The 288,358-nt window shown below is 46.2% G+C and overlaps 1 long non-coding RNA gene across 1 annotated transcript; it reads left to right on the plus strand.

The window, feature by feature from the left end:
* The first annotated feature begins 9,992 nt into the window (after nt 1-9,992).
* LOC143769163 (uncharacterized) lies at nt 9,993-227,326 on the plus strand. Its single transcript, XR_013214238.1, has 5 exons — nt 9,993-10,158; nt 35,003-35,147; nt 141,728-141,794; nt 189,512-189,583; nt 227,198-227,326. It is a non-coding gene; the product is annotated as an uncharacterized LOC143769163 (long non-coding RNA).
* The last annotated feature ends 61,032 nt before the right edge of the window (nt 227,327-288,358 follow it).

Genomic DNA, 288,358 nt, shown 5'->3' on the forward strand with positions numbered 1-288,358 from the left:
TCTAGAGGTGAGCCAGGACTGTCTTTTCCTCTGCTAGGATTAGGTAGTTCTCCGGCTGGCGCTGGGCATCTAGGGATAAAAAAACGTAGGCATGCTACCCGGCCACTTCTAGTTGTGCGGCAGGTTTAGTTCATGGTCAGTATAGTTTCCATCTTCCAAGAGCTAGTTCTCATATATGCTGGGCTATGTTCTCTCGCCATTGAGAATCATGACAGTTTGACCGGCCCAAAAAAGGGTTAAATTACTGGCTGAGAAAGGAGAAAAAAAAGAAGTCTGCTACAATTTTTTTTTTTTTTTTTTTCCCTCTAGTTCTGAGTGTGCTCTTAATTGAATCACTTGCTAGTCTGCCTATACTGCAGCCTTCCTCTCTTCCTCTCCTTCTAATCCTTGAATGGCTCTGTGTTCACCTGTTTCAAATGGATCTTCAGAGTGTAGCTACAGGTTTGAATAATCTCGCCACAAAGGTACAAAATTTGCAAGATTTTGTTGTTCATGCACCTATGTCTGAGCCTAGAATTCCTTTGCCTGAATTCTTCTCGGGGAATAGATCTCACTTTCAAAATTTTAAAAATAATTGCAAATTGTTTTTGTCCCTGAAGTCTCGCTCTGCCGGAGACCCTGCACAGCAGGTCAGGATTGTAATTTCCTTGCTCCGGGGCGACCCTCAAGACTGGGCTTTTGCATTGGCACCAGGGGATCCTGCGTTGCTCAATGTGGATGCGTTTTTTCTGGCCTTGGGGTTGCTTTATGAGGAACCTCATTTAGAGCTTCAGGCGGAAAAGGCCTTGATGTCCTTGTCTCAGGGGCAAGATGAAGCTGAAATATACTGCCAAAAATTCCGCAAATGGTCTGTGCTTACTCAGTGGAATGAGTGCGCCCTGGCGGCGATTTTCAGAGAAGGTCTCTCTGATGCCATTAAGGATGTTATGGTGGGGTTCCCTGTGCCTGCGAGTCTGAATGAGTCCATGACGATGGCTATTCAGATCGATAGGCGTCTGCGGGAGCGCAAACCTGTGCACCATTTGGCGGTGTCTACTGAGAAAACGCCAGAAAATATGCAATGTGATAGAATTCTGTCCAGAAGCGAGCGGCAGAATTTTAGACGAAAAAATGGGTTGTGCTTCTATTGTGGTGATTCAACTCATGTTATATCAGCATGCTTTAAGCGTACTAAGAAGCCTGACAAGTCTGTTTCAATTAGCACTTTACAGTCTAAGTTTATTCTATCTGTGACCCTGATTTGTTCTTTGTCATCTATTACCGCGGACGCCTATGTCGACTCTGGCGCTGCTTTGAGTCTTATGGATTGGTCCTTTGCCAAACGCTGTGGGTATGATTTGGAGCCATTGGAGGCTCCGATACCTCTGAAAGGGATTGACTCCACCCCATTGGCTAGTAATAAACCACAATACTGGACACAAGTGACTATGCGTGTTAATCCGGATCACCAGGAGGTTATTCGCTTTCTGGTGCTGTATAATCTACATGATGTTTTGGTGCTGGGATTGCCATGGCTGCAATCTCATAACCCAGTCCTCGACTGGAGAGCTATGTCTGTGTTAAGCTGGGGATGTAAAGGAACTCATGGGGACGTACCTTTGGTTTCCATTTCATCATCTATTCCCTCTGAGATTCCTGAATTCTTGTCTGACTTTCGTGACGTTTTTGAAGAACCCAAGGTTGGTTCACTACCTCCGCACCGGGAGTGCGATTGTGCCATAGACTTGATCCCGGGTAGTAAATACCCTAAGGGTCGTTTATTTAATCTGTCTGTGCCTGAACACGCTGCTATGCGAGAATATATAAAGGAGTCCTTGGAAAAGGGACATATTCGTCCTTCGTCATCTCCCTTAGGAGCCGTTTTTTTCTTTGTGTCTAAGAAAGACGGCTCTTTGAGGCCGTGTATTGATTATCGACTTTTGAATAAAATCACTGTTAAATATCAATATCCGTTACCACTGCTTACTGATTTGTTTGCTCGTATAAAGGGGGCCAAGTGGTTCTCTAAGATTGATCTCCGTGGGGCGTATAATTTGGTGCGAATCAAGCAGGGGGATGAGTGGAAAACCGCATTTAATACGCCCGAGGGCCATTTTGAGTATTTGGTGATGCCTTTTGGTCTTTCAAATGCCCCTTCAGTCTTCCAGTCCTTTATGCATGACATTTTCCGCGATTATTTGGATAAATTTATGATTGTGTATCTGGATGATATTCTGATTTTTTCGGATGACTGGGACTCTCATGTCCAGCAGGTCAGGAGGGTTTTTCAGGTTTTGCGGTCTAATTCCTTGTGTGTGAAGGGTTCTAAGTGTGTTTTTGGGGTTCAGAAGATTTCCTTCTTGGGATACATTTTTTCCCCCTCTTCCATCGAGATGGATCCTGTCAAGGTTCAGGCTATTGGTGATTGGACGCAACCCTCTTCTCTTAAGAGTCTTCAGAAATTTTTGGGCTTTGCTAACTTTTATCGTCGATTTATTGCTGGTTTTTCTGATGTTGTAAAACCATTGACTGATTTGACTAAGAAGGGTGCTGATGTTGCTGATTGGTCCCCTGATGCTGTGGAGGCCTTTCGGGAGCTCAAGCGCCACTTTTCTTCCGCCCCAGTGTTGCGTCAGCCTGATGTTGCTCTTCCTTTTCAGGTTGAGGTCGACGCTTCTGAAATCGGAGCTGGGGCGGTGTTGTCGCAGAGAAGTTCCGACTGCTCCGTGATGAGACCTTGTGCTTTTTTTTCCCGTAAATTTTCGCCCGCCGAGCGGAATTATGATATTGGGAATCGGGAGCTTTTGGCCATGAAGTGGGCTTTTGAGGAGTGGCGTCACTGGCTTGAGGGGGCCAGACATCAGGTGGTGGTATTGACTGACCACAAAAATTTAATTTACCTTGAGTCTGCCAGGCGCCTGAATCCTAGACAAGCGCGCTGGTCGTTGTTTTTCTCTCGGTTTAATTTTGTGGTGTCTTACCTACCGGGTTCTAAGAATGTTAAGGCGGATGCCCTTTCTAGGAGTTTTGAGCCTGACTCCCCTGGTAATTCTGAGCCCACAGGTATCCTTAAAGATGGAGTGATATTGTCTGCCGTTTCTCCAGACCTGCGGCGGGCCTTGCAGGAGTTTCAGGCGGATAGACCTGATCGTTGCCCACCTGGTAGACTGTTTGTTCCTGATGATTGGACCAGTAGAGTCATCTCTGAGGTTCATTCTTCTGCGTTGGCAGGTCATCCTGGAATCTTTGGTACCAGGGATTTGGTGGCAAGGTCCTTCTGGTGGCCTTCCCTGTCACGAGATGTGCGAGGCTTTGTGCAGTCTTGTGACGTTTGTGCTCGGGCCAAGCCTTGTTGTTCTCGGGCTAGTGGATTGTTGTTACCCTTGCCTATCCCGAAGAGGCCTTGGACGCACATCTCGATGGATTTTATTTCGGATCTGCCGGTTTCTCAGAAGATGTCTGTCATCTGGGTGGTGTGTGACCGTTTCTCTAAGATGGTCCATCTGGTTCCCTTGCCTAAGTTGCCTTCTTCTTCCGAGTTGGTTCCTCTGTTTTTTCAAAATGTTGTTCGTTTGCATGGTATTCCGGAGAATATCGTTTCTGACAGAGGGACCCAATTCGTGTCTAGATTTTGGCGGGCATTCTGTGCTAGGATGGGCATAGATTTGTCTTTTTCGTCTGCTTTCCATCCTCAGACTAATGGCCAGACCGAGCGGACTAATCAGACCTTGGAGACATATTTGAGGTGTTTTGTGTCTGCGGATCAGGATGATTGGGTTGCTTTTTTGCCTTTGGCGGAGTTCGCCCTCAATAATCGGGCCAACCTTGGTGTCCCCGTTTTTCTGTAATTCGGGGTTTCATCCTCGATTTTCCTCCGGTCAAGTGGAATCTTCGGATTGTCCTGGAGTGGATGCTGTGGTGGAGAGGTTGCATCAGATTTGGGGGCAGGTGGTGGACAATTTGAAGTTGTCCCAGGAGAAGACTCAGCTTTTTGCCAACCGCCGTCGTCGTGTTGGTCCTCGGCTTTGTGTTGGGGACTTGGTGTGGTTGTCTTCTCGTTTTGTCCCTATGAGGGTTTCTTCTCCTAAGTTTAAGCCTCGGTTCATCGGCCCATACAAGATATTGGAGATTCTTAACCCTGTGTCCTTCCGTTTGGACCTCCCTGCATCCTTTTCGATTCATAATGTTTTTCATCGGTCATTGTTGCGCAGGTATGAGGTACCAGCTGTGCCTTCCGTTGAACCTCCTGCTCCGGTGTTGGTTGAGGGTGAGTTGGAGTACGTTGTGGAAAAGATCTTGGACTCTCGTGTTTCCAGACGGAAACTCCAGTATCTGGTCAAATGGAAGGGATACGGTCAGGAGGATAATTCTTGGGTCACTGCCTCTGATGTTCATGCCTCCGATCTTGTCCGTGCCTTTCATAGGGCTCATCCTGATCGCCCTGGTGGTTCTGGTGAGGGTTCGGTGCCCCCTCCTTGAGGGGGGGGGTACTGTTGTGAAATTGGATTCTGGGCTCCCCCTGTGGCCACTTGTGGAATTTAACTTGTGTGCATCATCCCCTCTGTTCACCTGCTCCTATCAGGATGTGGGAGTCGCTATATAACCTTGCTCCTCTGTCAGTTTCATGCCGGTCAACAATGTAATCAGTAGCCTTTCTGTGCATGTTCCTGCTACTAGACAACTCCCAGCTAAGTTGGACTTTTGTCCTTGTGTGTTTTTGCATTTTGTTCCTGTTCACAGCTGCTGTTTCGTTACTGTGTCTGGAAAGCTCTTGTGAGCGGAAATTGCCACTCTGGTGTTATGAGTTAATGCTAGAGTCTTAAAGTAATTTCTGGATGGTGTTTTGATAGGGTTTTCTGCTGGCCATGAAAGTGCCCTTTCTGTCTTCATGCTATCTAGTAAGCGGACCTCGATTTTGCTAAACCTATTTTCATACTACGTTTGTCATTTCATCTTAAATCACCGCCAATATATGTGGGGGCCTCTGTCTGCCTTTTGGGAAAATTTCTCTAGAGGTGAGCCAGGACTGTCTTTTCCTCTGCTAGGATTAGGTAGTTCTCCGGCTGGCGCTGGGCATCTAGGGATAAAAAAACGTAGGCATGCTACCCGGCCACTTCTAGTTGTGCGGCAGGTTTAGTTCATGGTCAGTATAGTTTCCATCTTCCAAGAGCTAGTTCTCATATATGCTGGGCTATGTTCTCTCGCCATTGAGAATCATGACAGGCCCCATAGATGCTCCATACCGTTCATTATGGCCCCATAGATGCTCGACATAAAGCTGTGCCACATATAATGCTCTGCACCGTTTATTATGGCCCCATAGATGCTCGACATAAAGCTGTGCCACATATAATGCTCTGCACCGTTCATTATGGCCCCATAGATGCCCCATAGAAAGCTGTGCCATATACAATGCTCTGCACCTTTGATTATGGCCCCATAGATAGCTGTGCCATATACAATGCTCTGCACCTTTGATTATGGCCCCATAGATAGCTGTGCCATATATAATGCTCTGCACCTTTGATTATGGCCCCATAGATGCTCCACATAAAGCTGTGCCTTATATATAGTGCTCTGCACCGTTGCCCCATAGATGCTCCACATAAAGCTGTGCCATATATAGTGCTCTGCACCGTTTCCCCATAGATGCTCCACATAAAGCTGTGCCATTGCTGCTGCTGCTGCAATAAAAAAAACAAAACACATACTCACCTCTCTTGCTTGCAGCTCCCCAGCGTCCGGTCCCGGTGTCTCTCTCTGCACTGACTGATCAGGCAGAGGGCGCCGCGCACACTATATGCGTCATCGCGCCCTCTGACCTGCACAGTCAGAACAAGAGGACGCGAAGACAGAGCGGCGCCCGGCGTGCGGAACGAGGGAAGGTAAATATGTAATACTTACCTGCTCCCGGCGTCCCGCTCCTTCCCCCGGACAGCTGGTCTCCGGGTGCCGCAGCCTCTTCCTCTGTCAGCGGTCACCGGCACCGCTGATTAGAGAAATGAATTATGTGGCTCTGCCCCTATGGGAGGTGGAGCAGCCTATTCATTTCTCTAATGAGTGGTCCCATGTGACCGCTGAACAGGGGAAGAGCTGCGGCACCGAAGACCGTGGGACGGGCAGGGGGAGCGCCAGGAGCCCCGGAAGCAGGTAAGTATGCCTCAGCGCCCTCTCCCCCTCACCCGCCGACCGTGACTCGAGTATAAGCCAAGGGGGCACTTTCAGCCCAAAAATTTGGGCTGAAAATCTCGGCTTATACTCGAGTATATACGGTATATATATATATATATATATATATATATATATATATATATATATATATATATATATTACAATAGCTCTAGTTGGTTGGCTTTGATTTATCAATAACTGACTACAGCTACATTAATACTTTCAGGATTATTTAAGGATAGCAAACAGCTAAAAGGTTGGAATAGTGTTATGGGAGATATTTACAGCTGAAGAGTTAGAGTGTTCTTTTTGACTATCCCTGAGATTCTTATTTATTCTCTCACTGGCATTTACCAATGGCATTTCTAGAGAGGAAATTTTAGCGGAACAAATTTTTGTACCTTATCTGGCAGGTCAAATCAATCTGGAACTTCCAGTTCTGTTAGATATCTATTATAGCTGCAGGATGTTGTATTATTGCTCTTGCAGACAATCCGAAGTTTCAAGATAAGTGACATTACAGATAAGGTACAGGTAGAATTTTCTGTACAGAAACAGCAGATTACAGTAAGTGAAAATGGCATAAAAATAAAAGCCGTACTCCAGCTGAGGTCTAATAAATTATTTTTAACCATCTACCACTTAGTTTATCCATTTTCTTTAGTGTTGGCTGATGTTTAGCTCTCCTTCATTGTAGCACGGCTATTGTATTGTCGAATGAGAGTGTGAAAGTCTGTAATTGCCTCCTGTGTCATCCACTGTCCAGAATGTACCATGGTCGCTCCTCCATGCTTTAAACTGAAGCTCATTGTGTTCTGACCACCAGTTAAGGAGGATAGGGTCAGGTAGCAAAAAATAAAATTCCTCCCACCCTTGTCCTCGTCTTTGTGCGTGGGTACTTGTAGACTTGGATCGGCTACATAGCTAAAGTGAAATGAAAAGGAGAAGGGGAGGAATTTGCCAAATAGTCAGGGAAGTACATAGAACTCTCTGGAGATCTAGCATTGCTCAAAATAATCCCCTATAACTGTACTACTATGTTGCTTAGAGGCAATAGTAACTATGTAAGCATGTATATATAATTGCATTTTGCTGATAAGAAGAATTGCAGTATAGAAACAGTGATCATGATTCATGATACATTTGAGAATTCCGGTTGCATGCAGCCACCACTAGAGGGAGCAAACTGCATGTGAATGAATACAGCTGGTGTTGAGTGGCAACTGTATGAATCTGCATGTGGTGAGCTACCTCTAGTGGCTATTACAAGTTTCTACCATGACAATCGGTGTTCAAAAAAGGTTCTAGAAATAACCAAAATCAACCATCAGTATATGTTCTTAGGGTCAACCACTCACAGCTTACCAACTAATGGGGAGTGATTCGTTAGAATATGATTGCACAAAAGAGGCTTGTATAGGGTGCTGGAGTGGTTGTCTCATCAGTATTTTGCACCTGTATTGACGCCATTTTTTATCATATGGGCTTGCTGCATCCTGAGAGTGCACTAGTTCAGATACCTGGACAGGTAAGCGTTGCAGTCCCTTTATATGGTATTCATTTTAAATTTTTTTGAGGATTCTCAGTCTTCTTTTTGTGGTTTTTCTTTGAAGTTTAGTGTTAGGACTCGCAAATGTGAGGACCCTTGATGTTGGGTGCGAGCTTGGACAAAATATCGACCAATACCTCATATATTATTTATATATATGTCTTTTGCACTTCATTTTTCAGGGTTCAGCAAGGCCCATTATCTTTGGCCTTGTAAGCAAGTGTGTCTGCCCTCGTGGGATGCATGAATGTATATAGTTCTGGGCAGAAAACTTAATCTAATAGTATGGGCGTCACTAATAGGCTGTAAGCCAGACACTGTGCATTACCTGTGTGTGACCAGTGCCCTATACAAGCCTCTTTTGTGCAATCATGTACTAAGCAATCACCCTCCATTAGTTGGTAGGCTGTGAGTGGTTGTCTCATCAGTATTTTGCACCTGTATTGCCGCCATTTTTTATCATATGGGCTTGCTGCATCCTGGGAGTGCACTAGTTCAGATACCTGGACAGGTAAGCGTTGCAGTCTCTTTATATGGTATTATTTTTTTATTTTTTTGGAGGATTCTCAGACCTCTTTCTGTGGTTTTTCCTATGACTGATGAAGGGGCCAGATTGGCTCTGAAATGCATAGTCTGCGTAGTCTAAATAAAAGTTTTATATTTACCATCGGATCCTCACCTTCCTCACCAAGTCCACGTTATTTCCTTACCAATTGCTTTTTTCAGTAGGCTTATTGCAGTTACATGGGAAACACATCTGAAAGATAAAGGATTGAAAATGACAAAACCTACATATGGCTACAGAGAAAAAAAGAAAGTGCCATCCGACACCCAACCACGGGAATAATAAACCACCTTAGAGAAAGATCTTCTAACTTACAGCACGTGGGTGGGGGAAGGAGGAAGCCGCCTTACCCACCCCTGATCTTGGTGAGTCTCATGAATACTGGGCCCTTCGCTGCAGACCGCACAAACTTGGTCTCAGGCTCTTGTCGCACTCAGAATATCGCAACGGATCTCCACTCCTCCTCCGGTGAATGTCAACTCCACCCTAAGCTGCCATGACGGACACCTTCAACCCTCAAGGCGAACACACGTAAGTGGTAAATAAGGGATTTATTTGCTAAAAAGACAACCACCATAAAAGCAACGGGTTTCAGGATTAATGCTTATTCAGACATATTAAAAGACATAATTAATCCTGTTGTATAAACTTCCTTTACTCCTAGTGGTCACCCAAGCCAATTAAACCATTCTTATCCCCTCCCTGTATTTTTACATTATTTTACATAAATATGAAAAATACAATAAAATGCAAAATATACAATATAAACATATACATACCTACAATATAAATAAATTATTATTTAAAATAACCTTTTCAGGGTATTCTACCAATCCATGTACCAAGCACATAATGAAAGCATATAATACATTCATTTAGTCCACCTCTCCTTATCTACATCTCACTAATCCATTTTCTAGATGATTTTTTTCCAGTGAGAGGTTTAACCCCTTCGGTCCCAAGCAATCCAAATGGTAAATCCAGAACATTTCACGTCTACAGAGGTCTCTCTAGATCTGGAGCAGTGGGGTACCTGTTCAGTGAGTGTGATTTTTTAGGGTGTTTAAATCACCATTATTTACCATAGAAAAATGATGTGATAAGCTATGATTTCTTAATATTATGTCTGATGTTATATCTATGCTTATTAATCATTTCCCACAGTGTCATGGGTGTTCTGTCCACACATTACAGGCCATACGGAGATTGCAACACATAAATGACAAATTGACTACCGCAATTTAAAAATTGTTTAATTTGAAATGTCTCAACTGTAAGGCTTTTTGTCAATGTGTATGGAAACCACGTCTCACATTTATCCGCCCCACCCCTATCTTACCAACCATTGAGCTCTTTCCTTTTCGCTTTCTCACCCCCTACTCTAGGGTGAGAGGAGGCCACTATTTTATTAATGGTTCCTGCTCTCCTAAAAACCATGACTGGTGCTGCACCCAAAACCCTCTCCAAATGAGGATCCCCCCTTAAAATGTCTCAGTTCTTTTTTATGATACTCTGGATTTGTTTAGCATTCCTGCTGCATCTGGTGGTGAAAGTTAAGCCATATTGCTTTTCATTGTGGACCTTACTATTGTAACTTCTCTGTATTTCTCTGTAAAGCAGCATTCTGGTCACATAGACGATAAAAAAATTATAAACAGATAACAAGTGGAGTATTCCTGTACATCCAGAGTACAAAACATCCCCAGCTGGCAGGCTGAGAGTGGAGCTTTCATTTTATTCTCTGCGGAGTGAGTCGTCTTACAAGTCAAGACTGCAAATCAAGGCATTCTTCACATTGAGACAATGAACAGCTCCTTGCAAGCTTCTTGAAGACATTAGAGCAGCGGCAAAAGAAAATATCAAGAATCAGACTGCGTCTTATAATAAGTAGCAGGTACATCTCACTTGTGTCATCATTTTCCAAGACCTGTAACATTTTCATTTCTATGTTAATGGAGTGCAAGCTTGTTTTTTGCATGGTGAGCTCTCATTTTTCTTAATACCATTTTGGTGTAGATTCAATGGGACTTGAACCTGTGATCGCTTATGCTATATCCTGCAATACATCACTATTACAGTATATAGTGAAAAGCGTGTTTCTCCAATGAAGTCCAGCTATAGGCTGGGTTTCATAGTAGGCCCAATATCGTGAAGACAGGGTCCTTGAGAAGGCCTTCAGGTGCCATAAAAACTCATCAGTTTCCCTGCGATTGTGTCACAGGGAGCCAATGGCAGATGGTGACTGTGTGCACCAGCACTGACGCAATGTCAGAGATTGACAGCGGCATTTAAGTGGTTAAATTATAGTGATTGGAGCAAGCTTCAGCCTCTGTAGTAGGCAAATAATAGCTATGTATTACAGTCAGCATATATCTGGTATGGTGCAGGCTCAGCGCCTGAGCCCGGTTCCATACATGGTAATCCGACATAACATATACTATTATTTCTTATTTCAGGAAGGGGTTAAACCTCTGCTCAATTTGAGATTTTGAGTCAAGTAGGTGGAACTAATATCCTTGACAACTTACACAAGAAAAGTTTAATCACTGATTAGAACCGCTCACTGGGCTTAAGGGTGCAGTTAGATGGCCATATAAATTGGACTGAGATCGTTATATAGTGCGCAGACTGGCCAGTGGCTCTCATGACCCGAGCGTGACGGCTGCATAGAAATACATGAAGCAGTCATGCTCGGATCGGGAGACCTACCAGCCAGTTGTACACTGCATTTTGATCTTGGTCCAATTTATACAGCCATTTGACTGTGTCTGTGTCAAACTGTTTGTGGTGCAGCAGAGTTGGTACAGCTCTCCACAGGTAGAGCTAGACCCCAGGGCAACTGAATGGTGTAAAAGGTGATGGTGAATGTGGTAGGCCGGGCAGGTGTTGTAGAAAAAATGCAAAGGACACAGTAAGGTACAGTTTCCACTTTACTCATAGTTCTCCAGTCCACAAACGCAAGCCTGGTGCCATGTCCTTCAGGTCAGTGGTCCAGCAAACTCCTAGGTAAATTGGGATACACCTTTCCAGGACTCCTTTCATATGCCTTTCTCAGGCCGTCTCACTACGCTGGCTTCCACCCTCCTGCCCTGCGCCTTCACACACAGTGTTCCAATCCAGCAGCCTCAGATCTTGTCGGGCGACACTCTCTGTTAGTCCCCTGGATCCTATGTGGCTGCCTTTTCAGCGAATGTGTTGGATGCGGCTGCAGCACATGCAGCTGCTGCAGCCTCCGGTTAGCTAGCTGAGTCCTTAGTTTCTCTACTAGTTTCTACTAGTTTCAGGGCCGGTCCCTCACTGCGACCTGGTCCCTTCTTGATACAGTCCCCACGGGTTGCTTCTGCACTATCAATGCCCCTAGGACACCTTCTGTCCTCTTGGGAGCTTCTTTGCAATCTCTCTCTCTTTTCAGTCTGTTTTCTCTCTGTCTAGCTCCTTCTCACTGGGAGCTCCTTCTCAGTATGTCTGTTTCACTCCTTCTCCTCCCTCCATCTGTCTTCAAGCTGTCAGGAGCTGCAGACCCTCATGTCTGCTCAGCTCCACTTCTCTCACAATCTGCTCCTCCTCTACTCTACCTACCCCACCCACTCTCCAACACCCTTTCCTATCCAGCATGGGATGAGGCCTTCCTCCCTAAGAGTACGCCCAGATGCCTCGACTGAACTGGTACGTGTTGGATGTGAGTGTTAGAGTCCTGGATAGTGCTCCCTCCTTACCTGAGAGTGGGATACTACACTCTGAATGAGGTGCAGTACCTCTGTGGCGACTGGACCTCAGGGGCACCACAAAAGCACAATTTATTTAGAATCTTTTTCCATAAAACTGCACATCAATCGGCTGAGCTCCTTCTGATCATTTTCAATGTGACACTTTTCTTTTTCTTAAAGTATGTTAGTCGGCACAAAACAAACCAACATAGGTGGAAAGATTAAAAAAATAGTTATGACCTTGATATGCAGTAACCTAAACATTTTTTTCCATTAAATTTTCTGATACTGTGTAAAATTAGTAAGAAATTAAAAAAGAGCATTACCATAATTCTACTGACTCATAGAACAAAAGTACAAATCAGGTACATTTACAATGCTAAAATGAATGGCAAAATTGCTTTTTTCTTTACTTTCTACCTAAAATAAAGCTACCGTAATTTAAGTTTACAAATAATTTATTAGAATCCCAAACTAGTGTCACTGGAAAACAAAAATCATCTTGAAAAAATAAGTCTTTATAAGGTGATGCGTCCCCTTTCATTCATCAATAGAAAGACATCATAGTGCTGGAAGAAGTAGTTTATGATTCTGCAAGAAGACCTCATTCAGCCTACATGCAAGAATTATTTTTTTTTTTAAGCTTAATAAAAACCAGTGTAGTAGCACTTTTGTGTGGAAGGATGGGTATCAGGATAATGGCGGTCCTGTCAGATGTTTAACATGGGAAAAGCCCTGGTGACGTGCAGCGAGAAGCTCATATAATTGTATTTGCAGGTTTCACGGTCCAGCGGTCACTACAGATGATTTACTCCCTGCATAAATGATACAGACAAGTCTGAGATTAGTAATGACGCTGGGTCTTTTGTCTTCCTAAGGAAACGCCAAGTGCTGTTTTTGGTCACATTAATGAAAGAATAAAGATGGGTCTTATAAGTCGAGAACAGGATTGCGAGAATAAGAGTGTCAAAGATGGAGTTAGAGAGAAAAAAATAGCAGCAGTGCTAAGGGTTCAATAAGTGAATACTCTTTTCATCTGTAAATGAACTTCAAAAGTTATATATCTCCTATCCAGAGGGTAGATGATAAATGTCTATTTGGGGGGGGGTCCTATCGTTGAGAGCCACCCATCAGTCGTGAGTTTCTAATCACTGCTCATGGGCTTGAGAGAGGTGATCGCTGCAGCTTTATGCAGTGTATATTGGACTGATGGATGTACCAGAGTCCACCACTTGGCTACCTACATCAGTATCGCAAAGACAAATAAAACAGTGATGGTCATGCACACCCATAACGATTAATTTAATCATAATCCCAGTGAGATCAGGATTGCAACCCCCATTCTTGGCATTGTTTGAGGTCCCAGCCAGGCTAAATTATGATTTTGATATAGAGGTCCATACAACTGTTTGATCTCTTTTTATTCAATTTAAGGAGGAAGAAAAGTGACAATAAAACAGTGATTCTGCCATTTCAATTTCTTTGTTTTGTTTTGATGTTTGACATATAACAAAAATATTAGTTCAGGCAACTTTGCACGATACCAAGTATGTTTGGTGTCTGCTAGGAAAAGGCGAATGATTTGAACATATATAATTGCTTTTTACATTTTTTATTAATCATCCTGGGTGACTTGAACCTGCAGTTACTTACACAATACAATGAAATGCTGTAATATTACAGTATATCATATAATTATGGGCAGAGATTCATACATGTACAAATATGGCAGATACAGGGTTCTTCAGTAGGCCCTTGGCTCAGGACAATTCTTTCAGGCTATTGGATGAGGAACATACGATTGTGGAGAAGAGAAGGACCAGAGAATACGTGGTGGGACATATCGGGAGATTAGTTCAGAGGTATATGGGACAGACAGATTATGGCTTTGTAGGTCAGAGTTACTAGCTTGAATTGAATACTTTGTGGAATTGGGAGACAATGAAGAGATTTGCAGAGGTGAGAAGTGGAGGAGTACTGAGCACAGAAGTGGATTAGTAGGGCAGCAGAGTTACGGACAAACTGCAGAGATGTAATGATGCAATGGGGAATGATGAGGTCCTAGACCCCAAGGCCATCTGAATGGCTTATGCAGTTCAGAGCAAGAGGTGGAGGTCACACTGCCCCAGCTGCACAGCAAACAAGGGAGAAGGGTGCAAAAGCACAGAGGCTGGCCCCTAGCCATTAAGATGGCTGCTACTGTGCACCACAACCAGCACTTAGCCTTTTTTCTTTTCATGTTGCCTCCACCCTACTCCGCGTTCTCTACCATCTCCTCATCTGGTCAGAAAGTGCAGGCAGTGTGTGCACGCTTTTGATGTTCTCACCCCGCTGCTGCTTGTCTGTCTGTGGTGGAGTCACACTTCTGACTTTCTGCTCCCAGCCTTATATGCGACATACCCACAAGGTGGAACTCCACCTTGCATTTGCTGCAGAAACTAGGCTTTTATAAACAGTTCCAAACCAATAAGTACGGCCTCTTAAAGTGACGCTTCCCTGAATTATACAAATAACCAAAGAGAAAGAAACACCAACGGAAGCAACGTCACAGTATTAAAAACTGGTAAATTTTATTAAAGGTCAATAGAAACAAAAACTATAAATATATAATCATATAAAAATAGAAATATGATACCATCCTCTGGGGAACAACATACAATCTGAGACCACAGGTGCAAGGCCCCATACAGCAGCCACATATAAATGCTCAAAAAACACTCAGAGTAATCAAAAGGTGGATATATATGCAGCGCCCCAGAGTCCTGGTCGTTGCAGTACTGTGGCTCCACCACTAAGGGGAGCTATGGTACGTCTGATGGCACTGAAGGAGTTCATCTGATCAGGTATCACAGACACCAATACATTTCACAGTCGGGCCTCCGGGGGGAGCTAAGGGTTCTATTCACTCGGCCACTCCCCACCATAGTGGGTAAACTGGGGGTCAGGCAGGAAGTTAGAGGAGAAAGCTGACTGGGTTGGAACCAGACAACACCTTGTGGCAGAGGGTGTTGTGGGGGAAGATACAGTAGGGTCTCTGTCAGGGGTGGGATCCTGACAGAGGCTTGGCAACTTGAGCGAACGGAACGGGACCGTGCCTGCTCAGGATAGCGGCGGTGCCCAAGGAAGGATCAGAAGCGAGATAGATTGTGCTGAGTGAGAAACGAGATCGAAGCAATAAGGAGAATACCAGTAGGAGTCGTGCTGTAAGACCGAGGCAACATCCTACTGAGGCGCACAACCAGTGGCCGGAACGCCGAGAGAGTATTATAATATCTAGCTTCAAGCAATACTCTAAACAGCGGCAGGACAGTCAGTCTAAGGCGGGCTGTCTCACTTATATCACCTATGCAGTCTTGGGGGGCAACTTGTGGAGAGGGGCGACTCTAGGGTCCCAGAAGAGCTCCGAGCCTACCCGTCAAACGGGTGCCGTCCCAACCAGAACATCAGGGAGGGACGGAGGATTAGCAGAACATCATCTAATCGAGTTGTGAGGGAACTTAAGAAACAGACACAACAGTTGTGGGGACTTTCTGTAAGCACAGCAGGGAAGGACCGCAACACCTAGCGCTAGAGGGAAGGCACAGATTTCCACCTGTGAAGAGAACTCTGGAGGTGCCATTGGACCGGCCGGACTTGCGCAGCCTGGTGAACCGTATTCTGGACTGAGGACCCAGAGATCTTCAGTAAAGAGGTAAAGAGACTGCAACCTGGTGTCCTCGTTATTTACCGCGACCTGCACCCCACAACTGCACCATCATCACTCTTTGCACCGGACGTCCCCTACTGACCGGCAGGGCCACGGACCGGGTCTAGCCACCGTGACAACCCCAGAGCAGAGACTCAGAGGCCCGGTACCGGGTACCCCTCGGCCCTGCGGCGGTGTGGGGGCGCTCCATATAGAATTCCTATTAAAAAGTAAGTCCAAGTTTTTTACTATATGTTAACTCTTAGTAGGGGTTCCACCCCTTACCACAGTATGCCTGGATCAGTGCCAAGAAGGAACTATATATATAGAATAAAGTGCCAAGTGCTTAGTGAGCACACTAGTATTTCCGGCATGAATAATGAAAGCTATACGTAACCTGCACGTGTAGTCCTGATAGCCCCAACGCGCGTTTCGCGTCTTGCTTCTTCCGGGGGAGTATGAGTACTCCCCCGGAAGAAGCAAGATGCGAAACGCGCGTTGGGGCTATCAGCACTACACGTGCAGGTTACGTATAGCTTTCATTATTCATGCCGGTACTACGAGCTTTATATTGGGCATGGTGTTATCACTAGCCCCCTATGCATATCACCACTATGATCTTAGATAGACTATTGGCAGAAATACTAGTGTGCTCACTAAGCACTTGGCACTTTATTCTATATATATAGTTCCTTCTTGGCACTGATCCAGGCATACTGTGGTAAGGGGTGGAACCCCTACTAAGAGTTAACTAGTGTTGAGCGATACCGTCCGATACTTGAAAGTATCGGTATCGGAAAGTATCGGCCGATACCGGCAAAGTATCGGATCTAATCCGATACCGATACCCGATACCAATACAAGTCAATGGGACTCATGTATCGGACGGTATTCCTGATGGTTCCCAGGGTCTGAAGGAGAGGAAACTCTCCTTCAGGCCCTGGGAACCATATTAATGTGTAAAATAAAGAATTAAAATAAAAAATATTGCTATACTCACCTCTCCGACGCAGCCTGCACCTTACCGAGGGAACCGGCAGCGTTGTTTGCTTAAAATTCGCGCTTTAACTTCCTTACGTGAAGTCCCGGCTTGTGATTGGTCGCGCGCCGCCCATGTGGCCGCGACGCGACCAATCACAGCAAGCCGTGACGTAATTTTAGGTCCTTCAGTATTTTAAAATTACGTTCCGGCGTTGTGATTGGTCGCGTCGCGGTCACATGGGCGACGCGACCAATCACAAGCCGTGACGTCACGGGAGGCTGGACACGCGCGCATTTTAAAATGCGCGCGTCTCCTGCCTCCCGTGACGTCACGGCTTGTGATTGGTCGCGTCGCCCATGTGGCCGCGACGCAACCAATCACAGCAAGCCGTGACGTAATTTCAGGTCCTTCAGGATTTTAAAATTACGTTCCGGCGTTGTGATTGGTCGCGTCGCGGTCACATGGGCGACGCGACCAATCACAAGCCGTGACGTCACGGGAGGCTGGACACGCGTGCATTTTAAAATGCGCGCGTCTCCTGCCTCCCGTGACGTCACGGCTTGTGATTGGTCTCGTCGCCCATGTGACCGCGACGCGACCAATCACAACGCCGGAACGTAATTTTAAAATACTGAAGGACCTAAAATTACGTCACGGCTTGCTGTGATTGGTTGCGTCGCGGCCACATGGGCGGCACGCGACCAATCAGAAGCCGTGACGTCACAGAAGGAAGGAAAAGCGCGCATTTTAAGCAAAGAACGCTGCCGGTTCCCTCGGTAAGGTGCAGGCTGCGTCGGAGAGGTGAGTATAGCAATATTTTTTATTTTAATTCTTTCTTTTACACATTAATGTTGTTTCGATACCGATACCCGATACCACAAAAGTATCGGATCTCGGTATCGGAATTCCGATACCCGCAAGTATCGGCCGATACCCGATACTTGCGGTATCGGAATGCTCAACACTAGAGTTAACATATAGTAAAAAATGTGGACTTACTTTTTAATAGGAATTCTATATATCCACCTTTTGATTACTCTGAGTGTTTTTTGAGCATTTATATGTGGCTGCTGTATGGGGCCTTGCACCTGTGGTCTCAGATTGTATGTTGTTCCCCAGAGGATGGTATCATATTACTATTTTTATATGATTATATATTTATAGTTTTTGTTTCTGTAGCGCCCCCACGGCCGCAGGGCCCAGGGGTACCCGGTACCGGGCCTCTGAGTCTCTGCTCTGGGGTTGTCACGGTGGCTAGACCCGGTCCGTGACCCTGCCGAGGGGCGCACAGTAGTAGATGTGAATGTTGATAGTGGTGCAGTAAATAACGAGGACACCAGGGTGCAGTCTCTTTACCTCTTTACTGAAGATCTCTGGGTCCTCAGTCCGGAATCCGGATAACCAGGCTGCGCAAGTCCGGCCGGTCCAATGGCACCTCCAGAGTTCTCTTTGCAGGTGGAAATCTGTGCCTTCCTACTAGCGCTATGTGTTGCGGTCCTTCCCTGCTGTGCTTACGGAAAGTCCCCACAACTGTTGTGTCTGTTTCTTAAGTTCCCTCACAACTCGATTAGATGATGTTCTGCTAATCCTCCGTCCCTCCCTGATGTTACGGTTAGGACGGCACCCGTATGACGGGTAGGCTCGGAGCTCTTCCGGGACCCTAGAGTCGCCCCTCTCCACAAGTCGCCCCCCAAGACTGCATAGGTGATTTAGATGAGACAGCCCGCCTTTGACTGACTGTCCTGCCGTTGGTTTGAAGTATTGCCTGAGGCTGCATATTGTAATACTTCCTCGGCGTTCCGGCCGCCGGTTGTGCGCCTCAGTAGGATGTTGCCTCGGTCTTACAGCACGACTCCTACTGGTATTCTCCTTATTGCTTTGATCTCGTTTCTCACTCAGCACAATCTATCTCGCTTCTAATCCTTCCTTGGGCACCGCCGCTATACTGAGCAGGCACGGTCCCTTAACGTTCTCTCAAGTTGCCAGGCCTCTGTCAGGATCCCACCCCCGACAGGGGCCCTACCGAATCTTCCCCCACAACACCCTCTGCCACAAGGTGTTGCCTGGTTCCAACCCAGTCAGCTTTCTCCTCTAACTTCCTGCCTGACCCCCAGTTTTACCAGTATGTGAGGAGTGGCCTAGTGAATAGAACCCTTAGCTCCCCCTGGAGGCCCGACTGTGAAATGTATTGGTGTCTGTGATACCTGGTCAGATGAACTCCTTCAGTGCCATCAGACGTACCATAGCTCCCCTTAGTGGCGGAGCCACAGTACTGCAACGACCAGGACTCTGGGGCGCTGCATTTCTATTGACCTTTAATAAAATTTACCAGTTTTTAATACTGTGACGTTGCTTCCGTTGGTGTTTCTTTCTCTTTGGTTATTTTTATAAACAGTTATTTGGTATTGCTATGGGGAGCAATTGTGCACCTACACATTTGTTAAGTACTATCACCTGGTTCAGAGAAATACTTGTACATGTCAATCCATTGTATTAAAACAAGTAGAAATGAGTCATATGTTTCATGAGTGCCATTGGGTGATTGCTATTTCTACTACACAAAATTTGGAGGAGTTGAAATGGGTACAGTCCAGCCTCTACAAAACTTGTGCTGAAAGTTAGTCTTGCAAAGGATAAATCAGAAAAGTCCTCAATCTATGAGATAAGGGAGGTAATATCTCCCTAACCACCCACCGGGTAATTGTAGAGGTGGCTGGGCCTTAAGGTACCTTCTGTTATGATCCTTAGTGGCTGAGGATCATGAATAGACCAGCAAGTGAATAAACTAAGGACAAGCTCTAGGGAGATGGTAACTGGACTGATGGCAAATCTGAACCTATCCAACACAACTAGAGGTAGCCGGTGAACGTGCCTAAAAATTTCCTAGACGTTTCGAGCCAGCCTGAGGAACTAGCTACCCCTAAAGAGAAAGAAAGACCTCGCTTGCCTCCAGAGAAATAATCCCCAAAGATATAGAAGCCCCCAACAAATATTAATGGTGAAGTAAGAAGAAGGCACATACGTAGGGATGAAATCAGATTCAGCAAAAGAGGCCCACTAGTACTAGAAAGCAGAAAATAGAGCAGGGGTCTATGCGATCAATAAAAAACCCTTACAAAATATCCATCCTGAGATTTCAAGAACCCACGCACCAACTAATGGTGTGTGGGGAGAAACTCAGTCCACTAGAGCATCCAGCAAGCGAGGGAATCACATTTTAGCAAGCTGGACAAGAAAACATGATAAACACTGCTGATCAAAAAATGAGCAAACAAAACTTAGCTTGTCCTGGATGGACTGGGAGCAAGGTAGTCAGAAGGAATCTGAGTAGCACTGATTACATCGACAGCCGGCAACAAGTGAAAGTAAAACAGAGCTATATAGGAACCTCCCAGGGATAACGAACCAGCTGATATCCAGAGACCAGCAGGATAACAAACAAAGCCACCAGGGGGAGCCCAAAGCAAAAGTCACACCATACCACCAGTGACCACAAGAGGGAGCCTGAAAACAGAGTTCACAACAACCTTCACACTAAACGATATCGCTGGCGATCCGTGACGTTGCAGCGTCCTGGCTAGCGATATCGTTTAGTTTGACACGCAGCAGCGATCAGGATCCTGCTGTGATATCGCTGGTCGTTGAACAAAGTTCAGAACTTTATTTGGTCGTCAGACCGGCGTGTATCGTCGTGTTTGACACCAAAAGCAACGATACCAGCGATGTTTTACACTGGTAACCAGGGTAAACATCGGGTTACTAAGCGCAGGGCCGTGCTTAGTAACCCGATGTTTACACTGGTTACCAGTGTAAAATGTAAAAAAACAAACAGTACATACTCACCTTCGCGTCCCCCGGCGTCCGCTTCCCACACTGAGTGAGCGCCGTAAAGTGAAAGTGAAAGTACAGCACAGCGGTGACTTCACCGCTCTGCTGTTAGGGCCGGCGCTCAGTCAGTGCAGGAAGCGGGCGCCGGGGGACGCGAATGTAAGTATGTACTGTTTGGTTTTTTACATTTTACGCTGGTAACCAGGGTAAACATCGGGTTACTAAGCGCGGCCCTGCGCTTAGTAACCCGATGTTTACCCTGGTTACCCGGGGACCTCGGCATCGCTGGTCGCTGGAGAGCGGTCTGTGTGACAGCTCTCCAGCGATCAAACAGCGACGCTGCAGCGATCGGCATCGTTGTCGCTATCGCTGCAGCGTCGCTTAATGTGAAGGTACCTTTAGGGTACTGTCACACTCTGCAACTTTCCAACGATCACGACCAGCGATACGGCCCTGCGCTTAGTAACCCGATGTTTACCCTGGTTACAAGCGAACGCATCGTTGGATCGGTGTCACACACACCGATCCAACGATGACAGCGGGAGATCCAGCGACGAAACAAAGTTCCAAACGATCTGCTATGACGTACGATTCTCAGCAGGGTCCCTGATCGCTACTGCGTGTCAGACACAGCGATATCGTATGGATATCGCTGGAACGTCACGGATCGTACCGTCGTAGCGACAAAAGTGCCACTGTGAGACAGTACCCTTAGGCAGAAAGCGTTTTGGTGCATGTCTTACCACCACCGAGGATTGCTGGATGTTTCCCTGTCCATATTGTCTTCTCATCCTCCACGCCTCCTCATCTGGTCAGTGCAACACGTGCCCAACCAATTTCAGCACAGACAGGGAGAAATGACAGCAGGCTGTTCTGAAACATTTGTTTTGGGGGAAAAGTCCTGGGATGGATGGGGATCAAAGAACAGACAGATGAAAGGTTGGTGCTACTGAACCTCTAGCCCGGCCCTGTGGTGAGCGATAATGGGTGCAATCGTTTCGTAGCTCTGGGCCTAGCTGGTTTAACACACATCCCTTACCTGGCACATGTCCTGAATCTGATGGTGCAGAGCTTCCTTAAAAATTACACAGATATGTCAGAGCCGCTGCTGAAACTGTGGGCGTTCTGTATGCACTTTTGGCATTCTCACCCTGCTGCTGCTCGCTTGTCTATGCTGCAGCTTCACTTCTGCCTTCCTGCTCATACCTTCATGTGTGACTTACCCACAAGGTGGAACTCCACCTTGCACATGCAGGAGAGCCTGTGCTAGCAGCAGCAGGTGATACTGGAGTTTTATCTGCAGCACACATAGCTGGTTTGCTCTCCTGAACAACACTATTTTGCTACCAATGACTGGGTCTCCATGCAGAATGTATGTGCCATGTTGCGCTGCTTTGAGTACTCTATGGACATGGCCAGCGCTGATGACACCATCATCAGCGTTACTATCCCACTTCTAGGACTCCTAGAAAAAAAAAGCTTGAGGCGATGATGGATGAGGTAGTGACACAAGAGGAAGAGGAACATGGACCATTCACACTATTATCAGGCCAGGCATTCACATATGTCTTGGAGTATGGGTTCCTGTAGCAACAGCTGCCAGGTACACAAATGTCCAGCCAAGTGACAGTTTTGGAGGATGAGGAGTAGGAGTATGAGGAGGAAGATAGGTATTAAACTTACAGCAAAAGCTAATGGACAATACTCTGTACTCCTCCTTCTAGACCTGTCCTCTGCTTTTGACACAGTTGACCACTGCCTCCTGCTACAGATCCTCTCCTCCTTTGGCATGAAAGACCTCTCCCTATCCTGGATCTCCCATACCTTTCCAACCGCACATTCAGCGTCTCACACTCCCACACTACCTCCTCATCCCACCCTCTCTCTGTTGGAGTCCCCCAAGGCTCTGTTCTAGGACCCCTACTCTTCTCAATCTATACACTTGGCCTGGCACAACTCATAAGGTCCCAGGGATTCCAGTAACACCTTTATGCTGATGACACTCAGATCTACCTTTCTGGCCTAGATGTCACTTCTCTGCTATCCAGAATCCCGTAGTGTCTATAAGCCATATTCTCCTTCTTCTCATCTCGCTTCCTCAAACTCAATGTGGACAAATCTGAACTCATCATCTTTCCTCCATCCCATAGATCTTCCATACCTACCTAATCTATCGCAATTAACAACATCAAGCTTCCCCCGTACCGGAAGTCCGCTGCCTCGGAGTAACCCTTGGCTCTGCCCTGTCCTTCAAACCGCATATCCAAGCTCTTTCCACCTCTTGTCGCCTCCAGCTCAAAAATATCTCCAGAATCCAACCTTTCCTCAACCGTCAATCTACTAAAATGCTTGTGCATGCCCTCATCATCTCCCTCCTTGACTATTGCAACATCCTTTTCTGTGGCCTCCCTGCTAACAGCCTTGCACCTCTCCAGTCCATCCTTAACTCTGCTGCCTGACTAATTCATCTCTCTCTGTGCTACTCCTCCGCTTCCCCCCTCTGCAAATATCTTCACTTGCTCCCATTCCCTCAGCATATCCAGTTCAAATTACTAGCACTGACCTACAAAGCCATCCATAACCTGTCTCCCCCATATATCTCTGAACTAATCTCCCAATATCTTCTCTCACGTAATCTCCATTCCTCCCAAGACCTCCTTCTCTCGTCCACACTTATCCGCTCCTCACCCAACTGCCTCCAAGACTTCTCCAGAATATCCCCCATCCTCTGGAATTCTTTACGCCAACACATTCGACTATCAACCACATTTGGATCCGTCAGATGGAACCTGAAAACCCACCTCTTCAGGAAAGCCTACAACCTGTACTGACCCTGCTGCCTCCTCACCACTACCAAAGCTACCGCCTCATTAACACCAGAGCTCCTACAACCCTCAACCTATTGTCTCCATCCCCACCATCCTGTAGAATGTAAGCCCGCAAGGGCAGGGTCGTCACCCGTCTGTATCAGTCTGTAATTGTTAGTTTGCTCACTGTAAGCAATATCTGTAATTTGTATGTAACCCCTTCTCATGTACAGCACCATGGAATCAATGGTGCTATATAAATAAATATTAATAATAATATATGTTCTGGCTTGGAGGAGTTAGTGCAGTCTGTAGGAGAGTGTGAGTGGAGAAGGAGCACAGGAGAAGTGAGGCGCTGGAGGGGAGCTGTGACTGAGCTCCCTCCACGATGAAGCACAGGAACCGGACACCGGGAGTCTGTGGCTGTGTGGGACTGTATGCCCCACAGCAGAAACCAGCTGGTAGAAGATTTTAAGTCGCCTGTCCACAACTACACCTGAATGCAAAGTAGCATATAGAGCCCAGAGTCGCCACAGTAGGGACACCTGTAAAAAGGCTCGCGTTGCCTACCATGTAGATACTGTCCTAGGACAGAGAGAGGACCTTGTGAGAAGCCTCAGGCAGCAAGGGATGCACATTACAGCGCAGTATGGAAGACTTCCAACCCCACCTGGCTAAGGGGATTCCAAATCGCTTCCAGGCTGCCCTGATTCCAAAGACCGCCTGTAACCTGTGTACTGGAACTTCATCAGTAAAAGGTAAAGAGACTGCAGCCTTGTGTCCTTCAATTCTTTCTGGCACCACACCATCTATCATCTTTGCCCACTACACCGGGAGCCCTGGGGACTAAGCTTCACCTGTGGGAATCCATACTATCCCTGCTGCAATAACATCATCCCCAGTGGACCAATTTAATCAGCGTCGGTCATCCCTGACCGAATACCACAGGTGGCATCATGAACATTGTTTATTTTCTTTCAAAACAACCCCTATAAAGACCTTCCTTTTAACTTGGATGTCCAGGGCCATGGACCGGGTCACCGCCACTGTGACTACCTCTTTAATGACCATTGGACCCAGCCCAAGTACCCCATGGCCCTAGTGGGCGCTCCAAATTCACCATCCTCGCAGAGTAAAATAGGGAAAAAAATAAAATGTATAATAAATTGTACAAATAAAAAATACATATTTTATAAATTGGTACAAAAATGGAGCCCCACAGATAAAGGGTAAAAGACAAATATAAAATGTCCTGAACCATATGAAAACTAGCAAATACCAATGAGAGTTCTACATTCACATAGTGTGCATGTTTCTTTTCTTTCACGTGTTGCCTCCTCTGGAGAGCGTGTACTTGAAGTTAAGAAAATTACTGACATTACTGTGGCATTGCTCATTATCTCAGCCACATCTGATAGCCTATGCATACTCTGCTTTGCTGGGAAGGGATGATTGCTGTGTGTAGAACTTCAGGCCAGCTTTCCACAAGTAATGAGATGTCTTGTGCTTGATACCCGGCCTGTTGAGCCTCCATTAACCACTCACTCTCTCAACAGACTGAGGCAAACCAATATTAATCTGCTTTTCAATCGCAGAGGCCCGTGGAGAAAAACCTCTTACTCAGAAACTAGTAACCTGGAGAGTAATGATTTACTTCTTCCCTGCAGAAGATCCTGCAGAGTCGTGATTAGTCTTTCCCTGTCAGAGTCCCAGACATGTGGGGCAGAGACAATGTCTTCCCTTGGTGGACTGACACTTCACAGGAATAAGTCATTTCCAGTAGTGAAAAAATGTCACCGTAGGGGATGGTTATTTTGATGGGATATAACAGGGACTGAAAGGTCAAGGTCACACCAGTAGCATTCCTATGTACAGGGACGAACTAAGACTAATATTCAGCCCTGGCATTTGAAAGCATACAGGCCCGCACAGACCCACCTGTGCAGCCTCCCCCATTCTTCAGAATAGGATTTTTATTACTAATTTTACCCTTCCCCAAGGAAATCAAGATTTACTATAAGAACTATATTTCCAATACAGCTATATAAAGCTCCTGCAATAGTAATATTACAATCATTGCTGCAATATATATATATATATATATATATATATATATATATATATATAGGCATAGTGACTGGTCATGTGGTTAATGGGCGGTATGTATCGCAGAGGTGGGTGGCCCTGTGATGGAAGCCTGGGTATGTTTTGCTCAAGCAGATCTACTGCTGAGGAATTTGTTTACATTGGAAAGGCTTCCAGGTGATTGGAGAGATGGGTGGGTCCAGTCACCTACAAACCCACCCAAAGAGGCGTGTTTGAACACCTAAGATGGTTTTGTGTTGAAGGACCTGTGGTGATGTCACACTCACCTGACTGGCCATGTGAAAGGTACCTGGGTGTGGTTACACCTATGTAAAGGAGGTGTGTGTAGCACATGGTGTGAGTGTGTGGGAGTCTGTCAGGGTGGACACACTTCCATGTGTCCTGGCTGGACACTGCAGAGTGGCCTGTGTGTTGGACGGTTCCACGTGGGGACAGACGTCCTGAACAGCACACAGAGACCATAGTTAGGCTGGAGAGCCTACGTGCTGGACATAGCACAGTCTGTGTGCCCACAGACCTGAGAGAGCAGAGCTCTACTATGGACATTGAGGATTCATCTGTCTGATGTAAGACTGTTTACCTGTTGTTGCTGTTGCTATGTGGTTTATGGAGCAATAAACCCTGTGAAATTTTAATGGAACTTGTCTCCTGAGTGTCACCCGCTGCACCTGAGCAAGTACAATCGTTACAATTGGTGGAGAATGCGGGCAACGATCCAAGGAACACATGTTGCAGCGCTGGCTGGTCTGAGCCAGAAGAGTGGACGGTCTTGACAACCATGAGTAAGTACTGACCGGGGTCAGTGAGAGCTGCTGTTTATGGGATACCGCTGACGAGAAGAGGGATCCAGGAACCTGTGTGGCAATGACAGGTAACGGATGGAGATCCGTGATGTACTGACCGGGGTCAGAGTGAAAAAAGAGAGAGACATTGTGTTTGGGCACCTCTGAGGCCAAGGGGTGTCCAGGAACCCGTGAAGGTTGCCACCGGGTAACGGTCTGAAAATCGTGTATTATGCTGATCGGGATCAGTGAGAAACTGTGTTTGGGCTGTAAAGCCGGGTGTAGTGTTGAGCATTCCGATACCGCAAGTATCGGGTATCGGCCGATACTTGCAGGTATCGGAATTCCGATACCGAGATCTGATACTTTTGTGGTATCGGATATCGGTATCGAAACAACATTAATGTGTAAAAGAAAGAATTAAAATAAAAAATATTGCTATACTCACCTCTCCGACGCAGCCTGGACCTTACCGAGGGAACCGGCAGCGTTCTTTGCTTAAAATGCGCGCGTTTACTGCCTTCCGTGACGTCACGGCTTGTGATTGGTCGCGTGCCGCCCATGTGGCCGCGACATGACCAATCACAGCAAGCCGTGACGTAATTTTCAGGTTCTGAATGCCTAATTCTAGGCATTCAGGATTTGAAAATTACGTTACGGCTTGTGATTGGTCACGTCACGGTCACATGGGCGACGCGACCAATCATAAGCCGTGACGTCACGGGAGGCAGGAAACGCGCGCATTTTAAAATTACGTCACGGCTTGTGATTGGTTGCGTGCCGCCCATGTGACCGCGACGCGACCAATCACAGCAAGCCGTGACGTAATTTTCAGGTCCTGAATGCAGAATTATGATATGTTCAAAAGTGTAGAGTGCCAAGATGGCGGTATAACACCAAACTTGTTCTACCCCTTTGAGAGGGGCCGGGACTTTGTGATCTTTGAAGATATATGGGAAGTTGACGCAGTGTGGGGTTGTTCAGAGGAGAGACGGAATGGTCATATTGAAGCCCCACTACAGCAGCAGGCTGTGGGGATTCCTGTTATTGGGATGTGTAAAGTGGAAGTAGCGCCACCTAATGTCAATAGTCCAGAGTTACGGGTGACCGGAAGAAAGTGTGGGTCTGTCACCTGTTTAAGTGGGGACTTGTTGTTCCAGGATGACAGGGTGAGAGGATGTGACTCCTATTCAGACTTTGACTCAAATGCAAGGGGAAAAGAGTGCAGTAAGGGGGAGCCAAGTAAAAATGACACATCTTCATCTCATCGTGGGGGCCGCGGAAAGACAGGGTCACGTGCAGATCACGTTGTCGTCCCTGATGAGGGGGTTACTCTATCTCTGACAAACCCTAGCACTGAGGTAGTGACGGGCTGGGGTTAGAACAGACCTGTAGTAGACCCACATCTGCAATGCCCGGAAAGAGTGAAGTGGCTCAATATGATGAAGGCTTCAGAGTACCTGATGCTGAAGAGATGGAGAACTCTGAAGTTACCAAGAGTCAAGAGGTACCTAGGAGTAAACAGACAGAGAGCCCAGGACACACCATTGAGGTGGATGCAGAAACAGGTGGAACTCTGAAGAGGCAGAGTGTGGGTGGGCAAGAGACCCCATCTGAAAATCTAATTAAAGAAGTGATGGTGCGACATGTGCTGGCCAAAAGAGAACAGGACCATGAGATAGAGCTGCTTAAAGAAATAGTCAAGCAAGAAAGGGTCCTGAGACAGGTGATTGAGCACAGAGTGGAGGAGCTGGAGCAGGAAGTCTCTGAGCTCAGAGGTCACCTATCAGTGTGTCAAAACATGAACAAGGCCATATTGAAAGATATGGAGGTGTTCAGAGAGGCCCAAGAGAAGAATCAGCAGGAGCTTCTCCAGAGAGAGGATGAGCGTTGCTGCTTGGTAGAGGAGCAAGATAAAGTTCTCCAAGAGCTCAAGACAAAGAAGACTAATCAACAGCTCCAGAAATCCACGGATGACCGGGAAATCAAACTGTTGCACTCTCCCGACCTGATTGCTATGAAGGAGAGTGAGCTGGAGAGGCTGACCAAAGAAGGGGCCTCCACGGAGGAAGAAATCCAGCAAGGGAAGTGCCACGCAGATGGCCGAACAAAGGACATCGAGGTCTTGGAAAACTGCGCTGACACTAAGGACAAGGAGGTCCAACGATATGACCAAGAAGGTGAGACTTCGATCTTCAAGTGCGTAATAGACGTACCCGAAGACATGCAAGAAGCGTGTGCCAGTGAGGAGGCGCATGAAGCGTTTAAAAAGGCGGTCGAAGCGTGTAGGGTGCACTGAGCACCTGAGACTCATCAACTGGTCATACTGTCGACTAGGGAAGTCACAGTGAAGCGGGTGGCTGTCCTGAGAGAGATGCATCTACAATGCCTCCGCACAAAACAAATGATCATGTTGAAGAATAAGGAAGCCACTCGACGTCTGGAGCTAGCAAGAGGAGCTCAAAGTCGGTTGGGTACTGTAGAAGATGTCGTGCAAGTGCCCAGAGGTCTGGTGAGGAAAGTCGTCAGAAGATTTGGCAAGGTGATGCAAGAGATGGTGAATAGGTCTGGTGTTATAAGAGTGAGCATTCCGGCTGATGATGAAGCACAGGTCGTGGGTAGTGTTGAGCATTCCAATACCGCAAGTATCGGGTATCGGCCGATACTTGCGGTATCGGAATTCCGATACCGAGATCCAATACTTTTGTGGTATCGGGAATCGGTATCGGGATTAATATCAATGTGTAAAAGAAAGAATTAAAATAAAAAATAGGGATATATTCACCTCTCCGGTGGCCCCTGGACTTTACCGCCGTAACCGGGAGCCGTTGTACCTAAGAATGCGCGCTTGAAGGGCCCTAGATGACGTCACGGCACTCTGATTGGTCCATAGCGGTCGCGTGACCGCTACGCGACCAATCACAAAGCCGTGACGTCACCTAAGGTCTTTCAAGCGCTTGAAATACCTTAGGTGACGTCACGGCTTTGTGATTGGTCGCGTAGTGGTCACGCGACTGCTACGCGACCAATCAGAAGCTGCGGACGTCTTCTAAGGTATTTCAAGCGCTTGAAAGACCTTAGGTGACGTCACGGCTTTGTGATTGGTCGCGTAGCGGTCACGCGACCGCTACGGACCAATCAGAGCGCCGTGACGTCATCTAAGGCCCTTCAAGCGCGCATTCTTAGGTACAACGGCTCCCGGTTACGGCGGTAAAGTCCAGGGCGCGTCAGAGGGTGAGTATATCCCTATTTTTTATTTTAATTCTTTCTTTTACACATTGATATGGATCCCAGGGCCTGAAGGAGAGTTTCCTCTCCTTCAGACCCTGGGAACCATACAGGATACTGTCCGATACTTGGTGTCCCATTGACTTGTATTGGTATCGGGTATCGGTATCGGATTAGATCCGATACTTTGCCGGTATCGGCCGATACTTTCCGATACCGATACTTTCAAGTATCGGACGGTATCGCTCAACACTAGTCGTGGGTGAAGATGGGATGGTTCCATTCCTTGTTGTCGGATCCATGGAGAGCCTTGGGAATATCCAAATGCTCCTGGGGTATCGTGTGGCATACCTGAAACAGATAGAGCAGCTAAGACGTGAGAGGGAGCAGATCAATATAGAGCTGCAAGGATTGGCAAACAGATTGCCACCACCTTTAACTCACGGTCTAGAGAGTCGAAGAGGTTCTCTAAAGACTGGAAGTCCTCAAGCTGAAGTTAACAGAGGATATAGAGGTATAGGAAAGAGCTGCTCTCCGAAGAAAGACAATAGGAGAGATCAACAACAGAGAGGGAACCGAAGGTGGCCAGATGGAAGAAGTAGAAATAGTGATTCCTCAGTTAGTTCAGGGCTCAGTGACCTAAGCGGGGGATCCTATAGCAGAGGAAATGACAAGAGGTCATCTTTATCAAAGGGTATGACAGAAATGGTTGACGAATGCTGACAAAAGGGTTCAGTAACAGGCCCTGACTTTGACAGACGGTTTGACTGTCAGGGACGACTGAGAAGGATCTCTGGTCGGGTAATAGAAAGTGCCAAGCCCCACGGCTTTAGGCAAAGGGGGGAAATATGTGGCATAGCGACTGGTCATGTGGTTAATGGGCGGTATGTATCGCAGAGGTGGGTGGCCCTGTGATGGAAGCCTGGGTATGTTTTGCTCAAGCAGATCTACTGCTGAGGGATTTGTTTACATTGGGAAGGCTTCCAGGTGATTGGAGAGATGGGTGGGTCCAGTCACCTACAAACCCACCCAAAGAGGCGTGTTTGAACACCTAAGATGGTTTTGTGTTGAAGGACCTGTGGTGATATCACGCTCACCTGACTGGCCATGTGACAGGTACCTGGGTGTGGTTACACCTATGTAAAGGAGGTGTGTGTAGCACATTTTGTGAGTGTGTGGGAGTCTGTCAGGGTGGACACACTTCCATGTGTCCTGGCTGGACACTGCAGAGTGGCCTGTGTGTTGGTGTTGGACGGTTCCACGTGGGGACAGATGTCCTGAACAGCACACAGAGACCATATTTAGGCTGGAGAGCCTACGTGCTGGACATAGCACAGTCTGTGTGCCCACAGACCTGAGAGAGCGGACCCATACTATGGACATTGAGGATTCATCTGTCTGATGTAAGACTGTTTACCTATTGTTCCTGTTGCTATGTGGTTTATGGAGCAATAAACCCTGTGAACTTTTAATGGAACGTGTCTCCTGAGTGTCACCCGCCGCACCTGAGCGAGTACAATCCTTACAATATATACAGTATATCTATATATATATACATATACATATATATATATATACACTCACCGGCCACTTTATTAGGTACATCATGCTAGTAACGGGTTGGACCCCTTTTGCCTTCAGAACTGCCTCAATTCTTCGTGGCATAGATTCAACAAGGTGCTGGAAGCATTCCTCAGAGATTTTGGTCCATATTGACATGATGGCATCACACAGTTGCCGCAGATTTGTCGGCTGCACATCCCAAAGATGCTCCATACAAGGCAGGATGGATCCATGCTTTCATGTTGTTTACGCCAAATTCTGACCCTACCATCCGAATGTCGCAGCAGAAATCGAGACTCATCAGACCAAGCAACGTTTTTCCAATCTTCTACTGTCAAATTTCGATGAGCTTGTACAAATTGTAGCCTCAGTTTCCTGTTCTTAGCTGAAAGGAGTGGTACCCGGTGTGGTCTTCTGCTGCTGTAGCCCATCTGCCTCAAAGTTCGACGCACTGTGCGTTCAGAGATGCTCTTAGGCCTACCTTGGTTGTAACGGGTGGCGATTTGAGTCACTGTTGCCTTTCTATCAGCTCGAACCAGTCTGCCCATTCTCCTCTGACCTCTGGCATCAACAAGGCATTTCCGCCCACAGAACTGCCGCTCACTGGATATTTTTTCTTTTTCGGACCATTCTCTGTAAACCCTAGAGATGGTTGTGCGTGAAAATCCCAGTAGATCAGCAGTTTCTGAAATACTCAGACCAGCCCTTCTGGCACCAACAACCATGCCACGTTCAAAGGCACTCAAATCACCTTTCTTCCCCATACTGATGCTCGGTTTGAACTGCAGGAGATTGTCTTGACCATGTCTACATGCCTAAATGCACTGAGTTGCCGCCATGTGATTGGCTGATTAGAAATTAAGTGTTAACAAGAAGTTGGACAGGTGTACCTAATAAAGTGGCCAGTGAGTGTATATATATATATATATATACTGTATATATATATAGGTACAGAATGTATTCAGACTCCTTTACATTTTTCACTCTTTTTTTCATTGCAGCCATTGGTAAATTCAAAAAAGTTCATTTTTTCGCTTTAATGTACACTCTGCACCCCATCTTGACTGAAAAAAACAGAAATATAGACATTTTTGCAAATTTATTTTAAAAAAAACCTTGAAATATCACATGGTCATAAGTATTCAGACGCTTTGGTCAGACACTCATATTTAAGTCACATGCTGTCCATTTCCTTGTGATTCTTCTTGAGCTGGTTCTACGCCTTCATTGGAGTCCAGCTGTGTTTAATTAAACTGATAGGACTTGATTTGGAAAGGCACACACCTGTCTATATAAGACCTCACAGTGCATGTCAGACCATATGAGAATCATGAGGTCAAAGGAACTGGCCAAGTAGCTCAGAGACAGAATTGTGGCAAGTCCCAGATCTGGCCAAGGTTACAAAAGAATTTCTGCAGTACTCAAGGTTCATAAGAGCACAGTGGCCTCCATGATCCTTAAATGGAAGAATTTTGGCACCACCAGAAGTCTTCCTAGACCTGGCCGTCCAGCCAAACTGAGCAATCGCTGGAGAAGAGTCTTGGTGAGAGAGGTGTCATGACTCTGGACAGGATGGTGCCGCCTCCATCCTGGTCAGGTCAGGGTTAATTAAAAAAAAAAAAAAAACAAGCTGTTTCTCTCAGACCTCTGCCAGACATACATTCAGCTACTGTGTGGTTTGTCTCTCTGTGCCTTGTGTTCTGTTTGCAGATCTTTCATTGCCTGACCTTGGACCTCATTCTGACCATCCATCTGTTTAACCCCTTCTGCTCTGATCAGCTATCCTTCTGGTATTCTGACATCAAGACATTACCTGACTACGCTTTTGTCTCTTCCTTCTGTTTATGACGTACCCTCCTTTCTTTTGACTTTGGATTCATTAACTAGCCTGACTTACGGCTTAGCTGTGCGTAGTGACTAGTTTCACACCAGGGTTTTATCTCCCACTCTTATGGCCAGCGAGAGGGACATTTATACTCCCCTTCTGCTCTCTTCCATGATAACTCTTTGGTAATTACGCAGTACTATACACCCAAAAATGCCCCCACTGACACAATACGATATCCCCACAGTGAGTGCACCCTTTCCCCACGCTTGCAGTAGGAAACCCCCAACACATTATAATACCCCCACAGCATGACGCACCTACAGTACCCATTCCTCCATAGTATTATGCCCCCTCCCACCACAATTACTGACATTTAAAAATAATCACTATATAAGCATCCTTGTCACTCCAGCCTGCTGCTTGGGTGCAGTGTGAGGACCACACACAGCTGGTGCGGTCAAATGACGTCATCTCGCTTGCAGCGTGCTGAGCCTCAAAAACACAGGGGCAGGATGAATGATGGATCACAGAGACTTTGAATTCCTGATTCACCATTCTATTCCACTGTACATAGCACTGAAATTGTGAGAACGGACAGATGGAAGACCGTGCATTGTATCACAGAATGGTAAAGTTGGAAAGGACCTCCTGGGTCATCTGGTCCAACCTCCTGCTCTAAGCAGGATTCACTAAATCATCCCAGACAGATGTCTGTCCAGCCTCTGTGTAAAAAAAATCCATGGAAGGAGAACTCACCACCTCTCGAGGCAGCCTGTTCCACTCATTGATCACCCTAACTGTCAAAAAGTTTTTCTGATATCTAATCTGTGTCTCCTCCCATTCAGTTTCATCCCATTGCTTCTAGTCTTTCCTTTTGCAAATGAGAATAAAGATGATCCTTCTACAATGTGACAGCCCTTGAGATATTTGTAGACAGCGACTTTAAGTCTCCTCACCTCGACATGCTTATCATGTCAGTCTCCGCAAGGAGAAACGATACTTCTTGGATCCTGGTCAGACGCCTCTCAATCAACCAAACCAGATCTCCACTTTGCACTGACGAGGGGCAGTACCCCGAAACACAGTGTCTGCAAAATGAGATTCTGGTTTGGCAATTATCCTAAGTCATGTGACAAGGCTCGTTAAAGGGTCGACATTGACTGTTAGGATTGCTACTTCCAATAGGTGGCACTAGAGTTCTAGTCCTCTTCCTCTCTGAAGAGACAATTTGTAGACAGCTATTAAGTCTCCTCTCAGTCTTCTTTTTGGCAAGCTAAACATTCCCAAATCCTGTAACCATTCCTCATAGGACATGGTTTGCAGACCGGTCACCATTCTGGTCGCTCTTCTCTGAACTTGCTCCAGTTTGTTGATGTCTTTTTTTAAATGTGGTGCCCAAAACTGGACACAGTATTCCAGATGAGGTTTGACCAAAGCGGAAAAGAGGGCAATAATGACTTCACATGATCTAGACTGTATGCTTCTGTTAATACTTCCCAGAATTGCATTTGCCTTTTTTGCTGATGCATCACACTGTTGACTCATGTTCAGTTTATGATCTATTAGTATACCCAAGCCTTTTTCACATGTGCTGTTGCTTAGCCCTATTCTTCCCATTCTGTATATGCTTTTTTCATTTTTATTACCCAGATGTAGTACTTTGCATTTTTCCTTGTTAAAAACCATTCTGTTAGTTGGTGCCCACTGCTCCAGTATATTTATATCTTTTCGAATCCTCTCTCTCTTCTTTAGTATTATCTATCCCTCCTAGCTTTGTGTCATCAGCAAATTGAATTAGTGTACCCTCAATTCCTTCATCTAAATCATTGATAAAGATGTTGAACAATACAGGGCCCAGGACAGAACCCTGTGGTACCCCACTTGAGACATTCTTCCAACTGGATGTGCAGCCATTTACGACCACTCTTTGGGTCCGATCACTAAGCCAGTTATGAATCCACCTAACAGTTGCCTTGTCCATTCCATACTTAGTGATTTTTTCAATAAAGATGGTGTGAGATGCTTTGTCAAATGCTTTGCTGAAGTCAAGGTATACTATATCTACAGCATTTCCCTGATCCATCCAGTCAGTGATTCTGTCATAGAAGGAAATTAAGTTAGTCTGACATGACTTATTAGTTACAAACCCATGCTGACTCTGGTTAATCACTTCGTTCTTATCCAGGTACTTACATACATGTTTTTTAATAATTTGTTCAAAGATCTTTCCTGGTATGGAAGTCAGACTCAACCGGCCTATAGTTCCCTGGGTCCACCTTCTTCCCGTTTTTGAAGATAGGAACAACATTTGCTCTTCTCCAGTCTTCTGGGACCTTTCCTGTTCCCCAAGAGGTTTCAAAGATTATGGTGAGTGGTTCAAAAATTTCTTCTGCTATCTCCTTCAGTACTCTGGGGTGTAATTTATCGGGACCTGGAGACTTGAATTCATTTATGTTAGCTAAGTGTTTCCTCACTATCTTTCTAGATAGATATCCTGGATTCTTCTATTCCTTTAATAGGACAGTGAAGATCAGTTAATTGGTACATTTTCTTTCTGAGAGAAAACAGATGCAAAATAGGAATTACAGAGTTCGGCCTTCTCAACATCCTTTCTTACCATTTCATCATTTTCATCCTGTAAAAATCCTATAGCATCTTTGAATTTTCTTTTACTTTTGACATATCCCCCAAATTTTTTTTATTGCATTTGAGGTCTCTTGCAAGCCTTAAATCATTGTCAGCTTTAGATAATCTGATTCGTGCCCTGCAGGTTCTGCAGACAGCATTATATTCTTGTTTAGATATTCTTCCCTCTTTCCATTTGATAAACATTTCTTTCTTCCTTTTTAGCATGTGTTTAAGTTCTGTGTTCATCCATCCTGGTTGTCTGCCGCTAAAAATTGTATGCCGCTGTTGGTGGTTGTCCAACTACTGGGTCCTACACGATCAGCAGTGTGGACAACTTTTATGTACGTTGGAGTATGGTAGCAGTGTGCATGCTCAATTGTCCCTCCATTCATTCCTTATGGGGCTTCTGAGTGCTGCATTCTGATGATCAGTGCGGGTTCTAGCGGTCGGACTTCCCCCAATCAGTAAGGTACTGTATAGTGTTGAGCATTCCGATACCGCAAGTATCGGGTATCGGCCGATACTTGCGGGTATCGGAATTCCGATACCGAGATCCGATACTTTTGTGGTATCGGGAATCGGTATCGGGATTAATATCAATGTGTAAAAGAAAGAATTAAAATAAAAAATAGGGATATACTCACCTCTCCGACGCAGCCTGGACTTTACCGCCGTAACCGGGAGCCGTTGTACCTAAAAATGCGCGCTTGAAGGGCCTTAGATGACGTCACGGCGCTCTGATTGGTCCGTAGTGGTTGCGTGACCGCTACGCGACCAATCACAAAGCAGTGACGTCACCTAAGGTCTTTCAAGCGCTTGAAAGACCTTAGGTGAGGTCACTGCTTTGTGATTGGTCGCGTAGCGGTCACGCGACCGCTACGCGACCAATCAGAAGCTGCGGACGTCTTCTAAGGTATTTCAAGCGCTTGAAAGACCTTAGGTGACGTCACTGCTTTGTGATTAGTCGCGTAGCGGTCACGCGACCGCTACGGACCAATCAGAGCGCCGTGACGTTATCTAAGGCCCTTCAAGCGCGCATTCTTAGGTACAACGGCTCCCGGTTACGGCGGTAAAGTCCAGGCTGCGTCAGAGAGGTGAGTATATCCCTATTTTTTATTTTAATTCTTTCTTTTACACATTGATATGGATCCCAGGGCCTGAAGGAGAGTTTCCTCTCCTTCAGACCCTGGGAACCATACAGGATACCGTCCGATACTTGGTGTCCCATTGACTTGTATTGGTATCGGGTATCGGTATCGGATTAGATCCGATACTTTGCCGGTATCGGCCGATACTTTCCGATACCGATACTTTCAAGTATCGGACGGTATCGCTCAACACTAGTACTGTATCATCCTGTGAATTAGTGAGAACCTGTTTTAAGCAGACCAGACATTAATAGCTTACTGGTCTATGTCTATAATTATCTGGGAAAGACCTAGAGCCTTTTATGAAAAGAGACTTCTTCAGCAAGATGCAAACAATACAAGACTTTTTCCTAGGTACAGGCCGATGCTAAGACTCAGGCTGGATATGATGGAGGAGCAGTCCTAATAAGCACATAGTAAACCTCACAATTAATGTATCATCCTAACACTCTATCTAATCTATTTATTCTTTAACTTTTGTTATTTTTCTGATCCTTTGACATTATGCTAGGGGCATAACTAGAGATGGGCGAACCCAAACAGTAAAGTTCGGGGTCTGTACTGAACTCCTAAATCTTGCGAGTTTCTATGGATTCCATTAAGTCCTGCCCTGTCACACTGCAATATCTCTTCAGGATACTGAGGATGCATCTTATACTGATTGTCAAACTGCAAGTTTGGCTACCTGATCCCCCACCTCATTCTCTACGCTGGCAAAACACTTGTCCAGCCTAAAAACACTTCTGGACGACAGGTCTCATCCATACCACTCATCAATCTGGCACTATACAGACACAAAATAACTTGTAAGATGGCAACTAGAGTTCTTCAAACCTCTTACAAGTAAACAGCACCCTATAATCAACTTATTCAGTGCCATATTCATGTCATATACTAAGTACAAACATTAACAAACATTACCACTATTGAGTGTGCAATAAAAAATAAATCCGTTTGTATAATGGCATACAGTTGTGAAGAGATGCCCATGAGTTAATAAACTAAGTACTAAATTATCAAAGCTGTGCTAGCAGTGGCATAAGGGATAATCTTTACACCAAACCTTTCCAAAATAGAAAAAGTAATTGATTTTTACAGGCTGGCAGGTAGGTCTGTTATGTTACTTTTATCACATTTTTTTAAGTCTTGTTGCGATTTTGGGTAAATGGGAGATCTATAGTGTCTTACACATGCTCAAATCTAAAAGGAACCTGTTGTGAAAATAAGTTAAGGGGGTTGTTGGCTGTAAATAATTTCTCACCTACCCACGGGATAGGTGATGGCTAGGGTTGAGCGAAACGGGTCGATCATTTTCAAAAGTCGCCGACTTTTGGCTAAGTCGGCGTCTCATGAAACCCGATCCGACCCCTGTGCTTGTCGGCCATGCGGTACGCGACTTTCGCGCCAAAGTCGCGTTTCAATGACGCGAAAAGCGCCATTTCTCAGCCAATGAAGGTGAACGCAGAGTGTGGGCAGCGTGATGACATAGATCCTGGTCCCCACCATCTTAGAGAAGGGCATTGCAGTGATTGGCTTGCTGTCTGCGGCGTCACAGGGGCTATAAAGGGGCGTTCCCGCCGACCGCCATCTTACTGCTGCTGATCTGAGCTTAGGGACAGGTTGCTGCCGCTTCGTCAGAAGCAGGGAGAGCGTTAGGCAGGGTCCACTAACCACCAAACCGCTTGTGCTGCAGCGATTTGCACTGTCCAACACCACCTTCGGTGTGCAGGGACTGTGGAAGCTATTTTTTTTTTTTTTTCCCCTCAGCGCTGTAGCTCATTGGGCTGCCCTAGAAGGCTCCGTGATAGCTGTATTGCTGTGTGTACGCCACTGTGCAAACCAACTGCTTTTTTCAAAGCACATATCCTCTTGTTCCTTCCTTTCTGCACAGCTATCTTTTTTGTTTGTCCACACTTTTTATTTAATTTGTGCATCAGTCCACTCCTATTGCTGCCTGCCATACCTGGCTTAGATTACTGCAGGGAGATAGTAATTGTAGGACAGTCCCTGTTTTTTTTTTGTTTTTTTTGTGGGAGATTAAGATTGGCATTTCTGCTACAGTGCCATCCCTGTGTGTGCCATCTCTCACTGAGTGGGCCATAGAAAGCCTATTTATTTTTTCCGTGATTTGTGTTCTAAATTCTACCTCAACACAAAAACACTACATCAATCAGTGGGAGAAAAATATTGGCCTCAGTCAGGGCTTGTGTGCCACTGCTGTGTGTGCTATCTCTCATTCAGTGGGCTATAGCAAGCCTATTTATTTATTTTTTTTTTTTTTAATATTATTTGGTTTCTAAAGTCTCCCTGAAAAAAAAAAAAAATCCTAAAAAAACAGTGGGAGAGTAATATTGCCCTTTCAGCTTGTGTGCCAGTCTTGACTCCTGGGTGTGCCACCTCTCTCTCTCATTCAGTGGGCCATAGAAAGGCTATTTTTTTTTTTGGTTTTTTTAATATTATTTGGTTTCTAAAGTCTCCCTGAAAAAAAAAAAAAACATAAAAAAACAGTGGGAGAGTAATATTGCCCTTTCAGCTTGTGTGCCAGTCTTGACTCCTGGGTGTGCCACCTCTCTCCCTCTCATTCAGTGGGCCATAGAAAGCCTATTTATTTTTTTTTAAAAATATTATTGGGTTTCTAAAGTCTCCCTTAAAAAACAAAAAATACATAAAAAAACAGTGGGAGAGTAATATTGCCCTTTCAGCTTGTGTGCCAGTCTTGACTCCTGGGTGTGCCACCTCTCTCTCTCATTCAGTGGGCCATAGAAAGCCTTTTTTTTTTTTTTTTTTTTTTTTTTAAATATTATTGGGTTTCTAAAGTCTCCCTTAAAAAACAAAAAATACATAAAAAAACAGTGGGAGAGTAATATTGCCCTTTCAGCTTGTGTGCCAGTCTTGACTCCTGGGTGTGCCACCTCTCTCTCTCATTCAGTGGGCCATAGAAAGGCTATTTTTTTTTTGGTTTTTTTAATATTATTTGGTTTCTAAAGTCTCCCTGAAAAAAAAAAAAAAAACATAAAAAAACAGTGGGAGAGTAATATTGCCCTTTCAGCTTGTGTGCCAGTCTTGACTCCTGGGTGTGCCACCTCTCTCCCTCTCATTCAGTGGGCCATAGAAAGCCTATTTATTTTTTTTTAAAAATATTATTGGGTTTCTAAAGTCTCCCTTAAAAAACAAAAAATACATAAAAAAACAGTGGGAGAGTAATATTGCCCTTTCAGCTTGTGTGCCAGTCTTGACTCCTGGGTGTGCCACCTCTCTCTCTCATTCAGTGGGCCATAGAAAGCCTTTTTTTTTTTCTTTTTTTTTTTAAATATTATTGGGTTTCTAAAGTCTCCCTTAAAAAACAAAAAATACATAAAAAAACAGTGGGAGAGTAATATTGCCCTTTCAGCTTGTGTGCCAGTCTTGACTCCTGGGTGTGCCACCTCTCTCTCTCATTCAGTGGGCCATAGAAAGGCTATTTTTTTTTGTGGTTTTTTTAATATTATTTGGTTTCTAAAGTCTCCCTGAAAAAAAAAAAAAAACATAAAAAAACAGTGGGAGAGTAATATTGCCCTTTCAGCTTGTGTGCCAGTCTTGACTCCTGGGTGTGCCACCTCTCTCTCTCATTCAGTGGGCCATAGAAAGGCTATTTTTTTTTTTTGGTTTTTTTAATATTATTTGGTTTCTAAAGTCTCCCTGAAAAAAAAAAAAAAAACATAAAAAAACAGTGGGAGAGTAATATTGCCCTTTCAGCTTGTGTGCCAGTCTTGACTCCTGGGTGTGCCACCTCTCTCCCTCTCATTCAGTGGGCCATAGAAAGCCTATTTATTTTTTTTAAAAAATATTATTGGGTTTCTAAAGTCTCCCTTAAAAAACAAAAAATACATAAAAAAACAGTGGGAGAGTAATATTGCCCTTTCAGCTTGTGTGCCAGTCTTGACTCCTGGGTGTGCCACCTCTCTCTCTCATTCAGTGGGCCATAGAAAGCCTTTTTTTTTTTTTTTTTTTTTTAAATATTATTGGGTTTCTAAAGTCTCCCTTAAAAAACAAAAAATACATAAAAAAACAGTGGGAGAGTAATATTGCCCTTTCAGCTTGTGTGCCAGTCTTGACTCCTGGGTGTGCCACCTCTCTCTCTCATTCAGTGGGCCATAGAAAGGCTATTTTTTTTTTTGGTTTTTTTAATATTATTTGGTTTCTAAAGTCTCCCTGAAAAAAAAAAAAAAAACATAAAAAAACAGTGGGAGAGTAATATTGCCCTTTCAGCTTGTGTGCCAGTCTTGACTCCTGGGTGTGCCACCTCTCTCCCTCTCATTCAGTGGGCCATAGAAAGCCTATTTATTTTTTTTTTAAAATATTATTGGGTTTCTAAAGTCTCCCTTAAAAAACAAAAAATACATAAAAAAACAGTGGGAGAGTAATATTGCCCTTTCAGCTTGTGTGCCAGTCTTGACTCCTGGGTGTGCCACCTCTCTCTCTCATTCAGTGGGCCATAGAAAGCCTTTTTTTTTTTTTTTTTTTTTTTTAAATATTATTGGGTTTCTAAAGTCTCCCTTAAAAAACAAAAAATACATAAAAAAACAGTGGGAGAGTAATATTGCCCTTTCAGCTTGTGTGCCAGTCTTGACTCCTGGGTGTGCCACCTCTCTCTCTCATTCAGTGGGCCATAGAAAGGCTATTTTTTTTTTTGGTTTTTTTAATATTATTTGGTTTCTAAAGTCTCCCTGAAAAAAAAAAAAAAACATAAAAAAACAGTGGGAGAGTAATATTGCCCTTTCAGCTTGTGTGCCAGTCTTGACTCCTGGGTGTGCCACCTCTCTCTCTCATTCAGTGGGCCATAGAAAGGCTATTTTTTTTTTTTGGTTTTTTTAATATTATTTGGTTTCTAAAGTCTCCCTGAAAAAAAAAAAAAAAACATAAAAAAACAGTGGGAGAGTAATATTGCCCTTTCAGCTTGTGTGCCAGTCTTGACTCCTGGGTGTGCCACCTCTCTCCCTCTCATTCAGTGGGCCATAGAAAGCCTATTTATTTTTTTTTTAAAATATTATTGGGTTTCTAAAGTCTCCCTTAAAAAACAAAAAATACATACAAAAACAGTGGGAGAGTAATATTGCCCTTTCAGCTTGTGTGCCAGTCTTGACTCCTGGGTGTGCCACCTCTCTCTCTCATTCAGTGGGCCATAGAAAGCCTTTTTTTTTTTTTGGTTTTTTTAATATTATTTGGTTTCTAAAGTCTCCCTGAAAAAAAAAAAAAAAACATAAAAAAACAGTGGGAGAGTAATATTGCCCTTTCAGCTTGTGTGCCAGTCTTGACTCCTGGGTGTGCCACCTCTCTCTCTCATTCAGTGGGCCATAGAAAGCCTTTTTTTTTTTTTGGTTTTTTTAATATTATTTGGTTTCTAAAGTCTCCCTGAAAAAAAAAAAAAAAACATAAAAAAACAGTGGGAGAGTAATATTGCCCTTTCAGCTTGTGTGCCAGTCTTGACTCCTGGGTGTGCCACCTCTCTCTCTCATTCAGTGGGCCATAGAAAGGCTATTTTTTTTTTTGGTTTTTTTAATATTATTTGGTTTCTAAAGTCTCCCTGAAAAAAACAAAAAAAACATAAAAAAACAGTGGGAGAGTAATATTGCCCTTTCAGCTTGTGCGCCAGTCTTGACTCCTGGGTGTGCCACCTCTCTCTCTCTAATTGTGGGCCATAGAAAGCCTTTTTTTTTTTTTTTTTTTTAATATTATTTGGTTTCTAAAGTCTCCCTGAGAAAAAAAAAAAAATAAATTAGGTGGGAGATTAATATTGACATTAGTGCTTGAGTGACAGTCCTGCGTGTGTGTCATCTCTGTGATTTTGTGCCACAGAAAACAGAGTGTGTAACATTGTGCCTGATTTTCCTTGTGGTCTCACCAACCTGTTAAGGGATATTGAAATCATACTGAAGTTATAGCTCACCGTGTAAGTTGTTTGACAGCAACAAATAAAGTTACTTTGGTTAAGATTTTAAAACAATGAGGAAGTCTGGTGCAAGAGGTCGTCGTGGGCGTTCATTGTCAGCTGGTAATGATGGTAGTGGTAGTGGAGCATCAGGTGGTCGTGGGGATAAAAATATTCCACCTAAGTCTGGAGCTGTGGAGCCAGTTTCGTCGTCAGGCTACACAAGGCCTCGAACGCTCTCTTTTCTGGGAGTAGGAAAACCGCTTTTAAAGGCGGAGCAGCAACAGCAAGTTTTGGCTTACATTGCAGACTCAGCCTCTAGCTCTTTTGCCTCCTCTTCCGAAACTGGTAAATGTAAAAGCAGCGCGTCGCTTGTGGATGTTCACGGTCAGGGACAAGTCGCTTCCTTGTCCTCCTCAGCAAAAACTACAACAAGAGAGAAGGATGCAGCAGGCGACACAACGGGTCACTCCATGGAGCTCTTTACACATACCGTCCCTGGCTTAGAAAGTGAAACATTTAACAGGCCATGCCCATTACAAGTATATTCTGACATGGAGTGCACTGATGCACAGCCACAGCCAGAGTACTATGCTGCTCCTTTGACTCAGACCACCACATTGCCCTCTCAGGGTACAGATCCACAATCAGACCCTGATGAGACTATGTTGCCCCGCCACGAACGCTATACCACCGACCGACACAGTGACACAGACGAAGTTGCACATGAGCTCGAAGAGGAGGTAATAGATGACCCAGTTATTGACCCCGATTGGCAGCCATTGGGGGAACAGGGTGCAGGCGGCAGTAGTTCAGAAGCGGAGGTGGAGGAGGGGCCGCAGCAGGCATCAACATCGCAACAGGTTCCATCTGCCGGGCCCGTATCTGGCCCAAAACGCGTGTCAAAGCCAAAACCTGTTGGAGCACAGCGTTGCCATCCGGTTAAAGCTCAGTCTGCAATCCCTGAAAAGGGATCCGAGTCTAGGAAGAGTGCAGTCTGGCATTTTTTTAAACAACATCCAACTGATCAGCGCAAAGTCATCTGTCAAAAATGTTCAACTAGCTTAAGCAGAGGTCAGAATCTGAAAAGTCTAAATACTAGTTGCATGCATAGACACTTAACCACCATGCATTTTCAAGCCTGGACTAACTACCAAACGTCCCTCAAGGTTGTAGCACCCTCGGCCAATGAAGCTAGTCAGCAACGCAACATCCCTTCCGTCACTGTAAGGCCACCATTTTCTGCACCACCGGCAGTATCTGTGCAGGTTTCTTTGCCAGCCAAAAGCAGTCAGGGTCAGGGAACCACCAGTTTTGTAGGAGGAAATATTGCATCTAGGGCACCGGCGGAAACAATACCGTCTCCAACCGTCTCTCAGTCTGCCATGTACACCGGCACACCCGAAAGTTCCACGATCTCCAGCTCTCCAGTCCAGCTCACCCTACATGAGACTCTGGTTAGAAAAAGGAAGTACTTATCCTCGCATCCGCGTACACAGGGTTTTAACGCCCACATAGCTAGACTAATCTCGTTAGAGATGATGCCCTACCGGTTAGTTGAAAGCGAAGCTTTCAAAGCCCTGATGGAGTACGCTGAACCACGATACGAGCTACCCAGTCGACACTTTTTTTCCAGAAAAGCCATCCCAGCCCTGCACCAGCATGTTAAACAGCGCATCGTCCATGCACTCAGGCAATCTGTGAGTACAAAGGTGCACCTGACTACAGATGCATGGACCAGTAGGCATGGCCAGGGACGTTATGTGTCCATCACGGCACACTGGGTGAATGTGGTGGATGCAGGGTCCACAGGCGACATCAATTTAGGGACAGTTGTGCCTAGCCCACGGTCTAGGAAACAGTTGGCTGTAGGCGTTCGCACCCCCTCCTCCTCCTCCTCCTCGTCCTCCTGCAGAAGCTACAGCTCTTCCACAGAACGCAGTCTGCCAACCACTCCATCGGCAGATGACACTGTTGCACACCAGTTGTCCCATTATGGGCCAGCTACTGCCAAGCGTCAGCAGGCTGTATTGGCTATGAAGTGCTTGGGCGACAACAGACACACCGCGGAAGTTCTGTCCGAGTTCTTGCAACAAGAAACGCAGTCGTGGCTGGGCACAGTAGATCTTGAGGCAGGCAAGGTAGTGAGTGATAACGGAAGGAATTTCATGGCTGCCATCTCCCTTTCCCAACTGAAACACATTCCTTGCCTGGCTCACACCTTAAACCTGGTGGTGCAGTGCTTATTGAAAACTTATCCTGGGTTCTCCGACCTGCTCCTCAAAGTGCGTGCACTTTGCTCACATATCCGACGTTCGCCTGTACACGCCAGCCGTATGCAGACCTATCAGCGGTCTTTGAACCTTCCCCAGCATCGCCTAATCATAGACGTTGCAACAAGGTGGAACTCAACACTGCACATGCTTCAGAGACTGTGCGAACAGAGGCGTGCTGTTATTTATTTGTGGGAGGATACACGGGCAGGCAGTAGGATGGCAGACATGGAGTTGTCAGGTGTGCAGTGGTCTAAGATACAAGACATGTGTCAAGTCCTTCAGTGTTTTGAGGAATGCACACGGCTGGCTAGTGCAGACAACGCCGTAATAAGCATGAGCATCCCCCTAATGCTGATGCAAAGTTTGACGCACATAAAGGAGCAGGCGTCTGCACCAGAGGAAGAGGAAAGCCTTGATGACAGTCAGCCATTGTCTGGTCAGGGCAGTGTACAGGACGAGGTAGCGGGCGAAGAGGAGGTGGAGGACGAGGAGGATGATGGGGATGAGTATATTTTTAATGCCGAACCTTTCCCGGGGGCACAGGAAATTGGTTGCGTGTCACGGCCGGGTTCTGGTTTTTTGAGGGACACAAGTGACGTAGATTTGCCTGCAACTGCCCCTCAACCAATCACAACCGGAGATTTGACAACTGGAACTTTGGCCCACATGGCGGATTATGCCTTACGTATCCTAAAAAGGGACACACGCATTACGAAAATGATGAACGATGACGATTACTGGTTGGCCTGCCTCTTTGATCCACGCTATAAAGGCAAATTGCAAAATATTATGCCACATGAGAACTTGGAACTAATATTAGCAACCAAACAATCAACTCTTGTTGACCGTTTGCTTCAGGCATTCCCAGCACACAGCGCACGTGATCGTTCTCACACGAGCTCCAGGGGGCAGCAGACTAGGAGTGTTAGGGGTGCACACATCAGAAGTGGCGTTGGACAGAGGGGTTTTCTGACCAGGTTGTGGAGTGATTTTGCTATGACCGCAGACAGGACAGGTACTGCTGCATCAATTGAAAGTGACAGGAGACAACATTTGTCCAGTATGGTTACTAACTATTTTTCATCCCTTATCGATGTTCTCCCTCAACCGTCATTCCCATTTGATTACTGGGCCTCCAAATTAGACACCTGGCCAGAATTGGCAGAATATGCATTGCAGGAGCTTGCTTGCCCGGCAGCAAGTGTCCTATCAGAAAGAGTATTCAGTGCTGCAGGTTCAATATTAACCGAAAAAAGGACTCGTCTGGCTACCCAAAATGTTGACGATCTAACATTCATTAAAATGAACCACAACTGGATTTCGAAATCTTTTGCCCCACCTTGCCCGGCCGACACCTAGCTTTCCTATGAAAGGCTCTTGCCTGTGAATTACTTTTCTAATGTCTAATTTGCTGCAGCTGATTGTACAGCATACGACATGTTTACACCTCCCTAAATGGCCAAACTCCCCACACGGGGCCGTGGTATCGCGACTTGGCGCAAGCACCCGTGAGACTGCTGTTTGTCTGAAGAGGTGGGTGTGCTCGCTTTTGGTTGACGGCATTGCTACTGGGTCCCTCATAGTACAATGTAGTGTCTCTGGCGGTGGTGGTGCGCACCCAACGTCAGACACACCGTTGTAACATGAGGGGCCCTGGGGCGGTCCCGCCGGCCTCTAGAGAGTTCCCCCCTACCCCAGCTCAAAATGTGCTCTACCACATGCAAAATTATGTCGCACAGCTCCACCAATCTTTAGTCTATTCGCTGACATCATTCAATGTCTGGCACTGACAATACAAATTTGTAGACATCTATGATGCAACTTAAAGTAGTCTGTGTCTGTGTCCTATATTGGCACCATTAAATAGTTACTGCCAAATTACTATGTCAGAAACTCAGCAGATGAGCCCACCCCTGTACCTAAGTATGCCACCTTTTTTTTTGTTTTGGTTGTTTTGCGAGACATTAACATCTATTTATATTTTGGGAGTACTGGGACAGACACTCCTTGCACTACTCCTCCACTCACCACCAAGCTGCCCGTGTATCCATGTAACCGCTGTAAAACTGCCATGAGCCTATTGTTTGTTATTTTAGGCCTTTGAAGCCTGTCTGCGGTCCCTCCTTCCACTAGTCCTCCACTGACCAGACCACTGCTGCCCGTGTACCCCTGGAACCAATTATAAAGTGCCTACAGCCAGCCCATTTTTTTATGTTAGGCCTTTGAAGCCTGTCTGCGGTCCCTCCTTCCACTAGTCCTCCACTGGCCAGACCACTGCTGCCCGTGTACCCCTGGAACCAATTATAAAGTGCCTACAGCCAGCCCATTTTTTTATGTTAGGCCTTTGAAGCCTGTCTGCGGTCCCTCCTTCCACTAGTCCTCCACTGGCCAGACCACTGCTGCCCGTGTACCCCTGGAACCAATTATAAAGTGCCTACAGCCAGCCCATTTTTTTATGTTAGGCCTTTGAAGCCTGTCTGCGGTTCCTCCTTCCACTAGTCCTCCACTGGCCAGACCACTGCTGCCCGTGTACCCCTGGAACCAATTATAAAGTGCCTACAGCCAGCCCATTTTTTTATGTTAGGCCTTTGAAGCCTGTCTGCGGTCCCTCCTTCCACTAGTCCTCCACTGACCAGACCACTGCTGCCCGTGTACCCCTGGAACCAATTATAAAGTGCCTACAGCCAGCCCATTTTTTTATGTTAGGCCTTTGAAGCCTGTCTGCGGTCCCTCCTTCCACTAGTCCTCCACTGACCAGACCACTGCTGCCCGTGTACCCCTGGAACCAATTATAAAGTGCCTACAGCCAGCCCATTTTTTTATGTTAGGCCTTTGAAGCCTGTCTGCGGTCCCTCCTTCCACTAGTCCTCCACTGGCCAGACCACTGCTGCCCGTGTACCCCTGGAACCAATTATAAAGTGCCTACAGCCAGCCCATTTTTTTATGTTAGGCCTTTGAAGCCTGTCTGCGGTCCCTCCTTCCACTAGTCCTCCACTGGCCAGACCACTGCTGCCCGTGTACCCCTGGAACCAATTATAAAGTGCCTACAGCCAGCCCATTTTTTTATGTTAGGCCTTTGAAGCCTGTCTGTGGTCCCTCCTTCCACTAGTCCTCCACTGGCCAGACCACTGCTGCCCGTGTACCCCTGGAACCAATTATAAAGTGCCTACAGCCAGCCCATTTTTTTATGTTAGGCCTTTGAAGCCTGTCTGCGGTCCCTCCTTCCACTAGTCCTCCACTGGCCAGACCACTGCTGCCCGTGTACCCCTGGAACCAATTATAAAGTGCCTACAGCCAGCCCATTTTTTTATGTTAGGCCTTTGAAGCCTGTCTGCGGTCCCTCCTTCCACTAGTCCTCCACTGGCCAGACCACTGCTGCCCGTGTACCCCTGGAACCAATTATAAAGTGCCTACAGCCAGCCCATTTTTTTATGTTAGGCCTTTGAAGCCTGTCTGCGGTCCCTCCTTCCACTAGTCCTCCACTGGCCAGACCACTGCTGCCCGTGTACCCCTGGAACCAATTATAAAGTGCCTACAGCCAGCCCATTTTTTTATGTTAGGCCTTTGAAGCCTGTCTGCGGTCCCTCCTTCCACTAGTCCTCCACTGACCAGACCACTGCTGCCCGTGTACCCCTGGAACCAATTATAAAGTGCCTACAGCCAGCCCATTTTTTTATGTTAGGCCTTTGAAGCCTGTCTGCGGTCCCTCCTTCCACTAGTCCTCCACTGGCCAGACCACTGCTGCCCGTGTACCCCTGGAACCAATTATAAAGTGCCTACAGCCAGCCCATTTTCTTATGTTAGGCCTTTGAAGCCTGTCTGCGGTCCCTACTTTAAATACTCCTCCACTCACCACCAAGCTGCCTGCCCGTCTATCCATGTAACCGCTGTAAAACTGCAATGAGCCTATTGTTTGTTATTTTAGGCCTTTGATAGCCTGTCTGCGGCCCCTACTTGCAATACTCCTCCACTGACCACAATGCTGCCTGGAGTGCCTGCCTGTGTATCCATGTAACCGATGTAAAACTGCCATGACTGCCTACTGTTTGTTATTTTAGGCCTTTGATAGCCTGTCTGCGGCCCCTACTTGCAATACTCCTCCACTGACCACAATGCTGCCTGGATTGCCTGCCTGTGTATCCATGTAACCGATGTAAAACTGCCATGACTGCCTACTGTTTGTTATTTTAGGCCTTTGATAGCCTGTCTGCGGCCCCTACTTGCAATACTCCTCCACTGACCACAATGCTGCCTGGAGTGCCTGCCTGTGTATCCATGTAACCGATGTAAAACTGCCATGAGTGCCTACTGTTTGGTATTTTAGGCCTTTGATAGCCTGTCTGCAGCCCCTACTTGCAATACTCCTCCACTGACCACACCAATGCTGCCCGTGTACCCCTGGAACCTATTTAAAAGTTCATAGAGCCTAGTTATATATTTTATTTACTATTAATAAGGCCATGATGGACTACGCTGTACCACGCTACAAGCTAACCAGTCGACACTTCTTTTGCGAGAAAAGCCATCCCAACCCTCCACCAGCATGTAGAAGACCGCATTGTCCATGCACTCTGGCAATCTGTGAGTACAAAGGTGCACCTGACAACAGACGCATGGACCTGTAGGCATGGCCACGGAAGATTACGTGTCCATTACGGCGCAATGGGTTAATGTGTTGGATGCATGGTCCACAGGGGACAGCCTACTAAGTCTGTCTGCAGTCCCTAATTCAAATTGTCCTCCACTGTCTAAATCGGAGCTTCCACCTTCTGGCTTTCGGCCTATAGTATCAGAAATTAAACTGCATTTGGCCTTCAACTTTGGTTAGGGCCTACTAACGGCTTCTGCCCCTCCCTGGTGTTGCCCTCAACTAAATAAAGCTGAGCTTCAACCTTCTGCTCCAAATTACCATTTTAAAAAATGCAATAGGCTTTTCCGGCCTACTAAAGGTGTCTGTCTGTGTGCCCCTGCCTGGTGTTGCCCTCAACTAAATAAAGCTGAGCTTCAACCTTCTGCTCCAAATTACCATTTTAAAAAATGCAATAGGCTTTTCCGGCCTACTAAAGGTGTCTGTCTGTGTGCCCCTGCCTGGTGTTGTCCTCAACTGAATAAAGCTGAGCTTCAACCTTCCGGCTCTCATTAAGTGGTTTTTAAAAAACAAAATGGTGGTTAGGGCCTACTAACGGCTTCTGCCCCTCCCTGGTGTTGCCCTCAACTAAATAAAGCTGAGCTTCAACCTTCTGCTCCAAATTACCATTTTAAAAAATGCAATAGGCTTTTCCGGCCTACTAAAGGTGTCTGTCTGTGTGCCCCTGCCTGGTGTTGTCCTCAACTGAATAAAGCTGAGCTTCAACCTTCCGGCTCTCATTAAGTGGTTTTTAAAAAACAAAATGGTGGTTAGGGCCTACTAACGGCTTCTGCCCCTCCCTGGTGTTGCCCTCAACTAAATAAAGCTGAGCTTCAACCTTCTGCTCCAAATTACCATTTTAAAAAATGCAATAGGCTTTTCCGGCCTACTAAAGGTGTCTGTCTGTGTGCCCCTGCCTGGTGTTGCCCTCAACTAAATAAAGCTGAGCTTCAACCTTCTGCTCCAAATTACCATTTTAAAAAATGCAATAGGCTTTTCCGGCCTACTAAAGGTGTCTGTCTGTGTGCCCCTGCCTGGTGTTGTCCTCAACTGAATAAAGCTGAGCTTCAACCTTCCGGCTCTCATTAAGTGGTTTTTAAAAAACAAAATGGTGGTTAGGGCCTACTAACGGCTTCTGCCCCTCCCTGGTGTTGCCCTCAACTAAATAAAGCTGAGCTTCAACCTTCTGCTCCAAATTACCATTTTAAAAAATGCAATAGGCTTTTCCGGCCTACTAAAGGTGTCTGTCTGTGTGCCCCTGCCTGGTGTTGTCCTCAACTGAATAAAGCTGAGCTTCAACCTTCCGGCTCTCATTAAGTGGTTTTTAAAAAACAAAATGGTGGTTAGGGCCTACTAACGGCTTCTGCCCCTCCCTGGTGTTGCCCTCAACTAAATAAAGCTGAGCTTCAACCTTCTGCTCCAAATTACCATTTTAAAAAATGCAATAGGCTTTTCCGGCCTACTAAAGGTGTCTGTCTGTGTGCCCCTGCCTGGTGTTGTCCTCAACTAAATAAAGCTGAGCTTCAACCTTCTGCTCCAAATTACCATTTTAAAAAATGCAATAGGCTTTTCCGGCCTACTAAAGGTGTCTGTCTGTGTGCCCCTGCCTGGTGTTGTCCTCAACTGAATAAAGCTGAGCTTCAACCTTCCGGCTCTCATTAAGTGGTTTTTAAAAAACAAAATGGTGGTTAGGGCCTACTAACGGCTTCTGCCCCTCCCTGGTGTTGCCCTCAACTAAATAAAGCTGAGCTGCAACCTTCTGCTCCAAATTACCATTTTAAAAAATGCAATAGGCTTTTCCGGCCTACTAAAGGTGTCTGTCTGTGTGCCCCTGCCTGGTGTTGTCCTCAACTAAATAAAGCTGAGCTTCAACCTTCTGCTCCAAATTACCATTTTAAAAAATGCAATAGGCTTTTCCGGCCTACTAAAGGTGTCTGTCTGTGTGCCCCTGCCTGGTGTTGTCCTCAACTAAATAAAGCTGAGCTTCAACCTTCTGCTCCAAATTACCATTTTAAAAAATGCAATAGGCTTTTCCGGCCTACTAAAGGTGTCTGCCCCTCCCTGGTGTTGTCCTCAACTGAACAAAGCTGAGCTTCCACATTCTGGCTTTCGCCCTATACTATCAGATATTAAACTGCATTTGGCCTACTAGTGTGGTTAGGCCCTTGAAACAGTGTCTGCTGCTCTTGGGTTTGCTACTCCACTGAACAAAGCAATGCCGCCTGTTTAGTCCTGTTACCAATTTTGAACTGCATTTAGCCTACTTTATTCTTTGGCCCTATATCTGTTTCCTCCTCATCCTGCCCATTGCCCAGCCACTGCTAAATGAGTCTGCTGGTACATTGACCTAGACCACTACATTCCCCTTGTACTCTACACAGCCAGAATCTGACCCTGCTGAAAGTAAGGTTCCCCTTCCCGCATGTTATACCACCTTACACAGGGACAAAGAGGAAGGTGCAGATGAAAGTGCAGGTTCCTTCATCAGGTGGGGGGGCATACTCGTTGGCGACGTCACTGGCACAGGGCCCCTCAGAGTACGCAAAAGTGTCGCTGCTGGTGGGAGGCGCCCCCGCCATGCAAACACACCGCCGTACTTTGAGGGGCCCTGTGCCAGTGCCAATGCGAACGAGTGGGCCCCCCCCTGCTTGCTCAGGATCACAGCACTTGCAACGTTTAAATACTTACCTTTCCCTGCAACACCGCCGTGACGTAGTCCGCATTTCCTGGGCCCACGAAAAACTTGAGCCAGCCCTACTCCCCCCACAACTTTCCCCCAATTCCCTATGCCCAACTATTATTATACAGTTAATTAAGATTGGCAAGCTTCAGAAAGAAGAATGGATGTTTTTGGCATTAAAATGGGCACTGTAGGTGTTTTCCTGGCCTCCACTCACTGCCGACTATGCTTCCCCATTGACTTGCATTGGGTTTCGTGTTTCGGTCGATCCCCGACTTTTAGCGATAATCGGCCGACTGCACTCGACTCGACTCTGGACAAAATCGGGTTTCCCAAAACCCTACTCGATCTTAAAAAAATGAAAGTCGCTCAACCCTAGTGATGGCATGATGAGATCGGTGGGGTCCACCCAGTGGGACTCACAATGTTTGGCAAAATAGGAACTTTTCAGAATGAAGCAGCAGTGTGCATGTGCGACCTGCGCTCCATTCATTTTTATTCATTCCCTACGATGAGGCTGAACACTGCACTGTGCTTTAACTGGCAGCCCCATGGAGAAAGAATCAAGAGGTGGTCGGTTGTCAAACCTGCCGCATCATTTTGTAGCAGAGATAAAAGATTCTTGTCAGTAATAAAAGTTCCCAATCTTCCAATTGGTGAGTTTCTAGCAGTGGGACATTTACAGATCAGCAAGTTACCGCCTAGGGATAAGCGATAACTTGTTTTCACTGGAAAAATCACCTAAATTTTAATAATGAATTTTTAGTTGTATAAAAAATTGGTTGTATCCTTATCTGATTTCTATGTTGGGTTCCCATTTTTAGCCTCATCTTTACTTTGAGAAAAAAAAAAAAATACAGAAAGTTCTGCTATTCTCCTGTGAGAGATCATTTTAATCTTATTGCGGATGAAAGATATATTTAAGATGCTGGTTTAGAGCCCTTAGAGATGAATAAAAAATGTGATTTGTAACCTTTTCACTCTCTTGATAGGAAGTAAACATCCCTTTTATGATAATTATATGCAAGGCAAAAAATAAATTGTAAAAATGAAGACATTTATTTCTCTATATTTTAGTAAAGCAAATCCAAAAATTAAAAGAAAGATGAATAAAACTGTGTGGCCATGGTAGGATAAGCCTATAGGACATAATGTAGACTATGACAAAATCACTGGTAAAGTGCTGGAGTGGAAATATGCGTTGCTGTGCTTAATGGTGTCAAACCCAGAGATTTTCCTCCAGCACATTATTTCCTGTGTAGGGGTTAAAATCTAATTTGTTTAATGGACTGGGTTTTTTTGTGAACAATCATAGAGTGGTGGGAGGTTGTCCACCTTATCTCCACCTCAGGGTGTGGTCTGGGGCTTAATGGGAATCTGTCACTCCAATATTAGCCTTAAGCTAAAGGTACCGTCACACTCAGCGACACTGCAGCGATATAGACAACGAGCCGATTGCTGCAGCGTCGCTGTTTAGGTCGCTGGGGAGCTGTCACACAGACAGCTCTCTCCAGCGACCAACGATCAGGGGAACAACTTCGGCATCGTTGAAACTGTCTTCAACGATGCCGAAGTCCCCCTGCAGCACCTGGGTAACAAGGGTAAACATCGGGTTACTAAGTGCAGGGCCGCGCTTAGTAACCTGATATTTACCCTGGTTACCATTGTAAAAGTAAAAAAAACAGTACATACTCACCTTCTGATGTCTGTCACGTCCCCCGGCGTCCACAGGGTTGCACGCTGCTGCTCAGAGCTTCCTGCACTGAATGTGTCAGCGCCGGCAGCAGCGGTGACGTCACCGCTGTGCTCTGCTTTACTGCCGGCGCTCACACATTCAGTGCAGGAAGTTCTCGGCAGCAGCGCGTAACCCTGTGGACGCCGGGGGACGTGACAGACATCAGAAGGTGAGTATGTACTGTTTTTTTTTTTACTTTTACAATGGTAACCAGGATAAATATCGGGTTACTAAGTGCGGCCCTTGTTGTGATTCGGTTCGTGGGCTCCCCCGGTGGTCTCTTGTGGTACTGGTGTCCTGCAAGCTTTGCCTTCTCGGTTCACCTGTTCCTATCAGGATGTGGGAGTATCCTATTTAACCTTGCTCCTCAGTCATTCTAATGCTGGCCATCAATGTATCCAGAGTGATTCTGTTGCATGTTCCTGCTCCCAGTTTTCTGCTCAGCTAAGTTGGACACTTTAGTCCTTAAGTCTATTTTTGTATGTTTTGTCCAGTTTGCACTTATGTGAATCTCTGCAGCTGGAAGCTCTTGTTGGGCTGAAATTACCACTCCAGTGGCATGAGTTGTCACATGAGTTAAGGTAATTTCAGGATGGTGTTTTGAAGGGTTTCGCAGCTGACCGCGAAGTCCTCTGTTGTATCTTTCTGCTATTTAGTTAGCGGGCCTCTCTGTGCTAAATCTGCTTTCATACTACGTGTGTCTTTTCATCTGCTCTCACCGTTATTATATGTGGGGGGCTGCTATCTCCTGTGGGGACATTCTCTGGAGGCAAGCCAGGACTGTGTTTTCTTCTACCAGGGGTAGTTAGTTCTCCGGCTGGCGCGCGGCATCTAGAGACAACGCAGGAATGCCCCCTGGCTACTTCTAGTGTGGTGTGTAGGTTTAGCATCGCGGTCAGCTCTAGTTTCCATCACCCGAGAGCTTGTCCGTTTATTCTATGCTTCTGATGTTTCCTTGCCATTGGAAACCATAACAGTACTGTTATGGTTTCCAATGGCAAGGAAACATCAGAAGCATAGAATAAACGGACAAGCTCTCGGGTGATGGAAACTAGAGCTGACCGCGATGCTAAACCTACACACCACACTAGAAGTAGCCAGGGGGCATTCCTGCGTTGTCTCTAGATGCCGCGCGCCAGCCGGAGAGCTAACTACCCCTGGTAGAAGAAAACACAGTCCTGGCTTGCCTCCAGAGAATGTCCCCACAGGAGATAGCAGCCCCCCACATATAATAACGGTGAGAGCAGATGAAAAGACACACGTAGTATGAAAGCAGATTTAGCACAGAGAGGCCCGCTAACTAAATAGCAGAAAGATACAACAGAGGACTTCGCGGTCAGCTGCAAAACCCTTCAAAACACCATCCTGAAATTACCTTAACTCATGTGACAACTCATGCCACTGGAGTGGTAATTTCAGCCCAACAAGAGCTTCCAGCTGCAGAGATTCACATAAGTGCAAACTGGACAAAACATACAAAAATAGACTTAAGGACTAAAGTGTCCAACTTAGCTGAGCAGAAAACTGGGAGCAGGAACATGCAACAGAATCACTCTGGATACATTGATGGCCAGCATTAGAATGACTGAGGAGCAAGGTTAAATAGGATACTCCCACATCCTGATAGGAACAGGTGAACCGAGAAGGCAAGGCTTGCAGGACACCAGTACCACAAGAGACCACCGGGGGAGCCCACGAACCGAATCACAACAGGCCCTGCACTAAGTAACCCGATGTTTACCCTGGTTACAAGTGAACACATCGCTGGATCGGCGTCACACACGCCGATCCAGCGATGACAGCAGGTGATCAAGCGACGAAATAAAGTTCTGGACTTCTAGCTCCGACCAGCGATATCACAGCGGGATCCAGATCGCTGCTGCGTGTCAAACACAACGAGATCGCTATTCAGGACGCTGCAACGTCACGGATCGTCATCGTTTTGCCTGCAAAGTCGCTTAGTTTGAAGGTACCTTAAGGCCACCACCATCAGGGGCTTATCTACAGCATTCTGTAATGCTGTAGATAATCCCCCGATGTAACCTGAAAGATAAGAAAAACAAGTTAGATTATACTCACCCAGGGACGGTCCCGGTGCGGTGTGGTCCGATGGGCATCACGGTCCGGCGCCTCCCATCTTCATACGATGACGTACTCTTCTTTGCTTCCTGCCACGGCTCCTGCGCAGGCGTACTTTATCTGTCCTGTTGAGAGTAGAGCAAAGTACTGCAGTGCACGGGTGCCGGGAAAGGTCAGAAAGCCCCAGTTCCTGCGCACTGCAGTACTTTACGCTGCCTCAACAGGGCAGATAAAGTACGCCTGCGCAAGATCCGTGGCAGGAAGCAAGAAGAGGACGTCATAGTATGAAGATGGGAGGGGCTGGACCCAGATCGCGAAGCCCATCGGATCGGATTGAACCGACACCACCCCTGAGTAAGATAACCTGTTTTTCTTATCTTGCAGGTTACACTGGGGGGTTATCTACAGCATTACAGAATGCTGTAGATAAGCCCCTGATGCTGTGGCTTTAGCTTATAGGTGAATTTTGGGGTGACAGATTCCCTTTAAATAGCTGGCCTCCAGAGGCAGTGGGGGGTTCAGTGTCTGGAGAGGAACACTCCAGAGAAGTGGCTTGTACTGAAACCAATCTCAACTGTGTGTTCTGCTAACTCAAAAGGACCGCACTTTCTGCTACCATTTTGTTTTTCCTGTTTTGCCCAGAGGTCTGTGGGTTTTTTTTTACTTCAACTAGGTTTGTGCTGCCTATAATGAACCAAAGGAAGTTCTTAAAGAGACAGTGTTACTCTGTCTAACTCAGTGTACCGCCAAGTGAGCCGATCTATCACAAGGCCAAAAGGATTATTCTGTTATGATCTGGTGGCCTAGGAGCAGCATGAGACGCTCTCTGGAGAAGGTGGTGCCTGTACTGACCGCAGACCCTGAACTTAACACCGCAACTAGAAGTAGCCGTGGAATGTACCTAACACTCCCTAGACATCTCGACACAGCCGGAGGACTAAATACCCCTAGAGATAGAAAAGGGAAAACTATCTTGCCTCAGAGAAAATCCCCAAAGGATAGACAGCCCCCCACAAATATTGGCTGTGAGAGGAGAGGGAAATAACATACGCAGACTGAAATCAGTATTTAGCAAAGGAGGCCGCTTCTAGCTAAATAGAAAGGATAGGACAGAGTACTAGTATTAAAACACTAAAAAATATCCACCACAGAAACTACAAAATCTCCACATCTAACTAAAGATATGGAGGGTATATCTGCATCTCCAGAGATACCAGTTTGGCTGAACAAATCCTTATACAGACCAAGCTGGACAAGACAAAACATGAAAAAGAACTGAACAATAAGGCCCACAGCATGTGGACTGCAAAAAAACAAGGCCAGAACTTAACTTTGATGAAATGAACAGCAAAGAAGGAGAGACCAGGCAGGGATGTGAATCCTCCAGGAACAATGGACAACTGGCACTGACTAAAGGGTCAAACAAGACTAAATAGCCCAGTCAGACTTGCAATAAGTGGACACACCTGATGAATGCTGCAATCCAAAGACAGCAGCACTACCACTTATAACCACCGGAGGGAGCCCAAGAGCAGAATTCACAACAGTACCCCCCCCTTGAGGAGGGGTCACCCAACCCTCACCAGAGCCCCCAGGCCGATCAGGACGAGCCAAATGAAAGGCACGAACCAAATCGTCAGCATGAACACCGGAGGCAACAACCCAAGAATTATCCTCCTGGCCATAACCCTTCCATTTGACAAGATACTGAAGCTTCCGCCTCGAAAAACGAGAATCCAAAATCTTCTCCACCACATACTCCAACTCCCCATCAATCAACACCGGGGCAGGAGGATCAACAGAGGGAACAACGGGCACCACATATTTCCGCAACAAAGATCTATGAAAAACATTATGGATGGAAAAAGAGGCTGGAAGGGCCAAACGAAAAGACACTGGATTGATAATCTCAGAAATCCTATAAGGACCAATAAACCGAGGCTTGAACTTAGGGGAAGAAACCTTCATAGGAACATGACGGGAAGTGTTGTGAATTCCGTTCTTGGGCTCCATCCTGTGGTTGCAAATGGTATTTTCGGGAGTTCTGCTCTTGGGCTCCCTCTGGTGGTTTCAAGTGGAACTTAGCAGCTGCGTTCACTAATCGGTTTCCTGGCCTTGTTATTTAACTGGGCTTTTGGCTTTAGTGGATGCCAGCTGTCAATGTATTTCCTGTGGATTCAGTCCTTTCCTGGAAGTTCTCTGTTGGCCAGTCCATTTTCAGCTTAAGATAAGTCTGCTACTTTTTGGGTGTTTCCCTGCTTATGACCTTCTGTTCAGTTCTATCTATGTCTCTTTTGTGCAGCTTGTCATTATGAAATATTCCGGCTAGTTGGAAGCTCTGGGGTCGCAGATTTGCCCCTCCACACCGTGAGTCGGTGTGGTGGTTATTTTTGTAAACTCTGCGTGGACTTTTAGTTTTTATACTGACCGCACAGTAGCCTTTTCTATCTCTGTCTATTTAGATAGTAGTGGCCTCCTTTGCTAAAAAATCTAGTTTGATTTCTGAGTTTGTCATTTTCCCTCTCCACTCACCGTCAATATTTGTGGGGGGCTATCTTCCTTTGGGGGTTTCTCTGAGGCGAGATAGCTTTCCGTTTCCATCTTCAGGGGTAGCTAGTTCTTAGGCTGTGCAGAGGCATCTAGGCAGAGATAGGAACGCTCCACGGCTATTTCTAGTGTTGGTGTTAGGAGTAGGGATTGCGGTCAGTAAAGTTACCACCTCCTCAGAGCTAGTCCTATTTTTGTTTTACCCACCAGGTCATTTCAGTGCTGCTCCTTAGCGAGTCCATGATTGGTTTTGCCCAACAGGTCATCTCAGTACCGCTCCGTACCCACCAGGTCATAACAGGGAAGACAACCAGACCAAATCCCCAACCCGAAGCCGGGAACCCACACACCGACGACGGTTAACAAAACGCTGAGCCTCCTCCTGAGACAACACCAAATTGTCCACAACATGAGCCCAAATTTGCTGCAACCTGTCAACCACAGAATCCACCCCAGGACAATCAGAAGGCTCAACCTGCCCTGAAGAAAAACGAGGATGAAAACCAGAATTACAAAAGAAGGGTGAAACCAAGGTAGCAGAACTAGCCCGATTATTAAGGGCAAACTCGGCCAATGGCAAGAAAGCCACCCAATCATCCTGATCAGCAGACACAAAGCATCTCAAATAAGTTTCCAAAGTCTGGTTAGTTCGCTCGGTTTGGCCATTTGTCTGAGGATGAAATGCGGAAGAAAAAGACAAATCAATGCCCAGCCTAGCACAAAAGGCCCGCCAAAACCTAGAAACAAACTGGGAACCTCTGTCGGACACAATATTCTCCGGAATGCCATGCAAACGAACCACATGCTGATAAAACAACGGAACCAAATCAGAAGAGGAAGGCAATTTAGGCAAAGGTACCAAATGAACCATCTTAGAAAACCGGTCACAAACCACCCAGATAACCGACATCCTCTGGGAAACCGGAAGATCTGAAATAAAATCCATAGAAATATGCATCCAAGGCCTCTCAGGAACCGGCAAAGGCAAAAGCAACCCACTAGCGCGGGAGCAGCAAGGCTTGGCCCGCGCACAAGTCCCACAGGACTGCACAAAAGAACGCACATCCCGTGACAAAGAAGGCCACCAAAAGGACCTACCAACCAAATCTCTGGTACCAAAAATTCCAGGATGGCCAGCCAACACAGAACAATGAACCTCAGAAATGACTTTACTAGTCCATCTGTCAGGAACAAACAGTTTCCCCACTGGACAGCGGTCAGGTTTATCAGCCTGAAACTCCTGAAGAACCCGTCGCAAATCAGGGGAGATGGCAGAAAGAATCACCCCTTCCTTCAGAATGCCGACCGGCTCAAGGACCCCAGGAGAATCAGGCAAAAAGCTCCTAGAGAGGGCATCAGCCTTAACATTCTTAGAACCCGGAAGATACGAGACCACAAAATTAAAATGGGAGAAAAACAGGGACCATCGGGCCTGTCTAGGATTCAGCCATTTGGCAGACTCGAGGTAAATCAGATTCTTATGATCGGTCAAGACCACAATACGGTGCTTGGCCCCCTCAAGCCAATGTCGCCACTCCTCAAATGCCCACTTCATAGCCAACAACTCACGATTGCCGACATCATAATTGTGTTCCGCAGGCGAAAACTTTCGAGAAAAGAAGGCACACGGTTTCATCAAGGAACCATCAGAATTCCTCTGAGACAAAACGGCCCCTGCCCCAATCTCAGAAGCGTCAACCTCAACCTGAGAAGGAAGAGAAACATCCGGCTGATGCAACACAGGGGCAGAAGTAAATCGGCATTTAAGCTCCTGAAAGGCAGCAACAGCCGCAGAGGACCAATTCGTCACATCAGCGCCTTTCTTCGTCAAATCGGTCAGGGGTTTAACCACACTGGAGAAGTTGGCAATGAAACGGTGATAAAAATTAGCAAAGCCCAAAAATTTCTGAAGGCTCTTCACGGATGTGGGCTGGATCCAATCATGAATGGCCTGAACCTTAACCGGATCCATTTCTATAGATGAGGGAGAAAAAATGAAGCCCAAAAAAGAAACCTTCTGTACTCCAAAGAGGCACTTAGACCCCTTCACAAACAAGGCATTATCACGAAGGATCTGAAATACCATCCTGACTTGTTTCACATGAGACTCCCAATCATCTGAAAAAATCAAAATATCATCCAAATACACAATCATGAATTTATCAAGATAATTCCGAAATATATCATGCATGAAGGACTGAAACACAGATGGAGCATTAGAGAGTCCGAATGGCATCACAAGATATTCAAAATGGCCTTCCGGCGTATTAAACGCGGTTTTCCATTCGTCACCCTGCTTAATACGAACAAGATTATATGCCCCTCGAAGGTCAATCTTAGTAAACCAACTAGCCCCCTTAATCCTAGCAAACAAATCAGAAAGCAAAGGCAAAGGGTATTGGAATTTGACAGTGATCTTATTCAAGAGGCGATAATCAATACAGGGTCTCAAGGAGCCATCCTTCTTGGCAACAAAAAAAAAACCTGCTCCCAATGGTGAAGAAGATGGCCGAATATGCCCCTTCTCCAAAGACTCCTTAACATAACTCCGCATGGCGGCATGTTCTGGCACAGACAAGTTGAAAAGTCGGCCCTTAGGGAACTTACAGCCTGGAATCAAGTCAATAGCACAATCACAGTCCCTATGCGGTGGAAGGGAACTGGATTTGGTATCATCGAATACATCCTGGAAATCTGACAAAAACTCTGGAATTTCAGAAGAGGGGAGGAGGAAATTGACATCAAAGGAACGTCACCATGAACCCCCTGACAACCCCAACTAGTCACAGACATAGATTTCCAATCCAACACCGGATTATGCACCTGTAACCATGGGAAACCCAGCACAATAGCATCATGCAAATTATGCAAAACCAGAAAACGACAATCTTCCTGGTGAGCTGGCGCCATGCACATGGTCAGCTGTGTCCAAAACTGAGGTTTATTTTTGGCCAACGGTGTAGCATCAATGCCCCTCAAAGGAATAGGACTCTGTAAAGGCTGCAAGGGGAAACCACAACGTCTGGCAAATTCTAAGTCCATTAGGTTTAAAGCGGCGCCTGAATCCACAAATGCCATGACAGAAAATGACGATAATGAGCAGATCAGGGTCACAGATAACAGAAATTTAGGTTGTACAGTACTGATGGTAACGGAACTAGCGATTCTCTTGGTACGCTTAGGGCAATCCGAAATAACATGAGCAGAATCGCCGCAGAAAAAACACAACCTATTCTGACGTCTGAATCCTTGTCGTTCAGCTCTAGACACAATCCTATCACACTGCATAGGCTCAGGACTCCGCTCGGAAGACAACGCCACAGTGTGCACAACTCTGCGCTCGCGCAAGCGCCGATCAATCTGAATGGCCAGAGACATAGAATCACTCAGACCAGCAGGCGTGGAGAACCCCACCATAACATCTTTAACGGATTCAGAAAGATCCTCATTCCATTTAGTCAGCACAGACCATTTGCTAAATTTCTGGCAATACGATTCTGACGCTTCTTGACCCTGACACAGGGCCAACAAGGTCTTCTCAGCATGATCCACTGAATTAGGTTCATCATACAATAACCCAAACGCCTGGAAAAAGGTGTCCACATTAAGCAAAGCCGGATTCCCAGGTTCCAGGGCAAATGCCCAATCCTGGGGGTCACCACGCAGCAGAGATATGACAATTTTAACCTGCTGGATGGGATCACCAGAGGAACGGGGTTTCAGAGCAAAAAACTATTTACAGTTATTTTTAGAGCTCAAAAATTTGGACCTGTCCCCAAAAAACAAATCAGGAGTAGGAATTCTAGGCTCTAAAACCGGAGTCTGAACGATATAATCGGAAATACCCTGTACTCTAGCAGCAAGTTGATCCACACGAGAAGCCAATCCCTGAACATCCATGCCAGCGCCAAACTCCTGAGCCACCCAGAGGTAAAGAGGGAAAAAAAAACACAACAGACTACAGAAAAAAAAAATGGCTCAGCACTTTCCTTCCCTTCTTCTGAGATGCGGTTATCTCATTGTTGGCCAGTTGTACTGTTATGATCTGGTGGCCTAGGAGCAGCATGAGACGCTTTCTGGAGAAGGTGGTACCTGTACTGACCGCAGACCCTGAACTTAACACCGCAACTAGAAGTAGCCGTGGAATGTACCTAACACTCCCTAGACATCTCGACACAGCCAGAGGACTAAATACCCCTAGAGATAGAAAAGGGAAAACTATCTTGCCTCAGTGAAAATCCCCAAAGGATAGACAGCCCCCCACAAATATTGACTGTGAGAGGAGAGGGAAATAACATACGCAGACTGAAATCAGGATTTAGCAAAGGAGGCCGCTTCTAGCTAAATAGAAAGGATAGGACAGAGTACTAGGCGGTCAGTATTAAAACACTAAAAAATATCCACCACAGAAAATATAAAATCTCCACATCTAACTAAAGATATGGAGGGTATATCTGCATCTCCAGAGATACCAGTTTGGCTGAACAAATCCTTATACAGACCAAGCTGGACAAGACAAAACATGAAAAAGAACTGAACAATAAGGCCCACAGCATGTGGACTGCAAAAAAACAAGGCCAGAACTTAACTTTGATGAAATGAACAGCAAAGAAGGAGAGACCAGGCAGGGATGTGAATCCTCCAGGAACAATGGACAACTGGCACTGACTAAAGGGTCAAACAAGAGTAAATAGCCCAGTCAGACTTGCGATAAGTGGACACACCTGATGAATGCTGCGATCCAAAGACAGCAGCACTACCACTTATAACCACCGGAGGGAGCCCAAGAGCAGAATTCACAACATTAATCCTTTGGAGATGCTGTCATTTTATTATGTCATTATGCTTTTGTTTTTTCCTTTCAAGAGCCTTAATTTTTTTTATTTTTCCATTACCATAGCCAGATGATGTTGCTAAAGAGTTAATGTTATATGGAGATGTAGCTTAAAGAGAGTCTGTCAGGTAATTCCTGCTGCCCAAATGCTCCGAAATGTCAGAGAAAATATACTTTGACTATCCGGAAATAAATAATAGCTGGAGACAAGGCTAGTCCCTGACGGTGATTGAAAGGTCTCTCCCTCATATGTATACAGGGAGAGACCTGTGAATCTCCTCCACTTGGAAGGAAAAACCGAGGGCGCAAGCCAGACTCTTAAAGGCAAGTATAATATGATTGGCTTCAATGGTGCTGCCAGGCTGCGATTTATACTGTCCATGATTTGGGAAGCATGAATTACCTGACAGGTTTCCTTAAACTATGTAAGGTCTTTTTCAGTGGTCCCATCGAGACTTACATCCGAACCCACACAAAACGGGTTTCGGGCATATGTGCCGACTGGGCCATTTCCTATCATGGTGCAGACAGCGTCACTGTGTGCTTTGATGTGGATCATTTTCAGGCATGAATTCCTACTGGAGGTGGACATTCAAACATAGTAGACAGTGATAATGTATGTATTATGTATTATTCTGGTATAATCCCATCCTTATAGTTTCTGAGCTGACTTGCATAGGACTGCAAAGTAATGGCACAAAATAAAGTATAAATACCCACATGACAGACTACATACATGTCCTAGCAGTGAGGATATTATCGTTCTGTCCATCTTGTTAGAGGAATCCCCCAACCATAGAATCTCATCTGGTTGTCCTGTTGTCGGAACCCCCCAGCAATAAACTGAAATCTGTGGGAACAACTAAAAAGCAGAAGAAATTCTACAAGTGCATTATAGAATACCAATTTAAATCAATAGATTGTCCAAGTAATGAAAAAACACAGAAGGTCCTTCGAAAAAAAACATTGTCAACTCTAGCAAATAGGCCTAGGTTATGAATAGGAAACCCCAACCTACGATCTCCTAAGATGGTACTGTATTTGGAGATGTACTTCTTTTTAGGTTTGCTATTAAACTTTTTGCTCTGTTGGTAACTGATGGAGGTCAATGTTGTCATCCTCATCACAACCAATTTTTTGCCACTCCCAGTCCAACATCATTTGTAGTGCACAATTACCAATAGATTACTTAGAAGACTGCAAAGTAGGGTTCTATTCTAGAACGTACAAATCTCTATAAAAGGGTCAAAGATAAAAAAGGGGGTTCTTTAGGCTCTACCATATTTATTGGTTAGCTCCAAATTGGTGTGAGCAGGTTGCGGGATGCAGTAACGGACAGGAGGCAGAGCAAGGGTTAACTATATTTTACTTGAACAGGGGGTTACTCCAACAAGGGAGAGGAAGGGGTAAATAGAAGTATATCAGGTGGTATAAACACAAAGGATGTGCAGGGTGAGTTAAACAACAAAAAATAGTAATAAAGCAGTTCTTTAAGGGTTAACTTATCTGGTCTCGATTTCCACTCTCCAGAGGCCGGGATGGGTCATAAATTGGGAAAATTGGATCTCGTTCCAGAATCCAGAAAACAATTCCTAGGGGTTCTGCTAGACTGAGAACATCTTTTTTACCAGAAGAGAAGCACAACGCCTTGATGGAAAGAATCCACCAATTTACAGGAAGCTGCTGCTCCATCAGAGAAGCGATGAGAATCCTGGGACTGATGACCACTTGTATCCCCTGCGTACAGTGGAGTCAGTTCCACTCTTGAGAGCTCCACGGCACGGTTCTAACTGCCTGGGACAAACATCAACTGTCGCTGGACACTGTGATGCTCCTATCTCTGGTGGTGAAGGAATTTCTACGCTGGTGGACCACTACAGAAAACCTCCAGGTGGAAGTTCCCTGTATTCTCTCCCTTTGCATCATGATCCCCATTGACGCAAGTCAGCTAGGCTGGGGTGGCCATTTGGAAGGAAGATATTTCCAGGGAGAAAGGAGTCCAGAGATGAGATCTAGATCCTCGACCTTCAGGAAACTGTATGCAGTATAGAAGCTACTACTTCAGGTCCAGTCGACGGTCAGAGGCAGACATATAAAGATCCTGTCCAACAACATGATGGTGGTGGCATTCTTACATCATCAAAGGGGACCAAAACACCCTGCACTGCAACACATAGCAAGGAAGATCTTCAAATGGGCAGAAAGGATGGTGCTATCCGTCTCTGTAGTACACCTGGAAGGATCCAGGAACCAGGTGACTTCCTGAGCAGGCAGAACATATCCCCTACAGAGTGGGAGCTGAACAAGGGAGTGTTTGGTATGCTGTGTCAAGGCTGGGGGGTGCCACGAGTGGATCTGTGTTGTGAATTTGCTTTTTGCTCCCTCTAGTGGTTACTAGTTTTTTGACTCTGGTTTTTCTGTCATTCCTTTTATCCGCACCTGGGTCGTTAGTTAGGGGTGTTGCTATATAAGCTCCCTGGACCTTCAGTTCTATGCCTGGCAACGTAGTTATCAGAGCTAGTCTGCTGTGCTCTTGTCTACTGATCCTGGTTCCAGTTATATCAGCTAAGTCTGCCTTTTGCTTTTTGCTATTTGTTTTGGTTTTGTATTTTTGTCCAGCTTGTTCCTAATCTATATCCTGACCTTTGCTGGAAGCTCTAGGGGGGCTGGTGTTCTCCCCCCGGACCGTTAGACGGTTCGGGGGTTCTTGAATTTCCAGTGTGGATTTTGATAGGGTTTTTGTTGACCATATAAGTTACCTTTCTTTATTCTGCTATCAGTAAGCGGGCCTCTCTGTGCTAAACCTGGTTCATTTCTGTGTTTGTCATTTCCTCTTACCTCACCGTCATTATTTGTGGGGGGCTTCTATCCAGCTTTGGGGTCCCCTTCTCTGGAGGCAAGAAAGGTCTTTGTTTTCCTCTACTAGGGGTAGCTAGATTCTCCGGCTGGCGCGTGTCATCTAGAATCAACGTAGGAATGATCCCCGGCTACTTCTAGTGTTGGCGTTAGGAGTAGATATATGGTCAACCCAGTTACCACTGCCCTATGAGCTGGATTTTTGTATTCTGCAGACTTCCACGTTCCTCTGAGACCCTCGCCATTGGGGTCATAACAGTTTGCCAGGCCGTATTAAATGTTTAATGCATTGCAGAAGAGGGATTATAAGAAAGAAGATTCTGAGTTTTTTTTTTTCTCCTTCCCCTTTACCTCAGAGTGGCTATGCTTGCTGCAGACATGAATGTCCAGACCTTGATTACAAGTGTGGACCAGCTGGCTACTCGTGTGCAGGGCATACAAGACTATGTTATCAGAAATCCTAGGTCAGAACCTAAAATACCGATTCCTGAACTGTTTTCCGGAGACAGGTTTAAGTTTAGGAATTTCGTGAATAATTGTAAATTGTTTTTGTCCCTGAGACCCTGTTCATCTGGAGATTCTGCTCAGCAAGTAAAAATTGTTATTTCGTTCTTACGGGGCGACCCTCAGGATTGGGCTTTTTCGCTGGCGCCAGGAGATCCGGCATTGGCTGATCTTGATGCGTTTTTTCTGGCGCTCGGTTTACTTTATGAGGAACCCAATCTTGAGATTCAGGCAGAAAAGGCCTTGCTGGCTATGTCTCAGGGGCAGGACGAGGCTGAAGTGTATTGCCAAAAATTTCGGAAATGGTCCGTGCTGACACATTGGAACGAGTGTGCACTGGCCGCTAATTTTAGAAATGGCCTTTCTGAAGCCATTAAGAATGTTATGGTGGGTTTTCCCATTCCCACAGGTCTGAATGATACTATGGCACTGGCTATTCAAATTGACCGGCGGTTGCGGGAGCGCAAAACCGCAAATTCCCTCATGGTGTTGTCTGAACAGACACCTAATTCGGTGCAATGTGATAGAAAAACCGCAAATTCCCTCATGGTGTTGTCTGAACAGACACCTGATTTAATGCAATGTGATAGAATCCTGACTAGAAATGAGCGGAAAATTCATAGACGCCGGAATGGCTTGTGCTACTACTGTGGTGATTCTACACATATTATCTCAGCATGCTCTAAACGTATAGCTAAGGTTGTTAGTCCTGTCACCGTTGGTAATTTGCAACCTAAATTTATTCTGTCTGTAACTTTGATTTGCTCACTGTCATCTTATCCTGTCATGGCGTTTGTAGATTCAGGTGCTGCCCTGAGTCTCATGGATCTCTCATTTGCTAAGCGCTGTGGATTTACTCTTGAACCATTAGAAAATCCTATTCCTCTTAGGGGTATTGATGCTACGCCATTGGCAGCAAATAAACCGCAGTATTGGACACAGGTTACCATGTGCATGACTCCTGAACACCGCGAGGTGATACGTTTCCTGGTTTTACATAAAATGCATGATTTGGTTGTTTTAGGGCTGCCATGGTTACAGACCCATAATCCAGTCCTGGACTGGAAGGCTATGTCAGTCTCAAGTTGGGGCTGTCGTGGTATTCATGGGGATTCCCTGCCTGTGTCTATTGCTTCTTCTACGCCTTCGGAAGTTCCGGAGTATTTGTCTGATTATCAGGATGTCTTCAGTGAGTCTGAGTCCAGTGCACTGCCTCCTCATAGGGACTGTGACTGTGCTATAGATTTGATCCCGGGCAGTAAGTTTCCTAAGGGAAGACTGTTTAATCTGTCGGTACCTGAACATACCGCTATGCGTTCATATATCAAGGAGTCTCTGGAGAAGGGACATATTCGTCCGTCTTCTTCCCCTCTTGGTGCGGGATTCTTTTTTGTGGCAAAAAAGGACGGATCTTTGAGACCTTGTATTGATTATCGGCTTTTGAATAAGATCACTGTCAAATTTCAGTATCCTTTGCCGCTGTTGTCTGACTTGTTTGCCCGGATTAAGGGTGCCAAGTGGTTCACCAAGATAGACCTTCGTGGTGCGTACAACCTTGTGCGCATTAAGCAAGGTGATGAATGGAAAACCGCATTCAATACGCCCGAAGGTCATTTTGAGTACTTAGTGATGCCTTTTGGGCTCTCCAATGCGCCTTCAGTTTTTCAGTCCTTTATGCATGACATTTTCCGGAAGTATCTGGATAAATTTTTGATTGTTTATCTGGATGATATTTTGGTTTTTTCTGATAATTGGGATTCGCATGTGGAGCAGGTCAGGTTGGTCTTTAAAATTTTGCGTGAAAATTCTTTGTTTGTCAAGGGCTCAAAGTGTCTCTTTGGTGTACAGAAGGTTCCCTTTTTGGGGTTCATTTTTTCCCCTTCTGCTGTGGAGATGGACCCAGTCAAGGTCCGAGCTATTCTTGATTGGACTCAGCCCTCGTCAGTTAAGAGTCTTCAGAAGTTCTTGGGCTTCGCTAACTTCTACCGTCGTTTTATCGCTAATTTTTCTAGCATTGTGAAACCTTTGACGGATATGACCAAGAAGGGCTCCGATGTAGCTAACTGGGCTCCTGCTGCCGTGGAGGCTTTCCAGGAGTTGAAACGCCGGTTTACTTCGGCGCCTGTTTTGTGCCAGCCTGACGTCTCACTTCCCTTTCAGGTTGAGGTGGATGCTTCGGAAATTGGGGCAGGGGCCGTTTTGTCGCAGAGAGGCCCTGGTTGCTCTGTTATGAAACCTTGTGCCTTTTTCTCTAGGAAGTTTTCGCCTGCCGAGCGAAATTATGATGTGGGCAATCGGGAGTTGTTGGCCATGAAATGGGCATTTGAGGAGTGGCGTCATTGGCTCGAGGGTGCTAAGCATCGTGTGGTGGTCTTGACTGATCACAAAAATCTGATGTATCTCGAGTCTGCTAAACGCCTTAATCCGAGACAGGCCCGCTGGTCATTGTTTTTCTCCCGCTTTGATTTTGTTGTCTCGTATTTACCAGGTTCAAAGAATGTGAAGGCCGATGCTCTTTCCAGGAGCTTTGTGCCTGATGCTCCTGGAGTCACTGATCCTGTTGGTATTCTTAAAGATGGAGTTATCTTGTCAGCTATTTCTCCGGATCTGCGACGTGTGTTGCAGAGATTTCAGGCTGATAGGCCTGAGTCTTGTCCACCAGACAGACTGTTTGTCCCGGATAAGTGGACCAGCAGAGTCATTTCCGAGGTTCATTCCTCGGTGTTGGCAGGTCACCCGGGAATTTTTGGCACCAGAGATCTGGTGGCCAGGTCCTTTTGGTGGCCTTCCTTGTCAAGAGATGTGCGGTCATTTGTGCAGTCCTGTGGGACTTGTGCTCGAGCTAAGCCTTGCTGTTCTCGTGCCAGCGGTTTGCTCTTGCCCTTGCCTGTCCCGAAGAGACCTTGGACACATATCTCCATGGATTTCATTTCTGATCTTCCGCTATCTCAGGGCATGTCCGTTATCTGGGTGATATGTGATCGCTTCTCCAAGATGGTCCATTTGGTTCCTTTGCCTAAGCTGCCTTCCTCTTCCGATCTGGTTCCTGTGTTTTTCCAGAACGTGGTTCGTTTGCACGGCATCCCTGAGAATATTGTGTCAGACAGAGGATCCCAGTTCGTTTCCAGGTTCTGGCGATCCTTTTGTAGTAGGATGGGCATTGATTTGTCGTTTTCGTCTGCTTTCCATCCTCAGACTAATGGACAGACGGAGCGAACCAATCAGACTTTGGAGGCTTATTTGAGGTGTTTTGTCTCTGCTGATCAGGACGATTGGGTGACATTCTTGCCATTGGCTGAGTTTGCCCTTAATAATCGGGCTAGTTCCGCCACCTTGGTTTCGCCTTTTTTCTGCAACTCTGGTTTCCATCCTCGCTTTTCTTCGGGTCATGTGGAGCCTTCTGACTGTCCTGGGGTGGATTCTGTGGTGGATAGGTTGCAGCAGATCTGGAATCATGTGGTGGACAACTTGAAGTTGTCACAGGAGAAGGCTCAGCTCTTTGCCAACCGCCGTCGCGGTGTGGGTCCCCGACTACGCGTTGGGGATTTGGTGTGGCTTTCTTCCCGCTTTGTTCCTATGAAGGTCTCCTCTCCCAAGTTTAAACCTCGTTTTATTGGGCCTTACAAGATATTGGAAATCCTTAATCCTGTATCTTTTCGTCTGGATCTTCCTGTGTCGTTTGCTATTCACAATGTATTTCATAGGTCCTTGTTGCGGCGGTACATTGTGCCTGTAGTTCCTTCTGCTGAGCCTCCTGCTCCGGTGTTGGTTGAGGGCGAGTTGGAGTACGTGGTGGAGAAGATCTTGGATTCTCGCCTCTCCAGGCGGAGGCTTCAGTACCTGGTCAAGTGGAAGGGCTATGGTCAGGAGGATAATTCCTGGGTGGTCGCCTCTGATGTTCATGCGGCCGATTTAGTTCGTGCCTTTCATGCCGCTCATCCTGATCGCCCTGGTGGTCGTGGTGAGGGTTCGGTGACCCCTCACTAAGGGGGGGGTACTGTTGTGAATTTGCTTTTTGCTCCCTCTAGTGGTTACTAGTTTTTTGACTCTGGTTTTTCTGTCATTCCTTTTATCCGCACCTGGGTCGTTAGTTAGGGGTGTTGCTATATAAGCTCCCTGGACCTTCAGTTCTATGCCTGGCAACGTAGTTATCAGAGCTAGTCTGCTGTGCTCTTGTCTACTGATCCTGGTTCCAGTTATATCAGCTAAGTCTGCCTTTTGCTTTTTGCTATTTGTTTTGGTTTTGTATTTTTGTCCAGCTTGTTCCTAATCTATATCCTGACCTTTGCTGGAAGCTCTAGGGGGGCTGGTGTTCTCCCCCCGGACCGTTAGACGGTTCGGGGGTTCTTGAATTTCCAGTGTGGATTTTGATAGGGTTTTTGTTGACCATATAAGTTACCTTTCTTTATTCTGCTATCAGTAAGCGGGCCTCTCTGTGCTAAACCTGGTTCATTTCTGTGTTTGTCATTTCCTCTTACCTCACCGTCATTATTTGTGGGGGGCTTCTATCCAGCTTTGGGGTCCCCTTCTCTGGAGGCAAGAAAGGTCTTTGTTTTCCTCTACTAGGGGTAGCTAGATTCTCCGGCTGGCGCGTGTCATCTAGAATCAACGTAGGAATGATCCCCGGCTACTTCTAGTGTTGGCGTTAGGAGTAGATATATGGTCAACCCAGTTACCACTGCCCTATGAGCTGGATTTTTGTATTCTGCAGACTTCCACGTTCCTCTGAGACCCTCGCCATAGGGGTCATAACAGATCTGTTCATATCCAGAGAAAATGTGACAGTTAGAAAATTTTTCTCCCTAAACCCCTAAGACGGTTCAGTTGGGGTCAATGCACTATCCCAACCATGGGGAGAGAAGCTATCCTATGCGTTCTTGCCCCATCCTCTGGTTCAAAGAGTGCTGATGAAAGTGCAGGAAGAAAGGGCGAAGATCATTTTGGTGGTGCCCTTCTGGCCAAAGAGGAGTTGGTTCCTTCTGCTGAGAAATATGGCAGAGGAAGACCCCATCCTCCTTCCAAGGAGAAAAGACCTTCCCTACCAGGGCCCAGTTCTCCACCAGAATCCGGATAGTCTTCAACTATCAGCATGGATCCTGAGAAGCAGATCCTGAAATCAAGAGGATTGTCAGACAAAGTGATATCTACCCTTCAAGCAAGCAGAAAACCTGTGACCTCTGCTATATATAAGATCTGGAAGCGCTTCTGCATATATTGCGGGAAGTCATCCCCAAGATTCTTGATTTCCTGCAGACAGGTTTCAATAAGGGTCTTAGACCAAGTACTCTAAGGATATAGATTTCAACCCTTAGCGTATTTTTTGACTCTCCCCTATCTACCCACTCCTGGATAGCTAGGTTCTCTAGAGCTATACAAAGGCTGAAACCTTCTGTAAGGAAGTCTGTCCCACCTTGAGATCTAAACCTGGTGCTAAACGCACTTTGTAAACATCCATATGAACCAGCAAATGATATGGACATTAGTGGGCTCTCATTTAAAATGGCTTTCCTGGTAGCGATCACATCGGCTAAAAGAATAGGGGAATTACAGGCGCTATCTATCAAAGACCTGTATTTCGAATATTTGAGGACCAATTGGTCTTGAGGCTCGACCCAGCGTTCCTCCCTAAAGTGGTATCAACCTCGAACATGAACCAGGAAGTTGTTCTCCCCTCATTCTCCCAGCACACTAGAAAGCCAAAGGAACACTCCTTTCATTGCCTAGTTTTTAGAGAGATGGTTCCCCAAAATCTAGAGGCAACTAGGGACTGGAGACCGGACACAAACTTGTTAGTGCAATATGGGAAATAATACACGGGTAAGAAAGCGGCAAAATCCACATTAGCTAGATGGATCAGATCCACAATTGGTCTGAAGGAAGATCTTCCCCAGAGACTCTTAGGGCCCATTCAACTAGGGCCATAGATATGTCATGGGCAGAAAAAGAGGGGGCTTCAGTGGATAAGATATGTAGGGCCACAACATGGTCGGGTCTGTATAGCCATTTCAAGCTAGATGTAGTCTCAGGGCAGCTGGCCTTTGGTAGAAAGGTTCTTCATGCAGTGGTCCCAGCCTAGATCATCATACTTTGGTATTCTCCATGGTACTGACTGATGACAGAATTGATGACCTGGAAAATGGTAATTAGACCTATCGGTAATTATATTTCCAGGAATCCATCCTGACAGAACGGATAGTTCCCTCCCATCTGAGAAATTCTATGCTAATGTGACGTAATGTTTGGATAAAGAATAATTAATAAATTTATGTTGCATTCATCCAGGTGTAGTACTTTGAAAAGACACTGAGGGGTGGAGATGGGAGGGTTCTTTTAACATCTCGTTGTTTCCTGTCCCAGTGAGGATAAGAAGGACGTCCTCCATGGTGCTGTCAGGATACATTCCTGGAAATACAATTACTGGTAGGTCTAATTACCGTTTTTTGGAATGCAGACTTTGATGGAACGGTCTACGGGCATCATTTTGCGTTCGGAGAGCCCCTGATGTGCCTAAACAGTACAAATCCCCCACAAGTGATCCTATTTTTGAATTGATCTAGTGTTTTCCTGGCATGTGAATTTTATAATGTGGTGGCATATACGTAAATTGTGTAGAGTGCATCAGGTTGGCATACAGTTGTGCTAAAAAGTTTACATACCCCGGCAGAATTTTTGCTTTCTTTGCCTTTTTTCAGAGAATATGAACGATAACACCAAAACTTTTTCTCCACTTATGGTTAGTGGTTGGGTGAAGTCAAACTATTGTGTTTTCTCTATTTAAATCATAATGAAAACCCAAAACATTCAAATTACCATGTATTGACCCAATCAATGACAGCTTGAAGTCTTTTGTGGTAGTTGTGGATGAGGTTCTTTATTTTCTCTGATGGTAAAGTTGCCCACTCTTCTTGGCAAAAAGCCTCCATTTCCTGTAAACTCCTGGATTGTGTAGCATGAACTGGGCGCTGAGATCTCCCCAGAGTGACTCAATGATATTGAGGTCAGGAGACTGAGATGACCACTCCAGAACCTTCACTTTGTTCTGCTGTATTCAATGACAGGTTGACTTGACCTTGTGTTTTGGATCGTTGTCATGTTGGAACATCCAAGAACGTCCCATTCGCAGCTTCCGGGCTGATAATTGCAAATTTGTCTCAGGCATTTGCTGATAGCGTGCTACATTCATCTTTCCTTCAACTTTGACCAAGTTTCCTGTGCCTTTGTAGCTCACACATCCCCAAAACATCAGCGATCCATCTCTGTGCTTTACAGTAGGAATGGTGTTCATTTCATCATAGGCCTTGTTGACCTCTCTCAAAATGTAACGTTTATGGTTGTGGCCAAAAAGTTCAATTTTGGTCTCATCACTCCAAATTACCTTGTTCCAGAAGTTTTGAGGCTTGTCTCTGTGCTGTTTTGCGTATTGTAGGCAAGACACTTTGTGGCATTTGCACAGTAATGGCTTTTTTCTGGCGACTCGACCATGCAGCCCATTTTTCTTGAAGTGCCTCCTTATTGTGCATCTTGAAACAGCCACACCGCTAGTTTTCAGAGAGTCCAGTATTTCAGTTGATGTTATATGTGGGTCTTTCTTTGCATCCCGAACAATTTTCCTGGCAGTGGTGGACAAAATTTTTGTTTGTCTACCTGACCGTGGTTTTGTTTTTACAGAGCCCCCTGATTTTCCATTTGATAATCACAGTTTGAATGCTGCTGACTGGCATTATCAATTCATTGGATATCTTTTTGTATTCCTTTCCTGTTTTATACAGTTCAATTACCTTTTCCCGTAGATCCGTTGACAATTCTTTTGCTTTCACCATGACTCACCATCCAGAAATGTCAGTGGCTGGATGAAAGATGCAAGAGTGTGTCTGGATCCCAGAAACTCACTCAGCTTTTATGCACACACACTAATTACAAGCAAACAGGTCACAGGTGAGGAGTGGGGATTGGAGTATATTAGGAAAGATCAGACAAGGATCAGGGAGGGACCAAGAACACTTCTTTCTTCTTCCTGCACAGTCATCAGCAGCAATTGTGATGTCACAGGATTCTGTGGCACCACAAGGCCCAGCACGGATCACAGAAGGACAGAGTGATCACCTTGTATAAATCCACAGCTAGAATGAGGAAGTACAGGGCGGTCACTGCCAGGTCACACCATGTCTGTGCACTGAGATTGTTGCGATCGATCTCATCATCGATTTCACAAATAAGAGCTAGCCCTGATGATCCTGGCATTGCCAGGCTCCAGCCTACGCTCTGGGCTCTTACAGCACCGAGCAAAGTCCAGACATCAGTGTTTCAGGCAATCTGATTGCCTGAAACACTGAGAAACGCTGCGATTGGCTGTTCAGAATTGAACAGCCAATCACAGCGATTGTAGTTGCCGGGATGCATCGCCAACCTTCGGGACAATGACTCCATGTGCCCAGCTCCAAGATGGCACTGGAATTTTAATGCGATCACCGCAACCGCCATCCAACCATGACGTATGGATGCGTCCAATGTCTGGAAGGGGTTAAAGAGGACCTATCATCAGGTGAAAAGTGGCCATTTTGCTCTTAATTTATTCCTGCTCTTTCCTAGAGTATTCCTTTTTTTTCTTAAATCCACCATTGGATTCCAAAGATATGAGACTTCCTATTTAGTACTTATTTTTAATGGTCGAGTGTGTAGCTCACAGAACCTTCTGGTGGCATGACTTTAGACTGCTCTGCATTATTACCCTAAGGAAAGAAAGAATGGAAAGATCCAAAGTGCAAAATATTGCCTTTTCTGGGTAACTATGTTAAAAGAATTGCATAATGGTGCTCACCTGGTCAAGTTATGTGCTGCACACAACCACTGGTAACGCTTAAGGTTGCTGCAGACCCATGAGAGGATGAAAGTGCATGTAATCGAGAAACAAATGAATTAATTGAAAAAGGCCTTTTTTTAAATGTTGTGGCTATTTATACGGACTTCTGCTAAATGTATCTGTCATGACACGGCTGTTGGGTGGCCCGGGACAAGGGGCTCGTTCCATGTCCCTAGCACTAGGGGGCGCCCTGCTCCCCGGGATAATTCAGATGGTGCAGATACCGGTAGCTTTCGCCCTTGCCTTATCTCCTAAACTAGCCCTCTGTTTGTTCTCTTTCCCCACCCAGGGAAGAGGGGGTGCTACTGTGCACAGTAGTACACCAACCCGACAAACAAGGCAACACAGACAAGGGATAACTGAAAACTCCAGGCATACAAAATATTCACTCACATGTAACAGAGGATTGCTTCGGGGTGTGAAGGTAAGGGAATGAACAAAAAAAGGACAAGGAATTGCCACACATACAAACCAAGCAACAGTCACTAATAACTCCTTTAACTCTCCTTCTCATATGTGCTCCTCTCCCACCGATAGCCATGCAGCAAATGCTAGCTCTGACGAGGATAAGTAACAGAGCCCAGATTATAAAGGAAAAAGGAGTGCCTAACCGAGCACAGCTGTGAGCACAGGGATTTCCAATATGGCCGATTAACCCCTGCTCTGACAGAAGAAATAAACACATTTACAATGAAGGAGAAGTGCTTCTTCTCAGTGCTGGAGTAGTAGCAATCAGACGCAGCAATCTTCAGGCTCCACACGCGCGGTAACCTCATCACAGTATCTCTATCGCTGTTGTATATACTTCAAAATGCATTGACACTTAAACCACTTATACTCAGATTGGCATCCTTCACCCTTCCCACATGGCAGTGCAGATTTAACCCATTTGTTTCTCCACTACCTGTGAGCAACACACCCTTGGTAAAGATTGCAAAAAGTAGCACTAAGTAAAAAAAAGTCCATATCTCTGGAATTATAAGTCGGATTTTAAAAAAAAGGAAAAGAAAAGAAACTGAAGACTCTGTAACGGCGGAAAAAATAAGAGTCACATGTGACTTAGTGACAGGTCCTATTTAAGTTTTATTGTTTCTACTTTTCTGAATACAAACAAAATTATTAAAATAATAAATTTCTAGAATATATCAACATCAGTTTGACAATATTACAGCCACAAGAATTAGATCCAAACTAAACAGTGATACCAAGTTATTAAATCCTGTTAAAATTCATGCCTGATCAGAAGGTTGTTAATTTGCATCTACAAATGTAATATGTTTATTGATTTCATGGACACTTTTTTTTTACCAAAGACAAACAAATGTATACGAGTTGAAATTAATTTCTCAAGTGCACATCATAATGTTCTGTAGATATAAATGAAATTGTGCAGACTGTGAAAGTAAAATATACAACAATATATAAAAAATATTCATCTTCTATGAGATTTATAGGACGTTAATGTTAACTGTATTCACATAACCGGTTGGTGAAAAAATTATGATGATAACTGTTGTGCTGAACAACCAAAAGAAATGAACTGGAGTACAGGTCCTTCTCAAAAAATTAGCATATAGTGTTAAATTTCATTATTTACCATAATGTAATGATTACAATTAAACTTTCATATATTATAGATTCATTATCCACCAACTGAAATTTGTCAGGTCTTTTATTGTTTTAATACTGATGATTTTGGCCTACAACTCCTGATAACCCAAAAAACCTGTCTCAATAAATTAGCATATCAAGAAAAGGTTCTCTAAACGACCTATTACCCTAATCTTCTGAATCAACTAATTAAACACAAGCAAAAGATACCTGAGGCTTTTAAAAACTCCCTGCCTGGTTCATTACTCAAAACCCCCATCATGGGTAAGACTAGCGACCTGACAGATGTCAAGAAGGCCATCATTGACACCCTCAAGCAAGAGGGTAAGACCCAGAAAGAAATTTCTCAACAAATAGGCTGTTCCCAGAGTGCTGTATCAAGGCACCTCAATGGTAAGTCTGTTGGAAGGAAACAATGTGGCAGAAAACGCTGTACAACGAGAAGAGGTGACCGGACCCTGAGGAAGATTGTGGAGAAGGACCGATTCCAGACCTTGGGGAACCTGAGGAAGCAGTGGACTGAGTCTGGTGTGGAAACATTCAGAGCCACCGTGCACAGGCGTGTGCAGGAAATGGGCTACAGGTGCCGCATTCCCCAGGTAAAGCCACTTTTGAACCATAAACAGCGGCAGAAGCGCCTGACCTGGGCTACAGAGAAGCAGCACTGGACTGTTGCTAAGTGGTCCCAAGTACTTTTTTCTGATGAAAGCAAATTTTGCATGTCATTCGGAAATCAAGGTGCCAGAGTCTGGAGGAAGACTGGGGAGAAGGAAATGCCAAAATGCCTGAAGTCCAGTGTCAAGTACCCAGTCAGTGATGGTGTGGGGTGCCATGTCAGCTGCTGGTGTTGGTCCACTGTGTTTCATCAAGGGCAGGGTCAATGCAGCTAGCTATCAGGAGATTTTGGAGCACTTCATGCTTCCTGGCACCTGCTCACAGTGCCAAAACCACTGGTAAATGGTTTACTGACCATGGTATTACTGTGCTCAATTGGCCTGCCAACTCTCCTGACCTGAACCCCATAGAGAATCTGTGGGATATTGTGAAGAGAAAGTTGAGAGACGCAAGACCCAACACTCTGGATGAGCTTAAGGCCGCTATTGAAGCATCCTGGGCCTCCATAACATCTCAGCAGTGTCACAGGCTGATTGCCTCCATGCCACGCCGCATTGAAGCAGTCATTTCTGCCAAAGGATTCCCGACCAAGTATTGAGTGCATAACTGAACATTATTATTTGATGGTTCTTTTGTTTGTTATTAAAAAACACTTTTATTTGATTGGACGGTTGAAATATGCTAATTTATTGAGACAGGTTTTTTGGGTTATCAGGAGTTGTAGGCCAAAATCATCAGTATTAAAACAATAAAAGACCTGACAAATTTCAGTTGATGGATAATGAATCTATAATATATGAAAGTTTAATTGTAATCATTACATTATGGTAAATAATGAAATTTAACACTATATGCTAATTTTTTGAGAAGGACCTGTATAAGTTGGTATACATGAAACGTGCAGGATCATGGTCACACTGGCCTTAAAACAGTCAAAACCTAAGATAGAAATAAAATGAATATATACCCTGCTGTAAGTAAAGCAATAGTGCATATAAATAGCATAGAGCATTAATAAACACTGTTTTTGATTTAAAAAAATGCAAAAGCCATCCCACCAGCACCAAGATGTACACAGTCGGGATGGTCTTAGCCTCTAGTATTAATACCTTTCCGTGTGTCAAAAATGACTTCAATGTGAATAAGGGCTGAGCAGGACTGAAGTTCAACTATGGACACCCAGCCATGAGACGCTATATAAACATAATGCCACCTGAAAAAGGGAGGTCACGCCCTTGTGTGCACTGAGTGCAAGGACCTAAAGCAAAACTGAAGGAAATTAACTGGAGTATAAGATGGTGTACATGCAATATGTAGGAGCATGGTCACACTGGCCAGTTACATAAATTAGATTATTTGGTTAATGCATCTAAATCCTGTTTCTTTCCTTTTTGTCTTTAGACATCCCAGGTGCACTAATCAAGAGTTTGGATATGTCAGTCATTATGGTGTGAAAATTGATGTATTTTCTCATACAAATTAATATTTGATATAATAAGCAAACAGATATAAATACATTAATAAAAAAAATAAAAGTGAAAACAAAAAATAAAAACAAAAGATATAGCGGTTAATATGGTTGGGAGACTTTTTTATGATAGTGGATGACTTGTATAATTATTTCATTATTTCACCTAAATATGTTAAAAGCATTGATTCATTGTGATGTTCACAAATTATTAAGGATGTTGTGTCAGCTTAAATTTATAAATTTGTGAATTTGATTATTTATGAGCAATGATATTATGTCAACACATATATGTTTGTATGTTTTTGTTTATTTCATTAAGATATATTTGCATTTTTTTCCTTATATATATTTTTGTGATGTTATTTCTAGGCATATGGTTTATACATTTATGATGTAATAGTTATTCCTCAATTTTTCATTAAAAAGCATTAACCTTCTATTTTTATATGCTGTTGTTTTTCCACGTGCCCCCCAGCTTGCGTATGGAGTGCCGACCTTTTGAACTAAAATGATATATTTGGCAACAGACTGCAAAGCCCTAAGCCCTGTCTACTGATTGTATTCAGTCACTCTCCCTTCTCCTGTGACTCTACCTCTCTAGACTAAATACAAAATGTATGTGATACAAACAGCAAAGCAAGCGATGAACCCATGGAAGGACTGTTAGCATGATGGCTCAGCTTCGGCACCAGTATCAACCCTACAGGCCTATGATTCGTTATACTGTGCACTCAGAGGCCTAGACAAGGACTTTCTCCCTCCAATATAAAGTGTTACAGAGTTTTACAGAGTAGTGCAATGGTGTCAGTGTGCCAAGCCGGGTGGCATCTGTTCTTTTATAACCTCTGATGATGTCACACAGCCAGCCAGTCACAGTAATGCCACTACCAAGATGCCTACGGCATTACAGTGATGCGCAGGCAATCCCCGCAACTTCTTCCTCAGGAAAAAGAAGGACAATCTTCCAGCAGCACAGTGGATTGCCACTAAATATTTTGTCTGGATAAAATTCCTTATCTGGATAAAATTCCTTATCATAACTATTTCTTCCTCATCACAACTCCCACTTTATCATTAAAACTCTCAATTCTTCATTACTACTTGCTTCTCTTCATCACAAATCTAATTTACTCATTACAATGCCCATATCATCATGCCAACTTTTATTACTTTATTATAATGCTATCAATTAGTAATTCCAATCCTCATTTCCTCATTACAATCACATTTTTTAATTACATTACTTACTTCCTGACAATACTTCCTGCTTTTCCTTATTAAATTTCCTATTTACTCATCCCAGCCGTCATTTCCTCAGCACAATTTACATACATCTTCGTTACATCCCTTGCTGCATCATTGCAACCCTTACTATTTCCTTACAAATTGCACTGTTTCATCTTAATTCTCAATTCTTTCTTACCTCCTTCAATGCCTTATTATAAATCACTGCATTATACCCTATGAGGGGGGCTGAATTATACCCTATGAGGGGGCTGCATTATATTCTATGGGGGGCTGCATTATACCCTATGAGGGGGCTGCATTATATTCTGTGAGGGGCTGCATTATACCCTATGAGGGGGGCTGAATTATACCCTATGAGGGGGCTACATTATATTCTGTGGGGGGAAGCATTATACACTATAAGGGGGGCTGCATCATGCTATATGAGGGGGCTGCATTATTCCCAATGATAGGGCTGCAGTATACTATATGAGGGGGCTGCATTATACCCTATGGGGGGTTGCATTATACCCTATAAGGGGGGCTGCATTACATCCTATAAGGGGAGCTGCATTATACCCTGTGAGGGGCCTGCATTATACCCTATGAGGGGGGCTGCATTATACCCTATGAGAGGGGCTGCATTATATTCTGTGGGGGGCTGCATTATACGTTGTGACAGGGCTGCATTATACTCTATAAGGGGGCTGCATTATATCCTATGAGGGGGCTGAATTATATTCTTTGGGGGGTTGCATTATACCCTATGAGTGGGCTGAATTATACTATATGAGGGGACTGCATTATCCCCTATGAGGGGGCTACATTATACTCTGAGGTGGCTACATTATATTCTGTGGGGGCTGCATTATACTCTGACGGGGCTACATTATATTTTGAGGGAGGGGCTACATTATACTATATGAGGGGGCTGCATTATATCCTATGAGGGGGCTACATTATACCCTGTGAGGGGGCTGCATTATATCCTATGAGGGGGCTACATTATACCCTGTGAGGGGGCTGCATTATACTCTGAGGGTGCTACATTATATTCTGTGGGGCGGCTACATTATATTATATGAAGTGGACTGCAGTATACCCTATAAGGGGGCTGCATTATACCTTATGAGGGTGTTGTATTATACTCTGAGGGGGATACATTATATTCTGTGGGGTGCTGAATTATATCCTTTTAGGGGGCTACATTATATTCTATGGGGGGCTGCATTATATTCTATGAGGGGGCTACATTATATTCTATGAGGGGGGCTACATTATATTATATAAGGGAGCTGCATTATACTATATGAAGGCTGCATTATATTCTATGAGGGAGCTACTTTATATTCTATGAGGGGGCCAACCCAACCCCTGCTACATAATTAAGACGTGTACTACCTTATATTATACCCTGATATTAGCATTTTTTACTGCACAATTGGTGGTCTTGTATTTATTTCTATGTAGCTACATAGTGGGCCCGAAGAATGATTTTCTTTGGTGGGCCCAAGGTGCTCCAGTCCGACGCTGATTATTACCCTTACTCATTATTACCCTTACTCATTATTACCCTTACTCATCTAAACTCACTTTTTTCTGTACAAATCTAATTTCATCATCTCTTGCATCCTCCTTAATGTCATCACTTCTCTTTTCTTCATCTGTCAATTCCTTTTTATAACTCTCACTCCCTCATCTCTCATTCTCTCCTTACTAGCATGTCTTCCTTATTTATCACTTTATTTCTACAACTACATCTTCTTCTCATTCCTTACTCCCTACCTTACCTACCATCTCTCACTTAATTGCATCCGTCATCTTAACTCTCACTTTCTTATTGCAAATCACTTCCACCTGTCAAAATTCCTCCTTACAACCTCACTTACTTGATACTAGCTTCCCTACATTTTCTCTTGATTCCTTTGAACAACCTTCACTTATTTATTGCAACTCATTGCTATATTTATCACCTCTTCCGTACAATCCCTCCTCATCTTAATAATTACTTGCTTATTGGACCTCACTTCCTCTTTACAATTACTTTATCTCTACAATTATAATTGACTTACAAGTCTTTTTTATCACAGCTTACAACTTTCGTCTTTATACCTTTTACTTCCTAATTTCAACTCTCAATGTTCTGTTTTAACTATTCCTTTACATCCTCCCCTTACAACCCTTACTTTGCAATAGCCAATTATTTACTCTTTACAACCCTACTTCCTTATTGTATGTAACTCACTTTGGTCATATGCTTTTTACTTTCTTCTTACAACTTATTTACTAATCTTAACTCTCCCTTCCTCCTGACACCCCTCAATTTCTAATCACAACTCACTTTCTCTTTATATCTCTTAGTTCCCCATCCCAACTGTCAATTCGTAACCTCAAGTAACTTCCCTGTTCCTATTCTCACTTGTTAACATTCATTTTTTCATTACAACTCACGTCCTTGTCACAATTTTCAAGTCTACCTTACAACCATTACATTCACTTCTTCTTCACAGCAGACTTTCTTGTTACTACCCTTCCTTCCATTCCCATTTCACCCATCACTTCCTCCTTACCACCTTTACTTTTTCGTAAGATTATTTTTATTATTTTTTTGCTCTTTTAGATTAGTACAATACAAACATGCACGGGCAACAACCCCGCTACCCCCTATGCATATAATCACATGAGACAAAAGTTTACAGTCTTTGTACATCCCAACTATACGTTGTTCCGCTGCAGGTACATGTAAAGAAGATTAAAAAATGAATTACATTATAGCAATGGATAAAATACATTATTACATAACATAGTACATACCAAGCAATTTGGTCCATCTGATAATTCATAGTTTTAGGCATCAGCTTGAAAATAAATGTTTTAGACCAGCCAAAGCATCAAATGGGAATATAATGGTCTTGCAGAAAGACCACATAGTATATTCAAATTTAGCAACAAATTTACATTTTAATTACACACCTTTTTGTAATGTAATGATATTCTTTCTTTTGATGTATTCAGTTATACAATGGGAAGCTGGCTATAGCCAATGACGTGATATTGCTTTCATGGCCACATACAACATTCTGAATATATGCCCATAGCTACACAATTTTCTTCAACATTATCCCCAAATACACTGAAAGGCACACTACTGGAGAATCAGATTTCCTCCCAACCTTAATTTCCACAGCTATTCTCTCACTTCCTTCTTACATGACTTTCTTCCTCATTATGAACCTTACTTCCTAATTTTATGTTTACACTTCCTATTTACAACCCTAACATATTCCTTTCATCTCTAACTTCCTTTTCACAATTCACTTACTCATTATGTTAATAATATTCTTGTAAAACCCTTAAAGAGAATCTGCCAGTAGGATAAACCCTCATGAGCCTAACTCCTCTTCTCAACTTTTACTTTCACATAGCAAATCATTTAATTCTAAAAACTTTTATTAACCCTTTTCAACTCTCAATTTCTCATTGCAATGTACTTCTTTATGTCCATTACTTCCTAATCACAACTTACTTCCTTATTACATCAATTTCTCAACAGTGACTTCCTCCTTACAGATTTAAAATGAACCTGTAAGCAGGATTTTGCTAAGTAAACTACAGCCACTGTCATTTTTCCAGTATCGCATTGATTAAAATGATACCTGGGCTGAAGAAATCCATCTTGTGGTTCTTATGTAATCAGTGTTAGAAGTTTTCATTTATTGATATGCTCGTGCTCCAGGGCGGGACTCTGGAGGAAGACTTATCTTGGTGCTCTAGGCCAGAGAAACCAAGAAGAGACCTGCCCACAGGCAGCCCCGAAACACAAACATCTTCCTCATCATTAAGACAGAGAGAGAGAAACAGACTGTTTGTGCTTCACCCCAGGTATCATTTTAATCATTTAAATACAAAAATTTCCCAAAATAGGTATCAATTACCGTATATCAAACAAGAAAAAACTCCAAGTTTCAAATACCACAAAAAACTGTGTAAAGACACAGAAGAGGTCAGAGAGTTTTCTTAAATAAACATAAGTTTATTAATTATAGTAAGCTAAGTATTCTAACACGTATTAGCTCAAATATTGCTATTTGTTTACATGCAAATGAGGTAAAATATTTACTTTTTGTTCAGCGCTTTTATGCACAATAACTATTGAGATTGAATAATATACCACAGCTGTACGCCGATTTGAGTCCGAATGATATACCACAGTTGTACTCTTATTTATTTCTCTATTGTCCTGCTCTGGTAGCTTTACTCTGAATTAATATGGATCTTATGTGTGTAATTAATAAACTTATATGTTCATTTAAAAAAAACTCTTTGACCTCTTCTGTGTCTTTACACTCAGTGAGGTTTTTTGTGGTATCATTTAAATCATTGTAACAGTGGCAACATGACAATGCCTGTAGTTTAGTTAGGAAAATCCTGCTGACAGGTTAACTTTAATTGCTCATGATTTACTTCCATATTACAACCCTTGCATCCTCATTTCAACCCTTCCTTTTAACACCCTTATCTCATAAAGACCCTAGCTTTCTAGTTAGATCTTTTATGTCTCATCAGGGCTCACTTTCTCATTGCAATACTTTCAGCTTACTTTTTACTTACTAATTACAACTAATTTTCTAGTCGCAAACCCAGAATGAGGTCCAAGGTCAGTCAGTGAAAGATCAACAAGCAAGGCACTAAATAAAAACAGGGAAAGCAGACGAGTTAAATAGCTGAATAATCAGTGGAACAGGGAGCATCTGGTGAGAGCTCAGCACTTCCCAGTCTCAGATTGGACAGCCGAGCTGCTAATAAAACACAGACAGCCCAAGACGCCCATGCACCAGACTGGACATCTGAGCTGTCAATCACTGGGTCCTAAGACACACTGTGAGGTGGAATTGTTACACACAGTTCTTCATAACAACTCTGTCTTCTTAATCTCAGTCATTAATCCCTCATCACAACCCTAATATTCTTATCCCATCACTCACATCTTCATCTCATGCCTGATTTTCTTACCCATATCCTCGCTTTCATCATTGAAACTCTCATATTCTCATTTTCAGTATCTCACTACAATCTTTAATTCTTCACATAACAATAATCAGTGAAAAAAGAGAACATATTTCTATTTTGGAGTGCTGTCTATCTTCTCTAGTAATATATTGGTGATACTAAATAGTTAAAGTAATGCATAATCAGAAAATGACCTGCTACTTAAATTTAGGTTTTGTGTTAAAATATGTATTTTAAAAAATTGAGTTTTTTTTTTACACATCACAATCTTTATTAAAAATGAAAATTAGAAATCTTGCAATTTTTACATTGGTCACTGGGGCAATTCTTTACTTTGCCTTCATGTTCTTTCGATAAATTAACATGTGCATTAGCAACAATAAACTAATTCAAACCTCGTCTTTTGTATTGAAGCATCTAATGCGTGAGTGCAAAGGTCATTTTTGATCAGGGGGAGCTGTGTCACCTGTTGTGCATGGCAGATCTGGTGCAATCAGCTGTCTATAGAGGTGAAACCGATTCTTGTAATCCTGTCTGTGATGATAATCATGCTGCTAAAAAATATCAAGTGGTGAAAATAGTTAGTTTTTTTTAGTAAAGATCATGAAATTTCCATCTCCAAAAAGCTTGTCGGCAGAGGGAATCATGAAGTGCTCTCAAATTTCCTGCGCTGACTTTGGTCTTGATAATGGACCTACACCAGCAGATGACATGGCTCCCGAAACCATCACTGATTGTGGATACTTCACACGAGACCACAAGCTGCTTGGATTGTCTGTCTCTCTACTCTTCCTCCAGACTCTGGGACCTTGATTTACAATATCAAGATTCCAAGTATAATATTTTTGATCCTTCACAATATGGGTAATAGGCAGTGTAAGCTTGGTACTTAGTGTATTAGAATAGAGCATAGCTTAGCACGCGTGTTAGTCCATGCAATGGTTGTAAAGGGTTAATTAAAGGAGTTTTTCCATCTTTAATATTTATGGCATATCTCAAATTCAATGGGCAATTCCAAATTTTAAGGCCAATATCAATCAGGAAATCAGTGGTAAAGGTTATATGTCATATACACGCTTCTCAGCATGTGACTTGGAGTGCGCCTGGGTGAGTTAATTTATCTCCTCTTACTCTATCCAGCTCCCATCTCTGTTTTAGGCTATGAAGTGAGTATAAATCACATCCCGACACATTCAGCACTCACCGATTTCTTTGCATGCTAACACCACTCATCAAACACACAGGGTGATGAGTCCCCAACATATGTCATTGTCAGACAATCAAAAGGTCATACACCCTCTGAAGGCTAAGGTTCTTTTAGGCATAAAAGGGTCGAACTCATTAAATATTTTAAATATTTTAAGCTTTAATATAAAAATATACAGCGCTTACAATAAATAAATAAAAAGGTAAATATAAAATGACACAAATATGCAAAGCAGTTATGAAATAAAAAGGGAGAAATAACGAAAATACCTAAACATTTCTGGCTACATTTATTGTCTGTTTCCTTGAAGGAAGGAGAAGTGGGTCTTGGAGCACATCAGCAGGCCGCCGTCACAGGTGAACACATCTCTTTCTGTCACCCAGCTTTTTACAGTCCAGACCATAGGCTCATACTTCTAGGATGACCCGGATTGGCCACTTTAAAAGATGCAGCTTGTGAGTGAACGGTGGGCAAAGCTGTGGCTTTTCAAATATCTGTGTGTCCTCTGTTATGATCTGGTGGCCTAGGAGCAGCATGAACGAGCTCTGGAGTAGGTGGCCTCTATACTGACCGCAGACCCTAAACTTAACACCGCAACTATAAGTAGCCGTGGGATGTTCCTGTCACTCCCTCGACACCTCGTCACAGCCGGAGGACTAATTACCCCTAAAGAAAGAAACAGGAAAACTATCTTGCCTCAGAGAAAATCCCCAAAGGAAAGACAGCCCCCCACAAATATTGACTGTGAGAGGAGAGGGAAATTACAAACACAGACTGAAAACAGAATTTAGCAAAGGAGGCCATGCTACCTAGAAAGAAAAGACAGGACAGAGTACTGTGCGGTCAGTATAAAAATACTACAAAAATCCACCACAGAGAATACAAAAATCTCCACACCTAACTAAAGGCATGGAGGGTAACTCTGCGACTCCAGAGCTTCCAGCTTGGCTGAATAAATCCTTACACAGACAAAGCTGGACAAGAAAAAACATAGCAATTCACTGAACTATAAAGTCCACCGCATGTGGACTGCAAAAACAAAGCCAGGACTTATCTTAGATGATTTGGACAATCCAGCAGGAGAAACCAAGCAGAGATGTGAATCCTCCAGAAAAGCAATGGACAACTGGCACTCACTAAAGGGTGAAGCCAGACTAAATAGCCCCGTCCAAAGTGGAAGCACCTGATGACTGCTGTGAAGGACAAACAGCAGCACTACCACTTATAACCACCAGAGGGAGCCCAAGAGCAGAACCCACAACAGAATTCACAACAGTCCTCCCTCCCTTTCTCTCTGTCAGATCTTTTGGAACTCCTAAAGTGAACCCGCAAAACCATGACAACAAACCTCCCAAGGGTGAGCTGGCCTGGTGGACCACCCCCAATACAAGGAGTGTTAGGGGCAGGCCCGAGGGAGACTGTTGCCGCAGAAGCTGATACCCGGGGACAGGAAGTAAGAGCAGAAAAGATGCAGAACTGACTATGACGGAGACACAGGACAGACTGACAATGACTGAGACTAAGAATAGGCAGGATATGGCGAATGCCCAGGACAGACTGGATATGGCGGACTCCCAGGACGAACTGGATATGTCGTTAACACAGGACAGGCAGGATATGGCGGAAACACAGGACAGGCAGGGTATTATGGATGCACAGGACAGAGCAAGGTATGGCAGACACACAGGACAGAGCAAGGTATGGCGAACACACAGGACAGAGCAAGGTACAGAGAGACCTGGGTCAAATGAGGACAAATGACAATCAGGCATGGAGCAGAGGAAGGAGTTACCTTAAATAGACCGAGTGCTGCAGAACTTCTGGGTCAAGATACTCCAGAATCATAGAGTGGAGGAAAGGAGTGTCTGCAGACCAGAGAGAGGAAGTGCGCGTGCGCAGTGAGAGGCACGCATGCGCACTCGACGAGAGCCAAGGACCAGCGGCAAGTCAGGAGAAGAGACCAAAAAGCACGTGCACACCGCTGGAGCGCCCGGGACGGGTAAGTATGTAGGCGCGCAGAGTGAGCGGCAGGCGCGGCGGCAGGAGAGGTGGCAGGTGGAGCCGTGACACTCTCTATATACAGAAAAGAAGAAATATTATTTTCAAGTTATACACCATCTGTCAGTGTCATGCCTTTATACAAATACATATAATCAGTTTCACTATGCTTTGTAATACTACTGAATTGTACTGTATTGTGGTAAGTTATCCAACAGCGCCATATGTTAACAATGTTCTCTTATTTACAACTTGTTTATTTCCTGCTTCATTGGTTACTGTGCAATTTAATCTTTAAGCCTCATCGAGGCTCCATAGTTTCCCATCAACCTCTGCACTAGCCTTGCCCCTTCTTCTTCAGCAGCCATTTTGGCCTCATGGATGCTGACATGCTGATCATTTCTCTCTGATTTTCAGCCCATCTGGTTGTTTACCTCCACATAGCACCGTCGGTGAGTTATTATGTCCCCCTTGTTAGAGCTCACCATATTTTATGATGTAGCTACTCTGTTCTACATGTTTTATTATCTAAGTTGTCTTCTGCTCTTATAGCTATTTACACTATTCGCTGTGTTTTGTAATTACACTGTGTGTCCTGTACCATGCATAATACTATGTACTTTAGATATGTTGTATCCTTTGTACTGAGTACTTTCATTTTTCTTGTAGTCTTAAGGTACCCTCACACTCAGCGACGCTGCAGCGATATAGACAACGAGCTGATCGCTGCAGCGTCGCTGTTTAGGTCGCTGTAGAGACGTCAAACACAGCAGCTCCAGAACGATGCAGGAGCGATCCTGTGACGTAACGGTGACTCACTTATCGTTCTCACAGGTCGTTAGCTCCATGTAATACATTGCTGGCATCGTTGCTTTTGCTGTCAAACACGACGATACACGCCGACCTGACGACCAAATAAAGTTCTGGACTTCTAGCTCCGACCAGCGATATCACAGCGGGATCCAGATCGCTGCTGCGTGTCAAACACAACGAGATCGCTAACCAGGACGCTGCAACGTCACGGATCGTTGTCGTTCTCGTTGTAAAGTTGCTGAGTGTGAAGGTACCTTAACACTGATCCTATCAATAAAAGTTGTAAAGGACCCCCTGCGTCTACCTCAATGCATGGATAGGATAGAGTTTCGCTGTCTGTCAACTCGCTTTTCTTAAGCACAAAGTTGAGGGTGCCAGAACAGTCAGCTCTTTGAAGCTGCCATAATTGACACCCCCCCTCCCCGTGATTGAGTTCCTGCAAAAAGAACAGGCAGATGTGATGTCCTTTGTGTAGGGAGAATATACGAATGTAGTCTTATCCATTTGTTCTACTAACTTAGTCTACCTTACAATTATACCTTACAATTTTATACTTCCTTCAGACTATCCATTGCTCATAAAGACAGTAATGGAGAGGACAACCTGCAAGCATGACCATCTGTATATTCACTTTTATTGGGAAAGTTCCCAATGTGAACAGTGAAAAAACTATATTTTTACTAAATGTCTTAAAGGGGTTGTCTGCGACTTTAACAACCCTTTCTCAATCCCTATTTTACCCCCAGAAAATAATAACACCTATACTCACCTCCAGTGCCATCACGTGAAATAACAATAGGCTATGGCCAATAAGCGTCTGTTTCCCTCTCCCTGCCTTCAGATAAATCACATACAGTACATACTGCAGATGTATGTGATTTGTCCGAAGGTGGGGAGAGTGAAGTCATTACTGATTGGCCACAGGGATCGTGTGACATAATAATGTCACCCGATCTCTAGGAAAGCTAATGCCAACACCACTGTAACGGCATTAGAGGTAAGAATTGGCGTTATTATTTTACTGGGGGGGAAACATAGTGATTTAGAAGGCCTTGTCCGAGTAGTGAACAACCATTATTTTGTAGATATAATGAATATGCCAGGGTTTTGCCAGACAAAACAAATCTCCATCCTGGCACAAATGTTTACAATTATCCTATAAGGGCCTTGTAGTGAAGCCTCCACCAGAGGGAGCTGGTGAGGGAAGAGAGGTTAAACACTAAGCGTAGCAACACAGAGCAACAGCACAGGTGTCACAGGTAATGAGAGAGTGGTCAGACGAACCGAGTCAGAAACGATCAGGAACAGAAGTAAAAGAAGGAGCAGTAATACACATAGTCAAAATTCTAAGCCAAGGGTCAAAGAGCCAAACATGAGCGCGGGGTCCAAAAACATGAGACGGAAGATGCGGTCGGGGTACAAGCCAGAGAATCAAAAAGCCAGACAGAGAATGTAGCAGCAGAGACAGATACCAAGAGACGGGGTCAGAGATAAGCCAGGGTCATACACGTGAATACAAGTCAAAGGCAGGAGGATCACCAAGGTACAAGGGTCAGAGGCTCTAAACTGGAAGCTTGAGCTATCACTAACACTGGTCAGCAGGCTGTGACGGACCAACCGATCAGCATGGACTGAATGCTCCGGCACCCATGACCGATCCTCAGGACCATACACTTTCCAATGGACCAACTACTGAAGTGAACGGAGGAGCATACGAGTATCCACCACCTGTTCCACCTCCTACTCAGTCTGGCCATCTACCACAACAGGCAGCGGGTGTGAGGGAGACTCACCAGAGGAGGGCACCGATGGCTTCAGAAGTGCCTTATGGAACACATTGGGGATCCGCAACGACGGAGGCAAACGCAGACGAAAGACCACAGGATTAATCACCTCTAAAATTTCATACAGACCAATAAACTTGGGACCCAACTTAGCAGAGGGAATTCTCAGCCTTATATTTTTGGTGGATAACCATACCTTATCCCCCACCTGATAAGCCAGCCACACAGAATGTCGTTTATCCGCAAAAAATTTATATTTGCCCTGAGCCTCCCCAATGTTTCTCTGGACCTCCCTTCCGACCTCCCCCAACTGGAGAAAGGCCGAATCAGCCCCTGGACACCCCAAATCCAGCCAGGAAAACTCACCAAAATGAGGGTGAAACCCATAGACACTGTAAAATCTGCTCCAAAGACTGATTGGTCCTTTCAGTCTGACCATTGGTCTCAGGATGATAGGCCGATGAAAAGGTCAGACTGATGCCCAGCCTTTTACAAAAAGCCCTCCAGAATTTTGCCACAAATTGCACCCCTCTATCAGACACCACACTGACAGGCACACCATGCAATCGGATCACATGCTCAATGAATAGTTTAGATAGAGTCTCAGCATTAGGGAGGCCCGTTAATGGTACAAAATGTGCTTGTTTACTGAACCTATCATCAACTACCCAGATCACAGTTTTTCCATTAGAGTGGGGAAGATAGGTGATAAAATCCATGGACAGATGAGTCCAAGGTCTATCTGGAATTGGCAGTGGCACCAATTCCCTGCTGGTTCCGGGAGGTTTTTGCGTGGGCACAAGTTTCACAGGACGACACAAACCCAGTGATGTCAGAAGTCAATGAGGGCCACCAGAACAGCCTATTGATGGCTTTACGAGTGGCCGAGATTCCAGGATGCCCACTCAGAGCAGAGTCGTGGAACTCCCGAAGCACCCTTAACCGATACTGGACAGGCACAAAGAGCTTATTTTCAGGTATGAATGACTGAGCAAGAGATTGGGCCTCACGAATCTCCAGTTCCAATCTTGGGGACACCACAGTCACAACCACCCCATGCTAAGCCCACCGGCATCAGGGGCTTATCTACAGAATTCTGAAATGCTGTAGATAAGCCCCGATGTATCCTAAAAGATGACAAAAAGAGGTTAGATTATACTCACCTGGGCGGGCGGTGCGATCCGATGGGCGTCACGGTCCGAGGCTTCCCATCTTCATAGGATGACGTCCTCTTCTGGTCTTCATGCTGCGGGAAAGGTCAGAAAGGCCTGGCACCTGCGCACTGCAGTACTTTGCTAGATAGGAGGCGCCGTGCCGCGACACCCGTCGGACCGGACCAGGACCGGGACTGGCCATGGGTGAGTATAATATAACCTCTTTTTCTCATCTTTTAGGATACATCGGGGGCTTATCTACAGCATTCCAGAATGCTGTTGATAAGCCCCTGATGCTGGTGGGCTTACCTCACCCTCGATTTTAGAGGTGACAGGTTCCCTTTAACCAAATTCCCTTTGAACATAGATGAAATTAACAGTTCATGAAAATGATTGATTTGATAAAACAAATGTCTTAGGAAGACTTTAATCCATTTAAATGAATTGCCAATTAGGATGGGAAACGGCTTAAGATGATTAATAACCCTCAGTAGTGGCATAGTTGCCAAGTGCTGGAAGAAATGCTTTGGGCTGTGCCAGCTGCTAAGATTAACAGAATTTGGAGCTGCGCAATGCAGCTTCATTGGAATTAGCCAGCTATTTAACATCTAGACCACAGATCTGAATTTACGAAGTTTAGAATAAAGAGTAAAATTGAGGATAATTGTAATGATCACAACTGGAAAATATTTGTCTTTCAGCACTATAGCCATTAAGTATGCCCTTTGAACACTATACCAGCTTGCCCACATTAGTGAAATCGATTCACCTTCTTTGTCTGCGTCACTGCTATTCCATTCACTTCTATGAGACTGACAGAACAGCGATCTCTGTCCCAAAGAAGTGAATGGAGTGGTGGTCATGCTATTCCACTCTAGTAACAATTATTTTGGAACCCCCATTTTCAGGATTTGTGACGGTCCCAGTACCTGGGCACATGGCATTCATATGTTTATCCCCTATTCTGTGGATTCACTATTGTGAAGAAAAGTCACTGCTGCTCAGTAAATATTCTTTTGAAGGGAAATTCACAACCATTCTTTAAATATACACATCAAGGAAGTAGGGTTAGCAGTCAAATCAAATCTGGGATCTTGTGACTAAACAGTATCAAAGGCCACTCTGTCCCACTGGAACACATCAGTTTTATAGATGTTACATGTGGGGGCCCTACTACAGATATTGCACTGATGTCTATAAGTGTCATGTGCATAGGAAATATCTGTTGTACATTAGACTGCCTCTGTATGATACACAGATGTATGCTAGGTTCTTCTCACTCCAGATGCCACAAGCCAAGCTTTAGTAAGGCATCACACAGCTTCAAATTTTAAAATATAATCTGAACAATGTGTGTACGAAGCTTACTTGTTCTCCCTGTGTACACATGGGCTTCCTCCAACTTCTCTGATTTGCAGAAACATCCTGTAAGGTTAAATGGCTTCAAAGTTGCTGTGAAGCCAAGGTAGAACTGTTTTTGGATGCCGCATTGCAGCAGGATAACCTTCTGATAGGTGATATTGACCCTGTTTTTGGAGCTAGACACATTTTTGGTGTGATTTTCAACCAAACCAAAGTAAAACAGCAACTAAAATGTCTTTCTGGAACATCATGGAAGTTTGTAAAGAATAAAATGTTGTTCCTGGTGGTAAGATACATGGTGTGATGTGGGCAACAAGGAGCAGCCTATGAGAAACAATGGGCCATGGGGAACAATCTGTGTAACAAAGGGACAAAGGGGGGCACGAGAAGCAGTCTATGAGGAACAATAGGGAAGTGTCTATGTAATACAGGGGAGTATGATACACAGTCTATGTAAGAGGTAATATGGGTAGCAGTCCATGAGAGAGGGAGAACCATGGGGAGAGGTCTATGTACCAGAGGCGGACATGAGGCGCAGTCTATGAGAGAAGAGTCATGGGGAGCAGTCTGTGAGAGAATGAAAAAATACAAGGAGCAGTCTGTGTGACAAATGTGGTCATAAGAAGCAGTCTATAAGAGAGGGAACATAAAGAGCAGTGTGTAAGGGAAAAGCATGCAGAGCAGCCTATGTAAAAAGATGTAAGATGTTTGCAACTAAGGGAATAAAAAACAGTGTATGTAGCAGAGGGAGGCATGGGGAGCTGTTATGATCTGGTGGCATAGGAGCAGCATGAGACGTACTCTGGAGAAGGTGGTACCTGTACTGACCGCAGACCCTGAACTTAACACCGCAACTAGAAGTAGCCGTGGAATGTACCTAACACTCCCTAGACATCTCGACACAGCCGGAGGACTAAATACCCCTAGAGATAGAAAAGGGAAAACTATCTTGCCTCAGAGAAAATCCCCAAAGGATAGACAGCCCCCCACAAATATTGACTGTGAGAGGAGAGGGAAATAACATACGCAGACTGAAATCAGGATTTAGCAAAGGAGGCCACTCTAGCTAAATAGAAAGGATAGGACAGAGTACTATGCGGTCAGTATTAAAACACTAGAAAATATCCACCACAGAAAATACAAAATCTCCACATCTAACTAAAGATATGGAGGGTATTTCTGCATCTCCAGAGATACCAGCTTGGCTAAACAAATCCTTATACAGACCAAGCTGGACAAGACAAAACATGGAAAAGAACTGAACAATAAGGCCCACAGCATGTGGACTGCAAAAATCAAGGCCAGAACTTATCTTTGTTGAAATGAACAGCAAAGCAGGAGAGACCAGGCAGGGATGTGAATCCTCCGGGAACAATGGACAACTGGCACTGACTAAAGGGTCAAGCAAGACTAAATAGCCCAGTCAGAATTGCAAAAAGTGGACACACCTGATGAATGCTGCAATCCAGAGACAGCAGCGCTACCACTTATAACCACCGGAGAGAGCCCAAGAGCAGAATTCACAACAGTACCCCCCCCTTGAGGAGGGGTCACCGAACCCTCACCAGAGCCCCCAGGCCGATCCGGACGAGCCAAATGAAAGGCACGAACCAAATCCTCAGCATGAGCATCGGAGGCAACAACCCAAGAATTATCCTCCTGGCCATAACCCTTCCATTTGACAAGATACTGAAGCTTCCGCCTCGAAAAACGAGAATCCAAAATCTTCTCAACCACATACTCCAACTCCCCATCAATCAACACCGGGGCAGGAGGATCAACAGAGGGAACAACGGGCACCACATATTTCCGCAACAAAGATCTATGAAAAACATTATGGATGGAAAAAGAGGCTGGAAGGGCCAAACGAAAAGACACTGGATTGATAATCTCAGAAATCCTATAAGGGCCAATAAACCGAGGCTTGAACTTAGGGGAAGAAACCTTCATAGGAACATGACGGGAAGACAACCAGACCAAATCCCCAACCCGAAGCCGGGAACCAACACACCGACGACGGTTAGCAAAACGCTGAGCCCCCTCCTGAGACAACACCAAATTGTCAATAACATGAGCCCAAATTTGCTGCAACCTGTCAACCACAGAGTCCACCCCAGGACAATCAGAAGGCTCAACCTGCCCTGAAGAAAAACGAGGATGAAACCAGAGTTACAAAAGAAGGGTGAAATCAAGGTAGCAGAACTAGCCCGATTATTAAGGGCAAACTCGGCCAATGGCAAGAAAGCCACCCAATCATCCTGATCAGCAGACACAAAGCATCTCAAATAAGTTTCCAAAGTCTGATTAGTTCGCTCGGTTTGGCCATTTGTCTGAGGATGAAATGCGGAAGAAAAAGACAAATCAATGCCCAGCCTAGCACAAAAGGCCCGCCAAAACCTAGAAACAAACTGGGAACCTCTATCGGACACAATATTCTCCGGAATGCCATGCAAACGAACCACATGCTGAAAAAACAACGGAACCAAATCAGAAGAGGAAGGCAATTTAGGCAAAGGTACCAAATGAACCATCTTAGAAAACCGGTCACAAACCACCCAGATAATTGACATCCTCTGGGAAACCGGAAGATCCGAAATAAAATCCATAGAAATATGCGTCCAAGGCCTCTCAGGGACCGGCAAAGGCAAAAGCAACCCACTAGCGCGGGAACAGCAAGGCTTGGCCCGCGCACAAGTCCCACAGGACTGCACAAAAGAACGCACATCCTGTGACAAAGAAGGCCACCAAAAGGACCTACCAACCAAATCTCTGGTACCAAAAATCCCAGGATGACCAGCCAACACAGAACAATGAACCTCAGAAATCACTTTACTAGTCCATCTGTCAGGAACAAACAGTTTCCCCACTGGACAGCGGTCAGGTTTATCAGCCTGAAATTCCTGAAGAACCCGTCGTAAATCAGGGGAGATGGCAGAAAGAATCACCCCTTCCTTCAGAATGCCGACCGGCTCAAGGACCCCAGGAGAATCAGGCAAAAAGCTCCTAGAGAGGGCATCAGCCTTAACATTCTTAGAACCCGGAAGATACGAGACCACAAAATCAAAACGGGAGAAAAACAGGGACCATCGGGCCTGTCTAGGATTCAGCGATTTGGCAGACTCGAGGTACATCAGATTCTTATGATCGGTCAAGACCACAATACGGTGCTTGGCCCCCTCAAGCCAATGTCGCCACTCCTCAAATGCCCACTTCATAGCCAACAACTCACGATTGTCGACATCATAATTGCGTTCCGCAGGCGAAAACTTTCGAGAAAAGAAGGCACACGGTTTCATCAAGGAACCATCAGAATTCCTCTGAGACAAAACGGCCCCTGTCCCAATCTCAGAAGCGTCAACCTCAACCTGAAAAGGAAGAGAAACATCCGGCTGACACAACACAGGGGCAGAAGCAAATCGGCGTTTAAGCTCCTGAAAGGCAGAAACAGCCGCAGAGGACCAATTCGTCACATCAGCGCCTTTCTTCGTCAAATCGGTCAGGGGTTTAACCACACTGGAGAAGTTGGCAATGAAGCGGCGATAAAAATTAGCAAAGCCCAAAAATTTCTGAAGGCTCTTCATGGATGTGGGCTGGATCCAATCATGAATGGCCTGAACCTTAACCGGATCCATTTCTATAGATGAGGGAGAAAAAATGAAGCCCAAAAAAGAAACCTTCTGTACTGCAAAGAGGCACTTAGACCCTTTCACAAACAAGGCATTATCACGAAGGATCTGAAATACCATCCTGACTTGTTTCACATGAGACTCCCAATCATCTGAAAAAATCAAAATATCATCCAAATATACAATCATGAATTTATCAAGATAATTCCGAAATATATCATGCATGAAGGACTGAAACACAGATGGAGCATTAGAGAGTCCGAATGGCATCACAAGGTATTCAAAATGGCCTTCGGGCATATTAAACGCAGTTTTCCATTCGTCACCCTGCTTAATACGAACAAGATTATATGCCCCTCGAAGGTCAATCTTAGTAAACCAACTAGCCCCCTTAATCCTAGCAAACAGATGAGAAAGCAAAGGCAAAGGGTATTGGAATTTGACTGTGATCTTATTCAAGAGGCGATAATCAATACAGGGTCTCAAGGAGCCATCCTTCTTGGCAACAAAAAAAAAACCTGCTCCCAATGGTGAAGAAGATGGCCGAATATGCCCCTTCTCCAAAGACTCCTTAACATAGCTCCGCATGGCGGTATGTTCTGGCACAGACAGGTTGAAAAGTCGGCCCTTAGGGAACTTACAGCCTGGAATCAAGTCAATAGCACAATCACAGTCCCTATGCGGTGGAAGGGAACTGGACTTGGGCTCATTGAATACATCCTGGAAATCTGACAAAAACTCAGGAATTTCAGAAGAGGGGGAGGAGGCAATTGACATCAAAGGAACGTCACCATGAACCCCCTGACAACACCAACTAGTCACAGACATAGATTTCCAATCTAATTCCGGATTATGCACCAGTAACCATGGGAAACCCAGCACAATAGCATCATGCAAATTATGCAACACCAGAAAACGACAATCTTCCTGATGGGCTGGCGCCATGCACATGGTCAGCTGTGTCCAAAACTGAGGTTTATTTTTAGCCAACGGTGTAGCATCAATGCCCCTCAAAGGAATAGGACTCTGCAAAGGCTGCAAGGGGAAACCACAACGTGTGGCAAATTCTAAGTCCATTAAGTTTAAAGCGGCGCCTGAATCCACAAATGCCATGACAGAAAATTACGATAATGAGCAGATCAGGGTCACAGATAACAGAAATTTAGGTTGTACAGTACTGATGGTAACGGAACTAGCGATTCTCTTGGTACGCTTAGGGCAATCAGAAATAACATGAGCAGAATCGCCGCAGTAAAAACACAACCTATTCTCACGTCTGAATCCTTGTCGTTCAGCTGTAGACACAATCCTATCACACTGCATAGGCTCAGGACTCCGCTCGGAAGACAATGCCATAGTGTGCACAACTCTGCGCTCGCGCAAGCGCCGATCAATCTGAATGGCCAGAGACATAGAATCACTCAGACCAGCAGGCGTGGGAAACCCCACCATAACATCTTTAACAGATTCAGAAAGACCCTTTCTGAAAATTGCCGCCAAGGCATCCTCATTCCATTTAGTCAGCACCGACCATTTTCTAAATTTCTGGCAATACGATTCTGCCGCTTCTTGACCCTGACACAGGGCCAACAAGGTCTTCTCAGCATGATCCACTGAATTAGGTTCATCATACAATAACCCTAGCGCTTGGAAAAAGGTGTCTACATTAAGCAAGGAAGGATTCCCAGATTCCAGGGAAAATGCCCAATCCTGAGGGTCACCACGCAGCAGAGAGATGACTATTTTAACCTGCTGGATGGGATCACCAGAGGAACGGGGTTTCAGAGCAAAAAACAGTTTACAGTTATTTTTAAAGCTCAAAAATTTGGACCTGTCCCCAAAAAACAAATCAGGAGTTGGAATTCTAGGCTCTAAGACCGGAGTCTGAACGATATAATCGGAAATACCCTGTACTCTAGCAGCAAGTTGATCCACACGAGAAGCCAATCCCTGAACATCCATGCCAGCACCAAACTCCTGAGCCACCCAGAGGTAAAGAGGGAAGAAAAGACACAACAGACTACAGAAAAAAAAATGGCTCAGCACTTTCCTTCCCTTCTTCTGAGATGCGGTTAACTCATTGTTGGCCAGTTGTACTGTTATGATCTGGTGGCCTAGGAGCAGCATGAGACGTACTCTGGAGAAGGTGGTACCTGTACTGACCGCAGACCCTGAACTTAACACCGCAACTAGAAGTAGCCGTGGAATGTACCTAACACTCCCTAGACATCTCGACACAGCCGGAGGACTAAATACCCCTAGAGATAGAAAAGGGAAAACTATCTTGCGCCAGAGAAAATCCCCAAAGGATAGACAGCCCCCCACAAATATTGACTGTGAGAGGAGAGGGAAATAACATACGCAGACTGAAATCAGGATTTAGCAAAGGAGGCCACTCTAGCTAAATAGAAAGGATAGGACAGAGTACTATGCGGTCAGTATTATAACACTAGAAAATATCCACCACAGAAAATACAAAATCTCCACATCTAACTAAAGATATGGAGGGTATTTCTGCATCTCCAGAGATACCAGCTTGGCTAAACAAATCCTTATACAGACCAAGCTGGACAAGACAAAACATGGAAAAGAACTGAACAATAAGGCCCACAGCATGTGGACTGCAAAAATCAAGGCCAGAACTTATCTTTGTTGAAATGAACAGCAAAGCAGGAGAGACCAGGCAGGAATGTGAATCCTCCAGGAACAATGGACAACTGGCACTGACTAAAGGGTCAAGCAAGACTAAATAGCCCAGTCAGAATTGCAAAAAGTGGACACACCTGATGAATGCTGCGATCCAGAGACAGCAGCGCTACCACTTATAACCACCGGAGGGAGCCCAAGAGCAAAATTCACAACATCGATCAGTCTGTTAGACAGGGATCAGTCTTTGAGATATGGACCTTGGGGGTACATCTGTGAGACAGGTGCATGTGGGGCAATCTATGAGACAAGGGGCACGGAAAACAGTTTGTCTGAGAGAAGAGGGAGCTCTAAAGAGCAATCTGTATGCGGTTGTCATAGGGAAGCAGTCTGCATAAGAAAGAGAGTGGCATGGGGGATTAGACCAAGGGATTACCCAGGACTTTCTTTGCTTAACAATAGTTGTGACCACTGTTGCCATGTCCCACTACTTGGGAATCATACAGTACTGTATTGTAAAGTTGCTGATACATTGCTATGCAATAAGATTTGCCTTTTAGAAGTTTGTCCTACCTTTGTCCCTGTCTGCCTCCCTAACTCTGATGTCAGCAACCCCTTCCATTTTCCTCATTCTGTTTCAACCACCTTAAGAACCTCATGTCTAGCAGCTGTGGTTGATAATAAGTCTTTAAGTCTTTTTTTACCTATTGCAACTGTTACAGCTACTGCTACTGTAATTATGCATACCTACAAGAATTCAGCCTTACAATAAACCTTTTGGAATCTCCATACGTGGCTCTGAAGTTGAGTCAAGCTATCTGTTGAAATTTCTTCATGCGAGTAATGGTACATAGAGACTGCCAAGAAACTTTGTCACAAGAGCTCTATACTCGCAGCCTAATTATGGAGTCAGAATTCTTCTTATTAGTGATGAGCAAACCTGTGGATTTTTGGGTCTGGCGGGCTCGATCGATCATTTAAAAAAGTTAAGTTACCATTCATCTAAATGGGGGGCTGAATATTTGATCCTTGCCACGCTGTCATTTGTGTGACAGCGTGGCAAACACAGGTTCTGATCGTAGGTAAGATCGTTACTGCCGGTCAGAGAGCTGCGGTTCCCACTTTATCAGATTACAGCGTGTCACCAGCAGTAAAAATATGTTTTATGGTGCCAACATCAAGCCCACGGGGTTAGTAATGGAGAGTGTTGTGATCCGGTGACCTTGGAGCCGCATGAAACTTTCTCTGGAGTAGGTGGAAACTATACTGACCGCAGATCCTGAACTAACACCACAACTGGAAGTAGCCGTGGGGTGTGCCTAACAAACCCTAGACACCTCGACACAGGACTAAATACCCCTATAGATGGAAATAGGAATACTACCTTGCCTCAGAGCAGAACCCCAAAGGATAGGCAGCCCCCACGAATATTGACTGTGAGTAGGAGAAGAAAAGACACATGCAGGCAGAAAACAAGATTTAGCAAAAGAGGCCACTCTAGCTAAATAGGAAAGGATAGGACAGAATACTAGGCAGTCAGTATTAAAACCCTTCAAAAAATATCCACAGCAGATAATACAAAAAATTCCACAATCTAACTAAAGACGTGGAATGAATATCTGCAACCCCAAAGAATCCAACAAGACTGAGAAAATACTGACACAATCTAAGCTGGACAAGAAAACACAAAAGAATAGCACTGAATCATGAAGCTCACAGCATGTGTGCCACAGAAAAAAAACCCCGACATTTATCTTTGCTGATTTGGCAGAAAGGCAGGAGGAACCAGGAAGAGGTCCAACACCTCCCAACAACAATTGACAACTGGCAAGGACTAATGAATCCTGCACACCTAAATACCTCAGTCAGAACTGCAATCAGCAGAAACACCTAACCAGGACTGAAACCCAGGGACAACTGCATTACCACCTACCACCACCGGAGGGAACCCAAAAGCAGAATTCCCAACAGTACCCCCCCCCTTGAGGAGGGGTCACCGAACCCTCACCAGTGCCCCCAGGCCGATCAGGACGAGCCAGATGAAAGGCACGGACCAAATCAGCAGCATGGACATCAGAAGAAAAAACCCAAGAATTATCCTCCTGGCCATAACCCTTCCATTTGACAAGGTACTGAAGCCTCCGCCTCGAAAAACGAGAATCCAAAATCTTCTCAACCACATACTCCAACTCCCCATCAACCAACACAGGGGCCGGAGGATCAACAGAGGGAACAACGGGCACCACATATTTCCGCAATAAAGATCTATGGAAGACATTATGGATAGCAAAAGAGGTCGGAAGCGCCAATCAAAAAGACACCGGATTAATAATCCCAGAAATCCTATAAGGACCAATAAACCGAGGCTTAAACTTAGGGGAAGAAACCTTCATAGGAAAATGACAGGAAGACAACCAAACCAGATCCCCAACCCAAAGCCGGGAACCAACACACCGATGACGGTTAGCAAAACGTTGAGCCTCCTCCTGAGACAACACCAAATTGTCCACCACATGAGCCCAAATCTGCTGCAACCTGTCAACCTCAGAATCCACACCAGGACAGTCAGAAGGCTCAACCTGCCCAGAAGAAAAACGAGGATGAAAACCAAAATTACAAAAGAAAGGCGAAACCAAAGTAGCTGAACTAGCCCGATTATTAAGGGCAAACTCGGCCAATGGCAAAAAGGCCACCCAATCATCCTGATCAGCAGACACAAAGCATCTCAAATAGGTCTCCAAGGTCTGATTAGTTCGCTCGGTCTGGCCTTTTGTCTGAGGATGAAATGCAGAAGAAAAAGACAAATCAATGCCCAGTCTAGCACAAAAGGCCCGCCAAAACCTAGAAACAAACTGGGAACATCTGTCGGACACAATATTCTCCGGAATACCATGCAAACGAACCACATGCTGAAAACACAACGGAACCAAATCTGAAGAGGAAGGCAATTTAGGCAAAGGCACCAAATGAACCATCTTAGAAAACCGGTCACAAACAACCCAGATAACCGACATCCTCTGGGAAACCGGAAGATCAGAAATAAAATCCATAGAAATATGTGTCCAGGGCCTCTCAGGGACCGGCAATGGCAAAAGTAACCCACTAGCATGGGAACAACAAGGCTTGGCCCGCGCACAAGTCCCACAGGACAGCACAAAAGAACGCACATCACGTGACAAGGAAGGCCACCAAAAGGACCTACCAACCAAATCTCTGGAACCAAAAATACCAGGATGACCAGCCAACACGGAACAGTGAACCTCAGAAATCACTCTACTAGTCCATCTGTCAGGAACAAACAATTTCCCCACAGGACAGCGGTCAGGTCTGTCAGCCTGAAATTCCTGAAGAACCTGCCGTAAATCAGGGGAAATGGCAGAAAGGACCACCCCTTCTTTCAGAATGCCGACCGGTTCAAGGACCTCAGGAGAATCAGGCAAAAAACTCCTAGAAAGGGCATCAGCCTTAATATTTTTAGAACCCGGAAGATACGAAACCACAAAATCAAAACGGGAAAAAAACAAGGACCATCGAGCCTGTCTAGGACTCAGCCGTTTGGCAGACTCGAGGTAAATCAGATTCTTATGATCAGTCAGGACCACAATACGGTGCTTAGCTCCCTCAAGCCAATGTCGCCACTCCTCAAACGCCCACTTCATAGCCAACAACTCCCGATTGCCGACATCATAATTGCGTTCAGCAGGCGAAAACTTGCGGGAGAAGAAGGCACATGGTTTCATCAAAGAACCAACAGAATCCCTCTGAGACAAAACGGCCCCTGCCCCAATCTCAGAGGCGTCAATCTCAACCTGAAATGGAAGGGAAACATCCGGTTGGCGCAACACCGGAGCAGAAGTAAATCGACGTTTAAGCTCCTGAAAGGCAGAGACAGCCGCAGAGGACCAATTCGCCACATCAGCGCCTTTCTTCGTCAAATCGGTCAAGGGTTTAACCACGCTGGAGAAATTAGCAATGAAACAGCGATAATAATTTGCAAAAAAAAACAAAAATTTCGGAAGGCTCTTCACGGATGTGGGTCGAATCCAATCATAAATGGCCTGAACCTTAACCGGATCCATCTCCATAGATGAGGGAGAAAAAATGAAGCCCAAAAAAGACACCTTCTGCACCCTAAAGAGGCACTTAGACCCCTTCACAAACAAAGCATTGTCCAGAAGGATCTGAAATACCATCCTGACCTGTTCCACATGAGACTCCCAATCATCGGAAAAAATCAAAATATCGTCCAAATATACAATCAAGAATTTATCAATATAAGTCCGGAAGATATCATGCATGAAGGATTGAAAAACCGATGGAGCATTAGTGAGCCCGAATGGCATCACAAGGTATTCAAAATGGCCTTCGGGCGTATTAAACGCAGTTTTCTATTCATCACCCTGTTTAATACGAACAAGATTATATGCCCCCCGAAGGTCAATCTTAGTAAACCAACTAGCCCCCTTAATCCTAGCAAACAAATCAGAAAGCAAAGGTAAAGGGTATTGAAACTTGACCGTGATCTTATTCAAGAGGCGATAATCAATACAAGGTCTCAAGGAGCCATCCTTCTTAGCAACAAAAAAAAATCCCGCTCCCAACGGTGAAGAAGATGGCCGAATATGCCCTTTCTCCAAAGACTCCTTAACATAACTCCGCATGGCGGTATGTTCAGGCACAGACAGGTTGAAAAGTCGGCCCTTAGGAAACTTACTGCCTGGAATCAAGTCAATCGCACAATCACAGTCCCTGTGCGGTGGAAGGGAACTGTACTTGGGCTCATCGAATACATCCTGAAAATCAGACAAAAACTCTGGAATTTCAGAAGAGGAAGAAGAGGAGATTGACATCAAAGGAACATCATTATGAACCCCCTGACAACCCCAACTAGTCACAGACATAGACTTCCAATCCAACACAGGATTATGTACCTGCAACCACGGAAAACCCAGCACGATAACATCATGCAAATTATGCAACACCAGAAATCGACAATCTTCCTGATGGGCTGGCGCCATGTGCATGGTCACCTGTGTCCAAAACTGAGGCTTATTCTTAGCCAAAGGTGTAGCATCAATCCACCTTAAAGGAATAGGGTTCTGCAAAGGCTGCAAGGGAAAACCACAACGCCTGGCAAACTCAAAATCCATTAAGTTCAAGGCGGCGCCTGAATCCACAAACGCCATGACAGAAAATGATGACAATGAGCAGATCAAGGACACCGATAACAGAAATTTAGGTTGTACAGTACTGATGGTAAATGAACTAGCGATCCTTTTTGTCCGTTTAGGGCAGACTGAAATGACATGAGAAGCGTCGCCACAATAATAACACAACCTATTCTGACGTCTGAATCCTTGTCGTTCTGTTCTAGACAAAATCCTATCACACTGCATTGGCTCAGGAATAGGCTCTGAGGACGACGCCACGGCGTGCACAGTTCTACGCTCCCGCAAGCGCCGATCAATCTGAATGGCCAGAGACATAGAATCACTCAGACCGGAAGGCATGGGAAACCCCACCATAACATCTTTAACGGATTCAGAAAGACCCTTTCTGAAAATTGCCACCAAAGCATCATCATTCCATTTAGTCAACACAGACCATTTTCTAAATTTCTGACAATACAAATCTGCCGCCTCTTGACCCTGAGACAGGGCCAACAAGGTCTTCTCCGCTTGATCCACAGAATTCGGTTCATCATATAATAATCCTAAAGCCTGAAAAAAGGAGTCTACATTAAGCAAAGCAGGATTCCCAGATTCCAGGGAAAATGCCCAATCCTGTGGATCACCACGCAGCAGGGAGATGACGATTTTAACCTGCTGAATGGAATCACCGGAGGATCGAGGTCTCAAAGCAAAAAACAGTTTACAATTGTTTTTAAAACTCAAAAATTTGGACCTGTCACCAAAAAACAAATCAGGAGTAGGAATCTTCGGTTCTAAAACAGGAGTCTGAACAATATAATCAGAAATACCCTGTACCCTAGCAGCAAGCTGGTCTACACGAGAAGCTAATTCCTGAACATCCATGCTAGCACAAGACTCCTCAGCCACCCATAGATAAAGAGGGAAGAAAAGACAAAACAGACTGCAGAAAAGAAAATGGCTCAACACCTTTCTTCCCTTGTTCTGAGATGCATTTAGCTCATTATTGGCCAGTTGTACTGTTGTGACCCGGTGACCTTGGAGCCGCAAGAAACTTTCTCTGGAGTAGGTGGAAACTATACTGACTGCAGATCCTGAACTAACACCGCAACTAGAAGTAGCCGTGGGGTGTGCCTAACAAACCCTAGACACCTCGACACAGCCGGAGGACTAAATACCCCTATAGATGGAATTAGGATTACTACCTTGCCTCAGAGCAGAACCCCAAAGGATAGGCAGCCCCCACGAATATTGACTGTGAGTAGGAGAAGAAAAGACACACGCAGGCAGAAAACAAGATTTAGCAAAAGAGGCCACTCTAGCTAAATAGGAAAGGATAGGACAGAATACTAGGCGGTCAGTATTAAAACCCTTCAAAAGATATCCACAGCAGATAATACAAAAAATTCCACAATCTAACTAAAGACGTGGAATGAATATCTGCAACCCCAGAGAATCCAACAAGACTGAGAAAATACTGACACAATCTAAGCTGGACAAGAAAACACAAAAGAATAGCACTGAATCATGAAGCACACAGCATGTGTGCCACAGAAAAAAAAACCCAGACACTTATATTTGCTGATTTGGCAGAAAGGCAGGAGGAACCAGGCAGAGGTCCAACACCTCCCAACAACAATTGACAACTGGCAAGGACTAATGAATCCTGCACACCTAAATACCCCAGTCAGAACTGCAATCAGCAGAAACACCTGACCAGGACTGAAACCCAGGGACAACTGCATTACCACCTACCACCACCGGAGGGAACCCAAAAGCAGAATTCACAACAGGAGAGGCATCAATAAGACTTGCCCATTGCTATCCCCATAGTTAGATTTAAGAAAAGAAAACTGCCAGAATAAAGTCATATATTTAAAATAAAGACACTGACACCTTTATCTGAAATAAAAAGGCAAAGTTATACTCACCTTTACGCCTTATCCACTGAAGCCTATGTCTCCTGTAAAGGACAAAAAATAATAAAACACCATATTCCTCACTTGTCTGGCAAGAAGATTATCCACTGAAGCCAATGTCCCTGTAAAAGACAAAAAATAAACAACCACATTCCTCACCTGTCTGACGAGAAGATAAACCACTAAAACCCATGTCACCTCTAAAAGACAAAAAATAACAAGCAACCATATTTATCACCTGTCCGACGAGAATATAATCTAGTTTTCCCGCAATTAGTCCAATTCTGCTTCATCTAGATGCTATGCTGAACATTGACATGATGCGAGCATTCAGAATGGCAGCCAACAGAGACACTGAGCTGCACGTCATAGCGCATCATCAGTGTCTCGTAGTGACGTGAATTTAAATTTGTCGAAAACATTAATGGACAACCAATTGCCTGAATGGTTTGTGTTCACATCTGGAATATATAGACTGGGTAAAAGATGGCTACCAATAATTGGGGCTTTGAGTGAAACATTTGTAATACCATTCTCCAAAATGGAATCCATAATTTTAACAATCATAGCAATTGCTGGAAAATGAGTTTTGCAATTGAGTACTAAAGTAGGTTTATTTGGCATGGTGATGTTCACATTATGCATCTTGGTTGTTTTATTAATCAGGGTGTTTCTTGATTTAGAATCGACAATTTTAGTGGCACGAGCCAAAGACCAAGTAGGATCATTTCTATTAGCTAGTCCAGAATTGATGATTTTGCATTCTTTACTAAATAAATTTCTATTGCTGCAATTTCACTAAGGCTCGAATAGTATGAGGTGGGTGGTAACTTTGAAAATGAGATATCGTGTTACCAGATGTCGGTTTTATATATGTTTTGGTAGTGATGAGAGAGTTATGGTAGCCAACCAATTCAACACTTGTCCATAAAGCCAGTGAAACATATTAAATTGATTGTCATTAAAATATGCTAGGAATAAAGGAATATCAGATTCTTCATCATTCCAAATAAGTATTAGGTCACCTTTAAGTCTAGCATAATATTTGATGGATGTGCAGAAAGGGTTGGAGACATTAAAAAATAAACATTCTTCCTGGTACACCCGGTTCTTGCCCTGCACCCGGTTCTGGCGCTGCTCCCAGTTCTGGTACCTCATCCGCTCCTGCTCCCAAGGCTGCCCCTGTCCATCTGCAAGGTCCCTATCTGGATCCTTACTCTCTGTCTGTTCCTCGGCGTCCTGCTGCTGCTTCTCTCTCCCCCACTTCCTCACATGCTGCCAGCAGGCCTCCAGGGAGAGTGCTTAGGATACGCGCGTGCTTACCTCCAGTTTCCAAGAGGGACAGCATGCATTTTTTGAAAATTCCAATTAACCAATGGCAGCGCAATGATTACTACTTCTGGCCCTTCCGTCATAGGGAGGGTGCTGGAGCAACGACTATCTACTCTTGCTATTTCAAGTTCTGTTCCTGTTCTGTCTGCGCTGTTATAGCATTCCGTTTTGCACTCTGCTTATGTTGTTTGCGTACGCAGAATGTCAGCGACCAGTGGTTCGGCTATCCTAAGATAAGTGCCATCCCGTTCCGCCACTCGCCATCCGAACCCCTAGACTATGCTAAAGGTGCTGGAGCCAGCTTCCTCCCATCTACCTGGAATCTGTCTTCCCTTGCCAGAGCCAGCTTCATATCTCATATTGTCTGCCGGTCAGCTCCATCATATCTGTTATATTTGTTTATCCATTAGTCCTGCTGGGACAGCTGCCACGTGTGCGGGGTCTAACTGGAGGTGGCACCTGTGTCCCCCAGGTATTCCATTCTGGTCCTGTTCGAGGGATCTTACTATGGTACCTGGGGCTCTCTAGTTACGACCCCTTCGGAGACCCCCGGACCGAGGTCCAAAGGTTCCACTCAAAAAATGAAAGGCTAATGTGAACTTCATCACCTGTTCTTCTGCTTCCGTTCATTACACTTCCCAACATGCTATCAAAAGATTTGCCACCGAGGGAGAGAATTTAGCATCGATAGAAACCTCATTTTTCTGAAGAAATTTTTTTGTTGAACATAAAATAATTATGCGTGAATAAAAATGAAAGTACAGATTTAATGAATCTTTGTACCTCCTGAGTATATGGGTTGTATTTGTTCAAATTAGAACTAACTGCTGCTATCGCTACATGGTGAGGTATGCTAGTATAAAGTGCTATAACATCACAGTTTAGCCATGACCAGGAATTGGACCAACTGACATTTTGAAACATTAGTAGAACATCACATGAACTTGTAAATATCCAGGTATCCGATAGACAAACGGCTGGAGGGTGGAATACAGCCACTGGCCCAAATCTTTCACCCAGCAATCCTATGCCCGATATGATTGAGCGCATAGGAGGGAACTCGTTTTGGGGTCTCAGGTAGGGCATGCATCATGGGCACCACTGGATTTTTTATGATCAAAAACTCAAATTTTTTCTTCAGAATAATTCCTATTGAGTAGCCTTCTTGTATAATGGACTTAATCATTTCAGAAAAAATTTTTGTAGGGTCATATTGAATTTTTTTTTAGATGTTACTGTCAACAATCCTGTTGTTAATAGAATTAATATAATCATGGTTATTTAGCACCACCGCCAACCCCCCTTTATCTGATATATTTATTATGATGTCCGATCTAGTGCAAAGATTGTCAAGAGCTTCCTGTTCACATTTAGACAGATTGTATTTTCTCGGGAAGAAATCAGGATTGTGCTGTAAAGTTTTCAAATCCCTTTCAATATTGTCCTGGAACCCATCCATGGCAGTTGTCCTGGGCTGTACTGAGTAGAAGTATGGGTTCCTGAAGGAAAAGGTGGTGATGGTATTCATATCCTGGGATGGTGAAGTATCCTGATCGAGCTCCATCAAGCATGTAAGACTAATTTGTCCCATGAAATTTAAATTTTATAAGCATTGATGTTTTGAGGTGGAACGTCACAAATGTCCATATTATTATAGGACAAAAAATTTCCTGATAATGAGATCCCGAACAAAACGGTTTATATCTTTAATGACTGAAAAAAAATTTAAGTTGTTATCTGTAGGAGTAAAGTTGAGGTCACATGATAAATTATGATAAAAGATTATGTTCAGCCTCAGTCAGAGTAAGGGATGAAAGGTTAACTACATAAAACGCTGGAATCGATTGGGGCTCCTGAGATTGTTCCTGATTGAATCCAGGGGTTTTGCGGTGCTTTTGTCCTGCTCTTCTATACAGTTTTTTTGCTGGACATGATTTTTAAAAATTATGTGCTTGAGATTTATTTACATTTCTTTCACCATCTGAAAAATCAGCAGAAAAATCAATATCAGGTGAAGAGAAGGTGACTTGATTTCCACAGGGGACTCACTGTTTTGATCCATGGCAATGTTTGAGAATGGATCTGAGGGGGTATGTTGGTCTTTCTGGTAATCAAATGGGTCATGATTTAATTTTTCTTTTTAATTAATATGATAGATTCTTCAAGATCATGTATTTTTTTTATATATTCGGATATTTTCCGGGATGAGATGACCTAAGCTTAGTGATATTTTAACTAGAGCTTTGAGTTCTATACTCATCTGAACTAATGAATATAACTTAAAGTATGCCAAATTTCTCATGTTTGAACTTTTCTACGCTCTGCCAAAAATGCATAAGGGGCTAATCCCTTTAAAGGGACACCCAGTTGTGTATGGGATTAACTCTATTACTCAGAATGCCAGGGTCTATATTGATAAAAAAATTTTGAACCTTTTGTTGTCGCCCTTCCCTCCTATATAAGGGGCACTTCCAATCTCTTGCTTTGGCTGGAGGATGTTGCTAGTGTCCTGTATATCCATCTAGCACCAATAGATGTTCAAGCGCTATATAGCAGGATCTCACATGATGCAGGTTTTAGAGCGGTGGAGTATTCCCTTAGATCTCGGGGAAGCTGTACACACTTGTGCACACTTTTTTTTACTCTTAACTTTATGTGTGTTAATTCCGGCAACAAATGAGGGCGCAGAAATATGTGCGAATATTGTGTTTCAGTGGCAAATCAGAAGGCCAGATTTCCACTTAAAAATTGTTAGGCATAAAAGTGTTGTTCAGGCACACTGTCTAAGAAAATAAATAGTGATTGTTCATTTTGTGGCAGGTGACTGACAGCTGTGGGCCTAAGGTTGTGAAACAGCAGGTTACAAGAGGGGAAGGCTACTTATAAAATGAGTGGGAAAAAGTGAGGTCGTGGTGGAAGGGGGAATTGGCTTGGTGTTAGACATGTACATGGGTTAGGTGCTAATGTAAAACTGAACAAAGACCGTCTCGTCCTATCCAAAGATCCCTGACAACATCTGTTGCTGACCGCCTACTCGACTCCTTTTCTTTTGGCAGCCACACAGCAGTACCTTCTGTAGATGAGGCTGAGAAAGAGAATGTGCTACAGAGGTGACATCCCAATCATCCTTGTTTCCCATCCCCTTGTCAAAAATTTCCAAATGCCCAAATGACTATGGGGAACCACAGATAGGCCATTCTGTTCACACATTCGTTCTATTCCATGGGCATTAGAGGTCTTCTGCACAGGTGGGTGCTATGGGAGGGTGGCTTACAGTGATCAAGGGGGGCTCATGGTACCAGACAAACTATAAGTGAAGATGCAGGAGCCGATGAACAAATTGAGGAGGACAAGGTGATGGACACGCAACAGTCATCAGGAAATGAAGATGATAATGAACCGTTCTCTGTTGTCTGCGGTTGTCGGGAAGGGATGAAGGAAGCAACTTTGAGTGTTACCCCGCCACCAGCACAGCATGGACTTGGACCTCATGGAAGCACCCACCACATAAGCGCCTTCTTGCTGCACTATTTTCAACACAATGCTCGTATTCTTAGGGATAGAAATAGTGCTGACTACTGGGTTGCCACTTTGTTAGTGCCACGGTACAAGAGTAAATTTTGCCAGATGCCTGCCCCCCTGGAAAGGGATGCACATCTGCTGGAGTATTGAAATACGCTTGTAGACAATCTTAAGGGTCCTTTTCCCCAAGACAGCAGTGAGGCACACAATGTGCCTCCCAGTTTTAGACGTCCAACCCTGGGAACATCATTGCCAAAACAGCAGCAGCAGTGTAAGTGGCATAAGCAATTTCTGTGAGTCGTTTAACACATTTTTTAGACCAGCCCGTGCACCAGCAGAACAGAGTACAAGTCTGACACATTGTCAACAACTGGAGGGGATAGTACAGAAGTATCTGGAGCACAATATCAATGCCATTGGGGAGGGGTTGGACTCTTTACATTTTGGAAAATGGAGAAAAATGGAAGAGTGGCCTGAGCTCGCCTGTCACGCCTTGGAGGTTTTGTCATGCCTGGTAGCCAGCGTTCTCTCAGAATGTGCCTTCAGTGCTGCTGGTGGTGTCATAATGGATAAGCGCATCCGTTTGTCCCCTCAAACTGTAGACTGCCTAACTTTCATCAAAATGAACAAGTCAAGGATCTCCGATGACTTTTCCACCCCAGTCGCAGATTGGCCAGACTAGGCGGTGTTGTTGTTTTTAGTGTCATATATTGATCTCCCGTTATTGCAGTCTGTGCCATCTTTGTGGTGTTTTCTGTGCCTGCTCTTGCTATTGCTGCTGATGTTAAAAAAAACTTTTTGGGTCTCTATCTGGAGGGCTGCCTGTGTAAGTAGGGCTCCCAGACAGGCAGGCCTGCGCTTACTTTCAGTCAACTACCTGTGCTACTTTCCTTACTTTTTTTATGAATATTACTGCATGAAACTGATTTTTGTGCCATCACTGGAGAAAAAAAATGGAGGCGTTTCATGAGGTATCAGGTCTCCCAGTTAAGAAGACTTACACTGCTCTCTTATCCACCACATCTTAATTGAAACTTCAATTCAAAGCTGTAAATGCTGTCCCAGAACCTACTACCTCATGCTTGGCCCATGGCTGACTGCTTCTGTGCCATTATAAAAGGTTCTCCTGTGGGTCAATTGGTCAGTCAAATACCTGTGTTACTTTCCGTACATTTCTACCAATAGTACTGTATGAAACTGATGTTTGTACCATCTGAGTGTGGCTGGAAAAAAAATGGAGGTGTTGCATGAGGTATCAGGTCTCCCAGCTAAGAAGGCTTACACCACTCCCTTAACCATCAGGTCCTCATTAAAACTTCAATTCCAAGCTGTAAATGCTGGGCCAGACCCAGATACCTTATGCATGGCCCATGGCTGACTGCTGCTCTGCCATTTGCAAATTTCTACTGTGGGTCAATTGATGCCATTTTTCATAGTGTCTACCCCTAATTTTAGCTGTTTGCAAAGTTTTTTGTCACCCCTGTTGTGTATACGTTTGGTCTGGCCTCCTATTGAATCTAATGGCGTTCGGTTGCGTTCGTCGAACCATTCTGCGAACATTTTCAACGAACGCCAAATAGTTCGGCAAATCTCACCAAACCTTGAAAGGTTCGCTCATCTATACTGGCTAGCCCACGTGGCTTAGATGTCAGGTTCTGTGTCCTCTAGCAAAGGACATTCAATCCAGGAGAACTACAATCTACATATGTCCAGCTTTCCTTAACACTAAAGCATATCTCCAGAGCTTGCACCTCCAGACCCACCCACATTCAAATGCTCTAGAAAGCTGCATATTTATCCTCTGGATTCCTCTCACGCTACAGCTGTTCAATCATTCTAGAACTAATCATGTCTAATTAACCCTTCTCATCACTTAGTGTGCTGGATGATTTTTCTAGGTTTATATTACTGAAGCTAACAACCTCAGTGCTACATACTGTATCTCCCCTCTAGTACTTTGCCAGTGATCTTGTCACTATATATATATATATATATATATATATATATATATATATTGTGACAAAGTCACATATACATATGAGTTTTAATGCATACCATTAAAAATGTATTTTTTTAATAGAGTATAATCGGTGAATTGTTACCGACTTGGGGACTTCTCTGTACAACACTGCAGAAAATATTGGTTCTATTTAAGTAATAGGCTAGGATCACACAAATGCTTTCTCCCCATCCAAGAAAAACGGTCCAGTTATGCAAATCAGATTCTTATCAGAGCTTGATCAGAGTGGGATGAAATTTTCTCAGAGTTGGAGAGAAAAAAAAGTTTATTCACTTTTCAAATGTCAGTCTGTGAAAATCAGACCACACTTGGAAGCCGTCCGAAAGCTTCTGATTTTTTTCACAGACCCATAGACTTGAATGGGTTAGTGCCATTCAATGCTCCGAGGCAAATTGTGTAAGCGGCGAATCGGACATGTGCTAGCCCCATAGAATAACATGAGTACTAGTGCTATCCATCAAAACCACAGATAATTATGCAAATTGTCTCTTCAGAGAAAAAGAACTAGAACTCTAGAGAAACGATACTTCTTGGATAACCACAGATAACACACATCTGATTGATATGGTGGTGTGCAAGAGCCCATATAAAAATAAATCAATATTCTTATTGATTATATGATTGCAGTAAAATTACAGATAGGGGTATCTCCCTGGTGTTTATGTAGGGTGTTTTGTGCCAGTAAGAGTGGAAAGTGCTACTGCGAGTAGTTTATATTATTTTAAATAGATGGATTTCCACACAGAATCTTTGATGAAGTGAATATACTTAATAGCAATGGTTAATATAAGCTCTAAGGCATTATATAGCGGAGCAGTAGCAATTTACATACAGCCCCTTGAAGTATAATTTGGAGTATCTGGATAGCATTAATACATTAAAGACAGTGGAGCTTGCTTAGTCGTAGTAAATCCTATTTTCCTTTCCCTTCTTCCATCTATATCTGAACTGATCTAGGGTTAAATGTTCCTTCAACCTTAAGAATGAGATGAGGCTAAGTATATTAAATGTCGACAAGTTTGGCATTGAGCATAATCCGTCTTTTCATGAGGATCTCCGTGCTTGTCTTGCGTAAATTTTTTATGCTGATTAATTTTGAATGCGGACTTCACATGCAGAGCAAAAACACAACAGGCTTAACAGTAGGAATCCTATTTTGCTACCAACTACTGTACATGCCTAGAGGAGGCTTTTGGTTCATATTTTGAGTGGGAATTGTGCATTAAATAATTTAAAGTGAAGATATCATCAGGAAATGAACTATTATGTAAAAAAAGGTTTTCATGTATTTTTTTACATTTGGCCAATGTGTTTTTTTATTTCTTATATTTATTTAAAAAAAGAACCTACGGTAAATGATATAGCAATTTTCGCACTGGCCACCTGAGCTTTTTTACACTCAAATGTGCTGTTATTTCAGACAGAGTTTTCGCAGGTTCCTTATAATCAAAGTCAGGATTATAATAACAGCAGCGGAGATTCTGTGATGGACCGAGGGAGGGTGAGTGAAGAAAGGTTTTTAGTGTTTTTTTTAAACAAACAGTCAAACGAGATGGTTTTCTGGAATCATAAATCATCTTTAATATATAGGGCGTTTTACAGAAGACCTATGACTATAGGGATGTCTATTAGTATCTTAAAGGTATGTTCCTGATAGAAGTATTTATTACCTATCCAGAAGACAAAAATTGATAGATTGTATTAATTGGCTACAGTCAGGAAGGTGTTTGTATTTCTTTTTGGAAGAAGGTCCTGCGGACTGATGAAACCAAGACTGAGTTGTTTGGTCATACAAAAAGGCATTATGCATGGCGGCAAAAAAACACAGCATTCCAAGAAAAACACTTGCTACCCACAGTAAAATTTGGTGGAGGTTCCATCATGCTTTGGGGCTGTGTGGCCAATGCCGGCACCGGGAATCTTGTTAAAGTTGAGGGACGCATGGATTCCTCTCAGTATCAGCAGATTCTTGACAATAATGTTCATGAATCAGTGACAAAGTAGAAGTTACGCAGGGGATGGATCTTTCAGCAAGACAATGATCCAAAACACCGCTCCAAATCTACTCAGGCATTCATGCAGAGTAACAATTACACTGTTCTGGAATGGCCATCCCAGTCTCCAGACCTGAAAATCATTGAACATTTGTGGGATCATTTGAAGAGGGCTGTCCATGCTCAGCGACCATCAAACTTAACTGAACTGGAATTGTTTTGTAAAGAGGAATAGTCAAAAACACCTTCATCCAGGATCCAGGAACTCATTAAAAGCTACAGGAAGCGACTGGAGGCTGTTATTTTTGCAAAAGGAGGATCTACTAAATATTAATGTCACTTTTCTGGTGAGGTGCCCATACTTATGCACCTGTCAAATTTTGTTTCAATGCAGATTACACATTTTCTGTTAGTACAATAAAGCTCATTTCAAGGCATAAACATTACTGTGTCCAACAGTTATTAGATATATGAAACTGAAATAGCTGTTGCAAAAAAAACAATTTTTATAAAACATTAAGCTTAAGATTAATAGGGGTGCCCAAACTTTTTCATATAACTGTATATATATATATATATATATATATATATATATATATATATATATATATATACATATATATATATATATATATATATATATATATATATATATATATATATATATATATATATATATATATATATAAAGATTCTGAAAACACTGATTGACTGCAGTCATCAGGTGACATTGTTTAGGTCAGTGGCCAGTGAGGTACCTACCCTGGTCTGGGAAGTGAGTACATTTTTGTTTGTATGGTTTTTTTTTATTCCCTTGGCCTATACAAAATGTAGGGCAAACCCTTTAAACTTCATAGCTAATTCATCTTTTGTGACTGTGAAGAGGACTTTCAACTACATTTAGCCATTTTGTACTTACTGAGATGACTGTTCAGGTCACCAGGTAACACACTTACATGGTTGTATACCCAGAAGATCAATGGGCCTTGTCCCTTTTTTGCCATCTACAGTGAGAAAAATATGAATTAAATATAAACACATAAAACATGTAATTAAATATAACACTAAAATATGGACTCTCAGATGTAAATGCAGAAGATGCTATCAACACATATCTCTTTAATGCCTCTAATTTCCAGTTTTTATGTCAGATAAATAGCTGAGATAGTGTGTAATTACAACTCGCTTTTTAGTTATTTTTTATATCACACTGGGCAATGGCTGCAGCCTATTAAAATCCCTTTCATATTTTTCAAGCAGAGGAGAGATCAGTAGCAAAATAGTCAGTGTTTGCATTAGTTATAGATTTAGGTTTTCAAATTATCTTTTTTAAGTATCTATAATTATAGTCTGAATAAAATCCACCATTTACTAGAACATAAAACACACTAAGTAACACATTCAAAAAAATTAGTACAGATGTTTGATATGTTCTGATTTCACAGGTAAAACTAGGTTAGGAATTCATGACAAAGTCATTCATATCTAACATTTGTTACGAAACTGCAGCACAGAACCTAGGAGAGATGGGGGAAAGCTGACCCTGCACTAAGACTAGGCTGAATCCCTACGATGGGGTGGGCAACCCATTCCTTGTGAATAGACCCACCGACGATCCTAGTCTAAACTCAGCGAAGACCTATAGATAAGGGGAAGGAGGTCCCTAAAAGATCTAAGGACTGGGTACAAAAAACAGGTCACCTCCTAATAGGAAACACAGAGAAGGCTGCAGAAACAAACTGAAAACAGAAACAAAGGATAGCAGAACTAGAGATCCCAGAACTGAACAATATCAAACACAGAAAGCTGTCTAAGCACCTAGCCAGAACTCTAGCGGATTAACACTGTTGTCCAGCAAGGAATGGGAGGCAGGTGTTGGGTAATAAAGGGTGATACAATCACCTGTCCAAGACAACCCAACACCAGGGAAAAAAGACCAGCAGCCAGAAAACCACAACAAGATGGCGGATGGTCAAAACAAAACAGACTCTAACAACAATATTTGTTTTGTTTTAAATTTCTTTTTATTAAATTTTACACATATAACAGACAATTAACAAGTAACAAGTGGTTTATAAGATACATCCTTAATTCGCACATCCACACTCCGGGAAGACTAATCCAATATAATCAAGTAGTAATAGTAACGATCGTATGAACAAATAATAAATTTGCAGTGAGAAAAAACAGAATTCAATAGATTTCACTCTCGTCGTCTTGTATCTTCCCAAAGGCCAAACCCAAAGTAGGGACCCGCAACTCACCAATACAACATTTATTCAACAAACAAAAAAGAATAAGAGAAAGAGAAGGAGAAGAAGGTGGGGGAAAGCAGGGTTCGGGGTTGATTCCTCCGAAAGGAGAGGATCCGGCTTGTCCTATTGTGGATAAGGGGAAATTAAAAGGGGATACATCGGAATGATTACTTTGGAATTAAGAAGAAGTCAATACATAGAAAGAGTCACTTAATTGTTGATGATAGCCAGATATTCGTCGCTAGATCTGAAAGATTTCCAGGGAGCCCATGTTGTGTAGAATCTCTCTTGTGAAAAATAAGTAAGTGCGGAGATTTCCTCTACATAGAATAACTGGTCCACTTTATTAGCCCAGTCCGAAAGGTTCGGGCAGTTTTTAGTCAACCAATGGACTGGGATAAGAAGCTTAGCTGCTGACAAAAGGAATGCCAATAAAGATTTATTTTTATATTTAGAGTTGTCTCCCTTCCAGTTCAAGAAAATAAGTGTTAGGGAAGGTGGGTGTAATAAATTGCATATTTTAGTTGTGTGTTCTAATACTTACTTCCAAAAGGGTTGTAATAATTCACAAGACCACCACATATGCAAAAAAGTACCAGTTTCTTTAGAGCACCTCCAACATGTTGATGAGGATTTAGGGTACCATAAGTGTGAAAGAGTCGGGGTAGTGTACCATCTAGTGACTACTTTATATGAATTTTCCTGTACCCTTATACAACTCGATGGGCCATGAGAGTTTTTGTAGATTTGGTCCACCTCCCAGTCCTGTAATTCAATACTAAGGTCTTTTTCCCAATTGTGTATATAAGCTCGTTTGAGTGGGGTATTGTTAATCACAATTGCCTGGTATATTTTGGTTAGGACACCCCTTGGTGAGTTCTTATGAACTAGAAGTTTCTCAAAAATTATTGGTAGTTTGGATTTAATGCTTCGGATGGTTTTTTGGCCTACATTTATGCTCATTGCTTCCGATTTGTCTAAATTAATTTTAAAATTTGATAAAGTCCCAAATTTCTCAAACAAACCCAATACCGCCGGGATTTCCCTCTCAGGATTAGTTAGCGTTAAACGTAAGTCATCGGCGAAGGCCGCTACTATGTGTGTTGAACCCTGAACACGAACTCCCACAATGTCTGGGTGCTGCCTAATATTTTGAATCAAAGTTTCAATCGATAGGACAAACAGTGTGGGCAACAGTGGACATCCCTGTCGTGTGCCGTTCTTAATTTCGAAGGGGTCGGAAAGGTCACCATTTACCCTCACTTTAGCAGTGGGGGAGTTATACATTTGAAAGATAGCTTTTATTAGAGTCGGAGGAAAACCAAAATGGCTCAATGTCTCCTGCATGAAGGTCCAGTCCACCCTGTCAAACGCTTTCTCGGCATCTGTACCCATCAAAACCAGAGGTTTGCTGCGTGTGAGAGCACGTTGCATTAGATATAATATTTTCAAGGAATTTTCTCTTCCCTCTCTGCCCCTTACAAAACCTGTCTGGTCTGGTAGAACTAATGAGCTCAGCACTAGATTGATCCAATTAGCGATCATCTTTGCAAACAATTTGAGATCATTGTTTAGCAGGGAGATCGGTCTGTAGTTGCTACACACTTCGGGGTCCTTGCCCTCTTTGTGTATGAGAGAAATATGAGCCTCCAATGTTTGTTTTGAAAAGGGCAACCCTCCCAATATTCCATTAAACAGCTTCAAAAGAAGGGGGTTTAGGGTCTCTTGAAAGGCTTTGTAATAAGAATTAGGAAGTCCATCCGGTCCTGGACTTTTATCCATTGGGCTGTTTGACAGGGTGGACCGGAGTTCGCCCAACCCGAAGGGGGCTGCTAATTCAGTTTGCTGGGTCTCATCGAGGGACGGGAGTTTAAGTGATTTCAGGAATGTGTTAATCTCCATTTTCCGTTTAGTTAATTGGTCAACGGTCTCCCCGGGTCGTATATTATATAAGGCGGCATAGTAATCTCTGAAAGCGGAAGCAATTTCCTCTGGGTTTTTAGTGGTAGCTCCCCTCGGGGTCTTTAATGAGTAAATTAATGTCTTTGCTTTCCTTTTTTTAATCATTGTTACCATGAACCTAGACATTTTATCTCCGTGCGCAAACATCTTGTGTTTCCATCTAGTGTAAATTTTAAGTGAGTCTAGGTTTAGATGATCCTTTAGGGTTTGTCTTTTTTTTTAAAGTGATGTCAGCACTTGAGGATTTAGCGATAGTTTGTGGTCTTGTTCCAGTGCCTGGATCTCTTTATAAAGGGAAACAACTTCTGTCTGTCTTTTCTTATTTTTATACGAGGACAAGGAGATCATCTCTCCTCTTATTACCGCCTTATGGGCTTCCCATACCGTCGCAAAGGATATAGTATCTTGATCATTAATTTCAAAGAATTCTCTTAATTTCGACAGTATCTTATCCTTAGCTGATTTGTCCGTCAATAATGTCTCGTTTAATCTCCACACGTTGTTTTTAAGTCTATGCCCGATCTGTATTTTGCTAATAAGGATCGAATGGTCTGAATGAACATTAGGGGTTATCTGTATATCTTTTAGAAGTGGGAACATCTGAAGTGGGATGAAAAGATAATCAATGCGGCTATAAGATGATTGTGTTTGAGAAAAGTGTGTATAATCCTTGGTGGTAGGATAAAAGTACCTCCAAGCATCTATTAATTGGTGGATGTTAAAAATTGAACGGATACGCTTGAGCGCTTTTTTGGGAACATTAGATTTCCCCGTTGAAGAGTCTATTACCGGTTCCAGTGGAATATTGAAGTCTCCTCCCATTATCAATGGACCTTCAATAAAACTGTCTACTTCTTTCAGTGTTTTGGCCAGCCATAAATCTTGTTTTGTATTGGGTGCGTAGACATTGCCTATTGTGACCAATTTGTGTGCAATCTTTCCTTTAATAAAAATGTACCTGCCCTCCCTATCTCTGAGAGTATCTACCAGTTGGAAGGGGGTGCATTTAGAAATAGCTATCGCTACTCCTCTAGATTTCCTGGAAGTCGAGAAGTAATGGTACCATGTATTATAGTAGTGTTTTTCAAAATTTGGGGATTTGTCTTGGATAAAGTGTGTTTCTTGTAATAACAGAATATCTACTTCTAGTTTCTTGATATGTGCTAGTACCTGGGCTCTCTTGATCGGCGCATTTAAGCCTCTTACGTTATATGAAGCAATGGTAGTATCTTTAGTTTTATCCGTCATTTCGAATCTAGGAAAAGGTTGAATCTCCGATGTCCATGTAGGTTTGTACGCCGGCAGGGGTGGGGTGGGTGGGCAAGGGGAGGAGAAAAAGAGAAAGAAGAGTGAGGAAACAATAACATTGCAACATAAACAGGGGCTCGTCGCCCAATAACATATGCAAAAACCATTTTGGCTTTTTTGGGTGGTACCTAGGTGGTAGTACAGGTAAGAAATAACAACAAACATGACCCACTGATAATCAATCTATACCCAAGAATTTCTAAAAGTAGTAATAACTATGACCGTTTTTAGGAACAGTCTAAAGAAGTATTCATATATCAACTTAAAAGTGGCTCAAGAACCTCCTTTTTTTTTCCCCCTTTTTTTGTCCATTGGACATATAACTAATTTCACAGTATATAGAGGCTAAGCCACCATCAGGATCTAGGCAATCAAAGATTAACCTCATATAAAAAAAAACAAAAACAAACAAACTATGTTTTCGAGAGACAGTAAAGAAAAAGTTCACCAGATGTTAGAAAGGATCATCTCTGGGACTTCATTTGGCGTTTTTTAGGTCTTTGACCCTTTGGGTTATCAGTAGTGCTCCAGGGCTCGTGGTCCGGGAGGTCCGGTAGATGGAGTTCAGTATGAATCATTCTCAGGTCAGGAATTTGTTCCAAGTGGATGTCCAAGTCACCACATACTCGGCTAATGTCTGAAGATGTTCTGACTGTAAAGCTCTTGCCATTGGCGGTTATAAGTAGACCAAAAGGGAATAGCCAGCGAAAAAGAAAACGTCTTTCCTTGAGAACTCTAACAACATTATTATGTGGAAAATATCTTTCTGTAACAGCATAGGCCCTGTTCCTTCTTTACAATGATGTTTGCACCCGCTCGTAAGATACTTCAAAACAAAATTTAGATTCAAATTCTGACTATTTTGTTTATGCACATGTGTTGTTTCCTGAAACAATAGGAAGTTTGCAAGGAGCTGTCCATGGATTAAAGGCTATTGTACCAATGCACGTAGAGTGGAGTCCACGGCTGTAAAGGATGCAGACTTTATCCAGCATGGAAACCCGGTTAGGTCGATTTGCTTGCTCATCCGTTCAGCCTCAGGAATCAATGTTTCCATTCAGTGACAGTAAGCAGAAGAAGGCTGCAGGCTGGATCTTACACTATGTATACCCAAGGCCAGACACGAGATTGGTAAACAGGTTAAGCAATGAATCTGTATGTTTTCATATTGCATCAACCCACTGCAGTTTACTAACCTACACAACTTAGGATAAATATGCAGGTTATTTGAACAATTAAACAATGAAGGATCAATTACCCTCCCACCTTTATTCAATCCTGTAGAAGAATGTTCTGAATGGGAGCTATGAATATAAATAGACTCTGGCTCTCTCTGCAAAGACGCTCTCATCAGGAACAGCCCAAGGAACCATGGCTCCATCTGGTGGAATAAAAGTCTACTTCTCTACTCATCAATAAATCCACAAAGATGTATAGAGAACCCCGGTTGGGACTATACTTTATGCTGTTGGAACTATCTTAAGGACTGTTGCTACTGGCTGGAGTGGGACATACGTGCTACAGTTGTGATAGCCGTCGTCTGGAAGAGTATGGACAGTGACTACAGACTATACCGGCAGGAGATACAAAAGCTATAGGTCAACCAAAAATTGGTACACAATGGGTATCTCCTAATAAGGGGGCAGTGGAATTCTCAGCCCCAGGATGAAATCTTGTGGACTCGGGACATTGCATTGTGATCATCTACCCTGAATTGCTGTAAGATCGTGAACGTAAGGTATAAAAATAATTACAATGTTATTCTGCCCAGGTGCTTATTACAACCCACAAGCTCAGATCCTCACAAGTAGTGGGAAGTGGTGGGATCACCTATCTCTGGACAGCTTACCAGGTAAGTAACTGTACGGTGACGTTGCAGAAGAGATGGTGGACACCATCTACAAAAGGCTCAAGAAGGAGAAGCAGAGAGCCCTTTTCTCTGGGAGAGCGCTAGAGTGGTTGCCGGAGGACAACTGAGAGACTGTAATACAATGCTTGGCTGACTTGAACCATGAATACCCACAGGAGGAGGCCAGTTCAGTAGTGTAGGAGGGCTGCTCCATGGAGGGACCACAGCCTAGGGTTGTAATCCAAATGGCGAAAGATTGACCAGCTGAGTTGAGGCAAATGCTGGCCACGCTAGGAGAGCAGGCCATGAGGATAGAGCGGGTGGCAGTTGTAAGAAAATATCTATGTGTGCATGTTGCAGTACCCCCACCCACCCCAGCCCAGATGACAGTAGATAGCAGAAGAGAGGGAAATGCATCTTTAAAGTACCCGGACATACCACAGTTCATTGAAGAAACCTCAGATATTGATGAACATCGCCAGTTATTTGAGAACATGAGGTGTCAGTCGGTGACTGGTTCAGGTTTTTGACCGTTGACCTAACCGGAAAATTAAGAGAAGCTTTTAATAACTCCTGGGGACCAGCGGTGTTACTATATCATTCGCAGCGCATTACTAGAGAGGTAAGCCTTCATGCCCGAAACTTACTGGAGGAAGTTTGAGAGACTGACAAGCCTGGTGCACACATGCACCAAAAGTTTACCAACACATTATTCACAGCATGTACGCAATGGATAGAAGGACTGGGGGCTCGGGAAGCAGAACATGTCTTGGATATATTCCTGCTGAAACAATTTATGTCCAAGCTCCCAGGTGACTTAAAAGAATGGGTGGCGGATACAAAACCACTCAGTGTGGATGAGGCTGCAAGATTGACTGATGATTGTTCTGCTACTCGATCAGTGCTACATAGAAGTGCAGCCCAATTGAGTTGGGAACAGGGGCTTACAGGGAGGTCACTGAAACCCATGGACTGACGAGAAGAAGAACTGTGGTGATTTCGGACTTCACAAAGAGAGGGGGTTAAGCTGCTATAACTGTGGACACATGGGACACTTTGCCAAGGAATGCTGGGAACGTTCTAATCCACATCAGTCGCGTTCTGAACCAGTGAACACTGTGCTGCATTGCTCCATCTGGTGGAATACAGGTCTGTTCCACTGCCCATCACTGAACCCACAGAGACATAAAGAGACATTGATGACCTTTTCTAAGAATAGGACATCAATCTGGACAACCATTGTCTCCATTAATAAAAGATTTTTTCATTTTTTGGCCCCCATCAACCATTAACAATTTACTTGAAAAAACTAAACAATTTTACTCTTTCTATCAAAATTGATCTGGTGATTACCTGAGAAAACCCAGTTGCTATGATAATTGCTTTGTTCTGGCAAAATTTAAGAATGGCTCTCAGCATCACATGTGAAGTTGAATCATTTTTGTTCATGACCTACACAGTTGGACACAGCTGTTGAAATGTCAATCACAAAAAATGTCAGAGTTACAAGCAATATATCTATTAATCGACTGCTGGCGAGGGAGCAATAAAGCTCCTAAGGACTTAGTGTCTCTGCTTGCTGCATTGGAATGCATTAATTAAAACAAAAGCTGTAGGATTTTAATAAACCTCTAAACATCTGACTTAGGGCTCTTTTCCACTTGCGAGATAAACGTCCGTGTCTTGCATGTGAAAACCAAGCTGTGGCGCCGGCACTCCGGAGCGGAGAGTGCGGCTGCATAGCAATACATGCAGCCGCACGCTCCGCTCCCAAGTGCCGGGCCAGAGCTTGGTTTTCACATGCGAGACACGGACGTTTATCTCGCAAGTGGAAAAGAGCCCTAACCCTGAAATACTGCGTCGCCTTCAGGAAGCAGAAAACAAATTTCCAGTTGTCCGTGAATTTTGGATGATATTGAAAGAATAAAGCTATTTGATGATTTTTTCTGAAGGTGACAGCAGCACATTAGAGCAAGGTAGACAATACCTTCATTTGGACTGTCTGCTTTTTATTAAAGGAGTGTCTTATCTCACTAACCTCATTCTATGTTTCCTGTCAAGAGCACGTCAAATACGTATTGAACATGTCTCCAATTTTCTTCGTAAATATATTTCTCAAGGTGCTATCAATATGAAATTCTCACCAGATGTCAGCAACAACCCATCCAATCCACGATGGCAAAGAAATCAAACCTTAGATGTCTATAAATTAAGTTATATGTAAAAAATGAGAAATAACACAAGGAAAAAGTATTAAACACATGAAGAAAGAGAGGTGCAAAAAGCCATGGAAAGTCATAACACCAGCTAAAATCTATCAGTAATTAGTAAGCAATCCTGTCACTTAATGAAAAATAATATCAGCTGGTTCAACTGATGGCCTATACAAAGGTATCCCATTACCAAGATGCCACACAAGAAACAACTCATGGTGGGTAAAGCCAGAGAGTTGTTGTAAGGAGATAAACTGGACCTCGGGTACCTGCATGCCAGGTCTGGAACCAGAAAGGCAGCATCCTCTGTTCTCGGGGAGAAGCCTGAGTAGTGCGGACCTTCCCCTGCTGCATGAGGGAAGGATGAGTGAGACGGGGCTTCCTGGTGACAGGAGGGGGCGGAGAGAGCCAGAAAAGGGCACGCAACAACAGGGAGATAAAAAGAAGAAGCACGCAAAGCAGAGCAGTTTGGCGCCAGAGCAGAGCAGCGTGCAGAGCGGTGATGGGCATGCTCTGCTTCCCTTGTCCCCTGCGCGGAGTACCAACTCTGAGAGGGGTCGCATAGACAGGGCCCCTTCGCCTGCAGATCCAAGCGTGCCCAGCAGCAATCTGGAGAGAGGGACCACTGCAGAGCCATGCAGAGCAGAGGAGAACCGTGCAGAGCTGAGACAAATACACAGAGCTGAGCCATGCACACCGAGTAGAGCTGAGCCATCTGTGCAGCAGCCATAGAAGTGCCCTGCCCTGAGAGCACAAGCAATGTGCAAACCAGTTCTTACCGTCACCCGCCGCCAACAGTGGGGAGAGAAAGACCAGAGAGAAAGAGACGTGCGGTGTGAGTCCAGTCTCCGAGTCCGTGAGTACTAGACACGTACCCCATAATAGTGACCGGGGACAGTACAGACCTTTGCATCCTGGCTGTGCCAGTAAACACCTGCTGAGCCACACTGGGCTTGTACAAGACTGTGACCTGCGTCACCGTCAGCCACTTTAGGCCCGTTTGACCGAGACTGTCAGGAGAGTTGTGCAGGAGACACGTCAGGCTTAGATAGTACCGTGTCCTGTAACCTTGTAGGCATCCGCAGTATATGGACTAGGGGCAGTGGAAGGTACGGAGACCGACCACTGTCACCAGAAGATGGGGGTATTGTTGTCTGCTTGACCCTATTAATGACACTGCGACGGCCATTGCCAGCACCATTGAGTTCGCAGCAGGAGCTGCAGCATTGACTTCCTTATAAGTTTTGCTAATATTTGAACCATTGTATTTTACTGTGCCTTTAATACTGTTTTACTCTTTGCCTCCCTGCGTGGAGTATTCCCCTGTAAATAAACCTGTTAACCCTTGCTCTGCCTCCCGTCCATCACTGCATCTCGCGCACCTGCTAGCATCTTACATTGTCTCAAGACCTTCACAGCCTTATTGTTACAAAACATACTGATGACATTGGTTACAGAAAAATTTCTAAACTGAAGGTTCCAGTGAGCAATGTTGGGGCCATTATCCAGAAGTGGAAAGAACATAATTTCACCATAAACGGGCTATAATCAGGTGCTGCCAGCAAGATTTCCAACAGAAGAGTGAAAAAAATTATCAGAAAAAGTTGTACAAAAGCCAAGGATTACCTGTACAGAGCTACAGAAAGACCTGGAATCAGCAGGTACAATTGTTTCAAAGAAAACTATAAGCAATACACCAGGGCCGGCTCAAGGTTTTAATGGGCCCTGAGCGAAAGAGTCTCAGTGGGCCCCTTTAACACATACCACGATTCATGATGCACAGATACTGCAGGGAAACAGGGCCGTATTTAGAGTTTCTGCTGCCCTAGGCACTTTTAGTGCTGCCCCCCCCCCCCCTTTGGTGAGTATGACACTATCGGCAGTGACTTTAGCAAGAATCGCTGATGTGAAAGTCGCCTTTTGCAGCAAATCCGGCAGTTTTTCTGCATGTGCCGCGTAACGGATCACTTACGGCAACACTGCGTTCGGCCTCATTCATTCCCTATGGGATTTGCGGCACTTATGATCTGGCAAATGCGGTACCATACCTCCCAACTTTTGAAGAAGGGAACGAGACAGAAAGTGTGTATAATGGCCACACATGATGCTCCATACTGTATAACAGCCACACATGATGCTCCATACTGTATAACGGCCACACATGATGCTCCATACTGTATAACGGCCACACATGATGCTCCATATTGTATAATGGCCACACATGATGCTCAATACTGTACAATGGCCACACAGTTCTCCATGATACTGTATAATGACCCCCCCTCCTGTATGCATGGCTCATATCCCCCCCCTGTATGCATGGCTCACACTCCCCCCCTGTATGCATGGCTCATATACACCCCCCCCTGTATGCATGGCTCATATTCACCCCCCCCTGTATGCATGGCTCATATACACCCCCCCTGTATGCATGGCTCATATTCACCCCCCCCCCCGTATGCATGGCTCATATAAACCCCCCCTGTATGCATGGCTCATATACACCCCCCCTGTATGCATGGCTCATATTCACCCCCCCCCCCTCTGTATGCATGGCTCATATTCACCCCCCCTCTGTATGCATGGCTCATATTCACCCCCCCTGTATGCATGGCTCATATTCACCCCCCCTGTATGCATGGCTCATATTCACCCCCCCCTGTATGCATGGCTCATATTCACCCCCCCCTGTATGCATGGCTCATATTCACCCCCCCCTGTATGCATGGCTCATATTCACCCCCCCCCCTGTATGCATGGCTCATATACACCCCCCCTGTATGCATGGCTCATATACACCCCCCCCCGTATGCATGGCTCATATTCACCCCCCCCTCTGTATGCATGGCTCATATTCACCCCCCCTGTGTGCATGGTGGCTCTGGCTTATCTCCCATCCCCCCCTGTATGCATGCATGCATGCATGCATGGTGGCATTGGTGGCTCTGGCTCGTCATCTCCCATCCCCCATGCGTGGCTCATCGGCAGCCTGCCCCGCCGCTCCCCATCTATCTTGTGGCTGCCGCCTGCCGGGCTCCCCGATCCTCCTCCTTCATCCTCCCCGGCTCCCCCCGTCCCTGCCTGTCATCATACTCACCTGGCTGTGTCACCTCACGGCGCGCAGAAGAACGGGATCCTCCACCTCTGTGCAGTGTCCCGGCGCAGCACCCTCGTCGTCCTGTATGAGCGGTCAGGTGGTACCGCTGATTTAAGGTCATGACCTTAATCAGCGGTACCATGTGACCGCTCACACAGCGAGGGTGCAGTCACTGAGAGCAGACCAGGCGTCGCTGGAGCAGGTGAGGTGAGTATGCATCAATCATAGTGTGTATGGGCAAGGAGGCAGCGGCGGGGGGGCGGCGGTGGCGGCGAGGGGGGGGGGCGGCGAGGGGGGAGGGGCTTAAGCCTTAAGGTGACCCCGGCCGGACCGGACTTTGCATAAAAAAAAAAAAAAAAAAAAAAGAGCACACACACCTGCTCAGGTGCCGCCCCCCCGCATGGCCCCGCCCTAGGCACATGCCCTCAAGTGCCTAGTGGCAAATACGGCCCTGCAGGGAAATATAGGTATAGTACAATGCCAAAGATTTCACTTACCGTATTTTCTGGTGTATAAGACGACTGGGCGTATAAGACGACCCACAACTTTTCCATATAAAATACGGAATTTGGGATATGCCCGCTGTATAAGACGGGGGTCATCTTATACACCCAGTCATCTTATACGGCGTGTGGTTCCCAGGGTCCGAAGGAGAGGAGACTCTCCTTCAGGCCCTGGGATCCATATTCATGTTAAAAATAAAGAATAAAAATAAAAAATATGTATATACTCACCCCTCCGAGAAGCCTGGCTGTCACCGCTGCAAGCGTCTGCCTCCGTTCCTAAGAATTGCAGAGCATGAAGGACCCTCGATGACGTCGCAGTCCTGTGATTGGTCCGTGACCGCTCATGTGACCGGTCACCTGACCGTGACGTCATCGAAGGTCCTTCACGCTCTGCAATTCTTAGGAACGGAGGCAGACGCTTGCAGCGGTGACAGCCAGGTTTCTTGGAGGGGTGAGTATATACATATTTTTTATTTTTATTCTTTATTTTTTACATGAATATGGATCCCAGGGCCTGAAGGAGAGTTTCCTCTCCTTCAGACCCTGGGAACATCCAGGATCGCTCCCTGCACATGCCGTACCTGGCGTATAAGACGACCCCCGACTTTTGGGACAATTTTTAGGGGTTAAAAAGTCGTCTTATACGCCGGAAAATACGGTACTTCTTACATTACATGAGTGATATCTACGGTAAATTCTACAATAGCTCAGAAACCGGCTAATCCTCGCAGCACACAGTAAAAAGTGTTAATTTTAGACCAAACAGTATAGTCCTTCATACAGTATTATGGGCACCACACAGTCCTCCGTACAGTATAATGGACACAATATATTGCTCCATTCAGTATAATGAGCACCATATAGTAATTCATACAGTATAATGAGCCCCATATATTGCACTATACAGTATAATGAGTTCCATATATTGCTCTATACAGAATTGGCCCCATATCGCACTAAACACAGATTAATGGATCCCATATAATGTTCCATACAGAAAAATGTACCCCATATATTGCTACATACAGAATAATGGGCCTCATACAATGCTCCATACAGAATAATGGGCCCCATATAATGCTGCATACAGAATGGGCTCCATAAGGAATGGGTCACATGTAATGCTCCATACAGAATAATTAGCGTCATATAATGCTCCATACAGAATAAGTAAAAACAAAATCTGGCACTCTTGTATTCAGAAATGAAGACTATATATTTATTCATTAAAGCAATCCCATTAAAGTAACATTCATAAACATCGACCTTCATCAGACGGATTGCTGGAAAAAAATGGGTGTCAGAAAACAGCAGCGCTATGGAAGATCGGTAACCGTATTATACTGTCCTCATACACGTTAGCAGGGTGTGCAATCAGACATGTAGCTAAACCCCCTGCCATCTTTAAGAAAAAGAGACTGAAAAGTTGTAACCTTCTTTTATTGCTTGTAGATATGACAGGAAAGAGTGAAGCTATAGGATGCCAAAACAGGAGCATTTCAGAATACTATCTCGGGGTAATCCTTGACACTAATCTCTTCTTCAAACCATATATCCAAGCCCTTTCCACTTCCTGCCGCCTTCAACTCAAAAATATTTCACGGATCCGTACATTCCTAAACCAAGAATCTACAAAAACCCTAGTCCATGCCCTCATCATCTCCCGCCTCGACTACTGTAACCTCCTGCTCTGTGGCCTCCCCTCTAACACTCTCGCACGCCTCCAGTCAATTTTAAACTCAGCTGCCCGACTAATCCACCTGTCCCCCACTATTCCTCAGTCTCTCCCCTCTGTCAATCCCTTCACTGGCTCCCCATTAGCCTGAGACTCCAGTACAAAAGACTAACCATGACATACAAAGCCATCCACAACCTGTCTCCTCCATTCATCTGTGACCTCATCTCCCTGTACTTTCCTGCATGCAACTTCCGATCCTCACAAGATCTCCTTCTCTACTCCCCTCTTATCTCCTCTTCCCACAATTGCGTACAAGATTTCTCTCGCGCATCACCCCTACTCTGGAACTCTCTACCACAACATATCAGATTCTCACCTACCATCGAAACCTTCAAAAAGAACCTGAAGACCCACCTCTTCCGACAAGCCTACAACCTGCAGTAACCACCGATCGACCAAACCACTGCACGACCAGCTCTATCCTCACCTACTTTATCCTCACCCATCCCTTGTAGATTGTGAGCCCTCGTGGGCAGGGTCCTCTCTCCTCCTGTGCCAGTTGTGACTTGTATTGTTCAAGATTATTGTACTTGTTTTTATTATGTATACCCCTCCTCACATGTAAAGCACCATGGAATAAATGACGCTATAGTAATAAATAATAATAAAATAATAATAATATATAACTGCACAGAGCATAAAACACAACTAGTCTGCAATGCACAGTAACATGAGGTAATACACAGGTAACATGAGGTAATACACAGGTAACATAAGGTAATACAAACTGATGATTACCTACTTAGTACAGCAAATATATTGATAAGCACAGGACTGTAAGGGTACCGTCACACAGTGAAATTTTCATCGCTACGACGGCACGATTCGTGACGTTACATCGTCGCTCAATTATCGCTCCAACATCGTAGATTGCGGTCACACTTCGCGATGCACGGCGCTGGAGCGATAATTTCATGACGTATTTGCGATGTAGAAGTCGTATGGGACAGTCGTACGGTCATGTCACACAAGACAATTCAGAGCACATTTTGCATAATCTGTGCGTGACGTTGTTCACTAGGGGCGTGATAGGCCATAGGTTCTGTGCACACAATTGGTTGGAAAATTTGTCACCTAGGCGCTATTGTCCCAGACGCCACCTCACAGCTTTTAAAATTTTCTTTCTTCACTTTGTACTTGGACACTTGGTGGACCTGGACGTCGGATTTTGTTTCTCCTACCATTCCACGCTTTGCACCGCAGCTTCGAGGTATGTAAAACCGCTTGGGCGTGGTGGATGGAACGCTGTATGGTCGGCATGAGCGCTTCGTTCCGCCGCTGAAGCGAAGCGTATGGTACGCTGTTGTGACTGGTTGTGACTGGTGGGCTACAGCGTGGCATATGGTACAATGTATGGTCGGCATGAGTGCTTTGTGCGGCTTCTGTAATGAAGCGGGTGGTTGTTTTGGGTTATGGTGGCCTAGGGCGTGGCAGATGGAACAATGTATGGTCGGCATGAGTGCTTCGTTCCGCCGCTGAAGCGAAGCGGATGGGACGCTGTTGTGACTGGTTGTGACTGGTGGGCTACAGCGTGGCAGATGGTACAATGTATGGTCGGCATGAGTGCTTTGTGCGGCTTCTGTAATGAAGCGGGTGGTTGTTTGGGGTTATGGTGGCCTAGGGCGTGGCAGATGGAACAATGTATGGTCGGCATGAGTGCTTTGTGCGGCTTCTGTAATGAAGCGGGTGGTTGTTTTGGGTTATGGTGGCGTAGGGCGTGGCAGATGGAACAATGTATGGTCGGCATGAGTGCTTCGTTCCGCCGCTGAAGCGAAGCGGATGGGACGCTGTTGTGACTGGTGGGCTACAGCGTGGTAGATGGAACGCTGTATGGTCGGCATGAGCACTTCGTTCCGCCGCTGAAGCGAAGCGTATGGTACGCTGTTGTGACTGGTTGTGACTGGTGGGCTACAGCGTGGCAGATGGTACAATGTATGGTTGGCATGAGTGCTTTGTGCGGCTGCTGTAATGAAGCGGGTGGTTGTTTTGGGTGATGGTGGCCTAGGGCGTGGCAGATGGAACAATGTGTGGTCGGCATGAGTGCTTTGTGCGGCTGCTGTAATGAAGCGGGTGGTTGTTTTGGGTTATGGTGGCCTAGGGCGTGGCAGATGGAACAATGTGTGGTCGGCATGAGTGCTTTGTGCGGCTTCTGTAATGAAGCACACACAGATAGTGGCTTACCAACTATGCTTAGAGCAGGCTGTTTAACCCCTTCACCCCAAAGCCTGTTTTCACCTAAGTGACACGGCCAATTTTTAGAATTCTGACCACTGTCACTTTATGAGGTCATAACTCTAAAACGCTTCAACGGATCCTGGTGATTCTGACACTGTTTTCTCGTGACATATTGTACTTCATGATAGTGGTAAAACTTCTTCGATATGACTTGCATTTATTTGTGAAAAAAACAAAAATTTGTCGAAAATTATGAAAATGTAGCAATTTTCAAACTTTTAGTTTTTATGCCCTTAAATTAGAGAGTTATATCTCATAATATAGTTAATAAACAACATTTCCCACATGTCTGCTTTACATCAGCACAATTTTGGAAACATAATTTTTTTTTGTTAGGGAGTTATAAGGGTTAAAAGTTGACCAGCGATTTCTCATTTTTTGCAACAAAATTTGCAAAACCATTTTTTTAACGGACCACCTCACACTTGAAGTGACTTTGAGGGGTCTATATGACAGAAAATGCCGAAAAGTGACACCATTCTAAAAACCGCACCCCTCAAGGTACTCAAAACCATATTCAAAAAGTTTATTAACCCTTCAGGTGCTTCACAGGAATTTTTGGAATGTTTAAAAAAAATTGAACATTCAACTTTTTTTTCACAAAATTTTTTCTTCAGATTCAATTTGTTTTATTTTACCAAGGGTAACAGGAGAAATTGGACCAAAAAAGTCGTTGTACAATTTGTCCTGAGTACGCCGATACCTCACATGTTGGGGTAAACCATTGATTGGGCACATGGCAGAGCTTGGAATGGAAGGAGCGCCATTTGACTTTTCAATGCAAGATTTGCTGGAATTGAGATCGGAACCCATGTCGCAATTGGAGAGCCCCTGATGTGCCTAAACAGTGGAAACCCCCACAAGTGACACCATTTTGGAACGTAGACCCTCTAAGGAACTAATCTAGATGTGTGGTGAGCACTTTGAACCTCCAAGTGCTTCACAGAAGTTTATAATGTAGAGCCGTAAAAAAAAAATTCATATTAATTTTCACAAAAAATGATCTTTTTGCCCCAAATTTTTTATTTTCCCAAGGGTAACAGGATAAATTGGACCCCAAAAGTTGTTGTGCAATTTGTCCTGAGTACGCTGATATTTCATATATGGGGATAAACCACTGTTTGGGCGCATGGCAGAGCTCGGAAGGGAAGGAGCGCCATTTGACTTTTCAATGCAAAATTGGCTGGAATTGAGATCGGAACCCATGTCGTGTTTGGAGAGCCCCTGACGTGCCTAAACAGTGGAAACCCCCACAAGTGACACCATTTTGGAAAGAAGACCCGCTAAGGAACTTATCTAGATGTGTGGTGAGCACTTTTAACCCCCAATTGTTTCACTAAAGTTTAGAATGTAGCGCTGTGAAAATTAAAAAATCATTTTTTCTTTCCACAAAATTATGTTTTAGCCCGCAATTTTTTTTTCCCAAGGGTAACAGGAGAAATTGGACCACAAAAGTTATTGTCCAATTTGTCCTGAGTACGCTGATACCCCATACATTGGGGGGAACCACTGTTTGGGCGCACGGCAGAGCTCGGAAGGGAAGGAGCGCCGTTTGAAATGCAGACGTAGATGGATTGGTCTGCAGGTGTCATGTTGCATTTGCAGAGCCCCTGATGTACCTAAACAGTAGAAACCCCCCACAAGTGACCCCATATTGGAAACTAGACCCCCCAGGGAACTTATCTAGATGTGTTGTGAGAACTTTGAACCAACAAGTGTTTCACTACAGTTTATCACGCAGAGCCGCGAAAATAAAAAAATATTTTTTTTTCCACGAAAATGATAGTTTAGCCCCCAATAAAATATTTTTATTTTCCCAAGGGTACCAGGACAAATTGGACCCCAAAAGTTGTTGTCCAACTTGTCCTGAGAACGCTGATACCCCATATGTTGGGGGGAACCACTGTTTGGGCGCACAGGAGAACTCGGAAGGGAAGGAGCACTGTTTTAGTTTTTCAAAGCAGAATTGGCTGGAATTGAGATCGGACGCCATGTCGCGTTTGGAGAGCCCCTGATGTGCCTAAACAGTGAAAACTCCCCAATTCTAACTGAAACCCTAACCCCAACCCTAACCCCAGCCCTAACCCTAGCCCTAACCCCAACCCTAGCCCTAACCCTAGTCCTAACCCTAGCGCTACTTTCACACTAGCGTTTTTTGCATACGTCGCAATGCGTCGTTTTGGCGAAAAAACGCATCCTGCAAAGTCATCTGCAGGATGCATTTTTGCCCCATAGACTAACATTAGCGACGCATTGCGACGTATTGACACACGTCGCAACCGTCGTGCGACGGTTGCGTCGTGTTGTGGCGGACCGCCGGCAGCAAAAAACGTTACATGTAACTTTTTTTGTGCCGACGGTCCACCATTTCCGACCGCGCATGCGCGGCTGGAACTCCGCCCCCACCTCCCCGCACCTCACAATGGGGCAGCGGATGCGTGGAAAAACAGCATCCGCTGCCCCCGTTGTGCGGCGCTTGCACAGCATGCGTCGGTACGTCGGGCCGACGCAGCGCGACGGCCCCGTACCGACGCTAGTGTGAAAGTAGCCTAACGGGAAAATGGAAATAAATATATTTTTTAAAATTTTATTATTTTTCCCTAACTAAGGGGGTGATGAAGGTGGATTTGATTTACTTTTATAGCGTTTTTTGGGCGGATTTTTATGGTTGGCAGCCATCACACACTAAAAGACGCTTTTTATTGCAAAAAATAGTTTTTGCATCACCACATTTTGAGAGCTATAATTTTTCCATATTTTGGTCCACAGAGTCATGTGAGATCTTGTTTTTTGCAAGACGAGTTGACGTTTTTATTGGTACTATTTTCGGGCACATGACATTTTTTGATCGCTTTTTATTCCAATTTTTGGGAGGCGGAATGAACAAAAACCAACAATTCCTGAAATTCTTTTAGGGGGGGCGTTTATACCGTTCCGCGTTTGGTAAAAAGGATAAAGCAGTTTTATTCTTCGGGTCAGTACGATTACAGCGATACCTCATTTATGTAATTTTTTTATGTTTTGGCGCTTTTACACAATAAAAACTATTTTATATAAAAAAATAATTGTTTTTGCATCGCTTTATTCTGAGAGCTATAACTTTTTTATTTTTCTGCTTATGATGCTGTATGGTGGCTTTTTTTTGCGGGACAAGATTACGTTTTCAGCGGTACCATGGTTATTTATATCCGTCTTTTTGATCGCGTGTTATTCCACTTTTTGTTTGGCGGTATGAGAATAAAGCGTTGTTTTTTGCCTCGTTTTTTTTTTTTTTTTTTTTACGGTGTTCACTGAAGGGGTTAACTAGTGATATAGTTTTATAGGTGGGGTCGTTACGGACGCGGCGATACCAAATATGTGTACTTTTATTGTGTGATTTTTTTTTTTTATTTAGATAAAGAAATGTATTTATGGGAATATTTTTTTTTTTTTTACTTTATTTAGGATTTTTTTTTTCTTTTTTTTTACACATGTGGAAATTTTTTTTTTAACTTTTTTACTTTGTCCCAGGGGGGGACATCACAGATCGGTGATCTGACAGTGTGCACAGCACTCTGTCAGATCACCGATCTGACAGACAAGGGCAGAGGCTTGCCGGCGCCTGCTATTAGGAGCTCTCTGCAGGCGCCGGCAAGCTAGGGCATCTCATGACCCGGAAGGAGTCCCGCGGCCATCTTGGATCCGGGGACTCCTTCCAGGTCACCGGAGCAGCGCGATCTCATCACGCTGCACCGGTGGGAGAGCGCAGGGAGCCCCCGTCCCTGCGCGATCCCCCTCTATGCCGCTGTCACTATTGACAGCGGCATCAGAGGGGTTAAATGCCCGCGATCGGCGATAGCGCCGATCGTGGGCATTGCTGCCGGGTGTCAGCTGTCATATACAGCTGACACCCGCACCCGATCACCGCGGCGCTCAGCGCGAGACCGCGGTGATCGGGGCGCCGTACTAGTACTGCAGCTGGCACTAATGCAGTGCCGGCAGCGCAGTACTAGTACGGCGCATGTCAGGAAGGGGTTAAGGACCATGGAGAAAACGAATGGTGTGGTTTATCCTCAGATGCATGGAGGAACAATGGCTGCTGTTCCCTTCACAGTGTCATAATAAGACCACAATGCAACAGGAACAATCCCACAATGCCCTAGGAACTTCCCATAATACATTGCAAATTAAACTAGAATCTATGCATTAAACCGCCAGCAGATGGTGCTGTTACCTTACAATATGAAATATAGGAAGGATTAATACACACAAAAATACAATGTCTGTAATAACGGAAACATAAAAAAAATTACTAAACTTTCTTTATATTGCTGGACAGAACACTCCCCGCTTGACGTTAGCCGATGTCACTATTGTGTTTATTGGACAAGAACAGTAAAACGAGTTCCCCTACTGGCCTGAGGAACAATTTGGTCTCTCCTTGCTTCCCTATTTTTACTTCTACCTTACGTACGATTCCGTCCTTACTTGGTAATGTCTGGGTAATGAGACCTAATGGCCATTCATTTCACTGAGACTTACAGCCTTTCATTAGTACTACATCGCCAGGCTGGAGCTTAGGCTTGCAGGTTTGCCACTTTCTCCTCTATTGCAGAGTAGGCAGGGACAGTTTTTTGCACTTGTCCCAAAAAGCATTGGAGAGACTTGTACTTGTCTCCATCAACTTCTGTAGCGGTCTTTAACATTAAATGCTCCAGGTGGAGAGCAATTAGGTTCGGTCTTCTGCATAAGCAGCAGGGCTGGGGTGAGAACAGTTGGGCATCAGGATCACTGGTAATTGAAGTCAGCGGTCAGGCGTTTATGATGGCTGACACTTCAGCCATGAATGTTGTCAAGCTTTCATGTGTTAGTCTTGCAGATCCTTCTTGTAAGAAGATTGAATCGAGGATTCTCCTTGCGACACCTATCATTCCCTCCCATACACCTCCCATGTGTTAAGAATGTGGTGGGTTAAAAGTCCAAGTACACCCATGTACACTTAGGTTTTTTTCTATGCCATTAATATCCAAGTTGGAAGAGAGTTGCAGTTCTCTTGCTGCTCCGAGTTTCCTCAGAACACTATCTTTTGGTATTGGTCGTTGGTTGGTTACACAGTTGATTTCTTTGGTGTAGTATTCTTGCTGTACAGCTCGGACAATTACATTCTTTGACTGCTCTAGCTCAAGAGCTGTGTGGATGTGTATACCATTGTGCCAGTGTTCTTCAGAGTCTTGAAGTGTAGGTGCTAACTCTGCATGACCGATCTTACATATCTTCTCCATGAAGGTAAAGAAATGGTCACTCATCTCTGGTTTACTATGGAAGCTGTGCCTGAGGGAGACAAATCGTTTGTAAACTTGTTCTCTGTTGTTAGGCAAGCGTTGTCTTTGAGGCTTGAAAGGTAGAGGTGTAATCCAGCTCTTTGTTTTGTCCTGCACCATTCCTTGCTCCATTATCTCTAGGAACAGTCTAGCTTCAAATGACATTGCTGAACAATTTTCTTCTTTCTTCTTGTGGAAGAACGTACACCCAAGGGGATCTTGGTTGCCATTTAAGATGTAGTGATTTTCACATGCTTAAAGGAGAGATGGACATCCATTCTCGAGCGTACTGGTAAGCATGTTGCTAACCATTGTCAGTTTGTGTGCTCCTCCTAAACAGTCCTCTACTACAATGACCCACCCAAGGTCGAGTCTCTGGACATATGGAGCATTGTGAGAGCCATTGATATGCTGTCTAACCTTGTGGACTCGTAAAATATCTCTCCCAAGGAGCAAGACTATTTGAGCCTCTGGGTCAAGGCTGGGAATCAGGCGTCCTATACGCTTCTGATGAGGATGATGCGATGCCACTTCAGGTGTAGGTATCTCTGACCTATTGTTAGGAATCTGATTACATTCTAATATGGTTGATAAGGGCAGACACATTTGGCCATCTATAGACTCGACTATGTAGCTTGTTGCTCTCCTACCAGCCGTCTCTACTATACCGGCACAAGTTTTCAAAGAGTAGGGGGCACTGGGTCCTCTGACGTTAAAGCTATTAAAGAAGGCAGACTTGGCTAATGACCTGTTACTCTGATCAGCTAAAATCGTGTATTCTTTAGTGGTTTTGTCCTTTTCATCTGCTGGGTAGACGCTCACTAGGTAAATTTTAGAGCAGGACTTGCCTCCTATGAGATTTCCACAAACTTCTGTACACTTAGAGGTAACTGCTGGAGTGTCAGTATTTGAGTCCTTCAGCTCCCCGCTAAGCTCTTGGACTTGAGGCAAAGTATCCGATGGTGGTCCAGGGTGTAGAGCTGAGTTATGTTTGGTGCTGTCACATCCGACACACCTTGCACTAACCTCACAGTTCCTGGCGAAGTGGGATGTTGAAGAGCAGCATTTGTAGCAGATGTGGTTCTCCTTAAGGAATGCCTTCCATTCTCCCAATGACTTTTCTCTGAAAGCTCTGCACTTAAGTAAGGAATGTGGCTTCTTGTGTAAGAGACACTGTCTGCTTGGGTCCTTGGATTTGTCTTCTCCTTGACGGGAGCTGAACTCTTTGTGAACTGAACCTGTGTTTTGTGGACCTCTACAGTTGTTCTACGAGGTTTACTAACAGAGGTATTGGCACACGACAGCATGAAATCAATGCTAGGATCATTTCTAATTTTTGTTTGTTCTGAGACAAAATCTACAAACACAGTGACTGTTAGATGCTAGAATTAATAGTTAAACTCCATAAAATTCTACACCAGAGAATACCTTAGTAGAGAATATCAACTCCAGATGGCAGTCGTACCAGAACATTTCTTCTCCAGATAATGCCTCTACCAAAGAACATCAACACTAGAGTATAGCGTTGCTAATTTTAGTATATCTTGAGCAGAAATCTGTATAACTGTCTAGCTGTATATTGTTAAAACAATATTATATGTGTTATAACCCAGTGTGTTGTATGTGTGTTGTATCATGGAATTGCAGTGCTGAAGAACCAAGCATTCTGAAGTCTGAGCCTGATCCGGTTTTCATACAATCGCAATATAACTTTTCCTCTTTCAAAAAAGCCCCCCACCAGTGAACACACCAATTAGAAAACATTCCACTAGAGTGCCCTAGAAAACTCCCAAAGAGTCAATACAGTATACCAGGTAGAAAAAAAGAGAACTTGAGCATGCACCACCTGGAATCACCACAACTAGAAAACTGCTCACCAGGTAATTTTTCTGAATGGTGATGTCTTTAATTAGACAACCCCTTAAGCATATCTTTCATCTGAGATCATCATTAGTTGTAAATCATAACATTTGTTTCATTGGTCCTTCACATGAAATTTAATAGACAGTGGACATCTTCTATTACGCTGACAGTAAGTAGCTTTACCTAATAGATCTGCAGACCTGCGCCTAAAAATATCATCAGCAGAGAACAATCCCATCAGAGAAGTTCCACACCAGAAATCATCGACATCAGAGAACACAATTACCAGTATCCATATTGGTGAAGGCCCCCGATAGAAAGCAACATTATTATAATTCGGGTTATCAGAGAATCCCTCCGCCCAGAAAACGCCATTAAAATACCTCACCAAAAGAAGCGAAACCTGAAAACACACTACTTACAAAACTAAAATACATCAGAATACCACACCAGTTGAAATTAGAAATCACAGTTCATAACGCCATAAGAAGAGGCAAAACATACTTTCGAAACCTAGACAGAACATTTTGGGCAATATATAATAACATGGGATTTCACTGGCAGAGAAAAGTTATAATATTGTTTTTCAATTTGTGCCTGAAACAGTAAACACTTTATGTGATTACACAACAATTAAAAGATCTACAACAGGTGGGGAACAAATTCTGTGAAACTGTGCAATCTAAAATTACCAAAAAATATCTCACAACTTTTAATCAAATGATAGGAAGTAAAGAGAACAGCTAATCCTACAAATGTCCTTGCATTTCTCATCCAATATTAAATCTAATTAAGAAGCGGCAGTCCCCACAGGGATATAACAGGAGGTCAAATGTTTTTAACATTGCAACACTAATTGATCATTTGGTTTCTCTAAGTAATTCTGTATTCAGCCTTGGTTTGTATGGAGAAATATTAAACTCCATGAGGACTAATGTTCTTTAAAATAAAAAAATTGTTGAGTTCATTTCTAAAATGATATTTGACTTTCTATTAGGAATATCTGGGGAAGTCCTGAAGAACAAAATACTAAATTATTTGTATTATTTTTAATTGAAATAATGCATTTAGCCAGAACATATCAGTTCTAGCCCTATATCCACCGGGTACTAATTATGCTGCAGTACGATTTAGGGCTGTTTCATACATCCGACATTCACAACCCAAGTAAAGACCACAAAGACCACAATGTGTGAACCGTCTTCAGGTCTTCTGACCAGGACTTTTTTATGAGAGTGTGTGCTCCAAGGTTAACTGCAAATGTCCAAAAAATAACTTGAAAAAAGGTGGAGGAAAGGAATGAAAGTAATTGATGGAAGAGAGAGGAGGCAGAGAAAGAATACATAGATTAGCGTATGTGGTGGTTAAGTTTCAGTCAGGAAACGCAGACTGGACACAGCTGTCTCTACTCAGGTCATGAATGTCGGACATGTGATACTGGCTTAATTTCACCTCTTCTTTGATTTGTACCATTGCAGGATCAAATTGTGGGTTGAAGTTCTTACAAGATGAAGAGCAAACCTCAGATACAATGGAGCCCATTAGGTAAAGTAAGAGACAACACCAGGTTGACAGAATAGGTTATTCAAAATAGTGATGGGTGTCTTGTATTCTGGAGTGTGGGTGGACAAAGTAATTTCTAGTAGAGCCAAGGGACAAATGTTTTTTGAGCCAGTCATGTCCCCTTCCTATGCTTCTTTTTGGTAGTTCATCTGAAGATAAGAAAACTTTCCCTAGATTTAATAAAGTATATAATTTCTGCTCCAAAATTTACACAAATAACTATTGTGCCCCCTGTATATGCAAATGCAAATGTGTCAAGCCTAATTCTTCAAAGTAGATTATGTGTGCATAGTCATATTCCAATTACAACGTTTTATAGAACCTTAACTACAGACAAGGAGCTATTTTCTCCCGTAACCCTGTATCTAAGTATCCTGATTATTTTAAGGTTACTTGCTGGGACCCCCATGGCACCACAAGGCACATACCTGACAGCCCTCTAAAGCTCCAAACCTGAATTTTCCCCATTGATATTTTACAAGGAAGGAGCATGGTCAAATGAATTCTGTGAATAATGGCCACTTTGATGCAATGGGTCAAGGCACAAAACTGCTTGACATGTCTTAAATTATTTATCTGGACATGCTGCTAACCTTAACTTACCATAAAACTCCATTATAACTGTTATAAAGAGAAGAATGGAATCAAATAGTTCATCCTTGATCACAACAGGTAGAGCCAATAACACCCCATCGTTGTAAAAAGCTTGAGACTGATGAATGATTCATAGAACATTCCAAAATGGAACACAGCAAGAGCCATCATCTGGTATTAGTACAACTCTCTGCTCTTAAGATTCAGTCGAGAATCGCATGGAGAGAGAAGACAACTTCTAAAAGGGAAAACCTTATTGCATAGCAATGACAGGACCAATATAATAATAATACAATACTATCTGTACAATTCCCAAGTCATGGGACATGACAGGACCATTATACTTGATGGTGGGTTGTTGGGGGACCATTATATTATAATAGGGCTGTGGGGAGAATATCATACTATATGGGACAGCCATAATACTGTATTTAGGCTGTGGGGGACCATCATACTGCATTAGGGCTGAAAAGGTTCATTCTAAATTTTCTTGTGGCTAAGTAAAGGGGTCTATCGTAAATTCAGGTATCATTCATGGAGACTTCCTTAGCAAACGGAGTCAGTGGGCTTCTGCCCAGGTTGACATCACCTAAAACCAGTTCAGTCTTCAATAAAATTATTGATTCCTGATAGGAAGGAAGGCCCATAATGTCCAGCAGAAGACAAAGAAATGAATTTCAAACCAATCATTTATCACTAGGGTCTACATGTCTTGTGGAGTGATTCACAAAACATGTTACAACTTACTGATGATATGTCCTATGTGCACAATGGCAAGAAAGCGTATGATACAATTATAAGTAGACCTACTCAGGTTCTGTATGGATAGACTGAGACCTCTGGTAGGTCCAAATCTACTATTGTGTTGCCGCTTGGATTAATCTGATGTTCCAAATATGATGGTCAAAAGGTACATCTTTAATTTGACCAATAGAACTAAATAGAAAGTTTCTAAACTTTGTGGCCACTAAAGCAATTTTTCCTTTTCCAAAACGGGACAGTCACATTTTTGAGATATTAAGTCAAATACATTGGAAGGCTCTGTTCACATCATTTTATATCTTCCATTAATCTGGCCCTACTCCTAGAATTTTATCTGGTCTAAATGGGGCAGTGTGATGTTCCCTCATAAAGTCCTCTTCGTTGCATTGCCAAAGTGGTTTCCAGACTAATCTCTGGCGACTATTATATGTAAGACAAAAGTGGGACTCATCACTGAAGATAATGGACTCCATTCCAGCAGCCATTGCCAACTTGCTCTTCACCATGAGAGCCTTTGAGAGCAGTGGTGTGAGCTCAATGGAATGCCTGTAGTTACCCGTAGCTCAGTTTTGTGCAGTTGCCTTCCGATGGCTTGTAAATACACTGTTTGATTCTTTAGACCTGGTATGTGGTGTCCAATTTCACTGGCAGTACAGAATGGATCACTATCCGCAATTCTTCTAATCTGACGATCCATCCGTTCAAAGATTCTCCTCTCAGCACCTTTTTGCTGTCATTCTAGTTTGTTGTTCTCTCAATCATCTCAATCACCAGGACACACAACATTGAGCAGTGCTGACATCTCTACCTGCGCATGTTACAGTCTCCCAGAGTGATAAACCAAGGTCTCTCAGTTCAAGGTTTTAGTCCCTCTCAGTTTGTAAAATCAAAAATATAGATTAGCAGAAATAGGATCATTGTGTAGGTGCACATTCACACTCTAGCTATTAACAAAAAAACTTAGAAAAAACAATGAATAGATACCTGCAAGTAAATAAATAATAGTAATACATGGAAAAAAAAGTAGGGTACTTAGTTGACATTTGGTTTTTAATGAAAAAAGCGTAAAAGCCATCCAACTGCAACAAGATGTTTTTTACGTATACCTTACCATTCTGTGGCATAGAACACTGTAAATAGTCCTGTAAATGACTGTATAAAAATAGTTGCAGAGAAAAAAAATGGATTGCATACGGATGTCATATGGATGTAAAACGGATGGTGCGATTAAAAAATCGCATTGAACTCGCATGACAATCGCATACTTTTCATCCCTTTTTTTCAGTCCAGATTACGGACCATTTTTTTTTCTCTCAAGTGGAAAAGAGCCCTTAAGGTACATTATGAGGTGAATTACTAGAGTAAAAGACCATCCTGATTGAGTACACCTTGTGGCGTCTTTTACGCTTTTTGATCATAAATATTCTATCTAATTTAGACTATGTTTTTTACATGTATGACTACTGTTCACTTGCTTTCTGAAGGTATCTAATTTATTGATTTAACTCTCTGATATATATATATATATATATATATATATATATATATATATATACAGTATATATGTATATATATATATATATATACAGTTATATGAAAAAGTTTGGGCACCCCTATTAATCTTAAGCTTAACCCCTTCACCCCCGAAGCTTTTTTCGTTTTTTCGTTTTCGTTTTTCGCTCCCCTCCTTCCCAGAGCCATAACTTTTTTATTTTTCCATCAATATGGCCATGTGAGGGCTTATTTTTTGCGGGACGAGTTGTACTTTTGAATGATACCATTGGTTTTACCATGCCGTGTAACAGAAAATGGGGAAAAAATTCCAAGTGTGATGAAATTGCAAAAAAAGTGCAATCTCACACTTGTTTTTTGTTTGGCTTTTTTGCTAGGTTCACCAAATGCTAAAACTAACCTGCCATTGATTTTTTTTCTCGCTACGCCATTTAGCGGTCAGGTTAATCCTTTGTTTTTATTGATAGATCGGGCGATTCTGAACGCGGCGATACCAAATATGTGTATGTTTAATTTTTTTTTAATTGTTTTATTTTGATTGGGGCGAAAGGGGGGTGATTTGAACTTTTATATATTTTTTATTTTTTTTATATTTTTAAACACTTTTTTTTTTTTTTTGGCATGCTTCAATAGCCTCCATAGGAGGCTAGAAGCATGCACTACACAATCGGCTCTGCTACATAGAGGTGAAATACAGATCACCTCTATGTAGCAGAAAGGCAGGTGTACTTTGAGCGCCGACCACTGGGTGGTCTCAAGGAGACCTCTGGTTGTTATGGCAATGCACCGCTGACCCCCGATCATGTGACGGGGGTCAGCAGTGCGAGCACCTCCGGCCGCGCGGCCGGGAGCGCTAGTTAAATGCTGCTGTCAGCGCTTGACGGAGGCATTTAACTAGTTAATGGGCGCGGGCGGATCGCGATTCCACTCGTGCTCATTGCGCGTACATGTCAGCTGTACAAAACAGCTGACATGTCGTGGCTTTAAGGTGGGCTCACCGCCGGAGCCCACCTTAAAGCAGGGGAACTGCCAGCTGACGTACTATTCCGTCAGCTGGCAGAAAGGGGTTAATGTTTTATAAAAATTGGGTTTTTTTGCAACAGCTATTTCAGTTTCATATATCTAATAACTGTTGGACACAGTAATGTTTCTGCCTTGAAATGAGGTTTATTGTACTAACAGAAAATGTGCAATCTGCATTCAAACAAAATTTGACAGGCATGAATACTAGGAGATTCTGAGTTTTTTTGTATAAAAAATATATCATTTATTAAATCAAAAATATTGACAAGACAATAAATACATAAATTATGCAGTTTATCATAAGTATGGAAAGCAGATTTGTGTGATCCTAATAGGTGACAGCGCAAACGTGATCGCTAGTCAGGACTGAAAAATACAGCAAGTTTCAAACATCTACCATTAATCTGATATATGCCTAGATATGAAAATAGAGAGGGTACTCATATTTCTAGCATATACCAAGTTACGGGAATAGTTATTCCCAATTAACTCTATGATATTGGTAGGATGTTACATCAAGAACAGATTAAAACATTGCATATATGCATGTAATGATAAAAGGTTAGTTACCCATGCTGTTAGAGCTCAGTCCGACAGGCGACCACTCTCCCCTTTTGCAAAAATAACAGCCTCTAGTCGCTTCCTGTAGCTTTTAATGAGTTCCTGGATCCTGGATGAAGGTATTTTTGACCATTCCTCTTTACAAAACAATTCCAGTTCAGTTAAGTTTGATGGTCGCCGAGCATGGACAGCCCTCTTCAAATGATCCCACAGATGTTCAATGATATTCAGGTCTGGGGACTGGGATGGCCATTCCAGAACAGTGTAATTGTACCTCTGCATGAATGCCTGAGTAGATTTGGAGCGGTGTTTTGGATCATTGTCTTGCTGAAAGATCCATCCCCTGCATAACTTCAACTTTGTCACTGATTCATGAACCTTATTGTCAAGAATCTGCTGATACTGAGAGGACTCCATGCATCCCTCAACTTTAACAAGATTCCCGGTGCCGGCATTGGCCACACAGCCCCAAAGCATGATGGAACCTCCACCAAATTTTACTGTGGGTAGCAAGTGTTTTTCTTGGAATGCTTTTTTTTTTGCTGCCATGCATAACGCCTTTTTGTATGACCAAACAACTCAATCTTGGTTTCATCAGTCCACAGGACCTTCTTCCAAAAAGAAATTGACTTCTCCAAATGTGCTTTTGCATACCTCAGCCGACTCGTGGCATGCTTGCAGAAACGGCTTCTTTCGCATCACTCTCCCATACAGCTTCTCCTTGTGCAAAGTGCGTTGTATAGTTGACCGATGCACAGTGACACCATCTGCAGCAAGTTGATGCTGCAGCTCTCTGGAGGTGGTCTGAGGATTGTCCTTGACTGATCTCACCATTCTTCTTCTCTGCCTTTCTGATGTTTTTCTTGGCCTGCCACTTCTGGCCTTAACAAGAACTGTACCTGTGTTCTTCCATTTCCTTACTATGTTCCTCACAGTGGAAATTGACAGGTTAAATCTCTGAGACAGCTTTTTGTATCCTTCCCCTGAACAACTATGTTGAATAATCTTTGTTTTCAGATCATTTGACAGTTGTTTTGAGGAGCCCATGATGCCACTCTTCAGAGGAGATTCAAACAGGAGAACAACTTGCAAGTGGCCACTTTAAGTAGCTTTTCTCATGATTGCATACACCTGGCTATGAAGTTCAAAGCTCAATGATGTTACAAAACCCCCAAAAAGTGCTTTAGTAAGTCAGTAAAAAATAGGTAGGAGTATTTAAAACAAGAAAATGATAAGGGTGCCCATACTTATGCACCTGTCAAATTTTGTTTGAATGCAGATTGCACATTTTTTGTTAGTACAACAAACCTCATTTCAAGGCAGAAATATTACTGTGTCCAACAGTTATTAGATATATGAAACTGAAATAGCTGTTGCAAAAAAAGCAATTTTTATAAAACATTAAGCTTAAGATTAATAGGGGTGCCCAAACTTTTTCATATAACTGTATATATTTATTCCACTCAGTTTGTGACAGGTGGTAATAAGTGGTACGTCAACGATCAGGAGACATCGTACAATCATCCTACAAGACTTGATTTATTTTTTGAGGTTTCATTTGTCTAAAATAAATTTCCTTTCTCTCTGTCTTGTATGTCTCTCCCACATGCCTCCAATTGGAGTGAGGTGTTTAAAAATGTCATAATTTTCAGATATTAGTGACACCTGTTACTTCCTGAATCTTATGGCTTTTCCTTCTTGGTGTTGTAATTTCAATATTGAGTAGTGTATTTACGCCATTTCTGAAGACATAGTGTATGTGTCACTAAAGGGACTGATTCTCTTTCTAGATTGCCACGTAGTAGTCCTTGATCTCTGGGGAAAAGTATATTAAAAAGTAATTTTAGGTCCTAAGTTAACATTTTATTCTAAACCTAATTGGCCTCCATAAAGCAGGACCTTGATTTACCTATTTTCTTATATTACCTCTGCTATGCATATAAAACTTGCAATTTGGAATTACAATGCAGCTTGTTTATACCATTCATACATCTTCCTGGCAAAGTGTTACTTGCCTCTATCTTATAAATTGACGCTGCTCCTCCCATATAACTAAATGTTTTTGATACCCAGCATGAAATCTCCCTCTGTGTGAGTCAAAGCCACCCTCAGCCTGTTAAAATAGGATTAATTGTGGGATCTGCATATATTGACTCAACAGCCGCATAATGGGGCCACGTCACATCTTGACAAAGATCAGCACTAAAAAGGATCATTTTCTTTTCATATATTATACAGTAAACAGCACCCGGTGCTGGTGCCACAATTGCAGGGTGAAATATATGAAAAGTTAGCCCTGATATGTTATTTATTTAGAAGGAACTTAAAGAAGATTATTAGGTCCAAAATTCTTAACTTTTGGTGGTTTACAGCAGATATTCGAAGTTCTTTGCACAGCCACAGAGTTACATTTTCTTGTAGTCATCACTAGAGGGAGCCAAGCTTATTGTGTTATTATTGAATTTAAAGGGAAGCGATCATCAGAAAATTACCTATTAAGTTAAGTTTTTGTGTTAAATGTATTTATTTTTTTTACAAATTATTTGACTTTTATAATTTTCACACTAGTCATTGGGGATATTTTTTAGACTTTAACTTCCAATTTTGTCAGGAAACAATATATGTATAAGCTACAATTGTCAGACCCCCACCCTATTATTTGTATTGAAGTATCTAATGAGCCTGTGCAAAGGTCATTGGGGAGGAACAGGGAGCAAGGTCAGCTGTGACATCGCTTATTGTAGTAGGTGGATCCTGCATTTTCAGCTGTGTACAGAGGTGTTATCTGTCATTGTAATCCTGCCTTTGATGATAACGAGAATAATTTAAACTCTTCCTGAAAGGACAGGAAGTACAAGTCTGAAAAAGCCTGTGTGAGAATTGCAATATTACTATTAGTTTTTTAATAAAGAAATGTTGGAAATGTGTAAAAATAATAAAATAAGCATTACAAATCTATTCAATGTAGCACTGCTACTCTGGTGGTCCACATCAATCCTGCAGCGATGACATCACATCATTAGTAATGTGATCCCTGCTGAAAATTATTGACTTCAGTATTCCTATGTCACACATGCAGATGTCACTCTTGAGGCCAATAATAATTGACTACAGTGGTCACAAAATCAATGGATGTGACATCATCACTGCAGGACCAGCAAGAACCATAAGAGTGTCAGTGCTAGAGCAGAATTAAAACTTTTTGGCTTCCTTTAGTGGTGGCTGCAGACTATCAGAACTTGAACATGTGACTGTATATCAGTAAAACCGATCTCAAATTACAGTATTCACAACGTTGGCTATTCCTGACCGTGAACACGTACCCATAGGGTTGGGGTTGATGTCATCTTTTGTATTGTCAGGTGACATCAAGCCCAGGGGTTAGTAATGGAGAGATGTCTATGAGAAGAACCCATTACTAAACCCATAGTAAGTTTGGAAATAAACACATTGTTAGGAGCTGACTTTCCTCTGCTGCACAGGGGGAATCTCGATCCGTGTCTGCTGCGGTCTCCCATTCTCCATCGGCCGCAGTGGAGCCTGCTCAGCAGAGACGTCGGTCCCAGCGTCTCACTGAGCCTGATTCTGTGCAAAGGGTTACTGCTGCCTCTCCAGGCTCTGCTATTGTACCCTGCACTGATCTGCGGCAAGCAGGCTTTTCTGGGACTAAGTCCTGCTTTGCTCACACTGAGCATGCCCAGGGTAAGATCTCTCAGTGGAGATCAAGGGTCACATGCTCAGGTACTGCAGCCAAATCTATTGGTCCTTCTAGGAAGGTCCTGTAGGTACGCAGGCTCTGTAGCAGTCTCTCATTGGTCCTTTTTAGGAAGGTCCTGTACGTGCTGCAGCTATTTAAGGCTCGCATGGCCGCACGGCCATGGGCTAGTATCTTCCAAAGTTACGTGCTTTGCGCCACTGTGGTCATGTGCTTGAATGTGTTCAGGGACCCGGCTGAAATAAGCCCCTAGAATGCTGGCACCTCCGGCGAGGAGATTGTGTATGAGTGTATTCAGGGACCTGGCTGAAATAAGCCCCTAGAATGCTGGCACCTTCGGCGAGGAGTGTTGTGTGCATGCATGACCACTGACTGCTCTCATCTGGGTAGTTAGCCTGTGCCTCTGTGAGAGTCTAACAGGGCACAGAGCTTTGCTTTCTCGGCCGCTCTGTGAAGTTAACAGAGCTGGTTCATACCGCCATATTGTGCCGCCATTCACTTAGCAGCAGGATCTTTCCTGCACGGTGGATCCCGGGTTGCGAATGCACCAATCCCATCAATAAATATATTCGGTGCGTTCCGCAAACCCTAACAGTATACTAGCACCAGGATCTGGCTAAGTAATGGCGGATGAACAGCGGTTGCAGGGGTACATCCAGCTGCTGGAGGGTCGGTTGACGTCTCTTGAGCGTGCAACCTCGGCGGTGGATGTTACCGCAATAGCTGTTCAGGCTGCTAGCGTGGCTGCAGCAGCTTTACCCACTGCCACCTCTGTTCCGACCATATCTCACCTCCCATTGCCTGAGAGATACTCTGGGGACAGTAAGTCCTGTAGGGGTTTCGTGAGCCAGTGTGGTATACACCTCGAGCTCCTGGCTGCACGTTTTCCCACAGAGCGGGCAAAGGTGGGATTCATAATCTCTCTCTTGTTGGACAGGGCGTTGGGGTGGGCTACGCCGCTGTGGGAGTGCAACGATCATGTGGTGCGGAGTGTTCCTCGGTTTCTGGACACTCTGAAACAGGTCTTTGTAGGACCTCAAGTCACCCAGGATACAGCGCTCCAGCTGATGGCTTTGACTCAGGGTTCAGACATGGTCAGCCATTTTGCGGTTACCTTCCGGATGTTAGCGTCTGAGTTGGAACGGCTGGATAAAACCCTCATTCCCATATTTTGGAGGGGGCTGGCTGACCATGTGAAGGACGCTTTGGCTATTAGGGAGATTCCCGCCACACTGGAGGAGCTCATAGCTGTATCAACTCGCATTGACCTTCGTTTTCACGAGCGAGGGTTGGAGCGAGCCCAGTGTAGGCAGAGGTTTCGGCTGGCTCCCACCTTCTCCAGACCTCTGGAATCTCCAGTCCAGGCGTCTGAGTCACATGAGGCCATAGAGGTGACACGAGTGGGACCCAAGTCCCAGTCCGCTCGTGCACATAAGGTCTGTCATGTTTGCCGGCAGTCAGGACATCTTGCCTCCAAGTGTCCTCAGCAGTCGGGGAAACGTCTAGTGGCAGTAGGAGGAGATACACTAGACACGGCGACGTTTGCCTCAAAGTTGTCCTTCAAGGGGACAATTACCTTTGGCCCATCCACTCTTATGGTAGAGCTATGCGTGGACTCTGGGGCAGAGGGTAATTTTATGTCATCCGCTTTCGCCCAGCGTCACGCAATACCCCTGGTTATGCTCGCCAAACCAGTAACCATTCGAGTGGTAAATGGGTCGACACTACCCTCTCAGATTACCCACCAAACCATTCCTATCACGCTTTCAGTATCTCAATCACATCAGGAGATTATCTCCCTATTAATCATTCCTGAGGGAATTGATGAGGTCCTGTTGGGGATACCATGGCTACGCTACCATTCTCCTCATATAGAGTGGTCCTCAGGGAGAATTTTGGGATGGAGTAAATCCTGCGAGGGTAGATGTCAGAGGGAGTGCATTCAGGTTGCTACAACTCAGGTACCCGCAGATCTTTCCTCTCTCCCCAAACACTATTGGCCCTATGCAGACGTGTTCTCCAAAAGGGCTGCGGAGACCCTTACGCCTCACCGCCCCTATGACTGTCCTATTGACCTCTTGCCTGGTGCTTAGCCTCCCCAGGGTCGAGTTTATCCGTTATCTCTCCCGGAGATGGAGGCAATGTCTCAGTATATCCAAGAGAATCTGGCAAGAGGATTCATTAGGAAGTCAGTGTCACCTGCAGGGGCAGGGTTCTTCTTCCTACAGAAGAAGACAGGAGACTTACGTCCATGCATAGATTACAGGGGTCTTAACGCTATCACCATTAAGAACAAGTACCCATTACCCCTGATTTCTGAGCTTTTTGATAGGCTACGGGGAGCAAGGGTATTTACAAAATTAGATCTGCGGGGTGCCTATAACCTGATTCGCATCCGTGAGGGGGACGAATGGAAGACGGCTTTTAACACCAGGGATGGGCATTATGAATACCTGGTGATGCCCTTCAGGCTCTGTAATGCGCCAGCCATTTTCCAAGACTTTGTGAACGACATTTTCCGGGATATGCTCACCACCTCGGTCGTAGTCTATCTGGATGATATTCTCATCTACTCTCCAGATATTGACTCCCATCGGAGAGATGTTCGCAAAGTCTTCGACCTCTTACGGGCAAACTCCCTCTACGCCAAGTTGGAGAAGTGTGTGGTTGAGCAGGAGTCCTTGCCTTTCCTTGGTTATATCATCTCTGCCCAGGGTTTGGCTATGGATCCTGCCAAGCTACAGGCTGTGATGGACTGGCAGGAACCCCATTCTCTTAAAGCGGTGCAGCGCTTTATGGGGTTCATTACTATCGCCAGTTCATTCCACACTTCTCAACTTTGGTAGCTCCCTTGGTTGCCCTCACCAAGAAGGGAGCAAATCCCAAGTTGTGGTTACAGGAGGTCTCCAAGGCTTTTCTCTCGATTAAGTCACACTTCGCTATCGCTCCCATCCAACATCGCCCCAATGTAGATAAGCCATTTATCATGGAGGTGGCTGCCTCATCCGTTGGTGCTGGAGCAGTCCTTTTCCAAAAGGATGCTCAAGGTCGGAAGCATCCTTGCTTCTTTTTCTCCAAGACCTTCACACCAGCGGAGAGGAATTATTCCATCGGTGACAGGGAGTTGCTAGCCATGAAGTTGGCTTTTTCAGAGTGGAGACACCTCTTGGAGGGAGCTCGCTTTCCCTTCCAAGTGTTCATTGACCACAAGAACTTGGTGTATATACAGACGGCCCAGCGGCTGAATTCTCACCAGGCTAGATGGTCCCTGTTCTTCTCCCGGTTTCATTTTACTCTCCATTTTCTCTCCGGGGAGAAGAACACTCGTGCCGATGCTCTCTCCCGCTCCGTAGTGTCATCTGAGGAGGAGGAGCCTCGGCTTATTGTCCCTTCTGAGAGTCTGAGAACTGTGGCTCCGGTTTCGCTTGAGTCCGTGCCCCCGGGCAAGACTTTCGTACCAGCGAATTTGTGACCGGAGGTTCTCTCTTGGGCTCACTCGTCCAGAGTCGGTGGACATTTTGGGACCAAGAGGACATCTGAGCTTTTGGCGAGGACGTACTGGTGGCCGCATATGGCTCGTGACGTCGGGGACTATATTCGGGCGTGTGGCTCCTGCGCCCAGAATCGGTCTCCTCGGCAACGGCCTGCTGGGTTACTTTACCCCATGCCGGTGGCAGACAGGCCCTGGGAAATGGTCAGGATGGACTTCGTGGTGGGCTTACCCAAGTCTCGTAGCTGCACCGTTATCTGGCTAGTCGCCAATCATTTTTCCAAGATGGTGCATTTGGTGCCGCTTCCACGGTTACCTTCTGCACGGGCCTTGGCGGCGTTGTTCATTAAACATATTTTCTGCCTACATGGAATGCCTGATAAAATTGTCAGCGACCGGGGTCCCCAGTTTGCGTCTCGGTTTTGGAGAGAGCTCTGCCGTTTACTCAGCATAGAGCTGAATCTCTCCTCTGCATATCATCCCGAGATGAATGGGTTGGTAGAGAGAATCAACCAGACTCTGGTGACATACTTGCGACATTTTGTCTCTGCTAGGCAGGATGACTGAGCATCTTTGCTACCTTGGGTGGAATTTGCCTTGAACAATGCCGTAGCCAATTCCACTGGCCAGACTCCTTTTCTCCTCAATTACGGCCAGCATCCGCGTGTCCCTGTGCCCATGCCCATGTCATCCACCTTCTAGGGTGGCAGACTGGGCAGTGGAGGCACGTGAAATCTGGGATCACACACAGGATGCCATCCGGGCCTCCAAGGACAGAATGAGGGTTTCGGCCGATACACACCGGCGCCCCGCTCCGACCTTTGCTTCTGGCAACTAAGTGTGGCTCTCCACCCGTAACATCAGGCTGCGAGTTGAGTTGAGTCCACTAAGTTTGCGCCTCGCTACATTGGCCCGTTCAAGGTTCTGGAACAGGTCAACCCTGTGGTCTACCGTTTGACTATTCCTCCACGCCTTGGTATCACTGATACCTTTCACGTTTCCCTCTTAAAGCCCGTTCATTTGTCCCGGTTTTCTGAGTCATCTGCCGGGACATCGGGTTCATCCACGGATGAGTTTGAGGTGAATGCTATCGTGGGGTGCAAGGTGGTACGTGGCAAGAAATTTTATCTGGTGGATTGGTAGGGTCACGGTCCAGAGGATAGAACCTGGGAGCCTGTGGAGCACATTCGGGCTCCGCTGCTCATTGCAGTTTTTTGAGCGTAGCGAGGGAGGGGGGGGCCCTAGGAGGGGGGTTAATATTAGGAGTCGAGTTTCCTCTGCTGCACAGGGGGAATCTCGATCCGTGTCTGCTGCGGTCTCCCATTCTCCATCGGCCGCAGTGGAGCCTGCTCAGCAGAGACGTCGGTCCCAGCATCTCAATGAGCCTGATTCTGTGCAAAGGGTTACTGCTGCCTCTACAGGCTCTGCTATTGTACCCTGCACTGATCTGCGGCGAGCAGGTTTTTCTGGGACTAAGTCCTGCTTTGCTCACACTGAGCATGCCCAGGGTAAGATCTCTCAGTGGAGATCAAGGGTCACATGCTCAGGTACTGCAGCCAAATCTATTGGTCCTTCTAGGAAGGTCCTGTAGGTACGCAGGCTCTGTAGCAGTCTCTCATTGGTCCTTTTTAGGAAGGTCCTGTACGTGCTGCAGCTATTTAAGGCTCGCATGGCCGCACGGCTAGTATCTTCCAAAGTTACGTGCTTTGCGCCACTGTGGTCATGTGCTTGAATGTGTTCAGGGACCCTGAAATAAGCCCCTAGAATGCTGGCACCTCCGGCGAGGAGATTGTGTATGAGTGTATTCAGGGACCTGGCTGAAATAAGCCCCTAGAATGCTGGCACCTTCGGCGAGGAGTGTTGTGTGCATGCATGACCACTGACTGCTCTCATCTGGGTAGTTAGCCTGTGCCTCTGTGAGAGTCTAACAGGGCACAGAGCTTTGCTTTCTCGGCCGCTCTGTGAAGTTAACAGAGCTGGTTCATACCGCCATATTGTGCCTCCATTCACTTAGCGGCAGGATCTTTCCTGCACGATGGATCCCGGGTTGCGAACGCACCAATCCCATCAATAAATATATTCGGTGCGTTCCGCAAACCCTAACACACATAGCATGGAGATTATTGAGATTATTGAAGCATGCAAAAAGTTAAAAAAAGTGTTTTTAAAAATATAAAAAAATAAGAAAATATAAACGTTCAAATCACCCTCCTTTCGCCCCATTCAAAATTAAACAATAAAAACATGGTTAAAAAAAACTGTGGAATTGTACTATTTGCAGTTTCACCACACTTGGATTTTTTTTTCCCGCTTTCTAATGCATGATATGTTAAAACCAATGGTGTCTTTCAAAAGTACAACTTGTGCCGCAAAAAAACAAGCCCTCACATGGGCATAATGACCAAAAAAATAAAAAAGTTATGGGAAGAAGGGGAGCAAAAAACGAAAATGCCAAAACTGAATTACCCCTGGTCATTAAGGGGGTGTAAACAGTAACCGTCGTTTTATTTTTTTCTTCATAACTGAATATAACACGTAAAAATAGGACACTTTGTAATATATTGTATTAGAGAAATCCACTGCTTTCTCATCCTGTACTGATCAGTCATTCTCAAAATGTTCAATTCACAGGAAAAATCTGTCCTCAGTGAAGACAAATGTTCTTATTAATGAGATGAGATGACAGTTGGTTCTCATAAAGTTGTATGGAGAAATAGTGGCATTAAATTCGGATCCACCAAGCAACTAAATCACCTTAGCCAAATAGAGCTCATTCTAACCCCTAAACCAACTTTATATCTTAGGCGTTAATGTTGTCTCATCAAAGGTCTACTACAGTATAAATGCGTCATGAATGATAGATTCCTATTATCTGGCATCCTACCACTGCCTGTAAAACAATATTACCTGCTAAATATAAACCTTTCATGACATAATTTACAGATTATCGCAGGGATGTGGATTTACTGTATTTGCTTCCAATAACTATGAAAAGCAGGTATAATTGGAGATGGCTTATTATCAACTTCATATCGCCAAGCTGTGCAAATTTACACAACCTCAGGAATGTCATTATTTCCGACTATTGGGAAAAGCACATCTGTTCAACGTTTGGTTTGGAATTATCTGGAAATAGATTTGGATGAAAACGAATGATCAAATATCATAAATGTCTCTGTGTAGTCAGCACTGAGCTAGCTGGTCTCGCCTCCTCACCAAAAACTTCATGGCTTCATCAAGACTGGCTATTTTCTCCCCCAATCTTGATGAGGGTACATGCTGGAGTCAGACTCTCCTGATCCATTTGGAGGCGCACACCTCTTTTGGAATCAGGATTGTCTGACAAATGACGTGCAACTCAATGCGCCATTTAGGGACCAGAGTAAGATTTCTGGCATGAGGAATGCCACAGATTGTCATGAATTAGATGAGCTGTGTTATCACACCCCTGTTGCTTACCCCATCTCACACCAGCTGTGCCTATTTTGGTGGAGTTGGGAGAAACTGGCATGACACTGTCAAAAGACATAAAATTTTTGCACCACTCCCAGGTGCACAAAAATCTGGTGTCTTTCCAAATCAATTTACTCCAGGATTCTGGCAAAATTGCTTTGATTATATTGGGACCCTTGTGTCAAAGATATTGTCCACACCTCAAAAGTCAGAATAAGAGTATGTGCACACAACGTCTTTTCAGGTGGATTCTGCTCCAAAAAAACACTAAAAAAAGCTAAAAAAAAAAAAAAAAACAGCAAAAGGAATGAACATATGCAGAGCAATACAAGAACATCTTGCTGTGCACATGTTCCATCTTTTCTAACAAACTGTTTCAGGCTCCGAAAGCCATAAGTGGCTAAAAGAAACTGACCAATCCATTCTTCTGGAGGCTTCCACTTGGATGCTGCCACTATGTTATACAAAAAAAAAGCGACCAAAAAAGATGTACGCAAAGACGTCGGGAACTTTATTCTGCCAAATAGAGCATACAAAGCATACAACGTTTCAACCTCCTATAGGTCTTTATCAAGTTTACACTATGTCTCAAATGGCTGGCTTAGGCCGGTTTCACACGTCAGTGGCTCCGGTACGTGAGGTGACAGTTTCCTCACGTACCGGAGACACTGACACACGTAGACCCATAAAAATCAATGCATCTGTTCAGATGTCATTGATTTTTTGCGGACCGTGTCTCCGTGTGCCAAACACGGAGACATGTCAGTGTTCGTGGGAGCGCACGTTTTACACGGACCCAATAGAGTCAATGGGTCCGCGTAAAACACGGACCTCACACGGACATTCTCCGTCTGGGGTCCGTGTGCGTGCAGGAGACAGCGCTACAGTAAGCGCTGTCCCCCCCACATGGTGCTGAAGCCGGTATTCATATCTTCCCTGTAGCAGCGTTTGCTGTAGAGAAAATATGAAGAATAGTGTTAAAAATAAAGATTTAGGTGTCCGCCGCCCCCCCACCCCCTGTGCGCCCCCCCGCTGGTCAGAAAATACTTACCCGCTCCCTCGCTCCTTCCTGGTCTGGCTGCGCCTCCTACTGTATGCGGTCACGTGGGGCCGATCATTTACAATCATGAATAGTCGGCTCCGCCCCTATGGGAGGTGGAGCCACATATTCATGACTGTAAATGATCGGCCCCACGTGACTGCATGCAGGAGAAGCCGCGGCCAGACCAGGAAGCAGCGAGGGAGCGGGTAAGTATTTTCTGACCAGCGGGGGGGCGCACAGGGGGTGGGGGGGCGGCGGACACATGGATCTTTATTTTAAACACTATTCTTCATATTTTCTCTGCAGCAAACGCTGCTACAGGGAAGATATGAATCGCAGCTTCAGCACCATGCAGAGTGGGTACCACACGCTCCGTGTGGTACCCACTCGCCATACGGGCGGCACACGTGTGCCGCACGTATGGCCTCCGTGAGTTCCCAGGCACACGGACACGGATAACTCAGGTACCGATTTATTCCGGTACCGGAATTATCTGGACGTGTGGGACAGCCCTAACGTAGTGTGGAAGCACAATCCGCCCCAATCACAACACAAACCCAGCCAACAAACACATTTAATGATAAATACATAAAAATCACCAAAAACTACAAATAATACCACTCCATAACCAGCAGTATGTATATATAATATAGTTGCTGCTATATTATATCATAAATATTATTTATATAATAATACAAACATAAAAAGCCAATAAAGAGAAAACCACCCCCATTGTCATAGGAATAGAAAGCTAATAGGGAGAAAGAGAGGTGGAGGAAACCATGCACATGTTCCCATGTTGTTATTAGTATCCAATTCGGATTACCCATCAAAAAAGCGCCAGAATAAAAATGAGTCCCATATGAGCCTATCCCAGGCATCTATACAGCATTGAACCAGTCAGTACATACCCCGGGGCCAACCAACAGCTGTATTTCATTCTGACACTGCCCGGACGCCAAGTGCACCCACGCCCTACATCCCTTGGGAAGCGTTCACCTGCAAAGCACGCGTCCGAACCTCGTATGATGTACAGACCCAGAGCACACGCGCCCCCAGCGCACCGACACGAGTCACAGCCAGGAGCGTCAAAATCCATATCCATGGCAACAGGGATGGCCTTATAACAATCGCCTTATAACAAAAAGAAACCCCCTGAAGGTGGCGCACTGACTGGATTATGTGAACAACCCCTGTATGCATGAGCTCTATACAAAGAGTTCAGCCACAATAACAAATGCTTAAGACATATCCATGGTACCAAAACCTCCACATAATTCAACAAAATAACTAAAAAATAATCAAAGTATAAGTGACCGACCTATACCACAGTGAATATGATATATACCCCTATGTGTAAAAAAAAAAACCCTAATTCAAAATAAGGGGGGGGGGGGGGGAATATCTATAAATAAAAAATAATGAAAAAGAAGAACAATAGGGCAAGGGAAGAATGCAATAATATAACAATGAAAAAGAATCTGAATCTTCAAATGATCTAAGTCCCCAAGATCTCTTTTTTGTTCTCATTCATATAAACAGTCACTGAAAAAAAGAAGAAAAAAAAAGAAAAAATGAATAAGTGATTAAAAACAAACCAATGCATAAAAACCACCAAAGGAGACAAGGGGATGTCCTAATTTAAACAGGTATGTAAATAATATTCGACATTAAGTCCCTGAGTTCTAAAGAGGAAAAAGAATATTTTCGAGTCCATCATTGCTTTTGTGCACTCGGTAAGTGTGAAGAAACCAGAGTATATCTTAATTACCCAGACAGCTATGTTTTTGTAAACCAATATGAACTGACTTTTCATGTGTATATTGGCTTGTGGATTTAAGTGTTTATGTCTTGTGGTTCAAGAAGACAGACTTGCAAACTGATATACCATTTAACATACTGTGTAAGGGTACTGTCACACAGTGCAATTTTGATCGCTACGACGGCACGATCCGTGACATCGCAGCGTCGTATGATTATCGCTCCAGCGTCGTAGACTGCGGTCACACTGTGCAATCACGGCGCTGGAGCGATGCCGAAGTCCCCGGGTAACCAGGGTAAACATCGGGTTACTAAGCGCAGGGCCGCGCTTAGTAACCCGATGTTTACCCTGGTTACCAGCGTAAACGTAAAAAAAACAAACAGTACATACTCACATTCCGGTGTCTGTCCCCCGGCGTTCTGCTTCTCTCCACTGTGTAAGCACCATAGCCGGAAAGCAGAGCGGTGACGTCAGACGTCACCGCTGTGCTCGCTTTCCGGCCGGCAGGCGCTCACAGTGTAGAGAAGCTGAGACGCCGGAGGACAGACACCGGAATGTGAGTATGTACTGTTTTTTTTTTTTACGTTTACGCTGGTAACCAGGGTAAACATCGGGTTACTAAGCGCGGCCCTGCGCTTAGTTACCCGATGTTTACCCTGGTTACAAGCGAACACATCGCTGGATCGCTGTCACACACAACGATCCAGCGATGTCAGCGGGAGGTCCAGCGACGAAAGAAAGTTCCAAACGATCTGCTACGACGTACGATTCTCAGCAGGGTCCCTGATCGCTGCTGCGTGTCAGACACTGCGATATCGTAACGATATCGCTAGAACGTCACGAATCGTACCGTCGTAGCGATGAAAATGGCACTGTGTGACAGTACCCTAAGTTTGTAATTCTGACTTGTACATACTGTGTGTTTATCTTTGTTTATTGATGTATGCTGATATGCTACCGTGTTTCCCCGAATATAAGCCAGTGTCTTATATTCTTTTTACCCCCAAAAGTCCCACTATGGCTTATTTTCGGGGTATGGCTTATATTAGCCAAAAAAAAGGCGACTTTTTTTTTTTAACCAAAAAGTTAGTGCTCTGCACCATTATTGCCCCATAGCTGTGCCATACAGTGCTCTGCACCATTATTGCCCCATAGCTGTGCCATACAGTGCTCTGCACCATTATTGCCCCATAGCTGTGCCATACAGTGCTCTGCACCATTATTGCCCCATAGCTGTGCCATACAGTGCTCTGCACCATTATTGCCCCATAGCTGTGCCATACAGTGCTCTGCACCATTATTGCCCCATAGCTGTGCCATACAGTGCTCTGCACCATTATTGCCCCATAGCTGTGCCATATAGTGCTCTGCACCATTGCCCCATAGCTGTGCCATACAGTGCTCTGCACCATTATTGCCCCATAGCTGTGCCATACAGTGCTCTGCACCATTATTGCCCCATAGCTGTGCCATATAGTGCTCTGCACCGTCCATTATTGCCCCATAGCTGTGCTGCTGCAATAAAAATAATAAAACACATACTCACCTGTCTTGCTTGCAGCTCCTCAGCGTCCCGTCCCTCGTCTCTCTGCACTGACTGATCAGGCAGAGGGCGGCGCGCACACTATATGCGTCATCGCGCCCTCTGACCTGCACAGTCAGTGAGGAGAGACGCCGGGAAGATGGCGCGACGCCCGGTGTGTGGAACGCGGACAGGTGAATATGTCATACTTACCTGCTCCCGGCGTCCCGCTCCTTCCCCCGGACAGCTGGTCTTCGGTGCCGCAGCCTCTTCCTCTGTCAGCGGTCACCGGCACCGCTGATTAGAGAAATGAATTATGCGGCTCCGCCCCTATGGGAGGTGGAGCAGCCTATTCATTTCTCTAATGAGCGGTCCCACGTGACCGCTGAACAGGGGAAGAGCTGCGGCACCCGGAGACCGTGGGACGGGGAGGGGGAGCGTCAGGATCGCCGGGACTAGGTAAGTATGCCTCGGCGCCCTCTCCCCCTCACCCGCACACAGAAAGTTAACCCTGCACTCGGGGCCACTAGAGAGAGGACAGAGGGGACTGAGGCAGTCAAAGGGTACCATGGCTTATATTTTCCACGTGTTTCCCACTACGGCTTATTTTCGGGGTATGGCTTATATTAGCCGCCCCTTCTCTACCCCCCACTACGGCTTATTATCGGGGGTGGCTTATGTTCAGGGAAACACGGTAACTGTACATTGAATTCTGGAACCAGCTTGGTGACTTGTAAAGCAGAGAGGGAAAGACTGTGCAAATAGATTGAATGGTCAAGTAGTGCTACTTGATCTCATCACCATTGTTTACCTTATCTTGATGTTGGACTGAAGGACACTGGGTAATTCTAAAAATAGCTTACATGCCTTAAGGTACTGTCTCACAGTGGCACTTTTGTCGCTACGACGGTACGATCCATGACGTTCCAGCGATATCCATACGATATCGCTGTGTCTGACACGCAGCAGCGATCAGGGACCCTGCTGACAATCGTACGTCGTAGCAGATCGTTTGGAACTTTCTTTCGTCGCTGGATCTCCCGCTGTCATCGTTGGATCGGTGTGTGTGACACCGATCCAACGATGCGTTCGCTTGTAACCAGGGTAAACATCGGGTTACTAAGCGCAGGGCCGCGCTTAGTAACCCGATGTTTACCCTGGTTACCATCGTAAATGTAAAAAAAAAACAGTACATACTCACCTTCCGGTGTCTGTAACGTCAACCGCCTTCTGCTTCCCGCTCTGACTGACTGCCGGCCGGAAAGTAAGAGCAGAGCACAGCGGTGACATCACCGCTGTGATCTGCTTTCACTTTACGGTCGGGAGTCAGTCAGTGCGGGAAGCAGAAGGCGGTGGACGTTACAGACACCGGAAGGTGAGTATGTACTGTTTGTTTTTTTTACTTTTACGATGGTAACCAGGGTAAACATCGGGTTACTAAGCGCGGCCCTGCGCTTAGTAACCCGATGTTTACCCTGGTTACCCGGGGCCTTCGGCATCGTTAGTCGCTGGAGAGCGGTCTGTGTGACAGCTCTCCAGCGACCACACAACGACTTTCCAACGATCACGGCCAGGTCGTATCGCTGGTCGTGATCGTTGGAAAGTTGCAGAGTGTGACAGTACCCTTAGGTATAAAAAGACTCAGAGATCACATCATTAGAGCTGAAGTAACACAGAGCTACCAGCCAGACATTCTGCAAACCACCCAACAGACAAGAGAAAGGACTGGAGCCAATTCATCATTTAACCATCACGAGGGACACTGATCTATGATTCTATAGGAAACAACCTAGGGGTTTTCAGCTCCGGTTGGAAAGATACAGATCTCAGCGAGTGACCATCTCTGAACCATGGATATGTTTGGAGAAAGCCAGGTTTGAGACCCACTGGTCGCCTCATTCCATGGAGATGGTCAGATAAGCCAGGTGGCGACTCTCGCGTCAACTGGCTTTGGACCTTGTATGGACTCTATTGACTGTTCTTGGTCATCTCCCTAAGATTGTCGTTACCTCTTCTCTGTGTGTGTATCACAGGTGGAATAGCAACCCTGGGAGCTCAAATGTCATGTCAACTGGCTTTTGACCTTGTACGGACTCTTCAGGATCTCAGCTGAGGGTACTTCAAACCCGGCTGAAGAACACAGGACTGCTCTCAGATATCTCCCTATGCTTGTCGTTACCTCCTCTCTTCGTGCATACCACAGATGGAGTAGCGACCCTGGGAGCTCTGACATAACATCTACCATTATCTTGGCGAGTCAGCGGAAGGGTGAGGCCCTGTAATGTGCACCATCTTGGGGTAATTGCTGAGATTGTTCTGTTTGCTATTGTGTGTTGTGGTTTTTTAAAGTATTGCCGCACTGTTTTTCCTTAACCCTGTGTTGTCTGTGTAGTGTATTGCCCACCGGGAGATAGAGCGGGCGTTCAGTGGTATGAGCCCTGGTCCATGCAGTCTTGCTAAATACAGCTGGGCCAGCGGACAAGAGCACCCACTGACCTCGTTTCCCCACAGTAAGGAATCCTCAGTCTGCTAGCATCAATGACTAGTGGCGAATATCAATTGACCACTGCAGTCAGTCAACATCCATTGATTATCTACAGCCTTCACATTTCATCCAAACAGTAAGAAACATCTCTCTTCCTGGACAAACAGAAAGCTTTGCCCAGATAGGATCATCCCTTTAGAAGCACAGTACTGAACTTTCTGAACGTAAAAGAGCAGAAGAGCATTGCGGCTTAGAAATCTTCCCAACTTGGCTTGTCAGGCGTGACATGTCACTCTCCACACCTCTTAGATCCTGGTCAGATGCCTCTCACCCAGCCAAACCAGATCTCACACCTTTCACTAACGAGGGACAGTAATAACCCAAAACACAGTGTCTACAAATTAAGATTTTGGTTTTGGCTTTTATGCAAAGTCTTCTGTCAAGGTTCGCTAGAGACTTGATATTGACTTTTAGGATTGCTACTTCCTTTAGGTGACACCAGATCTCTAGTCTTCTTCCTTTCTGAAGAGACAATTTGCATATTTTCCAAAGGAGCATGGTGGCTTAAAAGTCTTCTCACCTAAGCATCAAAAAATAGCAAAGGACCAGTGCTCCATCCAGGTGTAGTAATCCAAGAACAAATTTATTCAGCCATGTCAGAACAACGTTTTGACCATAAAGGTCTTTTTCAAGCATAACACACAGTGTGAAGGGCCAGCTTTAAATAGCGTGAATGCCACACAGTGCACCAATCGCTATCAAGCCACCCCCTAGAAATATATCATATGTTTAAAATACAATAACAAACATCAGACACACATATAATAAAAATCCACACCCGCAGATATAATCGCCGTATACATGTGAAAAATATACATATATTTAGTGTTTCACAAGTTGTTTACAATTCCTTCAGCCAATCGATATAATGCATCAGCCGTTTCCATGAAGATAGTCACCCAATCCAAGGAGAACCACACAAGTTTATTCCGGATGGGTTAAACCAATGGGTTTCCTATCCTTTTGGCGCCTAAATGTACCTAGTGCCTATCCACGGTCTCATTACAGCAAGGGATTCGCAGCCCTACCAATAAGTTGCCGCATATCATACCTCACTCGTATCATCAAACCTCAGCGCTGTTGTGAACTATACTTCTTGGCTCCCTCTTGTGGTCACTAGTGTTTTGGCACTTGGATTGTCTTTTACCAGGTTGGTACTCACCTGCTTCGTTAGGCCTGGGGTGTTGCTATTTAAACTTCCTGGATTCTCAGTCCAGTGCCTGGCATCGTTGTAATCAGTTCATTTCTGTTTGCTCCTGTCTTCAGGTCCTGGTTCTTTGCAAGATAAGCTAAGTCCTGCTTCCTTATTTTTTGTTTATTTGCATTGTTCATATTTTTGTCCAGCTTGTACAATATGTGATTCCTGATTTCGCTGGAAGCTCTAGGGGGCTGATATTCTCCCCCCTCACCGTTAGTCGGTTCGGGGGTTCTTGGATATTCAGCGTGGATATTTTGCAGGGTTTTTTGCTGACCGTATAAGTCATCTTACTATTTTCTGCTATTAGTCAGTGGGCCTCTTTGCTAAAATCTAGTTCATTCTTACGTTTGTCTTTTCTTCTTACCTCACCGTTATTATTTGTTGGGGGCTTGTATTACTTTGGGGTCTTTTCTCTGGAGGCAAGAGAGGTCTTATTTTCCCTGATAGGGTTAGTTAGTTCTCCGGCTGGCGCGAGACGTCTAGGATCAACGTAGGCACGTTCCCCGGCTACTGTTAGTGTTTGTGCTAGGATCAGGTATATGGTCAGCCTAGTTACCACGTCCCTATGAGCTGGTATTTATGTTTGCAGACTTTTGCTGTAATCTCTGAGATCCTTGCCATTGGGATCATAACAGTATGCCAGGCCTTGAATAGTTAATGCATTGCAGAAGTGGGATTAAAAGAAAAGGAGTTCTGAGTTTTTTTTTTTCTCCTCTTTCTTCCTTCCCCTTTTTCTCAGAGTGGCTGTAAGCTTTGCTGCAGACATGAATGTTCAGACCTTGATTACTAGTGTGGATCAGCTTGCTGCACGAGTGCAGAGCATTCAGGATTTTGTTGTTAGCAGTCCTATGTCTGAGCCTAAGATACCTATTCCTGAGCTGTTCTTTGGAGATCGATTTAAATTTAGGAATTTTAGGAATAATTGTAAATTGTTTCTATCTTTGAAACCTCGTTCGTCTGGAGATTCAGATCAGCAAGTTAAAATTGTTATCTCCTTTTTGCGTGGCGACCCTCAGGATTGGGCTTTCTCATTAGCGCCAGGAGATCCGGCATTGGCGGATATTGATGCGTTTTTTCTGGCGCTCGGATTGCTTTATGAGGAGCCTAATTTTGAAATTCAGGCAGAAAAAGCTCTACTGGCTATCTCTCAGGGCCAGGATGAAGCCGAAGTGTATTGCCAAAAATTTCGGAAATGGTCCGTGCTTACTCAATGGAATGAATGTGCTCTGGCCGCAAATTTCAGAAATGGCCTTTCTGAAACCATTAAGAATGTGATGGTGGGTTTCACAATTCCTACAAGTCTGAATGATTCTATGGCGCTGGCTATTCAGATTGATCGGCGTTTGCGGGAGCGCAAATCCGCTAATCCTCTGGCGGTGTTGTATGAACAGACACCTGTTTCAATGCAATGTGATAGAAACCCCGATCCAGCAATGCAATGTGATAGAATCCTGACTAGAACCGAACGACAAAATCATAGACGACAGAATGGGCTGTGTTTTTACTGTGGTGATTCTACACATGTTATATCAGCATGCTCTAAACGCCTAACCAAGGTTGTCAGTCCTGTCTCCATTGGTAATTTGCAGCCTAAATTTATTTTGTCTGTGACTTTAATTTGTTCATTGTCTTCCTACCCTGTTATGGCGTTTGTGGATTCAGGTGCTGCCCTGAGTCTTATGGACTTATGGTCGTTTGCCAAGCGCTGCGGTTTTGTCCTGGAGCCTTTAAAAATTCCTATTCCTCTCAGAGGAATTGATGCTACGCCACTGGCGGAAAATAAACCGCAGTTTTGGACACAAGTGACCATGTGCATGACTCCTGTACATCGGGAGGTGATTCGTTTTCTTGTTCTGCATAAAATGAATGATTTGGTCGTGTTAGGTCTGCCATGGTTACAGACCCATAATCCTGTTTTGGATTGGAAGGCTATGTCTGTGTCGAGTTGGGGTTGTCAGGGAATTCATTGCGATTCCCCGTCGGTGTCTATTGCTTCCTCCACTCCTTCAGAAGTTCCTGAGTATTTGTGTGACTATCAGGATGTATTCAGTGAGTCCAGGTCCAGTGATCTTCCTCCTCATAGGGACTGTGACTGCGCTATAGATTTGATTCCTGGCAGTAAATTTCCTAAGGGACGATTATTTAATTTGTCTGTACCCGAGCATGCCGCGATGCGTTCTTATGTCAAGGAGTCTTTGGAGAAGGGGCATATTCGTCCATCCTCTTCCCCTCTTGGTGCGGGATTCTTTTTTGTGGCCAAGAAGGACGGGTCTTTGAGACCTTGTATAGACTATCGGCTTCTGAATAAAATCACTGTTAAGTTTCAGTATCCTTTGCCACTATTGTCAGACTTGTTTGCTCGGATTAAGGGTGCCAAGTGGTTCACCAAGATAGATCTTCGTGGTGCGTACAACCTTGTGCGTATTAGGCAGGGAGATGAATGGAAAACTGCGTTCAATACGCCCGAAGGTCATTTTGAATACTTGGTGATGCCCTTTGGGCTCTCTAATGCTCCTTCAGTGTTTCAGTCCTTTATGCATGATATCTTCCGGAAGTATCTGGATAAATTTATGATTGTTTATCTGGATGATATTCTGGTTTTCTCGGATGATTGGGATTCTCATGTAAAGCAGGTCAGGATGGTGTTTCAGGTTTTGCGTGATAATGCTTTGTTTGTGAAGGGCTCAAAGTGTCTCTTTGGAGTGCAGAAGGTTTCCTTTTTGGGTTTTATTTTCTCCCCTTCTGCTGTGGAGATGGACCCAGTCAAGGTCCGAGCTATTCATGATTGGACTCAGCCCACGTCTGTTAAGAGTCTTCAGAAGTTCTTGGGGTTTGCTAATTTCTACCGTCGCTTTATCGCTAATTTTTCTAGCGTTGTTAAACCTTTGACGGATATGACCAAGAAAGGTTCTGATGTGGCTAATTGAGCCCCTGCAGCCGTGGAGGCCTTCCAGGAGCTGAAGCGCCGGTTTACTTCGGCGCCTGTTTTGTGCCATCCTGATGTCTCACTTCCCTTTCAGGTTGAAGTGGATGCTTCTGAGATCGGTGCTGGGGCTGTTTTGTCACAGAGAGGCTCTGGTTGCTCTGTGATGAGACCATGTGCCTTTTTCTCTAGGAAGTTTTCGCCTGCTGAGCGGAACTATGATGTTGGTAACCGGGAGTTGTTGGCCATGAAGTGGGCATTTGAGGAGTGGCGTCATTGGCTCGAGGGTGCTAAGCATCGTGTGGTGGTCTTGACTGATCACAAAAATCTGATGTATCTCGAGTCTGCTAAGCGCCTGAATCCTAGACAAGCTCGTTGGTCATTGTTTTTCTCTCGTTTTGACTTTGTGGTCTCGTACCTGCCTGGTTCGAAGAATGTTAAGGCTGATGCTCTTTCTAGGAGCTTTGTGCCTGACTCTCCTGGAGTCTCGGAGCCGGCTGGTATTCTTAAAGAGGGAGTAATCGTGTCGGCCATATCTCCTGATTTGCGACGTGTGTTGCAGAGATTTCAGGCTGGTAGACCTGACTCTTGTCCACCCGACAGACTGTTTGTTCCTGATAAATGGACCAGCAAAGTCATTTCCGAGGTTCATTCCTCGGTGTTGGCAGGGCATCCGGGAATTTTTGGTACCCGAGATTTGGTGGCTAGGTCCTTTTGGTGGCCTTCCTTGTCACGGGATGTGCGGTCATTTGTGCAGTCCTGTGGGACTTGTGCTTGAGCTAAGCCTTGTTGTTCTCGTGCTAGCGGGTTGCTTCTGCCCTTGCCCGTCCCGAAGAGGCCTTGGACACACATTTCCATGGATTTCATTTCTGATCTTCCGGTGTCTCAAGGAATGTCTGTCATCTCGGTGGTGTGTGATCGTTTTTCCAAGATGGTCCATTTGGTGCCCTTGCCTAAGTTACCTTCCTCTTCCGATCTGGTTCCTTTGTTTTTTCAGAATGTGGTTCGTTTACACGGCATTCCGGAGAATATCGTGTCCGACAGAGGATCCCAGTTTGTGTCCAGATTCTGGCGATCTTTTTGTGCTAAAATGGGCATTGATTTGTCGTTTTCATCTGCCTTCCATCCTCAGACTAATGGTCAAACGGAGCGAACTAATCAGACACTGGAGGCTTATTTGAGATGTTTTGTTTCTGCGGACCAGGATGATTGGGTGACCTTCTTGCCATTGGCGGAGTTTGCCCTTAATAATCGGGCTAGTTCCGCTACTTTGGTTTCGCCATTCTTCTGCAACTCTGGTTTTCATCCTCGTTTCTCCTCGGGTCATGTTGAGTCTTCTGACTGTCCTGGGGTGGATTCCGTGGTGGATAGGTTGCAGCGGATTTGGAATCATGTGGTGGACAACTTGAAGTTGTCACAGGAGAAGGCTCAGCGTTTTGCCAACCGTCGCCGCGGTGTGGGCCCCCAACTTCGTGTTGGGGATTTGGTTTGGTTGTCTTCTCGGTATGTCCCTCTGAAGGTTTCCTCTCCTAAGTTTAAGCCTCGCTTTATTGGTCCTTATAAAATTTTGGAAGTTCTTAACCCGGTTTCTTTTCGTTTGGATCTTCCGGTGTCGTTTGCCATTCACAACGTGTTCCATAGGTCTTTGTTGCGGCGGTACGTTGTGCCTGTGGTTCCTGCTGTTGAGCCTCCTGCTCCGGTGTTGGTTGAGGGCGAGTTGGAGTACGTGGTAGAGAAGATCTTGGATTCTCGTCTCTCTAGACGGAGGCTTCAGTATTTGGTCAAATGGAAGGGCTATGGTCAGGAGGATAATTCCTGGGTGGCCGCCTCTGATGTTCATGCGGCCGATTTGGTTTGTGCCTTCCACGCTGCTCATCCTGGTCGCCCTGGTGGTCTTGGTGAGGGTTCGGCGACCCCTCCTTAAAGGGGGGGTACTGTTGTGAACTATACTTCTTGGCTCCCTCTTGTGGTCACTAGTGTTTTGGCACTTGGATTGTCTTTTACCAGGTTGGTACTCACCTGCTTCGTTAGGCCTGGTGTGTTGCTATTTAAACTTCCTGGATTCTCAGTCCAGTGCCTGGCATCGTTGTAATCAGTTCATTTCTGTTTGCTCCTGTCTTCAGGTCCTGGTTCTTTGCAAGATAAGCTAAGTCCTGCTTCCTTATTTTTTGTTTATTTGCATTGTTCATATTTTTGTCCAGCTTGTACAATATGTGATTCCTGATTTCGCTGGAAGCTCTAGGGGGCTGATATTCTCCCCCCTCACCGTTAGTCGGTTCGGGGGTTCTTGGATATTCAGCGTGGATATTTTGCAGGGTTTTTTGCTGACCGTATGTCATCTTACTATTTTCTGCTATTAGTCAGTGGGCCTCTCTTTGCTAAAATCTAGTTCATTCTTACGTTTGTCTTTTCTTCTTACCTCACCGTTATTATTTGTTGGGGGCTTGTATTACTTTGGGGTCTTTTCTCTGGAGGCAAGAGAGGTCTTATTTTCCCTGATAGGGTTAGTTAGTTCTCCGGCTGGCGCGAGACGTCTAGGATCAACGTAGGCACGTTCCCCGGCTACTGTTAGTGTTTGTGCTAGGATCAGGTATATGGTCAGCCTAGTTCCCACGTCCCTATGAGCTGGTATTTATGTTTGCAGACTTTTGCTGTAATCTCTGAGATCCTTGCCATTGGGATCATAACACAGCGCCTTCACCACGTCATCCACAACGGTCCATCCCCAGCCATTAGCCAGTAGCCACTAGGCATCCTGTGCACGCCACCAGGCTCTGACGTGGTGCCAGAGGCTGGAATTGTACACGAACCTGTCCTCGAGCACTGCCATATAGATGTTAGCGTAAGTGGGGGCCACATTGGACCCCATGGCGGTGCCCCTCAACTGCAAAAAGTAATCGTCCCCAAAAAGGAAAAAATTATTTCTGAGGACGAACTCAAGCAGTGTGAGGACAAGCCGTGCACACTCTTGGGCCACGTCAGAGCCTGATAGCATACAGGAAACCACCTCCAAACTCTTCTCATGTTCAATAGATGTGTACAAAGACACAAAATCAAATGACGCTAGAACAGTTGTCTCAGAAATATTCAAATCATTAATTTTATCAAGAAAATCATTTGTGTCCCTAACATACGACCGTGCTGAAATAGCAAACGGCCGCTATACACGATCCAGAAAATTGGCTGTCTTATTAAACAAAGAACCGGCGGCGGTCTCTTCCGGTTTGGTGTGCGCTTGCGTGCACAGGATGTGGTGCCTGTGTGGCTAATGGCTGGGGATGGACCGTTGTGGATGACGTGGTGAAGGCGCGGAGGTTTGACGATACGAGTGAGGTATGATATGCGGCACCCTATTGGTAGGGCTGCAAATTCCTTGCTGTAATGAGACCGTGGATAGGCACTAGGTACATTTAGGCGCCGAAAGGATAGGAAACCCATTGGTTTAACCCATCCAGAATAAACTTGTATGGTTCTCCTTGGATTGGGTGACTATCTTCATGGAAACGACTGATGCATTATATCGATTGGCTGAAGGAATTGTAAACAACTTGTGGAACACTAAATATATGTATATTTTTCACATTATGTATATGGTGATTATATCTGCGGGTGTGGATTTTTATTATATGTGTGTCTGATGTTTGTTATTGTATTTTAAACATATGATATATTTCTAGGGGGGTGGCTTGATAGCGATTGGTGCACTGTGTGGCATTCACGCTATTTAAAGCTGGCCCTTCACACTGTGTGTTATGCTTGAAAAAGACCTTTATGGTCGAAACGTTGCTCTGACATGGCTGAATAAATTTGTTCTTGGATTACTACACCTGGATGGAGCGCTGGTTCTTTACTATTTTTTGATTACTTTGAGTATATCCAGTAAGGTTCCCTGGATTTGAATAAGTGAGTGCTGTCAGTCTTTTCCCTTTTCTCACCTAGGCATGTCAGGCATGAATATAAATAAATTCATTAAAAAAAAATGTATCTCAAAATGGTGCCGGCTTGCGCCTGAGCAGTAGCAGCTATTGGCGATCCGATAGCTGCTACTTCAGGTGCCGGCATCGCCATCTTGATAGAGAAAGAAAATGTTTCCTCCAAGATGGCGCCGCTGCCGCCTGGGCAGTAGTAGCTATGGGTGAACGCCAATAAATGCTACTGCGCAGGCACCGGGGGTACCATCATGCTAAAGAAAACATAGTTGTCTCCACTAAGATGGCGCCGGCCGCGCTTCCGCGGTAGCATTTATCGAGGACCCAACTGATGCTAATGTGCAGGCATCAGCAGTGCCATCTTGGAGCAGGCAATTTTTTGCTCTAGAAAAATGGCGCCGTTGGCGCCTGCCTTCTGCAGGTGGTTTTTTTCTCTCAATATGCATAATATTTTTATGTAAAATAGGGGGCAGGTCACTGAAGGATCAGTAACCTGTCATAAGTCATCAGTATGAATATCTAATCAGAGCACCACATGAAAACCCCCCACAGGCCGCTCTGGAGCACGAGAATCTCATTAACTGAAAACTGAAAATAAAGATTAAACAACAACCACAAGAGGGATTTACTGAACCAAGGTGTCATTTTAATCAATAAAACGGCATCGACCTGACAGTGTCTGTAGGTTACTGTGCACAATCCTTCTGACAGGTTCACTTTAAGTACTGAGTGTTACCAAGGCAAGAAGTATGAGATACTCTCAGGAAAGAAGAAGATCTTTTTGGGTGGGTGTGGGAATCAGTGACAAAGGAAGCAAGTGTCCTCAACAAAACTTCATTGGCGGCAATATTCTACCTGACACAGTCAATTTGGGGGACATGCAGTGAGAGAAGAGAGGAACATCTCTACGAGACTTGGTGGGAACCGCCCTAGTGCTAGACAAACCTAGAGCTGCACTCATTGATATGGTGTCAGCAGGTCTGGGCACGTATGGGAAGAAGATATATTGGAAAAATCTCCCTTACTTCTGTTTCCAAGCAAAGATTGGTCTGAGTGCAGTTCCACTGCGAAACATGTCGACCTGGGTGGCGCTACTCTAGTAATATGGAGGTTCTTTGCTTAAAGTGTGAACTGTCAGCAACGTTTATAACAATTATTGTGCCGTTGCCAGTAACCGTCAAGAACATGCCTCTGTTTGGTGCAGAAGTGAACAACAAGTGTAATTCCTGCCATACCTTGTATGCCAGTTGTTTGACTGGTAAAATGGACTTTGTTTTTAACAAACTGTCTGGTTTTCTCATCGTGGGAGACTGTGACAGGGAAGAACCTGACAGTATCTACAGCAACAGCATCACACACCCACACACACACACACACACACCCCCCCAAGGATCCATTTTTTCTGTAACATGCTGGGGTGTCAGACTAATGACAATCGCCTACGGCTACCGCCTCGGGTACGTTTACACTGATTTCATAAGGATTTTGTATGAAAGAAGTTACAAGTTACTTCTATTTTTTTACTGCATGAGTCTCAAAAACTTGTCAGAAAAACTAACAAAAAAACTCTCTGTATAAACAGTAATGTGGATTTTCTGCTAAATTCAGTAGGAAGATTCCAAGAGTAGTTGAAGCTATGTTTCTTGCATATTTTGAGGTGGATCTGTTTGAAATCCACCCTAGTAAACTTTTGTGTACATAAGTTAACACAGAGTTTTATTTATGTGGATTATTCTGGCTAATAAATCCACATTAAAGAAAGGTGTTTTCTTTGTGTAGGTTTTGACGTTTTTTTTCCAACAGAAAAGCGCAGCTTTTTCCAGGCAGAAATGAATTAAGAATTTATATTTTGCTGATTTACCACCCTGAAAACAAAGTGGAAAAAATCATGATGTTAACTATAGGAACTTTCTTCCAGTGAAGTCAATCAGAAGCCTATACGATGTGGGGCTCTATGTGTGGATTTTGAAGTAAAGCCATCTCTAAAATGTATGTGAAAATGTGGTGTGAACATTCTTTAAGATGAGCTTTTGATATCGTACACATGCATGTACAGTTGAAACCAGAAGTTTCTATGCACTATATAAAAAGACACATATGCAGGTTTTTCTCAATATCTGACATGAAATCAGAATAAACCTTTCACGTTTTAGGTCAATTAGGATTACCATAATTATTAATATTTGCCAAATGCCAGAATAATGAGCGAGAGAGAATGTTTTAAGGCATTTTTTATTACTTACTGCAAATTCAAGAGTTTACTGTTGTGAATTAGACTTTTTTGGCTCCCTCTTGTGGTCACTAGTGATATGACTCTGGGATTGTCTTTCTTCAGTTTTGGCACCCACCTGGGTCGTTAGTCCAGGGGTGTTGCTATATAAACTTCTTGAATTCTCAGTCTGGTGCCTGGCATCGTTGTAATCAGTTCCTTTCTGTTTGCTCCTGTCTGCTGGTCCTGGATCTTGCAAAATTAAGCTAAGTCCTGCTTCTTTGTATTTTGGTTATTTGCATGGCTCTTATTTTTTGTCCAGCTTGTACTAAATGTGATTCCTGATTTTGCTGGAAGCTCTAGGGGGCTGGTATTCTCCCCCCGGGCCGTTAGACGGTTCGGGGGTTCTTGAATATCCAGCGTGGGAATTTTGATAGGGTTTTTGCTGACCGTATAAGTCATCTTACTATATTCTGCTATTAGTCAGTGGGCCTCTCTTTGCTAAATATCTAGTTCATTCTTACGTTTGTCTTTTCTCCTTACCTCACCGTTATTATTTGTTGGGGGCTTGTATCCAACTTTTGGGGTCTTTTCTCTGGAGGCAAGAAAGGTCTATCTTTTCCCTTCTAGGGTTAGTTAGTTCTCCGGCTGGCGCGAGACGTCTAGAACCAACGTAGGCACGTTCCCCGGCTGCTGCTATTTGTGGTGCTAGGTTTAGATATACGGTCAGCCCAGTTACCACTGCCCTATGAGCTGGTTTTTTGTGTTTGCAGACTTGGTAATTACTTCTGAGACCCTCTGCCATTGGGGTCATAACAGTATGCCAGGCCAAAGTTGAATGTTTAATGCATTGCAGAAGTGGGATTATAAGAAAGGAAATTCTGAGTTTTTTTTTTTTTTTTTTCCTCTCTTTCTTTCTCCCCTTTACCTCTGAGTGGCTTGAGCTTGCTGCAGACATGAATGTCCAGACCTTGATTACAAGTGTAGATCAGCTTGCTGCTCGTGTGCAGGGCATACAAGCTTTTGTTACCAGTAGTCCAATGTCTGAACCTGAGATACCTATTCCTGAACTGTTCACTGGAGACTAGTGTTGAGCATTCCGATACTGCAAGTATCGGGTATCGGCCGATACTTGCTGTATCGGAATTCCGATACCGAGATCCGATATTTTTGTGATATCGGGTATCGGTATCGAAACAACATTAATGTAAAAATGTGTAAAAGAGAGAATTAAAATAAAAAATATTGCTATACTCACCTCTCCGACGCAGCCTGCACCTTACCGAGGGAAGCGGCAGCGTTCTTTGTTTAAAATTCGCGCTTTTCTTTCCTTTACGTGAGTCCCGGCTTGTGATTGGTTGCGTGCCGCCCATGTGACCGGGACGCAACCAATCACAGCAAGCCGTGACGTAATTTCAGGTCCTTCAGGATTTTAAAATTACGTTCCGGCGTTGTGATTGGTTGCGTCGCAGTCACATGGGCGACGCAACCAATCACAGCAAGCCGTGACGTAATTTCAGGTCCTTAAGGATTTTAAAATTACGTCCCGGCTTTGTGATTGGTTGCGTCGCAGTCACATGGGAGACACAACCAATCACAAGCCGTGACGTCACGGGAGGCTGGACACGCGCCCATTTTAAAATGGGCGCGTGTCCAGCCTCCCGTGACGTCCCGGCTTGTGATTGGTTGCGCCGCGATCAACCAATCACAAGCCGGGAGGCTGGACACACGCGCATTTTAAAATTTTAAAATGCGCGCGTGTCCAGCCTCCCGGCTTGTGATTGGTTGACCGCGGCGCAACCAATCACAAGCCGGGACGTCACGGGAGGCTGGACACGCGCCCATTTTAAAAAGCGCGCGTGTCCAGCCTCCCGTGACGTCACGGCTTGTGATTGGTTAATGGCGGCCATGTTGCCGGGACGCGGACCAATCACAGCAAGCCGTGATGTAATTTCGTCACGGCTTGCTGTGATTGGTCCGCGTCCCGGCAACATGGCGCCGTGACCAATCATAAGCCGGGACGTCACTGGAGGCTGGACACGCGCGCTTTTTAAAAAGCGCGCGTGTCCAGCCTCCCGTGACGTCACGGCTTGTGATTGGTTAATGGCGGCCATGTTGCCGGGACGCGGACCAATCACAGCAAGCCGTGACGTAATTTCGTCACGGCTTGCTGTGATTGGTCCGCGTCCCGGCAACATGGCCGCCCTGACCAATCACAAGCCGGGACTTCACGTAACCAAGTAAAAGCGCGAATTTTAAACAAACAACGCTGCCGGTTCCCTCGCTGAGGTCCAGGCTGCGTCGGACAGGTGAGTATAGCGATATTTTTTATTTTAATTCTTTCTTTTACACATTTATATGGATCCCAGGGCCTGAAGGAGAGTTTCCTCTCCTTCAGACCCTGGGAACCATCAGGAATACCGTCCGATACTTGAGTCCCATTGACTTGTATTGGTATCGGGTATCGGTATCGGATTGGATCCGATACTTTGCCGGTATCGGCCGATACTTTCCGATACCGATACTTTCAAGTATCGGACGGTATCGCTCAACACTACTGGAGACCGATTTAAGTTTAGGAATTTCAGGAATAATTGTAAATTGTTTCTATCTCTGAGACCCCGTTCATCTGGAGACTCAGCTCAGCAAGTTAAAATTGTTATCTCTTTCTTACGGGGCGACCCTCAGGATTGGGCCTTCTCGCTAGCGCCAGGAGATCCGGCATTGGCAAATATTGATGCGTTTTTTCTGGCGCTCGGATTGCTTTACGAGGAACCCAATCTTGAAATTCAGGCAGAAAAAGCCTTGCTGGCTATTTCTCAGGGCCAGGATGAAGCTGAAGTGTATTGCCAAAAATTTCGGAAATGGTCCGTGCTTACTCAGTGGAATGAGTGTGCTCTGGCCGCAAATTTCAGAAATGGCCTTTCTGAAGCCATTAAGAATGTGATGGTGGGTTTCCCCATTCCTACAAGTCTGAATGATTCAATGGCGCTGGCTATTCAAATTGACCGGCGTTTGCGGGAGCGCAAAGCCGCTAATTCTCTGGTGGTGTTGTCTGAACAAACACCTGATTTAATGCAATGTGGTAGAATTCAGACTAGAAATGAACGGAAAAATCATAGACGTCAGAATGGGTTGTGTTTTTACTGTGGTAATTCAACACATGTTATATCAGCATGCTCTAAACGCCCAACAAGGGTTATTAGTCCTGTCGCCATTGGTAATTTGCAACCTAAATTTATTTTGTCTGTGACTTTGATTTGCTCATTGTCTTCCTACCCTGTTATGGCGTTTGTGGATTCAGGTGCTGCCCTGAGTCTTATGGATCTGTCATTTGCCAAGCGCTGTGGTTTTGTTCTTGAGCCGTTGGTAAATCCTATCCCTCTTAGAGGTATTGATGCTACGCCATTGGCGGAAAATAAACCGCAGTTTTGGACACAGGTAACCATGTGCATGACTCCTGAACATCGGGAGGTGATTCGTTTTCTTGTTCTGCATAAAATGCATGATTTGGTCGTTTTGGGTCTGCCATGGTTACAGACCCATAATCCAGTCTTGGATTGGAAGGCAATGTCTGTGTCAAGTTGGGGTTGTCAGGGAATTCATGGTGATTCCCCACCGGTGTCTATTGCTTCCTCTACTCCTTCGGAAGTTCCTGAGTATTTGTCTGATTATCAGGATGTATTCAGCGAGTCCAGGTCCAGTGCTCTTCCTCCTCATAGGGACTGTGACTGTGCTATAGATTTGATTCCAGGTAGTAAATTTCCTAAGGGAAGATTATTTAATCTGTCTGTACCTGAGCATACCGCAATGCGTTCGTATATCAAGGAGTCTCTGGAGAAGGGGCATATCCGTCCATCCTCTTCCCCTCTTGGTGCGGGATTCTTTTTTGTGGACAAGAAGGACGGATCTTTGAGACCTTGTATTGACTATCGGCTTCTGAATAAAATCACTGTTAAATTTCAGTATCCTTTGCCTCTGTTGTCGGACTTGTTTGCCCGGATTAAAGGTGCCAAGTGGTTCACCAAGATAGATCTTCGTGGTGCGTACAACCTTGTGCGCATTAAGCAAGGAGATGAATGGAAAACTGCATTTAATACGCCCGAAGGTCATTTTGAGTACTTGGTGATGCCTTTTGGGCTCTCTAATGCTCCTTCAGTGTTTCAGTCCTTTATGCATGATATTTTCCGGAAGTATCTGGATAAATTTATGATTGTTTATCTGGATGATATTCTGGTTTTTTCTGATGATTGGGACTCGCATGTAGAGCAGGTCAGGATGGTGTTTCAGGTTTTGCGTGAGAATGCTTTGTTTGTTAAGGGCTCAAAGTGTCTCTTTGGAGTACAGAAGGTTCCCTTTTTGGGTTTTATTTTTTCCCCTTCTGCGGTGGAGATGGACCCAGTCAAGGTCCGAGCTATTCATGATTGGACTCAACCCACGTCAGTTAAGAGTCTTCAGAAGTTCTTGGGTTTTGCTAACTTCTACCGTCGTTTTATCGCTAATTTTTCTAGCGTTGTTAAACCTTTGACGGATATGACCAAGAAAGGTTCTGATGTTGCTAACTGGGCTCCTGCAGCCGTGGAGGCTTTCCAGGAGTTGAAGCGCCGGTTTACTTCGGCGCCTGTTTTGTGCCATCCTGATGTCTCACTTCCCTTTCAGGTTGAAGTGGATGCTTCTGAGATTGGGGCAGGGGCCGTTTTGTCGCAGAGAGGCCCTGGTTGCTCTGTAATGAGACCATGTGCTTTTTTCTCTAGGAAGTTTTCGCCTGCAGAGCGGAATTATGATGTTGGCAATCGGGAGTTGTTGGCCATGAAGTGGGCATTTGAGGAGTGGCGTCATTGGCTCGAGGGTGCTAAGCATCGTGTGGTGGTCTTGACTGATCACAAAAATCTGATGTATCTCGAGTCTGTTAAACGCCTGAATCCTAGACAGGCCCGTTGGTCATTGTTTTTCTCCCGTTTTGACTTTGTGGTCTCGTATTTACCAGGTTCAAAGAATGTGAAGGCTGATGCTCTTTCAAGGAGCTTTGTGCCGGACTCTCCTGGAGTCGCAGAACCAGTTGGTATTCTTAAAGAGGGAGTTATCTTGTCAGCCATTTCTCCGGATTTGCGACGTGTGTTGCAGAGATTTCAGGCTGGTAGACCTGACTCTTGTCCACCTGACAGACTGTTTGTTCCTGATAAGTGGACCAGCAGAGTCATTTCCGAGGTTCATTCCTCGGTGTTGGCAGGGCATCCGGGAATTTTTGGCACCAGAGATTTGGTGGCTAGGTCCTTTTGGTGGCCTTCCTTGTCACGGGATGTGCGGTCATTTGTGCAGTCCTGTGGGACTTGTGCTCGAGCTAAGCCTTGCTGTTCTCGTGCCAGCGGGTTGCTCTTGCCCTTGCCTGTCCCGAAGAGGCCTTGGACACACATTTCCATGGATTTCATTTCAGATCTTCTGGTATCTCAGGGCATGTCTGTCATCTGGGTGGTATGTGATCGCTTTTCCAAGATGGTCCATTTGGTATCTTTGCCTAAGCTGCCTTCCTCTTCCGATCTGGTTCCTTTGTTCTTTCAGAATGTGGTTTGTTTACACGGCATTCCTGAGAATATTGTGTCTGACAGAGGATCCCAGTTTGTTTCCAGGTTCTGGCGATCCTTTTGTGCTAAGATGGGCATTGATTTGTCGTTTTCGTCTGCCTTTCATCCTCAGACTAATGGACAAACGGAGCGAACTAATCAGACTCTGGAGGCTTATTTGAGGTGTTTTGTTTCTGCAGATCAGGATGATTGGGTGACCTTCTTGCCGTTGGCTGAGTTTGCCCTTAATAATCGGGCTAGTTCCGCTACTTTGGTTTCGCCATTTTTTTGCAACTCTGGTTTCCATCCTCGTTTTTCCTCGGGACATGTGGAGCCTTCTGACTGTCCTGGGGTGGATTCTGTGGTGGATAGGTTGCAGCAGATTTGGAATCATGTGGTGGACAACTTAAAGTTGTCACAGGAGAAGGCTCAGCGTTTTGCCAACCGCCGCCGCGGTGTGGGTCCCCGACTTCGTGTTGGGGATTTGGTATGGCTGTCTTCTCGATTTGTTCCTATGAAGGTCTCCTCTCCTAAATTCAAGCCTCGCTTCATCGGTCCTTACAAGATATTGGAAATCCTTAATCCTGTGTCCTTTCGCTTGGATCTTCCGGTGTCGTTTGCCATTCACAGCGTCTTCCATAGGTCTTTGTTGCGGCGGTACGTTGTACCTGTGGTTCCTTCTGTTGAGCCTCCTGCTCCGGTGTTGGTTGAGGGCGAGTTGGAGTACGTAGTGGAGAAGATCTTGGATTCTCGTCTCTCCAGGCGGAGGCTTCAGTATCTGGTCAAGTGGAAGGGCTATGGTCAGGAGGATAATTCCTGGGTGGTTGCCTCTGATGTGCATGCAGCGATTTAGTTCGTGCCTTTCACGCTGCTCATCCTGATCGCCCTGGTGGTCTGGGTGAGGGTTCGGTGACCCCTCCTTAAAGGGGGGGTACTGTTGTGAATTAGACTTTTTTGGCTCCCTCTTGTGGTCACTAGTGATATGACTCTGGGATTGTCTTCAGTTTTGGCACCCACCTGGGTCGTTAGTCCAGGGGTGTTGCTATATAAACTTCTTGAATTCTCAGTCTGGTGCCTGGCATCGTTGTAATCAGTTCCTTTCTGTTTGCTCCTGTCTGCTGGTCCTGGATCTTGCAAAATTAAGCTAAGTCCTGCTTCTTTGTATTTTGGTTATTTGCATGGCTCTTATTTTTTGTCCAGCTTGTACTAAATGTGATTCCTGTGATTTGCTGGAAGCTCTAGGGGGCTGGTATTCTCCCCCCGGGCCGTTAGACGGTTCGGGGGTTCTTGAATATCCAGCGTGGGAATTTTGATAGGGTTTTTGCTGACCGTATAAGTCAGTGATGGCGAACCTATGACACGCGTGTCAGTGCTGACACGCGTAGTCATTTTCAGTGACACGCCGGCCGCCGGCCGTGGCCCCATAGAAATTGCTTCTTTCCCAGGGTCTGAAGGAGAGGAAACTCTCCTTCAGGCCCTGGGAACCATATTAATATGTAAAATAAAGAATTAAAATAAAAAAATATTGCTATACTCACCTCTCCGACGCAGCCTGGACGTCCGCGAGGGAACCGGCAGCGTTGTTTGCTTAAAAATCGCGGTTTTCCTTCCTTACTTGAAGTCCCGGCTTGTGATTGGTTGCGTGCCGCCCATGTGACCGAGACGCGACCAATCACAGCAAGCCGTGACGTAATTTTAGGTCCTTCAGGATTTTAAAATTACGTTCCGGCGTTGTGATTGGTTGCGTCGCCCATGTGACCGCACGCAACCAATCACAACGCCGGAACGTAATTTTAAAATCCTGAAGGACCTAAAATTACGTCACGGCTTGCTGTGATTGGTCGCGTCTCGGTCACATGGGCGGCACGCAACCAATCACAAGCCGGGACTTCAAGTAAGGAAGGAAAACCGCGATTTTTAAGCAAACAACGCTGCCGGTTCCCTCGCGGACGTCCAGGCTGCGTCGGAGAGGTGAGTATAGCAATATTTTTTATTTTAATTCTTTATTTTACACACATTAATGTTGTTTCGATACCGATACCCGATACCACAAAAGTATCGGATCTCGGTATCGGAATTCCGATACAGCAAATATCGGCCGATACCCGATACTTGCGGTATCGGAATGCTAAACAATGGCATCCGATCCGATTTTTTATCGGATCGGATGCCATGCAGGAGGTCTGTGGCCCCAAACAACAGAGCTCCGGTGCAGAGCGTCTAGGCCTGGGACTTCCGGTAGGCCAGGCGCAGCTCCCGGAAGTCCCAGGCCTCTGCGTCGGATCTGTGTTGTTTGGGCGACATTGCGCTGCTCCCTGCTGCGCCGACCAGAAGTCCCAGGCTGCACTGACCAGAAGTCCCAGGCTGCACTTCTGAGGCCTGAGGAGATAGCTGTCTGGAGGCCCTGTGATAGCTGTCTGGACTCAGGCCCTGTGATTGCTGTCTGGACTCAGGCCCTGTGATAGCTGTCTGGACTCAGGCCCTGTGATTGCTGTCTGGACTCAGGCCCTGTGATTGCTGTCTGGACTCAGGCCCTGTGATAGCTGTCTGGACTCAGGCCCTGTGATTGCTGTCTGGACTCAGGCCCTGTGATTGCTGTCTGGACTCAGGCCCTGTGATTGCTGTCTGGACTCAGGCCCTGTGATAGCTGTCTGGACTCAGGCCCTGTGATTGCTGTCTGGACTCAGGCCCTGTGATAGCTGTCTGGACTCAGGCCCTGTGATTGCTGTCTGGACTCAGGCCCTGTGATAGCTGTCTGGACTCAGGCCCTGTGATTGCTGTCTGGACTCAGGCCCTGTGATTGCTGTCTGGACTCAGGCCCTGTGATTGCTGTCTGGACTCAGGCCCTGTGATTGCTGTCTGGACTCAGGCCCTGTGATTGCTGTCTGGACTCAGGCCCTGTGATTGCTGTCTGGACTCAGGCCCTGTGATTGCTGTCTGGACTCAGGCCCTGTGATTGCTGTCTGGACTCAGGCCCTGTGATTGCTGTCTGGACTCAGGCCCTGTGATAGCTGTCTGGACTCAGGCCCTGTGATAGCTGTCTGGACTCAGGCCCTGTGATAGCTGTCTGGACTCAGGCCCTGTGATAGCTGTCTGGACTCAGGCCCTGTGATTGCTGTCTGGACTCAGGCCCTGTGATAGCTGTCTGGACTCAGGCCCTGTGATTGCTGTCTGGACTCAGGCCCTGTGATAGCTGTCTGGACTCAGGCCCTGTGATAGCTGTCTGGACTCAGGCCCTGTGATTGCTGTCTGGACTCAGGCCCTGTGATAGCTGTCTGGACTCAGGCCCTGTGATTGCTGTCTGGACTCAGGCCCTGTGATTGCTGTCTGGACTCAGGCCCTGTGATTGCTGTCTGGACTCAGGCCCTGTGATTGCTGTCTGGACTCAGGCCCTGTGATAGCTGTCTGGACTCAGGCCCTGTGATTGCTGTCTGGACTCAGGCCCTGTGATTGCTGTCTGGACTCAGGCCCTGTGATTGCTGTCTGGACTCAGGCCCTGTGATAGCTGTCTGGACTCAGGCCCTGTGATTGCTGTCTGGACTCAGGCCCTGTGATTGCTGTCTGGACTCAGGCCCTGTGATTGCTGTCTGGACTCAGGCCCTGTGATTGCTGTCTGGACTCAGGCCCTGTGATTGCTGTCTGGACTCAGGCCCTGTGATTGCTGTCTGGACTCAGGCCCTGTGATTGCTGTCTGGAGGCCCTGTGACTACTACAGCAACCATCATCCAGTGAACTGTGGGGTGTCATTGGCCATTACTGAGATAAGTGAGAGGGAGGCATCAGCTGTTGCAAAACTACAATTCCCATCATGGCTGGCCATTCAAAGCAAAGGCTTTGGCTGTGAAGACATGATGGGAATTGTAGTTTTGCAACAGCTGGAGTGCCACAGGTTCGCCATCACTGGAAGAATTCCCCCTCCCCCTCACTTATCTTAGTTCACGGCACCCCACACAAGTTAAATAATAGCAAGACCAACAAAAGAAACCAACTGACAGATGAACAAAGAAGTCACTAAGCAGGTAAGTTAATTCTAATTATACATATTTGTTATTTAAACTATACATGTCGCAAAATTATGTTTTTTTATCAAGGTGACACACCACCCAAGTTATGCTCGGTTTTTTGGCGAATTTTGACACACCGAGCTCAAAAGGTTGCCCATCACTGGTATAAGTCATCTTACTATATTCTGCTATTAGTCAGTGGGCCTCTCTTTGCTAAATATCTAGTTCATTCTTACGTTTGTCTTTTCTCCTTACCTCACTCACCGTTATTATTTGTTGGGGGCTTGTATCCAACTTTTGGGGTCTTTTCTCTGGAGGCAAGAAAGGTCTATCTTTTCCCTTCTAGGGTTAGTTAGTTCTCCGGCTGGCGCGAGACATCTAGAACCAATGTAGGCACGTTCCCCGGCTGCTGCTATTTGTGGTGCTAGGTTTAGATATACGGTCAGCCCAGTTACCACTGCCCTATGAGCTGGTTTTTTGTGTTTGCAGACTTGGTAATTAATTCTGAGACCCTCTGCCATTGGGGTCATAACAGTTTACATACACTAGGATTACTATGCCTTTAAGCAATTCTGGACTGCCCATATGATGTCATATGTTTGGAAGCTTCTGGAAGTTTTTTTTTGCAACATATGAGTTAATTAGAGACACATCTGTGGATGTATTTTAATGCACACCTGAAACACACTGCTTCTTTGTGTAGCATCATGGAAAAGTCTAAAGAAATCAGCCAAGATAACAGAAAGACAAATGTGGAGTTGCACTAGTTTGGCTCATCCATGGGTACAATTTCAAGATACCTGAAGGCTCCTCATTCATTTGTACAAACAATTATACGCAAGTACAAACAACATGGGAATGTCCAGCCATCATACTGCTCAGGAAGGAGACAGGTTCTGTGTCCCAGAGATGAACATGCTTTGGTCCAACATGTACATATCAACCCAAGGACAAAAGCAAAATACCTTGTGAAGATGATGGCGGAAGCTGGTAAGATTGTGTCAATATCCACAGTGAAACGAGTACTATATCAACATGGGCTGAAAGGCCACTCTGCCAGGAAGAAGCCATTACTCCAAAAGAAACATAAAAAAGCCAGATTAATGTTTGCAAATGCACACATGAGCAAAGACCTTAATTTTTGAAGATTTGTCCTGTCTTCTGGTGAAACTAGATCCATATAGCAGAAACAATGGAGTACACGTCCATATTCATTAAAAAGTTATAAATTTTATTGTACCATAATTAAAAAAAAATTAATATACAGGTCCTTCTCAAAAAATTAGCATATAGTGTTAAATTTCATTATTTACCATAATGTAATGATTACAATTAAACTTTCATATATTATAGATTCATTATCCACCAACTGAAATTTGTCAGGTCTTTTATTGTTTTAATACTGATGATTTTGGCCTACAACTCCTGATAACCCAAAAAACCTGTCTCAATAAATTAGCATATCAAGAAAAGGTTCTCTAAACGACCTATTACCCTAATCTTCTGAATCAACTAATTAACTCTAAACACATGCAAAAGATACCTGAGGCTTTTAAAAATTCCCTGCCTGGTTCATTACTCAAAACCCCCATCATGGGTAAGACTAGCGACCTGACAGATGTCAAGAAGGCCATCATTGACACCCTCAAGCAAGAGGGTAAGACCCAGAAAGAAATTTCTCAACAAATAGGCTGTTCCCAGAGTGCTGTATCAAGGCACCTCAATGGTAAGTCTGTTGGAAGGAAACAATGTGGCAGAAAACGCTGTACAACGAGAAGAGGTGACCGGACCCTGAGGAAGATTGTGGAGAAGGACCGATTCCAGACCTGGGGGAACCTGAGGAAGCAGTGGACTGAGTCTGGTGTGGAAACATCCAGAGCCACCGTGCACAGGCGTGTGCAGGAAATGGGCTACAGGTGCCGCATTCCCCAGGTAAAGCCACTTTTGAACCATAAACAGCGGCAGAAGCGCCTGACCTGGGCTACAGAGAAGCAGCACTGGACTGTTGCTAAGTGGTCCCAAGTACTTTTTTCTGATGAAAGCAAATTTTGCATGTCATTCGGAAATCAAGGTGCCAGAGTCTGGAGGAAGACTGGGGAGAAGGAAATGCCAAAATGCCTGAAGTCCAGTGTCAAGTACCCAGTCAGTGATGGTGTGGGGTGCCATGTCAGCTGCTGGTGTTGGTCCACTGTGTTTCATCAAGGGCAGGGTCAATGCAGCTAGCTATCAGGAGATTTTGGAGCACTTCATGCTTCCTGGCACCTGCTCACAGTGCCAAAACCACTGGTAAATGGTTTACTGACCATGGTATTACTGTGCTCAATTGGCCTGCCAACTCTCCTGACCTGAACCCCATAGAGAATCTGTGGGATATTGTGAAGAGAAAGTTGAGAGACGCAAGACCCAACACTCTGGATGAGCTTAAGGCCGCTATTGAAGCATCCTGGGCCTCCATAACTTCTCAGCAGTGTCACAGGCTGATTGCCTCCATGCCACGCCGCATTGAAGCAGTCATTTCTGCCAAAGGATTCCCGACCAAGTATTGAGTGCATAACTGAACATTATTATTTGATGGTTTTTTTGTTTGTTATTAAAAAACACTTTTATTTGATTGGACGGTTGAAATATGCTAATTGAGACAGGTTTTTTGGGTTATCAGGAGTTGTAGGCCAAAATCATCAGTATTAAAACAATAAAAGACCTGACAAATTTCAGTTGGTGGATAATGAATCTATAATATATGAAAGTTTAATTGTAATCATTACATTATGGTAAATAATGAAATTTAACACTATATGCTAATTTTTTGAGAAGGACCTGTACACAAATTGAAATCAGAAAACCAAAAAATAACAAACTAATTCAGCAAGGGGAACTAAAGTAGCACAGACAGAGCAGTGTGAGCTTCTCATGATACCATAACCAAGTAACAATAAAGTGCATAGTGCATATTTGGGCAGACACACATAAGGGCAGAGTAATCCATATAAATACTCACTTGGCCCTTCTCTGAGGCTCAAAAATCATAATATGCCAATCATTCCCACCCCCGAGCTCTTACCCATTGCATGGCATCAAAAGGGTCCACACCGTAGCCCCAATTCGCGTTTCGCATCGGCTTCGTCAGGGGGTGGTCATTCTGGTGTAACTAAAATTGAACGTTTTGGGTATAATGGCCATTGTTATGTTTCGAGGAAAAAGGGAGAAGCTTGGAAGCCTAAGAATACCATTCCAACTGTGAAACACAGGGGTGGCAGCATCATGTTATGTGGTTGTTTTGCTGCAGGAGGGACTGGTGCATTTCACAAACAGATGGCATCATGAGAAAAGAAGATTATGTGACAATACTGAAGCAACATCTCAAGACATCAACCAGGAAGATAACGCTTGGGCCAAAATGGTACTTCCAAGTGAACAATGACCCAAAGCATACTGCCAAAATGGTAACAAAGTGACTTAAGGATAACAAAGTCAATGTTTTGGAGTGGCCATCACAAAGCCCTGATGTCACTCCTATTGAAATTTTATTGGCAAAGCTGAAAAGGCAGGTGCGAGCAAGGAAACCTACAGACCTGGATCAGTTACATCAGTTTTGTCAAGAGGAGTGGGTCCAAATTCCGACCAACTATTGTGAGAAGCTTGTGGAAGGATATCCCAAATGTTTGACCCAAGTCATTCAGTTTAAGGGCAATGGTACCAAATACTAATGAAATGTATGTAAACTTTTGACTTTGCTACAGTAATAAAATGCCTTAAACGTTCTCTCTCTCATTATTCTGCCATTTGGCAAATATTAATAATTATGGTAATCCTAATTGACCTAAAACGGGAAAGGTTTATTCTGATTTCATGTCTGATTTTGAGGAAAACATGCGTATGTGTCTCTTTATAGAGTGTATGTAAACTTCTGGTTTCAACTGTAAGTTTCTAAAGATTTTTTTAAATAGCTAAATGCTTGTGTGATAAAGAAATGGTTAATGGACTAGCCAAATGTGTACATGGGCACAACAGTTGGCGCAGTAATTACTGTGGGGAAGGGAAGATATGGCCTGGTATTTCTGTCACTCTGAATCAGTTTATGTAACTGGAGCTGAAACATTTTCAATTCAATTACTCACACAAAGCAGAGTATTAGGGCATTTTTAAAAAGTGGGGACTTTAAGGGTAAGTTCACACTAGGCATTTTTTCAGCATTTTTTTCTGCAGCAAAACCTGATTTCTTGGCAGGAAAGAAGCTGCAGAAAAAAGCAGGTTTCTCTTGTGTTCTTTGCTGTGTTTTTGGCATTCTAGATTTGTCTCTTGTGCATAAAGTTTAGTGTTGAAAAAAGTCCTAGTCTATAAAATGAGGTTTTGGCACAAAAAACTGCAGCAAAACATGCATGTCATCCTGATGACACAAAAAACAAGCTGTGTGCATGAGATTTCTGAAATCTCATAGACCTTGCTGGTACTGTAAAATGCAGCTGAACGTTTGCATAAAAAACGCTGCAAAAACTCCTATTGTGAACTTAGCCTTAGGCTACTTTCACAAATCAGGTTTTTTCAGACAGGCTGGATCTGGCTATTTGTAGGAAAACCTGAACTGGCGAAATCTCCCACCGGAACCGATTTTTTCTCATTGACTTGTATTAGCGCCATATTGCGCCACATGGTCACACGTTTCTTCTGGTTTTGGCCGCATCCGGCTAAAATTTTGTTTCCGGCATCTACAAAACATCTACAGTAACGTTTTTTGTCTGCCGCGAAAAAGCCAGAAGCGCCAGATGCGGCGCTTCTGGCTTTTTGCTATAATGGAAGTCTATGGGAGCCGCAATGTGCCGGATCCGGGAAAAAAAGTATCCGGTCACCGGATCCGTTTCTTTAGTCTGAGCATGCTCAGATCCAATATGGTGTCACTGTGCATCGGTCAACTATACAACGCACTTTGCACAAGGAGAAGCTGTATGGGAGAGTGATGCGAAAGAAGCCGTTTCTGCAAGCACGCCACAAACAGAGACGGCTGAGGTATGCAAAAGCACATTTGGAGAAGCCAATTTCTTTTTGGAAGAAGGTCCTGTGTACTCATGAAACCAAGATTGAGTTGTTTGGTAATACAAAAAGGCGTTATGCATGGCGGCAAAAAAACACAGTGCGTTGTATAGTTGACCTTGACCGATGCACAGTGACACCATCTGCAGCAAGTTGATGCTGCAGCTCTCTGGAGATGGTCTGAGGATTGTCCTTGACTGATCTCACCATTCTTCTTCTCTGCCTTTCTGATGTTTTTCTTGGCTTGCCACTACTGGCCTTAACAAGAACTGTACCTGTGTTCTTCCATTTCCTTACTATGTTCCTCACAGTGGAAATTGACAGGTTAAATCTCTGAGACAGCTTTTTGTATCCTTCCCCTGAACAACTATGTTGAATAATCTTTGTTTTCAGATCATTTGACAGTTGTTTTGAGGAGCCCATGATGCCACTCTTCGGAGGAGATTCAAACAGGAGAACAACTTGCAAGTGGCCACTTTAAGTAGCTTTTCTCATGATTGCATACACCTGGCTATGAAGTTCAAAGCTCAATGAGGTTACAAAACCAAAAAAGTGCTTTATTAAGTCAGTAAAAAGTAGGTAGGAGTATTTAAAACAAGAAAATGATAAGGGTGCCCATACTTATGCACCTGTCAAATTTTGTTTGAATGCAGATTGCACATTTTCTGTTAGTACAATAAACCTCATTTCAAGGCAGAAGCATTACTGTGTCCAACAGTTATTAGATATATGAAACTGAAATAGCTGTTGCAAAAAAAACAATTTTTATAAAACATTAAGCTTAAGATTAATAGGGGTGCCCAAACTTTTTCATATGACTGTATATATATATTGATATATATTAATCTATCATTTTTGTATAACAGGAAGCAGCAGAAGAGGAGCTTCCAGAAGAAGACTGAAGGGGTGGAGAGATACCCGGAGTGGGCTCGCAATTGGTAAGTTTCTTGCATGCATCGCAGAACCACATCATCAGGGTATGTGTCCACGTTCAGGATTGCATCAGGATTTGGTCAGGATTTTCCATCAGCATTTGTAAGCCAAAACCAGGAGTGAAACAATTAGAGGAAAAGTATAATAGAAACATATGCTCCACTTCTGCATTTATCACCCACTCCTGGTTTTGGCTTACAAATACTGATGAAAAATCCTGACCAAATCCTGATGCAATCCTGAACGTGGACACATACCCTTACACTACACACAACACATAAAAAACTGATAATTAAAAACATCACAATGCACACAACACATAGAAACTGATCATTGCAGACATCACACTGCACACAACACATAGAAACAGATCATTACAGACATCAAAATCCTATATAGAAAAGAAATACCAAAAATATCTAATGAATTAAAAATCAATGAATATAAATCAAATATATAAACCCAAAAGAAAATTCATCAAACATATGAAAATTATATTATTTTATTTTATTAGTGCAACAGATAAAAATGAGACAACAATACATGATCAAAGATAATAAAATAATGAAGCAATATAATAAAAACAAGGAATTTTAATAAAAAATTAAAAACAAAAAATATGAATAAAAAAATAATAATAGGACCTGTATGCGGAGGGCAGGGTACATCAGACCAATTGATGAAAAATATATATACAGTATATAGCTAATAATAGAGAACGTATGTATATGAAATGTCTAATAATAAAAGTTCTCCTATTATATTTTAAATAATGGCTGGTATTAAAATATATTCAATGAATGAAAGTGAATGTGAATCACTAATATTAATCTATCAAATAAAGTACAGTATAAAATTATCCATAATAATTTCATAAAATACAAGCAAAGTGTAATCACATAAAAGGAAAAACAAGGTATATAAACCAGCCACAATTACCAACTGGTATGATGCTCCGCTGCCCCCGCACACACCACTCAAACGCACGTTTCGCACTGTGGAACATGGGGGACTACCGCCACGCAGATATCGTTGTGACCCGTCGACTCTGGGAGCAAGTATGCCAAAAGCTTGTGGACAACTTGGAGGACCTCGACGTTCGGGCCCAGAATCAAGTGCGTAAGTATTCACAGTTCAGTTATGTTGCTGAATGTAAAGTGTTGTATACTAACCAATTTGTGCTTTCACTTTTCAGGCGAGAGAATTGTCAAGCGGTGGCAGTCAATCAGGGATTGCTTCAAGAAGGAGTTCAACAAAGAGATGCAGGCCCCGAGTGGATCTGTAGGACGCAGGAGTAAGCACAAATATGCAAACGCCCTGTCGTTCCTCCGGTCAACGATGGAGAGCAGAAGGTAAATATTACCCACCCCCATTAATAAAAAATGTTTACATGTCTAACACTTTTTGGGGGTTTCAGCCAGGGCCATGTAATCTCAATATTAATTATATATTTTTTCTCTTTATTCCACAGCACCGTCAGCAGCACTCGGGAGCCTGCAGTGTTGAACCCTTCTGGGGCAATCCCTCAGGAGTCCGCCACCAAGGGACACTTCGACAGTCCCAACCCATCTGCACGTTCCCAGCCTTCCCTCACATCTGATCCCTCGGTCTCATCCACCAGCGCTGAAGCATTTTGGCCGACTGCCTTGCATGACTCTGCTGGTGAGGATATAGCTTTTCCTTTACCCCACCCCTCTGCTGCTGCCACCTCTAGTACACCTGTGGGTTCTGAGCTGCAGCGCCAGAAGGGTCAGGAAAAGAGCTTTGTGCCCGAGTTCTTGCATTTGAATGCAGCCTTCCAGAACTGTCTCAAACTGTTGTCTGAACAAATGACTGCAGGATTTAATTTGCTCAGCAACAGTATTCTTGAGTTGCACACACGCCTGGAAAGGATGCATTCAGATGCAAGTAAATCTCTAAACCACACCTTTTTCCAGTCAGTACTCGAGCGCATGGATAAGCTATCTCCTGACCAGCAGATGCATGTGATTCAATTGTGCCAGTCTGTTCTAGTGCATGTTAGCTCCCAAGCCCCTCCACCCACCACAATAGTTCCTCCCGCACCTGCCCCCCTCTAGCCACTGTCCCTCCTCCCTCTCCTATACAATACCAACATCATGCCCCGTGCCAGCATCTTGCCCCATACCAGCATCAAGCCCCATACCAGCATCCTGCCCCGTACCAACACTCCGCCTGTTATACCGGCCTTCCCTGATGCTGCGGCCGCTTCTCCTGTCAGCTCCTCTCACTGCGTCTCCACTCGCCGCTCTCAGCATCGTGCCGGTTCCCCGGTTCCTCCTCCTGCTGCTCGGGGATTCCGGCGTGGTGTCCGCGCTTCCTCCTTCCTCCGTCCTGTCTCTGCTCCGCACATGCGCATTAGGACGCGGGCGCGCGCTCCTTCCCCTTCTTAACCCCTTCCGCGCTCCTGGGTTCTCCAATCAGGTAGTCCCTTGGGCTATATCAGGCATCTCCTCCATAATGGAGGCGCCTGATTATTGTGTGCAGTTCGTACCCTGTTCAGGCCCTGTCTGGTTCAGATTCTTGTCCGTGCCTGACTGGTCTGCTCTCGCAGGCTTCTTTCCATGTTTAACCTCTTGTCTTCCTCCGTCCTTTCAGCCCTGCCTCCTCTAGTCCGTTCCTTGTTTTCCCGCTTCCTTCCCTTCAGTCCTGTTACTATTCTCTCCACTCTCCCGTCCTCCCTCTCCCTTCTCTTCCAAGAGCCGTCCCTCTTGGTACCGGCTGCTACGGTACCTGTCCCCCTCGGGCCTGCTCCCAACTATCCCTGTATAGGGGTTTGCATCCCGGGTTCACTTGCCCCTGAGTGCATCAGTACCGTGACCCAGAGGGTCCACTCTCTTTTCGTCTTTCTCAGACGTCACACCGCCCCATACCAGTTCCCAACCCCATCATCCGCACCTCCAAGCCCTGCCCACTACCACCAGTCTCCTTCAACACCCATCATGCCCCAAACACAACCCTCTTCTCCTCCCACCAGCTCTTCTGCCTCCCAATCCATCCACTCCACCCCTCAAACCTTCCAAATTCCCAATACTAGTCCCGGTTTCATGTCCACCCATTCTCTTTCTTTCTCCACCCCTTCACCTGTTTTACCTATTGATCCTTCATCACCACCATCACATTCCTCTCTCCACACTCCCATGGTCGATGTGCCACCCTGACAGCCCTTCCGGCATTATCTCCACCCCAAACTATTTAAATTTATAACATTATTATTGTTTAATAATTTGCTAATAAAAATCAGTTTATTGGCTAATAAAAAAAGTTTATTGGTTAAACATTTTGTCTTTCATTTATAAGGTTTATAAGGTTAAATACATTGGTTAAAACAAGGTAAATAACTGTGGGTAAAGAAGGTAAAATACTTTGGGTAAAACCCAACCAGGTACACAACTTTGGGTAAAGAAGGTAAAATTCTTTGGCTAAAACCCAACCAGGTACATAACTTTGGGTAAAGAAGGCAAAATACTTTTGGGAAAACCCAACCAAGTAGACAACTTTGGGTAAAGAAGGTAAAATTCTTTGGGTAAAACCCAACCAGGTGTTAGGTGTCGAGATCCCACTTCTGCACAGGGAGAATCTCAAACCATCTCCGCTGCGGTTTCCCATTCTTCTCCAGCCACAATGGAGTCTGCTCAGCGGAGACGTCAGTCCCAGCATCTAGCTCAGGCTGATACTGGACGACTGGTTACTGTTGCCTTTCCTGCTTCTGCCATTGTAGCCAGTACTGGGCAGCGGCGAGCAGACGTGTTTGGGACTACGTCCTGCTCTTCCCTTTCTGAGCATGCCTAGGGCAAAATCTCTCGTTGGAGATCAAGGGTCACATGCTTAGATACTGCAGCAAATCCCATTGGTCCTTTAGGAAGGTCCTTAAGGTGTTCTTCTTCTGTGGCTGACTTCCATAGGTCCTTCTGGGAAGGTCCTGTTCTTGCTGCTGCTATAAAAGGTTTGTATGGCCGCACGGCCATGCGCTAGTGTACATTTGGAATCGTGTGTGTGTTGATGAGTGCAAGTCGTTCTTTAAAATCCCCTCCCTTGTGTATGACTGTTCGCAAAAGGTGGATGCTTGCTGTCTAGCGCCCGACTAAGCTGTCAACATAAAGACACACGATACAGCGTCTATTGCTGTAACCACCAGTGCGGCACCGTGCACTTATAGAGCGCTTTCCTATCCCAAGTCTGGGTGGTTAGTGGCATCCGCCAAAGCGGCACAGCACGCACTCTTGTGCTTCAAGTTACATTTTCTGTTACTTTGACACCCCAATTGCGGTGTCGAGCGCAAGTGGTCTGAACGTACTCTAATCCTGTGTCTTGGGATAGAGTCCTGAGACTCCTTGCTTGCACTCTTGGTGCGGTACCGCGACCCTGTGATGCAACAGGGTTTGCTTCCTTCACACAGGGTGAAGTTAACCCAGGTGTGTATCCACATTGTACTGCCATATAGTCCGTCATTATTCAGCAGCAGGTTCCATCTCTGCACGGTGGACCCCGGGCTGCAAACGCATCTCTCTTATAATTTGGTGCGTTCCGCTAGCCTTAACACCAGGTACACAACTTTGGATAAAGGAGGTAAAATTCTTTGGGTAAAACCCAACCAGGTATATAACTTTGGGTAAAGAAGGTAAAATACTATGGTTAAAGAAGGTCAATGACTTTTGGTTACAAGTAGTGTTGAGCGATACCGTCCGATACTTGAAAGTATCGGTATCGGAAAGTATCGGCCGATACCGGCAAAGTATCGGATCCAATCCGATACCGATACCCGATACCAATACAAGTCAATGGGACTCATGTATCGGACGGTATCCCTGATGGTTCCCAGGGTCTGAAGGAGAGGAAACTCTCCTTCAGGCCCTGGGAACCATATTAATGTGTAAAAGAAAGAATTAAAATAAAAAATATTGCTATACTCACCTCTCCGACGCAGCCTGCACCTTACCGAGGGAAGCGGCAGCGTTCTTTGTTTAAAATTCGCGCTTTTCTTTCCTTTACGTGAAGTCCCGGCTTGTGATTGGTCGCGTGCCACCCATGTGGCCGGGACGCAACCAATCACAGCAAGCCGTGACGTAATTTCAGGTCCTTCAGGATTTTAAAATTACGTTCCGGCGTGATTGGTTGCGTCGCAGTCACATGGGCGACGCAACCAATCACAGCAAGCCGTGACGTAATTTCAGGTCCTTCAGGATTTTAAAATTACGTCCCGGCTTTGTGATTGGTTGCGTCGCGGTCAACCAATCACAAGCCGGGAGGCTGGACACGCGCGCATTTTAAAATGCGCGCTTGTCCAACCTCCCGTGACGTCCCGGCTTGTGATTGGTTGCTTCGCGGTCAACCAATCACAAGCCGGGAGGCTGGACACGCGTGCATTTTAAAATGCGCGCTTGTCCAACCTCCCGTGACGTCCCGGCTTGTGATTGGTTGCTTCGCGGTCAACCAATCACAAGCCGGGAGGCTGGACACGCGCGCATTTTAAAATGCGCGCTTGTCCAACCTCCCGTGACGTCCCGGCTTGTGATTGGTTGCTTCGCGGTCAACCAATCACAAGCCGGGAGGCTGGACACGCGCGCATTTTAAAATGCGCGCGTGTCCAGCCTCCCGTGACGTCACGGCTTGTGATTGGTTGCGTCGCCCATGTGACTGCGACGCAACCAATCACAAAGCCGGGACGTAATTTTAAAATCCTTAAGGACCTGAAATTACGTCACGGCTTGCTGTGATTGGTTGCGTCGCCCATGTGACTGCGACGCAACCAATCACAAAGCCGGGACTTCACGTAAGGAAAGAAAAGCGCGAATTTTAAACAAAGAACGCTGCCGCTTCCCTCGGTAAGGTGCGGGCTGCGTCGGAGAGGTGAGTATAGCAATATTTTTTATTTTAATTCTCTCTTTTACACATTTTTACATTAATGTTGTTTCGATACCGATACCCGATACCACAAAAGTATCGGATCTCGGTATCGGAATTCCGATACAGCAAATATCGGCCGATACTCGATACTTGCGGTATCGGAATGCTCAACACTAGTTACAAGGTTACAAGGTCCAAGAGAAAATTTTCAAACTCTCTCATCCTGCCAGTCTACTCTTCCTTGAGGTGAAATAAAGTATTCAGCAAATGTGTCCCTCATTCTGGAAACTGACACAGAACTTCTATACGTAATGTTCCGATAATCATGCAAGGTGGTTTCTTCAGAGTGGACATCAATTGAAATATGTTCCTTGCATATCACAAAAGCGCACTCCACCATTCTCTGTGCTCGTGTGAGGCGGTAATTAAAAATTCTTTTAGTTGGCATCAATCCACTACTGGAGTATGGTTTTAGCAGGTGTTCCGATAGTTGGAAGGCTTCATCCCCAACACAAATGGCATTGGTGGCTCAGAGGTTTCAGGCAGCGGTCTTGGGGGTGGAAATTGGAAGGTGTTTCAATAGATATGATGCCCCATTGCAGACAATTTGAAAACTTGTGAATCATTGGACCGGCCATACGCCCCTATATCCACTGCTATAAATTTGTATTCAGTGTCAGCGATGGGCATGAGCACAATGGAGAAATATTTTTTATAGTTAAAATATTCCGATCCAGATCCAGCAGGTTTCACGATGCGGATATGTTTCCCGTCCAGTGCACCCAAGCAATTGGGAAACTGACAGATTTGTTGAAACTTTTCCGCTATTTCCAGCCATCTCTCCGTTGTGGGAGGTGGTATAAACTCGCCATGTAAAGTGCTTCACAATTCCGGAGATGGTGGATATCCCAAGTCTGAACTGGAAGTGTAGTGACAGAAGGAAATCTCCAGTTGCAAGGAATCTGAGAAGAAAAAAAAAAGGATAAATAAGTACAAAATACCAGCACTAACATTACAGTTATAAGTCAGCTTTAGCAGTAGGAGATACAATAAAAAAAAATATTAAAAACTACCAGCAACAACATTACAGTTATAAGTGTGCTTTAACAGGAGGAGATACAATAAAAATTGCTTACCGAAGAGTCACCATCAGACGTTCCACCAATAAATTGAAGTTCTCGGATTTCATCCGCACATATGAGAAAAATTTCTCAGGGTTTCCACGTAGCTCCACGCACAGTATAGAATACACCCCATGTTACGGCTGGCGGAACGCACCGAATAAATATAGAGATGGTAATAAGGTGCGTTCGCAGCCTGGGGTCCACCGTGCAGAGGTGGAATCTGCTGCTAGGTAATGGCAGCACTATATGGCGGTACTATGCCAGAATTAACACGGGTGAAGTCACCCAGTATTTAACTGATGCGAACTCTGTTGCTTCACAGAGTCGCAGGGAACCAAAGGAAATGCTGTGCCCTGTTAGCTGTCACAGGATGCAGCAGATGGACGCTGGTGGGATCCCTGAGATTCACCCCACTATGCTGGTGATTGATCTAGCTCTGACCCTCGGTGGCTTTTGATCCCGTGCCTGAGGACGCCCTGAGTCAGATGCTGAGATCAAGTGGGAGTTCCCACCCTACACTGACCGGTTGTCAGGATAAATAAAAGATTACTGCACAGAGTGTGTACAGCGCCACTCTGGCAGACGCCACTGGTTTGACGCTGTAAGGATCGTGCGCTAGTGTTTAGGATAGCACTGTCAAGCGCTAGATAGCTCCAACATTCGTGGGCACTCAACATCACTAGGAATGGGAATGATTAAAGAGCATTCACCAGAACAGGCATACATGCACACACACATGATTACAGGTTTATACTAGGGCATGGCCGTGTGGCCATGCGAACCTTTTATAGCTGTAGCTCTCCAGAACTTTCCTAGTGATCCAATAGGAACTGCTACAGGACATGGGCATGTGACCCCCGGGCATGCTCAGGAGAGGAAAAGCAGGACTTAAGGTACCGTTACACTAAGCGACGCTCCAGCGATATAGACAACGATCCAACCTAAACTAGATCGCTGGAGCGTCCCTGTTAGGTCGCTGTAGAGGTGTCAAACAGAGCAACTCCAGAACGATGCAGGAGCGATCCAGTGACGTAACGGCGACTCACTTATCATTCACGCTCCATGTAAAAACATTGCTGACATAGTTGCTTTTGCTGTCAAACATGACGATACATGCCGATCTAGCGACCAAATAAAGTTCCAGACTTCTAGCTCCAACCAGCGATATAACAGCGGGATCCAGATCGCTGCTGCGTGTCAAACTCAACAAGATCGCTATCCAGGACTCTGCAACGTCACGGATCGTTGTCGTTCTCGTTGTAAAGTTGTTTAGTGTGAAGGTACCTTAAGTCCTAAGAGCGCCTGCTCGCCGCTGATCAGAACTGGTTATAATGGCTGAACCTGGAAGAGCAGCAGTAACCAAACACCCAGTATTTGCCTAAGCCAGGTGTTGGGACCGACGTCTCTGCCAAGCAGGCTCCACTGTGGCAGGAGGAGAATGAGAGACCACAGGGGAGGTGGTTCGAGATTCCCCCTGTGCAGTGGCGGGAACTCGACACCTAACACCTCATGTGTGATTCTCTGTGCAGTGATGGGGTGGATCCACAAACGTCGTCGGCGCAGACGCATGATGCACTATCTCTCTCGCTCCTTCTCCATAACAATCACTTTCAAATGATTCGCCTCCACAGTGAAATCCACATTAATCTTCAGAATGTTTGCCATCACACCTTCCATCTTCATCACTTACTCCTCTACAACCTGTCACAGATAGGCTGTAGGAGCACTGTATATATAGGTTTTCAGTAGCCAATCACGTTTGGGAGCCTCCCTCGGATCTGTCAAAAAGCGGATGAAACGAATGACAAACTGGTGAAACAGATCTGGTTTTTGGTCGGATCCGGCGAAAAAACGGATCTGTTTCATCAGTTTTTCACAATTCGTATCCGTTACTCCGGCGCGATGCCAGAATCGGCATGACGGCAAAAACCTGATGTGTGAAAGTAGCCTAAGAAGAAATCATTACAGAGTGAGGGCACTAAGGGGCACAATTACTGAGCAGTGGGAATAAAGGAGCATCATTTCTGGGTGGGGATACACCACTAATGAGTTGAGGAAACAATTACACTGTGAAGGACACTATGTTGGCACCAATACTGTAGGAAAGGGAACTTTTACTGTGTGGGAGCATTATAACTGCTGTGTCGGAGGCACACTGAGAATATCATTATCGTTTTGAGATAACAGGCTCCACCATAAATATGTGAGAGTATTATAACTGTCTGCAAGGTACTAAGGGTCAAATTCAATAAGAGGAGCATAGTCTGAACATGCATACTATTGCTACATTTAGGATGGGACTACAGAGAGTATCAATCTTAGGATTGCTGGGGTCCCAGCAATTTATCATTCTATAGCTAGCAGATAACTTATTTTTTTATTTTTAGGAATAACCCTTTAAGTGCATAAAGACAACTCCTTTATTCTAGTCACTGTTGCTTACATTAAAAATGCAATAAACTTACGGACTCGGTTGTTATGGTTCATTTGTACTATGGTAGTAATTGCACCCTTTTTGTCAAAAATTCATGTATTATTCATTTTACCTCACAAATGAAAAGAAAAATATTAATTTTATTACTCCGCGCTCTGTTTTGTTTTCGGGCGCTTGCATAATTCAGCAGTGGTCTGAAGCGTGTCGCTTCTACAAGCCATCGTTCTGTTCTCTTTGCCTTCTCTCCTTATTAGAAGAATATTTAGCATCGTTTGCTGTAGGTTTTCAAGAAAAGAAGCATGCCTGACGAAGCACGACCTTCATGCATACAGTCAATGAACATCAAATGTAGGAATCTATGTAGACTTGAGTATATGTAAGAGGGTGAGCAGTGTTGAAGAAGATGCCATGGCAAGAGAGAGTTGTATTCTATAGAATTGTTAGATGGTTTCATGTTTTATATACAGTATATAGAGATGTGCATTTCATCCTTGTAGTCTGTGTTTCAGGTTCCTGGAGGTTTACCTCAAGGTGTCAGGACTCTGAATATTTTTTATTACCTTTTGTGCATTACTGCCCTTTTCCAAGATGGCGTCTTTGGTCTCATGTGCACTGTGTCTTCCTGCTATAAAACTAGAGTATTCTGCCTTGCATCCAGCTCCTGACCTCTGGTGACTCCCTGGCTATATACCTGCTCCTGTGAACCTGTGGGGTTATCCTGCTACTCTGCTCTGAGTTCCTGCTGCATACACCAATTCCAGTAATCCTCCTTCATCTGCTGCTCGTGTTTACTTCCATCTGCATTTGCTGGACATGTAAGCTGTTGCTGCTCTGCAAGAACCTGAGACTATTACCCAGGCCTCCCTGGTTGAGCTAAGATATTATTTGAACTGCCTTATAAGCATATCTATCTGTGTTTTGGACTAAGCAAGGACTTATTCGTGTCAAGTATCCTCAAGAATAATTGTGCTTCATAGACTTTCTGTGTGATTGCATTTTCCTCTGAAGTTTCCTATAGACTGCTAAGCTGCATTTAATATTTACTCCAAGTGTTGAGGACTTGAGTTTCTATCTGCACCTGTTTGAATCACCGTGTGATAATATAGAATTTACCACTTATAAAACTGTGCCCTGTAGTTGTCTTGTTCCACGCAAAGAGTCTCCTGAGTTATCCCCTATAATTATTACACCAGGCTGTCCCCAGGTATTGGGAAAGGATGTCTAATAGGGGAACCAGTGAAGGCTGTAGGCAAATGGTTAGTATATACGGTGTTAAGAAACAGTTAAAAGTTTTGGGAATAGTACACATATTGCGAGCAGGGTTATATCAAACAAAAATCAGAAGGATCTCCTGATGAAGAAATTTAAGTGAGTGTGAGTCTCTGACAGTGGTAGTGCCAGGTTCAAGTCAGTTCATGTAGAAGCTGCAATGAGCCTTAACAGTAGCAAACTGCCAAGCAGCAGGAGGGTGCTTCGAGAGTCTGGCGTAGATCCCTTGATGGTCCGAGGCCCATGGCTCCAAAGAGTCATTAGTGTCCATGTCTCATTGTGTATTGTGGCACAAAGAGGTCTGTGCCAGATGGAGAAGATAGGGGAACATGAATGACTTCAATTAGAGAAGACCACTTTGAGTTCCTGAATTTACCTGTAGAGTATTCACTTGAAATGTATGTAGAGTATCTGTGTAGAACTGGTACATATCGCTACATGGTCACTGGTAGTAATATTGATGATATGTCTTACCTGTTGATGTGAATCCTCAAAGCCACTGATCCAATTATGCAGTTTTTCTGAAGCATGGATAGGTGGCACTGGTGCAGTAGGGTGGAGTTGAAACAACAAATGCTGATGTAGCAGAATTGAAACAACAGTGTAGTAGAGTTGGAAACACGGTGTGGCAGATGGGAACCATGATGCAGCAGAGTTAGCAAAACAATGTTGCAATGTAGAACCATCATTTACTTGTCTTAAGGCCCCGTCTCACTTAGCGATTTACCAACGATCACGACCAGCGATATGACCTGGCCGTGATCGTTGGTAAGTCGCTGTGTGGTCGCTGGGGAGCTGTCACACAGACCGCTCTCCCCAGCGACCAACGATCAGGGGAACGAGTTCGGCATCGTTGAAACTGTCTTCAACGATGCCGAAGTCCCCCTGCAGCACCCGGGTAACCAGGGTAAACATCGGGTTACTAAGCGCAGGGCCGCGCTTAGTAACCCGATGTTTACCCTGGTTACCAAAAAAAACAAACAGTACATACTCGCCTTTCGGTGTCCAGGTCCCTTGCCGTCTGCTTCCTGCTCTGACTGACTGAGCCGCCGTACATTGAGAGCAGAGCGCAGCGGTGACGTCACTGCTGTGCTCTCACTTCTCACTGTACGGCCGGCAGTCAGTGAGAGCAGGAAGCAGACGGCAAGGGACCTGACGGACATCAGAAGGCGAGTATGTATTGTTTTTTTTTTTTTACATTTACGCTGGTAACCAGGGTAAACATCGGGTTACTAAGCGCGGCCCTGCGCTTAGTAACCCGATGTTTACCCTGGTTACCAGTGAAGACATCGCTGGATCGGTGTCACACACACCGATTCAGCAATGTCAGCGGGGCCTCAACGACCAAAAAAAGGTCCAGGCCATTCCGACACGACCAGCGATCTCGCAGCAGGGGCCTGATCGCTGGTACGTGTCACACATAGCGAGATCGCTATGGAGGTCGCTGTTGCGTCACAAAACTTGTGACTCAGCAGCGATCTCGCTAGCGATCTCGCTATGTGAGACGGGGCCTTTAGAGACTCTGTGAATTGTAGAAGCAGCAAAGCCAACTGTCCAACTCTGTCCAACTCTGTCCAACTGCTCAGATGGCATCATAGTACATAAGTCAGGTTTAAATGACCCAAATGAATGACATCTTTGTAGGGCGTCAGGACCAGCCAGACAGGGAGACCAATGCTGTTATCGGCACTAGAAATGGGAGAGTCAAGTAACAATTCATCTTTGTATAATTTTTTTTTAATTTAGCAACAGTATGGTAGTATTATTCAGTCACTACTGTATATACTGGTAATATGAGTTCATTGCATGGTGGTATTATTTGGCACTGTTACAGTTATATCTTTTCCTATACTTGGGTTGGGTATTCGGTTTTGTTTTGTAACAATATAGTGATATTTGTTTTTCTTTAACTGTATGACTGTGGTAGTTATAAGAATATTATCATTCACCCTAGAATAGCCATCAGGACCCACGTATCTGTGCAACATCCTTGTGTTAGTAGAGGGATGGCCAAGTCCAAAGTTTGTCCTGGGGTCCATTGGTCTAGTTATGCCCCAGGGTAAATAATAGTCTCTGAACTCTTGCGGTAAATTGTGACATCAGTTCACCAGGTACCTACTGCTGATTGCTTGGCTAATATGTGTACACAGTTCTTCAGTGGCTTTGCATTTTTTACAGCTTGTTTTTTTCATTGTCTCTGAGTCTCAGGCTTCCCTTGGAGGTTCCAGTGTTCTGAGTAGGGTTGAGCGAAACGGATCGTTCATTTTCATAAGTCGCCGACTTTTGGCAAAGTCGGCGTCTCATGAAACCGACCCGATCCCTGTGTGGGGTCTGCCATGCGGTACGCGACTTTCATGCCAAAGTCGCGTTTCAATGACGCTAAAAGCGCCATTTCTCAGCCAATGAAGGTGGACGCAGAGTGTGGGCAGCGTGATGACATAGATCTCAGTCCCCACCATCTTAGAGAACGGCATTGCAGTGATTGGCTTGCTTTCTGCCGCGTCACAGGGGCTATAAAGGGGCGTTCCCGCCGACCGCCATCTTACTGCTGCTGATCTGAGCGTAGGGAGAGGTGCCGCTTCGTCAGAAGCAGGGATAGTGATAGGCAGGGTACATAAAGCCACAAACCACTTGTGCTGTAGCGATTTCCACTGTCCAACACCACCTTTTGTTTGCAGGGCCAGTGGAAGCTACATTTTTTTTTCCTCGGCGCTGTAGCTCATTGGGCTGCCCTAGAAGGCTCCCTGATAGCTGCGTTGCTTTGTGTGTACGCCGCTGTGCAAACCAACTGCTTTTTTCAAAGCACAAATCCTGTTGTTCCTTCCTTTCTGCACAGCTATCTTGTGTGTTTGTTCCCACTTTTGTGTGCAGCAGTCCTTTTTATAGCTGCCTGCCATACTTTCCTGAGATTACTGCAGGGAGATAAAGATTGGCAAGTCTGCCTCTGTGCCAGTCCTGTGTGTGGCATCTGTCTCTCATTGTGTGCCACCGAAAACCACTGTGTAATACTGGCCTTTTTTTTTTTTTTTCTAAATTCTCCCTTTTAAAAAAAAAATAATTAGTGGGAGATAAAGATTGGCAAGTCTGCCGCTGTGCCAGTCCTGTGTGTGGCATCTGTCTCTCATTGTGTGCCACTGAAAACCACTGTGTAATACTGGGCCATTTTTTTTTTGGGGGGGGGTAAATTCTCCCTGTAAAAAAAAAAAAAAAATTAGTGGGAGATAAAGATTGGCAAGTCTGCCGCTGTGCCAGTCCTGTGTGTGGCATCTGTCTCTCATTGTGTGCCACCGAAAACCACTGTGTAATACTGGCCTTTTTTTTTTTTCTAAATTCTCCCTTTAAAAAAAAAAATAATTAGTGGGAGATAAAGATTGGCAAGTCTGCCGCTGTGCCAGTCCTGTGTGTGGCATCTGTCTCTCATTGTGTGCCACCGAAAACCACTGTGTAATACTTGGCCATTTTTTTTTGGGGGGGGGTAAATTCTCCCTGTAAAAAAAAAAATAGTGGGAGATAAAGATTGGCAAGTCTGCCTCTGTGCCAGTCCTGTGTGTGGCATCTGTCTCTCATTGTGTGCCACCGAAAACCTAGTGTGTAATATTGTTTTTTGTTTTTTTTTACATTCTCCCATAAAAAAAAAAATTGTGGGAGATTAAGATTGGCATTTCTGCTTGAGTGCTGGTCCTGTGTGTGCCATCTGTCTCAAATTATTGGGGCACAGAAAACCTAGTGTGTAACATTGGGCCTGATTTTCCTTTCAGTGTCAGGCACCTATAAAGGTATATATAAATCCAACAGAAGTTTGAGTTCACCTTATAAGTTGTTTTACAGTAACAAATACCGATACTTTGGTTACGTTTTGCAAACAATGAGGAAGTCTAGTGGAAGAGGTCGTGGCCGTGGGCGGTCATTGTCAGCTGGTAATGATGGTAGTGGTGGTGGAGCATCAGGTGTTCATGGTAAAAGCAGTACAGCACCTGTTGTGAAATTGGATTTTGGGCTCCCCCGGTGGCCACTGGTGGAATTGAACTGGTGTGCATCATCCTCTCTGTTCACCTGTTTCCATCAGGAGGTGGGAGTCGCTATTTAGCCTTGCTCCTCTGTCACTTCCATGCCGGTCAACATTGTAATCAGAAGCCTTTCTGTGCATGTTCCTGCTGCTAGACAACTCCCAGCTAAGTTGGACTTTAGTCCTTGTTTGTTTTTGCATTTTGTTCCAGTTCACAGTTGTAGTTTCGTTTCTGTGTCTGGAAAGCTCTTGTGATCTGAAATTGCCACTCTGATGTTATGAGTTAATACTAGAGTCTTAAAGTAATTTCAGGATGGTGTTTTTTGATAGGGTTTTCAGCTGACCATGAAAGTGCCCTTTCTGTCTTCCTGCTATCTAGTAAGCGGACCTCAATTTTGCTAAACCTATTTTCATACTACGTTTGTCATTTCATCTAAAATCACCGCCAATATTTGTGGGGGCCTCTGTCTGCCTTTCGGGGAAATTTCTCTAGAGGTGAGCCAGGACTATATTTTCCTCTGCCAGGATTAGTTAGTCCTCCGGCCGGCGCTGGGCGTCTAGGGATAAAACGCAGGCTACGCTACCCGGCTACTGTTAGTTGTGCGGCAGGTTTAGTTCATGGTCAGTTTAGTTTCCATCCTTCCAAGAGCTAGTTCTTATGTTTGCTGGGCTATGTTCTCTTGCCATTGAGAACCATAACAGTTTGACCGGCCAGAAAGGGTTAAATTAATTGACAGAGAAAGGAGAGATAAGAGAAGTCTGCTGAAGATTTTTTTTTTTTTTTTCCTTCAGTTCTGAGTGTGCTTGTAATTGAATCTCTTGCAAGTCTGCCTATATTGCAGCCTTTCTCTCTCTCTCTCCTTCTAATCCTGGAATGGCTCTGTGTTCACCTGTTTAAAATGGATATTCAGAGTTTAGCTGCAGGTTTGAATAATCTCACCACGAAAGTTCAAAATTTACAAGATTTTGTTGTTCATGTTCCTATATCTGAACCTAGAATTCCTTTGCCTGAATTTTTCTCGGGGAATAGATCTTGCTTTCAAAATTTCAAAAATAATTGCAAGTTGTTTTTGTCCCTGAAATCTCGCTCTGCTGGAGATCCTGCTCAGCAGGTCAGGATTGTGATTTCCTTGCTCCGGGGCGACCCTCAGGATTGGGCTTTTGCATTGGCTCCAGGGGATCCTGCGTTGCTCAATGTGGATGCGTTTTTTCTGGCCTTGGGGTTGCTTTATGAGGAACCTCAGTTAGAACTTCAGGCGGAAAAGGCCTTGATGTCCCTATCTCAGGGGCAAGACGAAGCTGAAATATACTGCCAGAAATTCCGTAAATGGGCTGTGCTTACTCAGTGGAATGAGTGCGCCCTGGCGGCGAATTTCAGAGAGGGTCTCTCTGATGCCATTAAGGATGTTATGGTGGGGTTCCCTGTGCCTGCAGGTCTGAATGAGTCCATGACAATGGCTATCCAGATCGATAGGCGTCTGCGGGAGCGCAAACCTGTGCACCATTTGGCGGTGTCTACTGAGAAGACGCCAGAGAATATGCAATGTGATAGAATTCTGTCCAGAAGTGAACGGCAGAATTTTAGACGAAAAAATGGGTTGTGCTTCTATTGCGGTGATTCAACTCATGTTATATCAGCATGCTCTAAGCGTACTAAGAAGCTTGATAAGTCTGTTTCAATTGGCACTTTACAGTCTAAGTTTATTCTATCTGTGACCCTGATTTGTTCTTTATCATCTATTACCGCGGATGCCTATGTCGACTCTGGCGCCGCTTTGAGTCTTATGGATTGGTCCTTTGCCAAACGCTGTGGGTATGATTTGGAGCCTCTTGAAACTCCTATACCCCTGAAGGGGATTGACTCCACCCCATTGGCTAGCAATAAACCACAATACTGGACACAAGTAACTATGCGGATTAATCCGGATCACCAGGAGATTATTCGCTTTCTTGTGCTGTATAACCTACATGATGTGTTGGTGCTTGGATTGCCATGGCTGCAATCTCATAACCCAGTCCTTGACTGGAAAGCTATGTCTGTGTTAAGCTGGGGATGTAAGGGGACGCATGGGGACGTACCTGTGGTTTCCATTTCATCATCTGTTCCCTCTGAGATTCCTGAATTCTTGACTGAATATCGTGACGTTTTTGAAGAACCTAAGCTTGGTTCATTACCTCCGCACCGGGAGTGCGATTGTGCCATAGATTTGATTCCGGGTAGTAAATACCCTAAGGGTCGTTTATTTAATCTGTCTGTGCCTGAACATGCTGCTATGCGAGAATATATAAAGGAGTCCTTGGAAAAGGGACATATTCGTCCTTCGTCATCTCCCTTAGGAGCCGGTTTTTTCTTTGTGGCTAAGAAAGATGGCTCTTTGAGGCCGTGCATTGATTATCGGCTTTTGAATAAAATCACGGTTAAATATCAATATCCGTTGCCACTGCTGACTGATTTGTTTGCTCGCATAAAGGGGGCCAAGTGGTTCTCTAAGATAGATCTCCGTGGGGCGTATAATTTGGTGCGAATTAAGCAGGGGGATGAGTGGAAGACCGCATTTAATACGCCCGAGGGCCACTTTGAGTATTTGGTGATGCCTTTTGGTCTTTCAAATGCCCCTTCAGTCTTTCAGTCCTTTATGCATGACATTTTCCGTGATTATTTGGATAAATTTATGATTGTGTATCTGGATGATATTTTTATTTTTTCGGATGACTGGGACTCTCATGTCCAGCAGGTCAGGAGGGTTTTTCAGGTTTTGCGGTCTAATTCCTTGTGTGTGAAGGGTTCTAAGTGCGTTTTTGGGGTTCAAAAGATTTCCTTTTTGGGATATATTTTTTCCCCCTCTTCCATCGAGATGGATCCTGTCAAGGTTCAGGCTATTTGTGATTGGACGCAACCCTCTTCTCTTAAGAGTCTTCAGAAATTTTTGGGCTTTGCTAACTTTTATCGTCGATTTATTGCTGGTTTTTCTGATGTTGTTAAACCATTGACTGATTTGACTAAGAAGGGTGCTGATGTTGCTGATTGGTCCCCTGCTGCTGTGGAGGCCTTTCGGGAGCTTAAGCACCGCTTTTCTTCCGCCCCTGTGTTGCGTCAGCCTGATGTTGCTCTTCCTTTTCAGGTTGAGGTCGACGCTTCTGAAATCGGAGCTGGGGCGGTTTTGTCGCAGAGAAGTTCCGATTGCTCCGTGATGAGACCTTGTGCCTTTTTCTCGCGTAAATTTTCGCCCGCCGAGCGGAATTATGATGTTGGGAATCGGGAGCTTTTGGCCATGAAGTGGGCTTTTGAGGAGTGGCGTCATTGGCTTGAGGGGGCTAGACATCAGGTGGTGGTATTGACTGACCATAAAAATCTAATTTATCTTGAGTCCGCCAGACGCCTGAATCCTAGACAGGCGCGCTGGTCGTTGTTTTTCTCTCGGTTTAATTTTGTGGTGTCCTACCTGCCGGGTTCTAAGAATGTTAAGGCGGATGCCCTTTCTAGGAGTTTTGAGCCTGACTCCCCTGGTAATTCTGAACCTACAGGTATCCTTAAGGATGGAGTGATATTGTCTGCCGTTTCTCCAGACCTGCGGCGGGCCTTGCAGGAGTTTCAGGCGGATAGACCTGATCGTTGCCCACCTGGTAGACTGTTTGTTCCTGATGATTGGACCAGTAAAGTCATTTCTGAGGTTCATTCTTCTGCGTTGGCAGGTCATCCTGGAATCTTTGGTACCAGGGATTTGGTGGCAAGGTCCTTCTGGTGGCCTTCCCTGTCTCGAGATGTGCGAGGCTTCGTGCAGTCTTGTGACGTTTGTGCTCGGGCCAAGCCTTGTTGTTCTCGGGCTAGTGGATTGTTGTTGCCCTTGCCTATCCCGAAGAGGCCCTGGACGCACATCTCGATGGATTTTATTTCGGATCTTCCTGTTTCTCAGAAGATGTCTGTCATCTGGGTGGTGTGTGATCGTTTCTCTAAGATGGTCCATTTGGTTCCCCTGCCTAAGTTGCCTTCTTCTTCCGAGTTGGTTCCTCTGTTATTTCAAAATGTGGTCCGTTTGCATGGTATTCCGGAGAATATCGTTTCTGACAGAGGTACCCAATTCGTGTCTAGATTTTGGCGAGCATTCTGTGCTAGGATGGGCATAGATTTGTCTTTCTCGTCTGCTTTCCATCCTCAGACTAATGGCCAGACCGAGCGGACGAATCAGACCTTGGAGACATATTTGAGGTGTTTTGTGTCTGCAGATCAGGATGATTGGGTTGCTTTTTTGCCTTTAGCGGAGTTTGCCCTCAATAATCGGGCCAGCTCTGCCACCTTGGTGTCTCCCTTTTTCTGTAATTCGGGGTTTCATCCTCGATTTTCTTCTGGTCAGGTGGAATCTTCGGATTGTCCTGGAGTGGATACTGTGGTGGAGAGGTTGCATCAGATTTGGGGGCAGGTAGTGGACAATTTGAAGTTGTCCCAGGAGAAGACTCAGCTTTTTGCCAACCGCCGGCGTCGGGTTGGTCCTCGGCTTTGTGTTGGGGACTTGGTGTGGTTGTCTTCTCGTTTTGTCCCTATGAGGGTTTCTTCTCCCAAGTTTAAGCCTCGGTTCATCGGCCCGTACAAGATATTGGAGATTCTTAACCCTGTGTCCTTCCGTTTGGACCTCCCTGCATCTTTTTCTATTCATAATGTTTTTCATCGGTCATTATTGCGCAGGTATGAGGTACCGGTTGTGCCTTCCGTTGAGCCTCCTGCTCCGGTGTTGGTTGAGGGCGAGTTGGAGTACGTTGTGGAAAAAATCTTGGACTCCCGTGTTTCCAGACGGAAACTCCAGTATCTGGTCAAATGGAAGGGATACGGTCAGGAGGATAATTCTTGGGTGACTGCCTCTGATGTTCATGCCTCCGATTTGGTCCGTGCCTTTCATAGGGCTCATCCTGATCGCCCTGGTGGTTCTGGTGAGGGTTCGGTGCCCCCTCCTTGAGGGGGGGGTACTGTTGTGAAATTGGATTTTGGGCTCCCCCGGTGGCCACTGGTGGAATTGAACTGGTGTGCATCATCCTCTCTGTTCACCTGTTTCCATCAGGAGGTGGGAGTCGCTATTTAGCCTTGCTCCTCTGTCACTTCCATGCCGGTCAACATTGTAATCAGAAGCCTTTCTGTGCATGTTCCTGCTGCTAGACAACTCCCAGCTAAGTTGGACTTTAGTCCTTGTTTGTTTTTGCATTTTGTTCCAGTTCACAGTTGTAGTTTCGTTTCTGTGTCTGGAAAGCTCTTGTGATCTGAAATTGCCACTCTGATGTTATGAGTTAATACTAGAGTCTTAAAGTAATTTCAGGATGGTGTTTTTTGATAGGGTTTTCAGCTGACCATGAAAGTGCCCTTTCTGTCTTCCTGCTATCTAGTAAGCGGACCTCAATTTTGCTAAACCTATTTTCATACTACGTTTGTCATTTCATCTAAAATCACCGCCAATATTTGTGGGGGCCTCTGTCTGCCTTTCGGGGAAATTTCTCTAGAGGTGAGCCAGGACTATATTTTCCTCTGCCAGGATTAGTTAGTCCTCCGGCCGGCGCTGGGCGTCTAGGGATAAAACGCAGGCTACGCTACCCGGCTACTGTTAGTTGTGCGGCAGGTTTAGTTCATGGTCAGTTTAGTTTCCATCCTTCCAAGAGCTAGTTCTTATGTTTGCTGGGCTATGTTCTCTTGCCATTGAGAACCATAACAAGCACCTAAGTCTCGAGTTGTTGAGCCAGGTTCGTTGTCTGGCTACACAAGGCCTCGAACGCTCTCTTTTCTGGGAGTAGGAAAACCACTTTTGAAGCCGGAGCAGGAGGAACAAGTATTGGCTTTCATTGCTGACTCTGCCTCTAGCTCTTTCGCCTCCTCCTCGGAAAGTGCAAAATGTCAGAGCAGTGCATCGTCAGTGGATGCTCCTGGTCAGGAACAAGTCGCTTCCTTGTGTCCTTCACCCAGAACAACAGTGAAGGATGCGTCAGTTGACAGAACAGGTTACTCCATGGAGCTCTTTACACATACCGTTCCTGGGTTAGACAGTGAAACAGTTAACAGGCCATGCCCATTCGAAGTTGAATCGGACATGGAATGCACAGCCACAGCCAGATTACTATGCTGTTCCTTTGACTCAGACCAGAACATTGCCCTCGCAGTGTACTGAGGCAGAATCAAACCCAGCGGAGACTATGGTGCCCCGTCACGAACGCAATACCACCGGCTTACACGGTGACACAGACGAAGTTGCACACAACATAGAAGAGGAGGTCATAGATGACCCAGTTGTTGACCCCGATTGGCAGCCATTGGGGGAACAGGGTGCAGGCGGCAGTAGTTCTGAAGCGGAGGAGGAGGAGCCGCAGCAGGCATCAACATCACAACAGGTTCCATCTGCCGGGCCCGTATCTGGCAAAAAACACGTGGCAAAAGCAAAAGCAGTTGGAGGACAGCGTGGCCATCTGATTAAAGAAGCTCAGTCTGCAATGCCTGAAAAGGTATCCGATAGTAGAAAGAGTGCAGTCTGGCATTTTTTTAAACAACATCCAAATGATCAGCGCAAAGTCATCTGTCAAAAATGTTCAACTACCTTAAGCAGAGGTCAGAATCTTAAAAGTCTAAATACAAGTTGCATGCATAGACACTTATCCACCATGCATTTGCAAGCCTGGACTAACTACCAAACGTCCCTAAAGGTTGCAGCACCCTCGGCCAATGAAGCTAGTCAGCAACGCTACATCCCTTCCCTCACTGTCCACCCACCATTTCCCGCACCACCTGCAGTATCTGTGCAGCTTTCGTCGCCAGGCCAAAGCAGTCAGGGAATCACCAGGTTTGCAGTAGGAAACACTGCATGTAGGGCACCGGCAAGAATACCATCTCCAACCCGCTCTCAGTCACCCATGTCCACCGGCACCACCGCTAGTTCCACGATCTCCAGCTCTCCAGTCCAGCTCACCCTACATGAGACTCTTGTTAGGAAAAGGAAGTACTCATCCTCGCATCTGCGTACACAGGGTTTGAACGCCCACATTGCTAGACTAATCTCATTAGAGATGATGCCCTACCGGTTAGTTGAAAGCGAAGCTTTCAAAGCGCTGATGGACTACGCTGTATCACGCTACGAGCTACCCAGTCGGCACTTCTTTTCTAGAAAAGCCATCCCAGCCCTCCAACAGCATGTTAAAGACCGCATCGTCCATGCACTCAGGCAGTCTGTGACTACAAAGGTGCACCTGACAACAGATGCATGGACCAGTAGGCATGGCCAGGGACGTTACGTGTCCATCACGGCACAGTGGGTGAATGTGGTGGATGCAGGGTCCACAGGGGACACAATATTGGGACAGTTCTGCCTAGCCCACGGTCAAGGAAAGAGTTGGCTGTAGGCGTTCGCCCCCCCTCCTCCTCTTCCTCGTCCTCCTGCAGAAGTGAGAGCTCGTCCACAGACCGCAGTCACACATCCACTCCATCCGCAGCTGCCACTGTTGCACACCAGGTGTGCCATTATGGGACAGCTAGTGGCAAGCGTCAGCAGGCTGTATTGGCAATGAAGTGTTTGGGCGACAACAGACACACCGCGGAAGTTCTGTCCGAGTTCTTGCAGAAAGAAACTCAGTCATGGCTGGGCACTGTACATCTTGAGGCAGGCAAGGTAGTGAGTGATAACGGAAGGAATTTCATGGCTGCCATAGCCCTTTCCCAACTGAAACACATTCCTTGCCTGGCTCACACCTTAAACCTGGTGGTGCAGTGCTTCCTGAAAAGTTATCCGGGGTTACCCGACCTGCTCCTCAAAGTGCGCAGACTTTGCTCGCATTTCCGCCGTTTGCCCGTACACTCCAGCCGTATGCAGAACTATCAGCGGTCTTTGAACCTTCCCCAGCATCGCCTAATCATCGACGTTGCCACAAGGTGGAACTCCACACTGCACATGCTTCAGAGACTGTGCGAACAGAGGCGTGCTCTTATGTATTTGTGGGAGGATACACGGGCAGGCAGTTGGATTGCAGACATGGAGTTGTCAGGTGTGCAGTGGTCGAAGCTACAAGACCTGTGTCAAGTCCTTCAGTGTTTTGAGGAATGCACACGGCTGGTTAGTGCAGACAACGCCATAATAACCATGAGCATCCCCCTAATGCGTCTGCTGATGCAAAGTTTGACGCACATAAAGGAGCAGGCGTCTGCAGCCGAGGAAGAGGAAAGCCTTGATGACAGTCAGCCATTGTCTGGTCAGGGCCGTGTAGAGGACGCGGTAGCGGGCGAAGATGAGGAGGAGGACGAGGAGGATGATGGGGATGAGTACTTTTTTAATGAGGAAGCTTCTCCTGGGCCAACAGAAATTAGTGGCGTTGCAAGGCCGGGTTCTGGTTTTTTAAGGGAGACAAGTGACGTAGATTTGCCTGTAACTGCCCCTCAAACCAGCACAACCGCAGATTTGACAACTGGAACTTTGGCCCACATGGCGGATTATGCCTTACGTATCCTCAAAAGGGACCCACGCATTATTAAAATGATGACCGATGACGATTACTGGTTGGCCTGCATCCTTGACCCTCGCTATAAAGGCAAATTGCAAAATATTATGCCACATGAGAACCTCGAACAAATATTAGCAACCAAACAAGCAACTCTTGTAGACCGTTTGATTCAGGCATTCCCAGCACACAGCGCCGGTGATGGTTCTCACACGAGCTGCAGGGGGCTACAGGGCAGAAGTGTTAGAGGTGGACAAATCAGAAGTGGCGTTGGACAGAGGGGTTTCCTGACCAGGTTGTGGAGTGATTTCGCAATGACCGCAGACAGGACAGGTACTGCAGCATCTATTCAAAGTGACAGGAGACAACTTTTGTCCAGTATGGTTGCTAACTATTTTTCATCCCTTATCCCTTTTCATCCCTTTCTCCCTCAACCGTCATTCCCATTTGATTACTGGGCATCCAAATTAGACACCTGGCCTGAATTGGCAAAATATGCATTGCAGGAGCTTGCTTGCCCAGCAGCTAGTGCGCTATCAGAAAGAGTATTCAGTGCTGCTGGTTCAATATTAACTGAAAAAAGGACTCGTCTGGCTACCCAAAATGTGGATGATCTCACCTTCATTAAAATGAACCACTCCTGGATTTCAAATTATTTTGCCCCACCTTTCCCGGCTGACACCTAGCTTTCCTATAAAAAGGTCTTGCTTGTGGACTGGTCTTACTGAGTGTTCCAATCTCTTAATTTGCAGCAGCTGTTTGTCCAGCATACGACATGTTTACACCTCCCACAATGGGAAAATTCCCCCCACGGGGCCGTGGTCTCCCCACTTGGCGCAAGCACCCGTTACAGTGCTGATCGTCTGAAGAGGTGGGAGTGCCCGCTTTTGGTCGACGGCACTGCCACTGGGTCCCTCATAGTACAATGAAGTGTCTCTGGCGGTGGTGGTGCGCACCCAACGTCAGACACACCGTTGTAACATGAGGGGCCCTGGGACGGTACCGCCGGCCACAAGAGAGTTCCCCCCCCCCAAGCTCAAACTGTGCTCTACCACGTGCAAAATTATCTCACTCAGCTCCACCAATGTTTAGTCTATGCGCTGACATCATTCAATGCCTGGCACTGACAATACCAATTTGTTGACATCTATGATGCTAGTTAAAGTAGTCTGGGTGGGTCAGTGTCCTATATTGACACCAGTAAATACTTACTGCCAAATTACTTTGTCAGAAACTCAGCAGATGAGCCCACCCCTGTACCTAAGTATGCCACACTTTTTTTTTGTTGTTTTGCGAGACATTAACATCTATTTATTTTTTGTGAGTACTAACTGTTGTGAATCTGCTTTTGGGCTCCTTCTGGTGGTGGCTAGTGGTACTGGTGACTCGGGTGTGTTTTCTTTCTCAGTTCACCTGTTTTCATCAGCAGTGGGGAGTTTCTATTTATTCCTGCTCTTCAGTCATTGCCTTGCCGGCCATCAATGTAACCAGAGCCTTTCTGTTGCATGTTCCTGCTCCTAGACTACTGATCAGCTAAGTTGGACTCTTAGTCCTAAGTTTGTTTGCATTTTTTGTTCCAGTTTACAGTTATATCATTCTCTGTAGCTGGAAGCTCTTGTGGGCTGAAATTACCACTCCGGTGTCATGAGTTGACACATGAGTCTTAAAGTAATTTCAGGATGGTATTTTAAAAGGGTTTTCAGCTGACCGTGCAGTTCCCTTTTGTATCTTTCTACTATCTAGTAAGCGGACCTCGCTTTGCTGAACCTACCTTCATACTGCGTATGTCTTTTCCTCTGAACTCACCGTCAATATATGTGGGGGGCTTCTGTCTCCTTTTTGGGGGAATTTCCCTAGAGGTAAGCCAGGTCTGTTTTTTCCTCTACTAGGGTAAGGTAGTTCTCCGGCTGGCGAGAGACGTCTAGGGATAAAACTTAGGCACGCCCCCCGGCCACTATTAGTTGTGTGGTAGGTTTAGCTCACGGTCAGCTCGAGATTCCATCACCCAAGAGCTCGTCCGTTATTTATGTATCCTGACGTTCCCCTGCCATTGGGAACCATGACAGTATGGCCGGCCGAGTGTTAAAACTGTTAGCAGAAGAAAGGAGAGAAAAAGAAGTCTGCAAATTTTTTTTTTTTTTTTTTTTCCTCTGTGTTTGCTCTATAGTTGAATCAGTTGCATTTCAGCTCTAATTGCAGTCTTTGTCTCCCTCTCCTTCTAACCCTTGAATGGCTCTGATCTCACCTGCTTAAAATGGATCCTCAGAGTTTGGCTACAGGTTTGAATAATCTTGCCACAAAAGTTCAAAATTTACAGGATTTTGTTATACATGCTCCTATATCTGAATCTAGAATTCCCATACCAGAGTTTTTCTCCGGAGATAGATCTCGTTTCCTGAATTTCAAATATAATTGTAAATTATTTCTTTCTCTGAGACCTCGCTCCGCTGGAGATCCCGCACAGCAGGTTAAGATTGTAATTTCCTTGCTGCGAGGTGACCCTCAAGATTGGGCATTTGCATTGGCACCAGGGGATCCTGCGTTGCTCAATGTGGATGCGTTTTTTCTGGCTTTGGGGTTGCTTTATGAGGAACCTAATTTAGAGATTCAGGCTGAAAAAACCTTGATGGCCCTGTCTCAAGGGCAAGATGAAGCTGAAATATACTGCCAAAAATTTCGTAAATGGTCTGTGCTTACTCAGTGGAATGAGTGCGCTTTGGCGGCGAATTTCAGAGAGGGTCTCTCTGATGCCATTAAGGATGTTATGGTGGGGTTCCCTGCGCCTACAGGTCTGAATGAGTCCATGACAATGGCTAGTGAGATTGATCGGCGTTTGCGGGAGCGTAAACCTGTGCACCATTTGGCGGTGTCTTCTGAGAAGGCGCCAGAGAATATGCAATGTGATAGAATTCTGTCCAGAAGCGAACGGCAGAATTTTAGGCGAAAAAATGGGTTGTGCTTCTATTGTGGTGATTCAACTCATGTTATATCAGCATGCTCTAGACGCACAAAGAAGGTTGATAAGTCTGTTTCAATTGGCACTTTACAGTCTAAGTTTATTCTATCTGTGACCTTGATTTGTTCATTATCGTCAATTACCGCGGACGCCTATGTCGACTCTGGCGCCGCTTTGAGTCTTATGGATTGGTCCTTTGCCAGGCGCTGTGGGTTTAATCTAGAGCCTCTGGAAGTCCCTATACCTCTGAAGGGTATTGATTCTACGCCATTGGCTAGTAATAAACCACAATACTGGACACAAGTGACTATGCATATGACTCCAGACCATCAGGAGCTGATTCGCTTCTTGTGTTGTACAATCTACATGATGTTTTGGTGCTCGGATTGCCATGGTTACAATCTCATAACCCAGTCCTTGACTGGAAAGCAATGTCTGTGTTAAGCTGGGGTTGTCAGGGGGCTCATGGGGACGTACCTTTGGTTTCCATTTCATCATCTATTCCCTCTGAGATTCCGGCATTTTTGGCTGATTATCATGATGTTTTTGAGGAGCCTAAGCTTGGTTCACTCCCTCCTCACAGAGATTGCGATTGTACCATAGATCTGATTCCAGGCAGTAAATTTCCAAAGGGTCGTTTGTTCAATTTATCCGTACCTGAACATGTTGCTATGCGAGAGTATATTAAGGAGTCCCTGGAAAAGGGACATATTCGTCCTTCTTCATCTCCCTTAGGAGCCGGTTTTTTCTTTGTGTCTAAAAAAGATGGCTCTTTGAGGCCGTGTATTGATTATCGACTCTTGAATAAAATTACAGTCAAATATCAGTATCCTTTGCCACTGCTTACTGATTTGTTTCCTCGAATAAAGGGGGCTAAGTGGTTCTCTAAGATTGATCTTCGTGGGGCGTATAATTTGGTGCGAATTAAGCAGGGGGATGAGTGGAAAACCGCATTTAATACGCCCGAGGGCCATTTTGAGTATTTAGTAATGCCTTTTGGTCTTTCAAATGCCCCTTCAGTCTTTCAGTCCTTTATGCATAACATTTTCCGTGAATATTTGGATAAATTTATGATTGTGTATCTGGATGATATTTTGATTTTTTCGGATGACTGGGACTCTCATGTCCAACAAGTCAGGAGGGTTTTTCAGGTTTTGCGGGCTAATTCCTTGTGTGTGAAGGGTTCTAAGTGTATTTTTGGGGTTCAAAAGATTTCTTTTTTGGGGTACATTTTTTCCCCTTCTTCCATTGAGATGGATCCTGTCAAGGTTCGGACTATTTGCGATTGGACGCAACCTACTTCTCTTAAGAGCCTACAGAAATTCTTGGGCTTTGCTAATTTTTATCGTCGATTTATAACTGGTTTTTCGGATGTTGCTAAACCTTTGACTGATTTGACTAAAAAGGGTGCTGATGTTGCTGATTGGTCCCCTGCTGCTGTGGAGGCCTTTCGGGAGCTTAAGCGCCGCTTTTCTTCTGCCCCTGTGTTGCGTCAGCCTGATGTTGCTCTTCCTTTTCAGGTTGAGGTCGACGCTTCCGAGATCGGAGCTGGGGCGGTTTTGTCGCAGAAAAGTTCCGACTGCTCCGTGATGAGACCTTGTGCGTTCTTTTCTCGAAAATTTTCGCCCGCCGAGCGAAACTATGATATTGGTAATCGGGAGCTTTTGGCTATGAAGTGGGCTTTTGAGGAGTGGCGTCATTTGCTTGAGGGGGCTAGACATCAGGTGGTGGTATTGACCGATCACAAGAATCTGATTTATCTTGAGTCTGCCAAGCGCCTGAATCCTAGACAGGCGCGCTGGTCGTTGTTTTTCTCTCGGTTTAATTTTGTGGTCTCATACCTACCAGGTTCTAAAAATGTGAAGGCAGATGCCCTTTCTAGGAGTTTTGAGCCTGATTCCCCTGGTGATTCTGAACCTACAGGTATCCTTAAGGATGGGGTGATATTATCTGCTGTTTCCCCAGACCTGCGACGGGCTTTGCAGGAGTTTCAGGCGGATAGACCTGATCGTTGCCCGCCTGGTAGGCTGTTTGTTCCATCCTGATGATTGGACCAGCAGAGTCATCTCGGAGGTTCATTCTTCTGCATTGGCAGGTCATCCTGGAATCTTTGGTACTAGGGATTTGGTGGCTAGGTCCTTCTGGTGGCCTTCCCTGTCTCGAGACGTACGAGTTTTTGTGCAGTCTTGCGATGTTTGTGCTCGGGCCAAGCCTTGTTGTTCTCGGGCTAGCGGATTGTTGTTATCTTTGCCTATTCCGAAGAGGCCTTGGACTCACATCTCTATGGATTTTATTTCTGATCTCCCTGCTTCTCAGAAAATGTCTGTCATCTGGGTGGTGTGTGACCGTTTTTCAAAGATGGTTCATTTGGTACCTTTGCCTAAGTTGCCTTCCTCATCCGAATTGGTTCCTCTGTTTTTTCAAAATGTGGTTCGCTTGCATGGTATTCCGGAAAATATCGTTTCTGACAGGGGGACCCAGTTCGTGTCTAGATTTTGGCGGGCATTCTGTGCTAGGATGGGCATTGATTTGTCTTTTTCGTCTGCGTTCCATCCTCAGACTAATGGCCAGACGGAGCGAACTAATCAGACCTTGGAGACTTATTTGAGGTGTTTTGTGTCTGCGGATCAGGATGACTGGGTTGCCTTTTTGCCGTTGGCAGAGTTTGCCCTCAATAATCGGGCTAGTTCTGCCACTTTGGTTTCTCCTTTCTTTTGCAATTCGGGGTTTCACCCTCGTTTTTCTTCCGGTCAGGTGGAGTCTTCGGATTGTCCTGGAGTGGATACTATGGTGGATAGGTTGCATCGGATTTGGGGACAGGTGGTGGACAATTTGAAGTTGTCCCAGGAGAAGACTCAGCATTTTGCCAACCGCCGTCGTCGTGTTGGTCCTCGTCTTCGTGTTGGGGACTTGGTGTGGTTGTCTTCCCGTTTTGTCCCTATGAGGGTTTCTTCTCCTAAGTTTAAGCCTCGGTTCATCGGTCCTTATAGGATTTTGGAGATTCTTAACCCTGTATCCTTTCGTTTAGACCTTCCGGCATCTTTCGCTATCCATAATGTCTTCCATCGGTCGTTGTTGCGGAGGTATGAGGTGCCGGTTGTTCCTTCTATCGAGCCTCCTGCTCCTGTGCTGGTTGAGGGTGAATTGGAGTATGTTGTGGAGAAAATCTTGGACTCCCGTATTTCCAGACGGAGACTACAATATCTGGTTAAGTGGAAGGGTTATGGTCAAGAAGATAATTCTTGGGTAACTGCTTCTGATGTTCACGCCTCTGATTTGGTTTGTGCCTTTCATAGGGCTCATCCGGATCGCCCTGGTGGTTCTTGTGAGGGTTCGGTGCCCCCTCCTTGAGGGGGGGGTACTGTTGTGAATCTGCTTTTGGGCTCCTTCTGGTGGTGGCTAGTGGTACTGGTGACTCGGGTGTGTTTTCTTTCTCAGTTCACCTGTTTTCATCAGCAGTGGGGAGTTCCTATTTATTCCTGCTCTTCAGTCATTGCCTTGCCGGCCATCAATGTAACCAGAGCCTTTCTGTTGCATGTTCCTGCTCCTAGACTACTGATCAGCTAAGTTGGACTCTTAGTCCTAAGTTTGTTTGCATTTTTTGTTCCAGTTTACAGTTATATCATTCTCTGTAGCTGGAAGCTCTTGTGGGCTGAAATTACCACTCCGGTGTCATGAGTTGACACATGAGTCTTAAAGTAATTTCAGGATGGTATTTTAAAAGGGTTTTCAGCTGACCGTGCAGTTCCCTTTTGTATCTTTCTACTATCTAGTAAGCGGACCTCGCTTTGCTGAACCTTTTCCTCTTTTCCTCTGAACTCACCGTCAATATATGTGGGGGGCTTCTGTCTCCTTTTTGGGGGAATTTCCCTAGAGGTAAGCCAGGTCTGTTTTTTCCTCTACTAGGGTAAGGTAGTTCTCCGGCTGGCGAGAGACGTCTAGGGATAAAACTTAGGCACGCCCCCCGGCCACTATTAGTTGTGTGGTAGGTTTAGCTCACGGTCAGCTCGAGATTCCATCACCTAAGAGCTCGTCCGTTATTTATGTGTCCTGACGTTCCCCTGCCATTGGGAACCATGACAACTAACTGTGTCAGACACTCCTTGCAATCCTCTTCCGCTGACCACAATGCTGCCTGTGTATCCATGTAACCGATTTAAAACTGCCATGAGACTAATTTTTGTTATTTTAGGCCTTCATTAGCCTGTCTGCTGTCCCTCCTTGCAATACTCCTCCACTGACCACAATGCTGCCTGTGTATCCATGTAACCGATTTAAAACTGCCTTGAGACTATTTTTTGTTATTTTAGGCCTTCATTAGCCTGTCTGCTGTCCCTCCTTGCAATACTCCTCCACTGACCACAATGCTGCCTGTGTATCCATGTAACCGATTTAAAACTGCCTTGAGACTAATTTTTGTTATTTTAGGCCTTCATTAGCCTGTCTGCGGTCCCTCCTTGCAATACTCCTCCACTGACCACAATGCTGCCTGTGTATCCATGTAACCGATTTAAAACTGCCATGAGACTAATTTTTGTTATTTTAGGCCTTCATTAGCCTGTCTGCTGTCCCTCCTTGCAATACTCCTCCACTGACCACAATGCTGCCTGTGTATCCATGTAACCGATTTAAAACTGCCTTGAGACTAATTTTTGTTATTTTAGGCCTTCATTAGCCTGTCTGCTGTCCCTCCTTGCAATACTCCTCCACTGACCACAATGCTGCCTGTGTATCCATGTAACCGATTTAAAACTGCCATGAGACTAATTTTTGTTATTTGAGGCCTTCGTTAGCCTGTCTGCTGTCCCTCCTTGCAATACTCCTCCACTGACCACAATGCTGCCTGTGTATCCATGTAACCGATTTAAAACTGCCATGAGACTAATTTTTGTTATTTTAGGCCTTCGTTAGCCTGTCTGCGGTCCCTCCTTGCAATACTCCTCCACTGACCACAATGCTGCCTGTGTATCCATGTAACCGATTTAAAACTGCCTTGAGACTAATTTTTGTTATTTTAGGCCTTCATTAGCCTGTCTGCTGTCCCTCCTTGCAATACTCCTCCACTGACCACAATGCTGCCTGTGTATCCATGTAACCGATTTAAAACTGCCTTGAGACTAATTTTTGTTATTTTAGGCCTTCTTTAGCCTGTCTGCTGTCCCTCCTTGCAATACTCCTCCACTGACCACAATGCTGCTTGTGTATCCATGTAACCGATTTAAAACTGCCATGAGACTAATTTTTGTTATTTGAGGCCTTCGTTAGCCTGTCTGCTGTCCCTCCTTGCAATACTCCTCCACTGACCACAATGCTGCCTGTGTATCCATGTAACCGATTTAAAACTGCCATGAGATTAATTTTTGTTATTTTAGGCCTTCGTTAGCCTGTCTGCGGTCCCTCCTTGCAATACTCCTCCACTGACCACAATGCTGCCTGTGTATCCATGTAACCGATTTAAAACTGCCATGAGACTAATTTTTGTTATTTGAGGCCTTCGTTAGCCTGTCTGCTGTCCCTCCTTGCAATACTCCTCCACTGACCACAATGCTGCCTGTGTATCCATGTAACCGATTTAAAACTGCCTTGAGACTAATTTTTGTTATTTTAGGCCTTCATTAGCCTGTCTGCTGTCCCTCCTTGCAATACTCCTCCACTGACCACAATGTTGCCTGTGTATCCATGTAACCGATTTAAAACTGCCATGAGACTAATTTTTGTTATTTGAGGCCTTCGTTAGCCTGTCTGCTGTCCCTCCTTGCAATACTCCTCCACTGACCACAATGCTGCCTGTGTATCCATGTAACCGATTTAAAACTGCCATGAGACTAGTTTTTGTTATTTGAGGCCTTCGTTAGCCTGTCTGCTGTCCCTCCTTGCAATACTCCTCCACTGACCACAATGCTGCCTGTGTATCCATGTAACCGATTTAAAACTGCCATGAGACTAATTTTTGTTATTTTAGGCCTTCATTAGCCTGTCTGCTGTCCCTCCTTGCAATACTCCTCCACTGACCACAATGCTGCCTGTGTATCCATGTAACCGATTTAAAACTGCCATGAGACTAATTTTTGTTATTTTAGGCCTTCGTTAGCCTGTCTGCGGTCCCTCCTTGCAATACTCCTCCACTGACCACAATGCTGCCTGTGTATCCATGTAACCGATTTAAAACTGCCTTGAGACTAATTTTTGTTATTTTAGGCCTTCATTAGCCTGTCTGCTGTCCCTCCTTGCAATACTCCTCCACTGACCACAATGCTGCCTGTGTATCCATGTAACCGATTTAAAACTGCCATGAGACTAATTTTTGTTATTTTAGGCCTTCGTTAGCCTGTCTGCGTTCCCTCCTTGCAATACTCCTCCACTGACCACAATGCTGCCTGTGTATCCATGTAACCGATTTAAAACTGCCATGAGACTAATTTTTGTTATTTGAGGCCTTCGTTAGCCTGTCTGCGGTCCCTCCTTGCAATACTCCTCCACTGACCACAATGCTGCCTGTGTATCCATGTAACCGATTTAAAACTGCCATGAGACTAATTTTTTCTTATTTGAGGCCTTCGTTAGCCTGTCTGCGGTCCTTCCTTGCAATACTCCTCCACTGACCACACCAATGCTTCCCGTGTACCCCTGGAACCTATTTAAAAGTTCATAGAGCCTATTTATATATTTTATTTAATTATTAATAAAGCCATGATGGACTACGCTGTACCACGCTACAAGCTAACCAGTAGACACTTCTTTTGCGAGAAAAGCCATCCCAACCCTCCACCAGCATGTAAAAGACCGCATTGTCCATGCACTCTGGCAATCTGTGAGTACAAAGGTGCACCTGACAACAGACGCATGGACCTGTAGGCATGGCCACGGAAGGTTACGTGTCCATTACGGCGCAATGGGTTAATGTGGTGGATGCATGGTCCACAGGGGACAGCCTACTAAGTCTAGTAAAAAAGGCAGCACACTGCAGCGCTAAGACATGCAAACATGAAACATGAAAACTGAACTGCAATACTGCACTAGAAATATGAAAAATGAGAGCGTTTAGCGCATAAAAATGGCCAATTTTATGTGTACCTGATAGCCCCTTTACGGCATCTCTCGTATATCAGGTCCTACGCTTGCCTACCTCGCTGAGAATAAATGTCTCCATGTGAATGGGTACCTGTGAAAACCTCTTCCTAGACTCATATTCTCTCTCTCTGTGGAGGGGTACTGGACCTGCTGCGATTAAAACACCTGGGCTAGGAGGCGGAGTGCTCAGTCAGAAGGCTAAATAATATATTTGAAAAAACTGACCGTCACATCCATACATAGACTAAGTGTGAACAGGTGCTGAACCTAGAGTAACCAACTCATATATAGTCAAGTAAAAAAGGCAGCACACTGCAGCGCTAAGACATGCAAACATGAAACATGAAAACTGAACTGCAATACTGCACTAGAAATATGAAAAATGAGAGCGTTTAGCGCATAAAAATGGCCAGCGCTGCAGTGTGCTGCCTTTTTTACTTGACTATATATGAGTTGGTTACTCTAGGTTCAGCACCTGTTCACACTTAGTCTATGTATGGATGAGACGGTCAGTTTTTTCAAATATAGCCTACTAAGTCTGTCTGCAGTCCCTAATTCAAATTGTCCTCCACTGTCTAAATCTGAGCTTCAACCTTCTGGCTCTCATTAAGTGCTGTTTTTTTAAACACTTGGTGGTTAGGGCCTACTAACGGTGTCTGCCGCTCCCTGGTGATTTCCTCAACTGAATAAATCTGAGCTTCAACCTTCTGGCTCTCATTAAGTGATGTTTTTTAAAAAATTTGGTGGTTAGGGCCTACTAACGGTGTCTGCCCCTCCCTGGTGTTTGTCCTCAACTAAATAAATCTGAGCTTCAACCTTCTGGCTCTCATTAAGTCATGTTTTTTAAAAAATTGGTGGTTAGGGCCTACTAACGGTGTCTGCCCCTCCCTGGTGTTTGTCCTCAACTGTATAAAGCTGAGCTTCAACCTTCTGGCTTTCGGCCTATAGTATCCGATATTAAACTGCATTTGGCCTTCAACTTTGGTTACGGCCTACTAACGGTGTCTGCCGCTCCCTGGTGTTTTCCTCAACTGAATAAATCTGAGCTTCAACCTTCTGGCTCTCATTAAGTGATGTTTTTTAAAAAATTGGTGGTTAGGGCCTACTAACGGTGTCTGCCCCTCCCTGGTGTTTGTCCTCAACTGAATAAATCTGAGCTTCAACCTTCTGGCTCTCATTGAGTGATGTTTTTTAAAAAATTGGTGATTAGGGCCTACTAACGGTGTCTGCCCCTCCCTGGTGTTTGTCCTCAACTGTATAAAGCTGAGCTTCAACCTTCTGGCTTTCGGCCTATAGTATCAGATATTAAACTGCATTTGGCCTTCAACTTTGGTTACGGCCTACTAACGGTGTCTGCCGCTCCCTGGTGTTTTCCTCAACTGAATAAATCTGAGCTTCAACATTCTGGCTCTCATTAAGTTATGTTTTTTAAAAAATTTGGTGGTTAGGGCCTACTAACGGTGCCTGCCGCTCCCTGGTGTTTTCCTCAACTGAATAAATCTGAGCTTCAACCTTCTGGCTCTCATTAAGTGATGTTTTTTAAAAAATTTGGTGGTTAGGGCCTACTAACGGTGTCTGCCGCTCCCTGGTGTTTTCCTCAACTGAATAAATCTGAGCTTCAACATTCTGGCTCTCATTAAGTCATGTTTTTTAAAAAATTGGTGGTTAGGGCCTACTAACGGTGTCTGCCCCTCCCTGGTGTTTGTCCTCAACTGTATAAAGCTGAGCTTCAACCTTCTGGCTTTCGGCCTATAGTATCCGATATTAAACTGCATTTGGCCTTCAACTTTGGTTACGGCCTACTAACGGTGTCTGCCGCTCCCTGGTGTTTTCCTCAACTGAATAAATCTGAGCTTCAACCTTCTGGCTCTCATTAAGTGATGTTTTTTAAAAAATTGGTGGTTAGGGCCTACTAACGGTGTCTGCCCCTCCCTGGTGTTTGTCCTCAACTGAATAAATCTGAGCTTCAACCTTCTGGCTCTCATTGAGTGATGTTTTTTAAAAAATTGGTGATTAGGGCCTACTAACGGTGTCTGCCCCTCCCTGGTGTTTGTCCTCAACTGTATAAAGCTGAGCTTCAACCTTCTGGCTTTCGGCCTATAGTATCAGATATTAAACTGCATTTGGCCTTCAACTTTGGTTACGGCCTACTAACGGTGTCTGCCGCTCCCTGGTGTTTTCCTCAACTGAATAAATCTGAGCTTCAACATTCTGGCTCTCATTAAGTTATGTTTTTTAAAAAATTTGGTGGTTAGGGCCTACTAACGGTGCCTGCCGCTCCCTGGTGTTTTCCTCAACTGAATAAATCTGAGCTTCAACCTTCTGGCTCTCATTAAGTGATGTTTTTTAAAAAATTTGGTGGTTAGGGCCTACTAACGGTGTCTGCCGCTCCCTGGTGTTTTCCTCAACTGAATAAATCTGAGCTTCAACCTTCTGGCTCTCATTAAGTGATGTTTTTTAAAAAATTGGTGGTTACGGCCTACTAACGGTGTCTGCCCCTCCCTGGTGTTTGTCCTCAACTGTATAAAGCTGAGCTTCAACCTTCTGGCTTTCGGCCTATAGTATCAGATATTAAACTGCATTTGGCCTTCAACTTTGGTTACGGCCTACTAACGGTGTCTGCCGCTCCCTGGTGTTGTCCTCCACTGTATAAAGCTGAGCTTCAGTCTTTAGGCTTTTGGCCTATAGTAGCAGATATTAAACTGCATTTGGCCTACTAGTGTGGTTGGGCCCTTAAAACAGTGTCTGCTGCTCCTGGGTTTGCTCCTCCACTGAACAAAGCAATGCCGCCTGTTTAGTCCTGTTACCAATTTTGAACTGCATTTAGCCTACTTTATTCTTTGACCCTATATCTGTGTTTCCTCCTCATCCTGCCCATTGCCCAGCCACTGCTAGATGAGTCTGCTGGTACATTGACCTAGACCACAACATTCCCCTTGCACTCTACACAGCCAGAATCTGACCCTGCTGAATGTAAGGTTCCCCTTCCCGCATGTTATACCACCTTACACAGGGACAAAGAGGAAGGTGCAGATGAAAGTGCAGGTTCCTTCATCAGGTGGGGGGGCATACTCGTTGGCGACGTCACTGGCACAGGGCCCCTCAGAGTACGCAAAAGTGTCGCTGCTGGTGGGAGGCGCCCCCGCCGTGCAAACACACCGCTGTACTTTGAGGGGCCCTGTGCCAGTGCCAATGCCAACGAGTGGGCCCCCCCTGCTTGCTTAGGATCACAGCACTTGCAAACTTGACATACTTACCTCTCACTGCTCCACCGCCGTGACGTAGTCCACGTTTCCTGGGCCCATCAAAACCTTGAACCAGCCCTACCCCCCACAACTTTTGCCAAAAGACCCCCAATTTCCAATGCCCAACTATTATTATAAAGTTAATTAAGATTGACAAGCTTCAGAAAACAAGAATGGATGTTTTTGACATTAAAATGGGCACTGTAGGTGTTTTCCTGGCCTCCACTCACTGCCGACTATGCTTCCCCATTGACTTGCATTGGGTTTCGTGTTTCGGTCGATCCCCGACTTTTAGTGATAATCGGCCGACTGCACTCGACTCGACTCTGGACAAAGTCGGGTTTCACAAAACCCGACTCGATCTTAAAAAAATGAAAGTCGCTCAACCCTAGTTCTGAGGCACACTGAACTTGGACGTTTATGGCTACCACTGTTTCTGCTGTCTCATCTTGTCTTCTGTACGCCGCACCTTATCTTGCCAACCTGACCCACACATAGACATATGGGATCACACTTCTGCGACTGACTTGCCAGCATCCTGCCCAGCATCAAAACTTTCCTCCAGAAACTAACTTTCCTTACTTTGTCCTCTCTCTACGCATTCCACGTTACATTTCCTCATCCAAATTTTTGTTGGTCGACTTGGGAGTATTTCGAACTTTGGGGGCATTACACCAAAATTTGACCAGTGTAAGATCACGTTCACATATTAAGTATTTGGTTAGTATTTAATATCTGTATTTGAAAGTCAAAATCAGAAGTGGAACAGTCATGAGAAAAGTAAAATAGAAATACATGCACCATTTCTGCATTTTTCACCCACTCCTGGTTTGGGCTGAAAAATACTGATGTTAAATACTAATCAAATACTGAGTGTGTGAATGTGGCTTTAGTCTGTTTACGGAGATTCCACAGAAATTGGTTTTGTTCATCATGGAGAAGGAGATTACACATATGGTGTGATGCTATGTGTGTTGAACAATCAGAGGAAAAGTATAATAGAAACACATGCACCACTTCTATATTTAATATCCACTCCTGGTTTTCACTTACAAATACTGATGTTAAATACTGATCAAATACTGAGTGTGTGAACGTGGCCTAAGTCCATTTTCGGCTATACCACAGAAATTCGTTTTGTTCAACATGGAGATTACCCATATGGTGTTCTGCAATATGTGCTATATGTTTACAGACTTGCCAGAGGAAAAGACAAATTTTACATGCCAGAAATACAAGCTTGTGACTCTGTTAGAGGAAAAGGTGCAAAGTCTTCAGGAGAGAATAGCTACACTCCAGCTTATCAAAGAAAATTAGGATTTCCAGACAGAGCAGAAGAATCTCTTCAGAATGTTTCAAGAGAAGAACTTTTCTGTGTTCCTGCAGAAGCTAGAGGCAGAATACTGTAGAAATAACTATTCAGAATTTTCTAAGAGAAGCACCTTTCAATGTAAATGTAGAAGAAGAGAAATGGAAGCATCTATTTATATTACTACCTTACATTGTCTGTCATCCACTTCCATCTGGACGTCCTCGAATCCCACAATCCACCACGCCGCACCCAAGTGATGGGTATTGTGGCGCCCCAGGGTCCTGGTCGTCACAGTGGTATTGCTTTCCTCTCGGGGAGAGTGATGATACGTTTGGAGGCAAGAAAGGATAACTGCATCCAGGTATCACAAACATGTAACACATTTCACACTCCAGGCCACCAGGGGGAGCTTTTGCTCCTATTAATTAGGTCACTCCCCATATATATATATATAACTGGTAGTCTGTAGGGAAAGTTAGTTAGTTGCTGGCTGAGCTCAGCTCAGTTAGTTCCAGACCGGAGTCTGAGGAAGACAGAAGGTTAATGGAGCTGTGCATGCCATCAGAGCTGCAGCTCCCAGAAAGAGACATTGAAGGGCAGAATTGCATTGCAGCGAGTGTGAAGGAAGTTGAAGCAAAGGAGAGGATACCAGAAGGGGACCAGCCCCGCTCAGGCTGCCTCCTTCTGAGGCGCAGAATCCCGGTAGCCGGAACACCGAGAGAGTAAGGACCTCTATGTCTTATTTCATAGACCGGCAGGACAGCTAATTGCAGGTTACCTGTCCGCACCTACACCCAGGAGGCACGATGACACCTACAGAGCCGGGTTATCTAAGAGACCCTATAAACAGGCTCAAGTCACCAGTCATACGGGTTTTGTCCTATCCTAAATGGGGGACAGAGAGAGCACATCTGTGAGACCCTTATGTGAAGCCATAGGCAGTAAGGGACTACACCACCGCAGCGCAAGGGAAGGCTACTGATTTCCACCTGGACAAGGAAACTCTGGACTTGCCTCCAAACTGGCCCGTCTCTGCCTTCCCTGTGATCTGGTGCCCTGGACTGTGGATACTGAAGTCTTCAGTAAAGGTAAAGAGACTGCAACCTTGTGTCCTCGTTCTTCTCTGCGCCTCTCACCATACCACCATCTACACACCGGGAAGCCCTGGGGACATACTTCACCTGCGGGAAGGTATACCATCTAGCTGCTATAACATCACCTCATCAGACCGCTTAAAGCAGGTGGTGTCATGAACATAAACTTTATCCCTTTAAAGACCTTTCCCTTTTATACGACGTCCTAGGGCCACGGACCGGGTCAGGCACCGTGACATCCCCCAGTGAACATCGGACCCGGTACCGAGTACCCTACGGCCCTTGGGGGGCGATCCAGTATTCCAATATGGCACCCACTGGTGGTACCAGGCCCTTGCGCAGTACCACCATCGTCGGGCCCCCCACTGCTGGAACTACCCTGTCGCAAGGACCCCTCCCCACCACTCTGCCTCCCTCCACAGTCCTGCTCTCTGCCTCCACAGCCTTGCTCTCTCGCTCAGTAGCCCCTGCCCCCACTGGTCGTCCCGCTCTCTCCCTCCGCAGCCCAGCTCTCTCCCTCCGCAGCCCAGCTCTCCACCTGCGGGCCTGTAAGGTGAGCAGGGAGTGCGGTGCCAGCGAAGGTGGACACACACGCAGCCAGTCGTCTCCCTGACGTGGTCCAGAGCAGTAGTCATGGTAAGCCCCTGTGTCATGATGAGTCAGGCCGGGCTCGGTGCTCGGCTCCCGGGGACTTCGCTCATGGTAACGATTCAGCCTGTGTGTGGAGGAGAGGAAGGTGACCCAAGTGGGACAGGACGGCTCTGGCAGCCTCCATGCAGCAGCAGTGCGGGCTGCGATCACCGGGCGCCATGGCAACTGCCTCACTTGCTGTATGGGGTGGTATATCATGTTACAGGGTGGGGAGTGCCAACTGAGTGTTAGGGTAAGGATCCAAGGTTGGTCTGTGTCATGATAAGGATGCGAGCTGTAATATCGTATAGGAGAGAATGGTTTTGTTGACCGGCACTTGCGGCAATTGCGCCACAAATACACACACCCGTGACCTCCGTCACATGATTGCGGGTCACTGATGTGTTGGCATGGCAACCTGAGGTCTCCTGGAGACCACTATGATTATCAGTGCTGGACTGTTGTGAGCACCACCCAGTGGTCGGCGCTCATAGCAAATCAGCAATTCTACTACATAGAGGCAATCAGACCATCGTCTTTATGTAGCAGAGCAGATCAAGTTGTGCCAGCTTCTAGTCTCCTATGGAGACTATTGAAGCATGGCAAAAGTAAAAAAAAAAGTGTTTACAAATATTTTAAAAATATAAAAGTTCAAATCACCCCCCTTTTGCCCTATTCAAAATAAAACAAAAATAAAATCAAACATGCACATATTTGGTATTGCCACATTCATAATTGCCCTATCAACAAAAAAGGATTAACCTGATCGCTAACTGGTGCAGCGGGAAAAAAGACAAAACTTCAGAATTATGCTTTTTTGGTCTCCGCGACATTGCATTAGAATGCAATAATATGCGATCAAAAGATCATATCTGCACCAAAATTAAAAACTTCAGCTCGCGTACAAAAAATAAGCTCTCACCCAACCTAAGATGAGCAATTCTACTACATAGAGAAGCATGGCAAAAGTAAAAAAAAAAGTGTTTAAAAATATAAAAAATAAAAGGAAATAAGTTCAAGTCACCCACCTTTCACCCCATTCAAAATACAGTACAGACCAAAAGTTTGGACACACCTTCTCATTTAAAGATTTTTTCTGTATTTTCATAACTATGAAAATTGTACATTCACACTGAAGGCATCAAAACTATGAATTAACACATGTGGAATTATATACTTAACAAAAAAGTGTGAAACAACTGAAATTATGTCTTATATTCTAGATTCTTCAAAGTGGCCGCCTTTTGCTTTGATGACTGCTTTTGCACACTCTTGGCATTCTCTTGATGAGCTTCAAGAGGTAGTCACCGGGAATGGTCTTCCAACAATCTTGAAGGAGTTCCCAGAGATGCTTAGCACTTGTTGGCCCTTTTGCCTTCACTCTGCGGTCCAGCTCACCCCAAACCATCTCGATTGGGTTCAGGTCTGGTGACTGTGGAGGCCAGGTCTTCTGGCGTAGCACCCCATCACTCTCCTTCTTGGTCAAATAGCCCTTACACAGCCTGGAGGTGTGTTTGGGGTCATTGTCCTGTTGAAAAATAAATGATGGTCCAACTAAACGCAAACCGAATGGAATAGCATACCGCTGCAAGATGCTGTGGTAGCCATGCTGGTTCAGTATGCCTTCAATTTTGAATAAATCCCCAACAGTGTCACTGCAGCGCCCCAGAGTCCTGGTCGTTGCAGTACTGTGGCTCCGCCACTAAGGGGAGCTATGGTACGTCTGATGGCACTGAAGGAGTTCATCTGATCAGGTATCACAGACACCAATACATTTCACAGCCGGGCCACCAGGGGGAGCTAAGGGCTCTATTCACTAGGCCACTCCCCACCATTGTGGGTAAACTGGGGGTCAGGCAGGAAGTTAGATCAGAAAGCTGACTGGGTTGGAACCAGGCAACACCTTGTGGCAGAGGGTGTTGCGGGAGAAGATTCGGTAGGGTCTCTGTCAGGGGTGGGATCCTGACAGAGGCTTGGCAACTTGAGCGAACGTAACGGGACCGTGCCTGCTCAGTATAGCGGCGGTGCCCAAGGAGGGATTGGAAGCGAGATAGATTGTGCTGAGTGAGAAACGAGATCAAAGCAACAAGGAGAATACCAGTAGGGGTCGTGCTGTAAGACCGAGGCAACATCCTACTGAGGCGCACAACCGGCGGCCGGAACGCCGAGGGAGTATTACAATATCTAGCTTCAAGCAATACTCTAAACCAACGGCAGGACAGTCAGTCAGAGGCGGGCTGTCTCATCAAAATCACCTATGCAGTCTTGGGGGGCACCTTGTGGAGAGGGGCGACTCTAGGGTCCCGGAAGAGCTCCGAGCCTACCCGTCAAACGGGTGCCGTCCCAACCGTAACATCAGGGAGGGACGGAGGATTAGCAGAACATCATCTAATCGAGTTGTGAGGGAACTTAAGAAACGGACACAACAGTTGTGGGGACTTTCCGTAAGCACAGCAGGGAAGGACCGCAACACATAGCGCTAGAAGGAAGGCACAGATTTCCACCTGTTAAGAGAACTCTGGAGGTGCCATTGGACCGCCCGGACTTGCGCAGCCTGGTTATCCGGATTCCGGACTGAGGACTCAGAGATCTTCAGTAAAGAGGTAAAGAGACTGCAACCTGGTGTCCTCGTTATTTATTGCACCGCACCACCACAGCCTCACCATCACCATCATTCATCATATCTATCATATCACTGTACACCCCTCAGCAGGGTCACGGACCGGGCCTAGCCACCGTGACAACCCCAGAGCAGAGACTCAGAGGCCCGGTACCGGGTACCCCTCGGCCCTGCGGCAGTGGGGGCGCTACAACTTGGCGTCACGAACAGGATCTACTTAAGCCTGAAGAATCAGGTCATGTGTGCCTTGGAACTGTGATTTATTGTGTTTGGACTGTGCTTTATTGAGGGGATTGTGTATTGCCGTTTGCCGCCCGAAGTTCCCGCCAAAAACCGCCGCCATTGCTACACCAAAGAAGAAGGAGGGCGTGCCATGGGAGGAGACTACCAAAGTGGCGCCAGAAGCGGCGACCGCCCCCTACGCCTCTTGCTGCAAAGCGAAGACCTGCCTCAAAGCAGAGGACCACCCCTTGATTTGCCACGGCGGGAAGCGGGTGACGGAGAAGCTCGACCCCAGAGAAATGGCGGAGCCAGATGCATGCACTGCCACCGACTATCAGGCAGCGATGATGAACAGCAAGTGCCTGAACGAGGAAGGAGCAATCCCGGCTTGCCCTCATCCACCAGAGGCGGACCCACGTCCACCGCAGCGGAAGGACCTGAATTCCTTGGAACCGGCAGCGGAGCTGAGCTCACCCATCCCGACCTCGGAGCCAGCGGAGGAGGAACCATGTTGGGCGGAGCCGCATCCGGGGACCTCATTGGAGGAGCCGCGGTCCGGGCTGCAGCCGACTCCAGCGTCCTCGTTAGTGGACCGGATCGACATCGGTGGAGTCACATCAGGCGCAGGTATGGAAGGCTCCCCCGCTCGATCCCGCTCCCGCGACCGGCCCTCACCCCAGTAAAAGCCGTCGCCTCGCGGCAGAGCTAGTGGTGTTACCCCCCGACGCCATGGGGAAGCTGGTACCACCGCTGCCGACTAGGATGGGGGAACCCATAGACGTGGGCCCAGATGGGGTGATCCTCCAGTGGGACACCCCCCGGGTTGGGCCAGATGGAGTTCGGGAGGAAGGATTCACCCTTGCTGTGCTTACCTGGGAACAATACAAACAATGCTTGATCCTGCATTGGAAAAGGCAAAAAGAGGCAGAGCTGACTGACCCACCGAGGGTACAACAATCGCCTCTTGCATGTGATGACAGGGACACGGTAAAGCGGGGCACTGTATTGGCCTTCCACCCGAAGAGGGGATGGGGCTCCATACAGGAACCGGGGCTACTAACTGACGTCTTCGTTACCAGTTGCAACATGAGGACTCCCTGCAGCGGCCGAAGTGGTGATCCATTGCAAAAGGGGGATCAGGTGACTTACACCCGTCATCGGAATGCATACGGATGGTATGCCCGGAACGTGCGCCGCTGTGAGCCTGGGAGAGTGTCATCTGTTGCTTCAACCACGATGGAACCAGACGTGACGGATCTTACCAATATTGCCGCCGTACGTCTCATTGCAGCGACTGAGCTGGCGGCTAGAGTCCGCCTTCAGGTTCAGACATCAGGAGGTCTGACTGCACCAGGGAAATCCACCAGTGACACTGGTGCGACATCAGCCGTGGATCAAGGATTGAAGCCTGCGCAGTCAGGAGGTGTCCACTTTCGGCTGATGTCTTGCGATTTACTATGAGGATAAACCTCGATACCACGAGAATGTAAATAGTTACCGTTCTACTGCTTTGCTAAACCCGTCTAGGGTTAACTCTTAAAGGGATCCCTTTGTTGAACTGGGATCCCTATTGTTTTGTTTGCTTTTTCTAAGTTTTGCACAAGTTTCCAGAACTGCCGCAATCATGAACAGTGCATGATACAAACTCTCTGTAAATAGTTTGCACCTTCTTAAAGGTGCTCCCTACTGGTTTTACTTAAAGAAGGACTCTTTGTGAAGATACCACACCGGAGCCTTTGCTGAGTATGGACTGGTAGCTTGAGAAGATATGCTACCTCATAGAGACTTGGTCCCCTCTTAAAGGGGATGTTCACTCGTTGCATTTAAAGAATGGTATTGCTTTAAGACTGAGAGATAGCGATAATGTCTTGACAAAAAGAAAGTGATGATGCTTACATGTAAAAGTTATGTGTATTTAACAAGTTAATTGTGAAAAATGTTTAATGATGTTGATGGAAGAACGAGGACAGAAAGTGAACCCGTTTGGGGTTAGTTAGTGAGTCCTCCTAAGAGCCATATAGAGATGGCCCATTGGTTCTCGACAGAAGGAAAAAATGTTATGTTTTATACTGTGTATAGTTGTTGAAAAGACAGAAGGCTCGGGCTGAAAGGAGCGGTCCTGTAAGAAAGGAGAGGCAGTAGGTCTGGTGCCGTTAGGACAGGCGGTCCTGCAGATTTAAAGAAGGAGAATGAAAAGTTAAAATTGCCTTATAATGTGATTATAAGAAGGTCTTTAGTGGATTCAGAGTGTACGTCCTTAAAGGCAATGTTAAATTATTGTTCGAGCATTTGTACTAAGTAGAATACCCGGTTGGGTAAGAAAAGTTACTTATAGCATGTTGCTATGATATTTAACCATGTTTGTAACGTTCAAGTGTCCTCACCTCCCATAAAGGGAAGCTCTGTTCAAGTATACTTATTGTTATTGCACTCAACAAAATTGTATGTCTTTTTGCTAACCTGTATTGTTGTTTTCTTCCCAGTCCAGGAGTACTGGATTTAACCGGGGGGGAGTGCAGCGCCCCAGAGTCCTGGTCATTGCAGTACTGTGGCTCCACCACTAAGGGGAGCTATGGTACGTCTGATGGCACTGAAGGAGTTCATCTGATCAGGTATCACAGATACCAATACATTTCACAGCCGGGCCACCAGGGGGAGCTAAGGGTTCTATTCACTAGGCCACTCCCCACCATTGTGGGTAAACTGGGGGTCAGGCAGGAAGTTAGATCAGAAAGCTGACTGGGTTGGAACCAGGCAACACCTTGTGGCAGAGGGTGTTGCGGCAGAAGATTCGGTAGGGTCTCTGTCAGGGGTGGGATCCTGACAGAGGCTTGGCAACTTGAGCGAACGTAACGGGACCGTGCCTGCTCAGTATAGTGGCGGTGCCCAAGGAGGGATTGGAAGCGAGATAGATTGTGCTGAGTGAGAAACGAGATCAAAGCAACAAGGAGAATACCAGTAGGGGTCGTGCTGTAAGACCGAGGCAACATCCTACTGAGGCGCACAACCGGCGGCCGGAACGCCGAGGGAGTATTACAATATCTAGCTTCAAGCAATACTCTAAACCAACGGCAGGACAGTCAGAGGCGGGCTGTCTCATCAAAATCACCTATGCAGTCTTGGGGGGCACCTTGTGGAGATGGGCGACTCTAGGGTCCCGGAAGAGCTCCGAGCCTACCCGTCAAACGGGTGCCGTCCCAACCGTAATATCAGGGAGGGACGGAGGATTAGCAGAACATCATCTAATCGAGTTGTGAGGGAACTTAAGAAACGGACACAACAGTTGTGGGGACTTTCCGTAAGCACAGCAGGGAAGGACCGCAACACATAGCGCTAGAAGGAAGGCACAGATTTCCACCTGTTAAGAGAACTCTGGAGGTGCCATTGGACCGGCCGGACTTGCGCAGCCTGGTTATCCGGATTCCGGACTGAGGACTCAGAGATCTTCAGTAAAGAGGTAAAGAGACTGCAACCTGGTGTCCTCGTTATTTATTGCACCGCACCACCACAGCCTCACCATCACCATCATTCATCATATCTATCATATCACTGTACGCCCCTCAGCAGGGTCACGGACCGGGCCTAGCCACCGTGACAACCCCAGAGCAGAGACTCAGAGGCCCGGTACCGGGTACCCCTCGGCCCTGCGGCAGTGGGGGAGCTACATCACCAGCAAAGCTTCCCCCACACCATCACACCTCCTCCTCCATGCTGCACGGTGAGAACAGGCATGTAGAGTTCATCCGTTCACCTTTTCTGCGTCGCACAAAGACACGGTGGTTGGAACCAAAGATCTCAAATTTGGACTCATCAGATCAAAGAACAGATTTCCACTGGTCTAGTAATGTCCATTCCTTGTGTTCTTTAGCCCAAACAAGTCTCTTCTGCTTGTTGCCTGTCCTTAGCAGTGGTTTCCTAGCAGCTATTTTACCATGAAGGCCTGCTGCACAAAGTCTCCCCTTAACAGTTGTTGTAGAGATGTGTCTGCTGCTAGAACTCTGTGTGGCATTGACCTGGTCTCTAATCTGAGCTGCTGTTAACCTGCGATTTCTGAGGCTGGTGACTCAGATAAACTTATCCTCAGAAACAGAGGTGACTCTTAGTCTTCCTTTCCTGAGGCGGTCCTCATGTGAGCCAGTTTCTTTGTAGCGCTTGATGGGTTTTGCCACTGCACTTGGGGACACTTTCAAAGTTTTCCCAATTTTTCGGACTGACTGACCTTCATTTCTTAAAGTAATGATGGCCACTCGTTTTTCTTTACTTATCTGCTTTTTTCTTGCCATAACACAAATTCTAACAGTCTATTCAGTAGGACTACCAGCTGTGTATCCACCAGACTTTTGCACAACACAACTGATGATCCCAACCCCATTTATAAGGCAATAAATCCCACTTATTAAACCTGACAAGGCACACCTGTGAAGTGAAAACCATTCCTGGTGACTACCTCTTGAAGCTCATCAAGAGAATGCCAAGAGTGTGCAAAGCAGTCATCAAAGCAAAAGGTGGCTACTTTGAAGAACCTAGAATATAAGACATAATTTCAGTTGTTTCACAGTTGTTTGTTAAGTATATAATTCCACATGTGTTAATTCATAGTTTTGATGCCTTCAGTGTGAATGTACAATTTTCATAGTCATGAAAATACAGAAAAATCTTTAAATGAGGTGTGTCCAAACTTTTGGTCTGTACTGTATAACAGTAAAAATAAAATCAAACCTACACATATTTGGTATCGCCGCGTTCAGAATCGACTGATCTATCATTAAAAAAAAGGATTAACCTGATCGCTAAATGGCGTAGCGAGAAAAAAGTCAAAACGCCAGAATTACATATTTGTGGTAGCCGTGACATTGCATTAAAATGCAAAAAACGACAGCTAAGTGCGCAAAAAATAAGCCCTTGCCCAACCCGAGATCACGAAAAATGGAGACGCTACGGGTATCGGAAAATGGGACAATTTTTTTAGATTTTAGCAAAGTTTGGAATTTTTTTTCACCACCTAGATAAAAATGAACATAGACATGTTTGGTATCTATGAACTCGTAATGACCTGGAGAATCATAAGGGCAAGTCAGTTTTAGCATTTAATGAACCTAGCAAAAAGGCCAAACAAAAAACAAGTGTGGGTTGTACTTTTTTTTGCAATTTCACCGCACTTGGAATTTCTTTCCCGCTTTCTACTACACGACATGGTACAACAAAGTACAACTCGTCTGGCAAAAAATAAGCCCTCACATGGCCATATTGATGGAAAAATAACAAAGTTATGGCTCTGGGAAGGAGGGGAGCGAAAAGCGAAAACGCAAATCCAAAAAAAGGTCCGGTCATGAAGGGGTTAAAAAACGCTCCACCCAAACCAACCAAACACGGACATCCATGGGTTCACTCAGCTCTAGTGGCTAGGCATCTTCTCCTAAGACTCATCTCCAGAAGGCCACTCTGTCACGCATCCTTAGTATCTCGCTATCCCTCCTGTTCAGACTCCTCTCATTTAGGATCACCCTCCAATATGGCACCCCTTGGCTTGCACTCCAGACCCTATCTGCCTTCCTAGCAGGAAGCAGTCACTCTCCTTAAGACTATTCTCTCCCACTATGGCCTAATCCAAAATATAAACTCTAAACTTATCCTATAGTCAACAACACACTAACTATTACACAGGCAAACATCACAATACAATTCACATGACACAAATGCATAACACTTTTTCAAAACACTGACAGGCTTGGGGTCTTCAGGGGTAGGAATGCGACCGCGGCGGTCCACCACAGTTCATCATTGTCATGGGCACCTGGCCAATCTCTACATTTACTTGCTGCGGTCAGTGATTTAAATAGTTAATTCTCAGGAATCAGAGCAAGCATCAGTGGCTATTGTTACAGGAGGATACCGGCTGTCTAAGACCCGAGCCTGCTCCATACACAGACTTGTGATGGACTATTATGTCGAAGTGGTTAAAATAAGCACAAGAGTAAAGTATGTTGCTAATCTGCTAATTTCTGAAACCAGAAAAACGTGCATCTCAAAATCACTTCTGTAAATGCTGGTTCCCCAGATTAGTCCTCTAAGGCCGGCGTCACACTTGGCGTAAGACAATACGGTCCGTATTTTACGGCCGTAATACGGCCGTAATACGGAGAAATGTTCCCAAAATAGTGATCCATAGGCAGGGTGTGTCAGCGTATTTTGCGCATGGCATCCTCCGTATGTAATCCGTATGGCATCCATACTGCGAGATTTTCTCGCAGGCTTGCAAAACCGACATCTAATGGATTTATGTGCTCAAATGTTCGGGAAAACATATATACAGTATACATATATATATATGTCATTGAGACACATATATATATATATAGTCTGTATTTATATTTACTTCAGCGCGATATCTGTGAAAAGTCGGTAATTCAATTGCCGGCTTCTCATTTCTCCTTCCCAAACCCGACAGGATATGAGACATGGTTTACATACAGTAAACCATCTCATATCCCCATTTTTTTTGCATATTCCACACTACTAATGTTAGTAGTGTGTATGTGCAAAATTTGGGTGCTGTAGCTGCTAAAATAAAGGGTTAAATGGCGGTAAAAATTGGTGTGGGCTCCCGTGCAATTTTCTCCCCCAGAGTGGTAAAGCCAGTGACTGACGGCAGATATTAATAGCCAGGAGAGGGTCCATGGTTATTGGCCCCCCCGTGGCTACAAACATCTGCCCCCAGCCACCCCAGAAAAGGCACATCTGGAAGATGCGCCTATTCTGGCACTTGGCCTCTCTCTTCCCACTCCCTGTAGCGGTGGGATATGGGGTAATGAAGGGTTAATGCCACCTTGCTATTGTAAGGTGACATTAAGCCAGATTAAAAATGGAGAGGCGTCAATTATGACACCTATCCATTATTAATCCAATTGTTTTAAAGGGTTAAAAAACACACACACATGATTTAAAAGTATTTTAATGAAATAAACACAGCGGTTGTTTTAATATTTTATTGCTCTCTCAATCCATTTGCAGACCCTCGCTTGGCAAAACAATAAATGCACAAGATACATACCGTCTGTTGAACCGTCACGTCCCACGAGGTAATCCATCTGAAGGGGTTAAAATAATTTACAAGCAGGAGCCCTGCAAATGCAGCTGTGCTCATGCTTGTAATTCCCCGGCGAATGAAGGAAATGTAGGTCATTGACCTACATTTCCTTCAGTCGCGGTGATGCGCCCCCTGGTGGATGTCCTCATATGACCTGGAGCGTGGGAAAAAGTTCCCAGGCTGCAGTTCATGAGAACATCCAGCAGGGGCGCATCACCGCGACTGAATGTAAGTACAGATCATCCTGCTTTCCTTTCAGCACCCGATGGATTACAGGCACGAGCGAGTGGTTTAGCGCAGCTCATGCCTGTAATATTAGTTAACCCCTTCAGATGGATTACCTCGTGGGACGTGATAGGACATCAGAAGGTATGTATATTGTGTGTTTCTTATTTTGCCAAGCGAGGGTGTTCCTGATGGATTGAGAGAGCAATAAAATACTAAAACAACCTGTTTGTTTGTTTCTTTCATTAAAATACTTTTAAATCATGTGTGTGTGTGTTTTTTAACCCTTTCAGACAAATGGATTAATAATGGATAGGTGTCATAATTGACGCCTCTCCATTATTAACCTGGCTTATTGTCATCTTACAATTGCAAGGTGGCATTAACCCTTCATTACCCCATATCCCACCGCTACAGGGAGTGGGAAGAGAGTGGCCAAGTGCCAGAATAGGCGCATCTTCCAGATGTGCCTTTTCTGGGGTGGCTGGGGGCAGATGTTTTTAGCTACGGGGGGGCCAATAACCATGGACCCTCTCCTGGCTATTAATATCTGCCCTCAGTCACTGGCTTTACCACTCTGGCGGAGAAAATTGCGCGGGAGCCCACGCCAATTTTTTCTGCCATTTAACCCTTTATTTTAGCAGCTACAGCGCTGAAATTTTGCACATACACACTACTAACATTAGTAGTGTGGAATATGCAAAAAAAAAAGGGGATATGAGATGGTTTACTGTATGTAAACCATGTCTCATATCCTGTCGGGTTTAGGCAGGAGAAATGAAAAGCCGGCAATTGAATTACCGGCTTGTCACTAACACCGCTGCGTATTTCTCGCAAGTCACACGCATGGTCCGTGTGGAATCCGTATTTTTCTCGCCCCCATAGACTTTCATTGGCGTATTATTTGCGCAATACGCTGACAAACGCAGTATGCTGCGATTTTGTACGGCCGTAGAACGCCATATATTACGGATCCGTAATATACGGCTGATAGGACTAGACCCATTGAGAATCATTGTGCCGTATGTTATGCGAGTTTTACGGACGTAGTTTCTGCGCTCTTACGTCCGTAAAACTCGCATGTGTGACGGCGGCCTTAGTGGGAAATTTAGAATTGGCATGATTGAGCCTTGCTTTAGGAGATTTCTGCTGCAGCAAGTGGCTTCCCAGCCAGAATCTAAGTAGCTTTGGTGATGGTCTTACTATCAACCTTATTCTTCACATTTCCTATGCAGGAGAGTATATTTATTTTTACAATTCTTTATTGGAAATGTGAGTTTAAATTATAGATCATGGTTGTCCTTTCACTTTCCTACAAGCTGAATTAGTCTGGTTCTGTCTCCAGACCAGTAACACATAATTATATTTATGACTCTCCCACTGACCCGGTGTCATGACTCCATGCTTTTTGTGTAGAAGATCAAGACATTTTATGTAATCTTGATTATTTTGTCACGACACTTGACCAGGTGTATTAAAAATTACACAAGTGTCTTCAGTGCTCCATAATGTCATTGGTGAAGTTTTAGGCCTTTATATACTAATAGCATGGCAATTATAAGTTTCCAAGAGACAATGCAGGATCATAAGATGAATCCCTGGATTTATTGTATATTTAAAGGGAACCTGTCACTCCCAAACTCGAGGATGAGCTAAGCCCACTAGCATCAGGGGCTTATCTACAGCATTCTGTAATGTAACCTGAAAGATGAGAAAAAGAGGTTAGATTATACTCACCCAGTGGCGGTCCGGTCTGATGGACGTCGCGGTCCAGTCCGAGGCCTCCTATCTTCTTACGATGATGTCCTCTTCTTGTCTTCACACTGCGGCTCCGGCACAGGCGTCCTTTGACTGCCCTATTGAAGGCAGAGCAAAGTACTGCAGTGCACAGGTTCCGGGAAAGGTCAGAGAGGCCCGTACTGCCCTCAACAGAGCAGACAAAGTACGCCTGCGCCAGAGCCGCAGCGTGAAGACAAGAAGAGCATGTCATCCTATGAAGATAGGAGGCCCCCGGAACGGACCACGACGCCCATCGGATCAGACCGCCCCCCAGGTGAGTATATATCTACTAGATGGCAGCCCGATTCTAAAGAATCGGTAGTCTAGAATCCATATATACTTTATTCAAATGTAAGAATAATACAATTAATAAATAATAGTAAGAAAGAACAAAAAATGGCTGCACTCACCAGCTCTTGACAATTCTTGACAGTACGGCACATTTCTGATTGATTGCTCGCTCGCGGCAGGCGGCAACCAATCAGAAAAGTGCCGCGCACCACGAAGGCATATATCTTTGTCCACCCTGAGCGGGTGTAGGACGCTGGTGACGTCACTTATCTCCGGACATTATCTCCGGACAAAGCCACGGAAGTTGGCACAAATTGCCGGAAGTAGTATTCTAGGCAATTATATATTAGATTTTAATGTTATCAGTGTTTACCTTTGAACGTTTATATTGTATTGTCCTGTCACCAGCCATGTGTACGATTATCGGCCGAAAGCCTCTCTGGAACCAATAATCACCCCATGTAAAGGTATCTTTATAAGTTAAAGATTCAGAATACTATGACTTTTATCATATCCTGAACAGTCAAGTTTTTTATGAACCGTTAAGGTTTTCTGGTTGAAGTAAAAAAAACTCTGAGTGTTTACAGTTTGAAACCATAAAATGTTGAAAAATTATGTCATTCTTGAGTATATCACTCAATGGTGCTCATAAACGTGTCAAATTTGATCTATAATATACTTTCATATACGTTACTTTAATCTTTAATATACTTAAGAACAGGGCCCCAGACATCACACAGGGGGTCTGAAACACCGCACAGTGGTCCAAAATATTGCTGTGCTCTGCCTGGGGCCCCATATGCTGCCTGGGGCCCCTGTGCTCTGCCTGGGGCCCCATATGCTGCCTGGGGCCCCTGTGCTCTGCCTGGGGCCCCATGTTCTGCCTGGGGCCCCTGTGCTCTGCTGGGACTGGGGGGGCGCGCTTACTTTTGCACCCGGGGCCGGGGGCGCGCTTACTTTTGCACCCGGGGGCGCACTTACTTTTGCACCCGGAGGCGCACTTACTTTTGCAACCGGGGGCGCACTTACTTTTGCACCCGGGGGCGTACTTACTTTTGCACCCGGGGGCGCACTTACTTTTGCACCCGGGGGCGCACTTACTTTTGCACCCGGGGGCGCACTTACTTTTGCACCCGGGGGCGCACTTACTTTTGCACCCGGGGGCGCACTTACTTTTGGGGCCGCACTTACTTTTAGTGGGCGGGGCTCCTCGGCCTCCGATTTGGTTGGTGGGGCCCCTCGTCCTCCGATTTGGTGGGTGGGGACCCTCGGCCTCCGATTTGGTGGGCGGGGACCGGCCTCCGATTTGGTGGGCGGGGACCCTCAGCCTCCGCTTTGGTTGGCGGGGCCCAACGGCCTCCGATTTGGTGGGCGGGGTCCCTCTGCCTCCGCTTTGGTGGGCGGGGCCGCTCGGCCTTCGATTTGGTGGGCGGGGCTCCTCGGCCTCCAATTTGGTGGGCGGGGCCCCTTATCCTCCGATTTGGTGGGCGGGGACCCTCGGCCTCCGATTTGGTGGGCGGGGCCCCTCGGCCTCCGATTTGGTGGGCGGGGCCCCTCGGCCTCCGATTTGGTGGGCGGGGACCCTCGGCCTCCAATTTGGTGGGCGGGGACCCTCGGCCTCCGATTTGGTGGGCGGGGACCCTCGGCCTCCGATTTGGTGGGTGGGGACCCTCGGCCTCCGATTTGGTGGGCGGGGCCCCTCGGCCTCCGATGTGGTGGGCGGGGCCCCTCGGCCTCCGCTTTGGTGGGCGGGGCCGGGCCCCTCGGCCTCCGCTTTGGTGGGCGGGGCAGCTCGGCCTTCGATTTGGTGGGCGGGGCTCCTCGGCCTCCGATTTGGTTGGCGGGGCCCCTCGGCCTCCGATTTGGTTGGCGGGGCCCCTCGGCCTCCGATTTGGTGGGCGGGGACTCTCGGCCTCCGATTTGGTGGGCGGGGACCCTCGGCCTCCGATTTGGTGGGCGGGGACCCTCGGCCTCTGATTTGGTGGGCGGGGACCCTCAGCCTCCGATTTGGTGGTCGGGGACCCTCGGCCTCCGCTTTGGTGGGCGGGGCCCCTCGGCTTCCGATTTGGTGGGCGGGGTCCCTCTGCCTCCGATTTGGTGTGCGGGGACCCTCGGCCTCTGCTTTGGTGGGCGGGGCCCCTCGGCCTTCGATTTGGTGGGCGGGGCCCCTCGGCATTCGATTTGGTGGGCGGGGCCCCTCGGCCTCCGATTTGGTTGGTGTGGACCCTCGGCCTCCGATTTGGTGGGCGGGGACCCTCGGCCTCCGATTTGGTGGGCGGGGACCCTCGGCCTCCGATTTGGTGGGCGGGGCCCCTCGGCCTCCGATTTGGTGGGCGGGGACCCTCGGCCTCCGATTTGGTGGGCGGGGACCCTCGGCCTCCGATTTGGTGGGCGGGGACCCTCGGCCTCCGATTTGGTGGGCGGGGACCCTCGGCCTCCGATTTGGTGGGCGGGGCCCCTCGGCCTCCGATTTGGTGGGCGGGGCCCCTCGGCCTCCGATGTGGTGGTCGGGGCCCCTCGGCCTCCGCTTTGGTGGGCGGGGCCGGGCCCCTCGGCCTCCGCTTTGGTGGGCGGGGCCGCTCGGCCTTCGATTTGTTGGGCGGGGCTCCTCGGCCTTCGATTTGGTTGGCGGGGCCCCTCGGCCTCCGATTTGGTTGGCGGGGCCCCTTATCCTCCGATTTGGTGGGCGGGGACTCTCGGCCTCCGATTTGGTGGGCGGGGACCCTCGGCCTCCGATTTGGTGGGCGGGGACCCTCGGCCTCCGATTTGGTTGGCGGGGCCCCTCGGCCTCCGATTTGGTGGGCGGGGACCCTCGGCCTCCGATTTGGTGGGCGGGGCCCCTCGACCTCCGATTTGGTGGGCGGGGACCCTCGGCCTCCGATTTGGTGGGCGGGGACCCTCGGCCTCCGATTTGGTGGGCGGGGACCCTCGGCCTCCGATTTGGTGGGCGGGGACCCTCGGCCTCCGATTTGGTGGGCGGGGACCCTCGGCCTCCGATTTGGTGGGCGGGGCCCCTCGGCCTCCGATGTGGTGGGCGGGGCCCCTCGGCCTCCGCTTTGGTGGGCGGGGCCGGGCCCCTCGGCCTCCGCTTTGGTGGGCGGGGCCGCTCGGCCTTCGATTTGGTGGGCGGGGCTCCTCGGCCTCCGATTTGGTTGGCGGGGCCCCTCGGCCTCCGATTTGGTTGGCGGGGACCCTCGGCCTCCGATTTGGTGGGCGGGGACCCTCGGCCTCCGATTTGGTGGGCGAGGACCCTCGGCCTCCGATTTGGTGGGCGGGGACCCTCGGCCTCCGATTTGGTGGGCGGGGCCCATCGGCCTCCGATGTGGTGGGCGGGGCCCCTCGGCCTCCGATTTGGTGGGCGGGGACCCCCGGCCTCCGATTTGGTGGGCGGGGCCCTTCGGCCTTCGATTTGTTGGGCGGGGCTCCACGGCCTTCGATTTGGTTGGCGGGGCCCCTCGGCCTCCGATTTGGTTGGCGGGGCCCCTCGGCCTCCGATTTGGTGGGCGGGGACCCTCGGCCTCCGATTTGGTGGGCGGGGACCCTCGGCCTCCAATTTGGTGGGCGGGGACCCTCGGCCTCCGATTTGGTGGGCGGGGACCCTCGGCCTCCGATTTGGTGGGCGGGGACCCTCGGCCTCCGATTTGGTGGGCGGGGCCCCTCGGCCTCCGATGTGGTGGGCGGGGACCCTCGGCCTCCGATTTGGTGGGCGGGGACCCTCGGCCTCCGATTTGGTGGGCGGGGCCCCTCGGCCTCCGATGTGGTGGGCGGGGCCCCTCGGCCTCCGCTTTGGTGGGCGGGGCCGGGCCCCTCGGCCTCCGCTTTGGTGGGCGGGGCCGCTCGGCCTTCGATTTGGTGGGCGGGGCTCCTCGGCCTCCGATTTGGTTGGCGGGGCCCCTCGGCCTCCGATTTGGTTGGCGGGGACCCTCGGCCTCCGATTTGGTGGGCGGGGACCCTCGGCCTCCGATTTGGTGGGCGAGGACCCTCGGCCTCCGATTTGGTGGGCGGGGACCCTCGGCCTCCGATTTGGTGGGCGGGGCCCATCGGCCTCCGATGTGGTGGGCGGGGCCCCTCGGCCTCCGATTTGGTGGGCGGGGACCCCCGGCCTCCGATTTGGTGGGCGGGGCCCTTCGGCCTTCGATTTGTTGGGCGGGGCTCCACGGCCTTCGATTTGGTTGGCGGGGCCCCTCGGCCTCCGATTTGGTTGGCGGGGCCCCTCGGCCTCCAATTTGGTTGGTGGGGACCCTCGGCCTCCTATTTGGTGGGCGGGGACCCTCGGCCTCCGATTTGGTGGGCGGGGACCCTCGGCCTCCGATTTGGTGGGCGGGGACCCTCGGCCTCCGATTTGGTGGGCGGAGACCCTCGGCCTCCGATTTGGTGGGTAAGGACCCTCGGCCTCCGATTTGGTGGGCGGGGCCCCTCGGCCTCCGATGTGGTGGGCGGGGCCCCTCGGCCTCCGCTTTGGTGGGCGGGGCCGGGCCCCTCGGCCTCCGCTTTGGTGGGCGGGGCCGCTCGGCCTTCGATTTGGTGGGCGGGGCTCCTCGGCCTCCGATTTGGTTGGCGGGGCCCCTCGGCCTCCGATTTGGTTGGCGGTTCCCCTCGGCCTCCGATTTGGTGGGCGGGGACTCTCGGCCTCCGATTTGGTGGGTGGGGACCCTCAGCCTCCGATTTGGTGGGCGGGGACCCTCGGCCTCCGATTTGGTGGTCGGGGACCCTCGGCCTCTGCTTTGGTGGGCGGGGCCCCTCGGCCTCCGATTTGGTGGGCGGGGTCCCTCTGCCTCCAATTTGGTGTGCGGGGACCCTCGGCCTCCGCTTTGGTGGGCGGGGCCCCTCGGCCTTCGATTTGGTGGGCGGGGCCCCTCGGCCTCCGATTTGGTTGGTGTGGACCCTCGGCCTCCGATTTGGTGGGCGGGGACCCTCGGCCTCCGATTTGGTGGGCGGGGACCCTCGGCCTCCGATTTGGTGGGCGGGGACCCTCGGCCTCCGATTTGGTGGGCGGGGCCCATCGGCCTCCGATGTGGTGGGCGGGGCCCATCGGCCTCCGATGTGGTGGGCGGGGCCCCTCGGCCTCCGATTTGGTGGGTGGGGACGCCCGGCCTCCGATTTGGTGGGCGGGGCCCCTCGGCCTCCGATTTTGTGGCGGGGACCCTCGGCCTCCGATTTGGTGGGCGGGGACCCTCGGCCTCCGATTTGGTGGGCGGGGCCCATCGGCCTCCGATGTGGTGGGCGGGGCCCATCGGCCTCCGATGTGGTGGGCGGGGCCCCTCGGCCTCCGATTTGGTGGGTGGGGACGCCCGGCCTCCGATTTGGTGGGCGGGGCCCCTCGGCCTCCAATTTGGTGGGCGAGGACCCTAGGCCTCCGATTTGGTGGGCGGGGACCCTCGGTCTCCGATTTGGTAGGCGGGGCCCCTCGGCCTCCGATTTGGTGGGCGGGGACCCTCGGCCTCCGATGTGGTGGTCGGGGCCCCTCGGCCTCCGCTTTGGTGGGCGGGGCCGGGCCCCTCGGCCTCTGCTTTGGTGGGCGGGGCCCCTCGGCCTCCGATTTGGTGGGCGGGGACCCTCGGCCTCCGATTTGGTGGGCGGGGACCCTCGGCCTCCGATTTGGTGGGCGGGGCCCCTCGGCCTCCGATTTGGTTGGTGGGGCCCCTCGGCCTCCGATTTGGTGGGCGGGGACCCTCGGCCTCCGATTTGGTGGGCGGGAACCCTCGGCCTCCGATTTGGTGGGCGGGGACCCTCGGCCTCCGATGTGGTGGGCGGGGACCCTCGGCCTCCGATGTGGTGGGCGGTGCCTTTCAGCCTCCGATGTGGTGGGCGGGGCCCCTCGGCCTCCGCTTTGGTGGGCGGGGCCAGGCCCCTCGGCCTTCGATTTGGTGGGCGGGGCTCCTCGGCCTCCGATTTGGTTGGCGAAGCCCCTCGGCCTCCGATTTGGTTGGCGGGGCCCCTCGGCCTCCGATTTGGTGGGCGGGGACTCTTGGCCTCCGATTTGGTGGGCGGGGACCCTCGGCCTCCGATTTGGTGGGCGGGGACCCTCGGCCTCTGATTTGGTGGGCAGGGACCCTCGGCCTCCGATTTGGTGGTCGGGGACCCTCGGCCTCCGATTTGGTAGGCGGGGCCCCTCGGCCTCCGATTTGGTGGGCGGGGACCCTCGGCCTCCGATTTGGTGGGCGGGGACCCTCGGCCTCCGATTTGGTGGGCGGGGACCCTCGGCCTCCGATTTGGTGGGCGGGGCCCCTCGGCCTCCGATTTGGTGGGTGGGGCCCCTCGGCCTCCGATGTGGTGGGCGGGGCCCCTCGGCCTCCGCTTTGGTGGGCGGGGCCAGGCCCCTCGGCCTCTGCTTTGGTGGGCGGGGCCGCTCGGCCTTCGATTTGGTGGGCGGGGCTCCTCGGCCTCCGATTTGGTTGGCGAAGCCCCTCGGCCTCCGATTTCGTTGGCGGGGCCCCTCGGCCTCCGATTTGGTGGGCGGGGACTCTCGGCCTCCGATTTGGTGGGCGGGGACCCTCGGCCTCCGATTTGGTGGGCGGGGACCCTCGGCCTCCGATTTGGTGGGCAGGGACCCTCGGCCTCCGATTTGGTGGTCGGGGACCCTCGGCCTCCAATTTGGTAGGCGGGGCCCCTCGGCCTCCGATTTGGTGGGCGGGGACCCTCGGCCTCCGATTTGGTGGGCGGGGACCCTCGGCCTCCGATTTGGTGGGCGGGGACCCTCGGCCTCCGATTTGGTTGGTGGGGCCCCTCGGCCTCCGATTTGGTGGGCGGGGACCCTCGGCCTCCGATTTGGTGGGCGGGGACCCTCGGCCTCCGATTTGGTGGGCGGGGACCCTCGGCCTCCGATTTGGTGGGCGGGGACCCTCGGCCTCCGATTTGGTGGGCGGGGACCCTCGGCCTCCGATTTGGTGGGCGGGGCCCCTCGGCCTCCGATGTGGTGGGCGGGGCCCCTCGGCCTCCGCTTTGGTGGGCGGGGCCAGGCCCCTCGGCCTCCGCTTTGGTGGGCGGGGCCGCTCGGCCTTCGATTTGGTGGGCGGGGCTCCTCGGCCTCCGATTTGGTTGGTGAAGCCCCTCGGCCTCCGATTTGGTGGGCGGGGACCCTCGGCCTCCGATTTGGTGGGCGGGGACCCTCGGCCTCTGATTTGGTGGGCGGGGACCCTCGGCCTCCGATTTGGTGGGCGGGGCCCCTCGGCCTCCGATTTGGTTGGTGGGGCCCCTCGGCCTCCGATTTTGTGGGCGGGGACCCTCGGCCTCCGATTTGGTGGGCGGGGACCCTCGGCCTCCGATTTGGTGGGCGGGGACCCTCGGCCGCTGATTTGGTGGGCGGGGCCCCTCGGCCTCCGATGTGGTGGGCGGGGCCCCTCGGCCTCCGCTTTGGTGGGCGGGGCCAGGCCCCTCGGCCTCCGCTTTGGTGGGCGGGGCCGCTCGGCCTTCGATTTGGTGGGCGGGGCTCCTCGGCCTCCGATTTGGTTGGCGAAGCCCCTCGGCCTCCGATTTGGTCGGCGGGGCCCCTCGGCCTCCGATTTGGTGGGCGGGGACTCTCGGCCTCCGATTTGGTGGGCGGGGACCCTCGGCCTTTGATTTGGTGGGCGGGGACCCTCGGCCTCCGATTTGGTGGGCAGGGACCCTCGGCCTCCGATTTGGTGGTCGGGGACCCTCGGCCTCCGCTTTGGTGGGCGGGGCCCCTCGGCTTCCGATTTGGTGGGCGGGGTCCCTCTGCCTCCGATTTGGTGTGCGGGGACCCTCGGCCTCCGCTTTCGTGGGCGGGGCCCCTCGACCTTCGATTTGGTGGGCGGGGCTCCTCGGCCTCCGATTTGGTTGGTGGGGCCCCTCGGCCTCCAATTTGGTGGGCGGGGACCCTCGGTCTCCAATTTGGTGGGCGGGGACCCTCGGCCTCCAATTTGGTGGGCGGGGACCCTCGGCCTCCGCTTTGGTTGGTGGGGCCCGTCTGCCTCCGATTTGGTGGACGGGGCCACCCCGGCCTCCGATTTGGATGGTGTGGACCCTCGGCCTCCGATTTGGTGGGCGGGGACCCTCGGCCTCCGATTTGGTGGGCGGGGACCCTCGGCCTCTGATTTGGTGGGCGGGGCCCCTCGGCCTCCGATGTGGTGGGCGGGGCCCCTCGGCCTCCGATTTGGAGGGCGGGGACCCCCGGCCTCCGATTTGGTGGGCGAGGACCCTCGGCCTCCGATTTGGTGGGCGGGGACCCTCGGCCTCCGATTTGGTGGGCGGGGACCCTCGGCCTCCGATTTGGTGGGCGGGGACCCTCGGCCTCCTATTTGGTGGGCGGGGACCCTCGGCCTCCGATTTGGTGGGCGGGGACCCTCGGCCTCCGATTTGGTGGGCGGGGACCCTCGGCCTCCGATTTGGTGGGCGGGGCCCCTCGGCCTCCGATGTGGTGGTCGGGGCCCCTCGGCCTCCGCTTTGGTGGGCGGGGCCGGGCCCCTCGGCCTCCGCTTTGGTGGGCGGGGCCGCTCGGCCTTCGATTTGGTGGGCGGGGCTCCTCGGCCTCCGATTTGGTGTGTGCTCTGCCTGGGGCCACTGTGCTCTGCCTGGGGCCCCATATGCTGCCTGGGGCCCCTGTGCTCTGCCTGGGGCCCCATATGCTGCCTGGGGCCCCTGTGCTCTGCCTGGGCCCCTATTCTAGGCAATTATATATTAGATATATCTAACTGTTCTGCATGGATTTACTGTATGTAATCCATGTCTTCTATCCTGTCGGCTTCTGCATTGATTTTTCTGTCTATCTGACTATGAAATATAAAGATAAGATATATATACATATATATATATATATATATATATATATATATATATATATATACATGTGTGTATATATCTATTCTATCTCTTCTATTCTAACCTATTCTATTGTAAACTGTACGCACCAGATCATTTGTCGGCTTTTAATCTATCTATCTATCTATCATATATACGGTATATATATGTTTTGATGAATATTTCATTTTAAAATGATGTGTAAATGACTTAGAGAATTTCTCTATGTAAATGCTCATGTTAAAATCGCATTGCATTCTGATAGCAATCACACTGCATTTGGATGTAAATCGGATTCTAGGTGTGAAAAATTGTGCGTGCACAAAAAACGCATGACACTTGAATGACTATTGCATAGCACTCGTTCGACTCTCCTGCATCAAAATCGGACAGATTTTTAAATTGCTAGTGTGTCTCCAGCCTAAGTGTAAACATCTCCAGCCTGGTTTTTGTTAAATCATCATGATACATTTTGGTTTCCTAGGTGTATCGTGCTTTGGGGTGGGATTTGTGGGGGTTGGGGATTGTGGGTAGGGTCTTTTTCAGAGGCCTCAGCCACGGCCCCTCCTCTGTCTCTGTTGCATTCATCATCTTGCATTCATTTAAATTTCAGGCTGGCGCCGTCTTAGCTGTGTATTGTGCTCTTGAAGGTGATGGTCTTTATGAAAATGGTGATGGCACATGCGCAGATCAACCTCCGGTGGTCTTCAGGAAAATGTGCAGAATGAGATGTCAGCTCAATTCTGTCCATAATTTTAGTTTAACATGGATATCTGCCACATGGTGAGTGACCTGTGTCCCTGTACTGGTTAAGTACCCTCAGGGATATTGGTTAAGGACCACTTCTCAAACTCCTGTACCAAACTGCGGTCACGGTGCTGCCTCAACTGCACTTTCTGTCCATCCAGACTGGGTATCAGGCTTAATGTTGTGGAGCTGTCCGCCCAACACGGGTGCTAGGCTCCTACTGACTCTAGACAGGAAGACACTTCTCTCTTGACACAGACAGCCCCTCCTACACAACTATGTATAATGTAGTGCCCTATCTAGCGTCCGATATACAGTAGGGTCCTACACTTGCCCTATCACAACTACAATAGACAAAATGGTATATATACGCAGCAGCATAACAAATATACACCTTTAAGGGGGTAGGGATGTGGTAGCCCCTTACGCCTTTATCTATATTGGGGTCGGGTAACACAAGGTAAGGTTTTAATACTAGAGACAGGATAGGACTATCCTGATTGGGTACACCTTATGGCGGTGGGATAGCTTTTACACTTTTTTGAGCAAAATAGTGTTAACTAAGTATCCTATGTTATTTATATGTACTATTTCTGTTTACTTATTTACACTGTGTTCCAAATTATTATGCACATAGAGTTTAGGAGTGATAAGGTTAGAATTTTTTTGTTTGTCATTTAAACTCATTGATGATGATTTGTGTCAGGGCTCTTTATATCACTGAAAGCAATTGCAGATACCTGTGCAAATTAGTTTGGCAGGTGTGTCCAAATAAAGGCAAGACTACTTAAGAAGGCTGTTCCACATTATTAAGCAGCCTACATTTTTTGCCAAAATGGGAAAGAAAAAGGATGTGTCGGCTGCTGAGAAGCAACAAATTGTGGAGTATTTAGGTCAAGGCATGACTACAATCAACATTGCCAAGACACTTCATCGTGATCATCGCACAATCAAGAAGTATGTAGCTGATTCCCAGCACACACGCGTGCGTGCTGATAAAGAAAAATTGAGGACTCTTTCCAACAGGCAATTTCGTAAGGTTAAAAGAGCAGCTGCAAAAATGCCTTGTCATAGCAGCAGACAAGTTTTTGAAGCTGCTGGTGCCTCCAACGTCCCCAGAACAACAAGATGCAGGGTCCTTCAGAGGTTTGCAGCTGTGCGTAAGCCATCCTGTCGACCACCTCTATCCACTGCAACAAGCAGAAACGGCTCCAGTGGGCCAAACGATACATGAAGACTGACTTCCAAACGGTTTTGTTCACCGATGAGTGCCGTGCAACGCTCGATGGTCCAGATATATGGAGTGGAGGATGGACACCCCATGAAAACACAGCTAAGGCGCCAACAAGGAGGAGGTGGAGTAATGTTTTGGGCTGGAATCATGGGGAGAGAGATTGTCGGCCCCTTTATGATCCCTGAAAGGGTGAAGATGAACTCCATAATCTATGTGGAGTTTCTAAAACAACACTTCCTGCCATGGTTCAAGAGGAAGAACCGTGCTTTCCACAGCAAGATCATTTTGATGCATGATAATGCACCGTCTCATGTTGCAAAAAACACATCTGCATCTCTGGCTGCTATGGGCATAAAAGAGGACAAACTTATGGTGTGGCCACCATCTTCCCCTGACCTCAACCCCATTGAGAACCTCTGGCGCATCATCAAAAGGAGTGTCTATGATGGCGGGAGGCAGTTCACATGTAAGCAACAGCTCTGGGAGGGTATTCTGTCCACATGCAAAGCAATTGAAGCAGAAACCATCCAAAAACTGACAAATTCAATGGACGAGAGAGTTCAGAAGCTTCTTTCGAACAAGGGGTCCTATGTGCAAATGTAACATCACCTAGAATAAAGTTTTCACTTGAAAACTGTTTGATTTCATTTTGTAATAAGCTGATAATGCTTATAACTTCACAATTGACCATTTTTTTGTTCAAAATAAAAAAAAAGGTTGAAAACTCTGCTGTGCATAATAATTTGGAACATGCATTTTGAGTGTTTATTTTTTTTAAAAAGATACTGTTTTCATAGGCAGTTTTTTCCAAAACATTGCAATTATACTAGAATAGTAGATGACTGGAAAATAACAATCACTGCAATTCAGATAGGTAATTTAGAGAAAATATGAGGAAATATTATTTGCATAATAATTTGGAACACAGTGTACTTACTACAGGGTTTATGTTTTAGTTTTTTTCTTGGATTTTGTCTGTGAAATGGTCACAGTGTGAACATGCTCTAATGCATTGTACACATACCAGCTTAGGCCTCTTTCACACTTCCGTCGTTGCGGGTGCGTCGCAATGCAGTGAAGTGACGTATCAACGGATGTTGTGAAAGTAGCTGAAAACGTGTGCAACACATCCAGTGTTATGACAGATGCGTCGAAGGAGTTTCTGCCTGGATTTTCAGGTATAAGAGAGAGAGAGACTTTTTCCCGGGCTTGAAAATCCTTCCGGGCATGCTCAGAGTGGAAAAACGGGATATGTCGCTGGATTCCTGTGTTTGACGGTCAGCGGCAGATCCTGCGGCCATAGTCTTCCATTATAACCATCGACGGACAGCGCAGGACCCGTCGCTGAGAGATTTTCCGACATGCAGAAAAAACGTTCCTCTGAACGTTTTCTCTGCACAACGGTCCGCTATTTTCCGACGGATCCAGTGCACGACGGATGAATCGGATGGCCATCCGTCACAATCCGCCGCTAATACAAGTCTATGGGTAAAAACAGGATCCTGCAGAAAAATTTGCAGGATCCTGTTTTTTCAAAACTCGACGGATTTCGACAGGAGAGAAAAGACGGAAGTGTGAAAGAGGCCTTATGCTCCAACTCATTTCTATAATTTAGCTTCAGCATTGAGATAGAAATGTTCTCTGCCACCAGTAGTTTCCAGGAGTTAAGGCCCCTTTCACACATCAGATTTTTGCCATCAGTCGAATTTTGAAAAAAACGGATCCAGTGCCAGATGTCGCCGGATCTGTTTTTTTTTCATAGACTTGTATTAGCAACGGATTGTGACAGATGGCCTCACGCTTCATCCGCCTTTCACCGGATCTGTAAAAAATTGTCTGTCCAGCAGTCAGAGACAACGGACAAAGTAACTTTTTTGTCTCCTTCGAAAAAACGGACAGCGATGGATTCCATTTTTTTAACTGAGCATACTTAGGATCCTTTAGGCAGCCCCCCTAGTCGGATCTGTCGAAAAAATAGATCAGTCACATCAGTTTTTCGCAATCTGTGACGGATCCGTTTTTTAAACAATTTGACAGATTGTGACATGGCAAAAAACTGATGTGTGAAAGGGGCCTAATACTGGTGTTGCTCACTCCTAATACTGTGCTACAAGAAGATGAGTAAAAAAAAACACAGGCCAGGCCCCTCTCTTTTTGAGCTCTTCTTCCACCTGTACTGGGTCAGCAGGACAATCAACATAGTTGTGCTCCACTATGGATATATTACTTAGGCCGGTTTCACACATCAGTGCCTCCGGTACGTGTAGAGACAGTTTTCTCACGTACCAGAGACACTGACACACATGGACCCATTCAAATTAATGTGTATCTGCAGATGTCAGCGTGTTTTTACGTACCGTGTGTCCATGTGCAAAACACGGAGACATGTCTGTTTTTTACAGGCAGCACGTACCGCAATACGTCCCTCCCACGTGCACATGGAGAACAGTGTACACTCACCTCCGTGCGCAAGGATGGCTGCAGGAGAAACAGCGCTACTGTAAGCGCTGTTCCCCTGCGTGTGGTGCTGAAGCTGGCTGTCATCCGCTCTCCCCTGCTTGGCCGAAATCGGCACGAGCAGGAGACAATGAATGAAAGAAAACCCGACATGAGGTCCCCCCCTATATTTTCCAACCATCCCAGCAAAACTCACAGGTGCACACTGCTATTCTCAGGCTGGTAAGGGGCCATGGATATGGGGCCCCCAGCTTTAAAAAAGCAGCCCACATCTATTAGATGCACAAATTCTGGAGCTTTGCCCGGTTCTTCCCACTGCCCTGTGGCATTGGCATATGGGGTAATGTCACCTTGCTATTGTAAGGTGACATTAGGCCAGCTTAGTAATGGAGAGGTGTCAATAAGTTTCTGAATATTTTCCCACGCTACAGAGTTCATATGAATTCATGCTGCCAGGGGGCGCAGCTTCGGTGATGGCACCATTAGTCACCGAAGCTCCGCACCCTGCATTTCATTCATTCCCCATTCGTTTATAGCTGGGAGCAGCCACATTAGCAGCGCTCCTGGTTGTAAACTATTTAACCCCTTGAGATGCATTTACAGAGTGGGACTTGACTGTAAGGCGAGCAGGTATGGGATATTATTGCTTTTTCTATTTTGGAATTTTTACCAGAGAGCCAGGGCTTCGCTTGGATTGAGCGTGCAGTAAAGGAATTAAAAACCTGTGTGTTTCATTATTTCATTAAAATACTTTTTTCTTAGTGTGTGTCTGTGTTTTATTAACCCTTTCACAACTGTGGGATTAGTAATGGAGAGGTGTCTTATTGACACCTCTCCATTACTAAGCCAGCTTAATGTCACCTTACAATAGCAAGGTGACATTAACCCCTCACTACCCCATATGCTAATGTCACAAGGCAGTGGGAAGAACCGAGCAAAGCTCCAGAATTGGCGCATCTAAATGCGCCTTTTCTGGGCAGCTGCTTGTTGCTTTTTTAAAGCTCGGGGGCCCATATCCATGGCCCCTTACCAGCCTGAGAATAGCAGCCCGCACCTGTGAGTTTCGCCAGGTTGGTTGGAAAATATAGGAGGGACCGCACGTTGGGTTTTATTTCATTCTTTCTCTTCTGCTCGTGCTGCTTTCAGCTGAGCAGGGGAGAGCGGATGACAGCCGGCTTCAGCACCACATGCAGAGGACAATAGCTTACTGTAGCGCTGCTTCCCGGCGGCCGTCCTTGTGGCCCTGATGCGGAACACGGGCGGCACACGGCTGCCGCACGTGTGCCTCACAGATGTACCACGTGAGCACACGGACATAGATATCTCCGATACCGATTTTTCCAGTACCGGAAATATCTGGACATGTGAAATTGCCCTTAGCAAGGACAGATGCTAAGAATAAAGGATCATCTTCGCTTAAAGGGGTCTTCCAGCTTAAATTGTTTTTATGGCAATTACTTTCGGTGTGTAAAAATAATTAAATCACATCAGCTGTACTTGTCCCTGCTACTCCAGTGCCAACTATACCCCGACTTTTGTTGATTTGGCTGCAGTTTCAGTATCATACTGTGACTGTTGTAGTAAGTCAATTGGTGTGGTCGTGATGCCAATACAGATAGCAAGAGACATCTCATGAGATGGCAGCAGTATTATAAATGACACGTAATGGGTGGTGAACCTGTTACATTGAATTTGCATTGAAGGAAAGATGCTTCAATCTATCCTATGCACATTAAAGGGAACCTGTCACCCCGAAAATCGAAGGTGAGCTAAGCCCACCGGCATCAGGGGCTTATCTACAGCATTCTGTAATGCTGTAGATAAGCCCCCGATGTATCTTGAAAGATGAGAAAAAGAGGTTAGATTATACTCACCCAGTTCAGAGAGGCCCGACGCCTGCGCACTGCAGTCCTTTTCTCTGCCCTCAACAGGGCAAAGTACACCTGCGCCGGAGCCGCAGCATGAAGACAAGAAGAGAACGTCATCGTATGAAGATGAGAGGCCCCAGACCGGACCACGACGCCCTTCGGATCAGACTGCCCACCCAGGTAAGTATAATCTAACCACTTTTTCTCATCTTTCAGGATACATCGGGGGCTTATCTTCAGCATTACAGAATGCTATAGATTAGCCCTTGATGCCGGTGGGCTTAGCTCACCTTCGATTTTCGGGGTGACTTGTTCCCTTTAAAGGGTTACCTTCACTTGGTGACTCTGTGGTTGTAGATCTGTATGCTGTAATTCTGCACATGATAACCATTATGTTTTGGACACATGTGGACACTAAACAACCTTAAATTCCATAATGTCCATTGCACACCTACCCAACCTAAAGCCATCCAACCACAGATACTGCAGCAACAGGTAAGCATTTCCACGGGGTTCAGATACCTTCAAAGTAAGCTCTAGAGACCAACCCATGTTCCTACTCAGTCTGGAGGATGGATGAGGAGAGAAAAAGCAAATGATTTCAATTTGAACAGATAGACTCTAGAAGAGATTGTCCTGGAGAAGATGTAAGCTCAATATCTTAAAAACTGCAGTCAAAATTGTTAGTAAAACCTTTATCAAATAGTTCTAAATGTGTATGTGTATGTGGAGCGCCCCCACACCGCCGCAGGGCCGAGGGGTACCCGGAGCCGGGCCTCTAGGTCTCAGTCCTGGGGTTGTCACGGTGGCTAGACCCGGTCCGTGGCCCTGTCCGTCAGTGGGGGACGTCCGGTGCAATTGGTGGTAGTAATGGTAGCGATGGAGCGGTACGGTTGTGGGGTGTAAGTCGCGGTAAATAACGAGGACACCAGGCTGCAGTCTCTTTACCTCTTTACTGGAGATCTCTGAGTCCTCAGTCCGGAACACGGTTCACCAGGCTACGCAAGTCCGGCCGGTCCAATGGCACCTCCAGAGTTCTCCTCTCAGGTGGAAATCTGTGCCTTCCTTCTAGCGCTATGTGTTGTAGTCCTTCCCTGCTGTGCTCACGGAAAGTAACCCCACAACGGTTGTGTCTGTTTCTTAAGTTCCCTCACAACTCGATTTGATGTTCCTCTGTAATCCACCCCTTCCCTGTATTCAGGTTGGAATGGCACCCGTTTGTCAGGTAGGCCTGGAGTTCTTCCGGGACCCTAGAGTCGCCCCTCTCCCGCAATTGCCCCCCAAGACTTCATAGGTGATATGTGGTAGACAGCCCGCCTGAGACCGACTGTCCTGCCGCTGTTTGGAGTATGGCTTGAAGCTGTATTCTAATCCACTCCCTCGGCGTTCCGGCCACCGGTATTGCGCCTCAGCAGGGTGCTGCCTCTTTCAGCACAACCCCTGCTGGTATTCTCCTTCTGCTTGATCTCGTTTCTCACTCAGCACAATCTATCTCGCTTCTAGTCCTTTCTTGAGTCCCGCCGCTTCCAGGAGCCTGCGCGGACCCGTTACGTTCTTTCAATGCCAAGCCTCTGCCAGGATCCCACCCCTGGCAGAGACCCTACAGTCTCTCCCTTCACAACACCCCCTGCCACAGGGTGTTGCTCCGTTCAATCCCGTCAGCGTTCTCTTCTAACTTCCTGCCTGACCCCCAGTTTACCCACTATGGTGGGGAGTGGCCTAATGAATAGCACCCTTAGCTCCCCCCGGAGGCCCAGCTGTGAAACATATTGGTGTCTGTGATACCTGATTGGAGGAACTCCTTCAGTGCCATCGAACGTACCATGGCTCCCCTTAGTGGCAGAGCCACAGTACTGCAACGACCAGAACTCTGGGGCGCTGCACTCCCCCCTGGTTAAACACAGTACTCCGGGACTGGGAAGAAAAACAACAATACAGATTAGCAAAAAGACATACAATTTTGTTGAGTGCAAAACGATAAGTATACTTGAACAAGCTTCCCTTTATGGGAGGTGAGGACACTTTTAACGTTACAAACATGGTCAACATTATAAATTACAGGCTATACATAACTCCTGTTACCCAACCGGGTATTCTACTTAGTGCAAATTCTGGAACAATAAATTAACATTGCCTTTAAGAAACATACACTCTTAGTTTACCAAAGGCCTTCCTATAATCACATTACAGGGTAGGGTAACTTCACATTCTCCTACTTTGAACCTGCAGGACCGCCTGTCCCTATGGCACCAGACCTACTGCCTCTCCTTTCTTTTACAGGACCGCCCCGTTCAGCCAGGGCCTACTGCCTTTCGCTACTATACATAGTATAGACATAACATTCCTTTCGTTTAAAGAACTCTGAGCCCGCTCTACTCGGCTCCTTTAAGGACTCACTCTCTAACCCCTACGGGTTCGCCTTCTGTCCTTAGTAACAAAGTAACTTTCTATGGGGACGCAGGGTTGACCTTCTATCCTCACCTTCATCATTACTTCCTTACTTTCAACTATGCAGACCTCTACAGTCTACCCCTACGGGCTCTCTGCATCTTTTCTTTCTGCAAAACATTATTTAGATTTCACATTTCAACAAGTTCAACACATATAACTTAGCATGTAAAACAGTTACATTTCTTTTCAAGGCATCATTATGGCATTACTGTTCTGCAACAGTATCTCTCAAGTTCAGTTTCTCACATCCCCTTTAAGAGGGGACCAAGTCTTTCCGAGGTAGCTCGTCTTCTCAGCCTACCAGCCCATGCAAAGGTTCCGGTATGGTATCTTCGCAAAGTGTCTTTAACTAGAACCGGTAGGAAAGGTATCTTCACAAAGTGTCTTTGGCTCAAACCAATAGGGCAAATATCTTCGCAAAGTGTCTTTGGCTAAAACCAGTAGGGAGCACCTTTAAGAAGGTGCAAACTATTTACAAAAGAAAGTTCGAATCATGCACAGTCCATGATTTCTGCAGTTTGTGTAACTTGGTGCAAAAACTTCAAGAAAAAGAAAAACAAACAAAGGGGATCCCGGGTCAACAAAGGGATCCATTAACCCTGGACAGGTTTAGCAGCAACTTAAAAGAACAAACAGTAACTATTTACATTTTCATGGTATCGAGGTTTATTCTTCTTCTGGTGGCTCGGGCTCCTGCCCCCCAGCCGCTGTGGTGCCAGTGTCCGCGGTTCGAACGTGCAGATGAACTCGACTGGCCAACTCGGTGGCCGCAACCAGGCGCACCGTGGCGATGGTGACAAGATCGGGTGCTCCTGGGACCAGGTCCGAGGCGGTAAGGGTCACGGCTCCAGACATACACCGCCGAACATTCCGTGCATACCACCCGAGCGGGTTCTGGTGGCGGCTGTAGGTCACTGGATCCCCCTTTTGTAACGGTTCTCCGCTTCGGCCACAACAGGGAGCCCTCACGTTACAATGCGCAACGAAAACATCAGTATCCAGCCCCGGCTCGTGTATGAGGCCCCACCCCCTTTTTACATGGTAGGCCAACACAGTGCCCCGCCTTACCGCGTCTCTGTCATCCCATGCCGGGGGGGGTTGTTGTACTTTCGATGGGCCCATCGACTCAGCTCCTTTCCGTCCTTTCCACTGCAGAATCAAGCACTGTCTATATTGTTCCCATGTAAGCACCGCAAGAGTGGACCCGTTCTCCCGGGATCCATCTGCTCTAAACCAGGGGGTGTCCCACCGAAGAACTACTCCATCTAAGCTCACATCCACAGGCTCCCCTACTCCAGTCGACAGCGGTGGCACCATCCTCCCCAGGTCATCGGGGGATAGCACCATTAGCCCTGCCGAGATAAGTCGCTCCCTACTGAGATGGAGGTGGGTCATAGAAGCGGGCTCGTGAAGGGGAGCAGGGACGTCGGCCATACCTGCGCCTAATGTGGTTCCATCGGTGTCGCTCTGGTCCGTTAACGAGGACGCTGGAGTCGGCTGCAGCCCGGACCGGGGCTCCTCCAATGGGATGCTCGGACTCCGCTCCGCTGGCTGTGGTTCCTCCTCCTCTAACTCCGAGGTCGGGATTGGTGGACGTAGCTTCGCTGTCGGATCCGCAGGCTTCCGGTCCATCTCCGGTGAAGAAAGGCAGGCCTGACCCGCTTCTTCCTCGCTCAGGCACTCGCCGTTCATCATCGCCACCTGATAGTCGCTGGCAGTGCATGCACCTAACTCCGCCATTTCTCTGAGGTCGGGCTTCTTCGTCACCAGCCCCTCGCCGTTGCATATCAAGGGGTGTTTCTCTTCTGCTTTGGGGCAGGTCATTCCTCTGCAGCCAGAAGTGCAGGGGGCGGTAGCCATTTCTCGCGCCACACTGGGAGTCTCCGCCCATAACACGCCCTCCTTCCCCTTGGGTGTAGCAATGGCGGCGCCTTTTGGCGGGAACTTTTGGCGGCTAATGGCGCAGCACAGTCTTACAATAATAAAGTACAGTCCAAGCACAACAAATCACAGTCTCTAGGCACACATGACCTGATTCTTCAGGCTTAAGTAGATCCTGTTCGTGACGCCAAGTTTGGAGCGCCCCCACACCGCCGCAGGGCCGAGGGGTACCCGGAGCCGGGCCTCTAGGTCTCAGTCCTGGGGTTGTCACGGTGGCTAGACCCGGTCCGTGGCCCTGTCCGTCAGTGGGGGACGTCCGGTGCAATTGGTGGTAGTAATGGTAGCGATGGAGCGGTACGGTTGTGGGGTGTAAGTCGCGGTAAATAACGAGGACACCAGGCTGCAGTCTCTTTACCTCTTTACTGGAGATCTCTGAGTCCTCAGTCCGGAACACGGTTCACCAGGCTACGCAAGTCCGGCCGGTCCAATGGCACCTCCAGAGTTCTCCTCTCAGGTGGAAATCTGTGCCTTCCTTCTAGCGCTATGTGTTGTAGTCCTTCCCTGCTGTGCTCACGGAAAGTAACCCCACAACGGTTGTGTCTGTTTCTTAAGTTCCCTCACAACTCGATTTGATGTTCCTCTGTAATCCACCCCTTCCCTGTATTCAGGTTGGAATGGCACCCGTTTGTCAGGTAGGCCTGGAGTTCTTCCGGGACCCTAGAGTCGCCCCTCTCCCGCAATTGCCCCCCAAGACTTCATAGGTGATATGTGGTAGACAGCCCGCCTGAGACCGACTGTCCTGCCGCTGTTTGGAGTATGGCTTGAAGCTGTATTCTAATCCACTCCCTCGGCGTTCCGGCCACCGGTATTGCGCCTCAGCAGGGTGCTGCCTCTTTCAGCACAACCCCTGCTGGTATTCTCCTTCTGCTTGATCTCGTTTCTCACTCAGCACAATCTATCTCGCTTCTAGTCCTTTCTTGAGTCCCGCCGCTTCCAGGAGCCTGCGCGGACCCGTTACGTTCTTTCAATGCCAAGCCTCTGCCAGGATCCCACCCCTGGCAGAGACCCTACAGTCTCTCCCTTCACAACACCCCCTGCCACAGGGTGTTGCTCCGTTCAATCCCGTCAGCGTTCTCTTCTAACTTCCTGCCTGACCCCCAGTTTACCCACTATGGTGGGGAGTGGCCTAATGAATAGCACCCTTAGCTCCCCCCGGAGGCCCAGCTGTGAAACATATTGGTGTCTGTGATACCTGATTGGAGGAACTCCTTCAGTGCCATCGAACGTACCATGGCTCCCCTTAGTGGCAGAGCCACAGTACTGCAACGACCAGAACTCTGGGGCGCTGCATATGCCTTATGATAAGCTGATGAGTGGAGAACCATGAACATATAACTCTTAGTTTTATTCTGGTATCGCCAATCCTCGGTTAAAAGTACATAAAGGACAGACAAGTATTTTGAAACACATCTTTCTTAACAATGTCCATTTTCTATCATGCCCTTGCTAAAGTGATTCTTAAGAGCTCCTGAAATGCATCTCCTACAGCCTACAGAAAACACTTCAGATCTACCCTGCTTCATAGACATTTGTATACAAGCCACTTGTTGCTGAAGACTTTATTAATGCATGTCGGCTTTCTCCTCTGCATCTCAGTTTGCTCTTATTTATTCTTTATTCAAGAATTTATTATTGAACATTATTTTTCAGGTTTGTTATAAAGAGAAATAAAGAGAAACATGGGATCATTGAAGGTTGCTGTCTTTTTTTTATGGCAGGCCCTATCAGGACACTGTTGACAGGCATAATGGAGGAATCTGTGACAGGTCGATACATCCATGGCAGGATAGAAGCATTTGTCGTGAAGTCTTATGGAAAGATCTATGGAATGTATAGAGTGATCAGTGAGCCAGGAAACAAGCACTAATGGGATTATTTGAGGCACTTTTAGGGACATTTGCAACTGAAGCACTTTAAGAACACAATCAATTTCGAGTGCTGTGATGGTTTTCAGGGATAACACTTGTACCTATGATATTCTAGGGCAGAGGTCCCAACCTGTAGCTCGGAAGCCACATGTGGCTCGCCCATGATGTGTGGCTCACGGCTGCCTGCCAGCTTGGTGCATTAGCACCAGGTGTAAATAACTATTAAGAGCAGATCTTTATTGGTGACTTCTGTGTGTAGCCCTGTACAGAAGAGCAAATCTGAATGGGGGTGAGCTAGGAAACCGTGGAGCTTGGCATACTGCCTTGGTGTGATTTCAGTGGAAAAGCTTTGGCTGTCATTATACCAGTAATAGAGGCTCTCTGTGTCACTACTGTGAGTGGGGAAGGAGCTGGTTGTGGCTCGCGACCCTCTCTCAGAGCTGAATGTGGCTCTCAAGGTCAGAAAGGTTGGGGACCTCTGTTCTAGAGTGCTGTACACACATATGCCCGATTTTTTTCATCTAACCAAGAGGTTCGAGTAAAAAGTCAGAGGCATGTCCCAGATTTTGATCCAAGAGTCATATTAAAATCAGCAATTCAAGTCTATAGGTCCATGAGAAAAATTGAACCGCACTCGGATGACATCCTAGTGCAGTCCAATTTTCATGGGCATGATAGAATGGATAAAGTGGAGATACTTTTTCTTCTTTCCACATCCAAGAAAAAATTATAAAAAACTCTGATCAAAGCCTGATCAGAATAAATAGACCTTTTTTCTTGGATGTGTGACCCTACCCTAAAGGTTAACCAGATTCATGTTGACTGAACCAAGGGTAGCATGAATTAGACACTGGTCATATGATTGCATCTATGTATGGTTTACTCTGACGTGCTGTAGCGTTTAAGAGAAAACCTGACTTGTGGCTTTAAAAAGCAGTGGATCTAAACTCTGAATACATTACTGGTTTTTTTCCAACCAGGGACAGAAAGGGCTACACCAATTTTCCACTTTCCAATCTTGTAGGATATCGGTCTCCAGAGAATAAGAACAGTCTGTGACCCTTTACAAACATCTATGACAACATGTTGGCAGCTCCACAATAGAATTAATACTACCAATGAGGATGGGATGATCCCATGTGTGTATGTGTACTAAAGCTGACAATTTGGAATAAATAGATATGTCAGCTAATCCTCTACATGATAATTTTGTAAGTCGCTATTATCTGCTTCCTAATTGAATGGTTAAATATCTTTACCACTGTATGCTGTACAATAATTTTGCTTGTCAGTTGTCAAATTTCCACACAAACAGCTATTGCAGAGGTCTGAAAAGACCTGGGCCTCCTGCCAAGCAACTAAGTGCATGGAGAACGGGAGGAAAGAGAAGAACAAGATTTTTTGGCCAAAGAACGGATGATCACATGAGGGAATACAAACAGCAGGAAGTTACTGTGAGATTTGAAGCCACGTTGCTCCATGCAAAATAAAATACAACATCTAATATATAATTGCCTAGAATACTACTTCCTGCAATTTGTGCCAACTTCCGTGGCTTTGTCCGGAGCTAATGTCCGGAGATAATGTCCGGAGCTAATGTCCGGAGATAATGTCCGGAGCTAATGTCCGGAGCTAATGTTCGGAGATAAGTGACGTCACCAGTGTCCTACACCCAGGCAGAGCACAGGGGCCCCAGGCAGAGCACAGGGGCCCCAGGCAGCATATGGGGCCCCAGGCAGAGCACAGTGGTCCCAGGCAGAGCACAGGAGCCCCAGGCAGCCTATGGGGCCCCAGGCAGAGCACAGTGGCCCCAGGCAGAGCACAGGGGCCCCAGGCAGCATATGGGGCCCCAGGCAGAGCACAGGGGCCCCAGGCAGCATATGGGGCCCCAGGCAGAGCACAGTGGCCCCAGGCAGAGCACAGGGGCCCCAGGCAGAGCACAGGGGCCCCAGGCAGCATATGGGGCCCCAGGCAGAGCACAGGGGCCCCAGGCAGAGCACAGGGGCCCCAGGCAGCATATGGGGCCCCAGGCAGAGCACAGGGGCCCCAGGCAGCATATGGGGCCCCAGGCAGAGCACAGTGGCCCCAGGCAGAGCACAGGGGCCCCAGGCAGAACATGGGGCCCCAGGCAGAGCACAGGGGCCCCAGGCAGAGCACAGGGGCCCCAGGCAGCATATGGGGCCCCAGGCAGAGCACAGGGGCCCCAGGCAGCATATGGGGCCCCAGGCAGAGCACAGTGGCCCCAGGCAGCATATGGGGCCCCAGGCAGAGCACAGTGGCCCCAGGCAGAGCACAGGGGCCCCAGGCAGCATATGGGGCCCCAGGCAGAGCACAGTGGTCCCAGGCAGAGCACAGGGGCCCCAGGCAGCTTATGGGGCCCCAGGCAGAGCACAGTGGCCCCAGGCAGAACATGGGGCCCCAGGCAGAGCACAGTGGCCCCAGGCAGAGCACAGGGGCCCCAGGCAGAACATGGGGCCCCAGGCAGAGCACAGGGGCCCCAGGCAGAGCACAGGGGCCCCAGGCAGCATATGGGGCCCCAGGCAGAGCACAGGGGCCCCAGGCAGCATATGGGGCCCCAGGCAGAGCACAGTGGCCCCAGGCAGAGCACAGGGGCCCCAGGCAGCATATGGGGCCCCAGGCAGAGCACAGTGGTCCCAGGCAGAGCACAGGGGCCCCAGGCAGCCTATGGGGCCCCAGGCAGAGCACAGTGGCCCCAGGCAGAACATGGGGCCCCAGGCAGAGCACAGGGGCCCCAGGCAGAGCACAGGGGCCCCAGGCAGCATATGGGGCCCCAGGCAGAGCACAGTGGTCCCAGGCAGAGCACAGTGGCCCCAGGCAGAGCACAGGGGCCCCAGGCAGCATATGGGGCCCCAGGCAGAGCACAGTGGTCCCAGGCAGAGCACAGGGGCCCCAGGCAGCCTATGGGGCCCCAGGCAGAGCACAGTGGCCCCAGGCAGAACATGGGGCCCCAGGCAGAGCACAGGGGCCCCAGGCAGAGCACAGGGGCCCCAGGCAGCATATGGGGCCCCAGGCAGAGCACAGTGGTCCCAGGCAGAGCACAGTGGCCCCAGGCAGAGCACAGGGGCCCCAGGCAGCATATGGGGCCCCAGGCAGAGCACAGTGGTCCCAGGCAGAGCACAGGGGCCCCAGGCAGCCTATGGGGCCCCAGGCAGAGCACAGTGGCCCCAGGCAGAACATGGGGCCCCAGGCAGAGCACAGGGGCCCCAGGCAGAGCACAGGGGCCCCAGGCAGCCTATGGGGCCCCAGGCAGAGCACAGTGGCCCCAGGCAGAACATGGGGCCCCAGGCAGAGCACAGGGGCCCCTGGCAGAGCACAGGGGCCCCAGGCAGCCTATGGGGCCCCAGGCAGAGCACAGGGGCCCCAGGCAGCATATGGGGCCCCAGGCAGAGCACAGGGGCCCCAGGCAGCATATGGGGCCCCAGGCAGAGCACAGTGGCCCCAGGCAGAGCACAGGGGCCCCAGGCAGAACATGGGGCCCCAGGCAGAGCACAGGGGCCCCAGGCAGCATATGGGGCCCCAGGCAGAGCACAGGGGCCCCAGGCAGCATATGGGGCCCCAGGCAGAGCACTGCGATATTTTGGACCACTGTGCGGTGTTTCAGACCCCCTGTGTGATGTCTGGGGCCCTGTTCTTAAGTATATTAAAGATTAAAGTAACGTATATTAAAGTATATTATAGATCAAATTTGACACGTTTATGAGCACCATTGAGTGATATACTCAAGAATGACATAATTTTTCAACATTTTATGGTTTCAAACTGTAAACACAGTTTTTTTTACTTCAACCAGAAAACCTTAACGGTTCATAAAAAACTTGACTGTTCAGGATATGATAAAAGTCATAGTATTCTGAATCTTTAACTTATAAAGATACCTTTACATGGGGTGATTATTGGTTCCAGAGAGGCTTTCGGCCGATAATCGTACACATGGCTGGTGACAGGACAATACAATATAAACGTTCAAAGGTAAACACTGATAACATTAAAATCTAATATATAATTGCCTAGAATACTACTTCCGGCAATTTGTGCCAACTTCCGTGGCTTTGTCCGGAGATAATGTCCGGAGATAAGTGACGTCACCAGCGTCCTACACCCGCTCAGGGTGGACAAAGATATATGCCTTCGTGGTGCGCGGCACTTTTCTGATTGGTTGCCGCCTGCCGCGAGCGACCAATCAGAAATGTGCCGTACTGTCAAGAATTGTCAAGAGCTGGTGAGTGCAGCCATTTTTTGTTCTTTCTTACTATTATTTATTAATTGTATTATTCTTACATTTGAATAAATAAAGTATATATGGATTCTAGACTCCAGGGCTAGGGCTGCCATCTAGTAAGAAATAATTGCGCTAAAGGGTTTCTTAAAGCTGCAAATTACCTTAATCCGTATACGTTCAAAGGACCACCTATCTGAGAAGACCGCCCCAAAGGTAGACTAGATTTCAGGTTCTTTTAATTGGGAACACCGCCTATCTGGAAAATATTTTTAGTTGAGGTTGCTAATCTCAAACTGACTTAATTTTAAATATAGCAGGGTAGGGCTGGTTCCCTTTAAATGGTATGTATAATCAGAAAATTACTTTTTTATGCAATGTTTTTCTTACATATCACATTCTTATTAACCCATTACTTGCCAAATTAAAATTTTTACAAGTACGGATTTTTCAGAAAAGGGTGTCCCAATATTCAATTAAAAATGACAATGACATGATTTCCTATTTTGAAAACATTCATTTTACAAACACAACACAAAAAATTGGACCTAATTATAACAATTCTTAAATCTTAGTTGCTAGAAGCTAAAGATTAGGCGTCCCAAAAAAAGGACATTGGTAGATAATGGGTTAAAAATAAAAATGTTGCAACTCTTACATGTACATTTGCAGCAATGAATATCTCACACCTTATTTTTTGCACTGGAGCACCTAATGAGTGGGCGCAAAAGTCATTGTGAAGGAAGGAGAGCTGGGTCAACTGTGACATTACCTATTGTAATAGGTGAATCCTGCATTGTGTAGAGATATTACCCATCATTGTAATCTGGCCTCTGATGGTAATGAATCTGCTGAAAACTCTTACTGAAAGGATAGGAAATGTAAGCTTAAAATAATCCTAGGGGTCACTGAGAAAATTGTAAGATTCCTAGAAAAAATAATAATAATAAAAATACATGTAACACAAAAATTTGATTTGAACAATAGGTCATTTTCCGATTTAAAATTCCCTTTAAAAGGAAACTGTCATTTTGAACATGCAGGACGATCTGTGGATAAAAGAGAGCAAAATGATATACAGTAAAAGTTTGTTGGAATACATACAATATAACTTGTATTTTAATTAATTGAATACTGATGTTTGTATGCCTGTGAGTCCAGTGGGTCCTACCAGTGATTAACAAATATATCTGCATGCACAGTAATAAAAGGAAGACTGTGAGCCATTGAGTGGGACCACCTATTGAACTCATATGTAGTCAAACACCAAGGATTTCAAAGAATAAAATGCAAGATTTCTGAAACTTTTCCCCAAAGACGTTTATTAATCAGATCAGTTCCTCCTGCTCTGTAACATCATGACTGTAGATCAGATACCAAGGGCCGGAGTTAGGGGCAGGCAGACCAGGCAGCTACCGAGGGCCCCCGCTCCTCCAGGGGTCCCCAGCGAGTGGCGTGCCACTAATAGCAGCATCATAGATGCCGATACAGTTTAAAGGAGTGATGGAGGAAAGAGCATCAGACAGTGGCGTAGCTAGAGCTTTCGCCGCCCGGGGCTGTTCCCGAGTTTGGCGCCCCCCCCCCCCCCCGGCCCCATACCACACAAAGGTTACCAAAAATAGTATACGACAGAAGGCGCAGAGCCCCACGTATATGGCAGACGGCACACAGCCCCGCGTATACAGCAGAAGGCGCAGAGCCCCGCGTATACGGCAGAAGGCGCAGAGCCCCGCGTATACGGCAGAAGGCGCAGAGCCCCACGTATATGGCAGACGGCACACAGCCCCGCGTATACAGCAGAAGGCGCAGAGCCCCGCGTATACGGCAGAAGGCGCACAGCCCCGCGTATACGGCAGAAGGCGCACAGCCCCGCGTATACGGCAGAAGGCGCAGAGCCCCGCGTATACAGCAGAAGGCGCAGAGCCCCGCATATACAGCAGAAGGCGCAGAGCCCCGCGTATACAGCAGAAGGCGCAGAGCCCCGCGTATACGGCAGAAGGCGCAGAGCCCCGCGTATACAGCAGAAGGCGCAGAGCCCAGTATATACGGAAGAAGGTGCAGAGCCCAGTATATACGGAAGAAGGTGCAGAGCCCAGTATATACGGAAGAAGGTGCAGAGCCCAGTATATACGGAAGAAGGTGCAGAGCCCAGTATATACGGAAGAAGGTGCAGAGCCCAGTATATACGGAAGAAGGTGCAGAGCCCAGTATATACGGAAGAAGGTGCAGAGCCCAGTATATACGGAAGGTGCAGAGCCCAGTATATACGGAAGAAGGTGCAGAGCCCAGTATATACGGAAGAAGGTGCAGAGCCCAGTATATACGGAAGAAGGTGCAGAGCCCAGTGTATACGGAAGAAGGTGCAGAGCCCAGTGTATACGGAAGAAGGTGCAGAGCCCAGTATATACGGAAGAAGGTGCAGAGCCCAGTATATACGGAAGAAGGTGCAGAGCCCAGTATATACGGAAGAAGGTGCAGAGCCCAGTATATACGGAAGAAGGTGCAGAGCCCAGTATATACGGAAGAAGGTGCAGAGCCCAGTATATACGGAAGAAGGTGCAGAGCCCAGTATATACGGAAGAAGGTGCAGAGCCCAGTATATACGGAAGAAGGTGCAGAGCCCAGTATATACGGAAGAAGGTGCAGAGCCCAGTGTATACGGAAGAAGGTGCAGAGCCCAGTGTATACGGAAGAAGGTGCAGAGCCCAGTATATACGGAAGAAGGTGCAGAGCCCAGTATATACGGAAGAAGGTGCAGAGCCCAGTATATACGGAAGAAGGTGCAGAGCCCAGTATATACGGAAGAAGGTGCAGAGCCCAGTATATACGGAAGAAGGTGCAGAGCCCAGTGTATACGGAAGAAGGTGCAGAGCCCAGTGTATACGGAAGAAGGTGCAGAGCCCAGTGTATACGGAAGAAGGTGCAGAGCCCAGTGTATACGGAAGAAGGTGCAGAGCCCAGTATATACGGAAGAAGGTGCAGAGCCCAGTATATACGGAAGAAGGTGCAGAGCCCAGTATATACGGCAGAAAGCGCAGAGCCCAGTGTATACGGAAGAAGGTGCAGAGCCCAGTATATACGGAAGAAGGTGCAGAGCCCAGTATATACGGAAGAAGGTGCAGAGCCCAGTATATACGGAAGAAGGTGCAGAGCCCAGTATATACGGAAGAAGGTGCAGAGCCGGCCCCCGCGTATACGACTGACGGCACAGAGCGAGGTTCCCCTATAACAAACACCTAGCCGATCTTCTTACCTGAACATTCTCATGTACACTCATACATCGGTACATACTGCGCACTACATAACCCTCGTACAGCAGTTAGTACACAGCACAGCCGTCAGCCTACAGTGTGACGAGTCCTCCCACACACGTGACTGATCACAGGTATCTACGACGTCGGGGTCAGGAAAGGTCCTTTGGCTCAGTCCATCCTGACCGAAGGGGGGGGGGTGTTACAGTGTCCTGGGCTATGGAGATGTGTGCACGCACTGTGTTAAGCATGCATGCCACCCCCACAAGCCACTCTTTAGAGACACCACACTCTGCTCCTTTTCATCTGCAGCGTCTCAGTGATGCAGAAACAAGCACTAGTGATGGAGTCGGAGCGTCACAGCTTTGGACTACAATACGCCCCCCGCATTGTGCCGCCCGGGGCGGACCGCCCCCCCCCGCCCCCCCCTTCCTACGCCACTGGCATCAGATGATGCTCCCTCTCCCATCACTCCCCCTCTGCTTGTGACTCAGTGGGCGAGCGATGATGTCACTTCATCGCGTGCCCCGCTATGCCAGCAGTGGAGCCGATGAGACCGGAGCAGAGCCTGGAGCAGTGCAGGGAACGTGGAGGAGAGGTGAGCATTGTGTGAGTGTGTGTGTATATGCATTATTGTGTGTGTGCGCGTGTCTGTACTATACTGTGTTGGGAGGGAGATGCAATATACTGTGTGTTGGAGGGAGCTGAACTGTACTGTGTGTTGGGGGAGCTGCACTGCACTGTACTGTGTGTTGGGGAACTGCACTATACTGTGTGTTGGGGGAGCTGCACTATATTGTGTGTTGAAGAGCTGCACTATACTATGTGTTGGGGAGCTGCACTGTACTGTGTGTTGGGGGAGCTGCACTGTACTGTGTGTTGGGAGGGAGCTGCACTATACTGTGTGTTGGGGATCTGCACTGTACTGTGTGTTGAGAATAATGGTATGCATTCTGATCAAAAGATACGAGGTGCTGGTAAGACAGACCTGGAGGCCCTGAAAGTCATGTAACCAAAAAATTACCGCACACTTTGACTCGATATGATGCAAAAAAGTGTCCAACAAGTTTATTACAAAAAAAGAAAAGTTGCCATGGAATAAGCAGTAGTACAATGAATTCAGATTAGACCAAACCCAACGTTTCGACCCACAAGGGTCTTATTCATGGGGTTACTGGGGAGATAAAGAAACAGTATAAGTAACTGGTCATAGTATGGCAAAATATCAATAAAGACAATTATGCGATGAAAAACGGAAGAAAGTACAATCACCAAAGTCTACATATTTACAGATAAAATAGTCACACTAACAAAAACACTAAATATGTACAGATAATAATCACCAAGGTTACTAGAGAGAGTATCACTAAGCAAGAGGGAAAGCTTTATACTATGTGTTGACGGAGCTGCACTATACCATGTATGTTAGGGGAGCTGCACTGTGTGTTGGGTGAGATGCACTGCACTGTTCTGTGTGTTGGAGGAGTTGCACTATACTGTGTGTTGGGAGGAGCTGCACTATACTGTGTGTTGGGGAGCTGCACTATACTGTGTGTTGGGGAGCTGCACTATGCTGTGTGTTGGGGAAGCTGCACTATACCATGTGTTGGGGAGCTTCTCTATACCGTGTGTGGGGGAGCTGCACTCTGCTGTGTGTGGAGGTGAGCTGCACTATACTGTGTGTTGGGGAGTTGCACTATACTGTGTGTTGGGAGGGAGCTGCAATATACTGTGTGTTGGGGGATCTGCAATGTACTGTGTGTTGGGGAACTACACTATACTGTGTGTTGGGGGAGCTGCACTGACAAACTTCTTCCACCACAAACCACAGCAGCCATTTTAAGGTTCTCTCTGCTCCGAAGTGTGCACCTCTCATGGGCCTTTTTTGCCACACTCTGCACCATATCTTATGGAATTGCTACTGCTCTTTCCACCCTGCTGGTCTTCTGGCCTAGGGTCACCCACTTTCATAACCCTGAAAGTTCTGGGTTCAACTGCTGCAGCTGTACCCATTCATTTCTTGGGTGTCCCAGCACTAGACTTGGTCGGTGTACTTCCAATACTTGACAGGCTATGTGAGCTGTTGCAAAGCTTCTGAAATCGGGGGTCTCATCACCTTCCAACTCTTTGTTCACATCCTGGGCCGGTTGTTCTTTGGTCACTCTGGATAGAGTGTCGGCATGGGTGTTTTCAGCCTTCGCCCAATAGACTACCTTGTATCGATAATTAGACATCCTCGTGACCCACCGTTGTTCCAATGCTCACAGTTTTGCATTTTCTAAATGGGACGGTGAGTTGTTGTCAGTACGCAGATTAACTTCAGACTATAACAGATAGTCCGCAAACTTTTCAGTCATGGCCCATGGCAGAGCCAACAATTCTAGTTTAAATGAGCCGTAGTTCTCAGGATTTCTCTCCATATCCTGCAGTGATCTACTAGCATAGGCAATCACCCACTCCAGTCCTTCTTGAACATGGTCCAGCACTGGCATTAGTCTGAAGAGATTTTCACTCGTGTATAGCACAAAGGACTCAATCCTCAAAAGGACTCAAGAAGTCAGTATACGCCAAGATAGGGGCATTCGTCAATGTGAGCTTCAGTGTTGTGGGTGTAGGCCACTTCTGTATGGCAGCTACATTCACCTTTGTCAAGCACACATCTTTATTGGAGACCGTTTGCCCCAATTACTCAATTTCTTTTTGGAACAGATGACACTTCGGGGGCTGTATCTTCAGTCCGTGCTTCTGAAGCTACTCCAGCACTTGACCGAATCTATCAAGATGCTCCTCAAAAGTTTAAGATTATATGATGATGTCATCAAAGTATATTAGCATCACCTCAAATTTCAGGTCTCCAAGGCATCTCTCCATCAACCGCTAGAATGTTCCTTTAGTGAACCCGAGCGGCATCTGATTAAATTCAATTAGTCCCATAGGACGGATTAAAGTTTTCGGTGGCTGAACTTGCCAATTGCCACTGGCCAAATCGAGGGAGGAGAAGTATTTTACTTTTCCCAATGCTGACAGGGATTCTTCTTTCCTTGGCAAAGGGTAAGAGTCTCAGAGTGTACACGCGTTCAACCGTTGATAATCCACACAGGACCTAAGAGTTCAGTCCTTCTTCCTGACCAAGGAGATGGGCGCAGCCCAGGGACTTTCGCTCTTCTGTATCACCACATTATGCAACATTTGGCCTAACAAATCCTTCACTTTCTTATATATCTGGGGCGGAATTTGACAATATGTGCTTCCCATAGGGATCTTATGCTGGATAGCCTCCGTACACCTGAAGTCATAGTTGTGACAAGCAAACACTTCCTGATATCGACCAACAGGTCTTCCACTTGTCCCACTGTTCTGGGGGAAAACCCAGATAAGTCTACTTTCATCTGCTCCAGTATATCACGGCTGTCTCTTACTTTGTGCTCCTTTTTTTTCTGGTCCATGGACACCGACAAGGTCCACAGATCTCCATTCACAGGGGTTCAGTTCATGACATCCAGTCTGGTGAGATTCTATGCATCGCAGAGACTCAAGCCACTTCTGTCCTGGGAGTCAGCCATAGGCTTGTCCTGCTGAAATTAATGCATCTCACCAACACATGTCCCTGCCGCACAGTCGCTAGGGTAGTGCAACCAGCAGCCCCAGCATTACTTCCCCCATTCACTGGGGTTTAATTTGCACCTCCACTCCTTACAAGGGGGTCTGGTTCTGGACCGGCATAGTAATCACTGTCTGACCATGCGGTAGAGTCAGGGCAGTAGTAGGGGGTTCCACCACTTTTCCCAGGGGTTTAGAGATGTCGGGTGACCTCTGGATTTGACGAGTAAGCTGAAGTAATACCCTTATACTCGGGAGGTGTCATGTCATTAAATTGTAATCCGTAAATTTTGATGATTCTAAACATAGCTCCAAGGGGAAGGTTACTCCCTGTGGACTCAGTTACTGATCCACCAATTCTGTGCTTGAGTGTTGCATCCTGCCAACTACATCTAATTTGATCAAGTTACTTGGATGCAACAGCACAGACAATGAGGAGAAAGTGGTACTTACACTGGCCCTATCAGGGGGTTACCAGTATTTCCCACTAGGTTGCAAGTCCTGGTTATGCTAGTCACTGGGTATACAGTGTACTCATTGCACTGGCCGTCTCTGTTCCCTGAAGCAGAGTTCCAACCCACACCATGTACCAGATGTCTATGCTGGAAGTAATGGTCCACAGGAACAGTCCTCTGCAAAATCCAGATTGTCTCCCGAACCTGAGTCAGACCTGGTCACAGTCTTCTACTGGTGCTGCTTATGGTCTTCTACTGGCGCTGGTCATGGGCTTCTACTGACACTGCATACAGTCTTCTACTGACACTGCTTACAGTCTTCTACAGGTGCTGCTTACGGTTTTCTACTGGTGTGGGGCACTAATCTTTCTCACAACTCAGGCCTTCTCCAGCATCTGACTGCTCTCAAACTCTTCTGTGTAAATGGTGACAGCAAGCTAACTTCGTGGCCACATAAATTGCCTTGGTCATGGTTCAAGTTCTGGCGTGAACTCCTCCTTTCTAGGCAGAGGTGTAGCTAGGGGTTTGGTTCAGGGGGGGCGAAGCTTCTGAGTGGGCCCCTAACAGGTAACCTTCATTACAGCTAGGTGACGCACTCTAATAGTGGAGGAGGACCTCAGCAGATGACCGCGCTGTTACTGAAGATAATCTCTATACAAAGACCAACATGGATATTACCGCCATATGGTCAGTGGTAGATAAAAGTCCTACAGAACATAGATCACAGCACAGTTACAGATAATGTCTTACCGCTGACGATCTTTCTGATGGAATCGTTCACTTTTCCCGTCTTTTCCATCTGGCCCAGACCGACATGACAACTTCTTCCAGCAACGACTCACCTACAGAGAATACAACAAAGACACATTTGACTTCTCACATTCCAGTCCCATCTTCATCTATTCCCAACCTACACAAACTCCTCATCCTGCTGATACCCCAATACTGAGCTGCTGCTGCCGTATGTGTCCCTATTACTGCACCTGATACCCCAATACTGATCCGCTGCTGCCGTATGTGTCCTTATTACTGCCCCTGCTGTGTGGTTCTCTGTGCCCTCTAAATTCTAATGCAACCTTCTATAATATAGCAATGCCGGGTGCAAGTGCCCTAGAAAACAGTGCCCTTATGTTGCCCCCTAGAAAGTAATATTGCCATGTGTGCTCCTTTGATAGTCACAGTAAGCTGAGTTCCCCCCATAACAATAAGTGCCCACTTTACATTTAATAATGTCCAGAGTCTGCCCCGTCTACAGCTCCCCTATACACAGTATGATGCCCTCTTATACACACTATACTGACCCCTTAGTAGCATCCAAACTGTTTGATGGCTCCAACACTGTAATCCCCACACTGTATGATGCCCCTCTAGATAGCCTCCATATAGTATAATGTACCAGATAGTCCTCAATATAGTATATTGCACCAGATAGTCCTCAATATAGTATAACGTACCAGACAGTCCTCAATATGGTATAATGTAACTCCCCATAGGCCTACTATATATTGTATAATACACTCCCCATAGGCAGACTTTGTAGTATAAGGCAGCACCCCATAGGCAGACCCTTCAGTATAAGGTAGCACCCCGCAGGCATACCCTGTAGTATAAAGCAGCACCCCCATAGGCAGACCCTGTAGTATTAGGCAGACCTCTCCATAGGCAGACCCTGTAGTATAAGGCAGACCCCCCATAGGCAGACCTTGTAGTATTAGGCAGACCCCCCATAAGCAGACCCTGTAGTATAAGGCTGACCCCCACAGGCAGACCCTGTAGTATTAGGCAGACCCCCTATAGGCAGACCCTGTAGTATTAGGCAGACCCCCCATAGGCAGACCCTGTAGCATTAGGCAGACCCCCATAGGCAGACCCTGTAGTATGCAACAGCACACCCCCCATAGGCAGATTCTGTAGCATAAGGCAGCAGCCCTTAAAAGAATAAATACTCACCTCTCTTCTTACTGGTTCCTGCACTGCTCTGAGCTCCTGCTTGTCTCCTGACAGTGGGCGCTGGGCAGTGACTCATCGCACCCGATGTCAGCGTTGCTGATGTCAGACGCTGACAGGGGGATGATGGGGGAAGGAGCGCAGTGCAGAGCTCCTTTCCTCATCAATGTGGTCAGCTGTATCGGCTAAATGCCGGTACAGCTGACACTGCGATGAAAGGCGGGGAGCCCACTGCTGGCACCGGGGCCCCCTGCCTGCTCAGGGGCCCCATAACGGCCGGCGGCAGATCAATTCTCCCTGCTCTGCCGCAGAAGTTAACTATATTGGTGCGTGTAGCGTAGCTCTGCGCGGGCCCCGTCTGAGCACTGGGCCCGGGGCGCCCGCACCCTCTGCCCCCCCGGTAGCTACGCTACTGCTTCTAGGACTGGCCAGGCCTTTTACATTTTGTAACGGCAATACAGGTGTCACCTAAACCGGCGGTGTCTTTAATATCCTTTCGGTGGTAACATAGGTTCCCACTATTGGATTCCTACTAATATAGTTCTTTTGCTTTGACTTTCTCTTTGATCAGCAGATGGTGGTGTTCACCCACAGCTACTTGGCTTTAAACATTGTTATAAGTGTCCCTTCACTCATTATTCCTCATACAACAGACTCCAAACAAACCCTGTGTACTATGATCCTGCAGCCTATATCTGACTGTCTACTTACCAAATATGTAGATTAGCAAGAAAATGTGAAGTATGACTGCAGGACTGAGAAGGGGTAGACACAAACAGGGCCCAGTAGGTAAGGGGACTCAGTACCACCTCCAAAGCAGTAATAAGCGTATGTGTAGCGCCCCCACTGCCGCAGGGCCGAGGGGTACCCGGTACCGGGCCTCTGAGTCTCTGCTCTGGGGTTGTCACGGTGGCTAGGCCCCGGTCCGTGACCCTGCCGAGGGGCGCACAGTGAATGAAGTGGGTAGATATGATAAATGATGATAGTGAGGCTATAGTGGTGCGGTGCAGTAAATAACGAGGACACCAGGTTGCAGTCTCTTTACCTCTTTACTGAAGATCTCTGGGTCCTCAGTCCGGAATCCGGATAACCAGGCTGCGCAAGTCCGGCCGGCCCAATGGCACCTCCAGAGTTCTCTTAGCAGGTGGAAATCGGTGCCTTCCTTCTAGCGCTATGTGTTGTGGTCCTTCCCTGCTGTGCTTACAGAAAGTCCCCACAACTGTTGTGTCTGTTTCTTAAGTTCCCTCACAACTCGATTAGATGATGTTCTGCTAATCCTCCGTCCCTCCCTGGTGTTCTGGTTGGGACGGCACCCGTTTGACGGGTAGGCTCGGAGCTCTTCCGGGACCCTAGAGTCGCCCCTCTCCACAAGTTGCCCCCCAAGACTGCATAGGTGATATAAGTTAGACAGCCCGCCTTAGACTGACTGTCCTGCCGCTGTTTGGAGTATTGCTTGAAGCTGAATGTTATGATACTCCCTCGGCGTTCCGGCCACCGGTAGTGCGCCTCAGTAGGATGTTGCTTCGGTCTTACAGCACGACTCCTACTGGTATTTCTCCTTTTGTGTGATCTCGTTTCTCACTCAGCACAATCTATCTCGCTTCTAATCCTTCCTTGGGCACCGCCGCTATCCTGAGCAGGCACGGTCCCGTTACGTTCGTTCAAGTTGCCAAGCCTCTGTCAGGATCCCACCCCTGACAGAGACCCTACTGTATCTTCCCCCCACAACACCCTCTGCCACAAGGTGTTGCCTGGTTCCAACCCAGTCAGCTTTTCTGTTCTAACTTCCTGCCTGACCCCCAGTTTACCCACTATGGTGGGGAGTGGCCTAGTGAATAGAACCCTTAGCTCCCCCCGGAGGCCCGACTGTGAAATGTATTGGTGTCTGTGATACCTGATCTGATGAACTCCTTCAGTGCCATCAGACGCACCATAGCTCCCCATAGTGGCGGAGCCACAGTACTGCAACGACCAGGACTCTGGGGCGCTGCACTCCCCCCTGGTTAAACACAGTACTCCGGGACTGAGAAGAAAACAACAATACAAGTTAGCAAAAAGACATACAGTTTTGTTGAGTGCAATAACAATAAGCATATTTGAACAAAGCTTCCCTTTATGGGAGGTGAGGACACTTGAACGTTACAAACATGGTTAAATATCATAGCAACATGCTATAAATAACTTTCCTTACCCAACCGGGTATTCTACTAAGTGCAAAATTGTTGAACAATAATTTAACATTGCCTTTAAGGACATACACTCTGTATCCACTAAAGACCTTCTTATAATCACATTATAAGGTAATTTAACTTTTCCATTCTCCTTCTTAAAATCTGCAGGACCGCCTGTCCTAACGGCACCAGACCTACTGCCTCTCCCTTCTATGCAGGACCGCCCCGTTCAGCCCGGGCCTACTGCCTTTTCAACTACTATACACAGTATAGAACATAACATTACTTTCAGTTTAAGAGCACTGAGCCATTTCTATATGGCTCCTAGGAGGACTCAGGGTTCACCTTCTATCCCACTATCTATCAACATTATCTAAAACAGTTTCTTTTATTGAACATTAAGCCTTCTCATTATCTTTCTCACTAACATGCATGCTGGACACCACGTCTACCCCTACGGGCCCACTGCAACCTTCTTCTATCTTTTACTTTTTCTTTTCAGAGAACATCATCAGCATTTCTTTACAATTAACTGGTTGGATACATAAAACTTTCTCATATAAACATTATCATCACTTTCTTTCATCAAACATTATTGCTATCTGTCTTAAAGCAATATCACCATTCAAGTGCAACAGATGAACATCCCCTTTAAGAGGGGACCGAGTCTCTATGAGGTAGCACGCCTTCTCAAGCTACCAGTCCATACTCAGCAAAGGTTCCAGTGTGGTATCTTCACAAAGAGTCCTTCTTTAAGTAAAACCAGTAGGGAGCACCTTTAACAGGGTGCAAACTATGTACAAAAAGTTTGTATCATGCACTGTTCATGATCCAGCAGTTCTTTCAGTAATGAATAAACAGGAAACAAAACAAAAAAGCAGAAGAAGGGATCCCGGGTAAACAAAGGGATCCCTTTAAGAATAACCCAGGTCGGGTTTAAAGTAGCAAAAAGCAGGGAAACAAACAGTTAACTATGTACAGTTTCAGGTTTCCGAGGTTTAGTTGGACGGCTTCCAGGGCTGCACCTGGCACTTAACCCTTCTTGGCCTGGGCAAAGTGAGGTCCAGGGTTACACCCAGTGCTGGACAAACGCCGTTAATCCGTCTTTCATGTACAGTTAAATCATGCGCAGCGATGGAGGTCTGCGCAGCTTGAGTATGGGCATTTGCTGCAGCAGAGGTAGCGGCTGCTGCAAGATCAGTCACTAGAACGGAATCAGCAGCTGTGGCACTAGCAGTCACTGGAGTGGTGTTGGTCGTCAGGGCAGGGTCGTCCTTCATACCTGCTTCAGACGTGGTCCCTCCGGTGCCGGTCTGCTCCGCCTCCGCTGGGGTCTGGAACGCTGGTTGCGGGGCCTTGCGCTGCGGCGTTGTCATCTCCGTTTGCAGCATCTCGCTTTCCGGCAGGGCCTTGCCTTCTGGCTTCGGAGCGCTGGAACTTCTTTCTTGCTCTGGACCAGACGAGGCTACCGACAGACGTCTGGCGAGGCTCCCGATGATGGTCTTCTTCCACCCGGCCTCAGTGCTCAGCTGCGTCTGCAGGGGTTGGCGGATCAGCCCGTCCACTCCGGTCTGCTGGAGGTCAGCGTCAGCTGTGGAGGTCTGGCTGCGATGCCTCTCCGGGTAGCTGGGGGAGTCCTCGGCTCCGACCCCACGCTCCCGCTCCAGGTGGCTCGCCATGGCGTCCTCCATGTCGCTGACTTCTTCTTCCTGGTCCTTTTCCCGCTCTCTCCTTCATGGGCGGTTTCGTTTTCTCTGTCTCTGCCCACCATTGAGGATCAGGAGGCGGATCTCGGCTGCTGACGGACACGTCTTCAAGGGGCCGAGATATTTAGACTGGGCGGCCATTGTCTTTCGTGCTCTTCAGCTTGTTCACGCCCACTTCCACGCCCTTCTTCTTCTCCTGCGCTCTCCTTAGCGCCGTAATGGCAGCGGTTTTGGCGCGAACTTTTGGCGGCAAGTGACAATCCACAGTCTTTGCAATAAAGTACAGTCCAAACACAGTAAATCACAGTTCCAAGGCACACATGACCTGATTTTTCAGGCTTAAGTAGATCCTGTTCGTGACGCCAAGTTTTGTAGCACCCCCACTGCCACAGGGCCGAGGGGTACCCGGTACCGGGCCTCTGAGTCTCTGCTCTGGGGTTGTCACGGTGGCTAGGCCCCGGTCCGTGACCCTGCCGAGGGGCGCACAGTGAATGAAGTGGGTAGATATGATAAATGATGATAGTGAGGCTATAGTGGTGCGGTGCAGTAAATAATGAGGACACCAGGTTGCAATCTCTTTACCTGTTTACTGAAGATCTCTGGGTCCTCAGTCCGGAATCCGGATAACCAGGCTGCGCAAGTCCGGCCGGCCCAATGGCACCTCCAGAGTTCTCTTAGCAGGTGGAAATCGGTGCCTTCCTTCTAGCGCTATGTGTTGTGGTCCTTCCCTGCTGTGCTTACAGAAAGTCCCCACAACTGTTGTGTCTGTTTCTTAAGTTCCCTCACAACTCGATTAGATGATGTTCTGCTAATCCTCCGTCCCTCCCTGGTGTTCTGGTTGGGACGGCACCCGTTTGACGGGTAGGCTCGGAGCTCTTCCGGGACCCTAGAGTCGCCCCTCTCCACAAGTTGCCCCCCAAGACTGCATAGGTGATATAAGTTAGACAGCCCGCCTTAGACTGACTGTCCTGCCGCTGTTTGGAGTATTGCTTGAAGCTGAATGTTATGATACTCCCTCGGCGTTCCGGCCACCGATAGTGCGCCTCAGTAGGATGTTGCTTCGGTCTTACAGCACGACTCCTACTGGTATTTCTCCTTTTGCGTGATCTCGTTTCTCACTCAGCACAATCTATCTCGCTTCTAATCCTTCCTTGGGCACCGCCGCTATCCTGAGCAGGCACGGTCCCGTTACGTTCGTTCAAGTTGCCAAGCCTCTGTCAGGGTCCCACCCCTGACAGAGACCCTACTGTATCTTCCCCCCACAACACCCTCTGCCACAAGGTGTTGCCTGGTTCCAACCCAGTCAGCTTTTCTGTTCTAACTTCCTGCCTGACCCCCAGTTTACCCACTATGGTGGGGAGTGGCCTAGTGAATAGAACCCTTAGCTCCCCCCGGAGGCCCGACTGTGAAATGTATTGGTGTCTGTGATACCTGATCTGATGAACTCCTTCAGTGCCATCAGACGCACCATAGCTCCCCATAGTGGCGGAGCCACAGTACTGCAACGACCAGGACTCTGGGGCGCTGCATATGTCATAGACACATTATTGGACTGTAAAGGGCCCATATACTGTTCTTGCACAGGTGCCCTCTTCTGTCTCTGTTCACCCCTGGGACAGACCATAAAGAATTTGTTTAAGATCTGTTACTCTGGAGACACATAAGGCTCCATAGGAACTACAGACACAAAATTATATGATATTTTTCATTGAGACTGTAAAGCTTATAATAAAAGCAACAAAACTGATAGGGCATACCTTATCAGTGATTTCCCCATATTCAATTTAATGATGTATTTAGTCCAGTTCAAGAGCCACCCTAGTTCTCCTAAACCTTATAACTGCCAACCACTTGCAAACAGCATCTAACTAATGCTGCCACTTGTCATCCGTAGGTTTTATGCCTCAAGTATCCTGAGAAGATCTCTCAGAATATGCATAAGATATTAATCCACCATGCACTCTGTATTTTGACATTAACTATCCCAGACATGTAGTGGCCTGATACACATTTGTCTGATTTCTAATATGTTCTACAAAACTCTTGGGTAATGTCTTAATTCAACTATAAATCCAAAAGCTTGTATGACATGAGGTTTATTAATGGGAGGGAATCATTGAGGAAAGTCCATATATATTAGTCTATTTATGATCATAGTTTTATGTGAGAAACAGATTCATTTTTGAAGCATTGCAGTTGAAATTGGTGGTGGCATCTGGAATATTAATACAAGCCAAGTTGTATTAATATTGTATTAATACTGTGCACACAGGCATTGACAAGCACTTTCTCCCTCCAATACGAAGTGTCACAGAGCTGTGCAATGATGGCGGTGTGCCAAGCCCGGTGGCGCCTGTCCTTTAGTAACCTCTGAAGATGTCACATGGCCAGTCAATGCCTCAACTAAGATGACTATGGCATTACAGTGACTCACAGACAGTCCCCGTATGCTTATGGCTGCGTAACAGGCACCAAAGATGCGGGGTGGGGATTCAAAATTGAACTTGAGCACTGTCCATTGATCGAGTAACAAGCACATCTGAGCATCATGATACTAAAGTGATAACCGAGTATCACCGAGCACGTTCGCTCATCCCTACTGCAGATAAGTCATGGCTGGAAGAAGTTGTCATGTTGGTCTGGGCCAAGTGGAAAAGAAAGGAAAAGTGAACAATTCCATCGGAGAGACTGTCAGCTGTAAGTCATCATCTATAACTGTACCATGATCACTTGTATGTTCTACCACTACCACTATATGGTCAACTTATGACAGCAATATGTGTTGGTCTTTGTATACTGAATTATTTCCAGTAACAGCGCAGTCATCTGCTGAGGTTCCCTTCCACTCATAAATAAAGTGTGCCACAGTAGTTGTAATCAGGGTTACCTAGTTAGGGGCCCACTCAGATGTTTCACATTCTCCCTTAGCTGAATCCCTAGCTACACTTCTGCATGGCCTAATTCATTCTCTAGGACATATCCCACATTTTCAATTATGCAACACTGGAGATGACCCATCCCTCTAATATCTGACATGTTCTAAAATAATTCCAATCATACAGAGACCAAACACTAAAGATGAAAGAAAGGGTAGAATCAAAGACTACCCTGCAGGAATGATCCAGGGCTTTGTCTGAATCACGATATGAAAGAATAGTGATAATTTACAAAGAACAAGACAAGTTTTTCAGAAGAATTGACCAAACGGCCATTACACTGAGTGACAGTTCTTCCAGAGCAGCCTATTAATAATAATGAGATTGTCCGCACTACATAAAATATCACTGAACAATAGGCAATTGATTTCTTTTTTATATTTTTCAACTCTTTCTCTATCAAACGTGTTATAAATAGCTGCCAGAATATCTGATGGCTCATGGCAGAACTTTATTCTGTCTTTTTATCCAATCTTATGATGTCTCATATCTTTCTGTCATATTAAAAGGCAACCAAACTTTTGGGAAAGTCTATCTTATCTCTGCTTGCTATGAAGCTATTGTTCACCATTGTTTCATTTCAGATAGTGGAGGAGGAAAAAACCTGTCCACCCTCAGAGGCATATCTAGACTTTTCTATTCCATTTCCTTCCATATTCAATTTAGAATTCAGGAATTCCCTGTAGATCCCACAGGCTATAACAAAGGGCTATGCCATTTTTTTGTGCTTGAAATGTTTTTGGTGGCCACTCCATGGCTCCGTAGGTATCAATAAAGGCTACAGCAGAAAGTGGTGAGTAGTGTGGCTGAGACCACATGGAGTGCCTTGGGAGTCTGCAATATGGAGACAGCAGACTAAACCAGGGCCGGACTGGGACTGAAATTCAGCCCTGGCATTTTTAAGCACACAGGCCCACGTCTTGTAACTTCTGTAATCTTGCTCTCTAGATAGTCCAAGTACAGGTCAGCAGCATACAATCAAAACGTTTTGTGTTGCGGACCTGCATAGCCAACAGCCACTGAATTATGGCCAACTTAGATGAGCCAATAATCATGAAATGTGTGTTGGTGCGTCTTCCTGATTATTGCTCATTTAAATAGGTCAGTAATCACCTGATGTAAGAGCAAAATGATTATTAGTCACGTGAGACGATTTTTAGCCGGCTTAAAAATCAAGGTTCTTGGTAGCATATTGCCCCAGACTTGCACTCCTGAGAACAGGACATTATTTATTTTCCATTATAGTCTATGGTGCTGCTCACATGCCCATATGCTTTTGTAGACTGTGTCCCCAAATAAAAATCAGAGACATTTTTCGTTTTTTATCGTTGTCGCAGACAAAATGACCTATACAGGTCTATGAACCTGTGCCAATCACGGACAGCACAGACAGCACCAGTGTACACTCTGCGTGGTCCGTGATTAACATTGTAATGTATAGGAGAAGCTTTTAATTAATTTTTTTCTTAAGTGAAAATCACTTAAGTTTCAGTCTGGGGGCAAGCACACATTACTGGGCCATGTGTAGTGACTCATTAACCAGTTTACCGATGTCTTACCTTCCTTACAGAAGCAGCAGAGGTAACTTTTAAAAAACGAGACTGGACAGATCGTTCTCTTGTTGGGATGCATGTATTTTGTGGCTGCAGAACCAAGGTAAGGGTGTGTGCACACATCTTTTTCAGGTGGATTGCGGCAGGCACCCCCCACCTGAAAAAGCACCTCAAACCTGCCGCATAACATGAACTTGGTGCACAGCAATGTAAAACGACATTGCTTTACCTGCTCCGTATGTTGTTACTTCTTTCAACTGCTTCAGTGCTTGGAAACTGAGGCCATTAAAAGAAGTAGCACAGTGTCACTTGCAACTATAACAGAAACTATCGTGAAAAGACATCGGTGGCACAGAAAAACATGGCGCCTTCAGGTAAAAGACTTCAGATGCTTTCCTGAAGCAGCTCTGCCACCTGAAATAAAATGCTGTGTGCACATACCCTAGATACAAACACTAGGCTACAGCATCCAGCAAACGCTGAATACAAGAATCATTCTAAGGCCAGGGTCACACTTGCGAGTCTCTCACTTCCGGCACTGTCGCTGGCAGTAGTGACCGGAGTGTGCGGCTGCATGTATTTCAATGCACCTGAACGCTCCACTACCAAGTGATGACGACAGTGCCGGGTATGGAAACAAGAGACTCGAGTGAGTTTCTCGCATTGCACTCGCAAGTGTGACACCGGTCTAAGGGCCAATGCAGACGGCAATGTATATTCTCTCATCTGATAGAATCAGCAGTTTGCGTTGTTCTTCGAACTTACAGCGCAGGCGCCGGGGCCGCAGCAGAACACACGGGCGACTGCTGCGTGTTAACTTCCTCAAAGTGGTCGCTGTTGCGGCTGCTGCTCCGACCGTGGAAGGTCGTCTGGGAAGTGAGGGACACACCGCTGTGGTCACTGGCAAGGCGGTAAATCCGGGAGCCCCAGTGGGACGTTAATGAAGGCAGAGAGTATTGAGTGACTGCTGGGAGGCATTTGTGTTTAGGGGGAAAAGACATGCCCCCCCCCCCCCCGGACAAATTCGAGGTATCAGGGACAAATTATAAAAATGATTATTTTAGCATTGAAAGGGAGCACAACTGAAAGAGCCACCTTGACAGAATGCAGCATTAGTGCTACACAAGGTGGCTCATTTAATTAAAAACGTCTGGGGGGGGGCGTCACAGGTTCCCTTTAAATACAACAACCCAAAGTGTTTTGTTTGGGGGTAAGCAGGGGGTCAGGAGTCAATATACATGTCGGTGTGGGGTATGTTTCCACGCTGTGTACTGGCAGCGCTTTGGACGCAGTGGATTTCGGCTCTGCCAAAAACGCTGCCCCCTTTTGTACATGCGGTGATACCGCATTGTATCTATACATAGGACAGGGAGGGATATTTATTTTGTGGAGACTGATTGTCTCCGCAAGATAGACATGCTGCAGTCTATAAAGACGCGTCGCATGTGCGTAATTTTGGGTGTGTCATCACCCGCATCCCTGAACGCATAGTGGAGATGGGATTTCATAAAATCCCCTCCACTGTGCTGTAACATCTCGACACTGCGGCTGTTCAAGCCACAGCAAATCCAGACCAAATACGCCCCGTGTGCACATACCCTAAGGCAGCACAGAGAAGGTAAAGGCGGCTGCATTTGTTGACAGACTCAAACACTGGTGATATGTTCCCTTTAAAAATATAATAGTGTGCACAAATCTGCAACACAGTGCAGTAAAATGCAAGTCACGGACATACAGGGTGGGCAGCCTGGGGGGGGGGGGGTCATGATTCTGCAGCATTACAGTACATATACACACACACATACAGTACATATACAGACACATAAGGTGCATATATATATATATATATATATATATATATATACATATACATACACACATATACACACAGTACATATATACACATACTCAAACTACAGGCACATGACCTGCACATATACACAGTTTACACATTGAGCATACACATACTCACTCCTTTCTACAGGCAGCTGGATTTCTTCATCTGATGATGCATCCTAGGAGCAGGGGATTTCAGCTCTGTTGCTAGAGCAGTCATTGCACACACAGGCCTGGGCCCTCCTGTCCTGCTCTCGGCCGTGCATCCTCCAGCACTGATCCGGCAGAGGAGGGAACGCTGCAGCTGCCATTGGAGGAGCTCAGTGCTGGGATCTTCCAGTCTTTTTCTCGTCACAGCACTGGCCCCGCCCACCTTCTCATTGGTTTCTGTAGCTCCCCTGCTTGTTTTCATTGGCTGAGTGCCAGACAGCAGCAATGCTGGCGATATGAATCTGGTGCCGCCTCCTAGAGAGGTATGTATGTAAATTATCCCCGCCGGCCATGAGCAGGAGCTGGGACATGGCCGGGGATAAATGCCTCCCTTCCCCCCCACCTTGCCTCTGCCCTTCCTTCTCACTGTGGACTCCTGTGTCCCACTGCTGCTGCTGCTCACATGTACAGAGCAGTTGAGACCGCGCCTCCTTCTTCTCCTGAGCGGCTCCTGTCCTGTCACATCAATGGTGCTCCTGCAGAGGGAGCGGCCCACGGCAGGGGGCGGCCCCTCTGGCAAATGCCAGAACTGCCCTATGGCCAGTCCGGCCCTGGACTAAACACCAGGGAGTCAGCTGAAGGACGCCAATATATTGACCGTGGAGGTTGAGCCCAGAGACAGCCATCCATCTTGAGTAAGGCCGGTTTCACACTAGCATTTGTGTTCGGCGGGCACGTCAGAACACCACATGGGGACACATCCGCATACAACAAATGACCACGCATGTCCCTGCGTACACAATGTTAAAGATAGGTACGCAGGACAGATGCGGATGCATGTGGATCTGAAGGTAAGAAGTACGCAGCCCTATGCTGCGTACACAAATGCTAGTGTGAACCTAGCCTTAGTGAGAAAAATGCTGATACAGTTGGGAATTTTGTGGACTATAATGAGCCTGCAAAACAGTGGGCCAGATTAACTAGCAGGGTATAGTTTTGATGCAATTTTTTTAGGTCCTAGACACATTTCTGCAGTCACTCTGCACAAGTAGGAATGCCACACGCTGTTATTATTCCTCTGCATTCCCATGGTGAGTGAGTGGTCACATGACCTCAAAAATATGGTTTGCATAATTGTGGTCACTTGCCAACTAGATTCACATCTGCATCTCCTAGTGTTCTATTGAGAGAAGCAGGTGAGAATCTAGTCGGACAGATTGCTTACTTGTGGTCACGTGACCACCCATTTGCTCTTGGAATATAATAGGAATCTTGACAGTGTGCACAATGCAAATTCTATGTGAATGCAGACACTTGACTAGAGCCAGGAAAACCCTGATGTGCTGACGTTGTACGATAAGGACTCTGCTACAGCAGTCTAAAAAGACGGTTCTTCAGAGTCCAGCCATTTTTTGTGCAGAGACTACTAATACCTACCTTTTGAGCAGAGACTACTGATACCTGCCTCTTGAGCAGAGACTACTGATAGAGTACCTGAATCACCCGCCAGGGCCTTGGGGTACTCGGTACCGGATCTGGTCATCGTTAAAGGGGAGGTCACGGTGGCGGCGATCCAGTCTGTGGCCCTGGGCGCCCAAGTAAAAGGGATAGTTTTTAAAAGGAGTTCTAAAGCAATATAAGTTTATGACGCCACCTGTGGTATTCGGTCAGGGGTGACCGACGCTGCTTAAAGGGATCCTCTGGGGGTGATGGTACAGCAGCAAGATGGTATCGCTTCCCACAGGTGAAGATGGGATCCCCAGGTATGCTGGGCAGGGATGGTGTGGTGGATGCCAGCAAATAAATGGAGGACACAGGGTTGTAATGTCTTTACCTGGTTTACTGGTTGAATCAGGCCACAGTCCAGGGTATCAGCAACAGGTGGTGATGTGTTCCGGCCGGCCTGGAGGCAATAGAGGATCACTCTCCCA

This window comes from Ranitomeya variabilis, chromosome 4, assembly GCF_051348905.1.
Source record: "Ranitomeya variabilis isolate aRanVar5 chromosome 4, aRanVar5.hap1, whole genome shotgun sequence".
In the NCBI taxonomy this organism is placed as follows: Eukaryota; Metazoa; Chordata; class Amphibia; order Anura; family Dendrobatidae; genus Ranitomeya; species Ranitomeya variabilis.